We start from the raw sequence: 288,358 nt of genomic DNA, 5'->3' as shown, positions 1-288,358 counted from the left end.
TTCTGACCTGAGGGGCTCTAAATTTATAGCTGTCTTTCAAAATACTGGTTGTAGAGAAAAATATACAAATACACAGACTCCAGAGAGGAAACACCATTTACTCCCTTCCTCCAGTATCAGCTTCCTCACACCACCCTGCTACGATGATGGCTGCAAGCCAATTCCTGTGGCAAGACATTTAAAAACAACTCCGTGGCTCCGTATTGATTGGCAACACACAATTTGGCTCCGTAAAGTCTGCAGAATGAATCATGAGCTAATGCTGTTACCTACCTGACTTCAGTGTATCTTTGCTTACCACAGGAAAAACAACTCAATAACACGCAATTTACAATCCTGATTATAATGGGCCGGTGAGGTTCAGTTCTAGATGCACTGGCAAAACTCAGCCAACAGATTTGGTGGTCTTATTTGTTTATTTTATAAAGTTAGCTTTTAATGGCCCATTTGTGATTGAATCCAGAATTACATAGTCTATGGACTACTGACCTATGGTATACCAAGGAGCCCTGGATTTTGCCAAGAATTTCTGACTGTGTCTCTAAGACACCAGCGCGTCCAAATGTAATATACTAGCTCTTTTGTCAGTCTAGCTATTCTAGTTGCTTGTTTTTAAGTGAACCTGTCAATTTAACACAAACAGGGAGTGAACATAGATACAAGCTCCAAGTGTGGGGTGGGCCTTTTTATACAGGATCTCTAGCAAAAAAAAATTACTTGTTTCTGTTAACTTGTAAGATTTACATTAGAGAATAATATCCATCTCACTTACTTGGAAATTAAATTATTGAATTTGTTGGAATAAGTAGGCTTTTTAATGATTATTGTGGTATGGATCACGATGATTGAAAATATCAATTTATCAATCGTCATTTAACATTAGGCTTTTTCTACTATTTAAGCTTATTATTATGTTCATAGATTTCTGCTGAATTCACACTATGACTGACTTTGTTAGGAAGACGTTGGAGGGAAGATGTAACCTTTCTATTCTATTCGGGGAAGGGGGCTTTGTAAGAAATTAGACTCGTTTAAAGCCGTTTTGTTCCTTTATTTTGGTGATGTTTTCAGCCAAGTCAAAAGGCACAATGACTATTTCTGAATCAGTGGAAAGCAAATAATCTAATTTGTACCAGGATTTGGGAGCATTTATTACACCATAATAAAAAATGAAATAGAAGTAAGACATAAAACATAGGGACATTCAGAAAGCTACTTCTCCGGTCTCCAAGTGTTTCATTTCCCAGGCTCTGGTCTGCCTTTCTTCCTGTGACTCTTTCAATCACCTCCAGTTCCTTGGCTGTGTGCCATGTTCTCTTTCTTTCACACCAAAAGCATCTATATTTTAACACCAGCCTCTGGTACGACTTGCATTTTTCTGTCTTTTAAATATCTTTTTCATTAAAAAAAGAAAGAAAAAAGGTTCACTGATAAATAATTATCTTCTGCCTTTTTCTGTCTTTTTCCTTTCCTCCTCCACTCCCTGAAGAAAACAAGTTCCGATGCTTAAGATCAACATGCATTTTTAACCTAAATATGATTCTGAGTTTTCTACTCTGATTTGGAAGAATAACAGCAGATATTCGTGTCTCATTTGGGAACCAAGAAAGAAATCTTTTAATACCTCACCATAAAATATAATGCTTCCTGTCATTTAAAAAAAAAATCCAATTAATGAAATTCCCTTTTAGTCCTAAGAGTAGGCTGGGTGCGATGGCTCACGCCTGTAATCCCAGCACTTTGGGAGGCCAAGGTGGGCGGATCACCCGAGGTCAGGAGTTCAAGACCAGCCTGACCAACGTGATCTCTATTAAAAATAAGAAAATTAGGGCCGGGCGCCTGGCTCAAGCCTGTAATCCCAGCACTCTGGGAGGCCGAGGCGGGTGGATCACGAGGTCAAAAGATCGAGAACATCCTGATCAACATGGTGAAACCCCGTCTCTACTAAAAATACAAAAAATTAGCTGGGCATGGTGGCACGTGCCTGTAATCCCAGCTACTCAGGAGGCTGAGGTAGGAGAATTGCCTGAACCCAGGAGGGGGAGGTTGCGGTGAGCCGAGATCGCGCCATTGCACTCCAGCCTGGGTAACAAGAGCGAAACTCCGTCTCAAAAAAAAAAAAAAATAAGTAAATTAGTCAGGTGTGATGGTGCACGCCTGTAGTCCCAGCTACTTGGGAGGGTGAGGCATGAGAATTGCTTGAACCTGAGAGACAGAGGTTGCAGTGAGCTCAGATCATACCACCACTGCACTCCAGCCCAGGCAACAGAGTGAGACTCAGTACCCCTCCAAAAAAAAAAAAAAAAAAGAGTAGTACTGCACAGGTATTAAATTTTATCAAATGCTTTTTCTGTATCTATTGAAATGATTACATAACCATTTTCCCCTTTATTATGTTAATAAGGTGAATTACTTTAATTGATCTTTGAGTATAAATTCCTTTCTGTAATAAACATCTATAGTGATAAGCTCTTTTATTTCTGATATAAGTCATTTTTGCCTTTTAAAAAGTAGGTATTAATATGGGGCTATCCTTTTTATATGTCTTTTTAAAGAAATAACATTTGGATTTATTAATTTGTTCTTCAGTACATTTGCTTTCTTTCATTTATTTCCACTTTTACATTTATTTCCTGTTTTCTACTTTCTTTAATTTGCTATCACATTTCCAATTTCTTAAAATGGATTCTTAGATCAGTAAAAATCATTAATTAATTATTTAATCTTTCTACTTTTGTGATATATGCCTTCTGCTATGCATTTTCCTCTAAGCATGGCTTTAGCTACTTACCAAAGTTTTGAGTTTTGATATGCCATATTATGATTTTCATTGACAACATTAATTTTTTTTTTCTTGAGGCCGGGTTTCACTGTGTAGCCCAGGCTGGAGTGCAGTGGCACAGTCATGGCTCACTGCAGCCTTGATCTTCCAGGCGCAAGTCATTCTTCCGCTTCAGTCTTCTGAGTAGCTGGGACTACAGACATGCATCATCACACTTGGCTGATTTTTTTGATTTTTTTTGCTATATTGTGTAGGCTGATCTCAAACTGCTGATTGATCTCAAGGGACCCTCTGACCTCGGCCTCCCAAAGTGCTGCAATTATGGGCCTGAGCCACTGCACCTGCCAACATTGCCATTTCGATGATTTATTTACCTTATGGATTATTTAGAAATATATTGTCTAATTCTGGAATATTTAGGTATTTTCTAGTTATCTTTTGATTATTCATTTCTAGTTTGGCTCTGTATTGAAGGACATACATACTCCACCTACTTTTAACCTTTTGCAATTTGTTCAGCTTTTCTACTTGGTCCCTGTGGGAAGTTTGCTCTGCAACCATCTATCTGCTATTATAGAAGCAAATTATCACTGTGCTTTTATCTGCATTTTCTTGATTACTAGAGCAATTGTTCATCTTTGAGATATTTATCTTTTATTCAGAAATTTTTAATTTTGACAAAGTGTAATTTAATACTTTTTCTTTATAATTTGTGTCTTTTATTTCATGTTTCAAAATGCTATTTTATAACTTGACATCCTACAGAATTCTTAGGCATTTATTTTTAAAGCTTCTATGATAGTGAAAGAGCATACTACACCAAGGTACCAGGTTAACATATAAACCAAAAGTGGTCTAAGTCAACTGATGTATACTATTACCCTATCAATAAGCCATTTTTAAATTTTCTCACTTAATTTGTTCAAATTGACTGAGGACCTTCTAATAACAATAGCCACATTTAATTTAATTCTCACAATAATCCTGCGAGGTAGGCATTATTATCATCCTTGGTTTATAAATGAGGAAAGTGTCACGTAAAGGTAAGGAATCTGGTAAATAATAGAATCAGTATTAGAATTCAGGCAACCTTATTCCAAGATGTAAGTCTTGGTCACTGTGGGATGCTGAGGTCGTTAGCAGCACACGAATAACTGGTAATTTCTCCTTCCTTTGCTTTAGGGATTTCTCTTGGTTCTGCCTCTCTTCCTTTTCTGTCATCTGGTTTTCTTGTTTCCATTTCTTAGTTTTTGACTTAGACTCTGACTTTTTGCTTAGGTCTTCTGGATTGACAGTTCTATTTTAATGTGCTGCCTAGTTTGCTTTAGTACTTTTTATTGCTACATCCTAAATTTGGCTCCAATACATGGCTGTTCCTTGAGCTTTCACAACACATAAGGCTAGGGCTGAGTCTATTTCTTGCTTAACAAAGATTGCTAAATGAGAAATATAGTGCACTCTTCTTAGAGCTCGAATAAGAACTTTCAACACATCCAATGCCTTCTGTAAACATCACTTGTTCATTCATTTATAAATTCATTTAAACGTTCCCTTCCGTCCTTCCTTTCTTTCTTTCTTTCTTTCTTTCTTTCTTTCTTTCTTTCTTTCTTTCTTTCTTTCCTTCTTTTTCTTTCTCTTTCTCTTTCTTTTCCTTCTTTCTTTTTCTTTCTTTCTTTTTTTCTTTTTCTTTCCTTCTTTTTCTTTTTCTTTTTTCTTTCCTTCTTTTGCTTTTGTCTTTTTCTTCCCTCCCTCCCTCCTTCCTTCCTTCCTTCCTTCCTTCTTCCTTCCTTTTCCTTCTTCTCCCCTCCCTTCCCCTCCCCTCCCCACTTTTCCTTCCCTCCCCTCTCCTCTATTCCTCTTTCTTCCTTCCTTTTTCTATTTGTCAGGCATTTACCAATGTTGAACTGATGTGTTATAAGCATTGGATATATAGAGAGAAATAACGCATGTGTTTTGTCTTGTAGGCCTCATACTTCAACTAAGAAGACAAGGTTTTAAACATGCCATAATCAGTGTGCTAACATTATGGAAAGTCTTCTAGATTCCTTTATTTTTTAATTAATTAATTATTTTTTTTCCTTTAACCATGTGGTCTTTATTTTAGTGCCAGTGTTACAGATACAACACAAATGTTCCAGTTAGAAGGAATTCAAATGGAATGCCAAGGTCCAAGCCAGGCTCAGGAAATAAAAAGGGAGGTTTATAGAGTAATAGATAAGATGACTCCAATATGCTCCAAGATGAGGCTGATACTCCCTCTTCCTAAGGGCAAAGGTACTTTTGATACAGAGTCTGATCTTTAAAACTGGTGAACTCCTCTTTCCACCCATTACCGTATTTCAAACAGGCAAGTTATGGGCTTAGGAGCACTTTAAAATTTGTGGTGGGAATAGGGTCATGAATAACTATGAATATATCTTTTAGAAGGTGACCATTTTGCACTTTAAGGGGAATCAGTTTTGAAAATCATGGAGAATATTCATGACGACAGCTAAAGAATGGAGAGAAAGCAGAGCTGGAAGAGGCTTGGAAGTTTCTATTACAAACAGAGCCCTGTATCCTTCGTGCCAAATCTCAACAAAAGCTCTTTTTAACTCCATCTGCCCAGTGTTTACAAATAAACTCACAAGGTCTGACCAGCTTTTGATAACAAACATACATACATGTATTTGCACAGAAAAGGCTACCAAGAGCCTAATGCCTCTTTCAAACATTGGAGGAACCAGTAGAAAAAGGCAGGGCTCCCTAATGTCCATTGTTACATTTCCATTCCGAATGCCAGATGTGAAAAGCGCCTGAAGATGGTAACCCAGCTAGTGAGGAATAAACACTCCACCTTGCCCAGTCCACAGAGAAACAACAGTAGAAAGAAGGTCTAGATTCCTTAGGGATGTTGTCACTAAAGAGGTAACATGTGAGCTGGATCGTCGAGGATAAGATTTTCAGACAGCTAGGGATGAGGTGCTAGGAGCTAAGACTTAAATTAAAATGCAAGATCTCCATATATTCCTTTAAATAGAATAAAATTAGCTTGAGGAAATGTGCTTTGATGATCTTGGAAGAGGTGCTTATGGTCCCCAAGAGTACAAAAAACAGTAAGTTTATGGCATTAAAGTACTTCATCTGGGCCTCTCCTTTTGTGCTCTCTCCCTCATTTACTTCTTCATATTTCTCAAGGTGGTTTTGGTTACCACAAAGCTGGTGACAATTTATCAGTACCTCATATAGCAAGTACAAAATACAACAGAGGTCCATGGTCAAGTCTGAAACCCTAAGAAGCCACAACATCCCCTGCAAGATCTGAGAGCATTAAGGCCCAGGGCTCATTTTAATCTGCTGTCAGTGTAGAGTGACTCAGTGAGCCATTTGAAAGTCTTTCCCTTTCTTCACTTTATAGAGAGTTTTCTTGATCAGTTACCAAAGCATCATTCATAAAGGCAGTTATTTCAGAAAGTGCAATGACTTTAGCCAGGTTGAGAAAAACTCAATATATATGTCTTTTTTAATATGTACATTATTTCTATTGTGTCTCTCTTTCACAGAAAAATGACATCCAACAATCAATTAAGATTCCTAAAACATTTTTGTTACTTATACTTTGCCTGTCAAATATGGCCTAGCCACGACATTGAGAATTATTTTCCTTTGTTACAAAGTTAAAATAAATAATGATCTATGTCTTTCCTAAGTTAAAGAAGACTTTTATCCTTTTGTTATTGAGATAGATTGCCACTACCCAAATGGTCACATTTATGCATATTACTAGCCTCCAAATTCACGTGATTTCTAGTCCAATTTATTTCTTTTTGGGTGTCCAAGAATTCACAGCACTTTTTTTTTTAACTGTTATTTTAAGTTCAGGGGTCCATGTACAGATTACTTCATCACCCAAGTATTAAGCCTAGTGTCCATTAGTTATTTTTCATGATCCTCTCCCTCCTCCCATTCTCCATGCTCTAGTAGGCCCCAGTGTCTGTTGTTTCACTCTGTTCCATGTGTTCTCATCATTAGTTCCCACTTATAGGTGAGAACATGCAGTATTTGGTTTTCACTTCCTGCATTAGTTTGCTAAGGATAATGACCTTCAGCTCCATGCGTGTTCCTGCATAGGGCATATTTTGTTATTTTTTTATAGTTGCGTAGTATCACATGGTGTATATGTACCACATTTTCTCTATCAAGTCTGCCACTGATAGACATTTAGGTTCATTCCATGTCTTTGCTACTGTGAATAGTGCTGCAGTGAACATGCACATGCATGTGTCTTTATAATAGAATGATTTACATTTTTTTAAAGTTATACACCCAGGAATGGGATTGTTAGGGCAAATGGTAGTCTGTTTTTAGGATTTGAGAAATTGCCACACTGCTTTTCACAATGGTTGAACTAATTTACACTGCCACCAAAAATATATAAGCATTCCTTTTTCTCTTTGATTTTTTGACTTCAATAATAGTCATTCTGACTGGTGTGAGATGGTGTCTTACCATGGTTTTGAGTTGCATTTCTCCAATGACTGGTAATGTTTAGCTTTTTTTTTTTTTTTTTTGAGACAGAGTTTTACTCTTGTTACCCAGGCTGGAGTGCAATGGCGCGATCTCGGCTCACCGCAACCTCCGCCTCCTGGGTTCAGGCAATTCTCCTGCCTCAGCCTCCTGAGTAGCTGGGATTACAGGCACTCACCACCATGCCCAGCTAATTTTTTGTATTTTTAGTAGAGATGGGGTTTCACCATGTTGACCAGGATGGTCTCAATCTCTTGACCTCGTGATCCACCCGCCTTGGCCTCCCAAAGTGCTGGGATTACAGGCTTGAGCCACCGCGCCCAGCATGTTTAGCTTTTTTTCATATGCTTTTTGGCTGCATGTATGTCTTATTTTGAAAAGTGTCTGTTCATGTCCTTTGCCCAGTTTTTAATGGTGTTTGAATTTTTTTCTCATAAATTTGTTTAAGTTCCTTATAGATGCTGGATAATTAGACTTTTGTTGGTTGCATAGTTTGCAACGTTTTTCTCCCATTCTGTAGGTTATCTGTTTACTCTCTTAATAGTTTCTTTATGTATATATATTTTCTTTTGCTGTGCAGAAGCTCTTTAATTTAATTAGATCCCATTATTCGTTTTGCTTTTGTTGCAGTGCTTTTGCCATCTTTATCATGAAATCTTTGCCCATTCCTGCATCCAGATGGTATTGCCTAGTTTTCTCCCAGGCTTTTCATAGTTTACATTTTTTCCTTTAAGTCTTCAATCCATTCTGATTTGATTTTTTGCATATGGCGAAGGAAATGATCCAGTTTCAATCGTCTGCATATGGCTGTTCAGTTATCCCAACACCATTTATTGAATAAGGAGTACTTTCCTCTTTGCTTGTTTTTGTCAGCTTTGTTAAAGATCAAATTGTTGTAGGTGTATGGCCTTATTTCTGGGCTATCCGTTCTGTTCCATTGGTCTGTGTCTGTTTTGGTACCAGTGCCATGCTGTTTTGATTACTGTAGCCTTGTAGTACAGACTGAATTTGGATAGTGTTGATGATTCCAGGTTTGTTCTTTTGCTTAAGATTGCCTTGGCTGTTACATGCTCTTTTTTTTTCCATATTAATTTTAAAGTAGATTTTTCTAGTTCTTTGAAGAATGTCATTGGTAGTTTGCCAGAAGTAGTATTGAATCTATAAATTGTTTTGGGCAGTATGGCCGTTTTGACGACATTTCTTCTTCCTATTTATAAACGTGGGATGTTTTCCCATTTGTTTGTGCCGTCTCTGATTCATTTGAGCAGTATTTTGTAGTTTTCATTACAGAGATCTTTTACCTTCCTAGTTAACTGTATACCTAGGTATTTTATTTTGTTTGTGGAAGCTGTGAATGGGATTGCCTTCCTGATTTGTCCATCTGCCTGGCTATAGTTGATGTATAGGAATGGTATTAATTTTTGTACATTGATTTTGTATCCTGAGACTTCACTGAAGTTGCATATCAGCTGAAGGGGCTTTTTGGCTGAGACCATGGGGTTTTCTAGATACAGAATCATGTCATCTGCAAACAGAGATAGTTTGACTTCCTCTCTTCCTATTTGGATACTGCATATTTCATTTTCACATAGCTGTAAAGAAATACTGAGACTGGGTAATTTACGAAGAAAAGAAGTTTAATTGACTCACATTTCCACAGGCTGTACAAGAAGCATCATGGCTGGGAGTCTTCAGGAAACTCACAATCGTGGTGGAAGGTGAAGAGCAAGCAAGTACCTTCTTCACGTGGAGGCAGAAAAGAGAGAGCAGAGGGGGAAGTGCTACACACTTTCAATCAACCAGATTTCACGAGAACTCACTCGCTATCATGAGAAGAGCATGAGGGAAACTGACCTCATGATTCAATCACCTCTGACCAGGTCCCTGCTTCAACACGTAGGGATTACAATTTGATATGAGATTTGGGTGAAGACAGAGCCAAACCATATCAGGTGCCCTTTATTTCTTTCTCTTGACCATTGGCCAGAGCTTCCAGTATTATGTTGAATAGTAGTAGTGAGAGTCTCATGTCATCCTGGTCTGTGGTGGTGTTTGAGGGAAGTGCTTCCAGGTTTTTGCCCATTCAGTATGAAGTTAGCTGTGGTTTTGTCATGGATAGCTTGTATTATTTTGAGGTATGTTACTTCAAAACCTAATTTATTGAGAGGTTTTTTTTTTTTTTTTTTTTTTTTTTTAATATGAAGGGGGTGTTGAATTTTATCAAAAGCCTTTTGCAGCGAAAACCATGTGGTTATTGTCTTTAGTTCAAATAAAGCTTAATTGATCAGGCCGGGGGCAGTGGCTCATGCCTGTAATCCTAGCACTTTGGGAGGCCAAGGCGGGTGGATCACCTGAGGTCAGGAGTTCCAGACTAGCCTGGCCAACATAGCAGAACCCTGTCTTTACTAAAACAACTTATTTTTGGTGGGCATGGTGGCAAGCACTTATAATCCTTAGGAGATTATAATCCTTATAATTACTTAGGAGCCTGAGGCAGGAGAATCTCTTGAACCTGGGAGGCGCAGGTTGCAGTGAACCGAGATTGCAGCATTTCACTCCAGCCTAGGCAAAAGAGCAAAAGTCTGTCTCAAAAAAAAAAAAAAAAAAAAAAAAGAGAGAGAGACTTACTTGATCATGGTGGATAAGCTTTTTGATGAGATTCAAAGCAATTTTAAGCAAGTCTAAGTTATCTACATTCTATTTTTTCCTACATCTAATATTTTCTAAATGTATTGGCTCTTTATTCCAAAACACAAAACAAAATGATTATTTTATAAATTGATTACTCCACTTATGGATAATGACCTAGCAATCATATTCAAGTTCAGAGTCATATGTATTTTTAACAATGTTTAAAAAGAGGAAACATGTTCAATCTATAAAAGTTATTAAATTAGATATTAATAGTGTTGCTCATCTCCCACTAAATTTTGAAGCAAAAAAGCAGTTTAAGAATAGTTCTGGCCTGGATTACCAAATTAAACTTTAGTTACAAAAACAGCACTGTCCCAACTCCTCCAAAAGAGTAATTTTACCTAGAATAACATAGAAGTGCTGCAAATAATAAACTCAGGGAGGTAAAAAATAAAAACAAAAACACAATAACAAAACAGAGCTTACTTAGAATAAGTCCTCTACCAATTTAGAAATGTTCTCAATGCCTCCAATAGATAGTTGTGCAGGCCTCTGAATACACATTTTAGTATACAACAATCATTGAATATTATTGATTTATAAATTATATAAATTTTAAATGTAATCAAAATATAAAATTAAATAAAAAGTTAAAAAATTAAATAAAATATTTATAAAATTAAAGATTAAAGGATAAGGTAAATATTAAACAAATATTATTTATAATATATTTCATTTCGTTTATGAATGATTCAAAACATTTTAATTTCCCTGAAATATTTTTATGTGAAGTAAAATATCAAAATGCTTTTTATAAAGACACATACAAATATTTTCTAAGAATAATATTAAGAATGTTTCACTATTATCAAAAATTTATATAATAAAGTAATTCTGATATGTAGTTTTAATGACTGTCACAATAAAAAATATGAGCTATATTCATATATACATCCAAAAGAAGAAATATATTATTATCTGTGCTTATTAAATCACGATGCTACAGTTTATCTACCAACTATGCAAAAGTTTATGTTTAAATGTTTCCATTAAATGTTTCCATTAAATTCCTGGCATCCGTGATGTCCATCAGCTATTTTTACACAATAATTGTAAGATTTTACAGTTTTATCTTTAAAAAAATTAATTCACACCCTGCAGAAATTACATGTTAAACTTTAAGTTTAGAAACTAATACTTTAGGCCAGGCGCGGTGGCTCACGCCTGTAATCCCAGCACTTTGGGAGGCCGAGGTGGGTGGATCACAAGATCATGAGATCGAGACCATCCTGGTCAACATGGTGAAACCCCGTCTCTACTAAAAATACAAAAAATTAGCTGGGTATGGTGGTGGGTGCCTGTAATCTCAGCTACTCAGGAGGCTGAGGCAGGAGAATTGTCTGAACCCAGGAGGTGGAGGTTGTGGTGAGCCGAGACTGCGCCATTGCACTCCAGCCTGGGCTACAACAGCGAAACTCCGTCTCAAAATAATAATAATAATAATGATAATACTTTAAAGTTTTTGAAAGGTACCACATCCTTTGTGGCAAAACAAAGCTTAGAAATGAAAAATATTTTTATTCATCTGTTTTTATAGTGCAGAAAATGAATATATGCATTTCTCTCTTGAACCGTTGGGTTGTGAAACTGTCCCAGGTCCTTCCAAATAACTTTACTCCTGACAGAGACAGAGAACCAGGTTCGATTTCTCCATTAATTCATACTGAAGTACTTCTTTCTTATAAAAAAAATTACATGTTCTCATTTTTGCTTCCTTCACTTCACTGGGTTGCCATGAGTATTTCTGGTGGAAATGCATGCCCCACCTTGTAGACCATTGGTCTAGCCTCTATATTAGTGAGTCCTCTGGTTTGTGGATAGGATACTGATTAAATGGATTGTGCTTGGGTACACAATTGATAGCTTTGCTTGATAAACAAATTTCTTCTACTGAATCACTATCTTCCTGCCTTCAAATTCTACTGTTTGGTCTAAGTTTATTTTACTGGAAATGGTAAAAATCATACAGAGATTGAGTATTTCAGACCTAGAAGGGCCTTTAGAAGTCATATGGCTTGGTTTCCCACTCAATGTAGATATGGAGTTCCCAGATTTAGCAAATGAAGAACACAGGGCATACACTTCTTGAATTTCAAATAAACAACACATTTTAAAGTGTATGTATGTTTGAAATATTTGCAAACACTTGGCATTCTGTATCTTTATCCAGCAACTGTGTAGAGGTGTCCTCTCTGTCAGATTTCTAGCATGTGGGCAACTAGCCCCACCCTGCTCTGAGTAGAAAAGAATATATTTTGGTACAAAAGGGAGTAATTTAAAAATGGAGTATATGTGTATAAACACTGAAATTGGCTAAGGTGACATTTTTATTTTCATTTGCTCTTTGTTTGGGATATAAATTATCCAGTATCCAGCCATGATAGATCCTTAGAAGCTTTATGTAATGGGAACAAACATAACCCAAAAAGTGAATTTTAGATCTTTTTTTTCCTTCCTGAGTCTGGAGTGCAGTGGTGCAATCTTGGCTCACTGCAACCTCCACTGCCAGGTTCAAGCGATTCTCATGCCTCATCCACCTGAGTAGCTGGGACTACAGGTGCACATCACCACGCCCAGCTAATTTTTGAATTCTATATATTTAGTAGAGACTGGGTTTGCTATGTTGGCCAGGCTAGTCTCGAACTTCTGACCTCAAGTGATCCACCAGCCTTGGTCTCCCAAAGTGCTAGGATTACAGGTGTGAGCCACTGTGCCTGGTCTTGAATTTTAGATCTTGAAGATCCAGGTCTCATGCGTCATCAGTGAGAAAGATGTACTACAAAATGTTGAGTTGATTAAAGGCACAAAGTAATCGTGGCGGAACTGCACAGACAGCATATGTTTCTGGACTTCTGGTCAGAGGACGTCTTCTTCACTGACCATAGATTATTCTCCAAGATTCCTAGTAGGTTTGGCCTTCTAGGACGTCCACAGATCTTTAAAGAAACACCAGGCTTAGAACACAGCTTGCTGTTCGAAACTTTGGTTTTGCATTCATTTTCAAAGAAACTCCCAAAATGCACTTGTCAAATAATGCACAGAGAAAAGCTCACCTGCAAACTTCATTCTCAAGCAGTCACAGACAATGCATATTGCCATTCCGCTGTAATCTTAAATGTGAGTTAGGGTAAGGGAAAAAAAGAAAACCTCCTCTAAGCTGAAATCACCATTGAAATACAGCTGTTGTGTCTATGTAGCAGATTTGGAGACTACAAAAAAATGGGGCTGTGGGGGTAAATTCAGAAGTTTGGGCTCCAGTAAAAAAGTTTCTTATTATAGATATGCTAAATCTAGTGCATGTGAAAAAATATTCTTGAAAATCACCAGTCAAAAAACACATAAGACACATAACTAGAGGTTAAAGTTTGATCTGGAATTACAGTACCTGACCTACCCCTGAAAAGATGTCAAGCTGGGGATGGAGCAGGGTCAGATTTGGGATCACATGACTTGTGCGGTCACACAAAGTCCAGCACCTAGGAAGGCCCTGTGCTTGGTTTAATGCTTTACTTTCATTGTCCTGAAATTTTTAATAATTTTGAGCAACAGGGGGATCCTGCATATTCATTTAGCAGTGGGCTCTGGAAATTATGTAGCTGTTCCTGGAAGAAGATGATGACTTTGGCCAAGGCTGTGGTTTGTGACCAGAGAGCAGAGTTTTCCCATGTACTATATTATCTTCAATGACAGCTCTGTGTCCACAAGGTTTGCCATCGTTCATTCAGGCCTATCACATGTACACTGTCATTTGAGTCTTGCCCACGCTTTGGATTTTCATGATCATTTCCTTTTGTATCCCATTGGTTGTAAGATCTATGGTTTCTATCTCCTAGATGTATTTAAATTCTATTTCCTCTTCTATCTCTTCTGCTAATGGCTCCCTTCAATCATCTTCATTTCTTATTTGGTCAATTACACTAACTATGTTATTGAAATATCTGACTTAGTCTTACCCTCTCCAGTTCATTCTCTAAAACAGGGTCAAATTCTGCTTATTACCCCTGACAGCCTTTATAAATAAAGTTTTCCTAGAATACACTCACATCTCTTAATTCTAGGGCTGCTTTCCTGCTCTAGCGGCAGAGTTAACACAGACTGGTATGGCGTGCAAAAGCTAAAATACTTACTACTTGGTCATTTACAAAAAGTTTGCTAACCCTTACTTTATAGTTATGATAGAATCATCTTCTAACATGTACATTTAAATTTTTTTTAAACTTTCTGGCTTAATTCTTCTATTGTTTCAACATAACCTAAGCTGTTCAGCCTGGCATACTGATTTCTAAAGTAGCCTTCCACCCACTTTGGCCTCTATGCTAACATACTTCAGTATGAACCAATACCTGGACCATTGGTTCCCATAGGAGTGGAGAGGAGTAGGTGGGTGGGAGGAAGGTAGAGGAAAAGGTAAGTGTGAGGTTGGATGGGATTAACTTTAGAAGATTTTCCAAGTGTCCCCTATTCAGTGGCTGTCTTAGTCTTCTTGGGCCGCCATAACAAAATACCATACAATGGGTGGCCTAAACATCAGACACTTATTTCTCACAGTTCTAGAAGCTGGGAATTCCAAGATCAAAGTGCTGCCAGATTCAATGTCTGGTGAAGGGTCTCTTTCTGGCTGGCCACATTCTTGTTATATCCTCACGTGGCACAGTGAGAGAGCTCAAGTCTTCCCTTCTCCTATGAATCCCATCATGGGGACCCCACTCTCATGACCTCATGCAAACCAAAGGTCCTGACTACAAATGCCACTACATTGAGGGTTAGGGGTTCAGCATGTGAACTGTGGAGAGACACAAACATTCATTTCATTGCAATGGCCCTTTGTGGGACCCTATAAAAATGGAAAAATGGGGAGAAGGGCACATGTAGGTTGTGGTTTGAACAAAAGTAACTCATGATCTCTTTTTGCTTCTCCTAATGCCTCTTTCCATAAGAACCACTTATCTGGACATACTAACCCACTTTTGCTTCTCTCACCTCTGTGGTTTTGCACACGCTGCTCTACTCCCCGGAACACCCTCCCCCACCATATCTCTTAGGCTAATTCCTAATAACCTTTCAAGACCCTGTTTCCACCCTGTTGACTTGACCTCAGATCCTCAGACTGAGCTAGATATCTCTTCTCTGTGTTCCCTCAGAACCAATTTGTGCTAGTTTTTGTATTTAATAATGGCATTTTACTTGTGCCTCTCTTTCTCTTTGCTAGACATGTTTACATCATTAATTCTAGAAAAACAGTTAGCACACAGTAGACATTCAATAAATGCTTGTTGAATGGACTGATAGAAGTTTTTGTCTCTTGGCCAGTAAGTGGGAGTGCATATCTGTAAATGATATTCAAGATACTGACATGTTTTTGTTCAGTTGATAAAAATCAGTTGGGATTTTGATTTTATTATGAAAAGTTTTTCTTCAGCATCCAAAATTGAACTAATAAAGTTTCTCTTTAAAAATAAACTTTCTCATCAATTTTACAAAGATGAATATATATCCTCTAACCATCTTCCTTTTTGTGATTACTTCTTATTTAAACGTTCAAGTGATAGAAAAGCCTGAATCTACTCTCTAGAATTTGGAGGCGGCTTGTTGCTGTTATTGCTGCTGTTTTAATTTAAAACGAAATGTGCTGTTAGGGTAGCAGTCCCTAATGATTGCTGGTAGAGAACAAGACATTATTATGGCAAAATGCTGCACAGGCTGGGATGCCTGCTACAGATCATTAGTTACTTCTTTGCCTTCTAGAGCCTTATGGATTTAAAAAGACAAGGCCAGGAAAATATAGGAGGATTCCTTCAGGTGCTTGTTTGGAAAGCATGCCTTTTTCAAGATGATTAAAACTAATTTATATTCAGGCTATGTGTGTATTATTATCCAAACAGAAGAGGTCTTCACTGATAAAAATACTTTACCCCAAATGCAGTATAGTTCTACAAAAAATAACTAACATCCATTTCTTTTCTATGTGTCAGACGTTATCGTAAGCATATTCCGTGCATGCTCACACTAAAATTTTAATAGTGCTATATTACCGATGAGTAAAGGAGGCTTGGAGGGCTTATGCTGTCATTAGTAGGCAGTGAGGACAGAAATAAAACTCAGGTGTTCGGATTCCATAACCTTCATACTTAACTGCCCTATTCTAGTCCTTCTGAAACAAAGCACCCCTTTTTCCTTGATGTGCAGTCAAGTTCCCTGGAAAATATCACGTGGTTAAATAGCATGAAATTTTATTTCGAAAATAAAACTCTGCATAGGGTTTAGAGTGACCTATAAAATAGCAGAGGGGCAGTGGCTGCCTCTGTGGCAGAGGAGGCATACGAAGTCAGTCAAATGACTTTGTCAGCTTCATATGCTGGAAATTAAGAGCGACTGCAGGACAGCACAAGTTTGAACTCCTAAGTTATAGAGGATTGGCAGCTGGCTTTCAGTTTTCTCCATCATGTATTCTCACCTACTGATGGGAATAGCGTGTTTTGTCTTGGATTAAAACGAAAACAACTTTGCAAGCCTCGTTAAGCCACGGATAATATCATCTCTGGAAATGAAATACCACGCCGGTCATTCAGCCTGCAAGCAAATAAAGTACATTTATAAATATATTTAATTTTTACCATGTTAATCCTGGTTTGAGCTATATGATGAATGCTGAGGCTTAGTGAGGCCTCAGCCATTCAATCCAAGGCCATGTGACAGAATCGGAACTAGAACCAAGAGATATTCTCTTTGTACCAATGTACCTAACAGTCACGTTTCTTATTTCATGGTTGCACGTTTTGTTATTGATTCCTTCTAGCTCTTGGCATTAGACTAATTCTTTATTATAAATGAGATAAAATTTGAGTCAGTGATAATACGTTGTCGGGTACACGACGTTGCAATATTCTTTATATCTTTAAATTCTTCAACACATATACATATAGAACGTCACGTACATGGTGATAGCGGACTCTTGATAATTCAGTTGGTTTCTTCTGAAGTCACCAGTGCCAGTCTAGTGCTCTGCCTGATTCTGACTGTGGCTCGCTCTTTAGTGACGTTGCAGCCATCGGATGCCAGGGTCCTCAACTTTCTTCCTCTGGTCCTCACTGTTCCTTTTCTTGTTTCTGTTTTCAGTTCCAGCTTTTTAAAAACATTTTCTAGGACTTCCACCTGTGCCCTATTTCTAATCCTCTTTTATTTCTTTCAAAATTTGGATTTGAAAGAGTTTACTTTGTCTTTTTTTATTTTCTGTCACCTTATCTTCATTGAAAACGTGCTCAGGTACTGCCTGTTGGAAATAGCCTCTTAGCTATTTAAGAATAGCTCCTGCCTGGAGCTATTCTTCTTATTGCTCTTTTCCTACGCGTCTCTAAATTTCTTGAAAAGTGATGTGAATTAATTGCTACACTGTCTAACCGCTCATGCATAGCCCCGTATCATGTGCCTTGCTTCTCCATCTCGCTGATGAAATTACTGTTTCAGAGGACAACATAAACTCATTATTGCCAAATCCAATGGCATTTTCTTATGTTCCAGCTTCTTTTTCATGGCTGCAGCACTTGAGAATTGTTCTTTTCTTAAAAATATTTCCTCTTGGGCTGGGTGCGGTGGCTCATGCCTGTAATCCTGCACTTAGGGAGGCTAAGATGGGTGGATCACAAGGTCAGGATTTCGAGAACAGCCTGGCCATAAAAGAAAAAAAGCAAAGATTTCCCCTTTGTCCTCTGTGACCTCACCATTTTCTGGTTTCCTCCCACCTCAGTATCACTTCTCAGTTTTCTTATCTAGTTCCTCTTCCGTCTCATTCCTCTTAAGCTCAAACGTTCCCCCCTACGGTTCTGTGCTCATTTTTTTTCCGTCTGCCTTTCACCCTGTGTTTGAGTCATCCCATTCTCTTCTATAGCTTCAATTATCAGAGAAGTTGTTGACTTTCTGAGTCGTAGGCTTTAAGCAGCTGACCAAAGCAATGACACTCCTTCTTCAAATATTGACATAATAATATACCATTTTATAACATGTGCTTATAATAACATTTATTGAGCACTTACTATATGATCTATTAAATCCTCACAACAACTCCATGAAGTTGGGTAAGAAAATTTGCCAAAGAGCCACACTTTCCACCTTAATACAGCTGAGATTCAATCGCCAGCAGTTGACTCTAAATAACCTCTGGCACTCAAATTCTGCATATATTAGGAGAATTCCTCTGCACCTAAATCCCTCTGCAAGAACTCCTGAGCTGACACCACTAAGATGATAGCTCCAAAATCTTTCCATCTAGCTACAGCCTGAATTCCATATATCTCTCCTTTTAGAATCTATTTCGTTAAATCATACTGTCTGTTCTCTTTTTATCTAGCTTCATTCACTCAGCTTAATTATTTTGAGATTCATTCATGTCACTGTATGTAATAGCAGTTTGTTCTTATTCACTGCTGAGTAGTATTTCATTATATGGATATACTAAAATTTATTTATCCATTAACCTGTTGATGGACATGCTGAGTTGTTTCCATTCTAGGGTTATGCAAACAATGCTGCTACAGTTTTTTCCGTGTGTAAGTCTTTGGACATATTCTTTTATTTTCATTGGGCAAATAACAAGGAGCGGACTTGCTAGATATATAATAAATGTACCTTTACATTATTTAAATGATGGCAAACAGTTTTGGAAGGTGACTGCACCATTTTACATTTCCATACTCATTGTTTGAAAGTTCTAGTGCTCCACATCCTTGGCAACACTTGGTGTGGTCAGCATTTTTAATTCCAGCTGTTCTAACAGGAATGTACTGTATCTTGTGGTTTTAATTTTCATTTACCCAATGACTGATAAGGTTGAGCATCTGTTAATATGCTTCTTTGCCATCCACGTATAACCTTTTGTGATGTATCTCGTCAAATATTTTTTCCACTTTAACAACTGAATTTTTTCCTTACTCTTAAGTTTTGAGAGTTCTTTCTGTTATCTGAAGAACTTTCAAATAATACAAATAACTCAATATCTGTGACAAGTCCCTTATTACAGACATTATTTGCAAATATTTTCTCCCAGTCTGTGCCTTATCTTTTCATTTTTAACAGTAACTTTTAAAGGTCAGACATTTTAAATTGTATCAAATACAATTTATTAATTTTTAATTAATCTTTCAGTTTCATATCAATTACATCTTTGCTTAATGCAAAGTCACAAAGATTTTCTATGTGTTTTAGAAATGTTAGAGCTTTGGGTTTTGCAGTTATGTCTAGGATCTATTTTTAGTTAATTTTTGTATATGATGTGAGTTGTGAACCAAAGTTGATATTTTGCATGCTATTATCCAACTGTTCTAGCACCATTTGTCAAAAGACTGTCTTTTCTCCACTGAATTGCCTTTTCACTTTTGCCAAAAAATCAGTTGTCTCTCTCTTGTTAGGCCTGTTTCTGAACTCTATTTGGGTCCGTTGATCTATTTGTCTATCTTAATATCAATACTACATCATCGTTATTACTTTAACCTGAATAATTAGTCTTGAAGTCAGGTAGAGTTAATCCTCTTTGTATTTCTTTCATAAAATTGCTTTGGCTTGTCTAGATCCCTTGAATTTCCAGCAAATTTTAGAATCAGCTTGTCAGTATATAGATAAAACCTTGACAAAATTTTGACTGGGAATATATTGAATCTATATATTAATATGCAGAGTATCTGCATTAAAAAAACATTGAGCCTCCTCATCCCTGAACAGAAACAGTTCTGTATTTATTTAGGTTTTCATTAATCTTTCTTAGTAATATTTAATAGCTTTTAGTTTGCATGGTTCGTGCATTTTTGTTCAGACTCATCTGTAAGTAGTTGGTATTTTTTGACAGTATTTTTGTATTTTAAAAATTTCAGTTTGTAATGCTCATTGGGAACAGTTAGAAATACAATTAATTTATTATATTGATCTTTTATTCTGCAGCCTTGCTAAATGGCTTAGCTTTTTTTGTTAGCTTATTATCTATTAATGTTTTTACAGAGGTGATCACACTGCCGACAGATAAAGACAATTGTACTTTCCTCTTAATCAGGATGTGTTTTGTATAACTACTCTTGTCTTAGTAGCTAAAATACCTTGCGCAATGTTAAAAGGAAGAGATGAAAGTAGACATCATTATCTCATTCCCCATCTTAAGGGGAAAGTATTGTTTTCACTACTAAAAATAATATTAGCCATAGAATTTCCATAGATGATCTTTATTAGGATGGGAGTTCCCTTCTATTCCTAGTGTGCCAAAAGTTTTTATCAGTAATGAGCGTTGGATTTTGTCAGATGCTCTCCTCTGTGTCAACTGAGAAGATCATAATAGGTTTTCCTTTTTAGTTTTTTACTATGGTAAATTACACTGATTGATTTTTAAATGTTAAACACATCTTGCATTTCTGGAACTAAACTTGATTTTGATTAAATTTTCTTAATTTTATATAGTATTTTTGTATCTGTGTTCATGAGAGATATTGCTCTGTAATTTTCTTTTCTTTTTTTTAAATGTCTTTGTACAGATTTTGCATCTAATTCTAGTACAAAGTGAGGAATCATTTCTTCAATTATTTGGACCTGTTTGTTTATAATTGGTATGCATTACATTTTTCTATAAACACTTCATAGAATTTACCAGCAAAACCATGTGCATAATAAAATTTATTATATATATATTTTTTAGACAGAGTCTCGCTCTGTCACCCAGGCTGGAGTATAATGGCCCGACCTCTGCCTCCCAGGTTCAAGTGATTCTCCTGCCTCAGCCTCCCGAGTAGCTGGGACTACAGGCACATGCCACCATGCCCAGCTAATTTTTTGTATTTTTAGTAGTTCACCATATTAGCCAGGATGGTCTTCATCTCCTGACCTGGTCATCCACCCCCCTCCACCTTTTAAAATGCTGACATTACAGGCATGAGCCACCATGCCTGGCCCTTTTTTTTCTATTTTTAAAAATTATTTTTATAGACTTTATTTTTAGAGCAGTTTCAGATTCATAGCAAAATTGTATAGAAGGCATGGCTATTTCCCAGACCAATATATTTGTTACAATGATAAACCTACATTGACACATCATTATCACCCAGAACTCAGTTAATCTTTTTAAAATTGTTTTATTTATTCATATTTTATTTAATTTTTTATTTCAATATGTTTTTGGGGAACAGGTGGTGTTTGGGTACATGAATAAGTTCTTTAGTGATGATTTCTGGGACTTTGGTACACCTATCATCGGAGAAGACTACACTGTACCCAGTGTGTAGTCTTTTGTCGCTCGCCAACCTCTCCCTTTCCCCCAAGTCCCCAGAGTCCATTGTATCATTCTTATGCCTTCGTGTCCTTATAGCTTAGCTCCCACATATGAGTGAGAACATACGATGTTTGGTTTTCCATTCCTGAGTTACTTCACTTAGAATAATAGTTTCCAGTCAGGTGCAGTGGCTGTAATCCCAACACTTTGGGAGGCTGAAACAGGTGGATCACCTGAGGTCAGGATTTGAGACCAGCCTAGCCAACTTGGTGAAACACCTGTGTCTACTAAAAATACAAAAAATTGTTGTGGTGGTGGGCAGCTGTAATCCCACCTATCTGAGAATCTGAGACAGGATAATTACTTGAACTCAGGAGGCAAATGTTGCAGTGAGCCAAGATCGCACTGTTGCACTCCAGACTGGGTGACAGAGAGAGACTCTGTCTAAAATAAATAATAATAATAATAAAGTCTCCAATTCCATATAGGTTGCTGCAAATGCCATTATTTAGTTCCTTTTTATGGCTCAGTAATATTCCATGGTATATGTATGCCACATTTTCTTTATACACTCATTGATTGATGGGTATTTGGGCTGGTTCCATATTTTTGCAATTGCAAATTAGGCTGCTGTAAACGTGTGCAAGTATCTTTTTCACATAGTGACTTCTTTTCCTCTGGGCGGATACTCAATAATGATCTAGCAATTGGATTGCTAGATCAAATGGCAGATCTACTTTTAGTTCCTTAAGAAATCTCCAAATTGTTTTCCATAGTGGTTGTATGAGCTTACATTCCCACCAACAGTGTAGAAATATTCCCTTTAACCACCTCCCTGCCAGTATCTATTATTTTTTAATTATTTTGATTATGGCCATTCTTGTGAGAGTGTGATGCTATCACACTGTGGTTTTGATTTGCATTTCCTGACAGTAAGTGATGTTGAGCATTTTTCCATGTACTTATTGGCCATTTGTACCTCTTCTTTTGAGAATTGTCTGTTCGTGAACTTAGCTCACTTTTCGATGGTATTGTTTGTATTTTTCTTATTGATTTCTTTATGTTCTTTGTAGAGTCTGGATATTAGTCCTTTGTTGTATGTATAAATTGTGAAGATTTTCTTCCACTCTGTGGGTTGTCTGTTAACTTTGCTGTTTCTTTCGCTGTGATAATGCTTTTTAGTTTAATTAAGTCCCACCTATTTCTCTTTGCTCTTGTTGCATTTGCTTTTGGGTTCTTGGTCATGAAGTCTTTGCTGAAGCCAATGCTTAAAAGGACTTTTCCAAGGTTATCTTTGAGAATCTTTGTGGTTTCAGGTCTTAAATTTAAGTCTGATGCATCTTGAGTTGATTTTTATATAGAGTAAAAGATGAGGATCCAATTTTGTTCTACATGTGCCAATTACCCCAGCACCATTGTTTGCTAGGGTATCCTTTCCTCACTTTACTTTTTGTTTGCTTTGTTGACAATCAGTTGTCTGTAAGTATTTGGCTTTATTTCTGGGTTCTCCATTCTGTTCAATTAGTCTATGTGCCTATTTTTATACCAGTACCATGCTGTTTTGGTGACTATTGCCTAAAAGCATAGTTTGAAGTTGGGTAATATGATGCCTCCAGATTATTATTTTTTATTTATTTTTCTCAGTCTTGCTTTGGCTATGTGGTCTCTTTTTGGTTCCATATAAATTTTGGGATTGTTTTTTCTAGTTCTGTGAAGAATGATGGTAGTATTTTGATGGGAATTGTATTGGATCTGTAAATTGCTTTTGTCAATATGATCATTCTCACAATATTGATTCCATCCATCCATGAACATGACTTGTATTTCCATTTGTTTTCATCATCCATGATTTCTTTGAGCAGTGTTTTGTAGATTTCCTTGTAGAGGGCTTTCACCTCCTTGGTTAGGTTTATTCCTAAGTATTTTATTTTTTTTGCAGTGATTGTGAAAGCAGTTGAGTTTGATTTAATTCTCAGCTTGGTCACTGTTGTTACATAGCAGAGCTATTGATTTGTGTACACTAACTTTGTATTCTAAAACTTTGCTGAAATCACTTACCAGTTCTAGGAGCTTTTTTGGGTAAGTCTTTAGGGTTTTCCAGGTATATAATCATATCATCAGCAAACAGCAACAGTTTGACTGCCTCTTTATTGATTTGGGTGCCCTCCTTTTTTTTTTCTTATTTGCTCTGGCTAGGACCTCTAGTACTATGTTGAACAGAAGCTACAAAAGTGAGTATCCGTGCTGTTCCAGTTTTCAGGGGGAATGCTTTCAACTTTTCCCCATTCAGTATAATGTTGGCTGTGGGTTTGTTGTAGATAGGTTTTATTACCTTAAGATATGTCCCTTCTATGATGATTTTGCTGAGGGTTTTAATCATAAAGTTACTAGATTTTGTCAAATGCTTTTCCTTTATCTATTGAGATAATCAAGAGATTTTTGTTTTTATTTCTGTTTACATTTATTGACTTATGTATGTTAAACCCTCCCTGCATCCCTGGTATGAAACCCACTTGATCATGGTGGATTATCTTTTTGATATGCTGTTGGATTCAGTTCACTAGTATTTTGTCAAGGGTTTTTGCATTTATGTTCATTGGAGATATTGGTCTATAGTTTTTCTTTTTTGTTATGTCATTTCCTGATTTTGATATTAAGGTGATACTGGCTTCATAGAATGATTTATGGAGAATTCTCCTTTTCTCTGTCGTTGGAATGGTTTCCATAGGATTGGTACCAATTTTTCTTTGAATGTCTGATAGAATTCAACTGTGAATCTGTCTGGTTCTGGGTACTTTTTTTGGGCAATTTTTTAAACTACCATTTCAATCTTTCTGCTTGTTATTGGTCTGTTCAGAGATTCTATATCTTCCTGGTTTAATCTAAGATGGTTGTAAATTTCCAGAAATTTATCCATCTCCTCTAGGTTTTCTAGTATATGCAGTAACGGCATTCACAGTAGCCTTGAATGATCTTTTGTGTTTCTGTGTTATCAGTTGTAATCTCCTGTTACATTTCTAATAGAGCTTAATTGGATCTTCTCTCTTCTTTTCTTGGTTAATATAGCTAACAGTCTATCAATTCTATCTACCTTTTCAAAGAACCAGCTTTTTGTTTCATTTATCTGTAGTATTTTTTTGGTTTCAATTTCATTTAGCACTGCTCTGATCTTCGTGATTTTCTTTTATTCTGCTGGGCTTTGGTGTGCATTGTTCTTGTTTCTTCATTTCCATGAGGTGTCACCTTAGATTGTCTACTTGTGCTCTTTCAGACTTTTTGATGTAGGCATTTAATGCTATCAACCTTCCTCTTAGCTACGCTTTTGCTGTATCCCAAGGGTTTTGATATGTTGTGTCACTATTATCATTCAATTCAAAGAATTTTTTATTTCCTCCTTGATTTCGTTGTTGACCCAAAGGGCATTCAGGAGCAGGTTATTTAATTTTCATGTATTTGCATGGTTTTGAGGGTTCCTTTTAGAGTTGATTTCCAATTTTATTCCACTGTGGTCTGAGAGTTACTTGATATAATTTCAATTTTCTTAAATATACTGAGACTTGTTTTGTGACATGTCATATGGTCTAGCTTGGAGAATGTTCCATGGGCTGATGAACAGAATTATATTCTATAGTTGTTTGATAGAATGTTCTATAAATATCTGTTAAGTCCATTTGTTGTAGGATATAGTTTGTTTGTTTATTTGTTGACTTTCTGTCTTGATGACCTGTTTAGTGCTGTCAGTGGAGTATCAAAGACCCCCCATTATTATTGTGTTACCATCTATCTCATTTCTTAGGTCTAGTAATAATTGTTTTATAAATTTAGGAACTCCAGTGTTAGGTGTGATATTTTCCTTTTGGACTAGTCCTTTTATCATTATATAATGTCCATCTTTGTCTTTTTTAACTGCTGTTGCTTTAAAGTTTGTTTTGTCTGAATAGCTACTCCTGCTTGCTTTGGGTGTCCATTTGCATGAAATATTTTTTTCTACTCCTTTACTTTAAGTTCATATGAGTCCTTATGTGTTAGGGGAGTCTCCTGAAGACAGCAGAAACTCAATCAGTGGATTCTTAGCCATTCTACCATTATGTATCTTTTAAGTGGAGCATTTAGGCAATTTACATTTGATGTTAGTATTGCAATGTGAGGTACTATTATATACATTGTTTTCTGAATACCTTGAGGTTTTTTTCTGTATTATATTATTGTTATTTTGGTCCTGTGAGATTTATGCTTTCAGGAGGTTCTATTTTGGTGTATTTCAAGAATTTGTTTCAAGATTTAGAGCTCTTTTTGGCAGTTCTTGCAGTGCTGGCTCGGTAGTAGTGAATTATCTCAGCATTTGCTCATCTGGAAAATACTGTATCTTTCCTTCATTAATGAATCTTACTTTCAATGGATACAAAATTCCCGGCTCATCGTTGTTTTCCTTAAGGAGGCTAAAAATAGGTTCCCAATCTCTTCTAGCTTGTCGGGTTTCTGCTGATAAATCTGCTGTTAATCTGATAGGTTTTCCTTTATAAGTTACCTGATGCTTCTCCCTCACAGCTCTTAAGATTCTCTCTTTTGTCTTGACTTTAGATAACCTGATGACTATGTACCTAGATGATGACCTTCTTCCGATGAATTTCCCAAGTGTGCTTTGAGCTTCTTTTATTTGGATGAACAGATCTCTAGCAAGGCTGGGAAGTTTCCCTTGACTATTCCCTCACATATGTTTTCCACACTTGGCGAATTCTCTTCTTCCTTGGAAACACCAATTATTCTTAGGTTTCAATTTTTAACATAGTCCCAAACTTCTTGGAGTCTTTGTTCATTTTTTAAAAAATTCTTCTTTCTTTGTCTTTGATGGATTCAGGTTAATTGGAAAGCCTTGTCTTCAAACTCTGAAGTTCTTTCTCCTGCTTGTTTGATTCTCTTGCTGAGAATTTCCTGTGCACCTTGCATTTCTCTTTTTTTTTTTTTTTTTTTTTTTTTTTGAGATGGAGTTTCACTCTTGTTACCCAGGCTAGAGTGCAATGGCACGATCTAGGCTCACCGCAACCTCCACCTCCTGGGTTCAGGCAATTCTCCTGCCTCAGCCTCCCGAGTAGGTGGGATTACAGGCACGTGCCACCATGCCCAGCTAATTTTTTGTATTTTTAGTAGAGACGGGGTTTCACCATGTTGACCAGAATGGTCTTGATCTCTTGACCTCGTGATCCACCTGCCTCGGCCTCCCAAAGTGCTGGGATTACAGGTTTGAGCCACCGCGCCCGGCCTGCACCTTGCGTTTCTCTAAGCGTGTCCTTGATTTCCAGAAGTTGTGATTGTTTTTTAATTATGCTATATATTTCACTTAAGAATTTTCCTTTCATCTCCTATATCATGTTTTTAAATTCTTTAAGTTGGACTTCACCTTCCTCTGGTGCCTCCTTGATTAGCTTAATACTTAACTTTCTGAATTCTTTTTCTGGCAATTCAGAGATTTTTGTATGGGTTTGAAACCATTGCTGGTGAGCTGGTATGATCTTTTGGGGTGTTAAAAAAAACTTGTTTTGTCATATTTCCACAATTGTTTTTCTGGTTCCTTCTAATTTGGGTAGACTGTGGGAGTCTGCGATTCACGTGCTGCTGTTTACATTCTTTTGTCCCACAGGGCACTCCCTTGTTGTGGTGTTCTCCTGTTTCCCCTAGGAATGGGGCTTCCTGAGAGCCAAACTTTAGTGATTGTTTTTGCTCTTCTGGGTCTAGCCACCCAGCAGAGCAGCTTGGCTCTGGGCAGGTACTGGGGAATGTCTGCAAATAGTCTTGCGATGTGATCCGTCTCCAGATCTTAACAGCCTAGATACCGGCACCTGATCTGATAGAGGTAACAGGGAAGTGAAGTGGACTCTGTGAGGGTCTTTGGTTGTGTTTCTGTTTACTACATTGGTTTTGTGTTGGTTGGCCTCCAGCCAGGAGGTGGCACTTTCAAGAGTGTATCAGCTGGGGACCTGCAGGGAAGATGTAAAGTTGCTCTAGGTAATCCTGGTTAAGTATTCAGGTTTCTCAGGACATGGATAGAGCCCTAGAGTTCCCCAGAGATTATAACCTTTGTCTTTGGCTACCAGGGTGGGCAGAGAAAGACCAACGAGTGAGGGCAGGGATAGGTGTGTCTGAGCTCAGCTTCTCCTTGGGCAATGTTTGCTTTGGCTGCTGTTGGGGATGGAGATGTGGTTCCCAGTTCTTTTGTGTATATACCAGGAAGTGGAATTACTATCTTCGAATTTTTAGAGAACTACCATACTGTTTTCCACAGAGGCTATGCCATTTAACATTTCACATTCCAGTTGCTCCCTAATCTTGCCAACATTTATTGTCCGAGTTTTGTTGGTGCTGTTTTTAGAACTCACGGCTTGTTACATAGGTAAACTTGTTGTACAGATTATTTCATCATCCAGGTATGGAACCTAGTACCTATTATTTTTCCTGATATTCCTCCTTCCACCTTCCACTCTCCACTGATAGGCCCCAGTATGTGTTATACCCCTCTATGTGTCCATGTGTTTTCATCATTAGCTCCCATATATGAGCGAAAACTGCATTATTTGGTTTTCTGTTCCTATGTTAGTTTGCTAAGGATAATAACCTTCAGCTCCACCCATGTACCTGGAAGGAACATGCTCTCATTCTTTTTTATGGCTGCATAGTATTCCATTGTATATATATAGCACATTTTCCTTATCCGGTCTCTCATTAATGGGCATTTAGGTCAATTCTATGTCTTTGCTATTGTGAATAATGCTGCACTGAATATACACATGCATATGTCTTTGTAATATAATGACATAAATTCTTTTTGGTATATACTCAGTAATGGAATTGCTGGGTGGAATGGTATTTCTGTCCCCTGAACTTTAAATAGAAGTTAAAAAAAAAGATAATCTCTTGGAGTTCCATTTTGGTAAACAGAAGAGCTGTAAATAATATATCCTAAATATATCTTAGCTTATTTTTTTATCAAAAAAATTTCACCAAATTCAACTAATTCAAGTTTATTTAAAGAAAAACATATGTGTCTGTCTCATTTAATACATCTTACTATGATTTTCTACCATCTAAATACATTATGGTCATCCTAATGAACTTGAGGTGGTATCTCATTATAGTTTTGAATTGTATTTCCCTGAGGATTAGTGATCTTGAGTATCTTTTTATGTGTTTACCAGTCATTTGCATATATTCCTTGGAGAAACATCTATTCAAGTCCTCTGGCCATTTTTTAATTGGGTTGCTTGTGTTTTTCTTGTTGAGTTTAAGGCATTTTCTCTATATTCTGGATATTAATTTCTTATCAGATTTATATTTTGAGATATTTTCTTGCATTCTGTTATCTTTTACTCTGTTGGTAGTATTTTCGATGAACAAAATTTTTAAATTTTCATGAAGCACAATTAGTCATTTTTGCTTTTTTTTCCTGTCTTTTGGAGTCATACCAATAAACTATGGCCAGATCCAGTATCATGACATTTTTGCCCTATGTTTCCTTCTAAGAGTTTTATCATTTTAGATCTTACATTTGGTGATGGATCCATTTTGAATTAGTTCTTGTATATGGTGTTAGGTGAGAACTGAACTCTATTATTTTGCACATGGATTTCCAATATTCATAGTGTCATTTGTTTAAAAGACTCTAATTTCCTCATTGGATGGTCTTGACACCCTTGACCATACATGTACAATTTTATTTCTGGATTATTTATTCTATTTCATGGTTTTTATGTCTGTCACTATGCCAGTTCCATGTTTTGATTGCATAGATTTGTAGGAAGTTATGAAATATGTGTGAATCTCTCAGTTTTGTTCTTATTTTTCATGATTGTTTTGCCTATTCATCATACCTTGAAACTCCATATGAATTTTAAGATGGGTTTTTCTATTTCTGCAAAACATGTCATTGGGGTTTTAATAGGGGTTGCAGTGAATCTGTAGTAACTTCGAGTAGCATTGGCATCTTAACAAAATTGTTGTTCAAGCCATTAACATGGGATTTGCTCTTATTTATTTGTCTTTAATTTCTTTCTAAGATGTTTTGTAGTTTACATTATACAGGTCTTTCACTTTTATGTTTGCTTATTCCTAAATATTTTAGTTTTTCATGTTACTGTCAATAAAATTTTCTTAATGTTCTTTTCAGATTGTTCATTTTTAGTGTATAGAAATTCAACTGGGCCATGTGTGGCAGTTCAGACCTATGATCTCAGCAATTTGGGAGGCCGAGAAAGGAGGATCATTTGAGGTCAGGAGTTAGAGACAAGCCTGGTCAAAATAGCTAGACCTCTGTCTCTACAAAAAATTTAAAAAAAAAAAAAAAAATAGCTGGGCATGGTGGCAAACTCCTGTGGTCCTAGCTCAAAAGGCTGAGGCAAGAGGATCCCCAGAGCTTAGGAATTTAAGGCTGTAGTGAGCTGTGATCATGCCACTGCACTCTAGCCTGGGCTACAGAGCCAGACCTCATCTCTGAAGAAAAAGAAAAACCAACTGATTTTTATGTAATATCTTTGTATCTTGCTACTTTGCTGAGTTTATTAGCTGTAATAGATGATTTGTAAGTTTTAGTTTTTTTTCCTATAAAAAAATGTTATCTGGTTGCAGATGATGTACAATCAGATGATATGATCCTATTTTCAATTTCCTAAATTTGTTCCAATTTAGATGCCTTTTATTTATTTTTCTTTCCTGATTGCTGTGGCTGAGACTTCCAGTACTACATTAAATAGAAATGGCAAAAGTGGTCATCTTGCATTGTCTTAAAGAAAAGCTCTCAGTCTTTTATCATTGAGTAAAATGTTCATTGTGGGGTTTTTATATGTGGCTTTTATTATGTTGAGGTAGTTTTCTCTTACACCTTGTTTGCTTAGTGTTTTTCTGATGAAAAGGTGTTGAATTTTTCAAATGCTTTTCTGCCTCAATTGAGATGATTATATGGTTTGTTTCTTTTCATTCTGTAAATGTGGTATACTACATTGATTTTCATATGTTGAACTACCTTTGCATTCTGGAAATAAATCTTATTTACTCATGTTGTATACTTCATGTAATGTGCTGCTGAATTCGGTTTGGTTGTGTTTGTGGAGGATTTCTGCATCAATGTTCATACGGGTATTTGTCTATATTTTTTTATTATAGTATCAGAATAATGCTAGTCTTATCAAATGAGTTAGGTAGTGTTGTCTCCAATTTTTTAGAAAAGTTTGAGAAGAACTGTTATTAATTTTTCTTTAAGTGTTTGGTAGAATTCACCAGTGAAACCATCAGTTCTAGAGCTTTCCTTTGTTGAAAAATTTTTAAAATTTTAATTCTAGAGCTTTCCTTTGTTAAAAATTTTTTAACTGATTCATTCTTCTTAATAATTATATGTCTGTTCAGATTTTCTATTTATTTGTAGTTTAGTCTTTGTATGTTTTGTATTGCTACAAGTTTTTCCATTTCACCTATGTTATTTAATTTGTTATTGTACAATTTGTATTGTAATCTCTAAGAATCCTTCATTTCTCTATAATCAGTAGTAATGTTCACAATTTCATATTTTATTTTATTAATTTGTTTTTATTTTTTCATTATTAATTTCATATGTTTTATTCTTTATCTAAAGGGTTGTCAATTTTCTTAATATTTTCAAGAAATACATTTTGCTTTTATTGATTCTCCATTATTTTTCTATTCTATCTTTTGCTTATCTCTGCTCTAATCTTTATTAGTTCTTCTGCTAGTTTTGGGTTTCATTTGTTTTTCTTTTTCTAGTTTCTTAAGTAGTAAACTTTGATTGATAATTTGAGATCTTTCTTTCTTTTTTCTTTTCTTTTTTCTTATAAGACAGAGTTTTGCTCTTGTTACCCAGGCTGGAGTGCAATGGTACGATCTCAACTCACCACAACCTCCGCCTCCTGGGTTCAGGCAATTCTCCTGCCTCAGCCTCCTGAGTAGCTGGGATTACAGGCACGCACCACCATGTCCAGCTAATTTTTTGTATTTTTAGTAGAGGCAGGGTTTCACCATGTTGACCAGGATGGTCTCGATCTCTTGACCTCGTGATCCACCCGCCTCAGCCTCCTAAAGTGCTGGGATTACAGGCTTGAGCCACCACGCCTGGTGAGATCTTTCTTTCTTAAAATACATTTATAGCTGCTATTTTCTCCTGAGCACTTCTTTCACCATGTTCCATAAGTTTGGGTATGTTGTGTTTTCATTTTCACTTGTTTCTAAGTATTTTCTAATTTCCTTAATGATTTCTTCTTTTAATCCTTTTGTTAAAAAACATGTTTTTAATTTCCACAAATTTGTAAATTTTCTTATGTTTCTTCTGTTATTGATTCTAATTTCATCCATTCTTGACTGGTGAAGATATTGTACATCATCACTGAAAATTCACTGAGGCTCAATCTGTGACCTAAGAGATGATCTATTCTGGGAAATATCTCATGTGCACTGGAGAAGAATGTGTATTCCATTGCTGTTGGGTAGAGTGTTTTGTATATGCCTGTTAGATCTAGTTGGTTTATTGTGTTATTCAATTCCTCTGTTTCATTACTTATCTTCTATGTGGTTGTTATATCTATTATTTAGAGTGAAAATCAAAATCTCTAATAATTATTACAGAGTTATTTACTTCTACTTTCAACTGTGTTAATTTTTGCTTCATATATTTTGAAGGCCTGTTATTAGGTGTGTAAATGTTTATAATCATTATATCCTCATACTGTATGGAAGCTTTTATTAACATGTGAACTTTTTTGATTTATACTCTATTTTGTCTGATTTGATACAACCACCCCTCCTCTATCTTGGTTACTATTTGCATGAAATATCTTTTTTACCCTTTTACTTTTCACCATTTGTGTCTTTAAATCTAAAGTGAGTTTCTTTTAGATAGCATATAGTCACATCATGCTTTGTAATCCATTCTTCCAATCTCTGTCTTTTGACTGGAGAGATTAATACATTTACATTTAATGTAATTGCAGTCATACATATTAACAATGGGGATACATTCTGAGAAATGCATTATATGGCAATTTCATTGTTGTGTGTGAACATATTTGAGTGCTCATATGCAAATCTACATAATATAGCCTGGTATACACCTAATCTATATGGTATTGCCTGTTGCTCCTAGGCTCCAAACCTGTACAGCATGTTGTTGAACTCAATACTGTAGGCAATTGTAACACAATGGTAAGTATTTGTATATCTAAACATAAATAAACATAGAGAAGGTAATATGTTACATTATGATGGTATAATGGCTACATTGTCACTAGGTATTAGACATTTTTCGGCTTCATTTTAATCATATAAAACCACTGTCATATATGTGGTTCAACAATGATTGAAATGGAATTATGCATGACTGTACTAATAAAGAGGAACTTACTTTCTTCATATTGCTATTTGTTTTTTAGAAGCCCTAAGGTATTCTTATTTCCTAAATTATTTCATTGTTGTGTTTAGCTGATTTTTTTACAGTAAAATATTTAAATGTATTTATCTCTTCCTTTTGTTTATATTCATTAGCTATTTTCTTTGTGGTTACCATAAGTATTACATTTAACATCCGAAAGTCACAACTGTATTATTACATTTACTTTATATCTGCTTTACAACAGCTCTACTTTAACAGCTTCATCTCCGTGCTTTTTAGTTGTCGACATCAGAAAATTACATCTTCATGTATTATGTGTCCAGAAGTCTGAACGTTTTTAAACTTCTTAGTTTTTTGAGTTATGTGAAAACAAAAAGTGAAGTTGGAACCCAACGTTAGAATAATGTTAGCTCTTTGACTTACTAATTGTTTCATTAAAAAGTATTAGTCTTTTAAATCACATAGAAAACAAAAAGTGAAGTTACACACCATTGTTACAGTAATACCTGCTTTTACAATTGCTTTTATATTTACCTTTACTGAGATATTTATTTTTTCATATAGCTTTGAGCTACTGTTTGATATGTTTTCATTTCAACCTGTGGGGCCATTCTCAACTTTTGTATATCTGGAAAGGTCTAAATTTCTTTCTCATTTTTGAAGTAATGTTTTACCTAACATAGGATTCTTGGTAGTTTGTTTCTTTTAGCACTTTGAATATATTAGCTCACTGCCTTTTGACTTCCAATGTTTCTAATGAGAAATCTGCTGATACTTTGATTGAGGATCCCTTGTGAGTTTGTGCTGAGACACTTCTTTCTTTTCTTTTCTTTCTTTCTTTCTTTCTTTCTTTTTTTTTTTTTCCTTTGAGAAGGAGTCTCAACCTGTCACCCAGGCTGGAGTGCAGTGGCATGATCTTGGCTCACTGCAACCTCTGTCTCCCAGGTTCAAGTGATTCTCCCGCCTCAGCCTTCCAAGTAGCTGGGACTAGAGGCGCCTGCCACCATGCCTGGCTAATTTTTTTATTTTTAGTAGCGATGGGGTTTCACCATATTGGTCAGGCTGGTCTCAAACTCCTGACCTTGTGATCCGCCTGTCTCAGCCTCCCAAAATGCTAGGATTACAGGCATGAGCCACTGCACCCGGTCCACTACTTTCTTATTGCTGTTAGATCCTCTTTGTCTTTAGGGGGTTTGATTATATGTCTCAGAATGGGTCTCTTTGAGTTCATCCTACCTGGAGTTCATTGAGTTCCTTGGATAATGTTTACACTTATGTCTTTCCTCAAATTTAAGAAGTTTGGGGTTATTATTTCTTCAAATAAGCTTTCTGCCACTTTCTATCCATTCTCCCTGAAACTTCGGCAATGCATATGACAGTCTGCTTGATGGTGTTGCACAGGTCCCTCAGGCTTTGTTCACGTCTTTTCAAGATTTTTTTTTTCTCTCTTCCTCCCACTTGATAATTTCCAATTTTCTATCTTCATGTTTGTTGATTATTTCTTCTGCTGCCGAAATGTGCCTTTGAATCTTTCTAATGAACTTCTTATAATATTGTACTTTTCAGTTCCAGAATTGTTTTTTATTCCTATTTTTTTCAGTTTTCTATATCTTTGTTGATGAACTTCTTTTTATATTGTAATTTCAGTTCCAGAATTGTTTTTTATTTGTTTTTTATTTCTATTTTTTAGGTTTTCTATATCTTTATTGATATTTCTATTTCATTCACACAGTTTTGTGTTTTGTTTTTTTTTTTTTTACTTTCTCTGTCCTTTAGTTCTTTGAGCACCTTTAAGGTGGTTATTTTCAAGACTTTGTCTAGTAGATCAGCCATTAGGTTTTTTCAGGGGCACTTTTTGTTAGTTTATTTTTTCCTTTGAATGGGTCATACTTTCCTCTTTTACTGAAAACTTGACATTTAAATCTGTAGTAACTCTAGAAATCAGATTCTCTCCCTTCCTCCATGTTTGCCGATTTATTTATTTATTCATTCATTGTTCTATTGTTGTATGCTGTCTCTGTTTTGAGGATCAGATTTAGTTTAATCTTAAGATCTTCTTAGGTCTTCTCTGAGCTTTTTCTGTATATTCCCTGTGAATATACGGTGACCTTCTTATTTCCTCTGTATATGTGGTTGCTTTTGAACTCCATAGTTTTCAATAACTGGTTTCCAAAAGGAGAAAAAAGAACACTGAAGGGAGGAAAAAATGTGCCAGCCCTTTCAATCGTCTCTAAGTCACCCCAGTCAGAGTGGAAAGGGCTTGAAATAATAAGGGAGATGTGGCAATATGGTTGCTACCTTTTTGTCAGCACATTTATGTTTAGAGTAACAATCAGCAATCAGAGCACAGATCGCTCATATTTGGAGAGCAGCATCATTTTTGCCCACCCTCCCTCTCATAAGTTCTATGAAAGCTGCTCCAGGAATATATGCACAGTTCCTGGCCATGTGGCTAAAAGGCGAGGTGAGGCATGGGTAGCTCCTCCTATGCTAAGAGTTAAAAGTGACCAAAATTAATCACAATTTACTATCCTCTTCTCCCCCTAAAAGCTGCAATTCTTCAATAGATTCCAGAATTTAAAAATATTTACATAAGACAAATTTTGCCAGTGCAATTATTATCTTGGGGGTGATGGAAGGCTGATTTCTGATTATTTTTTCTCCCCCATCCTCCCAGAGTTCTTGCCTAAGAAGATTCTTAACTTCAAGTTTTGTTTATTTATTGATATAATGCTATTGTGTAAATCTATTTTGTTTTCTTGAGCATGCTTCATTGCCTGTGTCTTTCTAGAAATCTGTCCACTTTAAGTTTCACCTTTATTGGCTTAAAAGCTTTTTTATATTATTTTCTTAAATATCCTTTAAAGATTTATACATTCTTTAATGATGTCAATTCTTTTGTTTCTGTTTTAATGTTGTGCCGTCTCTTTCTCATTTTCATGATCAGACTGGACTCTAGAACTTCACTAATTTTATTGACTTTTTCAAGGAATTAACTCTTGATTTCATTAAACTTCTTTATTGTTTTTTCATGTTCTGGAGTAGTGATGTCTGTTCATATATTTACTAATTTATTCCTCCACCTATCTTGGGTTTAATTTTCTTGTCTCTTTCTAGTTTTAAGGGACAAAGTCATTGGTTTGAGATCTTTTAAAATTTTTGGATACAGATTTTTAGTGTTACAAGTACTCTCACATACTGCTTCAGTGGTATCCCTTAAATTTTGATATGCTGTGTTTTAATCTTCATTCAGATCTTTCATAAGTCTATCTTTTACTTCAAAATACTTTCTAATTTTCCTTCTGATTTATTTGGCTTATAAGTATTTATAAGTATTATTTAGTTTCTAAATAAATTAGGATTTTTCAAAGATATTTCTGTTATTTTTTTCAAGTTTAATTTTGTTATAGTCAGAAAACATGCTTTGTAAGAATTAACTTCTTTTAAATGTATTGAGACTTGTTTTATAGCTTGAATTATGATTTATCTTGCTAAGTGTCTTATATGTATTTTTAAAAATGTAATTTGTTGTTGATGGGTAAAGTGTGCTATCAGTGTCAACCAAGACAATTCAGTTGATGGTGTCATTCAAGTATCTACATACTTAATAATTTGTCTACTTCTATCAATCATTGACAGAAAGGAATTAAAATCTCTAACTAGAATTGTAGATTTCTCTTTTTTTCATTGCAATACTATCAGTTTTTGCTGTATGCATTTTGAAGCCCTGGAACGAGATCATTATATTCTCTTAAATGATGAACCACTTCAGCACTATGAAATTATCAGCTTTATCTTTGGTAATTTTGTTGTTCTAAAATCAATTGTTTCTATCGTAGCTTTCTTTCTACTGTAACATCATGGTGTATCCCTTTTCATTTTATTAGTTCTAAATGGTGTATATTTAAAGTTTATTGCTTATGAACAATATATAGTTGGGTCTTGTTTCTATATCCATTATGACAGTATCTGCCATTAGGTGGTATGTTTACACCATTTGCATTTAATGTGGCTTTTAATATTGATAGATTTAAATCTATCATTTTGCCATTTGTTTTCTATTTCTCCATTTTTTCTTTCACCTCTTTCCTTTTTTTGTCTGCCTTCTTTTTTTAGTGACTTTTTGTTTCCATTACATTTTCTTATTGGCTTATTAGCTATCATACTTTGTATTACTGATTGTTCAGAATTTAGAGTATACATTTTTAAGTTAGTCTATTTTCAAGTGACATTACTTTATGTGTAGTATAAGAGCCTTGCAACAGTACATTACCAAACTTTACAATTTATACTTTCTTTTACCCCTTCCTGCCACTTTTAATATTAATATCACGTTCTACTTTTACATGTGTTATAAATCCTATAATATGTAGTTATTTTTTTCCAAACAGTGCAGATCTGATGGTGATGAATTCATTCGGCTTTTGGGTTTCCAAATGTTTTTTTTTTTTTTTTTTTTTTTTTTTTTTTTTTTTTTTGAGACAGGGTCTTACTCTTTCGCCAGGCTGAAATACATTGGTGTGATTATGCTTCACTACAACCTTGCAATCTTGGGCTTAAACAATTCTACCGCCTCAGCCTCCTGAGTAGCTGAAACTATAGGTGTGCAGCCCCGTGCCTGCCTAATTTTTAAACTTTTAGTGGAAAGTAGGTTTTTCTATGTTGCCCAGGATGGTCTTGAACTCCTAGCTTCAAATGATCCTCCTGCCTTGTCCCCCACAGTGTTGGGTTTACAGGGCTGTACCACCATGTCTGGCAAACAAACAAACAAACAAAAACCTGCTTTGCCTTTATTTGTTTATTAATTTTTTTAAAGAGACATTGTTTTGATATTTTGCTTAAGTTGGCTTCAAATTTCTGGGCTGAAGTAATTATCTTGCCTCAATCCCCCAAGTACCTGGGACTACCAGCATGTGCCACTGTGCCCAGCATACCTTTACTCTTGTAAAACATTTTCAATGGATATAGAATTATAGAATCATGTTGTTGTTTTTTTTTTTTCTCAATACTTTAAAGACGCTGTTTTCTTACTTTCATAGTTTCTGGTGAGAAATCTGCTGTCATCCTTATCTTTGTTCTGCTTTATGTAAAAATTTTTTTCTTAAACTGTTTTTGATATTTTATTTTTAGCTTTGGTTTTGACCAATTTGTTTTTGATGTGCCTTGCTGTGGTTTTCTTCATTATTTTGTCCTTGGGTTTCATTGAACTTCTTGTATATGTGTGGTTTTATATAGTTTTCATGAAGTTTGAAAATTTTTCATTCATTACTTCTTCAAATGTATATTCTATCAACCCCTTTCTGGAAACTACAGTTAAATGCATATTAGGCTACTTAAAGTTGTTCTACAGTTTATTTACAACATTTTTGAAAATTATTTTGTGTTTTGGATAGTTTTAATTGTTATGTCTTCCAAATCACTAATGCCTAATAATCAGGTAATCTTATACAGTGTATTTTAAAAACCACATACATTGTACTTTTTATCTCTGAATATTTGATTTGGGTCTTTCTCATACTATTCCTATGTTGTTATTCCTATGGAAAGCAGTATTAATTTTTTTAATGCTCTTATTCTATCATCTGCTACATTTTTTCTCATTGTGAGTCATATTTTCCTGCTTCTTTGCATATCTGGTAAATTTTTACTTGATGCCAGAGAGTTTGAATTTGCACTGCTGTATACTGAATGTTTTTGGTATGCCTACAACGTCTTGAGCTTTTTTGTAGAATGCAGCTACTTAAAAACAATTTCATATTTTTGTGTCTTGCTTTTATGATTCATTATGTGGTATCAGAATAGTGTTTAGTCTAGGGCTAATTATTTTCCACTATTGAGGCAAGACTCTTCTGAGTACTCTGCTAATGCCCTGTGAATTAAAAGGCTGTGCATTCTGGCTGGGGAGAGCTCGGTGTTAACGTCAGGCACTGCTTTCTTTCCCTAATCCTTTTGAATGATTCTTCCCCTGGATTTGGGTGGTTTCCTTACATGCATTGATCAGTATTGTACTAAAAAGAGAACCATCTGCAGGTCTCTGGAGTTCTTTTTCTTTCTTTCTTTCTTCCTTTCCTTTCTTTTTTCTTTTTTCTTTTTTTTTTTGTGCATCTTTCCATTTTCGTATACTATGTCCTGAAAACTCTAGCTGTGTTGGTCTCTCTACGTTCTTGGTTTTATCCCCTTAACTCAGGGAGTTCTCTAGGCTGTATTTGCATTCTTCTTCCCTGTTCTGAGGCCTGGAGTATTTTTTAAAGTCAATAAGCTGGGGCAAATTAGAGATCACCTGGATTGACTCCAATCTTTCAGAAATTACTGTGTTTATTGTCTGATATCCAATATATCAAAGATGATGGTCTCCCTATTTTACCCATTTTTGATGACCATGAAGAAAAATTGAACAAGGTAGGAGATAAAGGAGAGTGTAGAATAGATTTGGATACAGTACTTGAGACCCTCTATGAATAATTAATTTAAAGATACACTGAAGGAATTGAGGGAGTGAGCCATCAGGCTATCTTGAGGCAGAACATTTGAGGCAGAAAGATAAGCATATTTAAGAAGAGCAACAGAGGCATGACTGACTTGCCAAGAAACACTGTGGGGGTCAATGTGGCTTGAGACAGTTCACGGGACCTAGAGGATGAAACTAGAGAGAGAACCAGGTGCTCAGATAATATGAACCTTTTAGGAAGAAAGGACTTTGGTTTTATTCTAAGTGTGATGAGAAACTATTGTAAGATTTTCAGCAACAGTGTATGTGCAAAAGAAAAATATTTAACATTTTAAAGGATAACATGTTGGATGCTGTGTAAAAAATTGATTGCAAGGGGTCAAGAGTAAATGTAGACTTGGACAAGGGTAGTAATAAATAATACAATTCTAGAATAACTTAAAGGAAGTTCTGATAAATTTGTTGGATTGGGTGGGTATGAGAGAAAAAGGGAATAAAAATGTATTTCCAAGTTTTTTGCCCAAATCATGTTCTTGTTTACCAACATGGACATCAATGGAAAGGAAAGTTTTATTGAGTAAAACTGAGTTATGTTAAGTTTGAGATGCAAATTGAAATGTCAGGTAGGCAGTTACTCAAGTCTGGAGACCAGGAAACAGATGATATATTTTAGAGTCTTCAGCATACACATGGTGTTGTATGGAGATCAGTAGGAAGAGTGAGGCTAAATAAGTCCACAGATTGGTTCTGGTGCATTCTAAACTTTAAAGGCTGGAGAATTGAGACTGCATCAACAAAGACAAAGGAATAGAGACCACTGATATGGAGAGAAAAAAATCAGGGAAATATGGCATCCTGGGAGCCAAGCACAGAAAATACTTCAAGAAATAGGAAGGGGTCAACTATATCTAATGTTACTGAGAGATTGAGTAACATACAAAGAAAAAGATTGACTTTGGATTTTCCAATGTGCAGATCTTCAGTGATTGTTTGTTTCTTATTATCCCACAAAGGCTCAGCTCTTGGAGGCATTTCACTTATTTAATTAAATTTATAAGATTAAGATTCATGATGTGCCTGTATCCACTACCCCTAAGGCTGAATGATACTTTTACTTTTCGTATTTGTCTGTGTTTAAATCCAGAGATACTTCCTGTTTTTCGGTTTTCTTTTTTCACTCACTAGATAGTTAAAGCTCATTATGGAGCCAGTGCATACCATCTTAGGAATGACAGGAGATGTTCCTTTAAGGTTTGCCCTCTTAGGTCTGCAGCTCTGTCTAGCAATGTGAAGGGTAACCTAGTGGTATATGGGCTTACCTTGTGTCCAGGAACAAATCACCTGCTCTTGATCATAACCTAAAGTAAGGAGCAGAAATATATTCAAAATTTATTTTTTGTTTACTTTCAAATGTTAGCACACTATATATGTACTCCAAAAGATACTGGGAATTCATAAAAACCTAAAGATATAGTTTGGTAAAGGCAATCTGCTTTTCACCCAGTTAAAGATACCTCACATCTTGCTAGTAAAAATAAGAACAAAACTTCAAACTAAAATAATTAACTAGAAAGCCCATTTTCCAGTTTGTGTTTTTCACGTTAGATTATTATTTATTTAAACACTAAAGAGAAATTCCAAAAGTAATGTCTGTGCGACCCGCAGAGACCCTTCCCGAAGCAAATGAGAGCGAGGAGTTGTTAAGCCGAGTCCAGGTTTATTGGGGTCTGCGGGCAACCCAGGCGGGAGGGGAGCTGAGCTGCACCCAGCAGCTTCCGGAGAGGGTTTTTATAGGGAGGGGGCCTGCTTAGGTTAGGTGTTGCGGAGTGATTGGTGGAAGGGAGAGCAGAGGAGGGTTTTCTGTGTGCCAGAAGGGGATTGGTCACCTCTTGGCGGGCTTAGGTTTGAATTTTATTGGCTGTCTTGTTTCTAGGCAGACTACTGCAACTGCCAAGGGGTGGGGGATGGGGGTTGGCTTTAGGTTTGGCGGGTTAAGGCTGAGCAGTGATTGGTTGCCCTGCGCTACCAGGCAGAATAGGGTCTGCAGGCGGACTCCAGGAAGTGAGGGACAAAATGGAGGACTGTGAGTTTTTCTACCAAACATTCCCGACTCCTTAAAAAGGAAAAAGGGCGACGAAGTCGTTCTGGCTACTTCCTGCTGGACTTGGGCGAAGAGGGGCCATCTTAAGGAGTCTGGGAGATTGGCAGAGGGGTGTAGGTGTAGTTTGGTGTTGGGTGGCTGGATACTGGCTGCAGCATCATTTGGTTGATGGTAACTCAGGTTAGTTCTTGAAACCGATGTTGGAGGAACTGGAAAAAACGGGGAGCAATGAATAAAACAAGACAGATAATTAGTAAGGGACCAAGTAGTGGGGATAGAAGGGTGTACATGGAAGACGACCACCATGCGGAGGCCTCTGTTGAAAACTTATAATTTTGGAGGCTGGTTTTGATTTTTTGGAGATTTTCAATTCACGTTTCTACCAGTCCAGAGTCGTTGACATAGTAGCAGCATTCCTCTTGTAGGAAGATGCAGGTTTCTTCATGCTCCGCCATAAGTAGATCCAGCACCCTCCGATTTTGTAGGGCTACCTGGGCGACCGAGGTGATCTGTCGTTGGAAAGATGTTAGAGACGCCACTGAGTCCTCGATGGCTGCCTGAAGTTGTGAGGAAAGGCGAGCCAGAGCTTGGTGAGAATGGAACAATGCCCCTCCTCCCAACCCAGCGGCCAGCGCGGAGCCTGTAAGGGACAGGCCCACAGCCACTGGGAGGAAGGCCGCCCTTCGGGTGCGATGAGACGGAGCCTGTGGGACCTGTAGTAGGAGGAACTCAGCCGGGGAGTAGACAGTGAGTCGAGGTACTAGGGTGACTGGAAGGCATAAGAGGGTTGGGGGCTGGCTAGAAGATAGGGTTTTGGTTAGGGTGCCATTACACCAGAAGAAGATGCCTCGTGGAGCGGTTAGGTCGGTCGAAACCTGTCTGGTGTAGTTACAATGGGAATAATTGTGGCCTAGGGAGTAGCAGGCCAGGAGCTGAGACTCAGGTAAGGCATAGAGTTGTACGTTAGGAATGGGAGTAAAGGGGTTAGATGATTCCGGAGCATTACGCAGAAAGGGAACCAGTACCGCATCGAGAGGAGTCTGCCCAAGAGTGGCACACAGAAGGCAGGAGGTTAAATTAGTAAGTCCGGACTGGTTAGCAAGTGCCAATCCCTCCCTGAGGAGGGCGATCCATGAAAAGGGGTGTTGCGGGGTTGGAGCTGAGTGTTTAGGATTTGCTCCTGGATTTGTATGGAGGAACGAATCGGTGAAGAGGTGAGGACGTAGGCGCGCCATATGTACAGGTGTGAGGATGGGTACGATTGTTTTGGGAAGTCATAAAGGGCTGCCTTTTGAGGACTGGTCCATCTTTGGTCCCAAGGGTCGGAGATGATTAGAGTGAATTGGTTTTTTCCCTCAGTGGTGGGAGTTTTGGATAAAAGTGAGTGATGGGTTTGACCACTTGGGCTTGGGTATGGCGTTGTTTTTCCAAGTTACAGGTTGACCAGACACAGCCCAGACAAGAGTACCAGGAAGAGGTTTGACAGGTTGAAGGCTATCTGTAATGGAAGCAGAGTACAGGGTGGGTGACTTTGGAATTATAAAACCTAGAAAAGTTGAGCTGTATGGGGCGTGAGCACCCCGCTGTGGGGCAGTCAGTGGTGGCTAGAAGAGGATTGTGAGAGTAAGGGGAGGAGTCACAGATATGATGTGTTTTGGTATAGTTTTCAGTAAGGAAGAATCTCCAGACATACTGAGAGGAGTTAAGTTTTGGTAAGCTTGAGAGATAGAGGGCCAGTAGGAGTACACTCCCAGCGGGGAGAGAGGGAGCCATCAGGGCACCTCTTTATTCGGGACAGGTGGACCCACGATGGGATTTGTGCGACCTTAATGGCTGAAGGGGTGGCGAGGATAACTGTGTAAGGACCCTCCCACCGAGGAACTAGGGGCTTTTGGGTAAGGGTTTTTATGAGGACTGAGTTACCGGGGGAGATACCCTTGGAACTGGTAGGAGGATTAGAGGGGTGGGGTAAGGAGGAGTTGGCGTGTTCCCTGAGGAGGTTTCTGAGGAGGGTGAAGTAGGGGAGATAGTTTTCTAGAGGGGTTGTGTTTGGAGGTGGAGGGGTGGACAGCAAAAAGGGGCGCCCGTAAAGGAGTTCGAACGGGCTGAGCTGTGATGAGCCCCGTGGACGTGCCCGCAACCTGGCAAGGGCTAGGGGAAGCAGGGTGATTCACGGCTGTTGGAGTTCTAAGGAGAGTATGGTGACCTGCTCCTTGATGAGCCCATTGGCTCGTTCCACCTTACCAGAAGACTGAGGATGGTAGGCAGCGTGGAGTTTCCACTGGATTCCTAGGGAGGTAGAGACCGCATTAGTGACTTTGGAGATAAAGGCAGGCCGTTGTCGGACTGGATGGTAGCCGGGAGCCCAAAACGAGGAATGATGTCCTGGATTAGATGGTGGGCCACTTGGTCAGCCGACTCAGAGGTGGTAGGGAAAGCCTCTATCCATCCTGAAAAGGTGTCAACCAGGGTTAACAAATACTTAAAGCGTTTGTGTTTAGGCATATGGGTGAAGTCTACTTGCCAGTCCTGACCCGGTAGGAACCTGCGAAGCTGGTGGAGTTGCTGAGAGCTTGAGTGAGCGCGACAAGCTCTGCCTGTTGGGAGGTGGTACCTAAAGGTAAGGGGTGAGTTTCAATGACTTCAGAGTGGGTGACGACGGCATACCCAGCTGCACGAGGTTTGGAGGGGCGCGAGAAAGAGCTGCCGTCTACGAAGAGGGTTACAGCTGCCTTGAGGGGGGTAGACTGTAGATCCAGTCGTGGGGACTGGGCCTCAGATAGAACCTCAGGGCAGCTATGCTCCAGCGGGGAAGTGGCGGGATTAGGAAGGAGGGTGGCCGGGTTTAGGGCAGGACAGTGGGAAAGAGTAATGTTGGGATTTTCTATAAAGAGTAGATGCATAAGCTGGATCTTAGAAGGTCCCAGGTGTGGCAAGGACTGATAGGAAAGGAGTTCCCGGAGCTTATGGGGGGAGAAGACCTGAAGTGGCTGCTGCAAAATTATCTTGAGGGCTTCTGGGGTGAGAATAGCGGCTGCCGCCAGTGCCCGGAGACAAGGTTGCCACCCTTTTTCGGTGGGTCCCAGCTGCTTAGAGAGATAGGCTAAGGGAAGAAGGGTGGGGCCAACGGGCTGCGCTAAGACTCCTAGGGCCACATGAGCCCTTTCATCAGTGTACAGGTGGAAGGGGAGGCTAGGGTTTGGTAAGGCCAGGCCTGTGGAGGCGCATAGAGTTTGGAGTAAGGAGTGAAAGGCTCGTGTGACCGCGCCTGGAGAGGACAACAGTCCCTCAGGAGTGTCTGCGGCGGCTTGGTATAATGGTTTTGCCAGGAGGGCAAAGTTTGGGACCCAGTGGCGGAAGAACCCAACCATTCCCAGGAAGGAGAGTATTTCTGCTGCCGTCTGGGGCGGTTGGAGGGACCTGAGGGCCTGCAAGCGGTCAGCTGTGATAGATTTTTTCCCAGGAGTTATTTGCAGGCCCAGGTAGGTTACAGAGGGGGTGGCTATTTGGGCCTTTTTGGGGGATACGCGGTACCCCCTTGTGCCCAGAAAGTTCAGTAAGAGGGTGGTGGCCCGAATACATTCAGGGTGGCTGGGGGAGCAGACTAGCAGGTCATCAACATATTGAAGGACAGCAGAAGGAGCGAGGTTGCAGTCAAGGAGGTCAGCGGCCAGAGCTTGCCCAAATAAGTGAGGGCTGTCCCTGAAGCCCTGGGGGAGGACCGTCCAAGTGAGTTGTTGAGAAAGGTCCGTGTGCGGGTCCTCCCAGGTGAAGGCGAAAATAAAGTACGAATCAGGGTGAAGGGGAATAGTGAAGAAGGCGTCCTTGAGATCCAGGACTGAAAAGAAAGCAGCGTTGGAGGGGATCTTTGAGAGCAGGGTGTAGGGGTTGGGGACAACTGGGTGTACGGGGATAACAGCATCATTGACCAGGCGGAGATCCTGGACCAGTCGATACTCTCCAGACGGTTTGCGAACAGGGAGGATGGGAGTATTACATGGGGAGTAAACAAAGTGGGACCGTACGAGCAAGTTAATGGAGGGGTTTGCCGTGGGACGTGAGGGGTGCCATCAATCCCCATAACAGAAACCTGGGAAGGACGAGTTTCGCCATGGTAAAAAGGGAGTGCAGAGAAGGTAGCCCCCGTATCGAGTAAGAAGGAAACACTTTTACCCGCTACCTGAAGCGACACCCTGGGCTCGGCAAGGGTAACCGGGGTTGAGGAGCCAGGGCCTCCCTAGTCGTCTAAGAGTCCCAGCAACTCGGGACCGAAACCTCCGGAAGAATCCGACTTCCGTGCACTCTGGTCAGAGGCCGGATCATCCAGGGTTGCCCTGCGCGATCCAATCCCTCTGCCAGGGGCGGCTGAGGTCTCGGACGCACTGGGGCAATCTGACTTCCAGTGTCCCGTGAGCTGACAAAGGGGGCAAGGCTTAGTGGGCGGACGGGGTTGTGGGCAGTTGGAGGCCCAGTGACCCTCATTTCCGCATTTGAAGCAGGCTCCCGGGGGGGGGCCGCTGACAGCCACCCGTTTTTCCACCTCCTGCCGGCCACAGAGCTGCTACCAAGGCTTGGGTTTGTAAAGCGACCTTCTGTTTCATTCGAGCTTGGCGAGCTGCCTCTGCCGCATTTTCCCGGGCTAGGCGGGCTGCCTCTGCTGCATCTTCCCGGGCGTTAAAAACTTTAAAGGCCATTTTTACCAGGTCCTGTATGGGGGTTTCCGGCCCATCCTCAACCTTTTTTAGTTTTTTTCGGATATCAGGGGCAGACTGTGAGATGAAATGAGAGGCGAGAACAGTTGCCCCGTTTTGGGACGCAGGGTCTAGCCGGGTGAAACGGACAAGGGCATCTTGCAAGCGGCTGAGAAAGAGAGCGGGATTTTCATCCGGCCTCTGAGTTATTTCTCTGAGTTTGTCATAGTTTACTACCTTATTGGAGACAGTATCCATGCCCCGTAGGAGATATTGGAGCATGCGATCGTGAGCTGGGATGTGGGATCCTGGCCCCTCCTGATAATTCCACTGGGGGTCTGTGCTAGGGAGAACTTCAGCTCCAACGGGGACCTGGTTGGGGTTTATAGCATGGTCCCTGTTAGCTGCATGCCTAGCTGCTGCTAGGATGCGCTCATGCTCCTTGGCAGAAAGAGTGGAGGTGCAAATGACATGGATATCATGCCAAGTGAGACTATAGGCCCGAGTAAGGTACTGAAACTCCTTAATATAGGTGGAAGGGTCGGCTGAGAAAGATCCAAGTCGGCGTTCAATTTGAGCCAGGTCTTGGAGAGAGAAAGGAACGTGAACTCTGACGAGTCCGTCCGTCTCGGCCACCTCGCGGAGCGGAGCCAAGACAGCTGGTGGGTGGGATCTAGTACGGGCCGCAACTGGAGGACTTAAAGGGGGGTGGTACCGCAACAGTTGGAAGGGAGGGGGACGACGAGGAAGGAGGAGGAGGAGGAGCTGTGGGAGTGGGGGCAGGGTCTGCAACCGGCGCAACAGTTGGAAGGGAGGAGGACGAGGAAGGAGGAGGAGGAGCTGTGGGAGTGGGGGTGGGGTCTGCAACTGGCGCAACAGTTGGAAGGGAGGAGAAGGACGAGGAGGCAGGAGGAGGAGCTGTGGGAGTGGGGGCGGGGTCTGCAACTGGCGGAGGAAGGGAGTTGGAGTGAGCAGGAGGGGGATGGGATAGGTGGTCAGGTAGCTCCTCCTGCTGTTCGTAAGGAGGGGGAGAGCTGACCTTGGGAGGGGGGGTAGGCCCTGCGGCAGGCGGAAGTGGAGGAGGGTTAAGGTTGGTGGGAGGAGACGATAGATGGTCAGACAATTCCTCCTGTGGTATGTAGGGAGGGGGAGAACTGGCCGAAGGCGGCAGGGTTTTGGGAGGGGGAGGGGTTTGAGCTAGGAGGACTTGGTGAGTGGAGCAGGAGGAGGAGAGGTCGGGGTGGGGACGCAAATCCCAAAAAGCCTGGACATACAGCACCTCGCGATCCTTGCCAGTACGGCGACAAAAATGGTCTAGGTCTTGTAGGATGTTAAAATCGAAAGTACCAGTCGGAGGCCAATGTGACCGGTTATTAAGCTGGTATTGGGGCCAGGCCACTTGGGACAGGAGGATTTGGGAGTAGCCCAGCTGAGAAAAGTTGAGGAGTAAGCACCTGAGAGGGGTGTTGTTAGGAATTTGAGACTCCGTGTTCCCCATGGCGCGTGTGGCGGGACCTTCCCTTTAGCGGAATTGGGCTAGAGTGGTGTGAGAAGAGGCGTCCCGTCTGCCTCACAGCCCCTCTAGAGGAATATAGGAAGAGTCAGAGAAGGCGTCCCCCCGTCTGACCGTTCCTATAGTGGAAGTGGAAGTGGGGGAAGGACCAGAGGAGGCGTCCCTCGTCTGATCACTTCCAAGGCTCCTGGAGCCTGGTTGGAGGATCTGACTCTCGGGCCGGCCGGCGCTTGGCGAGGGATCCGTGGAAGGGGAGACGCAAAAGGAAAAGAGGCCACCACACGCACCGTGGGGAAGATAGGCAAGTAAATGGACTTACCTTATCCGGAGTGTGGAGGCCAATTCAGAGGAAGGGGGGTCGCCAGAGGGAGGGGGCCGCTGGTGGACCAGCCGCCCACACCTCCCGGGTTTCGGCACCAAATGTGCGACCCGCAGAGACCCTTCCCGAAGCAAATGAGAGCGAGGAGTTGTTAAGCCGAGTCCAGGTTTATTGGGGTCTGCGGGCAACCCAGGCGGGAGGGGAGCTGAGCTGCACCCAGCAGCTTCCGGAGAGGGTTTTTATAGGGAGGGGGCCTGCTTAGGTTAGGTGTTGCGGAGTGATTGGTGGAAGGGAGAGCAGAGGAGGGTTTTCTGTGTGCCAGAAGGGGATTGGTCACCTCTTGGCGGGCTTAGGTTTGAATTTTATTGGCTGTCTTGTTTCTAGGCAGACTACTGCAACTGCCAAGGGGTGGGGGATGGGGGTTGGCTTTAGGTTTGGCGGGTTAAGGCTGAGCAGTGATTGGTTGCCCTGCGCTACCAGGCAGAATAGGGTCTGCAGGCGGACTCCAGGAAGTGAGGGACAAAATGGAGGACTGTGGGTTTTTCTACCAAACAATGTCTATTAAGAAGCAAACGAATTTAGCCAATACTTTATGTGCCTGATTCAACATGTTAGTTAAATTTTAATTTTACAAGTACAGTTGGCTCATTAAAGCCATTATGTTCTTTGTATCTGAGTTGACTGTACACTGCACAACACATTAATTATTTACTTAATTGGCCGGGCGCGGTGGCTCAAGCCTGTAATCCCAGCACTTTGGGAGGCCGAGGCGGGTGGATCACGAGGTCGAGAGATCGAGACCATCCTGGTCAACATGGTGAAACCCCGTCTCTACTAAAGGTGCAAAAAATTAGCTGGGCATGGTGGCGTGTGCCTGTAATCCCAGCTACTTAGGAGGCTGAGGCAGGAGAATTGCCTGAGCCCAGGAGGCGGAGGTTGCGGTGAGCCGAGATCGCGCCATTGCACTCCAGCCTGGGTAACAAGAGCGAAACTCCGTCTCAAAAAAAAAAAAAAAAAAAAATTATTTACTTAATCATCCAGATGTCATTTGGAGGGGTTTAAATAATCCACAGGTAATACAACTTCTAAGTGCAGCAATGTCTTTATGTTTCAGACTTGACAGTAAGTAGCCTTAGTGAAAAAGTACTGTGAGAGTTTTCAAGTGTTAGAACGTGGAAGTGGTGCTTGGTATGATAAATGTGCCACTCTGTCTTCAGTTCCGAGGGCTTTGCTGGTGAAGCTCTTCACAGCCAAGTTCAGCTCTCCCACAGACGTGCAAGGAGCCAGCTACCCACTTGATTGTCCTTCTTCCCAACCTTACAAGGGGAACATTCCAATAATTTGACTGAAAAGTGACAAAAGTAAGAAAATGGAAGAAAAATGTGTTACTTTTCAATCATTCAACTTCATATTTTTAAAGTCAGTAGTGTCCAGGCATAGTGGCTCATGCCTGTAATCCCAGCAGTTTGGGATGCTGAGGTGGACAGATCACTTAAGGTCAAAAGTTTGACACCACTCTGGCCAGCATGGTGGAAACTTCATCTCTACTAAAAAATACAAAAAGTAGCTGGGGGTGGCGATATGCACCTATCATCCCAGCTATTCAGAAAGCTGAGGCAGGTGAATCATTTGAACCCAAGAGGTGGATGTTGTAATGAGCCAAGATCACACCACTGCACTCCAGCTTGACTCTGTCTCAAAAGAAAAAGAAAGTCAGTAGGATTGAAGTAGGAAATGAGCCAGTGCTTTAAAGGATAGCTTCTCTCACACAGGAGTGAAGGAAATAAATTAAGAACCTCTGCCCTACTTTAACAGTCTGTTCTTAGCATTTTAAAAAATATTATTTTCTTTGTTGTTGTTGTTGACCTTAACAAATCATAAAATGAGACTAAAACATGGCCCCTTCTATTGGGCTTTCAAAAAACCCATGGTTTGTCATTGAACATTTTATGTTCAAGTAGAGAATCTACTGAACATCTCCAGGATGGCTAGTCCTGATCTAGATCCCCGAGTTCTTGAAATAGTGAAGAAGAGATCAGGCCTTGCTTTAATGAGGGTTTTTGTCAAGATAAGTAGGTTATGCAGTGGAAAACAATAATGAACATCTCAGAGACTTAACAGAACAAAAGTTAATTTCTTGCTTGTTCTACCTGTCCAGCTTGGTTTGGCAGGAGTCTTTCTTTTTCTCGCTGTCGTCACTCAGGATCAGCTATCCATCTGCCCCCAGGATCATGTGTCAAGGATTAGGTAGCTTGGTGAATCATACCCTTTTAACCCTGCCACCCAGAAGTCACACCTCACTTGCGCTCACATTTCATTGGGCCAAGCAAATGTGATGGTGGTACTATTCAGGCTTGAGTAGAGAACAACAAACCCACATTGTTAAGCCAGATGGTGGTGGGCAAAGTTCATGGTTGGGTTATCAGGCTGTGGTTAGAAACACAGCTGCTGATATCTGGGGCTATAACAAATGCAGGTCTAATGATCCAAGTCCAGGAACACAGATTAGGAGAGCACTCTAGGGCTGAGAGAACCCACGGTGAGACTAAGCTGTACTGTAACAGCACAGACTAGAGAGGAAAAGAGCAGAGCCTCCCTCCAGTATCTAGAATGTGCATTTAGCAGCTTTCTGTGCTCACTTCCTCTTTCCCCTGATACTTATTCAAAGGCTAATTACAAGGGATACAAAATGTCTAGTACTTTATAGCCTCCTAAGTTAAGATTTAACTCCTGACCTCAAAGAACTTAAAACTAAGTAGATTCTGAACGTATTTCAGGGTATTGTAACAATGGACATTTTATTTGATTGTATACTTTTTCTCTGCTATAAACTGTATTTGAAAACAGCTAACTAAGTAGCTGTTTACCCTCTGGCAGTAAAAATCTTATGGTTATTTTTCTAGAGGTAGAGTGATTAATATTTACTGAGCTCTTCCTCTCTGTTAGGAGTTTCATAGGCATTGAAATACAGTTGTGCCCCTTTATTCACAGAAGATACGTTCCAAGAACCCCAGTGGATACTGTAACCTTGACTAGTACCAAACCAATTACCATCTATTGGAATACATTTCTGTTCATGGTCTCCAACTAAACAGGGTCTTGCTTTGTCACCTTGGCTGGAATGCAGTGCTCTGATCATGGCTAACTGCAGCCTTAACCTCCCAGGCTCAAGCAATCCTCCTGCCTCAGCCTTCCAAGGAGCTGAACTACAGATGTGTACCACTATGTCCAGCTAAATTTTTTGTTTTTTTGTAAAGACAGGGTCTCACTTTGTTGCCCAAGCTGGTCTCAAACTGTTGGGTTCAAATGGTCTTCCCATTGAGGCCTCCCAAAGTGCTGAGATTACAGGTGTAAACTACAAAGCCCAGCTACTCACAATTTTAATGCCTTTTCCATTTTAACTAAACACTTATTACTTGCTGTGGCTGCAACTTCTGTAGTTTTAGATACCCAGCAAAACTAGCATAAATTTCCTTTTCTTTCTTCACAATTTCGCAAATAGAAGCAACTTCAGTTTAAAATGCTTTTTCTTTCCTTCTTAAGTCCAGAGCATTCACCCTTTCACTTAATGGAAGCACTTTACAGCTTCTCTTTGGCATTATCGAAAGTGCTGGCATCACTACTCCTATGCTTGGGGCTATTAACTAAAATATGGCTCACTTCAGTACAAGCACTGTGATACAGCAATGGTTGACCTGACAACTGAGAGCACTGCTAAGTGACTAATGGGCAGGAAACATAGGCAGCATGAAGCTACTGGACAAAGGGAGGATTCATGTCCCGGGCAGGATGGAGCAGGATGGCACAAGAAGTCATCACCAAACTCAGAACAGGTTAATTTAAAACTTATGAATTGTTTATTTCTGAAATTTCCCTTTTCTGATTTTCAGACCATGGTTGGCTGAAGGTAACTGAAGCTGTGAAAAACAGAACTATAGATAAGGGAAGACTATCATATTAGATTCTCACATCAAGCCTGTGAATTTGCAATGAGGAATTGATGCTTAGTGACTATTTACCAACTGCTGACCATATTCTAAGTTCTGAGCATATCATGTTTTACATGAGTTATCTCATTTAATTCCCACAACAACCTTACATAGCTAGATAATTGGTTACAGGTGAGAAAACAGAAGCACCAAAACGTTAGGTAACTTTACGAGAAGTCGCAAGGTTAAAATATACAGGATCAGACTTTTTGGATTAAGTTTGTTTGGTAATCGCTATTGCCAAACAAGCTGTCTTTTTTATTGAAAAAAAAAAATTCTAAGCTAAAAATAATTTTAAAAACCTGCTTATTCCCATTATATAGTATCAGTTAAGACTTCAGTTAAGTCAGATACCTATAACAACATCTATGACTTACTTTCCATTTATCTATTTTCCTCCTTAGATTGTCATTTGGATGTTCTACTCTTTATTAGCAAGAATTAATATATAACAGAAAATCATATCAACTGTAGTTTCAATCTGGAAATATTTGTATTAGTCAATTCTCACACAGCTATAAAATACTACCTGGGACTGGGTAATTTATAAAGAAAAGGAGCTTACACAGTTCTTCAAGCTTAACAAGAAGCATGTCTGGAAGGCCTCAGGAAACTTACACTTATAGTGGAAGGTAAAAGTGAAACAACTACCTTCTTCATATGGTGGCAGGAGAGAGACAATGTGAAGGGAGATGTGTCACACACTTTAAACCATCAGATCTCATGAGAACTCACTCACTATCAAGAGTATAGTATGAGGGAAATCTGCCCCCATGAGCCAATCCCCTCCTACCAGGTCCCTCCCCCAACATCGGGAATTACAGTTCAACATGAGATTTGGGGATGGGACAGAAAGCAAAAACACATCATTCCTCCCCTGGTCCCTTCCAAATATGATGTTCTTCTCACACTTCAAAACACAATCATGCCTTCTTAACAGTCCCTGAAAATCTAAACTAATTCCAGCATTAACTCAAGTCCAAGTTCAAAATGTGATATGAGACAAGGCAAGTCCTTTCTGCTTATGAGCCTACAAAATAAAAAAAAAAGTTAGTTACTTCCTAGATATAATCAAGGTAAAGGCATTGGGCAAATGCTCCCATTCCAAATGGGAGACATTGCCCAAAACAAAGGGGCTACAGGCCCTATGGAATTCTAAAACCCAGGAAGGCAGTCATTAGATCTTAAAGCTCTAAAATAATCTCCTTTGTCTCCATGTCACACATCCAGAGCATGCTGATGCAAGGGGTAGGCTCCCAAGATCTGGAGCGGCTCTGTTCCTGAGGATCTGAAGGGTAAGCCCCCAAGGCTGCTGTCATGGCCTGATGTTGAGTGTCTGTGGCTTTTTCAGACACATGCTGCAAGTTGTCAGTTGCTCTACCATTCTGGTGGCTGGAGAAATGTGGCCCTCTTCTCACAGCTCCACTAGGCAGTACCCCAATGGAGACCCTGGTGTGAGCTCCAACCCCACATTTCCTCTCATCACTGCCCTAGTAGAGGTCTCCAAGAAAGCTCCTTCACTGCAGCAGACTTCTGCCTGGACATCCAAGTGTTTCCATACATTCTCTGAAATTTAGGAGGAGTTTATCAAACCTCAGTTCTTTCCTTCTGTATACCTGAATGTCAAACACCACTTAGAAGCTGCCAAATCTTAGGGCTTTCATCCTCTGAAGTGATGGCAGAAGTTGTACCTTGGTTCCTTTTAGCCATGGCTGGAGGTAGAGTAGCTGGAATGCAGGGTACCATGTTCTGAGGCTACACAGAGCAGTTTGGGCCTGGGCTTGGGCCACAAAACCATTTTTTCCTTCTAGCCATAGGCCTGTAATGGGAGGGGCTACTGTGAAGGTCTCTGAAATGCCCTGATACATTTTTCCCATTGTCTTTGATATTAACATTTGAGTACTCTTTGTTTATGCAAATTCATGTAGCTGGTTTCCATCTCTCTCAAAATATGGGTTTTTCTTTTCTACCACATGATCAGGTGGCAAATTTTCTAAACTTTTATGCTCTGCTTCCCTTTTAAATATAAGATCAAAATTCAGATAATCTCTATGTTCATAAATATGAGCATACATTTCAGAAATAGCCAGGTCAAATCTGAATGCTCTGCTACTTGGAAATTTCTCCTGCCAGATATCCTAAATCATCCCTCTCAGGTACGAAGTTCCACAGATCCCTAGTGCAGGGGAAAAATGACACCAGTCTGTTTGCTTAAAAGATAGTAAGAGTGACTTTACTCCAGTTCCCAGTATGTTTCTCATCTCCATCTAAGACCACCTTAGCTTGGACTTCTTTTTTTTTTTTTTTTTTTTTTTTTTTTTCTGGTCCTGTGATTTCTGGCTGCTGGCTTTTAGCCTCTCTGAGTCTCTGTTCATTCATTGGTAAATAGATCACAGGGTTCTTGATAAGATTAAATGACATAATATATAAAATACTTCCTTGTACAAAGTAACTGTCCTGTAAATATTTTTGCTTTATACGGACTTCATTGTCCATACTACTATTGGCATTTTGGTCAAAACCATTCAATGAGTCTCTAGGAAGCTCTGAACTTTCCTAGATATTTCTATCTTCTTCTGATTCCTCAAAACTCTTCCAACTTCTGCCTCTTACCCAGTTCCAAAGTCAATTCCACATTTTCAGGAATCTTTATATCAATACCCCACTGTTCTGGTACCAGTTTTCTGTATTAGTCTCTTCTCATATTGCTATAAAGAATTACCTGAGAGTGGGTAACTTATGAAGAAAAGAGATTTCATTGAATCATAGTTCTTCAGGCTTAACAGGAAGCATGACTGAGTGACCTCAGGAAACTTACAATCATGGCAGAAAGTGAAGGAGAAGCAAACACTTTATTTACATGGTGGCAGGAGAAAGTGGGTAAAGATGGATGTGCCACACACTTTTAAACTATCAGATCTTGTGAGAACTCACTTGCTATCATGAGAACAACATGGGGTTAAATCCACCCCATGAGTCAATCATCTCCCATGAGGTTCCTCCCCCAACATTGGGAATTACAATTCTACATGAGATTTGGGTGGGGACAGAGCCAAACCACATCAATGTTTATTGCCTTCTTAATAAAATGTTTGGAGTAGAAGACTTCAGTTTTGATTTATCAGAATTCTGGGTTAATATTTAGTTATTTCTAGGACTTCTTAACATTGCCACCCAGAAATGACACATCTCTTGCATTCCTATTTTATTGGTCCAGGCAAATGTGATGACAAGACTATTCAGGCATGAGTAGAGACAACCAGATCATATTATTAAACCAAGTGGTGGTTCATGGCTCAAATGTCAGAGGGCGTGAGCAGAAAGTGAAGAGACATCTACGGTCGTGAAAGGGAAAGAATAGGGAGACTAGGGTAAGGGAGGGAGTGAGGAGGGAGAGAGACAAGAGATGGCATATCTGACTCTCCTCTTTTATCAGGGGAGAAACATCTTTCTAGAAATGCATGCAGCAGAAGCATGCTTTCACTTACTTCTTATTGGCAATAACAAGTCTGCTTGGCAGTCCTTAGCTATAAGGGAAGTTGAAAAAGGAAGTGTCTGACTTTTTCAAAATTTGTTAAGTGAAAGGAGAGAGGAATTAGGGAACCCCTATTATAATTCAGTCAACTATGACTGCCATATGCCTCCCACTCAATTGTAAATGATTCAAAAGTAGTTCAGTAAGTCAGCCCTGGAATTCACTGCATTACCCAGCTTCATTATCAAAACTATACTTTGATTCAAAAGTCATCCAGTTTATCAAGAAGTCCTTCCAGTTTTGATATTTTCTTTTTATTTCTGTATGAATTTGTCATGAAACTAACTTTTAATTTCCAAAAAAACAGGTTTCTGATTTTGAACATCTCCACTTTCAAATTTCACCCCCATCACCATCACCATCTTCAAAATCAAAGCCTCAAGCCTTATCAGTCTTACCTGAAAACTATATCTGGATCCTATTGATTTTTCTTCACCTCATTCTTCCCATTCTTTTTTCCAAGCATCAAACATCACAATTTTTTCATTTTGACCAATGCAATAGCACCCTAGCTGATGTATTCACTTCAGTTTTTAGATTTCTATGGTACATGCATCCTAGCATGCAAAAATTTTAGAGATCTTTTAAAAATGTAAGTCAAATTAATATTTTTTGAAAAATGGAAAAAAAAATAAGCAATGAAAACGCAAGTTGGACTTTGTAACTCCTTGTTTAATACCTTGATAATCTTCCCATTGTGCAACTTCTACACTACTTAAGGGACTGTAGCTGTTTTGCTAACATCATATATAGCAAATGGGAAAATAGGACAGTGCCTGTTATTTGTACGTATGTGTGTGTGTAAGTGTGTGTATGCATAGGTGAGCAGGTGCATGTATTACATAAAAGAGTAAATGGTAGAATTGTAATTATTATTATAGTTTCTGTAAAATTTACAGTAGGAACTCTTTAAACAAGTTCCTCACTTTTATCAAAGGCCCCTTTGATATGCAATTGGATAAGGTGATTATCTAGCCAAGGAGATGAAATAGTACTGAATAAATAAAGTCATGTAAGTACTGAGATAATGTATGTAAACATGTAAATATCTAACAGACTATTATCAGTTCTGTAATTTTACAGGATCCCCTACATTAAGCATCAAAATTTTGTCCAAAAATATTTGTTGGATACACCATTTCATCAGTTTGAAATGATACTTGAAGGCTATTCTTTTAACATTTGACTACATAATTTAATAAAATATCTAGTGAGGAAAAGCGAAACCTCTATATGAAATAAATATATCTGGTTTACTCTATAGTTAAACCTAAGTACTAAGATGTAACTATGATCTAAAAGTAATATAAAGTATTAATGAAATTTTTGTATTAGTTTTCATTTATTCTCACTAGATTATTAATGAGACTTTTAGTCAGAAGCAACTAATGGAATTTTTTTGTTGTTCCTGACCCTGGATGATGCTCTTTTTTTGACATTTTCTTTTTCATCTTTTGTGTCTTACTCTGATCTATAACCCATGCTAAGCCAAAATAATCCATGCGGATGGCAATTTACCTCGACATGGATGTACTAATTGGAGATAATCCCTTCTCCACACTTACTGCAAGGTCAGTGGTTTAAAGTACAATGTCTTAATTAACCTTGAACTCTACAGTTAGATTTCTGCTATTTCTATCCATGTTTGGCACCTCGTAGATTCAGGCAATAACATCGCTCCAGTTGCAGTTGCCAGTTACATAATGCCTGCAAGCAAGCTTGCCTTCCTTTTTCAATCACACAGCAGGAAATATTTTACAGAGATCAGCATGTATTTCTGATGCTACCTGGAGAATCTCTCCAAAATTACTGAGAAGCCCTTCATCATACTAGATGTATTCCACCTGTCACATGACAAAATTCATACTCCACACTCCATTCCTGCTTCTGGTAACAGTAACAATAAATAAAAACTACTTATTTGCTTTTTTTTCACTGAGCTCTCATTATGTAATTTTTATACACTATTGTGTAATAACAAAAGTCTCCTCTAAACTGCAAAGCTATTAAGTGTAAAATGTCACTGCATTTAAAGTGCCACTATTTCTTGTGCTCTTTTAATTTTCCATTTTTGTAATTATCCCACTTCTTACATACAACTTCCTTGCTCTTTACCAGAGTTTTTCTTGTGGAATATAGCAAATGGCCTTTATTTAAAGTTTATGTGTCAAGGATAATGTTTCTAAAGTATAATACATATGCCCTATTTTAATTCCTTACTTGAAATCAGTCAAAAACTACTCAGTTGTAATGATATTGATTCATTTTACAAAATTAAAATTAAAAATATTAATAACAAATATACCTCATGTACTAGTGATAAAACTACATTAATTAAATTAATTTTTAATGATTCTATTTGGTAAAATTTGTTACTTGCTGCTTTGATAATATCTTCTTAGTGAAGAATCTTAAGTCAATTGGTTTCCTATTATTCAATCACAAGTGCACGATTAACGACAGGTTCACTTTATCTCATGGCCCAGCTTTCTCCTAAGACTCTGCAATACGAAGCTTCTGGACCTGATCCGAGGAAATTGAGAAGTCCACATGAAACCCATATGTAACTGCCAGAGAAAACTGTCATATTTCTCTTGACTATAAGAATGGACACTTATTACTGAAACCCCTCACATGCAAAAAAAAGGAGAAAACCATGGCTTCCTAATACGTGGGTTTCTCTCCATTTCATATCTATCAAGATATTTGGCCAAATTTTTTGGAAAATTAAATTCTTAATGGTTTTCCTTTTTGGGGAAAAGTGGCCATCTGTAGCTATAAGTGTTTCTAGTAGTAAATGTGTAACAGTCCTGAAGTTCCAGCACGTAATCAAATGACAAATACTCTGTGCCACGTTAGATCGGTGGTTCTCAATCAGGGGCGATTTTACCCCCAAGGGACATCTGTCAATGTCTGGAGACAGTTTTGGTCGTCAGAACTGGGGGGAGGGGGAAGGGCTGCTACTGGCATCTAGTGGGTAAATGCCAGAGGTGTTGCTGAACATCCTGCAAAGCCCAGGACAGACCCCACAACAAAGAATTACCAAACACAAAAGTGTCAGTAATGAGAAAACTTAGGTTGTAGAAAGCCTGCCACTTGAAGTCATCAGAACGTGAAACTTCCATGAAAAAAAGTTCATTCTATAAGTGATTCTTTTCGTTGTCAGAGGTAGCTAAAATTTCCATTGTCAAAATTCAGATTAAAAGCTACTCTGAGTGATCAAGTCTGATAAATAGAAAATAATCTGGTGGAGGTGGCAGCGTAAGGGGTGATTTGTGGTGACTTTGGTAGTGCACAAACATAAAGCACCCCTATGAGCTGCCTTTTGAAGAGGGAAAAAGCTGTCTATCAAGCAGTGTATGTAGCTCATTAGTTACCTAACTGGACTCTCTGTTCTTTACAAGAGAAACTTCCTCTGGGGTTGGGAATGGGGGTGGGGGACCCTCAAGGGATGGGAGGAGGGGTGGGCAGTTTGCAAGTCTGAAAAATACAAATCTTTGAGGTGACTAAATTAAAAACATGCTATGAAGGTATAAACTCACTCCTGAATCTGTGGCCTCGGGTCAAAATCCCTGCAGGAGAGCTGTTTCCTCAATGCCTGTGCTTGTTAACATTTTCTGTAAGGAGCAGCCCAGAGCTAAGTCAGCTATGAGCAGGACTCTACGAGGCCACATCAAAAATGACAACAGGCAGGCCGGTGTGATGAGGCATCGGTGGGAGGTTCACCCTGGGTGACGATTCTGTCATGGCACACTCCGGGAAAATAGCAAGGACAAATGTAAATGTTCTGTTTCATTGAAAAAGTATACAAAGCCTATTCTTTTTCACTTGAAAAGCTACCAATTTCTGCATTTATGTGTGTCAGAGATGGAGATTTTGATGGACCACAGAGCAACCTAGTAACAATTCCTATGCATGTGATCTCCACACAGTCTGCATGGTACAATTTAGCATCACTCCGTCTCCTTCCCTCCTGGTAACACCACCTTTCTTCATTTCTCTTGTAACTGTTTCATCGCTATGGGAGAAGGAGAGAAAAAGTGCCATGATTACTCCATGTTAATTGAAAGTGATTTGAAACCAATGCTAGGTAAACGATATAGCTCATTTCCATTGAGTTTTCCTAACTTATTTTAAAAAATATACAGGGGTTTCAACTTGTGGCAATTTTATACCCCAGAGGACATTGGCAGTATCTGGACACTTGGTTGTTGAAACTGGGGAGGTGTTAATGACATCTAGTGAGTAGAGGTCGGGAGTGCTGCCGAGTATCTAATAATATCTAGAATTGTCTGACAAAAATGTCAGAAGCAGCAGGGACTAAGAAATCCTGGCATAATATAAAGTCAGGCATACCATATGTCATAATCAGTATTTATTATTTATTGAACCATTACTACGTCCAGTAAATGTTCTGTGTACTTAAGGAAACTCAATAATACTGAGAGTCAAAAGATTATGCCCCAAACCTTCTGGGCCTTTTGAAGATCATTATTTTGCAGATTTCGAATATGAAATTAGTTGAGAACAATTTCCAAGCTACTCATACTCGGACATAACCCTTCAAGAACACTTTGTCCAAAACAGAAAATTCGTTTAATTATAAGGTTATGAATAATACACAAAGCCCTAGAATATCAACCACAATATACAAAGTAATCACAGTAGATCATAAATGAATGATCTGTGTAAACCAGATTTGGCAGTTTTAATTACAATGTCAGCAGTTACATTTAAACCTCTTTATATCATCATCACTATGTTAAAAGACTCCAAGTCTCAAAGAAGCCTAGACTATTACAATTTCAGGATGCTTAATTCAAACCCTAGAAAATAAACACTACCTTAAAAAATAGAAGGGAATATTACATTAGTTTATTTTTACTATTTTCTATTTAATGATCTGCTTGCATTTTCATATTGAAAGATTAAGTATAGAAAAGCAAAAGGCTTGAGTTGAAAATTCTTTACCAAAATACGTATTCTAAATTATTTTGACTTGAGGTTCTTGCACTGTTTTCTTGAGCTAAATTGAGGGTCTTGATCCTATAAAACATAAAACTCAGCTATATGGCTGGATGCGTTATAAATTATGTAAGTGGCCTGTTGTTGCTACTGCTTAGGTGGCCAACACTGGGTACACGACACGGTGTTCAAAATATGTGCTTTATGTGATTCATCATGCTTTTGGCATTTTCTTGCCTTTGTGTATTTTATTTTCTTCTATACTTGGAATTGAAAAATAAATGGGGCAGGTTTTTTTTTTTTTTTTTTTTTTTTGCCAAATTTAGCAAGGTCCCAAATAACAGCTTGTGTTACACTATATAAATAAAGTCTTTGTGCCAATGGGAGATTTACTTGGCAACTTTCAGATTTCTACAGGTTAAAGCACATTACTTAGTAGGATATTTTGAAATCCTCAAATCTGTCACATTGACGCGTGTCATGTTGTGTAAAATACATGACAACACTTGTTTTGAAAACTGAAGAATTGTTTTTTAATATTGTTTTTACAAACAAACTTTGTTTTAAAGCCTTTTAAGATGCATTGTTTTATTCAGTAAATGAAGGAACAGCCAACGAGCTACGTAACTGACTGCCTCTACTTGTTATCGGTCAAAACTGTGATCATCTTCACACCAAGTTCTCTTATCTTCCATTAAGAGACATAGGCTACTCCAGTCAGATTAAATGACAAACAAAAATAATTAAAATTTTTTTTTTTTTAGATGCTACCCAGAAATGATAACCTAGAAATCTGATTCAGCTTCAAGATCTCATGATAATTAGCCAATAGCCATGTGCTTCTGGGGAAGCTCAGCAAGGGGCTTCAGTGGCGTCCTGTGTAAAATGAGAAGTCTGGATGAGTATGGTAACTCAATTCATCAAGCATATCCCTCAGAAAATTTTATGTTTTTAGGATAAGTATTTGGAATAGTGGTTTTACATGTGATGAAATTATTTCCATTCTTGCTGTCATTACGTATCAGAGTACATTGATCTCTAACAGATAATACTAAACCATTACATTCATTAGATAACTTTTTTAAAAACGCTGCTACTCTTTAAAATTTTAGGGCTTCTGTCATCATATACCTCAGAGATCAAGGAAATATTTTATATGCACCAAGTAAACATCATTTGGTGTTCATTTCTCAAAAGAAAAATTGCATTGATTTATTTATTCATAAAATGTAAGCAACTAATTCATTAGCCTATAGTATTTACATTTGAGCTGCTAAGATGATTTAATAACTAACTGTGAATAATGAGAGAATTTTTATCTTTTATGTTTTTGAACAAGAATCTGATGATTACTATTTTATTTTATTAATAATGAATTAGCAGGTACTACGAAACACAGCACTGCTTCTTGAGAATCACTATGTTACTGTGTCATAAAGACAGAACCAAAAATCCAATGTCCAAATGAAACAAACAAACAAAAGCCAAAACAAGCAAAACAAACAAACAAACAAACAAACAAACAAACAAATAAAACTGAGGAAACTACAGGAGTTTCCAGTCTGGTTGGAAAGGGCTTCTATTGCAGTAAATGCTGAAATGTGTTAAATCATTAAGATTCTTTTTGTTTATAGGAGAACATAACAAATAAAAATCTGTGTATAATGCATGATATTTTGGGTCCTTCTAGCCCATGGCCCCTGTACCTCTCCCCTATTACCTGTGTGCCCAAGAGGAATTGTCAGCTAACCTGGATTGACCTCACCTCTTACACGCATCACATCCAGACACTGCTCTTGCTCCAGAGGATTCGACTACCATTTTTGTCCACATGAAATTCCAAGTGGCAGACAATGGATAGGCCAAAGCACCTCATCAGCTGGAGTTGACCAAAGAATGAGGTAGAAGAAATCTCCATTCTTGCTACACTGTTCTTTCAGCGTCTATAGCACATTCATTTCGTGAAAGGCAAGGGAATGCTCAAAGGAAATTCGGATGAAGGAAAGGTAAAAGCTGAAGTTCTAGCCAACTTCGGCAACTCTATAGGCTTCATAGAGTAGATCTTTTAAAGGCTAGAACCTCCAGAAGGGGAGTGGAGTGGGGGACCATAGAAAGCCAGCCCAGGTCATCTGCCTCCAACGCACGTTTGAACCCTTTCAAGTCTATCTATCCCTCGCCAGTCACCCTCTTCCATCTTTTACTGAAAGTAAAACCCTCAGTAAAACTCTACACCTTCACAAAAGTTAGAGAGTTCATTCCCAGGATCCTTCAGGATTTCAGCAGGCTTGAGGATGTCCATTACATTCCCTTATGAATTGGAGATTTCCATACATTACAAAACATTTAAATTAACTTTCACTGACAGCTTTTTATGTATATCTGAACCCTCTTGGGGTTATACTTAATGACTGTTGTTATTGTTGTAATTCGGAATCTTTTAGAAACAAGGATGTTTGGACAAAAGATTATTTCCTTCTGCCACATGCCCTAACATATTTATAATAATAACATGAAGAAGTGACATATAAATAGTGATTTATGCATGTTTGCTGAAATATTTCAGTATGTGAGAGCAAAAGAATATTCATATTGTACTTTCATCATTTAAGGTCCTAAATTCTGAAAATTTGCCAATTTCAACAACAGTCTGTTTTCAAAAGATGGTACCTACTATTGTAAGGATTATGCTATTTCCTTTTTAGCTGGCACTATTTAATTGTGTGAAGTAAATTATGTGGAAGAAAAGCAGATGTACTGGTGAACTATTTTCTGACAGGTTTTTAAGTTAAATGTCAAGAATTTAGCTCATTTGAGTAACTAAAGTTTTCTATTACTTGGCAGGAATTTAAAAAATTCTAGGAATTGTAGTAGCTATTTTTGGAAAGTGTCTACTTTCTTATGAAAATCCCGTCTTTAGAACATGCATAAATTCGGTGATATTCTTCCACCCTTTCTTGCTCCCTTGCTATTTCTTTTTCTCTTTTCACAGCAGGAACCTAAAGCTTTTATGGTTTGGCTGGTCCTCTTCATTGAAAGGAATACAGACAGATCTGACTTTTGCAAATTTTATAAAAACAAGACCACCTAAATACCTTCTAGGACTTTGAAAGGGGCTCACATAAGCCAGAGATCTTGAAATACTTCAATGGCTTCCAGGTAACTTTACCTCTGTTCCATTTCTGAGCTCTTGAACAGTGGAATCCAATATCTGCCTTTATTTCTTCAATGTGAGGGCATGATCTTAGATGGGACCCTTATGTAGCTGCACAAAGTTACTGAGAGAGAAAGGAAGAAAAGGATTCTGATTCAGAGTGTCTAGATTGTAGGACTGACTTTTCTTCTCCCTGTCCTTCACCCGAACCATCTACCTCTGGCCAAGGGGTCTACTTAGTTTGCTGAGAATAGGCATAAAGGAGTCTGGCCAGGTGAGAAGTTACTCTATTTTGCAATGTGTTCTCGAGTCTCAGATGTTTCAGTTCTGGATTCTTGATATGTGTTGTGAAAATACAATTAAAACCAAATCATCTCCCAACTCAGAAATTCTCTCCACAAGGGCAGTAGAGCCAAGCATTAGACGATAAGCATTAAGCCAGACTGTGATACACCTCGCACGCAGTCTGCTAAGAGATCATCAAGGTGGAAAGGACTCTCACCCCCATATGCATAGCCAAGGAGATAAAAGCCATTGCACATACATTTTCAATAAAAACAATAGCTAGTCTTCAAGTAAGAAGACTTAACAGTCACACATAGTTTATCCTATGTTTACCATGGTAATTGAGGTCTACATTTGTGTTAGCTGATTGACTTTATCCAGAGGAGAAACAAACTTCTCCTATCTCTGTGACAAGCGGCAGTTTTACAACTTGGAGCAACATACCCGTGCAAGAAGTGAGAATCCTACCCTCCCACAGAAACTGGGAGATGGGGATGCTATGTGTACCTGTCAAAAGATGGCTCCCAGGTTCTTGAGAAGGACAGCCATGGGTCATAAAGCCGATAAAACGTTCATAGGCAGACATCTTCAAGAGAATGGAAGGTACCTACTAGTTTCCTATCTAGATATGATGTTTCTTTTAGGTTTTTTTACTGTGCAAATTTTTGAGGTGAACGCACTAAGAAAAAGAAGGGAAATCTTTTCCTACATTTTCAACAGGGAGAATTAAGGCCCTTAATTATAATTTATATTGTTGTGATAGTATCGTAGATGAAAGACCTAGGTCAACAAGATGATTTTATTATAATTGTTTCATTAATTATGAATTTTATTATAATTATCCTTGTGCAATGATTTATTCATCCTATTAAAGTTTGCTCCATCTAGATGTGATATTCCTTTTAGATTTTTTTTTTTTTTTTTTTAGATGTAGTCTTGCTCTGTCACCTGGGCTAGAGTGCAGTGGTGCAATCTCAGCTCGCTGCAACCTCCACCTCCTAGGTTCAGGTGATTCTCCTGCCTCAGCCTCCAGAGTAGCTGGGATTACAGGTGCTTGCCACCATGCCCAGCTAATTGTTTTTGTATTTTTAGTAGAGACGGGTTTTCACTGTGTTAGCCAGGATGGTCTCAATCTTTTGACCTCATGATTCTCCAGCCTTAGCCTCCCAAAGTGCTGAGATTACAGGCATCAGCCACGATGCCCAGCCTTTTTTAGATTTCTTTACACCAGCTTTCATTAATCTGTCCTTTTTTTTTTTTTTTTTCTATTCATGATCTTTCTTGATTGATTTTATCCTGTGCCCAAACCAAAATAGCACTGTGGATGTGAGAAGGAGGACTCAGTAAGCTGAGTGTCATTGCTTGGCTAGCAAAAGCCTTCGTGTGGTTCCTCCTACCCCTGCTATCACCTTTCCCAGCTGTCAAATGCTGTTGGAGATGTCTTGTCTCACAGATTTTCCTGCCTACTTCACAAAGACATAAAACCCATTTTATTTTAACTGGGATCACACTTTCAGTATGATGATGCTTACTTGGTTACTACATTTATTGTCTTTTCTTAAACTATGTTTTTTAATCTCTCTGCAACATTTAATATTATTCATCATCATTTCTTCTTTGAAACTCTGCTGTTATAGTGGAGAAAAACTTGGAAAATAATGAGTTCATGTTTCTTGTTATACAGATGATGAAACAGTGGCCTCTGATGATGAAAGGACTTGTCCAAGGCTACACAGTTAGGAAGTCTCTAGACATAACTCTCGTGGTCCTCCTGTTCTTTCTCTGTGTCCTCCAGAAGCTTCTCAGTACTTGACAAGAAGTAGGTATTAGTCAAGATTCATTTCTTTTACTTTTGCTTTCTTTTGTCTTTTTTTGAGGGGTGAGGAGGATATGGCCTACTTCCTGGCTTATATGGTCAACTTTATATGAGTAGGAAAGACCATGGACTTAGTTGTCAGACAGTTCTGGATTTGAATATTTAATCACTCACTTTGCATAACTTATAAACATGTCACACTGATTTTAGATAAGTTAATGGTCATTTATTTTATTTTTTTCAAGATGGAGTTTCGCTGTTTTTTGCCTAGGCTAGAGTGCAATGGTGTGATTTCGGCTCACTGCAACCTCTGTCTCCCAGGTTCAAGTGATTCCCCTGCCTCAGCCCCCTGAGTAGCTGGGATTACAGATGTGCACCACCACAACTGGCTAATTTTGTGTTTTCAGTAGAGATGGGGTTTCACCATGTCAGCCAGGCTGGTCTCGAACTCCTGACCTTAGGTGATCGGCCCACCTCAGCCTCCCTAAGTGCTGGGATTACAGGCATTAGCCACTGTGCCTACCCAGTTAAGGGTCATTTAAATGATCTGTTAGCCCAAATGGCTTCAGAGATGAAGGAGGTAATATAAATGACTTAAGCTGGTCTCATAAGATAATACCGAACATTAAAAATCAATGACCGAAGCTTCCAACTCAAGCAACTAAAAATAAAATAGCAAATCAAATCAAGGTAATGTACAAGAAAGAAAAGATATGACTAGGAATAAAAAAATAAATTAAATATAAATTAAATTTATGTGAGAAAATTAAGAAAATACAGAACACTGTTATTTGAACAGATTAATAAATCTCTAGGAAAACAAACAAAAATAAAGATGGAACATATAAAATGCCAGTACCATGAATTAAAAAGTGGTATTGTTACATATCTTGTAAACTTTGAAGAGTTAGTAAAATAATATTAAGAGTAGCTTTGTGTCAATAAGGTTGTTAATTTGTATTAAATTAATCACATTTTTGAAAACATGGCTTATCAAAACTACTTCAAGAAGACTTCGAAAGTTTAAAAGTTTTTTTACTTAGAAATTGATTTTTTTTAAATTAAAAATCGTTGCTCTTCTTTCTCCTCAAAAATCCTCCAGGCCCAAACGCTTTTTGTAATGTTGGGGCTTAGAACATCATACCCTCGAGTATCTCGCCTAGCCATGCTGACTGTCTTTGTGCTAAAGGAAACAAAAGCACCTCAGAAGTGAGGTCTCGCTGACCTTCCTCCACCCTTTTGCCTCCTGCCCCATTTTCTCCCCCAAAGCAAGTCATAAAACCTAGAAAGAACAGTCTGTGACCTACTTTTCCTGAAAGTAGGTCATAAGACCCTCCTGTGACAGGTGCCTTGCCCTGTGCCAAGAAAAAAGAAACGTTGCACAGATAGGCCAAGGAGACTGAACAAACAGGCCTTGTTCAGTTTATTCCCACTAGAGCAGACATTTTTTATCCAATCATATTTCTACAAAATTACCCACTTCTTTCATTAGATTTAGCATAGAAACAGATGGTCTTCCCTGGGTCTTTAGGTTTTCATTTCTGAAGAATCCCATATCACATAAAACCTTCATTGTATATAAATTCCACCTGCGAATCTTGAAATGGGCAAGGAAAACCTATGACTTTTTTTCCTCTACTGTAAGAAGTAACATTCGCTTGCATACACTTTTCTTGGGAACTCAAAAAAGGAAACACTTCCCTTTTATTTTAAGAGGCTAGCATAATCCTTTTTTTTTGGAGACAGAGTCTTTGTCACCCAGGCTGGAGTTCAGTGGTGCAATCTTGTCTCACTGCAACCTCTGCCCCTTGGATTCAAGAGATTCTCCTGCCTGAGCTTCCTGAATAGCTGCAATTACAAGGATGTGTCCCCAAGCCTGGTTAATTTTTGTATTTTTAGTAGAGGTGTGTTTTTACCATGTTGGCCAGGCTGGTTTCGAACTCCTGACCTCAGGTAATCCACCTGTCTTGGCCTCCCAAAGTGCCGAGATTACAGGTGTGAGCCACCATGCCAGGCCTAGCATAATTTGGTTATCAAAAATTTACTCTAGCATCGAAAGAAAAAGAAAACCACAAAAAATGCAAAAATGCTATGCAAAATATGAGCACATAATATAAAAAGAATGATAGACCTACCTAGTACCATATATTGTGACCAAGTAGACTTTAGTCCAAGAATGAAAGGGAGAATTTACTATTCAAAATAATCGATGCCATTTTATCCATAATTTAAATGAAGAGACAGAGAATGAGAGAAAGAAAGCCTATCATCTCCTCAGGTGCAGGAAAATATAAACACATTTATGATTCAAAAAAAGAAAAACACTTCAGAGAGTTGGGAAGAGAAAGGCAGTTTCTTAATCTGACAAAGAGCATCTGTAAAAACCTACAGAAGATCCTACAGTAAATGTGATATTGTTGAAAGCTTTTTGCCTGTGTTTGGGACTGAGAAGCTGTTGCTCAGTATCATCACTGCTTCCCAGCAGGGTACTGAAGACTCACCCTGGTACACTAAGGCAAGAAAAAGAAATAAAAGGCCTAAGGCTAAGAATGCAAGAAATATGGCCACGTAAATAGAAAATCCGAATTAATATGCAGGTTACTAATATTCGCTAGTGATTTTAGCAACATTGAATTACAATTGCTGGGCTTGTGACCATTATACAAAAACCAATTACATTTATTTTATTTTTTTGAGACAGAGTTTCACTCTTGTTTCCCAGACTGGAGTGCAATGCCTGATCTCAGCTCACTGCCACCTCCACCTCCTGGATTCAAGTAATTCTATTGCCTCAGCCTCCCAAGTAGCTGGGATTACAGGTGTGTGCCACCATGCCTGGCTAATTTTGTGTTTTCAGTAGAGACAGGGTTCCACCATGTTGGTCAGGTTGTTCTCAAACTCCTGAACTCAAGTGATCCACTCCCCTCAGCTTCCCAAATTGTTTGGATTACAGGCATGAGCCACCATGCCTGGCCTACATTTCTTTATATCAGGAACAAAAAATTGGAAATGAAAGTAAAAATACAATGCAGTTTATAATAGTATCAAAAAAAAATAAAATAAAATAAAAGAACTATTGGCTGGGTGTGGTGGCTCACACCTGTAATCCTAGCACTTTAGGAGGCCGAGGCGGGGGGATCACTTTAGGACAGGAGTTCAAGACCAGCCTGGCCACATGGCGAAAACCCATTTCTACTAAAAATGCAAAGATTAGGCCGATGTTGTGGTGGAGCAGGCCTGTGGTCTCAGCTACTATGGAGGCTGAGGTGGGAGACTCTCTTGAACTAGGCAGGCGGAGGTTTCAGTGAGCTGATATCATACCACTGCACTCCAGCCTGGGTGATAGAGTGAAACTCTGTCTCAAAAGAAACAAAAACAAAACAACAACATCAACTATTGAAGAATGCATCTAATAAAAATATGTCAGACATTTATAATTAAAGCAACAAAACTTGCCGGAGACAAATGAAAGAATATCTAAATAAATGAAAGTGTACATCAGTAATATAAATTATGTTTAAATTGGTGTATCCAATGCAATCTCAATAAACATCCCAGGAGACATTTTGAGAACATGCCCAAGCTGTTTCCAAAATTTATAAAGAAATGCAGAGGACCAAAATGAGCTGAGATGATGTTGAGGAACCATGCTGGAGGGCTTACCTTTTTAATATATCACTATATAAAAGAGGGAATGAGAGTAAAATCCTATGATAATCAGTAATTATGAGTATTAATAAAGGTAAAGTAATTTTGAGTATTGGTGTAAAAATAGATAAATTAAAGAGCTGAATAGAGGAGTCCAGAAACAAACTCAGACATAAATTGCTACACAATTTATGACAAAGATACCACACAGTTCACCAGAGGAAGGGTTGATTTTTTTTTTTTTTTTTTTTTAAGTAAATGGCATTGGGTCAGCTGGATAACCACGTGGAAACACATATCCTGAACCATACCCCCACATCACGGACAGATATCAATTCCAGATGGATTGCATATCTGAATATGAAAGGTCGAATAATAAATATTCAAAAAGGAATCATAGCAGAATATCTTCATAAACTTCAGCTGGCCAACAATTTTCTGTACAGGGCACAAAAATTACTATTCATAGAAGGAAGATTAAAAAGAGGCAAATTAGTTAACATTACTATTGAGAACTTTTGTTCATGGAAAACCATGTTAGAGGTGAAAAGTCAGGTCACATGTGGGAGAAAATAATTTGAAGTCTGACAAAGCTTTGTATTAAGAATATATAAAGAATTCCTACAAATCAGTTAGGAAAGGAAGGAAAACTCAAAAGAAAATGGACAAAAGACCTTGACAGGCACTTCACAAAATAGGATATCCAAATGGTCAATAGACTTGTGACAAATATTTAACTTCATTCGTAATCTGTGAAATACACGTTGAAACTATGATATGATACTATTATGCTGCATTGGAATAACAAACGATAAGGCAAGGTTGGCAGGGAGAAAGTGGAGGAGTTGGAATGACCATACGTCACTTGCGGAAGTGCAAACTGGTATAATCACTTTGGGAGTATTTTTGGCGTTATCTAAAGCTGAATGCATGCATACCATATGACTCAGCAAGTCTATTCCTAGGTTAATTCTTAAGATAAATGGTATGTACATTCACCAAAAGATACGCGTCAGCAGAATATTCACAGCAGCATTATCTGCAATAGGCTTAAATTAGAAAGAAGTCAGATTTATAGCAAAATCAAATGAATAAATAAAGTTGATATATGTTTATGAATAGAATCGATGTAACAACCAGAATTAACAAGCTTCAAATACGCCGTGCAACATAAACAAATCTCACAAACGAAATGATGTGGGACAGACGACACACACAAAAGAAGTGGTGTATCACTTATGTAAAGCTCAATAACAAGCAAAAACGGCTGTGCACGGTGGCTCACGTCTGTAATCCCAGCACTTTGGGAGGCCGAGGCAGGCGGATCACCTGAGGTCAGGAGTTCGAGACCAACTTGGACGACATGGTGAAATCCTGTCTCTACTGAAAATACAAAAAATTAGCTGGGTGTGGTGGCAGACACCTGCAATCCCAGCTACTAGGGAGACTGAGGCAGGCAGGAGAATTTCATGAACCCAGGGGTTGCAGTGAGCTGAGATTGTGCCACTTCACTCCAGCCTGGGTTAAAGAGTGATATTCCATTTAAACAAAACAAAACAAAACAAAACAAAAACAAGCAAAAATAACACATGGTGTAAGGAATCAGGATAGTGGTGATGTGGTGGTGGGAGTGACTTGGAAGGAGCACAGATGGGGCTTTGAAAATGTTAATAATGTTCCTTTTCCTGATTTGGGTGTTTCTTAATGTAAAAATTAACTTTGTTAACTTTATTAAAAAAAAATAATGTTTTTCCATTTAAAAAAATCATATTTTTTTTTTGCATTTTTTTTCTTATGTGTATTCCATATCAATACAATCTTTAACAAAAAAAACCTATTAGTGACTAGTTGGGTGCCTTGGTTAGAGGAACATACATTATTCAACTTTAGCATATTATTGTCATGCTAAGAACGTGGACTTTGGCAGTGTACAATATTCTAGTTTTTAATGAGAAGTTAAAAATATAAATTTTTATGTAAATTCTTCTTGTATTTAAATGCTACCAATTAATTCAAATCAAAAGAGCCACAGCGATAATGTGAGTCAAAAAGAAAAAAAAAAAAAACAACAACCATAAGTTTGCATTCATTGCTTTGAAATTCCTCTCTCTGCTTTATAATGGAGATAATCATACAATACTCACTACTGATTTTCACACTTAAATAATGTAGGTAGAAGTTTTATGAAAGCAGCAACCAATTAATGATGGCCATTAATATGGTATAATCATTCTTCTATTATTATTTGGAATCATGCTCTCTCCAAATTTATCTTAATTTTTCTTAATTTCCATGTACATTTCTACTGGATCATTATTATACCATCACTATAACAACGTTACATTGAACTAATGAAGGGTAGATGTTCAATGCAAATTTGTGGCTTAAATAAATGTGAATTCATTGATTAATAATATCCTATATTTTACACTTTAGAGTTTTGGTGTATTTGACATGTTATTCCAATAGCGTATACCATAACATTTTACTAGTGTTAAGATTCTGGAAATTGTGGAAACTATAGATGTTAACTATAAATGATTTAGATTGGCTGTAAGTGATTTGCAAACAGTTCGAGTTTAAAAAGTGTCTTATTAAAATATGTGTCAACTATGTTTCCTATTCCATTCTCAATGGATAAGAATAGGTTCACAGTATCCCTTCTGCCATTTGTGAATCCAGCCCTCCTCACATTTCTCTAAAGTAGTGTTGAGAATCACTTATGAGGTGGGAGGACAGAGTTTCATATAGGCTACCTCTGACTCATCCTCATGCCACAGCTCACCACCCTTTGTCTTTCTTTTTTACAGCTCTGATGACATCTCTCATTCCAAAACTTGCTGAAGCTGCCGATTCTACTCCCACTTGCCCCTGCTGCTGAAATCTGATATGCACAGCAAGGTGGTTGATGTGCACTGTCAAGGACATTAATGTCTACATTAAGGACCACGCACCGTTTGGCAGAATTATCTACACCATATCCTATCATTGTAGAAGATGCCAGCAGCGGAACTCTGACATCTTGTACCAAAACACTTCTAGATTTCAGTTGCATGTTTACTTGTAATCCTTTTACCAGTTACAGGAGCTAGATCTGAGATATTAATTAGAGAGGCAAAAAATAGTTGCAGAGAGAAGGAAAGATACAGGAGTCCCAGAAACAGAGAGGGATGGTAAATCTCATAAGCTGCTGGGAGGAGAAATGATTTCAAATGGAGATTGAAGTCATACTTTAATGTACTGATTTCAACCAGGTTGCCTATGTAACTGATGCAAATGACCACAAAGGAGGGATTCTTGAGTTTTTTCAGATACTGTTATAGAAAAGGACACCTCACAGTATCAGAGGAAGTTGATGGATTCACTGTGGCTGGTAAATAGCTCCAGAACCTGGCTGTGCTGATACTGTCCTTGTGCATTATATCCCTTCATTCAGGGGAAATGGAGCTTTACACTAAGACACTGTTTTCCAAATTTAAATATTAGCATATAAAAACCTTAGAGATTCTGAAGTTTAAATCATTTGCTTTGCCAATTACAAAACGGAGACTTGCTGACTTGCTTAGAAAGTCAAATAATTTGTAGAACACCGCTCAGCTAATTAATAGCAGAAATAAGACCATGTCCTAGATCTTTGATTTTTAGTTCTAACATTCACTATATTGCTGCTAGTGAATTTTTCTGATCCTTTCTTGAGAATATATTCTCTATAGTATGTCAAAAATTATAAACTTTAAAATAGCTGCTAGAAGAACATGTGGGGTTTGGTTTGGATATTTTTCACAGGACTATGTCCATTTACAGGGAGGCACTATATGTTTGTGTGAATAGTTCCTCTTCTACCTAAAAAATGCAGATGTATTTGCATCCTTTTAAATCTGTCACCACAAACAGTCAGGCAAAGGATCCCTGTCTTCCAACACAGTAAACATGGACCTGGTTCTTTTGCTCAAAAGAAACAAATGACAGACAGGCTTGAAGGAATTTTATTCATTGGGATCAGTAGAGATCACAAGGGTAGATGTAAACAATGAATTATCTCAATAGATGCACAGAAGGCCTCTGACATAATTCAACAGCACTTTATGCTAAAAACTCTCAATAAACTAGGTATCAATGGAACATAACTTAAAATAATGAAAGCTATTTAAGACAAGCCCACAGCCAATATCATACTGAATGGGCAAAAACTGGAAGCATTCCCTTTGAAATCTGGCACTAGACAAGGATGCCCTCTCTCACCACTCCTATTCAATATAAGTTCTAGCCAGAGCAATCAGGCAAGAAAAATAAATAAATGGTATTCAGTTAGGAAAGGAGGAAGTCAGATTGTTTCTATCTGCAGATGACATGATTGTACATTTAGAAGACCCCATCATCTCAGCCCAAAATCTCCTGAAACTGACAAGCAACTTCAGCAAAGTCTCAGGATACAAAATCAATGTGCAGAAATCACAAGCATTTCTATACACCAATAACAGACTTAAAGAGAGCCAAATCAAGAATGAACTGCCATTCACAATTGCTACTAAGAGAAGAAAATACCTAGGAATACAACTAGCAAAGGATGTAAAGGACCTCTTCAAGGAGAACTACAAACCACTGCTCAAGGAAATAAGAGAGGACACAAACAGATGGAAAAATATTCCATGCTCATGGTTAGGAAGAATCAATATCATGAAAATGGCCAAACAGCCCAAAGTAATTATAGATTCAATGCTATCCCCAGCAAGCTACCAATGACCTTCTTCACAGAACTGGAAAAAAACTACCTTAAACTTCTTATGGAACCAAAAGAGAGCCTGCATAGCCAAGACAATCCTAAGCAAAAAGAACAAAGCTAGAGGCATCACCTACCTGACTTCAAACTATACTACAAGGCTACAGTAATCAAAACAGCATGGTACTGGTACCAAAAGAGAGATATAGACCAATGGAACAGAACACAGCCCTCGGAGGCAATGTCACACATCTACAACCATCTGATCTTAGACAAACCTGACAAAAACAAGCAATGGAGAAGAATTCCCTGTTTAATAAATGGTGTTGGGAAAACTGGCTTGCAGTGTGCAGAAAGCAGAAACTGGACTCCTTTCTGACACCTTACACTAAAATTAACTTCAGATGGATTAAAGACTTAAACATAAGACCTAACACCATAAAAACCCTAGAAGAAAACCTAGGCAAAACCATTCAGGACATAGGTGTAGGCAAGGACTTCATGACTAAACACCAAAAACATTGGCAACCAAAGCCAAAATAGGCAAATGGATCTAATTCAACTCCAGAGCTTCTGTACAGCAAAAGAAACAATTATTAGTGTGAACCAGCAACCAACAGAATGGGAAAAAGTTTTGCAATCTACCCATCTGACAAAGGGCTAATATCTAGAATCTACAAATAACTAAAACAGATTTACAAGAAAATAACAAACCCATTCAAAAGTGGGTGAAGGACATGAACAGAATCTTTTCTAAAGAAGATATATATGAGGCCAACAAACATGAAAAAATGCTCATCATCACTGGTCATTAGAGAAATGCAAATCAAAACCACATTGAGATACCATCTCACACCAGTTAGAATGGTGATCATTAAAAAATCTGGAGACAACAGATGCTGGAGAGGATGTGGAGAAATAGGAACACTTTTACACTGTTGGTGGGAATGTAAATTAGTTCAACCATTGTGGAAGACAGTGTGGTGACTCCTCAAGGACCTAGAAATAGAAATTCCATTTGACCCAGCAATCCCATTACTGGGTATATATCCAAAGGATTATAAATCATTCTATTATAAGGACACATGCACATGTATGTTCATTGCGGCACTGTTTACAATAGCAAAGACCTGGAACCAACCGAAATGCCCATTGATGACAGACTAGACAAGGAAAATGTGGCACATATACACCATGGAATATTATGCAGCCATAAAAAAAAGGAGTTTGTGTCCTTTGTCGGGACATGGATAAATTTGGAAACCATCATTCTCGGCAAACTGTTACAAGAACAGAAAATCAAACACCAGGTGTTCTCACTCATAGGTAGGTGTTGAACATGAGAGCACTTGGACACAGGGAGGGGAGCACACACACTGGGGTCTGTTGAGGGGCGAATATAGGAAGGACAGCAGGGGATAGGAAGGTTGGGGAGGGATAACATGGGGAAAAATGCCAGATATAGGTGATCGGGGGATGGCGGCAGTAAACGGGGTTGCCATGTACCTATGCAACAATCCATGTTCTGCACATGCACCCCAGAACCTAAAGTGCAATCATATATATTTTTCAAAAAAATGAATTGAGTTTCTTTAGCACTCAATTCAGTTGACCAAGATGAAAATACATACTTTCCTTCATAATATAGTTAAGACGGCAAGGTCAGTTTTGTTATTGATATGGTCCCATTCTCCTTGTTTTTCTCTCTTAAATTATTTCTTTACCATTGTGAATATAACCAACCGCATGGTGTCATCACTCATATATCTCTAAGCATCGCGGATGTTTTCAACCCATTTCAGGTGTCCTCAGATTATTCATCTTTATTTAAATGAAGAATCGTCCAGAGTTAGGATGTAAATATTAGTTAAGGGCAGGATGTGTGTGTGCGGTGGAGGGAGGAGACCTCTCCTGCTTAGAAGGAACTGCTGGCCCTAATATGCATGTCACATACGTGTGAACCTTGGTCAGTTGTCATGCGAAAGGAATTACACTTCCGCCGCCCTCCCCTGCCACAACCACAGAGGACTCTGACCTAGGCTTTGAACACGGCCCACACAGCTGCGAGTTTGCGCTGAGTCTCATCCTGTGCTGTGGAACCCCCTCTGCTGCTTCCTGCCCCAGCAGACTCCCCTCCACCCAGATCCTGGAAAGGAGTCCCACAGGAGGGCAGGGACAGTAGAGCCCTGCGTGTCTATCCGACACATAGAAGTTCTGAAAGGCAGTTATAGATGCAAAGCTGAACCGGGTGCAGGTATTGTTAAAAAGGGAAGCGCTGACTTCCTGTGAGCACATGTTCCCGTCTCACTTTTGCTCTGCAGCAGAGTGGAGGCTGTTTGGTTCATCACAGAGGAAGTGAGCGCATCAGCACTCCTGAAGGTGAGGCTCGGAGGGGGCCTTGGAGCTGTGGGCCAGGAAGGCATCCCCCAGTAAGACGAAGCAAGGGCCATGTCAGTAAGACGAAGCAAGGGCCATGTTCTTCTTGCTAAGGTCAGCGTGCCTCTGGCTTTACAGTTTCCAAGTTATTGCCGCAGGCCATGGATCCGTGGCTCTCAAACGTTCGCTCGCAAGGTTCACAGCACACGCTTTGCGTTTGCACCACTCAGCTAGGAGGGGTGAAACCAGTGGAGCATTTTAGGCAGGGCTCATTTCCGCCCACATCAAAAGTAAGAGAGAAGTTTGTGGAGAGCTACATTTGAGCCCTCCATTAGCTGTTTTACATCTTACAGGCCAAGGTGACACTTCCTCCGCCATGTGCTGGTGAGATGCCACATGGATAACACGTCGCAGAGAATCTGCCCGAAAGCACTTAGGCTTTAAGTGTAGACACCCCCCAGGTCATCTCTACTCCACTCCACACCCCTCCTGGAATTTTGTCAGGAGACACGTTGCGAGTGCATGGACAAAATAAAGAAAAAAGAGAGAGGAGGGAGGAGGGGAGAGAGAGAGAAAGAGAGAGAGAGAGAGAGAGAGAGAGAGAGAGAGAGAATATATACCAATGAAAAGTTTGCTGAAAGAGTCATGACATGAAGATGAAAGAAGAAAACAAAATAGACTGTTACCAAGCTGTGCATTCTTTGTTGAGGGAGAATAGAGATGAGTCGGTAGCAGAGAAAACGAAAACGGAGGCATTTGTAAGATGCAAAACGGGAGAAATCGGACTTAAGTGAGAAGGGGAAATAATTACATTTATCCACACCTGCTGTGCCTCACCAGTGCGACCGCTCTAAATATTCGGGGATAATCTGAGAGTTTTTCACTCTTCCCCTCCTGCCGACAGTCCCAAACATATTGGTGAGGCATTTTTAATAGCGCTCACCTCTGGTTCTTCCTACGCCTCACGTCTTTTTCCTGGGTTCTCATGCTCATCACGGTGTCATGAACATTGTCCTCTCAGTCAAGCCCCTCCTGTGCTATTGACTGAATGATTATATTAAAAATAAATTTTCCCCTGTGCCTCTCCTGCTCACAATGCCTTGATGATCCTTGATTGCTCACATGCTGAAATCCAAACCTTTGAGTATCCCATTCAAGGCCTTTCTGTGCCTGAGAATAGCTTGTCTTCTGCATATTGTGGGTCTGCTAAATAAAGTACTTAACAGTTGTTCAAATGACATGGTTTTGTGGAAACCTTCCTACATTCCTACTTGATAACCCTCTACATGAAGTTAATTGTTGCCGTCCGTCCACCCAGCTCACAGGTGTCCCCATGCACCTTCTACTGCACACTCAGGCACAGTTGATCACTTCCTCCTTTAGGTCTCAGTGACATTACAATTTAATCACCTTGCATTTTAATTACTTGTTTATAAGTCTGTCTTCAGTATCTGGCAGTGAGCTTCTGTTTGTAGAAGATGGCCTTCATTCTTCATTATTTTTGTATTCTTGGGTCCTATGGCCAGAGCCTTGAAGCTGTTAGACATAATTCTAAAAATATTTGTTAAAGAGCAAGCAAATGAATATTCCAGTGGAAGAAACTATTTTCCCTTGTGGGGACTGGGCCCTTTCTGTTGCAATTGTCACAAAATTTGACTTAATCTAACTTAAGCAAAGATGTAATTTGTTGGCTAAGATAAAACGTTTAGAGATTAGAAATAACCAGATTGAGTATGCAAACACTATGTTCGCCTCTTAGTTCCCATCCCCGTGGTTGAATTCAAGCTGCTTTGGCTTTAGATATAGAATTTCTATGGTAGCCAGGGAAGGCCCAAACTTCAGCCTTTCCAATTTTCAGTTCATCAAACATGCACACACACACACACAACAACAACAACAACAACAACAATAACAACAAAACAGGAGTGAGAAGCTCTTTCTCCAAAATGCCACTTAAAATTTCCTGGACTACAGTGACTGTGATTGGGTTGTGTACCCATCATAGAACCACTTTTTCTGGTCAGGAGAATGCTCTATCCTGATGGGCTTACACCTGTGCTCCAGCTCTGTAAACAACTCTGGAATTACAGTGAATGACAGTGACAGAGGAGGATGTATTCAAAGGTTACCATAAGAAAGAGGAATTGCAGTTGAATGGCACAAATGAATAGGTCAGTTATAGAGCAGATGGCTCTGAGACATTGAGAGCTTCATCTCTTACCTAATTTCTAATGGTAAACTCAGAAAATTCATCTCCTCTTGATTTTATTGCAACTTACTCCTTTCAGTGTGATTTGTAGCAACATTTTGCTCATTTTGATAATGGCTTTATATCAATGACACCCAGAAAACCAATTAGTCAAAATTATTTATATGTATATTTATATTTATAAAGGGCATTTCTGAGAGGTAATACTAGTGATATAGTCACAGAGTTTGAAGCAAAACTAAATGTAGCTTTTCTTTTTTTTTTTTATTGCATTTTAGGTTTGGGGGTACATGTGAAGAACACGCAAGATTGTTGCATAGGTACACACATGGCAGTGTGATTTGCTGCCTTCCTCCCCTTCACCTATATCTGGCATTTCTTCCCATGCTATCTCTCCCCAACTCCCCACCCCTTTCACTGTCCCTCCCCTACTTCCCCTCAACAGAACTCAGTGTGTAGTGCTCCCCTCCCTGTGTCCATGTGTTCTCATTGTTCAACACCTGCCTACGAGTGAGAACATGTGGTGTTGAATGCAGTTTTTCATTGTTGTGGTTACTTCAAGAATTGTTCCAGTTATCTACTGCTGCTCAATAAACTACCCGCAAAATTAGGGCTTAAAATAGTTTATTATCATTATATCTCATGATTTTGGGGGCTCAGAATTTGGATAGTACCCAGTGCAGATGAATCATCTTGCTCTGATGTTTGGGGCCTCAGCTGAGATGAGAAAAAGGTCCATAGGCTGGAACGATTGATGGCTGGCTGAATATCTCTTTTTCTCTCTCGTTTTCTGCCAAACTCAGGCTGTAGCCTGTGGCTGTCCAGCCCACAAACAGAAAAGTTTTCAAATTTTTTAAATGTTTAAACAAATCTAAAGAAGAAGACTGCTTCTTCATGTGGTATGAAACATACGAAATTCAAATTTGTATCTATAAATGAGGATTTCTTGGAAGATAGCCACACATGTTTGTTTAATTACCCTATAATCTCTGCAACTGCAGGGTCGAAAAGTTGCCCCAGAAACCATCTATGTTGCAAAACCTTAAATATTTACCATTTTGCCCTTTAAAGAAAAATTTGCTGACCTCAACTTTACATGACTTCTTATGGTTGTCTTGAACCCCCTCACAGCATGGAAGCTAAAAGGTCATTGGAAGTCAACAGATCCAGATCGAGACTATCCTGGTCAGGTCAACATGGTGAAACCCCGTCTCTACTAAAAATACAAAAATTAGCTGGGCATGGTGGTGCATGCCTGTAATCCCAGCTACTCAGGAGGCTGAGGCAGGAGAATTGCTTGAACCCAGGAGGCGGAGGTTGCGGTGAGCTGAGATCGTGCCATTGCACTCCAGCCTGGGTAACAAGAGCGAAACTCCGTCTCAAAAAAAAAAAAAAAAAAACCCAGCACTTTGGGAGGCCGAGGCGGGTGGATCACGAGGTCGAGAGATCGAGACCATCCTGGTCAACATGGTGAAACCCCGTCTCTACTAAAGGTGCAAAAAATTAGCTGGGCATGGTGGTGTGTGCCTGTAATCCCAGCTACTTAGGAGGCTGAGGCAGGAGAATTGCCTGAGCCCAGGAGGCGGAGGTTGCGGTGAGCCGAGATCGTGCCATTGCACTCCAGCCTGGATAACAAGAGCAAAACTCCGTCTCAAAAAAAAAAAAAAAAAAAAAAAAAAAAAAAGGTCGTTGGATTTCTTAGATGAAGCTTCAAGGCTTTAAGAGTGAGCATACAAGAGACAGGACATAGAAGTTGCCATTTTTTTGTTTATAATTGAAACATAATAACTGTGCCTGTTTATAAGGTACAGTGTGATTATATAATGATGAAACCAAGGTAGTTAGCATGTCCACCACCTCAAATTTACATCCTTTCTTTATGGGAAGTTACCATTTTGTCAAGGCTCTTTCTACTGTTCAAGTTTTGTCAAAAAACGTGTGGCCATCTTTCATCTCACACATGTCACCCACAGCCTCAATTATAGAGGAAATTATGGAGGGCAGAGAGTTGTGTTGAATTGTTTTCCTCCGAGTCAGTGGACTTTTTAACAATTAGGGTTGAATTAATTATGAACATGATAAAATTTCTGTCTTTATTTCAAAGTTAGGGAAAAAAATGCTAGTTTCATTTAATTTGAACCTTTAGTTTGGAAATGAGAATCAAATGAGTAATGGATTTTAGAATCTTAATAGCCCTTAGTATCCTTCCTAGATGTGTTATACATCTAGATGTTTCCAAACTAGGATAAACTGATGGTTCATCTAGTGAAGAAAGCAGCAGTCCCTTTGATTTTCTAGTTCGTGTCAAATTAAATGAAATGGAATATTATTAGCTGGTAACCCCTCACGTGTTCAGGCTGGAGAATGAAGTCCCTGTGTGATTATTAGCCAGGGTGCTGACCATAAAGTGGAAGGTCAGTTTCTTCTGACCATTGTCCCAAACCACCATGTCTCTCTCAAAGGGAACAAAGGTCTCAAACACCTAACAGTCAGTTTGAGCCAACTGTTACATATAAAAGCAAAGCCCATTAATCCAAAGTGGGGGCCATCCATAGGCATAGTGGCAACTCCTTCCGGCAGGTGATTCTCAAGGACTTGTAACTGACGATAAAATTGATAATAAGGGGTTGGAAAAGATGGGCTTGTAGTTTTCTGAAACTCATGTTCAAAAATAGCTAAAAATTATAGATGGAAATATTTTGGAAATTCGACTAGGATATCATTTCAGTTAGCATTTTAATTTTTCCCTTTTATCTACTGTTAAAGTTCAAAAAGAAACGACATTCAATTTTTCTAGTTGAGGCGATGATTGATTGTCCAATCGTTAGGTGAGGAATCTAATGTGAGAGAGAATTTTTTAGGTAGGAAGAGGTAGAGGATTTTCCTTAAATAGGGAAGTAAAAAGAGTGGTTAAGTGGTCAGAGAAAAGTTAAGTGGAAAGACCAACAACAGAAATGAGGTTCCCTTGCTTCTTGCATCAATCTGGATCACAGCCCATGTTTCCCAAAGAGCTAAGATTTCCTGAGCTCCTTCTACATATAAAACACTGTGCTAGCAAGAACAGAAAACCAAACACCGCATGTTCTCACTCATAGGCGGGTGTTGAACAATAAGAACACGTGGACTCAGGGAGAGGAGCCCCACACACTGGGGGCCGTTGGGGGTGGGTAGGGGAGGGACAGTGGGGGGTAGGGAGGGATAACATGGGGAGAAATGCTGGATATAGTCAAAGGGTGAAGAGAGGCAGCAAACCACCTGGTTATTTATGCACCCGTGCAACAACTCTGCGTGACCTGCACATGTACCCCAGAACCTAAAGTAAAATAAAATTAAATAAAAAATGCACTGTGCTAGGTGCTTGATATGTCATTTAATTCACCTTCTGATTTTGTAAAATAATATCTGCTATCTTATATTTGAGGATATTATTCCAAGAAAAGGTAAATTATTTGTATAAGGGTCTCAAAGCTTAGTGCCAGGAGTTAAATTTTTACTGTTTCTCTATCTAACAAAATCATTCATGTTAGAGATCCCTCTTGCAAGAAAAAATAAATCCAGATCTTTTATTTATCTACTTACGCATTTATACCATTGCTCTCTTCTTTGCTAACAGATATTTATTGGACACCTTGATTAAAAAAAAAAAAAAGGCACCGTTCCTAGCCCAAGTGATTTGATGGACAAGACAGGAAAAGCCCGTGCTCTTATGGAGTTTACGGTCAAGTGGGAAGATTAAAAAAAAAAAAAAAAAGGTTAGTAAATAAATGGAAAGATAAAAATATCACAATTATTGAACAATGTTATGAAAGAAATGATGAAGGAGTTGAAATGAGGTAGAGAACAATTTGGGGATGCTCTTTAGAAAGGATGATCAAGGAAAGGGCTGCTGAGAAGGTGGGACTGAAGCAGTGATGTAAAACTGAGAAGGTTTCAGTGATGAGAAGTAGGGAAAGGCAACTATTCACGTAACAGCATGTGTAGTGGGATCAAGACAAATGTGGAAAAGTCACACAGGATCCGGTGTGAGAACCAGGTAAAGGCTAGAACTCACAGGAATTTCTGGGCTCTGGTAAGGAGTTTGAATTTTATTTAAATTGCAAATCAAACCTTTGAACAGCTTTTATGCAAGGAAATAGCATGGACTTATTTACATTTTAAGAAACTCTTTCTCTACCGTGTGGGAATGGCTTAGAGGAGAGCAAGAGTGGAAGCAGACAGACAGGTTACGAGGGGGCACCAGTCTCCAGAAGAGAAGTGGTCCTGTCTGGACCTGGTGGTATCAGACATGGGAAGGAGAAGATGAAATTGGCAAGCATTTTAGAGGACAGCATCGAGAGGACTTGCTTCTGGATTGGGCTTGGATGCTTGAGATGAGCATGGGGAATGAGGAAAAAGAAGGATCCGAGATGACATCAACGTGTCTGACTCGAGTAGTTGGGTCCTTATCAAGGTAGGGGAGTGAGCTGCGCCAGGAAAGCCGGTGTGGAAAGTGGGAAAACCAAGAGTTCAGGTTTAGATGTGGTTGTCCTTCCTTGAAACACCCAAGTACCTTGTCATTTTAGGTAACAGTAAATAGGGGCATATACGTGAATTTGGGCATAAAGAGTAGAAAATACGGATGGATATTTGAATCCCTGGAAATCTATGGTGTTTCAATTGGTGGGAATCAATAAAATCTTAATAGAAAATGTGGAGGAAGAAGATGGCCCCAAATGGTAATTTTTAGAAGTTAGATGGAAGAGATTAGATATAAACCCCTTAAAAATATTTGCTTTTCTATTGCAGGCACTGTTTATTCTTAGAGATAGGAAGTATGTTTGATTAAGAATATTATTTGATTCGGTGTCATTTCGATTGCCGTTTGAGTTACATAGAATTTGATCTATTTGTGTCTATTGTGTCTATTTGTAAGTGAAATGTCCTTAATGTAGAATATTTAGGGTTCATATTATTGAACTTGGGACTTGGGTTTATATTTCAGTTCTGTCTATTATAGTATAAATAAGCTACGGGAAGTTTCTTTATGAATTTGGACCTGTTCACTCATCTGCAAAAATGATGACGCTAGTAGTACCTGCATCATCCTGGTTCTGTGATTAAGAGAGAAAATTCACGTGAATGCTCAGCACAGTGCCTGAAATGCAGTGAGCACTAGACTACTGCTACCAGCAGTTTTTGAGAAAAATGTAAGTAATTAAAACAGAAACTCCTCTTCCGGTACTTTAAATGGTGAGTGAGTCCTACAGAATTGTGCAAGCACATGATAGTTCTCTATTTTCACTTCAGTTCACTTCTGTGATGTCTTTGTTACATTGTTTAGTTTACAGGATTTTTTGTAACATGAAGAATTACTACCTTACATATCAAATAACTCAACACTACAAGGTAATAGGGTATCGCCAATGCTGTATATCTATAAAACAAGTCACATCTTAGGAGTAATATTCCTTTGGCACCAACAAAACCCAGTGTTTGACATTCGTCTAAGAGAAAACCAAGGAAATATTAAAGATATTAAAGATCTAAGCATATCCCGAAGACTCAAACAGCTTTATATTTTAACAAAACTTTGAACACACATACACATGCACTCACACATACGTGTTTATTCATCCATCACATATGATACTATATTACAGGTAGTTGTGCTTTTGTCGTTTCCCTACCTGGACTGGAAAACATAGATAAAGTATTACTTATTTTTATTCCTTTTATTCCCAGTGCACTCTACAGATAGTAGAATGTTTCAGCACTTTTCTGTTTGTTATCAAGTTCTCTTGGACAACATTTTCTTATTCAAACTCAACTTATTTTTGGCAGAGATGCTACCTGTCCCCCAAAACTCAAATTTATGTTTTCCCTTCCACAGTTTAGAGTTGTGACTGGCCAATGAATGCCCAAATAGAGAATATATTTTCCCATCACTTCTGTCCCTTGGTATCTGGGTCTGGACAATGTGGGTAGTTATTGCCAGTGGAATGGGTGGCCAGTTGATGTGTCTGTCACATTCAGTTCTAGGCCTTTAAGAACTGTGCGTGTCTCATGCCACATTCCTTCTTCTTCTGCCACTAAACGCAGACAACAGAAAAGCCACAGGATTACAGAGGGTCAGAATGGAAAGAACTGTCAATTGATTGAATATATGGAGAAGATCAGCTGCCCACTTTGGAACACCACTTTGAACTGTTTTGTGAAGGAAGAAATAAGCTTCTGCTGTTTGAGTCATTACAAAATTGAGGATCTAATTCTTCCAGCAGATAGCATTCACCCTCATTAACAGTGCTTAGAGAAATAAGATCTTCCATTAAAATGTAACTATATCTTTGGGAGACAATTTTGGTTTTACATGCACATTTTGTTTCTTCCTGTATGCCGGGTAAAAAATGAATTTGTAAGTAGGAAGAATAAAGGTGCTCTACTGAACAAGTTAGCAGATAAGATTTTGTAAGCTCCATTCAGGTGTTCAGAAATTATCATACTCCTTTATTTTCTTCAACTCAAAGTAATTCTAACTCTCTTCCCAGGAAATCTATTCTCTATGTCAGAGTTGTGAAAAAGCCCTAAGAGTCTTAGGTAGCCCCAAAGCATCAGCAACTATGTTGTGGTTATTTATTCAACTCAACAACTTCTGCCCGTGGGCTAAAGTATTAGTCTTCATGGAATGTATGATTTTCTGAAGAGCAACAAAAATTAATCAAAAATTAATCAAATAATCCCCCAAATAATCTGACAAGTGTCATAAAGAAGATGGGAAAAAAAAAATACTGGGAGGCGCATAGTAGGGTGTTTGGTCTAATCAGAGAAGTACAAGAAAGACTTCTTGGGTTCATATCTGAAGGACTGGAAGAATATTGTTAGATGAATGATTATGGGTGGTGGGGCAGAGTCTTTAAGGTAAAGAGGACCCTAGACAGAAAATCTCTTACCTTCCTAAGACGGTGGTAAAAAGGAGGGTCTAAGCCAGCACCTGTGTGACTGGAATGAGGAGCCTGGGGAGATGGTGAAAGGGTCCTTTTAGGCATTTTTCTTTTAATCCTAAATTCAATGAAATGGGGATATGATACACACGATAGGATTCCATTCAGAAAAGACTTCTGTGGATGAAAGATGGAGACTGGATTGGCCAATGAGAAATAATATTAGAGTAAATACAGGCAAAACTGTTAAGAGGTTTCAGTTGTTTATTTGAGATGTTAGTAACTTGGGCTAAGATGATGATGGCGTAGACAGGAAAAAATTCATAAATTTAAGATATATTTAGGAAGTAACATGAAGAGGTATTAGTGATCAATTGGAGAAAATGTTTCAAAATGATCTAGAGTTGTGAAAAAAGTTGTAATTAAGCTGCAAGAACCTAGCTAACACAGCCTAACTGGCTGCTGCTTTTAAGAATAAAACGGGTAAGAAAACCCGCTTGTTATGTTACACTTTGTCAACCCACAGATAGACTGAAGATCATATCAAACTAAAACCAGCATAATCAGAACTTATATGCTAAAAACTTTAGACAAAGAGAATGAATCTTTTTAATGTGTTTTAGTCCTTGGCTAAAGCAGTGTATAATGACTTTGAGATGTCAAGAGTGTGTTGAGACTTGCAAAGTGCTAAGATTACAGGTGTGAGCCACCGCGCCCGGCGGGGTTCCTAGTACACTGACGTTCTCGGAACACATTATATCAAAATTGTACATTCTTACATGTGTTTGGTTCTTGTTTTATTTAGTTCAGTCTTTTTTTTTTTTTTCAGACAGAGTCTGCTTCTGTTTCCTAGGTTAGAGTGAAGTGACACGATCGATCTCGACTCACTGCAACCTGTGCTTCCTGGGTTCCAGCGATTCTCGTGCCTCAGCCTCCCCAGTAGTTGTGATTACAGGCATGCTTCACCACGGCTGGCTAATGTTTTGTAGTTTTAGTAGAGACAGGGTTTCGCCATGTTGCCCAGGCTGGTCTTGAACTCCTGAGCTCAGACAATCCACCCACCTCAGCCTCACAAACTGCTAGGATTACAGGTAGGAGCCACGACGGCCAGCCGGTTTTATTTACTTTAGATTAGTAGGGTTCAGTCCATAAGTAATCTGCCACTGTTTACTTTGTGACTCTGTTACAAACTTGGAACATCAGCACATCTATGTTCTTTGAATTTTGAGATTTGCTGTTAGCTTTTTAAAAGAAGCTTTTGTTTTTTTATTGGAATGAATTACAAGATGAATGCAGAAATTTTAATTTGAAAGTTTGCAACGTTTATAACACTGTCCACTGATAATTTATTGATGTTATGCTGCTGTTCCATAGGGTATTCAAACCACTGTATGATTCTGAGATGGACTTCTAGAATTTGTGTGTGTGTGAAAAAATAACACAGACCATAATATTTTTAAATAATCAGAGCTATCAAAGAAGAAACCACTACCAAATACTGCTTTACATCCAACGATGACAAAGAACATGTGAGTTGCATGACAAGTGTTGAAAAACTGCATGTGAAGGTACACAAATTCTGCAGGTGAGCAGACCACCAGCTGGGTAGACATAGCGTGAGAAAAGCATCATTGATGGCAGAGATACAGCAAAATGTGCATGACGTTTTGTTTTTATTTTCTGCTATGTTGAAAAGGCAATAATACTATCTTAGCATTGTCGTGAAAGCTCACTCAGTTAAGCAAGCATTTGATAAATGGTTTAAACACACTAGGTTATAATTAAGCATATATAATAGACCACGGATGGATTTATGACTTCTATTTTACACTGTTATATTTTTCAACATTATATATCCTCATAGGATTTGGAAGCTGTTTTAAACCCTCTGCTATACTTGCTCCACGCTGTATGTATGCAAATAGCAGGGCCCAGACAGGAAAGTCGTTGCCAAAAGCCAGTGCAGAAAGATGCAGAGTGAGAGGTTTCAGCAACCTGCAGCCATCAAAGGAATAAACAAATGTTACACATGGCTTGTAATATTTAATGTGGGGCCTGAAGTAAAACACACACATCTCAGCTTAGACCTCATGGAACAAGAAAAACATGAACTCCACAGAAGGCCACTCCAGGGTGGAATACACTCTTCATTTGTGGAAAATTACAAAACCTTCTCATTAAGATGGATTTGGAAACTGGTTTCAGAGTTCATTACCTATGCTTTATAGTTCTTTGTATTTATTACTGGTTTATTAAGCAGTCTGGATTCAATCAGTATAAATATTAAACATCGTATGTTATCTTGCCACTGGTCAGCTATGCTTGCTTCTGTATTTCATTGATTCTAAGATGCACATTTAAAAAACATTTTAGTATTGCTGAAGTTAGGATGCATCTTGAAATCAACAGTAGCTTTAAGTTAATAAAACTAAGAATACTGAATTTCCTCTTTCCACCTTTTAACAATACATATGATAGGTCTCACAATTTCCAAGTAACTTTTGAGTAAAAAACAAAAAACAAACAAACAAAAAAAATGAAGCTCATCTCAGGCCAGTTGAACACTTAAGTTTCGTATCTAGTTTAACTCTTTCACCTCCTCTTTATCTTTAGTACCCATCCGGACTTTGCCTGTGACATTTGCAGAAGGGAACACGTATTTCTTTTCTACTTATCTTTGTCTCTATTTGCATTTTACACAAAATGGCAGAATTTTGTGTTTAGAAAATACAAATGCCTAAATTTTCAAAACTCAAAAATGTTTCCTGCTCAGGTCCTAGGGGAACTCTTCTCCCTTCCTCTTCTTCTTCTGTTGGGGTTAGAAAGAGGAATAGGGGATGTATGATATGTCGATGTGTGTTTAATTATAACCAAATCTCTTTACTTTAAACCATTTATTGAATGTTTGTTTAATTAATATACTTAGTTTTCATGGAGCTAATAATACTTTTAAGTGTTCTTATGGCATCACTTAAAAGTATTATTTTCTCCATATTAGAGAGATGAGATCATTGCAAGAACTAGGATTTAACCAAGTTTCTTGGCCACTAGGAGAAATATTTTCTTAAAACATCATATTAAAGAATTAGAGTGTTGGCACTGATCATTGATACAGAGGTACATATGCATTGGGTGTAGCTAAGATAACCAGGAAAGTCAAAGTTCTAGTGCTCAAAGTGAGAAAAATTTTCAAAGCAGCACCCCCTCCTACCCTGGGCAATTTGTCATTGGTAAGATTGTCTTCATTTGTATTTGCACTTTACCCAAAGACAGCACCACATATTTCTTTCCTCAATGCCTAAATTTTCTTCCTCTCCCTCCCTCCTACCCTTCTTTCTTTCCTTTCTTTCTTCCTTCCCTCCTTCCTTCCTTCCTTCCTTCCCTCCCTCCTTCCTTCCTTCCTTCCTTCCTTCCTTCCTTCCTTCCTTCCCTCCTTCCTTCCTTCCTTCCTTTCTTCCTCCCTTCCTTCCTTCCTTCTTTGCTTCCTTCCTTCCTTCCCTCCCTCCTTCCTTCCTTCCTTCCTCCCTTCCTTCCTTCCTTCCTTCTTTCCTTCCTTCCTCCTTTGTATTTTTTCCAAGAGAGAGTCTAAATCTATTGCCCAGGCTGGAATGTAGTAGCACGGTCTTGGTTCACTGCAACCTCTGCCTTCCTGGGTCCAAGTAATTCTCATGCCTCAGCCTCCTGAGTAGTTGGGATTATGGGCACGCATCAGCACACCCAGCTAATTTTTGTGTTTTTAGTAGAGATGGAGTTTCACCATGTTGGCCAGGCTGGTCTCGAACTCCCAGCCTCAAGTGATCTGCCCACCTCGGCCTCCCAAAGTGCTGGAATTACAGGTATTAGCCCCTGCACCAAGCCCTCAATGCCTAAATTTTCAAAAGACAAAATGACAGAATACAAAAAATGTATTTCTAGATCAAGTCTTAAAAATGTAGATGTATTCTCTCCTTTGTGCCCCTATAATAGTTTATTCATTGATAAGGATGTGAATACAATTTTGTGATTGCTAGCATTAAGTAATTTGATAATTTATTTAACTGGTAAACATTTTTACTGTCATCATTCTTTGCCTGTTCAACAGCACAAGCTTCTCCACCATTCTGCCAATTCTTACTCTTGCCAATCCCCAATATGTTGACCACTCCACAGCTTCATGTACAAATCCTATCATTCATTCTTCCATTCATTCATTTAACGTATATCACATATGGCTACCATAATATTAAGTATTGCTTAGGCCTCATGATCTATTATCTGGAACAGTGGTCCTCAGTCTTTTTGGTATCAGGGATCGGTTTCTTGGAAGACAATTTTTTCTAGGACTGGGGTCAGGGGATAGTTTTCAGATGAAATTGCCCCACCTTAGATCATCAGGCATTAGTTAGATTCTCATAAGGAGAAGGCAACATAGTTCCCTCGCATGTGTGGTTCACACTCTTATGAGAATCTAATGCCACCGCTGATCTGACAGGAGGTGGAGCTCACGCAGTAATGCTTGCTGGGCCTGAAGCTCACCTCCAGCTGTGTGGCCTGGTTCCTGATAGGCCACAGATGGGTGCCAGTCCACAACCCAGGAGTTGGAGACCCCTGATCAATAGTACAGGCTTACATTCTTATGGGGGAGCTGGATATGAATATACAAACATATTCCAGAATTTGGAGAAAAGAAACAAGGTTCTGAGTTAGAAAGTAACTTAGAGAGGTGGTGTTTTTTTTTTTTTTGTTTTGTTTTGTTTTTTTTTTTTTTTTAAATGTGGGATGGTCAGGGAAACTTCACTGAGGAAGTGACACTTAGCCTGTTACCAGAAGGAAGTTATATACAGTGGTTGGTAGGGGTGAAACCAGAAGAGCATGTTGGGAAGAATGAAAAGCTAAAGCCCTGAAATAGGAAAACAACATGACATTTCTAGGAACAAAATCAGTGTGGCCAGAGCATAGTATGAACAAGGTGGAAGTGTATTAAATGGGTTGAGAAATAATACAGAGCTTGGATTTTATTAAAAATGTAAGTAAGAAAAGTACTGATAGATTTTAAGTAAGGACTTATCCCGACTTGATTTGTATAGACAGAAATTGATTTGATTTCTCTTTGGAGGAAATACTGAAAGAAGATAAGATGGAAGCTTTAGTTAACAGCCTGAGAAGTGATGATGGTTTGATTCTAAGTGGTACAGTTGGAAACAGAACCCAAGGTAGATGGTGGAAAGAGAATGAATGGGATTTGGTAACGAATTTAGTAGTTGTAACAGAAGAGGAGAAATAAAAAATGAAAATTAGGCTTCTGTTACTCTGTGTACACTGGTGCATTTCCAGATATAAATAAGATTGAGAATTGGGACAGGTTCAAAGAAAGGATGGATCAAGACTTCTATGTTGTGTTGAGTTGGCTAAGAGGCAATCTGGTGGACTAGTTATGATTGTGGTAGCAAAATGTGTATCTAGAGATCTCAAATATATACTAGATCTAACTAGAAATATAAATTTGTGAGTCCATCCCATGAAGGAGCTCACTCCAAAAGAGAGACGTGGGTATAGCATTGAGTTTGGCAGGGACCAGGCAAGGTGCCCCACACATCTGTAATCCCATCACTTTGGAAGGCTGAGGCAGGTGGATTGCTTGAGTCCAGGAGTTCGAGACCAGCTTAGGCAACATGGTAAAATCCCATATTTACAAAAAAATGAGGTGGGCATGGTGGTATGAACCTATAGTCCCAGCTACTCAGGAGGCTGAGGTGAGAGGATTGTTTGAGCACTGGAGGTAAAAGCTGCAGTGAGTCCTGATCCCACCACTGCACTCCAGCCTGGGTGACAGAGAGAGAGACACTGTTTTTTCTTAAAAGAAAAAAGTCAGACAGAGGAAGAGGACCCAATATGGCAACTGTTGAGGAAAAGCCAATAAGGGTTAAGGAAAGCTAAATTTGTAGGTAATGATGTTTTGGAAGTTGACAAAACGTAATAGCCAGAGAAGGAAAGATTAACTGTTCTTAATGCTACTAAGAAGTCACATAATATGAGCATAGAGAAACAAATGGTGGTATAAAAGCTGGCAACGTGGAGATGATTGGTAAGAAGATTCAAGAACAGGACTCCATGTGTGGGGTCCCCTTCCACGAACACCCCCTTCATGGAAGCCGTCTGTCTCACTCCTGGATTTCCCCTCTGGGGTCCCCCTTCCGCACTCTCTCGTGGAAGCCTGTCTTCCCCTCCCAAACTCGGTCTCTCTCTGTTCCCTTCCACTTAGTGTGGAAGTCTCTCTCCTCTCCTGGATTCCATCTTTCTGGATTCTCTCACTCAGGGTGAGAGTTAGCTGCTTCTTTCTCCTTCTCCTGTTTCTCTCTCTCTCTCTCTCTAAATAAACCACCTTCTACAGAAAATAATTAATTAATTAATTAATTAAAAAAAAAAGAAAATTCAAGAACAATGTTTATAATGCTTCATAACTGCCTCAGAGCTCTTAGGGTAAATTTATATCTCTCGGAATCTGCAAGGCCTGGCAGGGTTTGGCCAGCACCTCCCTCTGCAGCCTCTTCATTTTCTGGCCTCTGCTTCTTTTGGCTTCAGCCACACGTGTCTCTTTCTGTTCCTTGAACACATTCTCCTCCTTTAAATTTATTATTTATGCCTAGAATACTTTCCTTCTCCTCACACCCACTTAACTTCTATTATTTTCTTAATGTCTAGCTCCATTGATTTGTATTCCAGGCAAACTTCCCAATCTCCTGAATAGACCAAATATCCTATTACATGAGTGCGAAGTACTTCCTTTGTGCTAAAAGTGTCATAATGATTGGATAATTAATTATTGTGTCTTCCACTGAAGTGCAGATAGGAAAAGAGCATGTCTGTTTCTGCTCACCATTTCTTCTCCTGTCAGGTAAAATGGCTGCCTTACATTAGGAGCTTGCTTTATATCTGTTGAATGAATGAGTGAATGGATGAATGAGTGAATGAATGAATGAATGAGTACTGTCTGCCTCTGTAGTTAACTTGTCACCCGTTTCTGTCATATGTCACCTCAAAACTCTGCAAAATAACTTGATTGATTTAAGTAAAATCTTAAGTTTTTAAGCTTTTAAAAATCTATTTTAAGTTGATTAGCCAGGATCGTTTTGAAATTGTCTTCATTAAGGTTTGAGATGACTTTGGATACGTACTGTTTTCAGCTACTCAACAAGTGCCACTATGTTTACCATGTATGAAATCTGGTGTTACTTCCTGGCCATTTCCTAGACTCAGTTGTTCTTTGCAAAATACCCATTTATCAGCAGCCAGCCCACCCTCCCTCTGGGAATCAGTGAGAGTGGATCACATCAGCATGCCATAAATACTCCTTCTGTTTTCTTTGAGAGTTTTCTGCTGATGCAAGCAGAAGGCTTGGATGCTAGGCCTGTATGTGACAGGGCAGAAATTTCCCTAGATATTCTGTGGGAAGACCAGCTGCTACCCAGAGTCCTGCCTGGGTATCCGGCTTAGTGTAGTATACTATCAAGGGCAATTGGGCTCTGTCTCCTAACAAGCTACTAGGGCCTTGCTTCTTGCCTACCCGCCTGATGGCCTGGACCTCAGGGCTATCAAATCTCTGGTTTGCCATTGTCTCCATTCTGGGACATTGGAATTGTACATACATTTATCTGCTGATTTCTCTATATTTCAAGCTCAATGTCTTTTCACCTTTATAATATACAATGCAGATTTTGCTACTGAAAATTCTGATATTTCCTGTAGACACTAAACTCAATTTTAGCACATTAAATATGTTAAAACATTATATATATATATGTTGGAGTAACACATATGATGCACCTCATTTGTTGCTAATCTGTCTTGGATTCCTTGGGTAGAATCTGTCTTCTCACCTGTCTGAAATACAACTGAATCTCCGAACTTCTTACTATTTTTTCAAAGCTACAAAGCCCTTCTAAAATGCTTAAGACTGCTAAACTTACATTGTTATGGAGTAAATATTTTATATATTTTCTTCCTTTAAAAACATCATATACACTTTTCTCCTGGCCTCTAATTGTGCCCAATACTCTGCCATAACAGCAAGCTAATAGAACAAAAGTATTTGCTTAAAGATATTTAGAGCTAATCCCCAAAGAGTTTTCTGTTGCAGATGTATTTTAAGACATAGGCTGAGGAGCTGAGTATTCAAATCCATGAGCTCTGACACTGATGTTTTATTAGGCCTAGCTACATGAAAATTAGTGCTTACTTACATAGCTATCATATTTAAAAATACATCTCCAAAAAGGGAATATTACCTTCACCGAGTCAAAGGTCTGCCTTTTAGAATATTGCAAACGTACGTAGTGCAAGAAGATTGGAAAATGGTATGAGAAAAATGAAGGGCAGTAGTAAAGCGAGTAGGGAAAGTATGATGAAACCTGGAGACTTGGGTTCCATATTTAACTTGTCTACATCCTAGATGCAAGCTCTTAGACACATCAACTACCCTCTCTGAATATCACGGATAAAATGGGGAATAATAACATTATCTAGCTCAAGGGTATTGTCCAAATCATACAATGTATGTAAAGTGAGAGCATAGTTCCTGCACACAGTAAGCACTTCATAAGTTAAATATAATGATAATAATCATAGTAAAATGATATACACAACTACAATCTTATTGAAATGTTACTACCTAAAGTTTAAGCTGTGGGATTACTTTCATTTGCACCAATTGTGATAGAAATTTGTCTCTTTAAGTCCTAGCAGCCAATGTAAGAGTAAAACAATTAAGACTGTAAATATCAAAAAAGATTTACTTACTTAAATACAAGAACCCTATGATATTGCTTCTTAACTAGAATTTGCAGAGTTATGAAAGGGCTCTGTCTGTCTAAAAGCTCCCCAAGCATTATCTATAGTTCAAATAAATGAGTTGCACATGGGTGTACTTTTATTTTTGAAGGCATATAAATAATGCAATAATAACACCAATTCACTTAATTGTATTGTTGGATTTATATATTTTTTGCCAGTAAGCATTTTCCTAATAGATGGACTTAACCAAGAACATCACAATTGTGAAGAACATAGTGTATTAATTTGCTGTCTTCTTTATCAAAAAGGAGAAGGAAACAGGTTAACTTTTGTTAAAGACATCTCTTGTTTTTCACTGTCCTTTCCCTCATCAGTAACATCAAGAACATCCTAAGTCACAGAAGCATTAGGTTTTGAAAGCAGGGTTTGCTGTAATTACAGTAGAAATGACATTTTGATTCCACTCCTAGCTTCACAAGGATATCTGTGAAAGATTTGGGGCAAAACTGTTAAGCTGTCTGAAAGTGCTTTTGCATAAGAAACGGGTTTTACTGCTAAAACTGTCACATTGCTGAGTTTTCAATGCCCTAACTGTGAATGATACTGGGCTGCCAAAAATAACCAGATTGGTAGTTTTTTTATTCATTTGGCCATCTTAGTAAGTCAAATATTGGTATTTTCTACTAAGTCAGGTAACACCTTGCCAACACCCATTTTATTATACTCATGCTGAATCTGCTTCTCATCTCTTAAGAAAATTATTGATTATTTTGTGGGGATTTAATGTTTTTTTTTTTTTTTTTTTTTAGAAAAAATAATTGTAATGGATACTATTAAGGAGTATTATTTGGATACTTTAAAAACATCATCCTTAATGGGAAAATCTTCTAAAAGGCTTTCTAACTTCTTGTAATTACTTGAATTAAGGAAGTGCAATGCCATTCTACTGACTTAGAACAACTTTTTTGACTTCCTGCAAAGAGGACCCTTACAGTATTTTTGGAGAAGTTAGTAAAACCGAATCTGACATCATCACGTAGCAGTTCATGCAGTTAGCAAGTGGTTTGTTCTTAGGGTAACAGAGGAGGAAATTGTTCCTTGTCTGATAAGACAACAGTGGAGAGTACGCATTTATTTATTTACTTTTACATTTTTGATTCATTTTTCCATCGAAAAACTCCAGAGGTAACCATTATTTTGCCTTTCAGAAGGACGCATGCTGTTTCTTAGGGATACGGCTGACTTCCAGATATGACCATGTATTTGTGGCTTAAACTGTTGGCTTTTGGCTTTGCCTTTCTGGACACAGAAGTATTTGCGGCAGGTAAGTACAAGGATGTTATTTTTTTAAATTATTTTTTCTCTTTTGGAGGAATGTTTGAAATAGACATAAAAATAATTGAAATGTGTTGGTAACTGGAAGTGAGAAGTCTGCTGTAAACCGTCAAGACTGTTGTCTCAGAAAGACACAGCTTGCTGTGTGACAGAGAACATTGTTTCTGTTTAAAAAGATTCCAATGTTTGGGGACAAAAAATGCAACTTTAAAAGGAACACGTTGTCTATCTGTATCTTTATTTACAACTGTTCAAAGATTTTACAAAAGCAATGTTGTTACTTAACATTTTATAAATGTGTGTGACAAGAACACACATTTATAAAAGCCTGAGAATTTTTTAATGATAAAGCAAGCGTGTTTTTATTCTTTTAACAAAAATCGGTCTTTTAAAAAGTCATAAGATGGCTTTGGTTGTATGTAAGCCACTCTCTCTTTTCGGACCTGAATTTGCTTCCTCAAATTTTGAGTTTAATTGACATATTTTGTTGAATACTTGGGTATCTGATAGTTCAAAAATATATCGAGGTATTTAGTAAAATATTATCTTTCTGCATGTTTTTATCAAGGAATGTATTTTAAATCAAGTTTTTAGTTTCTTACTAATACATTTTTGCTTTAGAAATTCCTGTGGAGCCACCGCCCTTCCTGGGTGGTGGGTAAATATGACAGCCTTGATGAGACAGAAATATTTAAACTCTTAAGAGTCATGCAAATGCTGTATCCCATAGGAGAATGGGATACAGCAAATGCTGTATCCTATAGAAAAATGCAACTTCCAGTGCCCAATGAAGTTTGAAATCTTTGTACATTTATGATCTATTCAATGGATAGTTCCTGCGCGGTGTCAATTTGAATCATGGGTACATTTCAACAGATTACAGAATTTAAGTAATAATTAATATTTCTCTTTATGATGTAGTGTCCAAAAGGACATTGAAAATAAAATTTGTGTAGAAGTTCCCAAAGTATAAAAAGTATTTTAAAACATCTTGCTTATTAAACTTCACTTTTAAATCTTTTTCTGACTTTTATCATACTCCTTTCCGCTGAAAGTCAGGGAGTTACCTACATCCTGAGCACATTAAATTGTCAATTTATATATGGAGTAATCCAAGACAGTGGAAAGCAAAACAACATACGGTAATTTTGTTGTTGTTGTGGCTGTTTTGTTTTTTATTGCAAAGACAAATTTTAAAAAAATCTATGTAGGCATAGCATTTTGTCTTAGTACAGAAAATTCTTATCAAGTTACCCCCATTAAAGTTGTTATTATAATAAAAAGTAAATTATAAAGAATAATTTCAATAAGTGATATATGTATTTTATCACAAATCAGAACATATTTTCATTTAAAATTCCAGTTCAGGAAATGTTGAAAAGCATTTTTAAATGAGCATAAAGAAATACTAAAACATTTTAAATGAGCATAAAGAAATAGTGAAACATTTAAATGAGCATGAAGAAATACTGAAGCAGAGGAAAGTCCATAAAAATTCAACCCAATTTATTAAAGGTTTTTTTTTTTACCATAAGACACATCTTTGAATTTGTAATTGAAATAATAATATAATAATATAATGGAATCTAGAAACTTTTATATCAACTTTGCTGAATAATTTATACTATAACAAATAAATAGATATACGCAGATTTATTTTGAAAAATCAAGTTTATCTTCAGTTGCTCACATAAATATTGAGAGCAAATATTTTTCTAAAAGGCATTGGTAGAATCGCTGAGATATATGCTAATTTGTAGAAAAACATATACGGATATAATCATTTGTATCTGCAAATATTGTGTATAATCCTTTTAAGTTCCAAGAAACATTTTGTGATTTGATATATCATTTGGAAAGTTCTTAATGCTTTTAATTATATATATATTTTTCATTAGTAACAAATGAGTTGGATATTATATTTCATTTTAATGTGTTAAAATTAGTTTAATACCTACAGGAAATAATAAATTTTGGGGCAACAAAATGTGTATTGTATGCTCTAAAGGCATACAGAAATACAACCGAATGTAGAGAGCCATCAGTGGTAACTATACGCAATTCAAATATTTTATTTAAATTCTAAAATGCATGCTTGGACAAGGCCAAAGTTAAGCTTTGCCAGGGCAGCAAGCAGGCAGGCTTTAGTTTTACACAGGACTTCCTAATCTGCTTGCTATGTGCCTCTTTGCCATGGCAACGGGAAACCAAACTTTGTTCAAAATTTCTGAATAATTTTGGGGGACACTGGTGGTTTTGAGAATGCAGATAAGTGTGAGTGTTCTCTGGTGTTAATAAAGTTGTAATGCCAGGGAAATCTACCACATCACGGTATGGCAGTTAAAAGTACATGAGTTATGCTATGTGAGGTATGTGATGAGTTTTGTTATGATTCATAACGGTTAAGACTCATTTCCTGGGCATAATTCTTCATTTTTCCATCTACATTAAAAATATATGTCTCATGTTATAAACATGGATTGTGCCTTTTACATGACAGACATTCAATGAGAAGTAATTGAATTTGGTAAGCAATCCTATTAAGTTCTAAATATTTCATAATTTAGAGATTTGGGAATGTGAGTAGAATTACTTGTTGATTTGAAAAAAAAAATTTCCTACTAAAAACTTGCCTGTGACCCTTATAGCTAGAATTTGAAATACATTTTGTTATAGGAAAGACTAGGTGGGGTTAGGGCCTATATTATCTTTTTTTCTTTTGCTCTGCGTAACTAAGTATAGGGGCAGAGTAGTTAGCTTGAATTTAGTTCTTTCTTTGTTCTGAGCTATTTGATATCCTCTCACCAGTGGCTATTAACCAGCATATAGAAATATACATGTACATTATTCATGTACATGAACATATGTTTCTTTATATAGATACACACATATAAACTAATCATATATTTGTGGGTTATATATACTAGTCTATCTATCTACCTACCTACCTATCTACTAGTTCTCCATGTTTGTCTACTTGGCGTTCCAGGGACTTTAGACCTCGGCCTCTGTTGTTCTTTATTTGGGGGAGGGGCAGGGAAGGAGTTTGGCTCTGCAGCCAGGCTGGAGTGCAGTGATGCGATCTCAGCTCACTGCAACCTCCACCTCTTGGGTTCAAGCAATTCTCCTGCCTCAGCCTACCGAGTAGCTGGGACTACAGGCGCGCACCATCACACCCAGTTAATTTTTGTATTTTTAGTAGAGATGGGGTTTCACCATGTTGGCCAGGATGGTCTCGATCTCTTGACCTCATGATCTGCCCACCTTGGCCTCCCAAAGTGTTGGGATTGCAGGCTTGAGCCACCGCGCCCGGCCCCAGTGTTGTTCTTTTCTCTTCACGTGGTTACATACCTTTGCCTACTGTGTGTTGATCACTCTGATTCTCCATCTCCAGACTCATCCCTCATTAACATGGAACTTACTTCCTTTCCCAAACCAGACATTGACAGGCTCCCCAAGTCCTGAAATTTTGCCTTGTAATAATTTCTAATAACTTCTTGCTTTGACGCCTCCATTGCCATCATCTTAATTCATGGTTTTATTATTTTCTACCTGTAACATTGTAATAGTTTTTTAATCAGTCTGAAGTCTCATTCTTTTTTATATGTACTCTCTTGACACCTTAAAAAATAAAATAAAAGGTGAAGGGGTACTGATATGTTCTCATTGCCTTTGGTATACAGTCTAATCTTTTTGCCAGAGCAACTGGTTACACTAATGATCTGGGAGCTAGGCCTAGAGCTGGGAAGGGAGCATTTTTTCTCTTTCTTTCTTTTTCTTCTATTATTAATTAAAATAAAACAAACAGGAGGTAGTTTTAACACCCAGTTCCTCTATATTTCTCAAGGCATTTAAGGCTCTGGGCAAATCCTACCTCTTCTATGATCTTGGGTTTTGTCACTTTTGCCACAAACTATCTCCACTGAAATTGTACATTTTTTTAATCACCTTTTCTTGGCATTTTCCAAGTCATTTTAATTTGCTGTTGGTAGTGATGATGATTGGTGATGATGATGCTGGTGACATGCGAATCAGTGGTTTATTGATAGCGTAACCTTTGTGAAATCAGGTATAGGACACACAAAAGGCATAAACACACAGTTCCTGTACCTGCTTTTTCACCAGGCACTGAATTAATCATGGATTTTAAAAAATAAAACTGCAGATTATAGTGATAAAGGAGAGGAGAAATTTCAAAGAGGGAAATTAAAAACAGGGAAAATATGAGATTTAAAAAAAAATTAACCAGAGGCAAAGTGGGAGGATGAGGGTAGCAGGACTGCTTTGTCCAGATAAATAAACTGATTTGGGATCTAGATGGGACCTAGATTTATAGGCTTTGCCTTTTGTTTTGTTTTGCTTTTTTTCTCTGCTCCCTTCTTTACTCTCCTCATCTCACCTCTTGTCTGGAAAGATCCCCTTGACTTCCTAAAAGTTCATAGTTTGAGAATGTCCTTCCTCAATTTTCCTTGACCTTCTCTTTGGACATTCTAGGTAACGTAATTTGGAGGGTCAGTTTTATTCTTCAGATACACATACCATAGGCGGAAAAGTAAGGAATGCGGTGGGAAACGCAAATCTGGCAGAGTGATAACATGAACAGATTGGGTTGAGTCTTGGCAATTGCTGGTTTGAGCACGGATACTAGTGCTCAGGGATTGCTTGCAAGGACGCATGGAATATGGTGAACCCCAGGTGTTGCATTATGTGCACACCAAAAGTTTGTAGAGAGCTGGGAAGAATTTCTTTTCAGACAGTATGGTGATGAATGTCAATCTGAATAGGTGAGAAGCAGAGATTTGTGCTGAGATTGAGTCGTTCTCTTGGTAAATGCACAGTGTTCATAAAGACAAGGTTTCATCTTCAGACCATGTGTGTATATGTCAGCTTGGTGCAGAGCAAGACATTTTTCATCACCGCTGACCTTCAACTTTTTTCTAGACATCTTATAGGTTGATGTAGTTATTTACATGGGAAACAATCAGAATGGAAATTTAACATAACTTTAGTTTAAAATTAATTTCAGTCTAGTCTAAATATCTTTGTAAGTTACTAGACACCCAGCCCCATAGCAGTGGCCTATTACTGAGGGGTTAGTGCTATGACTTTTGCATACATGAAGATGGCACTCTTTAGGATATGACATACACAAGAAACAAAACATGGCAAGACTTTAGCAATGCGTATTTCTATATAATACCCAAATGTACAAGGATAAAAATTGTAGTAATCACTGGATTTCCTGTACATGGCTCTAACCAATACTTAAGATTAGAAAATACCTAATTATTGCCTACAATATTTAATCTCCATTTCTGTCTGTATATCAGTGTGCTACTTCAATATCAGTCTGTCAAAAGAGTCCAGGAATTACTATTATAAGCAGAGAATCACAACAGGAATTGTGTATTCAGGAATCACAACAAAAGTAAAAACAAATCAAGAAACAAAAGATTTCTTATTCTTTCATCCAGGACAACAATAAACACACATAAAGTCAATATTAGTGAAGTAAACAAGCCTCTTCTATATCAATTCATAGTGCTTTCAACTGATTCATTTCTTAAAAGACAATCAGCAAATTACTGATTTTTATTAGAGTCTTTATTAGAGACCCAAGCTTAAACAAACATATTCTATGGTACTTAACTCCATAGTATTTAAAGACTCAACATTTATTTCCTCTAAAAATGAGTCAAGTGTCTAAATGGAAAATGCCACCTACTGAAACTTCAATTTCTCCTATACAGGGCATTTATTTAAAAACTGTAATTACAATGCAATGATACTGAAGTATAAATGATCATCATTCATATATTTAAGAAAATGCTTTCATCAAATCTTGAGTAACTGCAAGAAACCCATCCACCCTCCAAAATAGGGATTTGCTAATGCTGGAGTGGAAGGCAAGGGCTGAGGGTAACTGAGGTAACACACTTGTATGTCTTAGTACATGGATAGCTGGTATAGTGAGCTTGACAGAAATCACTGATAGACAAGATGACATTCTCTGCATTTTAAATTAAAATAAAATTTGTCCTACATTCAAGAAAATAGTTTAGAGAAACTTATATAAATAACAATGATGCCAAAAGACAATGTCAAAATGACTACATTATGTCAATACAGTGTGGCCACTGTGTTTAAACACATTTACCTGATGAAAAATACAATAAGTTATTGATTAAAAGTATTAAGCATAATAGAAAATGAGGCATAAACCACTCCAAGCTGGGAAACATCATGGCATTTGTAGTGATAAATATTTTGAAAATCTAACTCTATGAATCACATGATTTTGAGGTAAATCAATTTTCATCCTTGATACCCAGTTTCTTCACCTATAAAGTGTTGTAAGCATTAAAAGTGATGGTATTTGTGAAAATGCTTTGAAACTATGAGAGACTCTGAGAAACTGCAAATGTTTTTATGTGAGTCCATGAAATCAGAGCACATGGCTCTTTAGTATTAAATGTGATTCCAATGTGATCTCTTCCTTTGAGACACTGTGAAGAAATAAACAGATAGCTTAAGGTTAGGAGGTAGAAGAATAAACCCTTATAGGCCTTTGAATTCTTTTAACTTTCCATTATTTATTTCACAGATTTTTAGGCCTCTCCAGAGTCTACAGTCTAAATAGCAAATCCATGGCTTTCTGCTTTGTCAGGGATTTCTTATTGTAAAAATGGCCTGAAGTCTTACCTGCCTTCAGTCTCTGCTGTGTCTGTGTCAATACCTACCATTACCAGGAAATCTCTGTAAAAGGCAGAGCTCACCTCTGTCCATCCCTCCTTTAATGGCATCTATGGGGTAGAAAATATACTGATCCCATGATCTGATATCAAGGATGTCTTGGCTCAACTTTTATGAAAATAAATATTTAATTAGAATATACCAACATTTATGAGTTTTCCTTGAAGATAAATTTTGGAGGAAAAAAACTCCGTTAGGCCAATTTAATTCCCTGAGTAATATATACATTCCTGAGTAATACATATATACATATATACATATATATACGTATATATATATACATATATATATATATACATATATATATATATATATATATACATATATATATATATATTCCCTAGTTAACTCCTTGCCAGTTTTTCCATTTTAATTACAGTTTTACTGAACTAATGTTTAGTGGCTTCATTTTCATTAAATTTTACAATGACTAATAGATTAATGAGTCCATTTTACCCACATCAAATTCTGCTGATTATAGCTTATGCTTCTGGGAATTTTTCTTTGTGATTATCATTTTTCTAAATGTAATTCTTCTTTTCAAACAATACAGATCTAAATTTTCCAAAACCATTTAAATTCTTCCTTTTAGCCAGAAGCATTTTCTGTGTTTAGTTTGGCTACTGCTAGTTTAGTTTATTTTTTTAATTGGTTTTGCGTTTCAATGCTACAAAAAATATAATTTATGTAATTTTTCATTTTTGTCAAACGTATATTAACCATTTTCAATTGTATGTTGTGTTGAAATTTCTATCAGTGACATTAATGTGGAGACTGACAACTATTTCAGCTAGATTCATTTTAAAATTTTAAGACACTTGATCATTATTCAGCTAGCCAATGGAAACTTTAGAAACACTTTTAAGACAGACAGTCCAGAATTATGATGTTTTAATTCTCATTCTTTTGTTTGGCATTCTTCTTATTAGCTTTCTCACCTAGTGCCAACTTCTTATTCATTACTGGAGCAAAAAGTAAATAGAAGAATCAATGTGATAAGTTTAAAATCTTCTCAGTGTAAAATGGTGTATGAGGAACGTGTCAAATCATCCTACTTTGGCCTTTGTGCATTTAGGAAAAATAAAAGCAATTAGCATTGCACACACAGATGTAACTGAATCTCTTCAGATTTATCCAGCTTTATCTGTAACCACTTTGTGACATATAACATATATCCTTTGTGTAACTTGCATTTTTCGAAAAATGTGACCTTGTTTTGTCTTCCAACTGTTGGCCGTGCTGTTTTTCTCTCTCTCCACATCTTTTTTCAATGGGTCAAATTATAAATTCTCTTCAGAATTTACTCCAAAGATCAATATTATGTTCCCTGGATAGCCCTACTCCCACCTGTATAACCCTTGCTCTTCGGCTCCTTTCACACCTGCACAAGTGTTCTACTGTTGTGATGATCCTTTGAATAACCCTCTTGGAGTTCTCTTTACTGGACTCTCTTGCAGCAATTGGTGAGGTCATGTAGGCTGTCACTGGGTCTCTGCCTATCTGCCAGTGCCTACAGGTCCACGGTAATTGTTTGCTGAGTAAATGGATGGTCTGTCAGCTTCACCCAACTCTGTATGTAGAAGACACTTAATGATTCTTAAAAACCGTTTTAATTCCTTTCTTTTATTGTTGTTTATGGGAGTTATTTATGGTAAAATTTTCTACATAATAGAAAATTTGGAAAATATCAAGAAATAGGAGGAAAAAGAAATTCTTTAGAGTTCTTGCTAACATTTTGTTTTTCTTCCTCTAAATTTCATATTCTATTTTTTCTAAGTAAACCATGGTTATTCTAGACAATTTGAAAAATACAGAAATAAATAAATAGACAAATAAGAATTTCAGATTTCCAGCTCTCAAGATGTGAAAGTTTCTATTTCATTTGACTAGGACAACTAGATGTATTCAGTTATTTATTAACTTATTAGTTCATTTGATAAACAACTATTCTGTGAGTATTTTCTATGTACTGTGGGCTGAGGATACCATATTCCATGAAACCTGTATTCTTTTAGTATCAGTGGCCTCTTGGAGATGGTCTTAAATCTTTCAAAATCTTCATCAGCACCCCAAAGTGTCCTCTTCAAAATCATAATATACCTTGCTACAGATTATTGCCATTACCAATGTTTTATAAATTATAAATTTAAAAAGCATTATTTTAAGATCTACATAAAATATATTAAGTAAAAATTATATTCTCACAAGACTACCTCCAGGTCCCTGTTAAAACCAGATATTCCCTGCAGACTTAGAAGTTATAGCAGTTCTGGTGCTATCACTGATAATTGTGTAGATTATTATGAGATATTCAATAAATAGAGTTGGTAGATGTTTAGAGGTACTAGACAATAGTCCTATTTTGTTCTGGTTTGTTTGTTTTGTGATTTATTCTGAAAACAAAATGTTTACAGAGAAAAGATAAAACATAGAGAAATACACAGCACACAAACCAACTCTTCGCTTTTTTTTTTTTTTTTTTTTTTTTTTTTTTTTTTTGGTAATCTTTCAGTAATTTTCCAAGATCACCAGCTAATAGCAAATGAGAGTTGTAGGGGTGGGGTGGGGTCTTAATCTGGGTCTATCTGATTCTAGGTCTATTCTTTTTCCAGTGAGTTAACTAATGTTCTTAGTGCTCAGTTTAATAACGAGGAATTTAAGACGTGACTGCATGATGATGGGCAAACGCAGCAGGACTGACAGGTAGCTAGTGGTTTCTCAGAGGTTGTTCATATAACATATGCATGTAAGTTCAATCACCTGATTTAGCTACTTACATGAACCATTGTGCACCTAGCTGCTTCTATATTTTTAGCAAGATCAAATTCACATGTGATTGTATGACTTTTATAAAAAGCAAAAATAAGTCTTTGATTAATTTGGCTTCACAATGAATGCTGATGCCACACAAATAATGCAAAAAGTGATGTTACAATCATCCTGAAAAGGAGGCTAACAAAGGGCAGGACTGAGTCTGTCTTGAGGTGAGTGATTCAATGGAAAGAATGGATTTTCCCCCACCCAACTCATTTTTGATATTACATAAAGTGAAAACCATTAAATAATTCACCTAAGTATCTAGATTTTTTTTTTTTTTTTTTTTTTTTTTTTTTTTTTTTTTTTTTGTTATTGAAGTGCAAGGGAAGTAACTTGACCTTTGTTAAACACTTTGATCATGGAAAACACATAAGGTTCTCATCTTATTCCAGGAAGTGTAGACACTAGATAATCTTTTCATAGTCATCCAAGAAGCATATTAAATGAACCAGGTAAACCCATCTTACACTTTTGTATTCCAGAGACAAGTTGGCTAAACTTTGGAGAGAGTGAAAAAACAAAAACAAAACAAAACAAAACAACAACAAAAAAAGTTTTGCTTGGTTAATATGATAAATGTGGACTTCCAATCAGATAATTTAGGCCAAATATTCTAGTTCGACTTCTTAGACTTATATTTCCATCAGATAGTCTGGTTTATAAAATGTTAACTTAGGCTTACTAAACACTATGCACTTCTACTTTTCAATGACCTGTTTTTACTTTCTGAATTTACTTATTGATGCTTTAAGTATGATAAAAATATGTAATGGCTAAGAAAACATAAATAAAGAATAAGACATCAGTTGTGAGTTTTGACTGAAAGGAGGTGGGGATATGAAGAACACAGATAAGTCAAAGAAAAAGGAAAAGGTCAGAGAGCTCATAAAAGTAACTTGAAGAAATGTTAGTGCAAATATTGGATTCAGACAATCTCTACTTTTACTTAAAGAAGTCAGTATTTGAAATCTTGCCTTAATTCCATTCTGAGACTTCCAATCATCAAAAGTCAGGGAAAATTAATTCCAAAGCCTCAGTTTTCTCATCTGGAGAATGGAAATAATAGCAAGAGATATTAAATGAGATGATCCCCTGCTAAGCTAAAAGCTGTTCAACTGTTCTAAGTGCTGGTATGGTGGTAAATAAAGCAGAAAGTTTATCTACTTTTATAAAACTTACTTCCCAGTAGTGAGAGATAACAAGAAAACAAACACGAATTGATATAACTTCAGTTATAGATAAATGCTGTGAATAAAATTAAGTAGCATCATATGGCAGAGACAGGCCAGAGCCAGACTCAGGGCTGAAGGCACCTTGACAGAGTGATCAAGGAAGACCTTTATGAAGAAGAGTCATTGAGCTAATTATTGGCTGTCAAAAATATGGGGATCCATGTGAGGGGGGCTGGCAGGAGAAAAGGTTCCATGGCAAAAAACAAACAAACAAACAAATTGTTGAGTTCAAGGCACAGAAAGGTCAGGCACCTGTAGTATGATGAGTAAGAACCGAGCAGATTGTGGTGAAGCTAGATAGCTAAGCAGAAGGCAGGTCCCATAGGGCCTCAATGGAAATGGAAAGAACTTGAGTTTTACCTGAAGTGTAATGGGAAGGAGCCATTTTAAATTCTTAATTACAGAATAACCTAATCTCCTTTCTGTGTTGAAGAGATCACTTTGACTGCCGTGAAGAGACTAGACTGGAAGTCAGGCAAAGCCTGGAACCAGTTATGAGGAGACTGAATGAGGATGGAGAAAGGGGATGGAGATTTGGACTGAGTCTTGGCAGCGCAGGAGGAAAGAAAGGAGAGTTTGACATGAAATTGAGAGACGTGGCTGCATTGAAAGTGCAAAGGCATTTTAGAGAATGACTGTTTTTTGTTTTGTTTTGTTTTGTTTTCTGAGAGCACTGGAATGGGAATGAGTCAAATTAGGGGGTCAGCAGTCCAGAGTTCTGTTTGGCCTGTTATTGATGTCTGATTTTCATTAAACAGTAGAGATATCAATAAATCCATTGGCGATAAGAGGCTGAGGCTCATTCAGTAGGTCTTAACTGGTGATATAAATATAGGAGTCATTGCATTCAGATGTCACTTAAAGCTAAAGGGCTGCATGTGACCGTGTAAATAACCATGTAAAGAAGAGCAGATGGCTGGTTTCTGAGCCCTGGGAAATGTCCTGTTTGGAAGGGACAGAAGAAGGAGCTAGAAAAAGATAGTGAGAAGAGGTAGCTAGTGAAAAAAGTAGAACTATACTTTGCTTTGAATGCTGAAAAAGGGATTGGCATATAGTGAGAATTCAGTAAATTCCACATAAAAATCTGAACTTATATCTCCTCTTGAAAGGTTGATAGTGAACATGCTATTGGCAAATATCTCTATTAGCTTTAATATTATTACACAAGTAATTATTAAGGAATTTACAATAATATTTGGAAGAATTAAATGTCTTTACCCAATGTATTTCTTGCTAGCTTAACTATTAGACAAAGAAAGAGGTACAAGTTAACATAATTTGTTTTAATAAAAACTGCAGAATATATTGAGAGACTAATGAATTAGACATTTAACTGAAAATTTCATGCAAAGGCAATACTCTATTGGATAATTTCATGACTTGTGTTTGGTTTGATGTGTATTTTAAAATACTGTTTAAGTCAATACTTGAATAGATTGGGATGGGGTGTGTGTGTGTGCGTGTGTGTGTGTGTGTGTGTGTGTGTGTGTGTGTGTACTGGTTACATAACTGGTTTAGTTTTAAATTGAACTTAAACCTTCCATTTCTTTGAGAAATTTAAAAAATAACTATCAATTTGGCAGATATTAGGTAGAATCTAATATCCATGAAAATTAAACCACATGTAAATAGAGATAAATCCTTTTGTGGGTGTATGTATATCTCTGTGTGTGTAATTTTGATTTCAGGCTTGGCAGGTTTCCTTAAAACATTTTTTTAGAGCTACTTAATTTTGTACTTACTGGTAGTTAGCTAATAAGAGGAAGTTAGCTAACGAAAAAATAGTGCTTACTCTGTACCAGGCACTTTATTATTATTATTATTATTATTATTATTATTATTATACTTTAAGTTCTGGGGTACATGTGCAGGAAGTGCAGATTTGTTACGTGGTTATACATGTGCCATGGTGGTTTGCTTCATGCATCAGCCCGACATCTACATGAGATACTCTTCCTCATAGTAACCCTTCTCAATTCTCCCCACCCCCTGCTACTCCTCCCCTAGCCCCCCAACCCCCAAGAAGCTCCTGGCATGTGATGTTTTCCTCCCTGTGTCCACGTGTTCTCATTGTTCAACTCTCACTTATGAGTGAGAACAAGCAGGTGTTTGGTTTTCTGTTCTTGTGTTAGTGTGCTGAGAGTGATCGTTTCTAGCTTCATCCATGTCCAGGCACTTCTGTTAATATTTTATCAATATTATCTCATTTAACAAGCATGTATCGTTATATAGTCTGGCTTATACTTGTCTTTAACATAAGCAAATTTGTTCATTTGTGTTTCCCGATATTTATCATAAAATTGACTAGTTGTCATATCCTAAAAGGGAATATTTAAATTTAATTTTCCTTGTTCTAATTTTAAATACAGTACTAAGTTTGAGAAGGAAGGTGTCTGGCAAGGGAAATAATGTTGAGTGCCTCTCATGTGCCTGGCACTCCATACTTCAATGCACACCATGCTATTCAGCCTTAAATTTGTTTCTACATTCTGTTCTAGTTCTACAGATTATTAAACAAATGTACAATCTTTGGTCACCAGTCTTATTAAGGAAAACAGAAATATGGTTAAAACAAAAGAATAAGTAATCTAAATATTATCTATCAATATTTGTTTTGTATTGTGATATTTTGCTTAAGTTGAAAAAATGGGCACCTGAGGTGTTTTGGCAGTTTGCTGTGATTTCAGTAGGGAGAATGTATTGAAAAAGCTCAGTATAGGAGAGAGCTCCGTAGCTTTCCCTTCCTGTGGCTGCTTAATTTTCACGTAGATATAAAGCTGCAATTTAAGTACATCTGCTTAATCCTAGTTTAAAAGGCTATGAGAGAATTAAAAGGGAAGGGAGGGAGAGGAGGGGAAGGGGGAATAGACTGAGAGAAATCTCACCCATTTAATACAAACAGTATATTAGTGTGTGAAAAACAGATAATCGTGCATGTAGGCACTATATTAAATATACATTTAATACAAACAGTATATTAGTGTGTGAAAAACATAATTGTGCATGTAGGCACTATATTAAATATACATTTAATACAAACAATATATTAGTGTGTGAAAAACAGATAATCATGCATGTAGGCACTATCTTTGTGAAATCAAAAAACATAATTTACTCCTAATGCTGAAAAATCTAGTGTGTAAGCAGCAGGGAGATATTAAAATAACTTTCTAATAAAAGGTAATAAAAGTCTAGCAAATCTAAGCAATCCTTTTTCAGATGTTAGTCCAAATTATTTAAACAATATTACCCTTTTTTTTTTCGTCCTTTGTTTCAAAGATTATGTGCAACTGAAAGAAATAGCATTCCATCTAGGTTAAAGAGTAATCAGCATCATTGAAATGCGAATAGCTGTGATTCCTCTTTGCTGAATGGCAACTTTAGAGCAGAGGGAACCCAGGAGTCCATCTAGAGGTTCAAGAAATAAGAGGTTCTCACCCAGAGGAAGATGAAAAATAATTTCAGGCTAAGCCATGAAGAAAATCACCAAAGCCTTTGAAATAAAAGATTTTCCCTTTTCTAAGAATAAAATACGGTGTTATGTCAAGGGCAGCTAGGTGGTGTGGATGAAAGAACTATTGGGAATGGCTATTGGGAGATCAAAGGCAAGTGGAACCTCAAAATTCTGGAAGTGGAACAAGTCAGATACAATATGAGAAGAACTTCAAAGACAGGAAAATAAGAATAATAAAAATACCTTTAGTTGTCAAATGTAAAATTTGTGCCAGTTTTGTCACATTCTATTTTTCAGAAACACTGTAACGCTAAAGGTATTTTCTATTAATATCAATTTATGCATAATCTTCCCATCTTAATTAGTGGATTTTCAAGAAAAAAACATGTTATGCTCAAAGCATCCAAAAGGACCTTTTTTGTTAGTCTTAACAGAATGCATTCTCTTAAATTAAATTTTAATTTAAATTTCTAAGTATAAGGTGGTTATAGAAATTGAATGTAAAATCACTTCATTAAGTATAATAAAATGAAATAATGTGAGGAATTGTTATATTATTAAAACATTTAGAAAACTATAAAGGAGTATATAAATTCTGTTACTGCTACTATGATTAGTGTTTCATTTGGTTTTTCACTTTAAGAATTGAAATAAAAGTTGAAGTCTTGATATTAAAATTAAGAAATGATTGACAAATTACTTTATAAATCGAAATGTTGAAATATAGAACGTTCAACCACTGTTAATGTAAATTCCTATTTTGTAATTAATTTATTCTATAAACCTCTGTATTTGCTAAAGAGCAACAGACCAGGGAAAAGAAAAGAAAATCAGTGCCACCTGTAAAGCCATGATTTCGTGGAATCTTTGTTCTGGTTTATGTCTTGTCAGTGTATGAAAGCAAATACTTTCAAAAGATCTATCTTTTTGCTAAAGAGTACCCTTTACATTTCAAAACATTTAAACATTTACATAAAGGTGTTTGTGAAAAAAGAAATTATGAGCCTTTTATTTTAATTCATCCATGATTCCATTCCACATGTAAAGTAGAAAATATTACTTTAAGACAAAGTAAAGCACTATTTATTTTAAAATCTATTTCGTTCATGAGTTTTATCAGAAGTAACACTTCTTAATATTATTCAGTGTCATAACTTGCCTTTTCTCTAGGCCTCCATTTTATGAACTGAACATCTGGATTTGATGGGCAAGAAAACATTTCCTTCCGCTGGCTTTTCTAATAACTCCCTCTTACAGATATGCATGCTTTATGTTTGTTAATAAAATTGACATAATTTTAATATCTGGTATTTTAACACACAGTGAATTATGGAATTTTCAGTGGCTTTATTTAATTAAATGCATTTTAAATTCCTTACAAAAACCGTGTTAGGAGCAACTCTAAAAAGTATTTGAGCCACAGATGTTTTCCTTTATCGTGTTAATGGATTTAAGGTCCATCAAAATGCTGTTAAAATGTCTAGAGGTTAACAATAATAATGGCACATGGGTCAGATTAAAATTCTTTTTGAATAAAATAAATAAACAAATGATAGCTTATGTTCCTCTGATTAAATAATTTAGCTAGTGGATTGAAACAGCAATGTGATAGTTAAGATTTCATTCTCTCACTTTATAATAAAACAACACTTAAAACTATGGATTACATAGTACACCAAATATTTACATACACAGATTACAAGTACTAGTTTTGTTTTTAGTGTAGGGAAGACATTTTCTCTTTTTATCTGTTGTCCTATTTTACAATTGAAGCAATTAATCTGCTAAACTCTTTAACCAATAAAATATAGTGTGTAACAAGCAAATTTGGCCTCTCCCTCCCTTTACATACAGTTCCACTGCTCCTTGCTCCATTTTAAGTCTGCTATCTTTCATAAGAGAATAATATGCTTTGTAATTTGAGAAAATCATGCAGAGGAGGGTTTCTCAAAATTCACCTTAATATGTAATAATATAAATATGTATAGCAATAGTATCTTGGAGAGTAAAATTTTAAAATATTTTGTAAAAAAGATGAGTATTAAAATGAAAAGTTTAAACATCAATTTTTTCTACGTTAAAATTACTAAGAATGAACTACAGAATCAGGAATACTTAGGGCAACTTTTATCTCAGGAAATATATCAATAGACTGAAAGTGTCAAATCAATTCAATTAAATCAGTAACAACACTTCCCTGTTTATGTGGCTGTTTTTTCTTCTATTTTTATAGTCTTAGATTGCATGGATGCAATAAAAATAATTTAATTTTTGTACAGGGTATAAAAGAACCAGAGAATGTGTCTTCCCATTAAATAATTAAAAATAAGAATATCTTTTATTTTTTGATGTTCTTTACTATTTACTGAGAGCCAAGTATTGAGTTGCTGTTTTTTTTTTTTTTTTAATTAGCTGACATGTTTCCTGCTTTTATTTGAGTTACAATTCCTGTAGAAAATGTTTACAAAAGTGAAAATATTTTTTAAAAAGTGAAAAGGAATTTGGAAATTTGGAGACTACTATAACATAAAGTAGCATTAGTTATACAACAATTAATTTAGAGAAGCAAAAGACCTTAGAAATAATTTATTTCAACCCATCTATTTACGAATGTGAAAATTGAAAGTCTTAGATATTTAGTGACTTGTCCTTTGCTATACCAACAATGAGAGACTTTGGTCTAGAATTCCTCCAGTATATTATGAGGTATTTGTCCTTTGATGTGATGCAATGGAATGATATTGGATTAGGCATTTTGGGACAAATTTTGAATCCTAACTCTATTACTAATTCCTTTTCACTGGAGTGAGATTCTGATATGTGGTATTCAATAAGTTATCTGATTTCTTTAAGCCTTGGTTTCTTTTCAGTGAGATTTAGAACTTAAACTAGTTTCTGAATCTTAGCCCTGTGGAAAATATGGCTGGAGAACTGAAATGTCCTGTGCGTAGTAGGACGTTTAGCAGCACTCCTGCCTCTGCACACTAGACACAGCAGCACATATTCCAACCCTACTCTGACAGTGACAACCAAAAATGTCTTCAGGCATTGCCAAATGTCAACTGAGGGCAAAATTGCCTACCTTTGCCACCTTAACTGAAAACTATGAACTTAGTTTGAAATAACTTCTTTATGGCTTCCAGCAGTAACAATGTGCTATTCTAGACCACTTGGTTAAACTACTGGATGCTTCACCAAAAAGCGCCCACTAAGCATTATTCACCCTGAAGTTTGTTGGGTATGCTATACAGTGACCAAAGGAGACATTATATAATTTTTAAAAACTTAAAAGATTCAAAGGTGACAATTTTATAGTAACAACGAAGTATTAATTATTAGAAAAGTTTAAGAAGGTTTAATAAAATGATATAAAAATATATTCACTATAAGTAGGATGTAATTTTTGTCCTGTAAGAGTTATCTATATATTTACAAATTGAACCTGCCAGAGGTTACAACAGTTTGGCCATTATTTCAAAGATTTATAGAGACGCATTTCCAATCATAGGTGTTCACTATACTATTCTAAGACATTTGCAATTGTGTAAGGCAGTCATTTCCAGTAAGAATGGCTAGAACAAACATTAAGGCTTTCATAGTGAGAAGGGTCACAGATACATTTTCATCCTTTGCATAAAGAAGAAATAGCCATCTATTAGCCTCAGTTTTTAACTTAAAAGGTATCGTTGCTTCCCTTTCTTTCTCTCCCTCACTCAATGTTTTTGCCCAGGGATCCAGTGGAAGACAAGGGCCTAATACAGGGATAGCGTACGGTGCATGAGCTGTGAAGGTGCAAATGGAAGCTTGCCTGGCAATCAATGCCAGACCAGACAGCTAGCCTGATGAATTCTGCTACACATCACGGGGCTCCTTTTTTTTTTTTTTTTTGTCATATATTACTGCAAGTTCCCTGAGGAAGTTTACTGATGTGTGGTTTTACGAGAAATGCACGTCATGGAGGTGGCATGGGGGAGCGGGCGAACAAGGAAAGTTTGGTTTCTATAAAATGGGAGTTGAGAGCTCAGGCAGGTTGGTTGTGTTCTGCCAGATGGAGATAAAACCGTGGCAGCCACATCCTGTGACTAGAAATTGTTTAAGTGGGCAGACCTGTTGGAGGACTGAAGAACTTAGCTAAGGAGATTACATTAGAGTAGGAAAAAATTCGTTGTGTTTAAAACAAAAGATCTACTTGTGTTACTAGAACATTCTAACTCCACCGTAGGATGGAATCAAGAGGGATTTTTAAAATATATATACATACTCTCTCTCTCTCTCTCTATATATATATATACATATATCTATATGTGTATATATATAGTATGTATATATTCCTATTGAGATTACATATTATGGTTTACTTTTTCTAGTAGAGCAACGTTTGTTCTGAAATCTAAAATACTCGCTTAGTAGAGCAGAAAAAATGAGCTGTGCATTTATGCTAATCCCAGTGTAGATAATTAATCTTTAAGAAAGTAGATTTTTCTGTTTACTAGTTGATTGAAGTGTTAATGGAGACAAGAACTTTTTCTGCTACTGAATATTATTGTCAGATGACTGGTGCTTTCCATTTTGTTTCTTTAAAGAAATCCAACTTTTGTAAGCCACATTATTTTCTGTTTCTATTGGATTCATACAATGAAGATTTTATTTCTCTCTAAGCTAAGCTAAAGGATGTCAAGAATAAACCATTTTCTCATTTTAAATAAAAATACATTCATTATATTTACTTATCTGAAATCTCAAACATATCTGAGTTAAGTATACTCAGTTTTGTGAGTAAAACATCAATTATTATTTAAAACAGAACAAAAAAACGATGTCTTCATTTTACCTCTCTCGCTGCTTCTGGGCTCTGACTGAGTCCGGAAGCAAAAGTTGCAAAACATCATGAGAAAACTTTTGCTCTTTTTTTTTTTTTTCTTTCAATCTCCTCCCAGATGGAAATACCAGAAATATGAAAGCCCGTTCTTGCTAAATAGTCATCTCAGGATTGTATTGCTACTGTAGGTCTTCAATGATGTTTTACAACTGGCCTCTTTCCATTCACAGTTGATGCTCATCTTTGAATGTCCCTGCTTTTCTCCTGAATAAACACAAACACATTTTTTTTTTTAAGGTTTCTTGCTGACATTGACTTCCATCACAGCCCCTGAAAAAAATCCATTGGTAGCATCTCTTCCATAGACAAAAATAGTATAATTATGATTCAATACTCAATGAATATGTGTTACATATGTGTTACTAAACTGTGCTCAAGCTCTGTGCAGTAGGACAGGTGTTTTACCTTTCCAGGGAAGAGGTGTGGAGTGCATATATATTTCAGCCATCCCACAAGCCCGCAGGGACACCCTTCGGGTCCGTCTCATTGGATTGCCCTTCCATATTTGCTTTTTAGTTTCTTTCTGCTTTAAGCCCCTTTCAGAGGGAGAGAGAGATGTTTTCCTTTGCCTTTGTATATGCAATGCCTAATATTACAGAGTAGCCTTTGAATACATATTTGTTGAATTAATAACACATATGAATGAATGAGGCTCTATAATTCTGTGAGATAATCTGGTATCATGGGAATATTTTAGCATGTTTTGTATAGATAGACTGATACTATGACTGGCAATCTGATAGTAAAATGCAAAATATTGAGCTTGAGTATTATTTTATTATGTTGCCTTCTTATATAAAGAGGGAATAAAATAAGGCAGTGTGGACTGTAATTGTGCTCATGAAAGAAACACAATGTAGAAATACTTTACTTCCTTGAGACAGAATGATATGGATAACCTAGAATGATTGCCATGACTTATTAATCTCTACTGTATAATAAAAATATTTCTTGTTGTGAGGTGGTAACTTCGGTGAAATCTTTTGCTTGCTCTTTTACAGACTTAAGTAACAAGTTTTCTGTGCTGGTTCTGTCCTTTCCTCTCCTCACCCCTAAAAAGTGGTTAGCATTTTGACATTTGTTACTCAGAATACTAAATGCAACACATATGTGGCAAGACTTGATGGAATTGCACTTCTATTCTTATTGTGTTCTTTTCTGAAAAATTATGACAATTCGTGACATCTTAGAAAGAGTAGCACAGTTTTCTGGTTGCTACTCATGATAATCAGAAAAGAAAAAAAACCCCAGCTATCTCTTCCTTTCAGAGTAAAATTCTTTAGAAGAAAGAGTATTTTCATCAAATCATTTGAGAATGTTAAGTTGAATAACATTACAGTACTATCCTACAAACATGTGGAGCAAGTGTCTGCATTTCTGTGGCATTCTGCCTTTGCAGTGCTAAGAATAATAATTTTCTTTCCAGAAAAGATTTTTCAAAATAGTATTTAAAAAAATATCTTTTTTTTTTTTTTTTTTTTTTTTTGAGACGGAGTTTCGCTCTTGTTACCCAGGCTGGAGTGCAATGGCACGATCTCGGCTCACCGCAACCTCTGCCTCCTGGGTTCAGGCAATTCTCCTGCCTCAGCCTCCTGAGTAGCTGGGATTACAGACATGCACCACCACGCCCAGCTAATTTTTTTGTATTTTTGGTAGAGACGGTTTTCACCATGTTGACCAGGATGGTCTCGATCTCTTGACCTCGTGATCCACCCGCCTCGGCCTCCCAAAGTGCTGGGATTATAGGCGTGAGCCACCGCGCCCGGCCCTAAAAAATATCTTAATGATGAATTTGAAGTTGAGACCCAACTTATTTCAAGTAAAATAAAAATTTCGGAAGATATGAGAGTATACTTTTTTAAGGTTAGAACTCAGAGGCCACATGACAATTAATGGGCTAGTGGAGACACCTGGTCCCTAAAAAGGAAGCATCAGCTTCTTCATGTTTTGATTTCTGCCTTGCTCTCTTGCCTGTCACCACTAGACACATACTATTTTATAGTAATTATTTGTAAATTTTATGGAAAAGGCAGCTGTGTTTTCTACAAATATTTCACAAATGTTAGTGTTGCTGTATGCCAGGGAACAGAAGACAAATTGGTAGAAAAGCCACATTTGGCGCCTCCCCAGGTGGGACTTCTTGTGTGGGGCCCATGCAGTGGAGGCCCTTCACCGCAGAGGGACAGGGGGGCCAGGGCTCATTCTGAGGACACAATAGTTCGGCCTGTCTGAGGAAATCGACAGTGTGTGTTTAACGACCAAACCAACATGGCTTTGAGGAATTCATTGTCCACATATATGGACATATATATGTCCGTATATATGATCATTTTTAAGATAGTGTCCTAGAGCTGAAATTTCTGTTTTAAAAAATGAAAACATTTTCAGTCTCTTCATAGATATTGACAAGTGGCTTTCAGAAAAATTGTTTCCTCTATTCCCTTCCTAACATTGTATGAATTTCCTTTCACATACTTTTGTCAGAGTTGAATTTTATCATTTTCAAATGTGTTACTTTTATTATAAAATCTGGCGTTTCTTAAGTTTACCATTTTGTGATTAATTTAATTTTTACTGTGTTGGGTTTTTTCATATGCTTATTATTTGCATTTCCTTTTGTGAATTATGTTCCTGTGGTTTGCACATTAATCTTTTGTTTGCAGCTGTGTTTAAATTTTGATATAACGTTACATGAAAGAGGATTATACATGTATAATTTACCTACATATATACACACACACGTGTGTGTGTGTGTGTGTGTGTGTGTGTGTGTGTGTGTGTGCGTGTGTGTATTCTGTGTTGAAATAAATCATAAGCCAGGACAATGGGTAGAGGTTATGATGTTGTCGTCTGTGACACAGTCTAGAGCAGAAACCATGTGTGCATCCATCAGCTTAGCTTTTTGAAAGAATCTTAACTATTAGTTTCTGGAATATTCAGAGGAGAACTGTAAGGCCAACATGGACTCCTGTTTCCATCCTCCCAAGAAGACAACCCTTTATGAAACCTAAGTAACCTTGACAGCAAGCCCTTGAGCCTTATCATCTTCATTAGAGAATCTACCCCCCAGCACAGAGATTCAAAATGCACTATATTCTTGCACTGGTGTTCTTCAACTTTTGCTTCATCCCAAAACTGCCACTTTTAACCACAAGCCTAGCTGCTAACTTTCACACCAGGCTTTTGAGAACAGTATTTTCAGTAAGCTCTCTTTTTCAATTCTTTTCATAATGGAGCTGAAGCAACTTTGAGTTGAAAGAACTTTAGAGGTGACTAGGGACAATGTATATATATCCCTCTTACCACACACACTCACTGAATATTTTCTAAAGACTATGTTAAAAAAAAAGAAAAGCCTAATTTAGTGCTGAACTTCTCAAATATTTTGAAATTTGTGACTTCAAAATCCTAACATTATTATTGAAACTGATGTTTCTCATGCTTTTCAGTCTCTGGACTACTTTCTAATCATTCCTAAACAGAAACTCTATCTTTAGCTCTAATTGTGAAATATAAAGAGCTTTTCTCTATGTGGGATACATATAATAATAAAATATATTAATATAAATAGCACATATTGTATGAAAAACAATGAGCTATTACAAAACAAAGATTTAATAGGAATAGTGGCACTTTTTGCCTTTTTTACAAATCTTTTAAATGTCTGAATAATAGCTGGATTCTCATATATGTTTTTATATTCTCTATCTGTTATAACATCATATACCATATGGTTTCTGGAAACATTAATTTTCTACTAATGAAAGAATGAGAGAGAAAAAGAAAAATAACTTCTTAGTACTATTAGGGAAATAATAATATTTATAATGCTTAGTCAGTACTTATTTTGACCTTGAAGAATCTTTAAAAGGTTCTTGGGGACTATCTTGAGTCTCCAGGAAATACTGAGAACCACTGATAAGCCAACAAGATAAAATTCTTACCCTTACAGCAGCATAGAACAGGACTATACCTTCCTGTAATAATATTTCAAGTATTTGAATGTATTTATCGTATTTTTATCTATACTATTTCTTCCTAGAATAAAATATCCTTCTTTAAGTTTTCCATATGTGGCATGTTATCTTGCTCCCCTCCCCACTTCTTACCTCCTGTTTAGCATCCTCTGAATACTCTTGAATTTCAATTTAATTAATAATGTGTGATATTCTGGACTGAACACAGCACTTCAGGGACCTGGTACCTTGAACCAACAAACACTTGTCTTCCAAAAGATTGTGATTAAGAAGCCTCCATGTCCAACTTGTCAGCCAATTTTTATGTTGTACAAACCAGCAATCTCAGAGTCAACCTAACCAGATTTAGGCAATGCACCTCCATGATGTATTGGCTATTTTATTAACGGTGATATCAATAAAAATAATCATTAAGATAACTGGATAATATTCAGAACTTCATATGTGCTAGATGCTATGTTTAATGCATACACTTATTTACTCATCCAATTCCTACAATGATTTCATGATGTATGTGTATTACTTATTCCTATTTTATAGATAAAGAATCTGAGGCATGGAAAATGTTGGCAATTTATTTGAGATTACCAAGCTAATAAGAGGCAGAGACAAGGTTTGATTCTGATCAACTTGATTCTAGGGTCATTTTGGCTAGGAATTTTCTGTGTTGAGAGTTTTGTGTGTGTGTGTGTGTGTGTGTGTGTGTGTGTGTGTGTGTGTGCATGCTTGTGTGTATATAAACATGAGAACATATTAATGTATGCATAAATGTCAATATATATTTTAAACTGAATGTCTTAATAGAGTGGCTTATATGATAGAAATAAGAGAAATCAAAGAGGATGGGAAGAGAGAAAAAAGGGAAACGTAATTAGGGATATTGAAAAAACTAAAATGTAGTTCTCTCCATATTGTGGATACTCCTGCCTTTTGTCCCGCTTTCCACACATTGACCAGTATTGCTTTCTCCTTTCCTAAAATACTTTTACAGATACTATAGATAGCCTTAGTTATTTGACAGTTATGTTTCTGGTTTTTTAACATGTCAGCTTCGATAACTGTCACACTTAAACGTTTTCATAGGAATCATGAAAACTATAGTTTTTCCTTGAATGTAAGGATCTCACATCACACTTTCATTCTGAACTCACCATTTCCTTTCTGCAGCTGATGTAATTGTGCCATGTGACCGTTGTACACATGTGGAAGGGAGGAGCTGAATTACACCTGACCCCTGGCCAGAGCAAGAACTACTGGCCAAAGGGGAGACGGAGCATCTGTGTTCTACTTCCAACGTCTCTGCACCTAGGAAGTGCAATAGACTTCTGATGAGTCTATGCTTACCCCATGATGAATAAAGACAATCTCCCAACACAATTGCACTGCAGGAAGGATTGAACTTATGACTACTTCTTCTGTGTAATTTTGAATTTCTTAGACCCGAACCCTGCTGAGTACATCTGCTTCCCTCTATTCCTTGCTGAATTTTATTCTTTTCAGGGCATTAATAGAGCCAAACCAAGCTGGTAGTGGTAACAGTTTGAATAATAACGGTCTTTAACTTTTATCTTTTTAAAAATAGAATTCTCAGGAGCACTTTTAGCTATAAGATTCCTTCATCCATTTAAATAAGCTTTCAACTTCATGAAAAGTGAAAAAGGGCACAGGTTGGCTTGTGGAAATGGAAGAAATCTTGAGCTTGAATACTTTGAAGTACTGGCAAGCTTCTGGAAGTAGCTGAAGGAGACTTCAGTTAGAAGCTTGGTCTAATGGCCAAAGTCCTGACCTGGAACATGGGAGACCTGCAGCCACCCTCTGAATCCACAGCTGACCTAGTGGCCTTGATATATAATATTGATTGCAAGGTAGTTTTGTGATGGTTAAGATTGCAGGTTTTAATAACTAGATTTGTTGAACTTAAATCTCAACCTTGGCACTTACTGAATTTCTCTGGGAAGAGTGATTAACCCTTTGTGCTTCAGCTGCTTCATCTTTAAATGAAGATAATTTGATTGCAGACCTCTCAGGTATTAAAGAATAAATAATTGGAAAATAAAAATTATTGAATATATGCTGGTAATTATTTTCATTGTTATGCTATTATTATTTTTATTATTTATGTATGACATCATGTCACCTACCTAAGTAACAACAGGGAATTGAGACAAAAGCAAAATATTTTTTCTCTATTATTAATCATAATAAATGCTTCCAACGTTTCCAAACTACAATGTTTTTTAAGCCTACACTCTGTGGGGGTGATGAAAATGAGAAATATTATTTAAGACAGTGTTTGCTATAATTTTGATATATCGATATAAGTTTATATGTTCTCAGAAAATTGGTCTTTGGATAACTGAGGTCAGTGTGAGCTTTTATTGTGTGTCCGGAAGACAATGTCTGTGGCTGACTGTGAGAAATGAGGAACAGACCATCTTCCCATGTTTCAGAGGGACCCGTATAAAAATGGGAAAATATTTGTTTTAAATAGCTTTGGGATGTGAATTTTGTCAAAATTCCGACGTGTTTTAGCAGCAAACAAAATTATTTAGGTAGCAGGAAGAGGTTTAAAGATGCTATGTGGGAGAAAACAGGTCTCTACCTGTCTTTGTGAGAGCACGTCTCAGAGGACATGCTGTGTTCCTGTCAGTTCATAACAATCTTATTGTGCCCTAGTGCAGACACTGCTTCCTACTTCCCTGTAGAAAACAGAACCGTTTTTAAAAATTGTTTTTCAACGAATACTTTTAATAGTCATGCTACTTGATGACAAAATCTGATACCGTGGCCTTTAGTACTACATAGTGAATGCTTTTTGAAAGTTGGGAAAACTCTGACCCAAACATACCAGGAACTGCTGTCGTCTTCATCTCGATGTCTACTTCCTCCTCAGACCTGTGTGTGGGAAGCTCTAGAATAGGTGGTTTGGGAAGAATACAAAATCTCCTCTCCGAGGCCCCTGATAACCCTGAGAGCTGCTAGATATGAAATCAAGGATTTATTCTCCCCCTGCCTTGGACCTCTCCCTTATGTCCTCATAGGCTCTAGCATTGGAAGGAATATTTTAAGAGCCCTTTCTTTTGACTTTGTGATACTCCGATATTAAAAATGACTTATGACAAGAAGAAGAAAAAATGCTATATTCTTTCCCTTAAGGCTAATGTTCTGAGGGACTATCATAAAAATCTAGGTCTCATGGCCGGGCGCCGTGGCTCACACCTGTAATCCCAGCACTTTGGGAGGCCGAGGCGGGCGGATCACGAGGTCAAGAGATCAAGACCATCCTGGTCAACATGGTGAAACCCCGTCTCTACTAAAAAATACAAAAAATTAGCTGGGCATGGTGGCGCGTGCCTGTAATCCCAGCTACTCAGGAGGCTGGGGCAGGAGAATTGCCTGAACCCAGGAGGCGGAGGTTGCGGTGAGCCGAGATCGTGCCATTGCACTCCAGCCTGGGTAACGAGCGAAACGCCGTCTCAAAAAAAAAAAAAAAAAGAAAAAAAGAAAAAGAAGAAGAAGAAAAAAAGAAATACTATTGGCACATTCAGGATGAAATGAGAATATGGGAAATTAGAACATGATTCTCTCCCCAGTCCTGGAAAGACAAACCAAGTGTATGTACTGTTTATATTATGTTATTAGGGTATCTTTACCTATAAATGGCAGGTCATTTTCATTCAATATGCTCAAATACTCATATTAAAAGTAGACACTTTGGGAGCCCAAGATGGGAGGATCCCTTGAACCTAAGAATTCAAGACCAGCCTGGGGAACATGGCGAAATCTCATCTCTACAAAAAATACAAAAATTAGCTGGTATGTGCCTATGGTCCCAGCTACTTGGGAGACTGAGGTGAAAAGACTGTTTGCGTTGAAGAAATGGAGGCTACAGTGAGCCATGATCACACCACTGCACTCCAGTTCTCTGGCCTGGGCAAAAGAGCCAGACCTGTTTCAAAAAAATTTTTAAAAAGATGTAGGGAGCATGTGGACATCTATTCATAGAGGGTTGAACAACAGAATTAGACAATCATGTGTATGTCTGAAATTTCCACACACGTAGGAAGGAGAAGGTAGGAACAATGAAAATATTCTTTTAGTGATCACAGTGGCTCCAAAACAGATGCTATGGTGTGTGTAATGCTCGTCTATCTTATAAAGAAAGGAAGGAAATAATAAAAGCATTTGCTAACCATGTCTAGATGCTATAGTAAACCTGAAGGTAAAGGGTCTGTTAGTCTGTTAACTGTCCTTAATATACGAGGTGATAAAATAGCAACCTTCAAATATGCAGAGGGCTATAACATAGATCATGATGAACAGATTTTTATTCTGGCTTAGAGAGGCTAGATCCAAAATTTAAAGGCATAACTTACTCTATAAGCAGAGCAATCTTACCGTAACACTGCTTTCAAGGTAGACTGTGAATATGTCCACCAAGAATATATATTTTTAAAAGTAGATTCATTTTCATTTGTCTTTTTAAGTTAAATATAATCGTGCTTGAATGAGGAGGAGTATAAGATACCTCAATAATGACCTTGTAGATCACCGAATCAGCCAGCTTTGTATTTAGCTATCAAACAAGATAAAATGTGATCACTAGTGGTTCAAATACATTGGAGTTCGACAACTAAAGATCTAAAGGAATAAAATCCATGACTAGTACAGAAACATCAGAATGCCATAAGCAAACGATGTTATTTTCCTGTTTCTTTTTTGTCACCCCATTTGATAGGCTTTGGTCCTCATTCCTGACATCTCCTATCTCATTTGGGATACGATGCATCCACACCTTCCATCCACAGTCTGGCAAAAACAAAGGGAAGGCAAAGTCGTAATATATTTTTCCTAGTGAGGTTATACTTCTTTATTCAGGGATGGAAACCTTCCCCAGAAGCTTTTGTTGACACTTATTGGCCAGAAATGTAACATATGACCACCCATTGCTGTCAGAGGTGGGGAGGAGTCCCTGAGAAAGAAATTATTCTTGTTTTCTAGCCTCTGTTATAGCATTTAACAAGGAAGAATGGGATTATGAATAGCTTTGGAAGGTTTATCATGTCTTCTTGTTGCCATAGCTGATAGTCATTTTATGCGATTGAATCTATATCAGGCCTTTTTATCTGACAAGTTTCCCAAAGTACAAAGATGAAAAAATTGTCAACTTGCCTCAGATGGGAATAAAGAATGTCAATTTGTCTGGCCAAGTGAGTTTGGAAAGCTAAGATTTAGCCTTGGGTGCATTATTGATGGACAATAAAGAAGTGGGTGGCATTCATCCATTCATTCATTCATTCTAGCTGTGCTATTGAATACTTGCTAACTGCAAAGCACAGAGCTGGATGCTAGGTAGAATACAGAAAAGAAAGTCACAGTCTCTCCCTTGAAAACATACTTATTTTATTCATAGGACAAGACATCTACACATATACAGACTGTCAATTTGTAACATGTCATAGAAATACAGAGGCAGATATCAATGAAAGTGGAATGTTTAGAGAAATTTCCATGCAGTTGATAGAATTTAAATCCTATAATTTCAATAGGTGGTATCTGTCTCTCAGGCATTCTGGGCAGCGCATAGCAAGAGAAAAGATGGTAATAAAGATAAAGACAGGAAAGAAGTAGGCAATTGGTCATATTTTTGTAAAGTAAGAGAGGAAATGTTAGAAAATTGCATGTGTTAGCTTGTATACATACCCTAGCTTACAATGTTAGCTTGTAGCTAACTGAATACAGATGTGAGAGTTAAAATAAAGTCTCCTAACAGTAGAATAATGATTATTAGAGTGGCAGGGATGATCCTACAGAAATAAATATTGGACAATGAGCAAAAATAGTGAAAGCTAGCCATATGGCTATCTGGGGGAGGAGCATTCCAGCTACTCAAATCCAAAGTGGTATGGTGAGATGTATTTTTTTAAAAAATTTTTATTTTAGAGACAGGGTCTCACTGTGTTGCCCAGGCTGGTTTCAAACTGCTGAACTCCTGTGATCCTCCTGCCTCAGCCTCCTGAATGTAGTCATGTGCCATCATGCCCAGCTAAGTTTTATAGAAACATAAGCACAGAGTAAGATGGTAGCAAAAAAATAACATCACCTAAATTAGGGTGTCAAAGGCAATATAGGAGTTAGGTAGACAAAGAAGAGAGCAAAGGGCATAACATAAAGAAACAAAGAATTAAAATGTCTGTGTTAGGAACATGTATGCAAACTGAGTGCTTTAATTTTGCCAAGCACCTTTCCTATCACTACAAGGAATTAACAGTATTAGATAGAGTAAGAGGGCCTGAGAACTTACAGAAACACCCTTGATACATGGAAAGTAAATATAAAATGGTGTGGATAATTCTAATTCCATAGTGCATAGAAAAGATACATGATCAAGCCTAAAGTGAGAATGAGTGATAAGGAATTAGGTAGGTTCTGTGTAAGGAAAGGTGATTTCAGATTCCCAAAAGGATATACGGCTGAATGTTTTAGCCTTTCAGAGTTGGGGAATCCATTTCTTTCCATGGAAGAATGAGTCTTCAGGTGAATAGAGATGTATTGAAGGGAAATTAAGAGAGCATAAGAAAACCCCACTTTACCCACTGTCTATCCGTGGAAGCTGCAACAAGACCACCTGAGAGCTATGGTACAATTAAGTTGAAGATATTTGCACAAATAAAGTATGTGTAATGTAACATACAGGCTCAAACATTTGAAATTGATGATATTGGTCATTGCTGACCAATAACATAAATGATTTTATGTGAATCAGTCTAATGGTAGTAGTTTCAAAGGAGGGACTTCTTTGCAAATAAGATGGTTGAAATAGAACCCAAAACTAGCACATTGGGCAAAAAATTACAAAGAAATATGGAAGTGGCTGCATAGTAACCACAAAAATGAACACATTTATTTTCAGATTTCAAACCATGATAGATTTGAGCGTGTGTTTGGAGATGACTAACACTTACTGCTGTTTACCCTGTCACCACGTTCCTGCGTTAGGCTCTTATCTCTGACTGGTCCTGCTCACAGCATTGTCTGGCAGCCTTTCCAGTGCCCGCAGGCACCCACCTGCACCCAGTGTCCTCCTTTGATGCTTTCTCGCCTCCTTTTGTGTACCGTGTGCTCCACCATGCTACCTCATCTGCCTCGGACTCACAAAACTACTTGCTCCTTTTGAAAAAAATGCATTATTAGATTTAAATATAGATTTTTAAAAGCATTTCCCTTCACTTTTTAAAGTTTTCACTTTATTTTTATACTACGTTTTAAGCTTCCCTAATATCCCACTGCTGAATCCCGTAGATATGGAATCCACAGCATGGTGACTCTCTGACTTGCCCATTCCTGCTAGAAGCAGAGCCACAATCTAATCCAGACCTCCCGTCAGCCACTCCCGGACCACTTCTCACCCCCAAGCAAATGAAGAATGTATTTTTTTGTGCAAAGAGATACAATAGGGAAATTCTTAAAAATCAAGTTTTACTTTAACTGAATAGCTTATTTGGTCCTGGGGCTATAAAGTCAACTGAATGATGGGGTCTTTTTTTTTTTTTTTCTTTTCCAAAATGCAGCATCTTCCTACTCACTTCGTTTATTACTCTCATCATTCTGAAAATCACATGAAAGGGAATGAATTTAAATCAGGTTTACTTTGGCATCACCCAAAGGACCTTAGTAAAGAAAACTAATACTAATTTTATTTTCTGTTGTGAATATCTTAATATAGAACTATAAGAATAATTACTATTTTTTGATGCCAAATGAAGCATGTAGGTGTTACTAGCTTCTTCTTTGAATTAACTTCTATACTTATCCCGGGAGTTTGTAGAGTGATATAGACATTTTGTGAAATAGGTGACAAGTGAAATGCACTCCTGGTGTAGCGCAACTAGGGCCTACTTTATGGACTTGAATATAAATGTTTCTGTTTCTTTATTTCCTCGGCATTTTTAAAGGAAGGCACTGGAAGCCAAAAATCTCCATGACAAAATATTTATAATTATTAATCACTGTTATATGATCTTATTAGATATGAAAACTGTATTCAACATCCCAAATATAAAGCCTGATTAGTTCTGAGTTTAAAGATTAGTGATAAAACAAGACACCATTGAAGAAATACATAGAAAAAGGAAAACAAAATAGCTTCGGACACATTAAGAACTTATGTAAAAATTTTTAAAATTCAATCATCTAATAGATTTAATATATAATATACCCCAGAAATATTTACATTATATTTTCAAAGTCTAGAGCTTTTCTTCCATAGACTCCAAAACTGTTTGTCTATATTATCATTAAAGCACAATTTTGAGAGAAGTTGTAATGGCAGTGCAATTAACAAAAAAAGTACCCACTTTTCTTTACAAGTCTTTATCTCATTCGTACTCTCTCCTGCTCTTTCCTGCTTCACAAACTTCCTAAAAGACGTTTTTTCTAGCCTCTCAGTCTACACTCTCACTTTTCACTTTCCCATTTATTGCTTTCTGGCTTGTTCTCACAGCACACCACCAAAACAACTTGCATGCATACACCAATATCACCTCCCTTACCCCGCCCCCATTTCCAATAAATTAAACCCAATGGACCAAGCTGGAGGATTTATTTTACTTCACCTTTTAGAGGCACTTGACATTACTGACAACATCTTTCTTTTCAAAACTTTGTCCTCCGCTAATTTTCATAAAACATGAAACTACCTTCTAGTTCTCTTATTTATTTCAGCCCTCTGGCTCCTCTTTCTCTATTCCTTTATTAGATGTTGCTGTTGGTATGTATTCCATTTTAGAACTTTGTCCCCTCTACTCTGATGCTATCATTTTAGGTGAGATCACCTACTCCCCATACTTAATTTATCTTTTATAAACCTGTGACTTCTTCATCTGTATCTCCAGCTCTGCTGTCTTCTTTGCATTAAAGACACATTTCTCCAACTATGTACTAGACACTTCCAACTAGTATCCCACTTGTATCTCCAATTCAACATTATTGGATTCAAAATCTTCCTTCATTTACTTGCCTTGCTTTCATATTCCTTGTATTGGTGAATTACATCAGTTTCCATACACTTGCCCGAGCCAATACAACCTGGGACATATTCTAAATTCCTCCTTTTCACGTAACTCAGCATTCAGTTACAAAGAACAGACTGGGAGGTCTGTATCCTTCAGCTCTTAAAATATTCACCTGTGCTTCCATTGCCACAGCTTTGATTTGGGCCGCTGGCATTTCTGCAGTAGTCTCCGAGATTGTTATTATCTATATCGCTGCATTTTTCTTGCCACTGAGAACGTCATTAAAAGTTATTCTGTATATATTTAATTATTTAGCTATTCATGCCTTTCCATATGACTTAAAATTCAACTGGGTCTTGCTGTTTTCCTGTAATTTAAAATTACATCCTGATTGGCCAAAGTGAAGCATTGAAGCTGCATTCCCTTTGATAGTGCTGCAATTAAGACCAATGAAACGTGAAGGGGTTTTAGGGAAGTTGAGGAAAGAGGAAACAAGATCCCTCTCCCATCTATGGTTCATATTTGATGAGAATACAGCACCTGATCCTTTTGAGACAAGTAAGGCAGTTGGGCCCATACCCTGTGGATATCAGAGGAACAATTTGGAAGGAATCTGGGTACCGATACTGTCATCAAATCATTTAACTAACTCTCTTTTGTAAGATAATAAATTCCTTAATGTTTACTCTGTTCAAGTTTCTCTTTTTCTGTTAGTTGCAGCTGAAGCCATGTTAACTGTTTTTTTTTTTTTCTCTTGTTTTGTTTTATTTTTTTCGAGATGGAGTGTTGCTCTGTCACCTAGGCTGGAGTGCAGTGGTGCCATCTGGGCTCACTGAAACCTCCACCTCCTGGGTTCAAGCGATTCTCCTGTCTCAGTCTCCCTAGTAGCTGGGATTACAGGCACACATCCCCATGCCTGGCTAACTTTTTTTGTATTTTTAGTAAAGATGGGGTTTCACCATGGAGGCCAGGCTAGTCTCGAACTCCTGATCTCAGGTGATCCACCCACCTTGGCCTCCCAAAGTGCTGGGATTACAAGCGTGAGCCATGGAACCCCGCCCCATTTTAACTGTATTCTAAAAGGATTTTACAGCCTTCTAATATACAGCCTCATGTCCCATCTTGCATTCCTAAACTCCACTCTGCATTCCACAAACGGGATTAATCACTTACTGAAAGTTCTATAATAATTCTTGTCACCTGAGGATAATGTTAAAACTTTTCAGTTTGTGAGAGAGGGCCTTCATTCACCACGTTTCTTTTACAGAACGATTTCTAGCACCCCTCTACCTCACCTCTTGCTTTTCAGCCAGGAAGAACAACTTTTACTTTCTCAAATGTACTGGTTTCTCAATGTTGGGCCACCTTGTTCTTTTTTTTTCTAAAAGACTCATCATCTTCCCTTCCGACTTAACTTACACACATCTTTCTTAACTTAGACATTAGTTATTTGGGGGGAGTCTTCCATTATTGCCCTAAGAATAGGGTAGGCCCTCTTCCTCCCTGTTTCCGTAGACAGTAGGAAACTGTAGCACTCAGCACATTGTCACGTGGCTATAGTATAATCATAATAATTAACTTTGAACAATATTGTGTGGATTCAAATTTTTCTCAGCTATTCACAAGCTGAATGATCTCAAACAAGTATTTATTGTGCCTTATTGTGCTTTGTCTCTAAAATCGAGATAATAATTACACATAGCTCATATGTTACAATGATTGAGGAAGCTAATGTATATGGTATACCTACATATATATAAGCTGTTATAATGCTTGATACCTAATAAGTGCTGTGCTCATGCCCAGTCAAATAATGGGAATTTGAACATATTTATTGAATAAATGAAAAGGAAAGGATCAAAAACATTGTTTTGGTTATTTTCATTACAGAGGCATAACCCCACCCTCAGTTTAGTATTCAGAAAAATGGAAGAGCCCATTTTAACTGCTACTTCAGTGATACTATGGAAAACAATCTTTTAGAAAAATAAAGAAGTTGTAATGAATGACTAAAGAATAATATACTCTCAGACTGAAACAATTTCCCAAGAAATGCAGTAGAATAAACCTTTTGGTTTCTGCCTTTTTTCTTAACTTTGCTTGTGTGTTTTATAAAGTCAACCCAAATTTAAGAAATTGAAATCATGAGGTGTGAATAATGTACTTCTCTCCCCAAACTGCTTTAATTTAATGAATTTTGCCATATGGATGAATTATATATGCATCTAGAGGCTAAAACCCATAAAAACAAGCTTCTTAATTTATTAGTAGGTTTTGTTGTTCATTTTGTATACCATAAAGCAGCAATCAAAGAGTTCTCCAAACAAATTATTTTATGTATTTTGACTAAATCCAGATTTATCTTCTTAAAATGAAGACCTTTGTTGTACTTGTGTTTGTTCTTCATATGTAGTAGAATGACACAGCCTCTTTGGCTTGGAGGTCATGTCTCTTTTTTAAGACACTTGGAGTGACCTCTCATGCTCATCACATCAGTTAGATAAGGAATGCTGTCCAGCCACAGAGTCATGAGATCATGTCCAATGAAGGCATTTAATGATAAATTCACAACTATGAATGAGAACTTTATAGAGCAGTTTCAAGTATTAAGTAGATAAGTAGGTAAGCTTTGTTATATTTTTCAACTGTGAAATTTTATCATTTCTTAAACAGGTCAGGAAGGATAACATTGCCTTTTTAGTGATGGTAGCCTTCAACATCTGCATTAGGACTGTATAGTAATAATATAACATTTATGTTATATAATAACATATAATTATAACATAATATCTAGGACCATGATTGCAGACATTTATGTGTTATGAAAGTGTCCTAATCACAAAAACGTTCAATTTAAAAATGAAAGGAAATGAATCTATGCTATGCTTTGCTTCATCTTTATCTGAGCTAGTTACAAACAAACCTTTAAAAAATAAGCTTTTAATTTGGAAATAATTTTAGATTTACAGAAAAGTTGCAAAGACAATAAGGAAAGTTCCCATTTACTCTTCACTCGGCTTCCTCAGATATTAACATTTGCCAAGGGTACGTTTGTTAAAACTAAGAAGTAACCACTGGTGCAATGCTATTAACTAAATTACAGCCTTTATTTAAATGTTGCCCATTTTTACAGCATCGTTCTTTTCCTGCTAGAGCATCCAATCTAAGATTTATTTATTTATTATGTGTCTTCGGTCCCCTAGGATTTGTGACAGTTTTCTGTCTTTTTTCTTTTGGAGACTGCTCATTGCCACTATTAGTTTCATGATCCTCTGAGATGTTATTGACAGCAAAATAGCATGCAAATTTATCCTAACTAAAAAGCTTATTTGATCCAAGAGCCTGATTTTAAGAATTTGAAAGAAAAAAATTACTATATTTTCTCAGTTCTAAACATTTTACTAAAATGGCAATTGCATTCTTTCAACATGGAATTAATGTTGATGAGAAGCAAACATCTAAATTTAAAAAAACATAGTTTTGTTGAAGGAGGTAATAGACAATAAAAGTGTATTTATTATTTAAAAAATCTCAAACTTTCTCAGTAATGGTACTTTATCTTTACTTCATTACTAATATTTAGCTTTTATTCTTTTTTAAAGCATGTGCCAATGATAGTATCTCATTAATAATAAGAACTCATCTAATTTTAGCTTGATCTTCCCCCGACTAGTTTTTATTGCATTAAATTATCATAAAGAGACAACATAATGCAAAAGGTAATAAATCTATAAGGTTTCCCTAAGATTTCCCATAAGACTGATCAACCCAAATGTGCTCTTTATTTTATGCCATGAAATGACATACTGTGTCAAGAACTGAATTTTGTCATACATGAGACATAAAACTATTTTTCTATCTCTATAAATTGGGCATGAACTAAAAAAGTATGCCCATAAACTGATCATTTGAAAACATACAGTTAATTTTCCCTGGAACAGTTTCTCATATAAAAGAAAGGCAACTGTCTTTTTCTTTAATGTCTAGCTTTATCAGGTCAGGAGCTATATTCTCGGAATGAATAAGGGAATTTCTGTTGTATCTACTAGTTTCATTTAAAGAGATAAGTAGGTAATATTGGAAGCATTTTTGTAGACCTGTGTCCATGACTGAAATATCATTCATTCCTACCTTAGACTGTACCTCAAGATTGAGGCTCTGAATGCTATCTGGAATTAAAATTGTTTACATTAAGGTTAAAAATCAATAAAAGAAATGTTTGAAATGAAAACCAGACCAGTAATAAGTAATTTTACTTAGATCCACTCTCCAAATGTTGCTAAATGCCTTGTAAATGTTGCTGTTGTTTTAATGATTCAATTAAGTCAAACCAGTTTTATTTAATTCATACATGGAGTGTTAATGTGCTATGTGAATGCCCAAGATAGAATTGGACACCACAAGGTCTTTAGGAGCCATACTTCTGAGTATTAAGAAGGTGGTAAGTTTAGCATAGATTCCAGATCAGCATTAGGTGTTCTTTTGACATCTGGGAATCAGGCAATCAACCGGAAAAGTAGTAAAGTGAGTATGAACTTGAAAGAGACCATGTCTTTTATCCAACTGTGAAAAACTTTCTTTGTACAATTATTATACTTAAGAAACAGATGGTAGATCTGTATCAGTGAGGGGTTTCAGAAGTACTTTTCTGGATGATTGCCAAGAACCTGGATTCCTGAGAATTGCATGGCACTGGACTAACACTGAGCAGTTTAGTGAAGTGAGGCCTGGCATTCAGAACCCGGGGGAGGTAGTCGTTCCTGGTGCCTTGCACAGAGATAGAGTCTCAGGTGATGGGTCATTGGAAAATCACTTCTTGAGAGTTGGTATCTTTATTTTGAGTTGGTATCTTTTTGAGAGTTGGTCACTCATAAGCCTTGCTTTTGATAACATTTCTTTAAATTCCTCCAATGAACAAGGGGAAGTGCAAAAAGAATACAATAAAATACAGCATTGAATGTAATAAGCATATTCACGTTCAGTGGCACACTAAATACTGAAATGGGGGAGCATAACTCAGATTCTTTTCTTCTTTGCTCAGCACAAGTTGCATAATCATAGAAGATTTATGTAGAAATCAGAAATCGAGATTAACAGGGTGGGCATATTAATCCCAGAACTTTGGGAGGCCAAGGTGGGTGGATCACCTGAGGTCAGGAGTTCAAGACCAGTCTGGCCAACATGAGGAAATCCTGTCTCTACTAAAAATACAAAAAATTAGCTGGGCATGGTAGCAGGTGCCTGTAATCCCAGCTACTCAGGAGCCTGAGGCAGGAGATTCACTTGAACTGGAAAGGCAGAAGTTTCAGTGAGCTGAGATCAGGCCATTGCACTCCAGCCTGGGCATGGGCAACAGGAGCAAAACTCCATTAAAAAAAAATAATAATAATTAATTAAAGGGGGGGGAGTAGGCATATTTAGACTCTTATCCTATTCACAATTAACAATAAAATAAGATTTGTATGCCAACTAAAAGAATGAATGACTCGGCCCTCATAACCTCTTAAATTAGTTTTATCTATCACTGGATTTCTGAATCTCTTTTGAAAATTACTGCCATTGATGGTCACTGAGTGAAAAAAGCAGAAGGATAGACTGGTGTTAACTGTAATGAAGATTTATCCAACATTACCTGTGGACCTGCTATCCATTTTACAAAGCTTCCTGCATGTATTACTTTAATCCTTGTTATCAACTCATGTATACACTAGTTTTTATGATTATGGCTCTAAAGACAAGGAGACTAAACCTCACAAATATCATTTAACCTGTACAAGACCTTAGTTGGCTGAGCTAGGATTCAAAACTAGGTCATTCAGAGTACAGTATACAGTTCAGCTCTTTTTTCCACATAGGGAATGGTATTTCCAGGTACAGTTTTGTATTTTGTTCTTTATTGCATGAACATACATGTAGACACATATGAAAATTCAAAAGCACATGAAAATGCCAAGAGGAAATGCAATACCATCTTATGAAATGAGAAATTACACATATCCTACAATGAGTTTCAAAATTATGTTGCTCAAAGTATTGTTACTGTGGGACCATAGGCACAAACTACTGAGAGTAAATCCAAAAATGTTTATTTTCCTTCTATAAACTACTGTGGAGCATACAAGGGATGCTGATTTCACCAGTGCCTTTAAGAAGAACAAATCAAATTAAAAAGTCAAAATGCCGGAAAGTGATAATCCAAAAGGTGATAACAATAATTACCACCATTTATAGAATTTTTTTGTTGTTGTTCATTCAAGGTTTCTATTTTTATTCAACTATAAGCAAACAGCAGAAGTAACCCAATATTCAGCAACTCCAGATCAGCTTTTCTTACCCCCATGAAGAACTATCAGTTTAACAGCTACAGATGTAAGGATTCGTAATAAGCTGTAAACTAGCCCTGCTGCCTGCCTAGATGGCCATACCTCCACCACAGCAAAGCCACTCTCCTGACTGGTTTTTTCAGGACCGCTCTTTAAAGGGACCAGAGCGAGATACTGACGTCTATTAAGGCATCTGAGATGCACTGTGTTGGGGTTTAGCCTCCATGCCAGCCTCTGGTGTCTAGGTGAGCAACAGTACCATAAAAACAGTTGCATACAATTCTGGTCTCACGATCACAAAGGCAGAGGGGCGACCAATCCTTTTCCTTTTGTTATCATTGTTATTGGTAACCTCCCTTAGAGGTTATTTGATGCTCTGCTCTATTACTGTAGAATGGGTCTTCCCCGCCCCCACGCCACCCATTTTTTTTTTTCTTTTTTAAATTCTGGATCCTATTTTCATATTAATTTGATGACCCCATCACAGTACCAAAATATCCCACAAAATGGAGTTTGAGTTTGGTCAAAGCATAACCCAGAGTGAGTGAGTGCCTAGAACTACAAAGGCCAGGCAGCAGGAAACGTTACCCTAAACCATCTGATCGCTCAGGTTTTGCCTGTGCACAGGGGAGAGGGAAGAGGAGAAATCTATTATACACTCAACACTGAACTGGAGAACGCGCTGAAGGCCTCTGGGCAGGTGAGGTCCCCAAGCTGCCCCCGACGCCCCAGACAGCTGCCCGTGCAGTTGGGCACACACGGTCGTCCCACTCGGCCTGGCAGCGCGTGCTGGCCACCGGGGCCCGAACTCGTACTTCTGATGAAAAGACGCCATTTTGAATTTGTCCCAGTGGCCTCCAGACCCGTCCTGGGGACGGCCTCTTCACACTTCAGCAGCTCGTCCTGCCTGTACATCAGCGGACAGCAGCGGAGGCCTGTGCCTGCGGGAGGCCCGGGCACAGGGAGTCGGAGAGGGCTGTGCGTTGCTGATGCCGCTGCCCTCCATGCTGACCACCGGGAAACGGCGCCCTTCCTGCCGGGAGCGCCCAGGTCCGTCGGGACCCAGTGTAGCGGTGCCTTGAATCGAGACCACCCCATGACACGCTGGCGGGTCTGTTCACCCAGGTGGGCGTCAGCATTTTGCCCAGCTCGCTCCTCTACCTCCTGCAGGCTAAGCGCCCGGGCCGCTCGCTGAGGTCCCGCGGGTGGCTGTGCAGCGCAGGGCAGGCGGCAGGGCGGCGGGGCCGGGCGCGGGCGCAGGGCAGGCGGGAGGGCGGCGGGGCCGGGCGCGGGCGCAGGGCAGGCGGGAGGGCGGCGGGGCCGGGCGCGGGCGCGGGCGCAGGGCAGGCGGGAGGGCGGCGGGGCCGGGCGCAGGGCAGGCGGGAGGGCGGCGGGGCCGGGCGCGGGCGCAGGGCAGGCGGGAGGGCGGCGGGGCCGGGCGCGGGCGCAGGGCAGGCGGGAGGGCGGCGGGGCCGGGCGCGGGCGCAGGCGGGAGGGCGGCGGGGCCGGGCGCGGGCGCAGGGCAGGCGGAAGGGCAGCGGGGCGGGCCAGGCGCGGGCGCAGGCGGGAGGGCGGCGGGGCCAGGCGCGGGCGCAGGGCAGGCGGGAGGGCGGAGGGGCCAGACGCAGGCACAGGGCAGGCGCAGGCGGAGGCAGGAGGGCGGAGGGGTCGGGCGCAGGCGCAGCAGCTCGGAGGCCTACGCCATCTGGCCAGTCGGGGAGGGGCGGGCTCATTTATAGAGTTTTAAAACTAGTGCTAAAGGCTTCACAAACTGTTTTGTTTAACAGACACAACGTTGGTAGGCCAAGGCGGGCAGATTATCTGAGGTCGGGAGTTCGATACCGGCACGGACAACATGATGAAACCCTGTCTTTACAAAAAATATGAAAATTAGCCGTGCTGATTTTACAGCTTGCACCTGTAGTCCCAGCTGCTCAGGAGGCTGAGGCAGGCGAGAGAATCGCTTGAACCCGGGAGGTTGCAGTGAGCTGAGGTCACGCCGCTGCACTCCAGCCTGGGCCACAGAGCAAAACTCCGTCTCAAAAAAGCCAGGACAGCCCAATAAGTATGTACAACAGGCTCCTTTTAACTGAAGAGGCGTGATGCAAAGTTATATAATGTTCAGAGAAATTGACGTAAAGTTAGTAGTAAAGAGTTTGGAATCGCCTGTTAAACTATTTTAACAGGAAAAGGACTCATCAGTACATTTTATAAGTAGATCAATGTGGCAGTATCTAGCATGCATGGGGAAGGGATGGAGGAAGTTGTCAGTTTAGAAACTGAGTATAAACGTTATTGAATATAGGACAGGATAAGTACCTGGACCAGGGTAAAGGCAACGAAAAAGAAAATAAAGCCACAGACCAAAGATATTAGGAATTCAAAGACTAGGTACCAAAATTCAGCAGAATGATGTGAAGTGGATGCTCTGAATCTTCTACTCCCAGCAGGCAGCATTATGGAATTAGGAGGAAATGCAGGAGCTTTGGATTCTGGTAGACCTGGGATTGAGCTTTTAGACTGTTACTCTGTTTGAAGCAATTTATTTAAACCATCTGTGTCTTCCTTTTGTCCTTTGTAAAACAAGAATAGTACTGCTTATCACATAGAGATATTGTGAGGATTACGTAAGATAATGTATCAAATAGTAGGTATTTGATAAATGTTCCTTGTTTACTAAAGATAGAGAAACCATATTCTGATGTATAAAGGCATGAAGAGCTGACCCAATATGAATTTTCCCAAAGAAGTTAAATGAAAAGGATCTCATGATCCTTTTCAGGATTTATTATTTATGAATGTTAATATATTATTTTAATATTTTCTATTTTATGAAATAATCATTTAGTCAAAACATAAGATAATTGGTAGGAATACAGAGCATGAAAAGTGGTTACCAACCAGGGCTATTGGGTATCAGGGAGTGTGACAAGACAGCGAAATGTTTCTACACATGTATGTTTCTTCAGGCATTATCTTTCATGAGACTATCAAGTGCGTATTTGGGAAGCCATTTGCTTACAAAGGGTGCAATGGGATGTTTCCTAGTGGTAGGGTCATATTTCATATGTGATGCTAATGCCTCTGAACAAATAGGAAATATCCTTGCCTGGATTATATTTTATTATTTCGTTATCTAGAGTTAAAAGGAATGTGAGTTCTATTTACAGATAGACACTTTGTCTTAGTTTTTTTTCTTTGTGCTCCATTTTTTCCAAGTTTCATGATGTCATGAATTAATGAAGTTTAATTGCTGGCCAAATGAACAGTGACTTTTTATGTTTTTAAGTCTAAGATTGGGTTTAACTTATTTTTGTCATTAAAATATCATTTGTGAGTGCTTTTCAAAATGAAGTGCTTCTGAAATAAAACACGTAATAAAACTAACCTTACTTTTGAAATACATTTTTATTGAAGCAAACACAAGTCAGTCAGAAATTCAGCATTTTGCCGCAGTTAAATGTATAGTCAGGCAGCTTCAACGTCAGCTAGAGAAGTTGTGGTTTTAACCCTGAGATAGGGCTGATTATGCTGGTGCTATGGCAACCTATTGCACCATTTGGTAGTGCCTGTGTGCTTAACCGCACGATCTGCACCTCTTCCTTTCCTATAAAGACTCAGAATTAAGAAAAACAGAAGTACACCGAAGAGAAGAAACCACAAGAGCAGTAAAGACACTGCTGCTAGCTTTTAGCTGTGCAAACTGCAGTCTTACGAGAACAACACATTGAAAACCTCTTCGATATGAAAGTGTACCTTTTCCCATTATGCCTAGGTTCCTTTAATGATTCTGAAAGTAAACCAAGTGTTTCTGTTCAGAGTTTTCATTAAAGGGAAATAAGAAATAAGCAGTGCATTGATCAGCCTTTGCTTTTCTTATCCTCAGCTTTAGGAGTAGGAAGCTTTTGTGCAGCCCCAGGGGACATTTGATTGTGAGATGGGAGACTCGTTTCTATTGGGTAGATTCCCTATAATCTAGCATTTATTTTCTGTTAATTTTTTACTATCTCGTAGTCAGTTCACAGACACAAAAAGTACAATTTCAATTTCCCTCCTGGCTCATTTAGAAAGGGTTGTGGTTGGTGCTGTAAACACGTTTGTACAGAACTAGATTAAATTCACAGACACTGTCCTAGACTGTTTGGTTTCTATGGGGAACTTCATTCACCTATCCTTTCTCTCCACTTCTTTTACAAGGTATAGGTTGATCAGCAGAAGCTTTTGTTTTGTTTTGTTTCAAAGCACAGACATAATAATAAGATAGCATTTTTTATCATGTTCTACTATTTTTCCTTCCTTAAAGATTTGGGTGACAAATACGGAAGGACAGACAAGTTCCTGCTAACGTTTTCATTACCCATTGGCCTGTTCACTTTTCCTCCCGTTTTTTTGAAACATAAAAATCTTCCCCTTTTGCAGTCATTGTTCAGCAATTTGTACTTTTTGACAATAAATTTTAATGTGTGCTACTCTGAATCCCATTTTGATGGTTATGCATAGTATTTTACTCATTTTTGAGTCCCTAAGAGCTCTTTAGCACAAATACTGGATTTAGCATTAAATATGTTTTCCTTGTAACACAGTGTAGTTGAACAGCATGGGGCGTTTTAGAGTCAGATAGGTCTGCATTTAAATCTAGACTCATTTTGCTGCAAGCTTTTTAGCCTTGCATACATGTATTTATGATTTTGAACCTTCATCTGTGAAAAGGAGAGAATACTATCTATCTTGTAGGATTTCTATAATGATTAGATAGAATAATATGTAACAGTATTTGGGACAATGCCATCCACATAGTAGCTGCTTATTAAATAGTAAAATACTCTTGATCGGACTAAATACACTAATAAAAGTTTTCACCACTTACGCAAACTTGTTTTGATGATTCTTTTTTCTTCAGGGATGATCATAACCTCTCTGAGAAGAAGCAAAGAGCTACAAAAACATATAGTTACTAAGGGATTAATATAATCAAATGGTTTTTGCTACCTTAAGTATATTGTATAAATCAGTTGCACCCTGGATTTAGATAATTGAAAACAGACATTTTCATAAGAAGCAAAAAGACAATTAATATGGGAATAAACTTATTTTGGAAAATGTTTAAAAAAGAGAATACGGGTAAGGAAGCATGTGTCTCAGTCATTCTTAACCCTTGTTTCCATCATAATCACCATTGGAGCTTTAAGAAAATACCAGTGCACAGATCACATTACCCCACAAATCTACTAAATGAGATTTTCAGAGTTGCAGTCCAAAAATATGCACCTTTAATCTAATGCCCAGCCAGGATTAATACAAACAAAGGATTGATATTTTATATTTTATCTTACTCAGGATAATAATACTGGTTACACACACACACAAATATACACAACGGATTACAAGCCAGAATTTCGTAAACTATGTTCTCAGAAGCACTGTAGTTACATGGTACTCATGTCCTATAGTATGTCCAGGGAAAAAAAATGGGTTTGTGGCAAGTATTTTTAGGAGATCCTGAGCTAAATGAAGTGACTTGAGTTTTAATATTTTAACACACTTTATAAATATCTCCAAATGGCATGTAGCATGAATTACTTCTGAAACAAATTTGACTATGAGACATTTAAAGGCACACAGTTCTAAATCGAAGACTTCAATTTGACCATACTCACACAGGAAATGATAATCGTTTTCCTCCTGACTTGTAGATAACTATTTTAAGACAGAAAAAAAGCAGTGTAACTAATTGTTCTTGGATGGTTATCTAGCAGCCTTCATTAATGTTTATCATTAATTGTTTAGTTAATCAACATGAAATATACAACATGATATTTTAAGCCAAATATATCTACAAATGCATTCCCAGTTTTAGAGGTGTAGAGGTATGCAAACTCATATATATTCACAAGCACACAATATTATTTTAAACATTGGACACCATAATTCCTTGGGATATAGCTAGATATGATTGCTATCTTTAAAGATTATACATTTTTTGATTTAATTCCTCTCATAGTCCAAAATATTTGCTTTCTTTATCCTCAATTCTGCTTTACATACTGATATTTTTTTATTATTTACATTATTATTTAATACGTGTGTGTATGATTTGAAAGTTTAAATAGGACTGTAAGGCATAGAATAAGTGAGAACAGCCTTTTGCTCCTCCCCATACCCTTCCCTTGATATTTTGTGATTTTTAAATGTTATCTTTTATTGTAGTGCTGTTTCTTTCTTTTTTAAAAAACAAAAAAGATTTTAGCCAGTATCTATTGACTTCTTCTCTTGGTCTTGAAATGTTGCTTTTTATAACCTCATTCTCTCTGTTCAGAAAGGCAGTGCTGTTTCATTTCTGAGAATGCTCATTGTAGTTGGTTATCCTTCCTTTTGCTCCTTGCATGGCCTTTTTCTCCCAAGTCCCTCCTTTGTTTATTTCAGCTCTATCTTCCTTTCTTATTAGAGGCATTGGTCTAGCGTTTCCTGGATGTCCATTTGTGTTTAATAAAAGGCCTCGATACAGGAATGTTGACATCTCTGGACATCAGTAGAGCTCATAAATTCAAGTGCCCTAACTAGATTTAATGAAATCAGAAAGGCACTGAACTGGCTGAGTCTTAATTTCATTAGGTCTTATCTTATCTATCGAATAAATTGCATGTCAATAATCACTAAAATCTTTTGCTTCTGTCTGAGTAGAAATCTTTGGAATTATTTTCTGGTGATAAGCAGAAAGTGCTTTACTCATGAGATTCCAAACATAATATTAATATACCCATATTTTAACATAAGGTCTACATGAAGAAGAAGAAAATTATTAAATAGGTAACTACTTCTAATCTAAAACTTTCCCCATGTGAGACTGTGAGCAATTTACTAAACTCTTTTTGGTCCCAGTTTCATTCCCTGTAAAATACGATAAATAATGGCTATCTCATTGGTTTGCTGGGATGTATATATATATATATATATATATATATATATATATATATATATATATTTTTTTTCCTTTAAACAAATACACACACATACACACACACACATGCACACACACATATATACATATGCCGAGAGAGAGAGAGAGAGAGAGAGAGAGAGAGAGAGAGAGAGAGAGAGGTGTATAGTGTCTGCTACATAGCATTTCAATAAACTGTTGCTATTATTATTAATAACAATATATATTTACTGATAAGCTAATGGAGGGTAGAAAAAACTGTTTCCTGTGGTTCTCTGAAATCATAATAACTGGTTTGTCACTGCCCAGAGTGCTTACTCCATAAATACTTCATAATTTAATATGATTTGTTACTGTGGACTGAATAGCAGATTTCCAGAATAAATAAAAGTATAATTATCTTATTTTTATTGTGTACTTTATTATGATCATGCATTGCTAAGAAAGGAAAGCCAATACATCTCTGTTTTAGCTGACCTTATTTTTTATCTTAATTTGCTTTTTCTGCTTTTGTACAGCCTTTGTGTTTATGGAGGTCAGGTATGCATTCTTAACCTTCAAAACATGCTATCATTCATTTTAGGGCGGTTGCTGAGAATAAGTATTTATTTCATCTACTCTATTTTACCTTTCTGCCCTTGTGCTTTTCCCAGATTTGCAGAAATAGACAGGTTTAAATTCTCTAGGAAGTAGCATCCCATTTTTTTTTTTGGAGTGGGGAGAGAACAGATGCTGTTTAAAGCCCAAGGATGCCTTTTGAAATGCCATTTTCAGTCAAATTGATTCCGAGTTTTTGCTGAAATCTCTGATCGGGGACTTAGGGGTGTGACTTCAAGGTAACTTTGATTTGTGATCATTTAAACATTTTGAGTTGTGAAAGAAACATATTGGGAAAGGTAAATTCGGTAACTGTACATGTGTTAGAATAACACAGCTTTGAAGATCAAGTGTTCTGTTATCTACATTTTCATCTGTTTAGTGTATCTAGTCAATTCCACTGGTGATTCACAACAGGATTATAATGGGAAAAAGAGCTCTTAGATAATTTACAGATTTTCAGTGCTATGGTGCCACCTACTGAAATATTACTAAATACTTATTTTACTAAATAATGAAAACACAAGACATTTAAGTTTTTAAAAATGTAGAAAATTTCATCCCTAGAAGATAAAAGTCAAAGTGTAGAATGTAGAAACTGTAATATGTAGAAATACTAGCTCTATTACTATGCTTTATTTTATATTTATTTGTTGTGTTCATAAAATTTGAGAGAAAGCTCAATGAAGTTCATACTTTGAGAAATAGTGATGTCTTCTCTTCATTGTCACACACATATATATGTGCCCTCTTAATTTCTATTGCTGTTTCACATATTTTTATTTACCATTTTCCATACCTTCCCAGTATTGTTAATAAAAAATGTTTACATATATTGTAGTGCCACTTATATTAAACAGTCTCCAAGAATTAAATAAATATTTATTGTACATTAGTTATTAAGTACTGTATGCAAAAATGTTGCTTTTCCCAGATCTATTTGACTCAGTTTACTCAGAATATATTGTTGCTTTTAAGTAATACAGAAACTAGGGTAGAGAACAAGGCTGTCCACATACATAAAACAACTTAGATAACGACATCAGTTCATTTGTTTTGCACTGGACAAGCAGATTAATATGTAACCATCTACTCCAGTATAAACGGATAGGTCATGAAATCGTTAAATATATTATACAACTAATCTTTGTTTGTTTCGTTTTTGAGACAGACTCTCACTCTGTCACCCAGGCTAGAGTGCAGTGGCACCATCACCTACACTACAGCCTCAGTCCGCACTGCTGGGTTTAGCCTCCCAAGTAGCTGGGACTACAGGTGTGCACCACCATTCCTGACTAATTTTTGTATTTTTAATAGAGACTAGGTTTTGCATATTGCCCAGGCTGGTCTTGAACTCCCAGGCTCAGCAATCTACCTGCCCTACCCTCCCAAAGTGCTGAAATTACAGGTGTGCACCACTGCGTATGGCCACAACCAATCTCATTAGGTCTTTTTGCCTATCAGTGAAGACTCAGAACAGTAGCCTCTATCTATGATTTTGGTAATGTTTAATATTGTTTGCATATGTGAAGTGCAACAGACAATTGAAGTCATTGCTTGTGTAATTTAGGAAGAATTACAATATAGGATAGAGACATTAATAAATTATTGCAGATATCTGATTGTATAGTTTTCTCTAAATAATTAAGTACTGGCTGGGCGCAAGGGCTTATGCCTGTAATCCCAGCACTTTGAGAGGCTGAGGTGGGAAGATCACAAGGTTACAAGTTCGAGACCAGCCTGGCCAATATGGTGAAACCCTATCTCTACTAAAAAAAAAAAAAAAAAAAAAAAAAAAAAAAAAAAAAAAAAATTAGCCGGGTGTGGTGGAGCATTCCTATAATCCCAGCTACTCAGGAGATTGAGGCAGGACAATCACTGAAAGTTGGGAGGCGAAGCTACAGTGAGTCAAGATCACACCACTGCACTCCAGCCTAAGCAACAGAGTGAGGCTCCGTCTTATAAATAAATAAATAAATAAAATAATCAAGTACCTTCACCTACCCTCTGCCTTATTTAATATATAAAGGCATTCTCCACAGAAGTATTTGTTAATGTGCTGCTTATATTGATGTAAAAATCATCACATGACTTTGAGGGGGTGGGGCATGTCTTTTAGATGTTATTACGTAGGTGTTCTAACTAAGCTATTTTATATAGGTCACCTTTAGTGTGTTCCTACTTTAAGACTGGTAAAATTTTTAACATTAAAAAATTGGAAAAAAAATAGGTTTATGTAATCTAGTGCACACGGCTTATTGAAATTGATGTGTTGCTTTAAGTGGCATCACTCCAGTGTCTACATTACTTCCTTAAGGGCATGGGCTTAAATTTTGCAGTGGTTTTTAATTTAAATTTTTATTGTAAATTGCTTCTATGTGTTTTATCCAGGGATGAAAACACTTTTATGTCATTTATCATGTTGACTAAAAGTGTTACCAAAACTGAAAATCTATTTATAGGAATTTTATGACCATGAGAAGAAGTCTTAGTCTTACCCTAAGACTAAACAGTGGTGCTGAAGTCTTGAAATTTTCTCTTAAAAAGATAAAATGGTGTTTTTGTGTGTGTGTGTGTGTGTGTGTGTGTGTGTGCCTGTGTGCATATTTGAAATAGTATATAAAAATAAAACATAGATTACAATGTTTTAGTGTAGGCTAAAAGTTACTCAGTGGAGGAATTTAGAGTCGTATCCAGTGTGAATGGCTGTACAAGCAAACACATATTCTTCTGAAGGGGTGTTTATGGGGAGTAAGCATGAACATAGAAGAAAGGAAAATGTTAGGTCTTTAGATGTGACGATGTTTTCAAAGGATATTAAATTTTGCTGAATTAAAGATGAAAATATTTGACAAAATTTTGAATGGAGAGATGATGAGATCAGAAAGAACACATATATGTATGCCCATTATTCTGTTCTCTAGCTCCAGAAACCTTTTAACATCTAAACAAAAAGTCTGTAAATTTTAATAATCGTGCTTGACATTAGCACAGTTTGGTTGACTTTCCTGTCAAAATAATATCTTGTAATAAATTAAATTGACACACCTCTGAATTTTCTCTAATATTTGTTTGTACCATAATAGAGCAATCACTCAGCAAAGTATGATTTAATCTGCCTATTTGTAGAGTCAAGGTTATTTTAGCATTTGTAACACTACTAGTAATACACTTGTAGTCAAAGATGCATTTTTACTTAGCTTACGCGTTTTTAATAAACACTTTCCCTAAAATAATTTTAATGCTTAAAATTTCACATGAAGAGGAAAGGCATGAGGACAAGCTGATGGGAGAAGAGGGATTCCTGAAGAGGCAGCACTGGCCTGTGAAGTCAGAGAGGTTCAGGTTCAAATCTGGCTCACATGTACTAGGCTGGCCTTGTGAACTTGGTCAAGACACTTGACATTTCTAAACTTTTTAGGTTATTGTGATGCTTAACACAGAAAATAGAGGCCAGGCGTGGTGGCTCACAACTGTAATCCCAGCACTTTGGGAGGCCTAGGCGGGCTGATCACGAGGTCAAGAGATCGAGACCGTCCTGACCAACATGGTGAAATCCCGTCTCTGCTAAAAATACAAAAAAATTAGCTGGACTTGGTGGTTCACACCTGTAATCCCAGCTACTTGGGAGGCTGAGGCAAGAGAATTGCTTGAACCCAGGAGGCAGAGATTGCAATGAGCTGAGATTGCGCCACTGCACTACACGAGGCACTATACTATCATTTCTGAATTCTTTATAAAAGTAAATCACTAGAAATAGTCTTCTTCATTTTGGTAATACACCTCTTGTCCATTGTTTCAGAAGTTAGATTAAAATACTATACATCATGTGTTTCTTTTTAAAAACTTACTGCTTTTGGACCGCATGAAATTTCATTAATCTCTCTGAGACGTGGAACACATATGTAGTCTGATGAATAGCGTACCGGTTGGAAACATTTCTAGTATATTTACTCAGGTATTCACAGTTCTTTTGTTAAAAAAGAAATAGCTTCACATAGTGTTCCAGCATTTCCTGCTCATTTCTTTACTAAACAGATAATGAATTATAACTTCCTTTTATGAAACTCTCTATATAGTTGGTGTTACACATTTTGGTGGCAAGAAGGTAGTAAATCAGAACAAGAGAATATAGTGGTCTGTAATTCAGTGGTGCAGGTAACATTAACAGTCCCCTTTTCTCTGTCATCCAGCTTACTTTCCGATTTCTCTTCCGTATTAACTGATCCAATGGCTTCCATCATCCTGAGGAAAACTTCAACCTCCTTATCACGGCCTAGAATGCTTGCTTCTTGGCCCTTGTCCTAAAGCTGTTATCATCAGATCTGTTTGATTTCTCCTTTGCACATACTCTTGCTTAAAAGCATCCAACAATGACTTATCAATCACTCCTCATGCACAAGACTCTTGGCTATGGCTGCTTCTCCTCTCCTTCTCTTCCTCATCTTATTATGTGATTCATGCAGATGTTGATGGGAGGAGTTTTGATGATTAGTCTTAAGATGAATCAGTCATTCATCCATGGCTGAAATGCCTTTGCAGGTGACTGGATATAAGTGTTTTACGGATTATGAGCTTTTCCAGAGCAAGGATCATCCTTTTTTATCATGTTGGAACCTAGTCTGTAACAGCATGCCAGCACAAAAGTATATGTTTCTTGAACCTAAGTGAACCAAATTAACTTGTTTCAAGTTCCAAGGAATTAGGTGCTTGTATGAGAAGGTGCATAGCAACATAATTTTAGATGTTTAAGAGCTCCTATGTTTTTCAGACAAAGAGGAGATATGTGTTGTACAAAATATGTTCACACACTCAAAAGCAATTTGAATATTTTAAATTTGGTGATATATTGTGTGCTTCACAAATAATGAAGGACACTTTTCCTTTCATTTCAAACATGACAGCTATTAGTTATTGCTATGCAAGTATTTTTTCGTATTACCTCGGTTGCAAATCAACACAATTCCAATACTTTAATTTAGAAGGAAACAAGAACAAATAAGAAGGGAGGGAACGCTATTAGCAGGAAAATAAACATAACAACAATTTACATGAAACAGATAGAAACTGAACAACAAAAGGGACAAAAATACAAACGATATAAATTAAAAACAATATTTAGGGTATGAATTATTAAGAGAAATAGAGAAATATGAGAAAATAAATGTTAGTAATTACATATCACCCATCAATGATATAAAAATATGTATAACAAAAATACATTTTACTTCAAAGAATAAGCCAGGGAATGTCATTGAAGAATACTGGGTAATGCTCCTTTGATGGCAACTCTGAAGGAAGAAAATGTTTTCACATCAGTGTTTGTGCTCAGAAAATAAAATATAGAGGCAGGAAGTCACCTTAAATACCAGCTAATTCATTCTTCCATTCGATCTCTGATTCCCTGTAACGACGTCAGTTTGCTGTCATTTGGAAAAGAACTCTACAATATTTTAAATCGTCATTTACTAAGATGAGGGATGAAAACGTTACACTTCACTGTAGACTGAATCCAGTTCCTATCATGCCAAGAAAGCTGCTCTTTTCAACGTTTCCACAAACCCAGATGATAAATCCAGTTGACCCATGTTAATCCCCCATGTTTATCCCCATATTATTTGATTCAATCATTTTTTTCTTGAAATATCCTCTACTTGGGTATTTTGAGTATTCTTGTTGGCTACAATTTTCCTCCTACTTAAGAAATTCGGTTACTTTTGCTGACTCTCTCCTTAATATTCACTGAACTTCAGGATTCTATCTTGGACACTTCTCTTTTATGTAGTTTGATGATCTCCCTCACCTGCATAGCTGCAAAATGTATCTATTTGGTGATCTATAGCCTCAGCCCAGATGTATATCATGAGCTACAAACCTCTATGTTCAAATACTATTAAACATTTTCACATGGAATCTCAAGCAAATTCCAATTCGCCTCTCCCAACTTACTATTGATTACTTCTTAAATTCAGCAAAACCACAACTCACTAGCATGTTAAAATATCAATCTAGATATTTTCCTTATTACTCTTTCTCCCTTATTCTCACTTGCAAGGATTTACAGAGTCTTGATGATTCTTAAGTGTTTCAAGGACCTTTTCCCCCAGTCTTTCTTTTGGGGCACAATTCTCCCCAAGTAAGACATCATCTCTGTCTCTTTTACTTTGCTTTTAGTCTCCTATTTTCCTCTCCCACCTTTGCTCTCTAATAATCCATTTTCTGTTTCCTAAAAGGTTGACTTAAAATTCAAATGCTTCTTCATTAGGCCTCCCTTTAACGACGTCCCTCTAATGCTGTCCAAATCCTGAAAGATAAATCCCAGCTTCTTATTCCTCAAGGACCAAGCTAACTATATGCAATCCTTTAGGTCATAGCTTGAACACATCTAACAATAAACCCTCTGTATCAACTCCTCTACCAGCCAACCACCAATCCTGGAAAATAAATAAGATAATACTGTTGTGTGTTTCTTTAGCACATTCTGTCTCACCTGTCATTACACTGTATCGATGGTTTTTGTTTATATCTCACACTAAATTTAGCTCATTGAGGGCAGAGATTTTTACATGTTGGTCATATTATATCCCCAGCATGTGGCATAATGTCTAGCACAAAATAGGTGCTTAATTAATCATCGTTATCTAAATAAATGAATGCATTTGGGGAAAAAAACTTTCGAAAGTTTCTCAGAATTCTTTTGCAGGCTTGAAATTAATCCCAATAGTGATCCCTTAGTCTGTTACATTTTTGATTTAGCCTGGGGATTCAAAAAATAAATAACATAATTTTGACATATTTAGGCTTTGTAAGCATGATATTAAGAGAGAGAATATAGTTTCATTAGGGTAAAATCTACTGAAAATAGCCACTTGGTGAATGTTCTATCACAGACTTGAAGTACATGTAAAAATCTAATATATGTTTACACGAATATGTATGAAATTCAAAATTTTCTAAGAGATTCTTGTTCTTCTTTTCAGGGGAAAACGAAACTTCTCCCACCATTGGTAAGAATTAATATTTGCATTCTTACTCACTTTAGTTTCTTGTTGCAAAGTTTATATATTTAACTTTGATACGATTTTCTATTATTATCACTGAAATCATTTTTTAAGGATAAATTTTATAATCATGAAGAGTTCTTGACATTCACTTGTTCTTAAACTTTCTGCTGTGTGTTATAAAGTTTAATAACTACCTGAACATGTCATTAAATTTGTATATATATTTTGTGTATAAATAGTAACTTTTCCTAAACTTACCAGTAAATCACACAACACGTTTCTATGCTCTTTTAATATTTTAGACTACAAATAAATGCATCCAATTTAGATCACAAAATTCTATAGTCTAATAGCAGGTTAAGAAATCGTCTATTTACATTATAGATATGTAGATAACAGATTTATATATGTCCATAACTTTTTAAGAGTATGTTGCTTTTTCCAATGGTATGCAAAACTTTTAAGACTATTAAGACATTTTAAAATAATAATTTCTAAATTCTACTGAACAATTCAATTAATAGTCCTAATGAATGTCTTAATCCTGAGATAAATTCAAAAAATGGAGATGCTACAAATTCATACATAGTATACAAAATAAGAGAGAAAATTAAATTGCAGATGATTAAAACTCATATCACCTAAATGTTGTTACTGAAAATGTATTATTTACTTCCTGTATAAACATATGCTTGACAGTATGTATTAAGAAGGTAAGTAAAACTAAGATAATTTTGATTTAATATTATAATGCACAATTCTAACTAAGGTGCATTCAACATATCTTGAAATAGGACTGTTAAAATAATTATTTTTGTCATTAAATAAAAATTGAGTCCAAATGAAGAAAACAAATAACTAATGAAATGTAATTTGAAATAACCATGAAATAACCATGAAAATAACCATGAAATAACCATGAAAATACTAATACAAACACTTCTGAATCTGTATAAGAAGTATATTTTCTTATTTTTTAAAAAAATTCTAATATAATTTTACAGTTTTTTTAGCATGGCAGAGATGTTTTATAAATAAATAAGTCATTCTTGTATAGTAGATTGTGATTGGTTTATGCCACCTACTCAATTGCAACTTAGCATCTCCAAGTTTTACAGAAGACTGATTCATCTCAACCACACCAACTGGTTATATTTGCAGGAAAGGGATGGGTATAAGGTAGAATGGGAAGTGATTGCTTAAAATGACAGATGACCCATCATCTTACTGAGGGAATTTCTGTTATTTCTGAATTGACTCTATTATGACAAGCCTCCAAGTGATGTAACCAGATAAGTTAAAACTGTTAACCAAAATGCAAAGGAAAATGGTCTCTCCCAAATATTGACCAGACCAGTGTAATCAATGGAAACCAGGAGAATTTGTAAAGCGGAGGTTCAAGAACAATGTAGAATTGACAATGGAGGCAGGTTTCTAATTTTAAATTCTTATTTGTGAATGGGAACGTGAACTGAACTTAAGATATGTGCAAAAATATGAAGGAGAGTAGTTCTCTGAAAACCCTTTCTTCCTACACCTGGGATTGAATTTGCTTGGCTAGGAGTAATCTTCAGAAATGCTACTCTTCAAAATAGCGCGGTACTGGGGATTAGTCTGGGTTCTCTCGCGGGCAGAACTATTAAATAGATGTGTATGTGAGGGGTGGTTTATTCAGGAGCGTTGACTCACAATCACAAGATAAGTTCCACAATAGTCCGTCTGCAAGCTGAGGAGCGAGGAAGCCAGCCCCAGTCCCCAAACCTCCAAAGGAGGGACGCTGACAGTATGGCCTTCAGTCGGTGGCCAAAGGCCCCTGAGCCCCTGGCAAACACTGGAGTAAGTGTCAGAGCCCAAAAGCTGCAGACCTTGGAGTGTGAGGTTCAAGGACATGACGCGGCAGCACGAGAGAAAGATGGAGACCGGAAGACTCAGCAGAGCCCGCCTCTCCCACCTGCTTGTGCCTGCTTTTCCTTTCTTTCTTTTCTTTCTTTTCTTTCTTTCTTTCTTTCTTTCTTTCTTTCTTTCTTTCTTTCTTTCTTTCTTTCTTTCTTTCTTTTTCTTTCTCTCTCTTTCTCTTTCTTTCTCTCTCTCTCTCTCTCTCTCTCTCTCTCTCTCTCTCTCTCTCTTTCTTTCTTTTTTTCTTTTTTTGAGACAGAGTTTCGCTCTTGTTACCCAGGCTGGAGTGCAATGGCGCGATCTCGGCTCACCGCAACCTCTGCCTCCTGGGTTCAGGCAATTCTCCTGCCTCAGCCTCCTGAGTAGCTGGGATTACAGGCATGTGACACCATGCCCAGCTAAGTTTTTTTTTTTTTAATTTTTAGTAGAGACGGGGTTTCACCATGTTGACCAGGATGGTCCCGATCTCTTGACCTCGTGATCCACCCGCCTCGGCCTCCCACAGTGCTGGGATTACAGTTGTGAGCCACCGCGCCCAGCTGTGCCTGCTTTTCCCAGCCCTGCTGGCCCTAATTGGATGACACTCACTCACACTGAGGTCGGCGACACTCTCACAGGCACACCCAGGAACAGCACTGTGCATTCTTCAATTCAATCAAGTAGACATTGAATTATTAACCACCACACACTATTACAAGGAGAAGGTGGCATGATTTTCTTTCTAGGCTCTTTGCAATTCACATCTGATAAAAGAGTGAGAGTGGATGATAAAGGGAACTTATTGCAACATTTCTCTCAAAGCAAAAGGGATCATTGGAAGGCCGCAGACACCAGAGCTGGTTTCACCTAAAAATAACAAATTAACAATTGCCATATTGTCAAGTCTATAATGATGACAGTGACTTAATGTGAATAGACGGAATTTTAAACTCTTTCCTTCCTTCTTCCCTCGCTCCCTTTCTTCTCCTTTCTTTCTACTCTCTTATCCCCAACCCCCCTTCTTTATTCTCTTTTCCTCCTTTCTTTTATCCCACCCTCCCTCTCTCCCTTTTTTATTTTTATTTTTTATTGTGACGGAGTCTTGCTTTGTTGCCCAGGCTGGAGTGCAGTGGCGTGATCTCAGCTCACTGCAACATCTGCCTCCTGATGTCAAGCGATCCTCCTGCCTCAGCCTCCTAAGTAGCTGGGATTGCAGGTGCACACCACCAAGCCCAGCTAATTTTTTGTATTTTTAGTAGAGAAAAAGTTTCACTGTTTTAGCCGGGAGGTCTTGATCTGCCGACCTCATGATCTGCCCACTTCGGCCTCCCAAAGTACTGGGATTACAGGCCTGAGCCGCCATGCCTGGTCCCCTTTCTTTTGTTCAACGCACAGCAGATGAAGAAATATAAAGTCAGACCTGATTTTTCACTGACAGCTAGCGGTAGTTACTATCCTAATGTACTTAGTTAGGTATGTTGGCATGTAATTATGGGTGAAAGTTTGATGGATTTATTTATGAGTTATTTGGTTATAAAAATTTAGAGATTGAAGTTTTTCACTGGAAAATAACACATATAGCAAGTCTATGATCATTTGCATTTCTTTAATCACGGAATAGTTCTGTAATATTTCATGTATATTGGCATTGCTGAAGTTCAATATAATTAAGATGACTTTTATCTGTATTTGGTAACAATTCAATTTAGCTTTGACACTGATGAATCAAGCTGAAGTTTTTAAAATCTTACTATTTTCTTCTCTGCTCAGTCGTATTGCAACTTTCGTTCTTAACTCTTTCCTGTCCTATCATTTCTACTCCTTTTCTAGTTTCTCTCATTCTCTCCCTCTTTCCATATTTGTGCCCTTGTCTTTTACCCAGTCTTGTTGAGCTGAATTAGTTGTTGTGTGATATAGCTTAGTTTTTGTTTAATTAAATATTTAAAAATATATATTTTTTGTTTTTCAAAAAGTAAATCTATGTTAAACAAAAATTTAAAAAAATACATCTTTATAATGCCAACATCCAGAGATCACATGAGTTTTTTTTTCCCAACAAATTTGATGTATTTTTCTATTCTTTTATTAAGAAAACCACTTCTTTTTCAGTAAAAGCACAAAAATTTTAAAGGACTTTAATCAGCAGTGCCAATTTGCCCTGCAGAATTTGTTTACCATTATACACGCAGATCAACTGCACATAAACTTATTTCACTACCATTTGTCACAGTGTTTCTTCTTTTTAAAATAAACTTGAACTGCGGAAATTATTTCAGTGTCTTAAATTGTCTCTTCGTTATCATGAAGTCAAAGGCATTTCTGTAGACTTTGGTTGTTTGTAAACGTAGTTATGAGTTTTGTTTTTCAGTCCTTTACACACATTTTTATTGCTTTGTTTGCATTTAATTTATTTTTAAACAACTCAATGAGTAAATAGAAGTTTTGTCTCTCGTTTTTTTCTCCTGAAACCCTAGCTCTCCCAAAAACCCTCTAACTTTACCTTCCTCTATCCTTTTATTTATCTATAAGTTTTTAAGTTTTTAAAATCATCTTTACCCATTATGCTTCACCCTTCTGAACGCAGTTGCTTTGGCTAGATGAGAAGCCAGCAATGGAATGGGAAGAGGGCAGAGAATAGCTGCTTCCGATTTCATTTCCCCATTTTTATCTTCAGCCAATGTTCTGTAGCCTGTTTTAGATCCGTGTCTATATAGCACATGCATTTCCGTATGTATCGGTCTTTGTATATATGCATGTATATATGTGTTTACATATTTACGAATACGTGTGTGTGTGTGTTTGTGTGTAGACACATATACATACATGCGATAATGGACTGGGACTGGGTAGTTCGTATACTCGGATAAGCATACATTGCAGGATATGATTCACATATTTATTTTGTTCTTCTTCCATTTTCCGTTAATATAACAGGACCGACAACAACAAAGAAGTCCAGTGTTCCACTTTCAGGTGACCCCTTACCTACTCACACCACTGCATTCTCACCCGCAAGCATCTCTGAAAGAGAAAACGGCTTCTTAGAGACCACGCCTTCTCTTAGTCCAGCCAGTACTTCAACCCAAGTATCCCCGGACTTTTTGGGTAATGCTAGTGCTTTTAAAATAACAGATTGGCACGCAAAAGTTGTTAACTTAAGTATTAGGGCAAATGTCATTTTAAAAAATTCTTAAATTATCAGTACAGCTTGTCTTTAAATTATGTGCACAGTTTCTAAGTAGGTGATTTTATTCAAGTACAGAAATTGCAGGAAATTAGGTATCTGTGAAATAGAGGTTGACTGAAGTAATTAATGCATGTTGTTAGGGAGAGGAGAGAGAAAAGGAGGGAAGCAAGATCTCCAAGGACAATCAGGAGGGGACATTTGCTCTAGTGTCCTCTGATCTGCTCACTCTCCATGATTCTCCCAGTTTCTGCTCACTTGAGTTCCTGCCGCCTGGACAGATCAGACTTTCCTAATTCAGAGATGACCAGTCCTGCTCTCCTTGGAAGGTGCCTTAAACAGAAATCTTCCTATTTCTTTATTTCATTCTAGATTCTCATTATCCAAAAATTGTCAAAGGTAGGCAATGTATTTTTTAAAATTCACTCCGAGAATTGACAACCCAATTTTGTTATTTGAGTTTCTTTTAAGAGCATTTGCATGATTGAAAACATTTAAAATTAAGGTTATGAGTTCTACTGATAAAATTAAAGACAATGTAGCCATGTTCCTAGCAAAAATCAGATTGATGTGAGAGACATTTTTGCTGAAGAGGAGCACTGATGCTCCTTAGAATGCTGATATATGTATATACTCATTTAATGTTTAGCATTAGATCTGCCAGTGTATTCAGTACACAAATTCAGTACCATCAGGAGAGTGTTCGTGCTTTTCTGAAACAATGTGTTAAGTTGCCATTTTTTAGGCTAACAGGTTTATAGACATACTCTGATAAAAGATAGTAAGCTATTTGAGCTGTTTAACAATCTTCCTTTGAAAAAAAAAAAAAAGTGTAACACCATCACAGAAATTTTGTTTAGGATACATCAAAGTATTTTGAGTATGATACTGATGAAGTTTATTGGATATAGGAAGCAGTTAAATAAATGGTCAGTGCCTTCTTACAGCAAGTACAGGACTTTTTTTTTTTTTTTTTTTTTTTTTTTTTTTTTTTTTTTTTTTTTTTCCTGCATGGAGTCTAGCTCTGTCACCAGGCTGGAGTGCAGTGATGCGATCTTGGCTCACTGCAATGTCCACCTCCTGGGTTCAAGTGATTCCTCTGCCTCGGCCTCCCAAGGAGCTGGGACTACAGGTGTGCAACACCATGCCTGGCTAATTCTTTGTATTTTAGTAGAGATGAGGTTTTGCCCTGTTGGCCAGGATGGTCTCGATCACCTGACCTTGTGATCCGCCCGCCTCAGCCTCCCAAAGTGCTGGGATTACAGGCGAGAGCCACCATGCCAGGATGGTGTATTTAATCTTCATTTGTTTCCTTGCCACCAGAGAAGAGTAGCGACCAGAACCTGTCTAAACAATGTAAGCATTTGAACTCATTGCCCCAAATTTTTACAAAAGGAATGAAAGGATAGAGGTGCTGATGCCTAGGTAGAAGATCTCATGCTATTTTATTATTATTATTTTATGGCCTGCGGAGTGTCATAAAGGTTTCCTTTTGAAGGTTCTGTATTTCTCTTTGCATATACATATAACGTGCAATATTCCCAACTTTTATTCCCACAGATTTAAAATCTAAAAGCATTCAAGCCATAGATCTATAGATAGAGCAAAGTATGAGAAAGGTTTAAAATGCAATAGATGGAAAATAAGAATGAGTAATTTAAACATATGGATTTGCTTCCACAAAATAATACTGATGGTGAAATTAGCTTGAAAAGTTTATGCTTTCAAATAAAACACACTTTCTTTTCTAGAAGAAATTCTATTCATCAGGTGATAATTCAATGATCTATTGGAATAAAGTCTAAATGAATCATTCAATTTATGGTTATGATTGATTTATATTGCATAATGCAACCAATGTTTTCATTGATATAATTGAGGGGAATCCTTTAATCTACATTTCTAACAATATTATATACACTCTTCAAAATTATTCATTTTCAAAAATGATTACAATGACCATCCATATGCCTATTAAATTATGTAATTTTACTTTGATAAAAATAGTTAATTTCAAAACATTCTCAATACAGATGGGTGTATGTGTATATACATTTGTATATACTGTTAATTGTGTATATATGTATATACTGTTAAGGATCTATAAAGTATATGTAAGCATTGTGTGTGTATATACTTTAATCATATATACATACATATACATATATACATAGAGGATTAAAGTATATAAGATGTATATTTTATATATACTTAAAAGACACGCAATGAACATACCATCCCTTTAAATTCTGTTTCTCAAAGGTAGCTTTTTAAGCATTCTTGGTTATCCTCCAGGCTATCAACATATGATTTTGTGAATATGTGAGAGTGAATGTGTGTGTGTGAGACTGTGTGTGTAAGCATGGGCATGTGAGATTGTTTCCAGATTTCCAAACACTAGAGATGATCAATCTTTAAAAACTCTGCCAGTATGCTAGCTAGAACTATTTCATGTTGATTTACATCTAAAAAATTGTTCATGCCACTGAACATTTTTTCATATACCTTTTGGCCCTTGTGTATATTAGGTAGACGTCTGTCACCTCTCTTTCCCATTCTTAAATTTCTTATTTTCTTTGTGATTTGTAAGAGATACTAGTATACTGGAAGGCTCCTTTCTTATTCTGCCTACAAAGAAACGCCCCATCTGTCAGTTTGTCGAGTTGATGGAGAGTTCAGAAAGCTCATGGCCACTCGGAAGTCAGTCAAGCCACCTGGAAGCAGGAATTCTCACGGGGGCGTGCAGCTCAGAAGGCCTCCGGTGCCTGTCCCCTTCCAGCCAGGCACTTAAATACTGGCAGGCAGATTTTAACAGATTAGGTCACTTCACGGCTCGGGGAACGATCGTCGCAGTTCGCTCCCCACAGCCTCGTGGTATTTCACCTGCTCACCTGCAGCGGGGAGGCCCGGTGTGACCCTCTGCCCTTCTCACCGCAGGTGCCCCGTCCGCGCAGCCGCCTCCGGTTCCCACGCACGCAGACTCGCCGGCGCCCTCTGCCGGAACTGACACGCAGACACGCCGCGGCCTCGCCGTCCGCGACACGCTCAGCCCCGCCCCGGGCAGCAGTGACAACCCAGGTTTGCGGGTCCTTTAGAGTTGTGCAGATAGGAAGAGTGCCTGGCAGCTACCTGTGTTTAAGAATGACGCGAGGAAACCTAACCGCTCATTCCACGTGCGGGCCTCGCTGGTTGATGAATTTGGAATTTCAGTCACTCTTAAGAATATGGAACCGCAGGACAGATATCCTTTTAATAGAGATGAAATAATAAGGAAAATTGTGAGACTACAGCAAAAATCTGCTCAGGATGAGAGATAGTCTTTTAAAATATATTTTAGGCAATTGTCATTCTACAGGGAAAGACTTTGTACCAACAAACAAAAAGGCAAAGGGTGATTCTTATTATCAATGAAGGGCAGTGAGAAATTGTAACCACAATGAAATTGTTATTTAAAGAATGAGAAAAAAAGAAATGAATGGTCTCATTTCCTATTCAAACATCAAGGATCTTTCAGGATGGCGTCTCTGTATTTATAACAACGCAAAATATCCCCTCTCTTTTCTTTCCAAAATTAGTGTACGGATCACTTCGTGGTGCCCCGTTATATGCAAGAAAAATAAATATGTCTTTTGTCAGATCATAAATCCACACAGTCGCATATATAATTTCAGCAACCTGAGCACTTGAAAGTTAAAGATATAAATGGTAGGCTTAGGTAGCTGTTAGAAACAAGGTCTGGCTTTAGGTAGGAAAGAAACACGTCAAATAGAATAATTATTATTTTGTAGTATTGAAACTGTACCCTTGGAATAAAAATCATTCCAGACAATCCACACTCTTTAAACACGTGAGAGAAGAGCCATCCTCACCTGCCTCATGACCTAGTCCGCTGCCATGGGAGCCACAGTAAAAACATTTAAAGCTGTTCGCAAATCCACAGATCCAGAAATTGTGGAGGGGCCACAATTTCTGTAACAAAACTGTAACAAAAGGGGACTGACCCCTGGGGGCTGCTTGTCACACAGACTAATCTGCTCTGTCCTGATCAATGAATTCTTCCACTCACAGTGGCTAATTCCACTCATTAAAAATCTATTGGGATTAAGCAACCTAATTAAAATCGTAAATACCACCCCTGAACCACCGCTGAGAGTACCTACCTATCAAGGGAAAAGGGAAAAGAACTTTTCAGATGAGGAGGAGGGAAGGTAGGGAGTTTGGGGAGGACGACAATGGAAGCCTCAAAAACAGCTTGGGAGCAGGGGCTGCTGGAGAGGGGAGACGTGAGCGAGCAAGTGAGAGGAGCACAGAAAGGAAGGTGGAAAAAGCCCGCAGACAAACCCAGCTCTCCTCAAAACTCTGCAGAGGACCAGTTCTGTGTCCGAACGAGCTTTTCAAAGCATGAATGAATGAACTTCCTGCACTCTTCCCTTTGTTCTGCTGAGCCCTCCTCTGGGGATCCAGAATGGAAAACCTTATGTTTACGTTGTTTATTCTATTCTATGGTTTAGTTAAATTCCACAGTTTAGTGGCTTTTGAAGACTGAGCTGAGAACCCAAGTTCAGTGATTTGGAAGATACGTTTTCAATTCTAATGGAATGTAGGTGTGAAATGATAGACGGCACTGCATTTGTAATTGGTAGACATCCGCATGCTCAAATCAAAGCCATGTTCAGCACGTGCATGCGCATATCCCTGCAGAAACACAGAGTCTGCCTGCAAACCTGAGACCAATCTCACGGCACTGAACCGGCGACCCCGGGGATCTTAACAGAAAATAACCCAACAGGCTCTTGAATAGAGGGTAGCTCATATTTCCTTTGCTTTTTCCATGGCAACTAGCATAGTGCTAGTCATCTAGTAGGCACCAAAAGGATACACATCGATTGCCTGTGTGTAATGCTGGGTGTGATGTTGGCCAAAGATGTAAAATACGTTAGGTATTACGAAGCCTGACAATGAAAAGTTCTGACCTAGTACAATGTGCAGTTTCTTTGGCTACAACACTAGATTCTATACCAGTTAGCACCTATGTGATTGGAAAATAAGAGACTGATGTCACTGTAAGGTGGAGTTTGTTAGATTTCAAGCCAATTTGATTTTTCCCGGCCAGGGGAGTCTGAATAGGGAAAGTAGAATTGTAACCTTCAGCTGGAAAGAAAAAAAAAGAAAGCCTTTGAACTCATGCTGTGGCACAGGCAGGTTCCTATTCAGCTCTGTTTTAAGAAAATTAAAACTGAGCCCCTGCGCCCAGGGATCCGTCCCCAGAGAGGTGCGTGCCTGCAAGGCTCTCAGCTTGTATCAAGTTGCTCTTCCTCCTGTGCCCACCTTTTGCGCTCAGGCTCTACCTACATCCACATGGTCTCAGCACCACCAAGACACCACCTGTCTCTACTGCTCTGATGCATTTTTTATATTGCCTAAGGCAGCCGTCAGCCCAGAGGCTTAGACTTTTTGGGCTGTCCAAACTGTATATATTTTTAAGTTGTGCTCTGATTAGGAAGCTGCATAGATTTCCAGTTGTCTGCCCCTAAACTCATCTTTCCCATAAGCCCTGGTGTTTTTGGTACGGTTCTGTAGAATGCATGTGTCGTGGCACAGCAGAAAGGATTGAAGGTTTGTGGCTCTGCCTTAGCTTCCGTAATCGTGTTTATGTGACCTTTCTGGCTGTTGCCCTTGCGTGACAGACACAAGTGACAGTGCTGATGGCCCTTCTGATTGCAGATGTTCCAGAAGAGAGGAGTACAACCAGTACCTTTGCTACAGACGCGGTTTTCCCGTTAGGAACCACCCCCACCCCTGCACGCATCAGCTCTGCTGCCTTACCTGCACGCACCACAAACACCACCATCACCGCGAACTCCCCAGGTCTGACGGTGCTCTAGGGGTCTTCAGTTACAGGAATGAAACGGAAACTCAGACTTTAATGCGGCTCTTTTATTTCATGCCAAATATTATTTGCAGGTTTCTCATTTTACAAATGTTCACATATCAACACCAAATTATGCAAAGGAAACTTGCCAGTGAGCTTTTTCTGGGCATATTTTATTTTATTTATAGTATTATGAAAGTCCATGGCAAAGAAGAATCAATAATAGGCTTTAATGTCGTCTAGGTCTGGGATCAAATCCAGTTTCTTCAACTTTCTAGCTGATTATAGGGTAAATTACTAACACTTTCTGTAGATCAGATTTGCTTTCTGTAAAAATGGACATAAGAATACTCATTTTGAAATATTAATATGACGACTGAATATGTAAAAAGTCTGATATGCAACAAATATTTAAAAAGAGTAATTGTGACCCTTATAAGAATCCAAATATGGAGAGCTGTGAACGAAAGGGAAATGAATTGTCTGAGGAAGATCACACATCAAGTAAGAATTATACCAGGGAATGAACAGTTTTCCCTCAATTTATACAATGTTTAGTTTAAATGCCTTGAAATAAATCTTGGATTCAATTTATTATTTTAAAAACAAGCAGAAGTCAAATCAAACACGGACTCCTAGAGCAAAGATTCCATTAGGAAATTATCTTTGGTAAAGAGTTTTTCTTTCACCTTTTAATATAGCAAACTCATTAACTTTTATTCTTCTGTTTATTTTCTTGCAAATTCCCATGGAACAGCCACTCCGAACCCTTCTGGAGCCACTGTCCTTTCAACCAAAACAGGTGACAACATTACACCCAGTCACGCAACCATACAGTCCCCACGTGCCTGGGCATGTGCTCTCACAAGGGCCTTCCACCCGCTCTACCCCAGGCTTCTTTCTTTAAGTTTCATTCAGTGTTTGAATCCTGAGGGTGATGGAACTGCAGGAAGACCCTTCTCTGCTTGGTAGTGCAACAGTTGATGAGATCAGGATATAATTGTTACTGTCATAATCCATCAAAAAACATGTGTGAGAAATAAGCACATCTACTAGAACTTTTTCTCAGAGGGGTTTGGGTATTGGTATGGCAGAGAACAAGTCCATCAAAAGGGCTGTCCATTGCAAGTGGTGAGCATCAGGAGGCTGATTGCAGAGTTCCAGTGAAGCAGTGAGAGGGCGTGGAGTTAAAGGAAAGAGGCATTGAGGGATGGGTACAGCAATGGTGGTGTCTGGGAGTCAGCAAGTGAGCTGATCAGAGCTTGCAAGCCCACCATTCTCCCCAAATTCTTCCAACACAAAATCAAAAAGGGCAGAGACATCCTAGCTTTCACAAAGCATGTGCTCTTTTAATTATTCACTTAAATGCATGTACGCACACAAGATACTACTCGATTTGTTGAGAGGGCCCGTTATTACCCTGGGTCTAGTAGATGTGCAAAGAGCTTATAAAAGTTAAACTAGAGAATGAAACAGTCCTTGCCTTTTCTCTGACTTTTTTTTTAAGTGAAAACTATAAATTTCATACTATGGGAGTTATAATTATACAAATTTATATTGAGATTAATCAAAGCAATAAAGAACTTCAGAATATTTTTGGCTGTGTAAGTCTTCAGCCATGTTGCCATACCACAATTAGATGTGTACCCAAAGATCTTAATACTAACTGTATTTATTGACTATCTTCATGCAAATGTTGATAGAACTAGCTCATTCATTTATAATGCTTTAAGTTTTGAAATTAAAACACTGTACTGGGCATATCTTTCCTATTCTGAGAAATCTGACTAGATAGACTTTATGAAGTGGGAGTGCTGTCCAAACATGTCATGGCATATATTCTAAAGCAAAATTTTAATAATTTGCATTCTTTTTCTTCTCCATTACAGCTCCTACTACAGTTAAGCCATCATGTGGTAAGTGTATCTACTTAGAATCGGCACACCTCACTTTGGAATAACACCTTAATTATTTCCTCCTTTATTCCCAGGACCTTTATTCCTCCTTTATCTTCAGGACCCGCTAGCAAGCTAAATTCACTGGCTTTAATTTCTCACCAGACTAGTCTCAAATCTTTTTTTTTTTTTTTTTTTTTTGAGACGGGGTTTCGCTCTTGTTACCCAGGCTGGAGTGCAATGGCGCGATCTCGGCTCACCGCAACCTCCGCCTCCCGGGTTCAGGCAATTCTCCTGCCTCAGCCTCCCAAGTAGCTGGGATTACAGGCACGCGCCGCCATACCCAGCTAATTTTTTGTATTTTTAGTAGAGACGGGTTTCACCATGTTGACCAGGATGGTTTCAATCTCTTGACCTCGTGATCCACCCGCCTCTGGCCTCCCAAAGTGCTGGGATTACAGGCGTGAGCCACCGCGCCCGGCCCTAGTCTCAAATCTTAAGAGCCAGTATCTCTCAGTAGCAAGATATTTTGATTTTATGTTCAGACCTAGATTTGAGTACCAGGATGAAAATTTACTAGCTACACATGGACGTAGAGATGCGAATGATGGACCCTGCGGAATAAAAAGCAGGGTTGGAGGTAGGAAGTCAAGGGTTGGAAAACTACGTGTATTGGTAACTGTGCCTACTTCCTTGATGTCGGATTCAATTTTACTCCAAACACCAGCATCACGCAATATACCTTTGTAACAAACCTGCACATATAACCCTGGAATCCAAAATAAAAGTTGAAAACTAAATTTTCCTGTTAGACGACTTTGGTAAAGCCGCTTAATTTCACTTTAGGTATTTGAAAAAAATGGACTGACAGCAAATTTGTCGGGGAGGGAGAGGGGGACAAGGATTCAGTGTGATGAAAATATAAAGTGTGGATAAGACCGTCAAAGCTTATCAAGAAAGAAAATCTCTCTCTCTCTCTGTCTGGCGTGCCAGAGGCTGATTCAGAGCAGATACCTGAAAACACTTTGTCTCCACTTTTTTTCTTTCTTCTCAGTTGAAGCAAAGTCCTTCTTCATGGTCACGGCTTATTCCTCCATTCATTTCTAAATCTCAGCACTGAAGTCTCTGCCTTCAGCAGCTCTCCATACATTTAGTGTAAGGAGTGGCCTTCATCTGTCAGTTTAATTAATGTAATCTTTTATAATCAGGTTTCCATCCACTTCTCCTGCATCGTTGCCTCCTTATGTTCTTCATTTAAGTAATATGGAACCACTTACAGTTTTCTTTTACTGTTTTCTTTTTCTTTTTAGATGGAGTGTCACTCTGTCACCCAGGCTGGAGTGCAGTGGCACAATCTCGACTCACTGCAACCTCCACCTCCCAGGTTCAAGTGATTCTCCTGTCTCAGCATCCCAAATAGCTGAGACTATTGGCACATGCTGCCTAGCCCAGTTAATTTTTGTATTTTTAGTAGCAATGGGGTTTCACCATGTTGCCCAGGCTGGTCTTGAACTCCTGACCTCATGTGACCTACCCGCCTCATTCTTCCAAAGTGCTACGATGACAGGCATCAGCCACTGCGCCCAGCCCACTTAGTTTTCTAAACTCAAACTGTTCCATCCTGCCTCTGTGCCACTGCTGGTCTTCCTCTACACTTGGAATTCTGCTCCACCCTCATCCCCCAATCCCCATGTCTACTGTTCTATTTCCTGCTCATATTTTATTTTTTATTTTTTATTTTTTTTGAGACGGAGTTTCGCTCTTGTTACCCAGGCTGGAGTGCAATGGCGCGATCTCGGCTCACCGCAACCTCCGCCTCCTGGGTTCAGGCAATTCTCCTGCCTCAGCCTCCTGAGTAGCTGGGATTATAGGCACGCGCCACCATGCCCAACTAATTTTTTGTATTTTTAGTAGAGACGGGGTTTCACCATGTTGACCAGGTTGGTCTCGATCTCTCGACCTTGTGATCCACCCACCTCAGCCTCCCAAAGTGCTGGGATTACAGGCTTGAGCCACCGCGCCCAGCCGGCTCGTATTTTAAAATACAAACTAAGTCACTTTCTCTGGAAATCCTGTCTTGTACCTCCAAGTGGAACAGATCCCTCTCTTTTTACTGCCACATTATTTCATTTGTAATTTTACTTTAAAGGTTTGTATGTCTCGGCAATTCATGCGTGTCTGCCTCCACACTGGATTATGTGTTTCTAAACACTGATTATCTCTAACTTGACTTTGTATTCCTAGCATTTGTGATCATGTCGTACTCATCATAAGGGCCTAATAATTTTTTTTTGAATAAAAATGAGTGAATAAATTTATATTTGTTGAAAAGATGTTTTTATCAGTAAGCAGAAATTGTTGACACTAAAGAAAGGTGCTTAGGAGGCATATTATCAATAATAATCTTACACAAGTTAAGGAATGAATGAGGGCTTGTGGTCTCTGAGTAATTAATCTTCCACATATTTGAAGAAACAGATATTTAATTACATTTTAGAAAACAAGAAAATTATAAAGCAAGAAGAAATTTCTCAGATGCATAATTTATTTGTACATCAAGTCAACGAGTAACTATTGAGTTCCCATTGGTGAAAAATATCACACATATACCTGGATTTATGGTGATAATAAACATAGACTGGACTTTGCTCTCATGGAATTTCCATGTCCAGCTAGGAAGACAGATCTTTATCTAACAATCATCCAAATACAAATTTTCAAGCTGTGGTCCTTGATAGGGCAGTAAAGCACAGACAATTATAAAAAAATGATATGGAGGCATCTGATGTGTTTCTTCTGTTTCAAGTTTTTGGGGATAGTTGGTTAGTTGATTTGTGATTTTTGGCATTTGCATTTAATGTAGTTTGGTTCATTCTGGAAAAATAAGATAACCCTCAATGTTCTATTTGCTTTTAGATAAAAAATATGCAGACATCACTGTGGATTACACATATGAAAGGAGCACAACATTATTTACAGCAAAGCTAAATTTTAATGAGGTTGTGAAATGTGCAAACTTTAATTGCACAAACAATACGTTGCATAACCTTACAGAATGTAAAATAAAGACTGTTACCGTATCTGATGATTCATGTACTGCTCCCGACAAAACTTTAGAATTAGATGTGCCACCAGGTAAATATCAATTTATTTCTTTTCATACATTTATTAAAATAATACCCTTTCGGGTGTGGTGTTCTCTAGTGGTCACAGGATCTGGTCTGGTGAGAGAAGAGGGCTGAGGAATAGGAAGTCCCTTGGACACAAATGGGTGAACTTTCTGCAGTCTTAACCGAGTAACAATGATAGAGTCCTATAAGCCTTCTGTTGCATCATGAATCACCACTTCTACTTCTTTGACATGTGCATGAAGCATAATTTATCCGGCTAAGTGATTGTTCATAATTTTCTTTATTCTCCTCTACTTAATTGAAGTCATTCGTTATATATGTTCATTTATTTATTCTTTTAAGTACAAATGTATCTGAAATACATTACAAAGAAACATAAAGGACTTGAAGTGTATGAGAAAAACCAAAATACATTCACAAAAAAGGAGGTTATGGTCATGTTAGGAGGATCAAGCTAGTTTTGTCAGCTAAGCTGCTGCTGGGAAAGAGGAGGGGGTGACAGGCATTTTTGTATCTGAAGGAGGAGGGAGTGACGGGCATTGATGTAATGTATCTGAAATACATTAGGGAGAAACACAAAGGATTTGATGTGTATGGAAATAACCAAAACACAGTCACAAAAAAAGAGGTTATGGTCATGTTAGGAAGACCAAGCTGGTTTTGTCAGCTAAGCTACTGCTGGGAAAGAGGATGTGGTGACAGGCATTGGGCAGACTCCAGGGCAGAATCTCTTAGCCAAATGCATTCTGGAAACGGGATTCCAGAGCTGTGTTATTAAAAAAATTCATATCAATTAATAATTCAAGTATTAATTAATTTATTAGCATTTAAATATGTTAACATCGAATGTGTTTTGAAAATAAAATCCATTAATTTTATTCATTTTTCATAAATATTACTAAGATAAATTACCAATTGCACAGAGAAAATGACAATACTTAAAAATGCATTACCCAAGAGGGAAACCCCCGATACTTTTTATAATAATCATTCAATTAAAAGTCAATAAAAGAGTAAACAGTAAATTGAAGACATAAACAAAAATACAAAATGGAGTGTTTTTTAAAATTTGCAAAAGCTACAATTTTATTAATATGTTGGCTAGCATTTCTTTTTTAAAAGTGGAATAACTTCTAAATGAAACACTACCAAAACATATGGTGCTACAAATAACAAAGTAAATAATTTAAAAAAAGCCAAATCCTGATAGTTGTTAGACTTTTTCCCATAGCAATCTCAATACTTACCAAATACTATGTCATTTGCATAATTTCGGTGGCTTTAACTGAGACTATGGCACACATTATGAAATACTAACCAAGTCTATTTCTGTATCTTCTTGACAGGGCTTGATAAGTTTCGGTTAGAGGATCATACACTGCCTGAAGAAGCAAATACTACTATTAAATTAAAATGGAAAACTGAAAACTTTGCTTGTGATATAAATAAAATTGCATACAGATTTCAATGTGGTAAGAATATAACATTGACCAGATAATTTTTTGTGTTATAATGTTGTTCTAGCTATTATTTAATCTCTACCTTTCTCTCTTTCTCTCTGTTTCTCTTGTCCTCCCTCTGTTTCTTTTTCTTTCTTTCTTTCTTTCTTCTTTTTCTTTCTTTCTTTTTCTTTCTCTCTCTCTTTCTTTCTTTCCTTCTTTCTCTCTTTCTTTCTTTCTCTCTCTCTTTCTTTCTTTCTTTCTTTCTTTCTGTCTGTCTGTCTTTTTCTTGGTCTGTGGTATATTTAGAGTCAAATAATTAAATAATCTATACCACACAAACTCACAAAACAAATAAATACAGATCATGAAGAATAAATATTGAAAAATTAAAAGTCAATTAATTTACCAGAACTTTCTTGGCAATTGTCATACACAAGCATTGCTGAAAGACCATGAGAAATGGGTTTTATAAGAAAATGATGATACTCAAACTCTGTTATGAAGAAAGAAAACAAATACAAGATTGTATGGTTCAAGAGTTTATTTTGTCTGTTCTCCGTCAACAAAATTCATATACAAGTTCAAGAATACTTAGATATCAAGAAAGCAGAAGAACAGCACATGTTTCGAGGGATAAGTTTGGGTCTGAATTGAGGTAACTAATAATTGAGATAGTATTTTTTAAAGTGTATTTGAATTTAATGAGAGGGACTCCGTCACCCTTTGACATAAAGGCATCTGCCAGGCCATAGCAGGCATGACCGATGTGCGCCTGTGTGCCTGTGCATGCACACACACCCACAGACACACACAGAGAGGATGGAGCGTTGTACTGGGTGTAATCATCATAGTATAGATGCACAGACATGAGGCAAGTGGATGCAGAAAGGAAGAGAAAACCTAAGACAGATCAATGATAACATAATGTTCTCTCTAGAGAATCTATTAGTCAAAGACTAGCTGAGGTGCAATCTTAGCTTTAAGTTATGCTTACTATATACAGATTGAACATCCCTAATCTGAAAATCCAGAATTGAAATGTTCCCAGAATCCAATACTTTTTGAGTGCCAACATGATGTGGCTGAAACAAGTGAAAAATTTTACAGCTGAACTAAAGTGACTGGTCATAGTCAAAATGCAGAAACACAACACATAGTCAGCATCCCTAGAGAAAAATAAATGACCCTAAGCTGTGTACATGAGGTGTATATGAAACATAAATGAATTTTGCATCTGAACTTGTGTTCTATCCCCAAGATATCTTACCATCTATATGCAAATATTCAAAATTCTGGAAAAAAAAAATCTAAATCTAAAGCACTGGTGTGCCAGGAATTTTGAGTTATGGATACTCAACCTGTATTTTCATAAAAGTTGAATGTAGCAAAATTATTTTTGGATCTTTGACTTCTATTATTTTGGCAATCTTCATAGATGTTTCAATCTGATAGACATTAAATAGAGAATTATAAATGTAAAATCAGAAAATAAATGTATGTGTGAAATATTGTATAGTATACTCATTTGAAATATTTCTTTATTTCAGGTAACATAACATCTGATAAGGAATACATTGTTTTAAAAGACCTTAAATCCAACCATAACTATACATGTGATTCAGAAATGTTCTACAATCACCGCAAGTATATTAACATGAGTAAAATTATTCAAACAGATTTTGGGAGTGAGTATGTTATTTACGGTTATATATAAAATTGCTTTCCTTTTCATGTTTATATAATTCTTTGAGAATCATAGAAAATGAGTTGTCTTTTCACTGGTTTTTTTTGATACTTTTTAAGCATTTGTTTTTTATTTCAATGAAGCTCCATTTCTATTTTTACTTCTTTTGTTTATGCTTTTGATGTCATATATAAAAGTCAATTGCCAAATCCAAGGTCATGCAGATTTATCCACATGTTTTATTCTAAAAATGTTATAGCATTAGCTCTTAAATTTAGCTCTGTTATCCCCATTGAGTTAATATTTGTATATGGTGTGAGGTTTGAATCTGATTTCATTTTGTTGCATATGGCCATCTATTCTAGAGCCATTTGCTGAAAACACTAATTATTCTCCTATTGAATAGTCTTGCCATTCTTGTCAAAAATTTGTCGATCATAATAATGGGTTTATTTCTGAACTTTTAGTTTTATTTTATTGATTTATATGTCCATGTTTATACTAGTACGACACTGCTGATTACTACGGCTTTGTAGTAAATTTTGAAATTGGAAACTTGAAGTTCCCCAAAATTGTTACTTTTCTTCAAGATTATTTAGAATATCTGAGGGAGCTTGAAATTCTGTATGAATTGGATCAACTCTTCGATTTTTATAAAGAAACCATCTGGGATTCTTACAGGGATTGCATTGAATCTGTAGATCAATTTAGGAAATATTGCCATCTTAACCATGTTAGTCTTCTAGCTTATGAACACAAGGTGTCTTTCCATTAATTTAGATCTTCGTCAGTTTATTTTCAAAATGTTTTGTTGTAGTTTTCAGTGCATTGATCTTATAATTCTTTTGTTAAATTTGTTTCTAGTTTAAGTTTCTTCCTGCTTACAATGCTGTGTTTACTTAATTACATTTTCAGAATTGTTACTAAAGTACAAAATACAATTTTTCTGTATTGATCTTGCAATCTGTCACATTACTGAACTTGTTTATTAATGATAATATTGAGATTCGATGCAACTTATTAATGTGATTCTAAATTTCATATAAGGATAGTTGAAGGCTAATGAGGCTGCCTGAATCCATGTCTCCCCATAATCCTCCAAAATAATACATAGCTACAAGAAAAGCAAATAAAACTATGTAAAAACTGTATCCTCAGCATAACTAGAAAAATTTAATATATTTTTGATAAATAACAAAGTTATTACATCCTTTATAAATCAATGTAACAAAATAGAAATCCCAAAAAACAATTTTATATTTGAAAAAAGCACAAAGTGTTTTCAGTGGGGGAAACACAGTCTTTCCAACAAATGATCCTGACATTTCTGTAGGAGAAAAATAAACATCAGCTCTCACTTCTCCACAAAAATTAACTCAAAATGGATTCCAGACCTAAACACTAAAGCTAAAAATAATTAAAATGTCTAATCAAACACATAGGAGAATATGTATGCCTTTAGCAAAGCCTTCTTCGGTCACAAAAGCAAGAATCATAAATTTTTTTTGGATGGATCAGACTTAATCTAAATTGAATATTCCTGCTCTTTGAATGAGGCCATTAAGGAAATAAAAAAGAACGACATAGTTTATAAAAAATAACAATTTTTTTCAACAAGAGAAGTTTTTCCAGAATATCCAGAGAGCTCTTTCAGCTGCAAAATGAGAAATAAAATAGCTCAGTTGAGAATGGACAAACAGTTTTAATATCTACTTCACAAAAAGGGATATACAATTGGTTGATAAGCACATTAAATGAGGCTCAATGTCATTAGTTATCTGAGAATGCAACAACACCGAGATGATAATACTGTACATCCACCATTAAAAGGCTAAACTTAAAAAGATGGATACTACTAACTATTGGTCAGGATGTGCAGTCATGACCCAGGAATTTCAATCCAGGTATTTACCAAAGAGGAAACCTAGCAAAGCAGATTCATTCAGAGTAGAAAAATGTGGAAATAGCCCAAACGTGTATTCACTGTTGAATCATAGATAAAATGTAGTATATCTTTAATGTAACTATGACACATGCAACTAAGTGAATGAATCTTCAGAACTTTACAAGAGTGCAATATGTTAGGGGTGAAAAAGAAATTACCGTTTAATTTTATTTACATACAAAGGGGAAAAAGAGAATTTTAATCTGTAGTAACAGAAAGTTGATAAGAAGATATGCGAGTATGGTCAAAGGAGCTGAGTTGACTGGGAAATACCACAGAAGGATGTTTTGGGATCACAGACATTTTCTTTATCTTGATTGTGGTATTGGTTATGTGGATGTATACATCCGTTAAAATTCATTAAACTATATCTCAAATGGGTACTTTTTAATGTAAATTATACTTCATATATTTTATTTAAACATTTATCAGCATTTCTCAGTTTCAAATAACTAGTTACTGAAGGCAATGACAAGGCCTACTCAATGACTGCTAAATTTATCAGTGCTATGAATGCCAGATTCTCCGCACAGTGAAACCTACAAATATGAAAGGAAGAGGGGTTCTCAGATATCTTCAAGTCAGTGGAATGTGTAGGTTTCACAATGCCAAACTGGTGTAACATTTACTTTGTTAAAGGAATTTATTCTAAAACAAATTAAATAAGCCCAAATGCCTTTCTTTAAATTTTATTTTTAATTCATCATTTGTCAAAATATGGTTATTAATAATGCATGCTTATAGTATGAAGAATGCTTTATCCATGTCCTATTTTTTATATTACATAATATTCTTATTATTTTAACAGTTCCAGAAGAGCCTCAGAATGTTAGATGTAGAGGTGAAGGCGCCCATAAAGGAGTAATTACTTGGAATCACCCTCACAGTTTATTTCACAGTTACACTCTATGTTTTCAAAACAAGCCAGGTAATTTGTATAGAATTTAATTTCATCAGGAAAGAGAAATCAAGAATTTGAAAGTACTAGAAATTTGATTGCAAATGTTATGTAAGTGATTTGAACCACTTTGAGCTCATCATTCAGGCTCCTAAACAAACAGACAAACGAGCAAACCCCTTATAAAATTTGCTTCAGTTAATAATACAGACAAAACGTTGGGTGAATAAAAATGAACATGGGTCCATGTAGCCACTGAGGCCAGTTTGGTGGAAACTTGGCAGCATAGTTCTAAGTTTAAAATTATATTTCCGAAGAAGTAATGCATTAAAAAAAAAAAGAAATATGCCGTGACTAGGTCACTCATGAAATGTTCAAATGAGATGCTATTTAAAAGAACAATATCTTCAGGACACTTTAAAGGATCTAAAATATTTGTAGAAAATAACGTCAGTGGAGTATCTCAGAGCAGCCTCAATGCCTGGGATAGCCCTTTCTCTATGCCTTTGTCCACAGATTAAAAGAGGAGTGAAGTGAACCTCTCATAGAATTCTGTCATTGTGTACTGTGAGAAGGAACCAGACGTAAATTTCAAAATTGGAAAAGTGAAAGACTATTTTTCTTCATTATGTTATTTTATAATTTAATGGCCTTTTCTGATAGTGTCTTTAGGTCTTAATAATCGAACTACTGAAGCAAAGTTAAATACGCATGTAGTTTTCAAATTAACGTAAGATTCAAATGCCATGGAAAAGAAGTATATATGATATATTTGAGGTTATGGTAAATTCAAAAGTTAAATCTATGAGGAAGGAAAAATGGAAACTTTAGGAAGATAAAACAGCAGAGGTACTCTCTGCCTCATTGGACCCTTCTACAAGCACCTTGCGGAGCTTCTATTAAGAACCCATTTTTTGTTTGCTTGTTTCCCTTCTCTGAATCTTCTATTCACTATCCCTTGCTACATTCTTCAGTGTCTATATTCTGTTTTGATGATGTTGTTGTTGTTTGAGATGGAGCGTCACTCTGTTGCCCAGGCTGGAGTGCAGTGGTGTGATCTCAGCTGGCTGCAACCTCCGCCTCTCAGGTTCAAGTGATTCTCCTGTCTCAGCCTGGGATTACAGGCGTGCACCACCATACCCAGATAATTTTTTGTTGTTGTTGTATTTTTAGTAGAGTCTGGGTTTCACCAGGTTGGTCAGACTTGTCTCGAACTTCTGACCTGGTGATCCACTCACCTTGGCCTCCCAAAGTGCTGAGATTACAGGTGTGAGCCACGGCGCCCCGCTGATGTCTATACTCTTTCTGCTAGAGAGTACTGTCAATGTCAGAGTACATGGTAGACATTTTATGCGTTTATTGATCTTTTGTATTTTACACAGTTATTTTTTTAAACCCTCTATTTGCAATACATTTGCATAATAGGGTAAGAAGGATGTAATGAGTTAGTAGCAGTCTGTTAGTTTTGCTTCATTTGTTTGCAACCAGCATGGCTCCTTCTTATTGGGCAACTAAATAGTGTTACCCAAATTTAATAGCTGTCCACATAGAACACTTACACGGGATTGGATGGCTGAGAAGAGGAGGCTGGATGATTCAGGCTGTGTGTTTTCTTTTCCCCAAAGCTGCAGGTTGGTGACTGAATGCAGCTTTGGATCATGCACTGACACTGCGTGACGGGCTGTTTCAGCTCCACTCCAAACATTATGCTCTGCTTTGCTTTTCTCATTCATCCCAAACATACACCTCTCATCCTCTCCCATGTTATCGAAGTCAAAGAGAGTTGTAGGATTATAATATTGTTAAGGCAATTTTTAAAAACTTTTCTCACCATTTAAAATAAAAAAACCTATTAAAAATCCACAGGAAGAAAGTCTACGAAACTTGCAGTTTGTATTACTTTTTAATCAGATATTACATTTCACTTCATTATTTCACAATTTAATTTATTCAGTGTTTCTGAAAAAGAGAGATTAAAAGAGGAGAAAAAATAGGATGGATGTTAATTTAGTTTTCTTCATTTAACAGGTATTTTTATGTTTTATTTAAAGATTTTATCAACTCTTAATAACTCTCAGTGGAGATGCACATACATCTCTTCATAGTTCATATGATGAAACTGAGCTCAACAGCAAATGTGGCAGATGCTCAAGGTCCATAGCTTGACCTGTATTCTTTCTGCTCCTGTTTTGTTTGTTTGCTTGTTTCCTCACATTTTTAGTATATTTTGAGGAACTGTAGTTTTATCTCAGTAACTTAATGATGAAAAGTGACAGTGAAGCTTCTTGGTAATTGGGGAAGAGACCTTTTGTGCTTTATTGGATTTAAAGAAGTATTTTTCAAAAGTTGTTGAAAGCAATAGGTACCTTTCAAGACCACCGTGATGTTGCCGGAAATTATTTTGTCTAATGCCTTTTTTTTTTCTTTTAGAGAAAAAGAGAGCAAATAGTTTAATTTCTCTGTGGCTCAGTTTTCTCATCTGTAAAATCAGATGATACTGAGTACCACCTAATAGTTATAGCGATGATTAAATTAATTAGTTTGTGTATACCACTTGAAACAGTGCTCGGCACATACAGTGAGTTACTATTTTTAAAAATAGTTATTGATATTATCATTATCATTGTAACTGCTAACCAGAAACATGTTGCCACTCTAATCATCCTCTTTCCTGACGTCAGTTGGCTACTCAAAAATAGTAGCAGCTGGTGATCCTTTTACTTAGCAAGTGCTAGGTCTTCTGCCTGAATGTGAAAACGCACTTAGACACTGTCCTACCTCTCATATGCCTTTCCAGCCAGAGTCTGTTGTCCTGATCATGTTTGTCCCTAAACTCAAAAACATTTCTTCTTTCGTTTGTAATGTATTCTGTTCTCCGTTACATGTGTTCAGTTCCACTTACCTTTCAATGAACAGCTCAGTTCCGCTTCCAGCATGAAACCCTCATTCTCACAGCTCCTGTTAATTACTGTAGTGTCCAAATTAGTATGCTAGAATCAACCTAGTGATTGATGAGCCAATGGATTCTGCATCTAACATTCAAAACAGTAGTTAATACCAATGTTCAAAGTTTGGAGGTTAAATAAAATATCAGACAAGGTTTGCTGAAAAAGAATCATTCTGAAACATTGCAACTCATATACTATCCCCTGGGTGCTGTGTTTTCTCAGAAAGAAAAGAGATCTTTTTCACAAATGAGTCTGGACTTATTAAATATTTTATGTACCAAATTAATGATATAAAACTATAACTTTTAAATATTCAGTTTTACTGATAATTGAATTTGTTCAATACACTTGCTGATCATTGTATGTACTTTGGGATATCAAGGGTGTACTTATCTTTCAATCACTCGGTAGTTTGGAGTCCGCTTGGAAAAATATGCTGTAAAGACCAAATTAGATATGTGGTAGTCCTGACTTTTAATGACTTACTAAATTTTTTAATGTTTTTCCTCTGAAGATAACTGCTTCAAAGTGGCTAAAAACCTCACCAAATATGATTTGCAAAAATTGGAACCTTATACAAAATATGAATTGTCATTATATGCCTACGTCATCGCAAAAGTGCAACGTAATGGAATTGCTGTACCATGTCATTTCATGACTAACAGTGCACGTGAGTTATATGTTTTAATGCTTCTTTCCATGAATGGTAAAAAGCAAAGTATGAACTTTTTGGCCTACAATATTTCTATCTTTAGTATAAGAAGCACATTTACCTGGCACATTTGTCAACATCGAGGGCTTATAAACATGTAAAATCGAAAAAATTTAAAAACTATTATCCTAGGTTCTCTCTGTTCTTCAGATACAGTCATTTTGTAAAATTTGAAGCAATTCAGCACCTAACCAACTTAGATTAAAACATACACTGTCTGCTGTTGTCTTTACCCTGTGGAAATATTAATTATAATCAGAAACCTACAATGTCTCATAAATCATTAGCCTACTAATCTCTGTTCACCTGATAAAACATTTTATAAAATATAATATTTTATTAGCAGTTTCTTCTCTTTGCTACCCTCAACTAGTTACTATTTTATTTTATGTCACATTAGCCATTGAAGATTTCCTTTCAATGGCATTTGGCTCTCGCCACCTGTATAATCGCTCCATAGTTTTCATGCCCAAAGCTAGATCTGCTTCTGGAGTACATGTTAACCTCCATTGAGGACAAAGAAGAAGAAACGCCCTGTGTAAGGCGGCATCTATACCTCCAGAACAAGCACTAGACTTGTGAAGAAATTTTGTGCTATTCAGGGCTGAATTTAAAACACTCTTAAGGTAATTTAGGTTTTGGTTTAAAAAGTTCAGGTCCTGGAGTTCTGTGCTTTTGTTGATTTCCTGAGTTTCTATGATATCACAGAAAATGAAGACAATTTGTGTCTGTTCCTGAAGAACCCATCTAGGTGATTACCAGGATAACATTAGTACTTCAGGAAAAGATACCCGGGATTGTAAAATTGGAGGTTTCCCAACTAACAACATTTTTCCTCCTCTCCCCTACCTTCCCCTCTTCTTCTACTCCCTTCACTTTTTCTCTGTTCTCTAATTCGATAAATGATCTGCCAAGGATTGCAGTAACTCTCATGGCTTCATGTACAACCTTCATGCTAATATTTAATGAATGAATAAGTGATATATTTTTAGGGTTTTTGCTGTGGCTTTTAAATTTATCTACTATCATAACTTCCTCATTCATAACCCCCAAGCTAACACTTAAATACTTTATACTGTATACAAGTATTATCAAGTAATTTACATGGGCATCTATTAAATGATGAATAACAAAATCTTTCTTCATTCTGATAGATCCAAGTGAGGTCCAGAACATGACTGTCTCCATAACATCAGATAATAGTATGCTTGTCAAGTGTAATGCTCCCAAGGATCTTAATGGCCCCACTGGACATTACCATTTGGAAGTCAAAGCTGAAGATGCTCTGGTTAGAAATGAGTCAAATCATATTTGCTTTTTCCAAGTAAAAGATCTTCAATATTCAACAAAATACACTTTTTCGGTAAGATTATGCTCTCTACATTACTATAGTGCCAACATACATTATAATGATTGATTTATAGTACTTAAATAACTTTTAGACCATTGCTCACATGAGATTGGGAAGCTCTGATGTCTAAAGGAATCTCACTTAAAAGGGTCAAAAAATTGACTCTAAAATTTTTATCCCTAGAACTAAAGTCAGTGGTTTAAAGCAAATGTTTCATTGGAATAGTTTAGAACTTCAATAGGAGTTAATTATAGCTAAAGTATTGCTTCTGTGTCAAGAAGCTCAACACTTTACATGCAACATATTATTACTTTACCAAATCTATCTTTACTTTGGCTTTTTATACTTAGTAATGTGGATTTTTTCAATTGAAAAATTTCACAGGTACCTTGAAGTTAGAAAATATTTGAAATAAATAGTAGAAAATACTAGCGAGCACACAGAATTTTAAATACTCATTATCTCCCTGTCTACTGGACATAGTTTGTACAAATGACTTCATAATATATAAATTTATATGCATTTAACACGTGTATTATCAACATTCTGAATACACAGTTTGGTAAAGTGTATTTTTAATATATCAGTATGTGATGCACACCTTCTATATTAAATATTTAACCACGATGTAGTTTTTAATGGTTGTATAATATTCTGTGTATGGCTTTATCACATTTTACTATGTTGGTCTCTTACATAAACAACATTCAGATAACACACTTATTGGTAAAGCAAAGTTTTTGAATATGTCTTTAATAATTAATGTTTTATAAATTCCTAAAAATGCATTTATTGGATCAAAAGGAATTTATAAGTATTTTGAGATTTTATTGGATATACAACTTCTTTTCTATAATTTTCACCAAATTATTCTTCTGTATCAGTGTATGAAGTGACTGCTTCTTAAGAGGCTCACCAACACTGAATATACCTTTCTCTTTCTTTATTTAGAGGTTGAAATATGGCATCGGTATCTTTATTTTAATGGAGTTTCTTTACTTGCGTTGAAGGCAATTATAGTTTTGTTGTCGTACTTTGTGTTATTCTTTATCTCTTTTGTCCAGTTTTCTCTGGGGAAATATCTTGAATATTAATGATATTAAACTCTTTGTCACATGTGTAATAAATGTTATCAGTTTATAATTTGCATTTTAATTTTCTTCACAGCACTTTAAGTCATATGTAATTCCCCTTTTTATTTTTAAGCAAATGTATCTGTCACTTTTATTCCTGCTAAATGGAAATTTACAGTTAACTTTTTAATATGATGTTGACAAACAGCTTCATATTCTTTTACTTATTTATTTATTTGTGAAATGGAGTCTAGTTCTGTCGCCCAGACTGGAGTGCAGTGGCATGATGATCTGGGGTCACTTCAACCTCCGCCTCCTGGGTTCAAGAGATTCTCCTGCCTCAGCCTCTTGAGTAGGTTGGATTACAGGCGCCTGCCACCACACCTGGCAAATTTTTGTGTTTTCAGTAGAGATGGGGTTTCGCCATGTTGGCCAGGCTGGGCTTTAACCCCTGACCCCAAGTAATCTGCCCACCTCCGCCTCCCAAAGTGGTGGGATGGCAGGCATGAGCCACCAAGCCCAGCCCATATTCTTTATCACTTAAAGAAGTGTTTTTATATTTATAAGCTTCTTTGGTTTTGGTTTCGAATGGAAATGTAGGTTGGATTTTATCAATTTTTTATGGCATTATGATAGATGGTGCCATAGTTGTGATGCCATGGTGTGATTTATTTATATAATGAATTATAGTGATAGGTTTTCTAATGGCAAAACCATTGTCACATTCTAAGGAAAAAACCCCTGCTCTGTCATTGCGTGGTATTCTCTCAGAGTACTGTTGAAATCAAAAGCCCATTATTTTATTGTCTTTATTAGTAGATATTCAAAAAGGAGCTCAGTAAGTGGATAGAGATGGTGTTGGCATAACATCATTCTCATTAAATTTGATATAAAGTTTATATGACCTGATAAAATACATTGCATATATGTTCCTGTTTTTCTATATCATATAACTTTTTTATTTTTGATTTTATTATATATTTTTTTGAGACAGAGTCTGGAAAAATAATAATAATGCAATCAAACTAAAATAGAATTTTATTATACCCAGGCTGGAGTGCAGTGGTGTGATCTCGGCTCACTGCAACCTCTACTTCCCAGGTTTAAGCAAGTCTACTGCCTCAGCCTCCCAAGTAGCTTGGATTACAGGCTGCACCTTGCCTGGCTATTTTTTGTACATTTAGTAGAGACAGGGGTTCCACCATATTGGTCATATCATCATGGAACTCCTGATCTCAAGTGATCCACTCACCTTAGCCTTCCAAAGTACTGGGATTACAGGCGTAAGCCACTGTGCCAGGCCTATATTATATAACTTTAAATAGCATAGGAGTGATCTGTTCCCGAAAAATTTGTTTTGATTGCTTTCATGCAGAGAAATTTTTAAAGACTCATTTATATATTTTCAATAGGATTAGTTTTTTCAGATATTTTACTCTTTTTGAGTGAGTGTGCCATATATATATTTTAAATGAACAGTCAATGTAAAAGAAATAATTTGTTGTTGTCATGTCATCACATATTGCATTTCCATTTCCCATGACTTCCCCAGTGCCCGTTAAGCTCCAGGTGCACTGGTTTCTCTGTAGTTTCTCCAATGCGCCTAGGTGTTACTCTGTTTAGCCACCTCGCTCCATGTCCTTCTTGCTTCCTAGAATATTCCTCTCCCACTCTTCAAATCTTGTAAATTACTCTGGAAAAATATAGGTGTACGTCATATTAAAATAGAAACAACTTTCAAATTAGAAGATAATTATTCAGTTTCTAATTCTCTTCCCCGACTCTTCCAATGACTGTCTTTTGTTTTCTTCATTATACTTGACATATCTTCTTTTTATGCTTATTTATGTCTACATTATCAGGCTTACACCTTCATGAGAGAGCTTTTTCACCATTGTGACCTCTGCTCAATAAATTAATGAAGTTGATTTATTATTATTATTATTACTTTTCTTTTTCATAGATTTATTTTGATGTTCTCTGGGTGGATTTCGGATTAAAAGTGTTTTCTTTCTTGTAATTTCTTTTCTTTTTTATAAACTAAAAGAAAAAAAGACTATGGATTATCTTTTGATGAAATTGTGACTGTATCCTATATTTATATTATTTATCACTAATTTCTGAACTTCTTCACATGAAATGTAATCAATGATTCTTAAAGTAAAACCTTTTTATTATTGATAATTTCTAATGAGTCTGTAGTTTTAATTTGGGAGAGGTTTTAATTTACTCGTTATTTAAGAGTTTTTCTACATTTCTGGTGCTTGAATTTCTTATTGCTACTAATTATTAGTTTATAAAAGTTAATAGGCTTTTACAATTTCTGCCTTTTGGGATTTATATAATAATTTTTACAGCTCAGTATATGATATTTATGAATATTCTGTGAATTTTAAGTAAATTATATGTTTTCCATAGGATAAAAGCTTAGGTATATATTTGTCAGATTTATTACATTTATTATTATTCTCTTTTGATGATATTATTCAGATCCATTTTACTTAAATTTTTTTTGGTCAAAGATTCTTACTGCTCTTTTGCTCTTTTCAGCCTATTAATAGGGAATTTTAACTTTTATTTATGAATATTTTGATATATTGATTTCATTTCTTAGCTAATTATAACTATCAATATTATTATTGCTAAGTGAGACAAGATGTCTTTATATCTTTTTGATTGTGTTTTCAAATATACTTGACAACATATTGACATAACTTTGAAGTTTAACTGAAACAAATCAGCATACTTTTAATGTAAATAAACAGCATCATATGAAAAATAATATATATGTTTACATTATGATATATAAATTGACATTAGAAAACTAAATTATTTTATTTTTGTTACTGAATTCAGGCCTATTATCACAATGGAGACTATCCTGGACACCCAGTTAGTAAATTTCAATCAACATCTTGTAAGTTATCACTGGGCTATTTATTATATATATTAAGATACATATTAATGCTTATAGAGATATATTATGTTATACTCATACATTTGATTGTTAAATGCTTAAATTATATCTTTTCAACAAATATAAGATTTTTAATTGTCAGTAAAACCATATATATAAGTAAATGTATTAAAATGCTATATCTTAAATTCAAGTTAAGAGAGTCAATTATTAAAAGACTGTTGAATTCATAAGAGGATTTACGTACCCAAACCATTAAATAATGATTATGTTTATGAAATATCTTCATCTTAGTAACTTTTTTTTTGTTTACTGTTTTAGATTATCTATTTATTTAGCAGAAGTGGGCCTTAGATACAAGTCTGTCTTTGATTTACCTAATGGAAGCTTAGTGCTCCCTAATAACAATATGGTTATTTAAGTGTTTATCATTGAGATTTAAAATATTTTTATCAAAGCAAAAGTATACACGAAAAAATAACTTACATTAAATTTCATTAAAATAATGAAAATAATCGCTTCATGTTACATTTCCCACCCATGATTCTGTTTGCCAGGCAACCACTTTTAACTAATTATACTTTGAGTTCTCCCTTAGTTTCTGTATATTGCTCTTTCTAAAGTTACTAATATTACCAATTGATCTGAGCCTATGAAGAAGAAGACCTAGTATGCTATTTTAGGTTTTCTCTACTGGTTAACTTTGCAAATAGAAATATTTTAACCTGTATGTACTTGGTTGTCAGCCATAGATTATTCCCAATGCCATCTTTGCCACCTCTAGGTCTTTCTGTCTTACACACATATGCATGTGCACAGCACTGATATGAATGCAAAGTCAAAAGGGAAAATTTAAAAACAGCGTATTTTCCAAACTACTTTATAAGCCCTCTGTAAAGTTTTGGTTCTTTCTGCTCAGATTTATGAAGTAAAAACTCCTTGGGTTAAATGTCAAAAAAAAAAAAAAATGCAGCAAGATAGCTTTGATTTTACTTTATTTCCATATTAACTTTTTCTTTTATAATATCTTCTTAATAAAAATGACTTCATTGAACCTTTCCTATTAAATTGTAAATAATTTATAGCAGTCATAGACTTAGCTGAACACCTCACACTCACATCTTAATAGGCCAGATCTGAAACTCTTTCACTGGGAAAGACTCAGAACAGAAAGCATGGCATGCTAGTCAGGGAGCCTGGCAGTGGGAATCCGTGCAGCAGTGCACACAGCAATCCAGTGACTTTTCTTACAGCGCTCTCAAAGACAACTGAGATAGGAGAGGTTGAGACCATATGTGTAGCTGTGGGAGCTGCATTCCAAACGGAATCAATATCTCTTAACTATTTCCATGGGCAGAGCTTCCAGACATGCCAACAGAGGTATGCTCAGTTAGGAGCAGACACTGCACTCAGGGGAGCTCGAAACTAGTATTTCCCATGAGGACAATAGAATTCATATACGGCACTCTCAGGCGTAGTTTAGCAATCAAAGGTCATTTTGCCATTAGCGATGTTGAGTGGTAGTGCAGCTACTATTCCACTTTTTTAGGTCCATGGAGCCAAAAAAATTAGCCCACATCCTTTTTCCACAAAGTGGGGAAACACCGTGTTCACTTTCTGTTCACAGTATCATTATCCTAAGAGATAATTACTTTTACAATGGTGATATCTATTCCAGGAAAGGACTTGGGTTGTGAATTGCTACAGTATAGCTGCTGGGGAGATGTTGTTGGGTTTCCCTGGCATAACATCCACCACCTCTATTTTGACATCATTGTCAATTGAATTCCTGGAGACCTCTTCTTCTTGCTCTGATCTGGACTCTCTCTCTCTCTCTCTCTCTCTCTCTCTCTCTCTCTCTCTTTAAGATGGGGTTTCACCATGTTGGTCAGGCTGGTCTCAAACTCTTGACCTCAGGTGATCTGCCTGCCTCGGCCTCCCAAAGTTCTGGGATTATAGGCCTGAGCCACCATGTCCAGTTGCTCTGAGCTGGACTCTCACATGCCATCTTAAAATAGACCCTCATCAATTTTCTGGTTTAGATTTGCTGTATCACAAGTAGTTTTTTTTTTTTCCCCCTCTTCTGATTTCACTGCTGTATTTTTCCCTAGTGTAAGAAAAAATATTCTAATCCTCTCATACATAAAAATATCTTTAATCTACTCTGGCACTTGTTCAGTATTTTGACTAGATATAAAATTCTATGTTAAAAATTTTATAATTTAAAAATTATTTCTGTGTTGTCCTCCTGCATCCAATTTTACGTTCTAATTCCATCCTCCATCTCTCTCTCTCTCTCTCTCTGTCTATTTTTTCTTTTTTCTTTTTTTTTTTTTTTTTTTTTGTTCCGGTCCCAAGTTTTCCTCCCCTGGAAATATTAGGTTTGTCTTTTTATTCTTGGAAAAAAAGAGTCTCCGGAATCACTTTTTTTTTTTTTTTTCTTTTTTTTAAGACAGAGTTTCACTCTTGTTGCCCAGACTGGAGTGCAATGGCTCAATCTTGGCTCACTGCAACCTTCACCGCGTGGGTTCAAGTGATTCTCCTTCCTGAGCCTCCCGAGCAGCTGTAATTACAGGCATGCATCATTATATCTGGCCAATATTTGTATTTTTAGTAGAGACAGGGTTTCAGTATTTTGGTCAGGCTAGTCTCGAACTCCTGACCTCAAGTGATCCGCTCACCTCAGCCTCCCAAAGTGCTGGGATTGCAGGTGTGAGCCACTGCTCCCAGCCCTGGGTCTTTTTCATTCATTTTTCTGGATACTATTGACCTCTGAAACCTGAATATTTATATATCTGAGAATTCTTTGCTCCATTTTCTTCCCATAGTCTTTTGTTGAGTCTATTAGTCATAGAACTCATGACTTGACCTATTATTTTGGCATTCCCTTTGGTGTTGATGGTTTCCTTAAGAGCTTGGTTCTTACTGGGAGTCTAGTCATAGTCACAGTGAGACAAACAGGAAAGGTTGATTAGATGTTCTGTGGTCCTTAGAAGATCTTGGTGCCTGAGGAGACTTCCTATGATATTATTGATTTCTTTTCTCTGCTATCATTCATTATCTACAAAAATTAGTTAGTTAATCTCCAGAAATTAATCTCCAGATTTACCCTACTCCTTGTGGTAGGGTAACGTGTGAGAGAGTGGTTCTTCTCGCAGTAGGACAGGGGGATAAGTGTCCAACATATTTCATATGTGGACAATCGCATTGTCCTCTTAATTTTAGTTCTGGGCTTCATCCCTTCCCTACTGAGCCTGACTTTAATTCTGAGTCTCTTACTGCTTTCATCTAATTTTCCTGTAGAAAATTAAATGTCTTCTCCTCCCTGCTAGTATTTTTTCAAGGAGATATTTGTGGTGGTGGTTGTTGTAAATAGACATTTGACTTCCGTTCTCTGACCCATGATTCACATTTACTGAATCTGTCACTTTCAAACTTGAGACTCAGGCATTCTGAGTGAGTGAAATCTGTCCTTTTGATTTAGGCTATGGCCTTCTCTCCTTTGTTTTCTAACTTCTACAGCTTGTTGAAATTGCTCTACCTCTTATTTCCCTTCTCTCATTTTCTCTGTAATTATAGATCTATGATATTTTTAGTTCTTTAATATTAGCAGAGTTCCTGGAAGGAGGGGGAAACATATGTATGCTTAGAATGCAAACTTTATCTGAAGACTTGGCTATTTTATTATTAAGAAGGTTATCAAGAGAAGTCTGATATTGCTTCCCATTTTTGTAGAACCTAATCTATTATTATGGATTGGAATGCTAATTTATAGTCATTTGATGTTTCTTGCAAAATCTTGCAAAATCACTTCAAGTATTCTAGAGATTAGGTGTTGCCTCTGATGAGGTTTTTATTCACACAATCTGGAAACAATCATGTTGATTGATATATGTATGCTATTAATCACTGGTATGGATTGACAATTTCAGTGAAAGGAATTTGAGATAGAGATGAGACAATGAACACTTTGGGAAATTGTAGGAGCCTATTGCAATAAGAACATTTTCCCCTAAAAATGTTCACTACAATCCAGCTATATATTCACATTAATCTATCCACCCATCTTTATATAGGCCGTTAGTATAAATATCCTTTAAAGGAGAGAAAATTATTTCTATTTTATATATGGGGAAACTCAAGTTTGGATTATTTAATCGATTTTCTCTATGAGTCAAAGAAATGACAGAGCCTGAATTCCGGCTCAGGTCTTACAGTCTCTATCTGAGACTTTCAATATCCCTATTTCTATGAGTTTCCAATTACAGAAATTTTGATCATGAGACGAATTGTTTCTGGCAGCTGTTTGCTTGATATGGTCATTTCCATCTTTCCAGTTTAGAAAAACTCTCATGCTCAAGACCTCCACTTAACATACAGAAAATATGTCCCCTCTACTTCCTTACCACCCTGCTTATTTCTTTTTAGAGTATACGAAAATATATATATATATATTTTTTTTTTCTTTTTCTTTTCCTTTTTTTTTTTTTTTTTTTTTTTTTTTGAGACAGAGTTTTGCCCTGCTACCCAGATTGGAGTGCAGTGGCACAATCTTGGCTCACTGCGACCTCCGCCTCCTGGGTTCAAGCAATTCTTGTGCCTCAGCCTCCAGAGTAGCTGGAATTACAGATGCATACCATGCCTGCCTAATTTTTTGTATGTTTAGTAGAGATGGGTTTTCACCATGTTGGCCAGGCTGGTCTTGAACTCCTGGCCTCAAGTGATCCATCTGCTGTGGCCTTCCAACGTGCTGGGATTACAGGGGTGACTCACCACACCTAGCTGTTCAGTTACCTTTCTAGTGTCTATTTCCCCCAAAGAGAATGCAAATTTCCTGAAAACTAATATTTTTTTTCTGCCTTATATTCTGTAACATTTCCAGGGACTTTCTTCCTTGTTATCTTCACAGCCTTTTTATCTTCTAACCTACTTGACGATTTACTTGTTCCTTCTTTTTATTATTAATTATCTATTTTTCTTCACTAGCGAATAAATTCCATGAGAACAGGACCCTTGTTTTTCTTTACTGAGATATCCTAAGTACCTAGAGCTGAGTTTCACAGATGACCAAAAACCAGGAACATTTTTTGTGAATAGTGAATAAATTAGTACTTACTACATCCCAGCCATCGTGCTACGTGTTCACTGTGAATCAATACCTTTAGCCACATTTTAGGATTTCGGGAAAGGAGGCACAAAGATAACAGGGAATCTGGCCAGGTTCCCAATTTAGAAGTGGTAGAGCTAGATTGGAAGCTAAATAGCCTGGCTCTGGAGCTGAGGTTCTTAAGTCGATGGATTATCTTGCTGCATTTTCACTACATAAGAAAAGGTGAACATATTGGAGATATTTCCAACACACCCTCTCTTCTCTGCCCTTTCTCTAGAAAAGGGCAGGATTTCACATTAAACTTAATGAATATTTAAGTCAGGTAAGTCTTATCCTAACTATAGAATGAAATCATTACTGTCTCTTGGTGAGTTGATTTTACACCTCAATGAACGGGTAGGAGGGCTTATCTTTGTAAAGTAGAAGTGTTCCTCATGCCGTTAGGAGGCTACCCACTTCTGCATATAAAGTTAAACTCTATGAGTCTGTCTCCAAAAATAATCCTAACTAGATTACCTCTTCAAGTCCTTCAAAATGAAGTGACTGAAAAAAAAATTAAATTTTAATGTGTCTTATGTAAGAACATGATTTAATCAAAAGAAAGAGGATTGTTCTTCTATTCTTACTCTCCTTAAATATAAATTTTTTTTTATTTGTTCTGAATAATATAGCCAAAAACACAGAATTAGAAATTTATTGTATTTGACCTTATTCTAAACATTTTATTTTTTAAACATCTGACTTTAAATTTAAAAATATTACAGTATAACTACTTTGGAGGTGATTATTCAAACAGTCTAGCAAGTTACTTGACAACGGTTCTCTGAATGTCTTATTTTTTATTTCTAGATAATTCTAAGGCACTGATAGCATTTCTGGCATTTCTGATTATTGTGACATCAATAGCCCTACTTGTTGTTCTCTATAAAATCTATGATCTGCATAAGAAAAGATCCTGGTAAGAGCTGATTATACATTTTTAAATGATAATAATAGTTGTGATGGTGCAAACACATATCCATATGGCAGTGATGGAGTCAGTTAGATGGAATACCTGAACTACAGAGAAGACAGCAGAAAGCCCACTTCATGATGGAACTTTTAATTAAAACCTTTTCGTATGGTTTTATTGGTTTGAATTAAATAATAGTATTATTTTATAAATATACTAATTATGGTGTGAGCTTATTTAATAATAACCGGTGAACGAATGTGTGGCTTTTTTACTACAAAGTGGGTCAGAGGGATGTAGGAGTGACACAAGCAAAAGGAGGGAGAGGTCTGGGGAAGCGGATGTGGTTTTTTGGCCAGAAACAACCACATCTTACGGAAAACAGAAGGTTTGAAATAAAATCATTTAGTTTCTGACGTGAGTTTAGCAACAACTCCTGGAAGGTTTTCGCCTCGCTCACCTTTTCCTTACACCCCTCCTGTCTCCTCTCTGCCTCTCCTCTCCCGCGTCCTTCTGTTCTCCCTCCTCCCCAGGCTCTTCCTGCTTTCTTTCCTTTCCTTCTCTCTTTTTCTGCCTTCCCCATTTCGTCTCCCTGACTTCCTTCCTTTCTTCCTTCAATATATTCCTTAAATTTTTGTTAAATAGCCACTGAATGCTGAGTTTCTCATGAATACAGAAACTTATGTTTCTTTTTCACAGCAATTTAGATGAACAACAGGAACTTGTTGAAAGGGGTAAGTATGCATATTTTTTACTGATGAGTATTCCTTCCCCTGCACTTGAATCTATTAATTTTATTTTTTATACTTATTTATTTATTTATTTATTTATTTTTAAGACAGAGTCTCATTCTGTCACCCAGGCTGGAGTGCAGTGGTGCAATCTCTGCTTACTGTACCCTCTGCCTCCTGGTTCAAGGGATTCTCTTGGACATCAGCCTCCCGAGTATCTGGGAGTACAGGCTGGCACCACCAGGCCTGGCTAATTTTTGTATTTTTAGTAGTGATGAGATTTCACCATAGTGTCCAGGCTGGTCTCAAACTCCTTGCCTCAAGTGATCCACCCACGTTGGCCTCCCAAAGTACTGGGATTAATAGGCATGAAACACAATGCCCAGCCCCATTCATTTTAAATAAGAATTGGGCATTTTTAATTTAACTTGGACTTCTGTTGATACAGTGATAAAACTTGAATTCCTTTACTCAGTCAGCACTTGTGAATTTCCTGGTGTACGCCAAGCATTGTGCCGGGTACTGAGAGTGCTACAGTGACAGGCACAGATTCTGCCCTTAAAGGGTTTAGAATCTGATAGAGGAAAACAGATCTATCAACAAGTATGACAGTAATTCACATGCCCTAGTAGTTGAATGTGTATGGTTCTATAGATATATAGACGACAGAAAACTGTGTGAGAGAGCAGAAATCTGCTCTGTTAAGTCTGTGAAGAACCAATGGACCAACAAATGAAGACATGATGGAAGGAAGAGTGGATAGAAGTTGCAGGAGATGGGGAGATGCGATGTCTCCCCAAGTCCCTGCCATGGCCGAATGGTGGCTGCTCCCTTTAAAGACACGTTTACGGACGGGACAAAGAACAGCAGTTTGACTTAGGAGAAGAAAACAAATACGTTTATCTTTTTTTTTTCAACATTTACATTATTTATTTAATTTTGTTTCTAAAATGTGATTTCTGATCCAATAAAAGGGGACAAAGTTACAAAAATTGAACCTTTGTTTACAGTAAGTTACTTGCTTTCTCATACTTAAGACAGGAAGAATTTCAGAACTCCTTTTTCTGTGTTAATCTGTATTGGAGTGTCCCTCTGGTAACAGCAGGTACCACGTCTCTATGCAGAAACTTTAGGACTGAATGGTTGGAGCTCCTTCATAGGCTTTATTTTTCATTGCAGAATGTAACACTATTTGACCTCGTATTACATATTTATTTATGTGGTCGTTGACTATCCTCCCTTAACTAGAATGTAAGCTTTGTGAAAGCAGGGAGGCTTTTTTTTTTTTTTTTTAACTTATTCACTGCTTTATGCCCCATACCAAAGTGAGTACTGGGATTTGGTAAATATTAGTGAATAAATAACTTACTGAAATAGGGACTCCTGAGGATCCTTTTTGATAAGCTAATGAAGGAATGAAGAACCAACAGTAATAAACACCTGAGCAGAAAAGGAAAAATCCATGTCAAGGAGTTAACGTGGACTTGCAAAGTGTCAATGAAATACTTTATCCCAAAATTAATACTGATTGCACCTTGGAATGCAGTAGGATTTACTCACTCAGACCTCATCAAACCCTGAATATGGCCCTCAGTTCAGAATGAATGAATACCAGGCATTCTCAACAACCCAAAGAAGCAATTGCCCGTAGCCAGTTTGGTAGCTGTGATTGGATAGAAAGTTTTCATGGGCAATAAGATAAATGGGTCACCCTCCTGGATAACTTCTTTCTTACTCTGATAAATGGGTGAGATTAATATGAATATTGAAAGAAATACCATCAGTAGTCCATGGAAGAGTAGGAGAAACATACTTTTTCATGTGTGGCAGCTTAAATTCTCTTACCTTTTTAAAGCTATTTTTTTCAAGTTCTATATGCAATTTTAGATTTTATGGGGAGTATATATTTTTAATCTTTTGTAAGTTATTTCACAAACATAGTATGTGATGTGCTTCATACCCTTGAAACATAGCAAATGAATACAACTTGTTTCACCATTTAGTGTAAACAGATGATCAAATTAAGCTGAGTCATGGGTACCAGGGTATTAATCATATTATCTTATTTCATCTGCATGTTTACAGTATTTCACAAGTTGAAAATGAAAAAATACAAAGAAAAATAATAATTGTATTAGAAATAAATAAGTATGGTAATTGCTATGAAATGCATATAATCAAACAAATGTGAATGCCCTTCTAATGGTGGTGTTTGGTCTGGGATCCTTTCTCTAAACATAGAAAATGGGGAAGAACAGTCTAGTTTGTAAGTGAGATTTCTGAGACGGAACATGTACAAGGAAGAAAGAAGCTGAAGGATCAAGTTACAGTGTATAAATTTAATGAAATGTGCATGCCCACTTGAAAGGCACGTCTAACTGGTACTGAATTTTTAATACGTTTACAGATGATGAAAAACAACTAATGAATGTAGAGCCAATTCACGCAGACATTTTGTTGGAAACTTATAAAAGAAAGATTGCTGATGAAGGAAGGCTTTTTCTGGCTGAATTTCAGGTGTGTGTTGCTTTTGTTACATGACGATAAATTTGACATCAAGACAATTCCACTTTAAATGTATTTATATCACCATTTGCCTTGATAATGTATCCTACCCGATATTGCAACATAAGCAAAGTAGATTTTATTAGCAGATATCTGTGAACCAGAAAAGAGACTCAAAGAGGTTGACAAGATTGTAGGGTGGAGCTAGTAAATATTTTAATGTAATGCTTTATTGTATTATGAAATTGTGTCACAAAATGTATTTGGCTGGTTCTGTAGTTGTACTCTAAATACTCATCCAAGTATCTGTTTTTAAATGAATTTTAAAGTGACACAACAATTAATCCTAAATTTGTCCCCACTCAAGAGATTTGTTCTGAAAGTAGTCCATCATTAATTTTTGAGAAAAAGGTATTTTTTTCATAATTCCTGATCTTAATTTCAATTACTCTAAGAAAATTTTTTCATCAGTATGAAGAAAATACTTGACAGGATATGCCATTTGCTCAAATGATCATTGGTAAAGGGAAAATTATTTTTCCTGAATCTGCTGTGATCCAAGAAATCATTGTTTCTTTCAGAGCATTCCACGGGTATTCAGCAAGTTTCCTATAAAGGAAGCTCGAAAGTCCTTTAACCAGAATAAAAACCGTTATGTTGACATTCTTCCTTGTGAGTATTTATTGAGTATTAAATTCCCGTATATTTAGGCTACTTGGTTATTCATGACTTCACTTATTTATTTTTGTTTTCTTTAAACAGATGATTATAACCGTGTTGAACTCTCTGAGATCAATGGAGACGCAGGATCAAACTACATAAATGCCAGCTATATTGATGTGAGTAAAAATGTATAACTTCCAAGTTACAGCCCCATCATTTTGTCATCAATAATTTGCATTTATATTTCATTCTGCTTCTTCTTTGTCTTGGCAAATTTTTAAAAATATTATTAAAAATATTTTGAATTAACCCCTGTCACTGACGTAAACTTAAAAATTACTAATATTTTCAGGAATAGTTATTTATTATATGACTGTTGGTATTAGGTGTAACAGAATTTTTCTCTAGAAACAAAATTATATTAAGAATTAATTTAACATACTCTGATGCCTACTATGTGCTAGCTACTAGACTAACTGATCTACATGCATGTGTTTCTCTCAAGAAGCCACATTTGCTTCAGCCACGTGCCATATAGGTGAGGACTGGAGGGTCAGTTTAGTTAATTACCTTGTCCTTGCTCACCCAATTGGTAAATATTTGAGTTGAAATTCAGCCAGAGCCTGACTGACTCCCAGTTGCTATGCTTTAATTCATAACACTGAATGTGCAGACATTCTTCATCAACACAGATCATCTGTCCACTGGATTTATGCAGAAATGTAAATGTCTGTACATGATTAATTTATTTAAAATATTTTAAAACTTAATTTATTATACAAATGTTAAATAATTAATGCATTACATAGGTTAAATAATTTTAAACAGTATAAAAATACATGCAGACTAAAAACAAATCTTTTTTCTCACCAACTCTGCCATTTTCCCAGTGTCCTCACCACCTACCAGAAGAAGTAACTGTATTTTCTATTCAAATACATATGGTAATTACAGTATCAAGTATACTTACATTTCTCCAATGGAACTTGGAGCTCCAAGAAAGCATATGTCTTCTGCTTTTAGATAGGTGATTGACATATTGAAGCTGTTTGATAAATACTTATTAAATAAATGAATGTATGCATAATACTGTGTCATGAGATAGAAGTTCAGGAAGTTACTTAATTTAATCTTGAATTCTTGTGAGCTGTGTTTCAAATTTAATCCAATGGCAAAGGTCATCCTTTCTGAAGCATTTCTTTCATTGCTGAGGCAACTTTAAGGAGTCTGAGATAATTCTGAAAGAAGCCAGTATAACATTTTATCTTCCTCTATACTCCTTTATCTTTGTAACAGGAGCAGAGAAAGAAACATTGTAGGTAATGAAATAAAAGTTATTATATTTCTTATCTGAAATGGCAAAGAAGTCTAGGGAATCAGCATATTCCAGCAGAACTGAAGAGGTGGAAATTTGGGTATAATCCAAGAATGATTTGTTGAAAGAAATTGAGTAAAATTTCCAAAGTAACTACATGGCTGGTGAGAAAGTTTAAATCGTGGTAGACGATCCTTTAAGAGTTGGCGGGATATAAAATATTGAAATGTCTAGATCACTCTTGTAAATTGCCACAGCATCCCAGATGAAGATGAAGCCTAGTGTTTAAAACTGTTTGAAGTATAGCAAAGGCACATGAAAGTCATGAATATTATTTGTCAAAGCTTACATGTTTAGCACAGTTAAATGCCTGACGACCATTAATAAGGTCCCTTTAACAATTTGAAGTTGCCCAGAGAAATTCACTATCACAAAATAATGGATCTAAAGCAATTCCTCTAACTCACAATTTTGCATGTTAATGAGTAATTTAATGTACAGCAAATGACATATCTTTGCATGTGTTTTCCACAGGGTTTCAAAGAACCCAGGAAATACATTGCTGCACAAGGTAATTTATTTGATAATCCAATATTCTTTTTGAAAAATTATTTTATAGCACTTTTAAGAAAATATTTCTATCAGCTTGTATTTGTTTACCTCCTAGGTCCCAGGGATGAAACTGTTGATGATTTCTGGAGGATGATTTGGGAACAGAAAGCCACAGTTATTGTCATGGTCACTCGATGTGAAGAAGGAAACAGGGTAAGAACCAGGAAGGTTCATAGTGTGGATCTTGAGGTTAGGAAAATAAAGTGTTGAATGGCATTTTGAAAAGGCACATACATCTGCCCGATGACTGATAGTTCTCTATTTTTATCAATGCTAACATTTAATTTAAATTTTTCATACATGTAGAAAACTAACTTTTTAATATGCAAATAAATGTCTATATGCATAGAATTTCAATACTTCTGATCACTTGCTAGTCTCTTGCTTGATTCCTGATTCTTTGTAGTACTGTTACACGTTCAGTACATTTCACTGTGTTAGGTTCACAAGAACTTAATACTCGAAACAAAACTGACCTTGAGCAGATAGGTGGTGAGTCATGTAATATGACTTTAGGAGAAGTAAAAGCCTTTCTGCCCCCCTACCTAAAATTAACCACAAGCAACCATATCTTTTTCGCTGACAAGTATGTCCTCTCTTAACATGCAGCTAAGCCCGGAAAGATCATCCTTCTGCTAAAAAGTATGAAGGAAATTCTTCAGGACATATTAGTGGGAAATAGAATATATCTCAAGCATTAGAAATTAAGATTTATACGTGCTTAAACTATACAAATGTTTTGAGAATTTCAAATGAGTATATGTTGGTTTTCAGTTTTTAAAGAATTTTTGATAAAAATGGACTTAAACATTGAAATACTTTTTTTTTTTTTTGTAAATGTAGAACAAGTGTGCAGAATACTGGCCGTCAGTAGAAGAGGGCACTCGGGCTTTTGGAGATGTTGTTGTGAAGATCAACCAGCACAAAAGATGTCCAGATTATATCATTCAGAAATTGAACATTGTAAATGTGAGTTTGCTTTTTTTACATAATTTTTATTTTGATACTATTTTGATAAAACTAAAATTAGGTAGTATTAAATGTGAGAAATTAAAATATATCAGGAGAAAGTTATTTTTTATAACATTTAGGATAGAAAGCTGTGGTTGGAACAATGACAAAAACCAGTAGGGTCTAATTTAAGTCACTGGTCAAGAAGTGTTTGTTCAAGTCAAATCAAAAGTATCTATTATACTGTGATCCTGGAAGTATTAAAAAAAAAAGAAAAGATCAATTAAATGTATCAAATACATATTAAATTTTAAAAGAATAAGCAAATTGTCCTTATTGGCAGTGGGTTCCTACTTTTATGAAAAAATATTTATATTATTTTCATAAGAGAAATGACAGAGAATACTGTAAGAAGTGTAAAGTTCTAACTATGCAGCAGAAAATAGAATGTTTATTTCAGAAAATAAAGAGATCAGTGTAGCCTTAGATAATAGTTAAAATGGAGGTCATCAAACATATTATATAATTCCATTTATATGAAAAATCCACAATAGGCAAGCCTATAAGACAGAAAGTAGATCAGTGGGTTGCCTGGAGCTCAGGAAGTCAAACAGAAATGGGTTGGCTGCTAATAAGCACAGGCTTTAATTTTGTGGTGATAAAAATGTTCTATAATTAGATGGTGGTGATGATTGTACCCTTTAGTGAATGCAATATAAATACCGAATTGTATATTTTAAGCTGGTGAACTTTATGGTGTGGGTAATGTATCTTTTATTTTCAACACATGAATTTTATTTTTAATTTTTTGGGGTACATGGTAGGTGTGTATATTTATGGGGTAAATGAGATATTTTGGTACAAGCATACAATGCATGACAATCACATCAGGGTAAATAGGGCATCTATCATCCCAAGCATTTATCCTTTACATGTGTTACAAACAATCTGATTATACTCTTTTAGTTACTTGGAAATGTATAATGAATTATCGTTGAATAGTCACCCTGTTGTGTGATCAGATACTAAATCTTATTCATTTTATCTAACTATATTTTTATACACATTAACCATCACCATTTCCACCTCTGCCATACCATTCCCATCCTTTGATAACCATCATTCTACTCTGTAACTCCAAGAGTTCAGTGATTTTAATTTTTTGCTACCACAAATAAGTAACAACATATGAAGTTTGCATTTCTGTGTCTGGCTTATTTCACTTACCATAATGTTCTCCAGGTCCTTCCATGTTGTTGCAGATGAATAGATCTTATCCCTTTTTATGGCTGAATAATACTTCATTGTATGTATGTATCATTTTCTGTATCCATTCATCTGTTGATTGAGGCTTTGGGTGTTTCCAAAACTTGACTACTGTGAATAGTGCTGCAATAAACATGGGAGTGCAGATGTCTCTCTTCAATCTACTTATTTCCCTTCTTTGCCGTATATAGCTAGCAGTGGGATTACTGGATCATATGGTAGTGCTATTTTTAGTTTTTCGAGAAACCTCCAAACTGTTCTACATAGTTGTTGTACTAATTTACTTTCTTGCCAACATTGAGGGTTTCTTTCCTTCACATCCATGTAAACATTCATTCTTGGCTGTCTTTTATATATAAGCCATTTTAATTGGAGCGACATGATATCTTAATGTAGTTTTGATTTCCATTTCTCTGATAAATAAATAATGTTGACCACTTTTTATATATCTGTTTAGCATTTATTTGTCTTCTTTTGATAAATGTCTATTCAGATCTTTTGCTTATTTAAAAATTAGATTATTAGATTTTTTGTTCTATTTTTTTTTAATGTATTCTGGTTACTAATCCCTTGTCAGGTTGATCTCTTGCAAATATTTTCTCTCATTCTGTGGGTTGTCTCTTCACTTTGTTTATTATTTGCTTTGCTGTACAGAAGCTTTTAACTTGATGTGATTCTACTTGTTCATTTTTGGTTTGGTTCCCTGTGCTTGTGGAGTCCTACTCGATAAATTTTTGCACAAACCAATGGCCTGGAGAGTTTCCCAAAATTTTCTTTTAGTATTTTCATAGATTAAGGTCTTAGATTTAAGTTTTTAATCCATTTCTATTTAATGTTTGTATACAGCAAGAGAAAGGGGTTTAGTTTCATTCTTCTCCATACAAATACCCAATTTTCATAGTACCATCTATTGTGGAGACTGTCCTTTCCCCAATGCATATTCTTGAGCCCTTTGTCAGAAATGAGTTCACTGTAGACTTACATAATTATTTATGTGTTCTGTATTGTGTTCCATTGCTTTATGTATGTTTTTATGTCAGTACCATGCTGTTCTGGTTATTATAGCTCTGAAAAATAATTTTAAGTCAAGTAATGTGATTCTTCCAGTTTTGTTCTTTTTGCTCAGGATGGCTTTGGCTATTCTTGGTGTTTTGCAGTTTTATATAAACATTAAGATTTTTTTTTCTATTTGTGAAGAACACTGTTGGTATTTTGATGGAGATTAAATTGAATTTGTAGATAGTTTTGAGCAGTATGAACATTTTAACAATACTGAGTCTTTCTATTCATGAACATGGAGTAGCTTTCCATTTTTTTACATTCTCTTCAATTTCTTGCATCAATTTTTTATAGTTTTCATTGTAGAGATTTTTCACTTCTTTGGTTAAGTTTATTCCTAAGTATTTATATTGCTTTTATTTATTGTAAATAAGATTACTTTCTTGATTTCTTTTTCAGATTGTTGAAATACTATTTGTTTAATGTTGATTTTGTATCTTATGACATTACTGAATTTGTTGATCAGTTATGAACTTTTTGGTGGAGTCGTTTTTTTTCCAAATATAAGATTATATAATCTGCAAAAAAGGATGATTGGGCTTCTTCCTTTCCAATTTGGATGCCCTGTGTTTCTTTCTATTGTCTGGTTGCTCTAGCTTAGACTTCCAGTACTATGTTGAATCACCGTGGTGAAAGTGGGCATTCTTGTCTTTATCTAGATCTTCAAGGAAAGGCTATCAGTTTCTTCCCATTTAGTAGAATGCTAGCCGTGAGTCTGTCATATATGACTTTTATTTTGTTGAGGTATGTTCCTTCCTTACCTTGTTTTTTAAGGGTTTTTATTAGGAAGAGATGTTGAATTTTATGAAATACTTTTTCAACATCAATTGTAATGATCATATATGTCTTTTGTGGTTCACTCTGTTGATATAATGTATCACAATGATCAACCTGTGTATGTCAAACCATCCTTGCATCCTTTGGATAAATGCCACTTGGTCAGGATGAATGATCTTTTTGATATGTTGTTAAATTCAGTTTGCTAGTATTTTGTTGAGGAGTTTTGCATCAGTACTCACCAGGGATGTTGACCAGGGATGTTTCTTTATTTGATGTGTCTTTGTCTGGTTCTGGTATCAGAGAATGGTATTCTGACTTCATAGAATGGTTTGGAAGAATTCCCTTCTCTTCCATTTTTTGGAACAGTTTGAGTAGAACTGGCTTTAGCTCTTCTTTAAATGTTTGATAAAATACAGTAATAAAGCCATTAGGCCATGGGCTTTTGTTTGCTGGGAAACTTTTCATTACAACGTCCATCTCATTACTTGTCTGTTAAGGTTTTGGGTACCAAAAATAATGCCTACAACAAGTTTTCAAGTCATGGACAGCAAAATAATATATGAATTGAAATAAGAAAATGACAAGAAGTGGAGGAATAAAGTTAAAATGTAGCATTTTTTGTTGCATTACACTTTGCCTGTCAGTTTGTTTACACAATCTCTGTTATCGTCATTGTAAAATAATGCATTATAAGATACTACTTGCAAATCACATGATAACCCCATATCAAAAAACATACCACAGATACATAAAAATAAAAAGTAAGAAATTAAAACAGATCACCCGAGAAAATCACCTTAACTTAAAGGTAAACAGGAAGAAAAGGAAGAAGGAAGATGAGACCACAAAACAACCAGAAAACAAATAACAAAATGACAGGAATAAGTCTTTATTTATCAATAGTAACATTGAATATCAGTGGCCTAAACTCTCTAAGCAAAAGACATAGAGTGGCTGAATAGATTAATAAAACAAGACCCAACATTCTGTTGTTTAGGAGAAACATTCTTCACTTGTAAAGACACAAATAGACTGAAAATGAGAGATGAAAAATTATAATCTATGTAAATGTAAACCTAAACAGAGCAGTACTAACTATACTTATATCACAAGATATATTTTAACACGAAAACCAATAAAAGAGGCACAGATGGTCTCTATGTAATGATAAAGGAGTCAATTCAGCAAGAGGATATAACAATTGGAAATATATATGCACCTAATATTTGAGCACCCAGATATATAAAGCAAATATTGTTAGAGCTAAAGAGAGAGATAGACTCAATACAATAATAGTTGGAGACTTCGACATCCTACTTTCAGCATTAGACAGATCATCCAGGAATAAAACTGACAAAGCAACATTGGTCTTAATTTGCCTCATAGACCAAATGGATCTAATAGACATTTATAGAACCCTTCAGCCAGTGTCTAAAGAATATACATTCTACTCCTCAGCCTATGGATCATTCTCAAGGATATACCATATGTTATGCTATAAAACAAATCTTAGAAAATTAAAAAAAAGTTATCAACTATTTTCTTTGACCACAGTATAACTAGAAATCAGTAACAAGAATAATTGTGGAAACTATATGAACTCATGGAGAGTAAGCAATATACTCCTCAATGGTTACTGATTCAATGAGGAAATTACTAGGGAAATTCTCAAAACAAATGAAAATGGAAACACAACAAACCAAATCCTGTGCGATACAGTGAAAGCAGTACTAAGAGAAAAGTTTGTAGCACTAAGCCCCTACATTAAAAAAGAGAAGTTTCAAATAAACAACGTAACGATACATCTCAAAGAACTAGAAAAGCAAAAGCAAACCAAACTGTAAATTAGTAGGAGAAAATAATAAATATCAAAGTAAAAATATGTGAAATTGAAGTAAAAAAATACAAAGCGTCAACAAAATAAAATGGTTTTTTTTTTTTTTTTTAAAGAAAAGATAAAATTGACAGGCTGGGTACAGTGGCTCATGCTTGTAATCTGAATCCTCTGGGAGGCTGAGGCAGGCAGATTACTTGAGGGCAGGAGTTCAAGACCAGCCTGGCCAATATGGTGAAACCCCATTTCTACTAAAAATGCAAAAAAAAAAAAAAAATAAATAGCCAGGCGTGGTGGCATATACCTGTCATCCCAGCTACTTGGGAAGCTGAGGCAGGAGAATGGCTTGAACCTGGGAAGCAGAGGTTGCAGTGCGCTGATATTGTGTCATTGCACTCTAGCCTGAGTATTGCAGTGCGACTCCATCTCACAAAAAGGAAGAAAAAAAAAAACAAGATGAAATTGACAAGCCTTTAGCCACACTAAGGAAAAAAACAATTGAAACCCCAGTAAATACCGTCGTAAATACCGTCAGAGATGAAAAAGGAGACATTGCCACTGTGATACTGCAGAAATTTAAAAGATTATCAGATGCTGCTATGAGCAGGTATATGCCAATAAATTGGAAAACTTAGAAGAAATAGATAAATTCCTAGATACATGCAACCTATCAAGATTATAAAATGTATCACGATTATAAAATGTATAAAATAAAATTTATTATAAAAAAGCTATTTAAAAAAATGCAAGTCTTTATATAAGGGGTTAAAATTTTCTCTGTATTTCATTTATTGTAGGACTTTTAGTAATCTAAATTGTATTTCTGTATGGTTGAGGTGTATTTCCTACAGGAGAAACAGACTTACTGTATATATCTCTGGAGGTCTTCTTAGGTTTTCATGGTATTACTCATTGTTATGTCTATAGAATTCTGTGAAACAGTCCTACCAGTGGTTCCTGGCGACTTGTTTGACTAGGCTGCAAAGGCACCTGATCCATAGATGTCAGGATATATTTCGACATTGATGCCTATTTGGCTGCATTGTGTAGTCTGGGTTTACTGGTGCTAATCAACTCAGTTTGCATGTTTTTTTCGTTATCTAAATGTAGATGGTTCTTTATACCTGGTCAGAGAATTATAACTTATGTATCTTACAGTGGTTACCGAGAAATTAGAACAAACGTGAGCTGTAATCTGGGGCTGACTTTCCTCAGTCCTCTCTCTACATTTTGAGTTGATGTTGCTACCATGGGAGGCCCTAAGGAATACAATGTTAATCAAATAATTAATCAGACTTTGCTTACATAAGAATTAGTCCTGTTTGCTGGCCTACCAAGCAGAAGTATTTTAAATAGCTATGAAAATGATCTTTATTTCATATCATTTTAAACACACATTCAAAAAGCTTCTACCTCCCCGCCTCCCTTTTATGGTGTATGTTTGTTTTTTGTTTTTGTTGTTTTTGTTTTTGTTTGTTTTTGGCTTGACAGCATGCCAAGTTTCTAGAAATTTTGGTTATACTTTCTTTACCTTACTTGACTTACTGTTAAGTTATTGCTTACTGGGTAGTACATGCAAGTCCTGTACAATATCTTAACTACTAGTTATTGATTAAAAAGGAAAATGCAATCATGGCAGAGACAATTTATAGGACACTTTAGGAAATCGTGAACTCTTTTGAGCAGTTTATGTTTGCACGAGGAGACTTTGTACTGGTATGCCCTTCCACTTATTTATGTTTCATAGTTTGCTTTAAAAATCATCTCAAGGAAAATATTATCTCTTGACTAGAAAAAGGAAAAAACAGCTGGAAGAGAGGTGACTCACATTCAGTTTACCAGCTGGCCAGACCACGGGGTGCCTGAGGATCCTCACCTGCTCCTCAAACTGAGAAGGAGAGTGAACGCCTTCAGCAATTTCTTCAGTGGCCCCATTGTGGTGCACTGCAGGTAGGGGAAAAACGAACGAACAAGCAAACAAACAAACAAAAATCTCCAAAAGAATCCACCTGCCTAGGACTGTTAGAGACGTCTCTCCCTTTGGCAATTACTATTTTGGGAAACAACCTATGTGTGAAACTTAGATTCTTATCTCTGCTTCACACCTGACAGCTTTTCCATTCGCTTCTCTGCCATGATCATGCCTTCACTTTTTTTTGCTTGGTTCTCCAGTGCTGGTGTTGGGCGCACAGGCACCTACATTGGAATTGATGCCATGCTAGAAGGCCTGGAAGCTGAGAGCAAAGTGGATGTTTACGGTTATGTCGTCAAGCTAAGGCGACAGAGATGCCTGATGGTTCAAGTTGAGGTATGTTCTAGCCTTTAGTGATTATTCTCACTTTTGGTTTTTGGACTTCAGTCTTTTCTGAGTGATAATAATGATCTTTTAAAAAATCCAGATTCTTCACAGCTTCAAACAGTAGATGATTTCTTGGAAACTAAAACATGTGATAATCACCAGAAATATTTAGAAGCATTTTTCATTAGTGGCTAAAAGTACTGTGGAAGAAAGATGACTGGTCCAGTGTGGTGGCTCATGCCTATAATCCCAGCACTTTGGGAGGCCAAGGCAGGCAGATCACCTGAGGTCAGGAGTGATAGACCAGCTTTGCCAACGTGGTGAAACCCTGTCTCTACTAAATATACGAATATTAGCCAGGCATGGTGGTGGGTGCCTGTAGTCCCAGCTACTTGGGAGGCTGAGACAGGAGAATCACTTGAATCCAGGAGGCAGAAGTTGCAGTGAGCTGAGATTGTGCCACTGCACTCCAGCCTGGGCAACAGAGTGAGACTCCATCTAAGGAAAAAACAAAACAAAACAAACAAACAAACAAAAACAAACAAAAAAAGAATGATGACCACAAAAATATATATGTTTTAAAATAAGGGGACGGGAGTGGTGGCTCATGCCTTTATTCGCAGCACTTTGGAAGGTGGAGACAGGTGGATCACCTGAGGTCAGGAGTTCAAGACTGGCCTGATCAACAGGGAGAAACTCTGTCTCTACTAAAAACAAAAAATTAGCTGGACACGATGGGGCATGCCTGTAATCTCAGCTACTTGGGAGGCTGAGACAGGAGAATTGTTGACCCCGGGAGGCAGAGGTTGAGGTAGGGCGAGATTGCACCATTGCACTCCAGCCTGGTCAACAAGGGTGAAACTCCATCTCAAAAACAAACAAACAAACAAACAAACACATAAATAAAACAATGAATTACCATGAACACATAGCAGATTGGCAAAAAAAAAAAAAAAAAGCCAAAAAGTAAAAAACTGAAAACAGATTTGGTGGCATCTCATAAAATTACTATATAGAGACAGAATAGTATAGTGGTCAATAGCCTGGGTTTAGAAACTACACATTAGGGTTTCAAATCCGGATTTTAATTATGAATACAAGGGTGAGTGGTGTTATTTATTAAGTATTTTTAGTCTGTCTGTGCCTCAGTTCAGCCATCTGTAAAACAGAGGCAATGGGACGGTATTACCTCACAGACTTCTAACCACAAAAGGAATACAAGTAAGGCAATGCTCTGCCTCTGGTGATAGGAGGTGATGGTTATGACTGAAAGTTCTGTATCTGACTCAGTAAAATCACATATATGCATATATCCAAGAGAGGCATACAGCTAGAAACACTTGCAAAAACGTGCATTGCATTTTGCATTGTCAAAATAGCACACGCACACAAAAGTGAAATATATATTAGTGGGAGAATGGAAACACCATAAATATGTATCAATAGGGGAACAGGAAACCAGAATGTGAACATGTGAACTCTGTACAATAAATGCTATGTCGTAGTGGAAAGCAATAATCTAGGTTTGTGTCCGTCTATTTTGAGAGATGCTCAGATGAAAACCATGAGTGAATAAAGTTGCCACATGAAACATTCAAGATACAATTTATGTGATTTTTTTAAACACAAAAATATATAATGCTCATGATTATAGATACATAGATATTAGAGTAGAAATCTAAAAACAAATCGTTAACCCGGTCCAAAGAAATTATTTACAGTGGAAAATACAGTGGAAAGATACAGCCAAACTCAAGAAACTAAAGATGGTGAATTAAGAGGATTATCAGAAGTATACCATCTCCTTGCAAATAGTGAATTCAAACAAAATAAACAGTTAAGAGTTGTTACATCTGGGTTTGGCATATTGGACTTAAAAAAAGTAATTTATTTTAACAGTTCTAGTAACTGTTTAAAAAGGTTTCCTATGAAATTGCAACTTGCTTTTTTTCCTTCTGAATATACTGTGAAATTTATTATAGTTTTACTTATCAGTCATTTGGCTTACTGACCCAATAATAATCACTAAAGGAAGTAACATACAATGTTCTTTAGTTTTTAGGAATAAAACTTGTGCAGTATAGGGTACATGGATAATCAATTTGCAAAGTAATTTTTCTGAAAAAAAATTCTGAAACAGATTTTGCTCATATTCCAGAAAATTTTGAGAGTGAACTTCCAGAATATTTAAATATTATGGATATCAATTTACTTTGCCATGAATTGTCCCAATATGAGAAAAATGGGAAATGTATATTTTATTTAAACATGACTTGTAGAACTCTAGATTATCAGTTAATTACCTGTATTTTTTCATAAAATGGTAGGCCCAGTACATCTTGATCCATCAGGCTTTGGTAGAATACAATCAGTTTGGAGAAACAGAAGTGAATTTGTCTGAATTACATCCCTATCTACATAATATGAAGAAAAGAGACCCACCCAGTGAGCCATCTCCACTAGAGGCTGAATTCCAGGTAATGAGTGACAACAATAACAATAAACTTTTATTGAGTGTCGTCTGCTTTCTAGGTACTTGCTATGCACTTGACATACTGCTGCCGTTTGGTCCTCACCATAACCAATGGAGCAAGAATGAGAAAACTAAGACACAGAGAGTTAAGAGAAATGCCTGAATCCACACAACTACTACATAGGAGATTTTTTTTTTTTAACCCAGAAATCTGATTCTACTGCTAAGCCTTTTAACCATTTCTCATTAAGCTGGTAAAAAATAAAGTGTCAAAAATAACAGTATATAGATAGCCACAACGCTGGTCTGCCAAAGGCAATGTAGCATATCACCTTTAAAAATCGTACCTGGTTTTGGTTTGTAAAGGAAATCATTAGAAGAGTTTATGACTGCTTAGGAAGTTGAATTGGCTGGAGCTGGTAGACAGACAGCAAAGGATAAGGGCACGTGTCCTAACCTATTTATTAGGCAATTATTCTGATGGCTAACCTAGCATGTAGTTCGCTGTAATTTCAGAGAGTTGGCCTGGTTGTCCTCAAATTGCTCAGTTGTCAAAAAAATGTTTTGTGTTCTTTTTGTTCCATCTATGATTTCCAGTTTACTGAGACTTTCTGTGATGGACCAAACTGGGAAATTCAGAGTTTCTAAAGACCAGGAGTGTGCTTTTAATCAGATGCAGACCCATTTAATGTTTAGGATCAAAGGGGTCAAGGTGGGGGTAGAGGCGGAACGTGCAACAATCCCCAAGTGACTCAATCCCCCAGAAGACCTGTACTTATAGTGGAAGAACTAGCAGGCACAGTGTAGTCTCAAAGAGAGTAGTGTTTTATTGTGGTTTTCTTGCTTTTCTAGCTGACAAATTAACCATATTCAATATACCTGCCCTACTAATCCACATATACACATGTGCTATTTGGAGACAGTTACACATTTAAGTTAAACATTCTTATAAATGTTTATTTACTGTAGGAAAGACCGACATTATTTTTTTCACTAAACCAATATGCTTGAGTTTCTGCTCTGTGCCAAGTACAGAATTATAGGCACAACAGTCAAAATGATGTGCAAGTGGACGTGGGAAGAAGGATGAGAGGATGTGATCCAGATCACACATGGAAGCAGTGAAATTTTTCCATTTAAGCAGACAGGAAGACAGAAGATGAGGGCAGAGATGGAAGTTGATTGGTAAATTTGGTGTTGGGAAATGAGGCAACTCCTGCCTGACAATCTTTCATTTAAAAAAAACAAAAACAAAAACAAAACAAACAAACAAACAAAAAAAACAAGGCTAGAAGGCTAGATCATCAATTTGGAGTTGAGAGATAGAGGAGTGAGTAGGGCAAAAGAGAGTTTAATGCTTGAGGAAGGGGAAAGGGCATGAGCTAGTTATCTCAAAGTAGAAAAGCAGAGGCAGTAAGATTGCCAGAAATTATTGTTTGATCACCTAAAATTTATGGTCATGAGTTTAAAGAGGAGTTAGTTGGTTGGATTGTTTTCTAGAGCATCATTGAGCTCTTTGGGGGTAGAAGCTATGTATGCAAATAGTTTAGTTAAACCTATCTAGATTTTGAAAAGTGACTGAAAGTAGTGATGAAAAGGTATTGAGGGTGTTTACAAATGAAAGATGACTGCGGTGGAAAATAAAAAGCAAATTGGAAAATAAAAAGAAAATTGGCCACATGAAAGAGGTGAGAGAAAGTAGAAAGGATAAGTTGGAGATTTTGTTAGAATTACAGATTGCTGGGTTGAACACACCAGAATAAATGACTAGGAATAATAGGGATAATTTCCAATAACAGATAGTTGAAGTTATGATTTTAGAGGTGATGCAATATTTGGGATGAAACCTACAAAGGGAGAATGATGGAAGTGTGTGACTGGGAAGTGGAGGAAAAGTCATGGCAGGTGAAGGAGCTAAGAAATGAGACTCAAGTGTTGGATAGATCATTCTTCTCAATGCGGAATTAACCAAAAATGATGGCAGACCTGGGAAAGAAGAGCACATACTTAGCCAAGTCTAAAACTAAATGTGATAGAGTGTTTTCAGGAATCAATACCCGACACTTCCAAGTGAAGGGCCCTGAATAGAAGGTAGTATAGTATGATGGCAGGAAAATCAAAGTGGTTGGTTTGTTTGAAAGAGAATGAGTAGAAATGGTTGGCAAGTAGAATCAGGGAGCAGGGAAAACACATATCTTTTCTTAAAGCTGTGAGGTAAATGGAGTGAGAGTGGGAAGGTCAACTTTTTCTTGAAAGGACTGCCGAGTTCTTTGTGGTGTCTGAAGCTGACATCCAGGTTTCAACTGGTGGGAAAAAAAAAGGTGAAGTGACCGTTGGGAGAAAATGATTAGGATAAATGGGAGTTCACAGATGACAGACAATGGGCATTGGAGGACAGGGAGTAAGGCATTGATTGGTAAGATGTAAGAGACTGGGTTGTATCTGACGATACAAATAATCATTCGGGGATAAAAATGTGGGGTATCTGGATGCACTGGGAAGCTTAGACTTGTAATGGCAAGTGAATCAGGCAGAGATTTAAGAGTGACAGATCCTTTTGTCTTAGATGAAGATGAGCCATTAATTCCACCTATACTCCTGAGTATTGCTACAGGGCAGAGGCTCCCTGGGTCACTAGACTCACAAGAGCACACAGTGTTGTGATGCTTTCCAAAACATCTGGTCTTTCATGCTGTCCGTGGTGTGGTTCAAGGGGTCTGAAATTCAATGGTGATTATTTTCTTTCATTCAGTTATGTAGCTATAAATGGAGTTTGAAACAGAGTGGCGTATTTAGATTGAATGAGGGTACCATATTGAAAAAATATGTATCTATATACACACACACACATATATACATGCACATGTGTGTATATAGAATCTTACTGAATCATACATGAGGAGCTTTTGCAATTTCAGTTATTTTTAACATTAAATATTATTATTAAATATTATTCATTTGACAAATATTTAAGGATTAGTGGGGAGAAAAGAATGTAGGAAGGGAGGTCTTCCAGAAGAAATTGACATTTAAACTGATACCTATAGGCTAAGAAAAATTATCACAGCAACCGAAAGGGGAAGGGGTAGTTTAAGCAAGCAAGCAAGCAAGCAAGCAAGCAAGCAAGAAAGAAAGAAAGAAAGAAAGAAAAAACAAACAAACAAACATGTATATCTGCCAAGAGTGAAAGAACAGCTTGGCCTTTCCAAGAGTTGAGGAAGCTTGTTTGACAGAAGTATGGAGGGACCTAGTTGAGGTAAGCCCGCAGATACAGGGGCATATCACTAAAGACTTTTTATACTATTTTGAGGAGGGTTGTTGTTTTCTTTTCTTTCTTTTTTTTTGAAACGGGGGTCTCACACTGTCTCCCAGGCTGTAGTGCAGTGGCACAATCCTGTCTCACTGCAATCTCTGCCTCCTGGGTTCAAACGATCCTCCTGCCTCAGCCTCCCAAGTAGCTGGGAGTACAGGCATGTTCTACTATGCCCAGATAATTTTAGTAGAGACAGGGTTGCACCACATTGGCCAGGATGGTCTTGATCTCCTGACCTCATGATCTGCCTGCCTTGGCCTCCCAAAGTGCTGGGATTACAGGCATGAGCCACTGCATTGTTTTCTTATAGTGATGGAATGCTGTTGATCTTCAGAAGAGTATTTTCTGTTTTGTGTTGTGTATTAGAAGGATTAGAGCAAGCGAGATTGAAGTCAAAGGGCCCATTTAAGAAATTGTTGACGTTTTACAAGTGAGAAATTAAATAGGAGGAAAGAAAACTAAAAGGGTTTGTAAGCCTCACCTGTATGATAGATCTTTTCTAACTGATTAGTAACTGGGTGACAGGAAAAGCAATCTGGAAGGTGTAAACAAATTAAGAATCAACTTTCAAAATATGTGCCAAGTCTCCTATGAATGTGACATCTGCAGAATTCATTTCTGATAACTTAACTTACCATTACTTTTGCAATATGGATCAACATCAGTCTAGCTTTCAACTTATATAAGAAGAAATGATATTATTTTTCTATCAAGCAGCTCTTAAGAAGGAGACATAATTTCTTACATACGTATATCACTTGATCACACTCACCCTGTCAAAAGAACTAAATGCTGCAATTACAAGAAAAAATCAGAGACAAACTGAAAAATTATAAGCTCTAAGGAGCATATACAAATTTCACAAAAATTAATAAAATGCTTTTCCTTAGGGAGCATCTTATGACACAATAATAAACTAAGCCAATATTGACATTATAAAGGATTTTTTATTCTTTTATTTTTTTCAGAGACTTCCTTCATATAGGAGCTGGAGGACACAGCACATTGGAAATCAGGAAGAAAATAAAAGTAAAAACAGGAATTCTAATGTTATTCCATGTATGTGGCTTATTTTATTTTTTGTGTCAGATAACATTAAGCTATTTTGGATTTGTTTAATGTGGGACACACACGTATGAATGATCTTGAAGCAAGTTTTCAACATTTGGTTGTGAATAGGGAAGAAGTTAATAGGTTTTGAAATATTAGTTATTGCAAGGACTTAACAATTCCATTTACAGTGGGCTTTGGAGAGTAGACTGTATTCAGTGTTTTCTTTTTACCAATTATTTAAAAAATGGGTTGTCATAAAAGTGATATATTTGAAGCTGAGAGAATAGCGACCAAAACCCTTTGATCAGTTCTCTTTCATGTTTAGTTTATTTCAGTTATTTACTCCAGGGTAATTGACAAATACTAAAAATTACGTCCATTTGTTCTCTTTATGTTTCCTTTTAATTCCTCGTACCTAGGTGGTTGAAAGTAGGGGGAAGTACTCTATAAACTGTACATCATCAAATTTAACAGATCAAAATCTGCACAGTTTTTAAGACTTGAATTCTACTATTTAAGCATATTAAAATGATCATATATGGTAATTTTATTCAGCTGCTTACACTAAAATTTGCATGGATAAAATATAACCCAAACTGATAAACTAGACGACTAAGTAAATCAGATCAGTGCATGGTTGACCTAGTTAATTTTCACAGAGGTCTTTATGAATGTAATTTAAAATACGGAATTGATAGTGATATAGTTAATCACATCATTTGACCAAATTACTATAAATTAAAAAAATTGAGGAGTAGTAAGAAATTATGGACCAAATACATTTTTGGACTAAATAATAATTAGCTAAGATATCTACATAAGATTGTTAATTTAATGTTAATGGAGTATAATTGAAAGAAAAAAATCTAAGCTATGTATTTTGTAAACATATCAAGCAGAATTATAATAGTCCATGGGAAATTAAAATATATGTATCAAAGATTAAATAATCATATGTAATGTTATGCTATTTGTGGTTTGACATGGAATTATATTTGGGTTTTTTTCCTAAAATCTTTTCTCTTAGACTTTTATTGTATAATCTGTTTATCAATGAGCACTAAGTTTTACATAGAATCTTATTCAATGTAGATCAATAAATTTCCATAATGCAATCTGTCTCTTTTGAAATACTTTTAAATGTCCACATGACAACGAAGAAGAAATCTGATTTTTTTAAAAGGAGGCTTACTACTGACATCTTATTTTATATAGATGACTTCAACAGAGTGCCACTTAAACATGAGCTGGAAATGAGTAAAGAGAGTGAGCATGATTCAGATGAATCCTCGGATGATGACAGTGACTCAGAGGAAGCAAGCAAATACATCAATGCATCTTTTGTAATGGTAGGTACTTAAACTGCCAGAATCCAAGACACAACCATTTAAAAAAACCGTCTATATTATTAGGGCCATTCATTAAGTGATTTTTATAAAACAGTGATGAGCTTAGTCATAACTACATACAGATTGACATGAGAGTTTCAATTTTAATGCAACATTTTAACTTACTGAAAGATTTCAAAATACTAAAACCTAATAATCTGATACAAAATAAGGCAATGTTATTGGTTATATTGTAAGACAAAGCCATGATCACATCAATTTTAAATATAGTAAAATTTGAGCAAATACAAGTATTAGAAAATATTTACACCTACTCAGATACCCAAATTGTAGACAAAGCCAAATTTGTATATTTGGATGGTTAGAAACTTTTCATTCAGATTAACTGAATTATTAGCTGAGTCTGTGTCACGTCTTTTTAAAAAATTAACTGAGAATTCAAACAATAAACTTTAGCCATTTATTAACTACTTACTGTTTATACACTAAATTGGATTTACTTATTTTCCAAAATTTCCTAAAGAACACATTCATGAAATATTAGTTTAATTAAGAGATATGATAAGATTATAAAGACACTAATTAGCATTAGTATAGATATGACAAAGGTAATTTGAAATGTTTAAGTCATTTCTTTTTACAATCACACTAACCTTTATAGAGAAACAAAAAGGCGTGACTGGGTGCGGTGGTTCACGTCTGTAATCCCAGCTCTGTGGGAGGTGAGGTGGGTGGATTATATGAGATTAGGAGTTCAAGACCAGTGGCCAACATGGCGAAACCCTGTCTCTACTAAAAATACAAAAATTTGCCAGGTATGGTGGTGCACACCTGTAACCCCAGCTACTCAGGAGGCTGAAGCAAGAGAGTTGCTCCAACCCAGGAGCTACAGGTTGCAGGGAGCCAAGATTGCGCTACTGCACTCCAGCCTGGGCAACGGAGTAAGACTCCATCTCCAAAAAAATAAAAAAAAGAAAAGAAAAAAAGTGTTTCTCTTTTGTGGAAAGGAAAATCTGTTTCACAAGATATGTTGTAATCTTGATTTCACATTATTAGCTAAGAATTGTTATTATCTGTATAATTATTTTACAGATAGCTATTACATTGTTTCTTAGACATAAGACTCTTACTATTTGTATGTAACAGCACTGATATCAAACTAAGTGACTACATTTCCAAATGGTTACTTTAAGAATCTACCGAGCTCTCTTCAGTAGTAACAAAGCCCCACCCTTTTTTGTTTAAAAAGAGTTATTGGAAACCTGAAGTGATGATTGCTGCTCAGGGACCCCTAAAGGAGACCATTGGTGACTTTTGGCAGATGATCTTCCAAAGAAAAGTCAAAGCTATAGTTATGCTGACAGAACTGAAACATGGAGACCAGGTTTGTACTTTTGAGGATTTGTTCTGAGTCTCTCTGCCATAAAACTTCATTCTCCAGTCTTGGATTGCTGGCTGGATCACCGTGCCCGCGTCCTTCTGATCCCTCCGTCACACAGGCCTGTCTGCTCAGTGTCACCCCGCTCCCTGGTGCTGGCCTCCACCGGCTGTGTCTGGATGCTGACAGTCTCTCCTGCAGGGGCCTCCAGCATGTCACTCACAGATTAGCCAGCGCCACGGCGCATAGCAGCCACGTTTTCACTCTGTTCTTCCCATTTTCTCAAGATGAAAAAGCAAGCTTTTTCTGTGATGTCTAACGCCCTCAGCGATCAACCCCTCGTGTGTCTTTCATCTTACTCTCATTTTTATGTTTTCCATCCTCTCCACTCCGGCCAGGCAGGTTTAGCGCCCACGTCTGAACACACAATGTTCATTGTTATCACTGAATCTAAACTTATTGATATTCCATGTGACTAAATGCGGGCTCTCTTCCAATTTTAACCCTATTCTTTTAATAAGACAATCCCGAAAAAATGCATCTATGTCCTCCCTTCTTTATTCACATAAAACTTATTGTCATAAAATTCTACAGTTGAAGGTGACTCCAAAATATAATTTGATTTTTTACTTAGTGCTTGTGATAGATATTTTATCTTAGTGTCTTCAGTTATGGTTAACTTTTCCCTTCTGGTAGGTCTCACTCAGCTTTAGCACCGACCACATAATCTGACATATGTTCAAGCTTATTCAATAAATAACCTCCTAAGTATGCAAAAAATTTATGATTTGTTACATCCCTCTCTCTCCTCCCAAACGTACCCTCACCTGGTCCCCTTCCCCTGTACATAGAAAGTTCCTTTTAATTTTTTTAAATTTAATTTTATTTTATTGCATTTTAGGTTTTGGGGTACATTTGAAGCACATGCAAGATTGTTGCATAGGTACACACATGGCAGTGTGATTTGCTGCCTTCCTCCACTTCACCTGTATCTGGCATTTCTCCCCATGCTATGTCTCCCCACCTCCCCACCCCCAGTCCCTGCCCTATTTCCCCCCCAAGGGACCCCAGTGTGTGATGCTCCCCTCCCTGTGTCCATGTGTTCTCATTGTTCAACACCCACCTATGAGTGAGAACATGTGGTGTTTGATTTTCTGCTCTTGTGTCAGTTTGCTGAGAATGATGGTTTCCAGGTTCCTCCATGTCCCTACAAAGGACACGAACTCATTGCTTTTGATGGCTGCGTAATGTTTTTTTAAAGGAATATACATCCAGATTTCTAGCATGGAATTCCCACAGTCTTTTACTTCATTCAAATTGTGGAAGCTGGAAAACAGGATAGGAGTGCAGGCAGAAATGCCTATCTTTGTCAGCAATTGTGGGGTTGTCATTGGTGGACAACAGTTTGTTGAGAGAAGAAATGCTTTTGTGATTCACCTACTCTTCAGTCTGACCCTTTGCTTAGATATGCAGACAAAATATATAATGCTGCTCATGGTGTTGGTCAACAAGATGACAGAGACAAAGCTCCGAAAGATGCAGCCTTCTTCCTCAAGAACCACTGAAGGGACAGTGGGACCTGAGTTACTGAAAGGGTCATAAATAGCATTGCCTCATGTCCACCATAAATACTGAAGAGGTGATGATAAGCATGTGGAAAGTGGAAGCAAATCCCAAAGACCTACACTAAGAAATATGGCTGTTCCGGGGCTGTGCCGGCCACCTCGATGGTGCTCAGCTTCCTTTTTCTTACATAAGGAAGTACCACATATTTATTAAATGAGTCTCCAACACTTAAACTCGATTCTGGATTTTTATAAGCAGGTTTCAATCTTCGAACACAAAAGTTTTCATTTAATAGAAAAGAAGCACAGACAGAGAAAGAGAGAGAAAGAAAGGGAGAAAGAGGGAGACTGATCCTTTGCGTACCTTAAATAGCAAACAGGAATTGTTGAATCATCTTCTTTTATCTAGGAACTCTGTGCTCAGTACTGGGGAGAAGGGAAGCAAACATATGGAGATATCGAAGTTGACCTGAAAGACACAAACAAATCTTCAACTTATACCCTTCGTGTCTTTGAACTGAGACATTCCAAGGTATGAAAACAATTTCAGGTGTATGTTTCTTTCATATAATGGATCCAGCAGCACAACGAATATAAATCACTCTATCCAAGCAAGGCCGTCCAATAAATAGTTTCAGAAGAACATTTTAAAACTATTTAAGTAAAAGTTAACTGTGAAGAAAATATTGGTATCAAATTATAAAATAGGCTGAATTTCACTACAGTTAATGCTCTCCTCAATTCTGATTTTAGAGGAAAGACCCTCGAACTGTGTACCAGTACCAATATACTAACTGGAGTGCAGAACAACTTCCGGCAGAACCCAAGGAATTAATCTCTGTGATTCAGGTCCTCAAACAAAAACTTCCTCAGAAGAATTCCTCTGAAGGGAACAAGTATCCCAAGAGTGCACCTCTCCTCATTCACTGCAGGTGGGTGGCATTTGGTAGAATGTACTCTAAAAATCATAACGCTTGACTCCTTGGTTCATATGTTCTCTTATCTATTTATCCTTATATATAAAACACATAGTCACAGTAAAAAATTTTTGTCTTGCTTATGTTTCCACAGCACAACTGTCATAAAATATAATAGAAAAATATAATAGAAGTGATTCTATTATGCAATATTTTCAAGTTGTGTTTTTAAATACTTGGTGTCATGTCATCTTTGATTCCTTCATACCTAACATTGAACTGAGAATGTCATTTGTGTGAATGAATTAACAAATGGAAGGGTGCGTGAACAGATAGGTAGATGGATATCACATTAGACATATACTCATATACATTGATCTACCGTATTGTCACAAGACATCTAATATGTTTAATGAACACAAAGGTCATTAAACGTAATTTAACTTGAATATTAACTGTAATCACAAAGCTTAGCAATTTTGATTTGAAACTCATGATTTAATTTTCTAAACTGAACCAAAGGGCAAGGATTGTGATAATATCAATAATACTACTAGATCTTATTAGTTCCTTCATCTGTGATAGATGCTTAAATATCCACCTTAAATAATCAGTATAATTGAAGGAAAGATTTATAATATAAAAGTTTACAAGAAAAAGAATATTGAAGTAAATGAGAAATGAAAACTAGTAAAGTAAAATAAGAAATGTTAATCTAGTGAAAAACTTTTAGAATTTTTGAAAAAGCCTAATTGTTATTATTGGAATTGCATGTACTAGAATCAAGCCTTTAGAAATATACAAATTTTCAGCATTTCCTTGAATTTTTGAAGGTGAAGTTTCTGTGAAAAGAAAGCTGAGGAAGGGAAGTTTACACTGTAAAACTATATATGTTTCCCACACACAAAACTATATATGTTTCATAGACTATGACTGAATACCCACTACATGACTACATGTTGTTGTTGTTGTTGTTGTTGTTGTTGTTGTTTTAAATTTATGATCAATAGCTGAAGTGCCCTGCTGATAACATATTGTTTAAGTTGACTCTTGATGATAATGCTTCATGCTTCCTATTGTTTGGTAAACTACTTGTTTGCCCTCTTTTTAATGAATAGTTCTACAAGGTATCATTTTCTACTGATGCAGAATGTTTCTAGAAACATTCGTAAAACATGGTAGAGAGGCGGAAGAGAGAAGCAGCAGCATGTGTTCTAGTAATTGACAAAATCTAAGCTCTTATATTTCCGGTTACATCAGCTTCAAGCTATACCTTTCTCTTCCCCAAATCTTGGTTTCCTTATCTTTCAAATCGGATTTTTCTGATATTGGTTTCAACAACTTCAGATGTAAATAAAAACGCACTAAAATCCATAAAATACTCAATAAAAGAAAATATATTTTTAAACCCTGAGACAAATATGCTTTCAGTTACAGGATTATCATACCCCTAAACGGAAAAAGTTTACCTAAAAATGCATTTAGCATAAATAATTTGGTTTGTGAAAGAGGTTGGAATAAAATAATTATGATAAGCATGAAGTAAAAAATATATTCTCTCTATTCCTATTTTTAATTCTAGTATCACCTTTTTTTTTTCGTAACAAGTAAGATTATTTTCTATCTTTTCTTTCTTTTATAGGGATGGATCTCAGCAAACGGGAATATTTTGTGCTTTGTTAAATCTCTTAGAAAGTGCGGAAACAGAAGAGGTAGTGGATGTATTTCAAGTGGTAAAAGCTCTACGCAAAGCTAGGCCAGGCATGATTTCCACATTCGTGAGTATCCTCCACCATTGCTTTTAACATGCCTTGGATTTTTTTTTTTTTCTTTTTGATGGTTTCCACTTTTTTCTCCTCTTCTTTCCTCTCTGTCCTTTTTCCCCTTTCCTTTTCTCTCATCTCCTCTATTTTCTTTTCCTATTTTTTTCTCTTTTCTACTTTTGCATCATAATTCATATTGAATTATGATGTCTAAATAAGAGCCTTAATTAAAGTTTACTAACACTTTGTTGTGACAGTTCATGAAGAGTCTTTCCTTAAATGCTCATGAATTTCTTAATTTTCTTTCCTTCAATCCTGTATCTACTTGTGCTGTGTAGCAAACCACTCCCAAATTTTGGGGTCTAAACAAATAACATTTATTATTATTCAGCAGTCTAATGGTCTGCTGGAATGTTCTGCTGATGCCCTCAGGCTTAGCCAATAGAGACCAGGCTGACTCACGTGTCTGCCTTCAGCTGACATGTGTCCTGTGGTTTGGCTGGTCTAGCATGGCCTACATTGCCAGTAGGCTGGCATGTGGCTGTCATTTAGCTATGGTGACAACAGTGAGCAGGCTGCATGTCCCTTCTCTTCCAGAAGACTAGCCCAGATTTATTCACATTAAGACAGCAAGTTCCACAAGGGAAAGAGACCACTTGAGGCCCAGGTTTGAAAGTGACGGATATCTTCTTCTGTATATTATTAGCTAAATACATCATAAAGCCAGTCCACGGATAGGGGAAAAAGACTTCACTCCTTGAGAGGGTCTGTAAATTCACATTGCAAAGAAATGTGGATACAGGAAGGAAAATGTGTTATATTCTTGTAACTGATCTATTGTGTATAGCCTGTATGTGGTAGTAACTGTAGATGGTCATCTGGGAATTAATCATTCTTCACAATGTAAACTTAATTACTCACTGAAATATAAGGCTTTTAATCACATATGATATTGTGATTTCCTATCTTGATTTTGAAAAATGTATCAAATGTTTCCTATATGTTCTTGCCATTAAGAGACTAATTGGTGAGTATGAGGGAAAGCTAGGTATTTACTAATCAATGTAGTAAGTAAAGTGATGAAGAAATGATAAGAAGAACATGAATGAGAGCATTTAATTCAATCTTTAGGAATCAAGCAGCACTTCTCTAAGCAGGTGATCCCTGCTCTGATTCTTAAATGATGTGTAGGCATGAGGCAGAAAAGGCTTTAGGACCATAAAGAAACTCAATTATTTAGATTTTTTTACTGTTTTTTTTTTTTTTTTTTTTTTTTTTTGAGACTGAGTTTCACTCTTGTTACCCAGGCTGGAGTGCAATGGCGTGATCTCGGCTCACCGCAACCTCCGCCTCCTGGGTTCAGGCGATTCTCCTGCCTCAGCCTCCTGAGTAGCTGGGATTACAGGCACAAGCCACCATGCCCAGCTAATATTTAGATTTTTTTAATGAGAACATATCAAAGTACTTTTCTGTCATCCAATACTTCCATAAATAAATGATTAGTCCTTGCTAATCTTTATCTGGCATAAAAAAATCACATCAACTTTCTTCATGTAATTTCTCACTTAATTCCTTTACCAGGAGCAATACCAATTCCTATATGACACCATTGCCAGCACCTACCCTGCCCAGAATGGACAAGTAAAGAAAAACAACCCTCAGGAAGATAAAATTGAATTTGATAATGAAGTGGACAAAGTAAAGCAGGATGCTAATTGTGTTAATCTGCTTGGTGCCCCAGAAAAGCTCCCTGAAGCAAATGAACAGGCTGCAGGTTCTGAACCCACGAGTGGCACTGAGGGGCCAGAACATTGTGTCAACGGTCCTGCAAATCCAGCTTTAAATCAAGGTTCCTAGAAAAAGACATAAATGGGGACACTCCAAACCTCGTGTTAGCTGTTATTTCTATTTTTCTAGAAGTAGGAAGGGAAAATAGGTATACAGAGGATTAATGAAATGCATTGATGCAATATTTGTGGAAGGATTCTATTTTACTACTGTGGAAAAATATTTAAGATAGTTTTTCCAGACCAGTTTGTACAGACACATGCTTATTTTAAAATTTTATCTCTTATTCAGTAAAAAACAACTTCTTTGTAGTCTTTACATGTGTATGTGTATGTGTGTGTTTGAGTGAGAGACAGAGAGAAAAAGAGAGAGATAGAGAATGCTTTCTCGTGAATCTAAAAGCTCTTGCTTTACCTTTTTGTTTTTATGAAGAAAAAATACATTTTATATTAGAAGTGTTAACTTAGCTTGAAGGATCTGTTTTTAAAATCATACTGTGTGCAGACTCAATAAAAACATGTTCATTTCTAAAATGACCTCAAGATGTCCTCCTTGTTCTACTTATATATATCTTACATACTTTACTATTTTACTTCTAGAAATAGTAAAAAAAAAAAAAAAAAAAAAAAAATGGTATGTGTGTGTATAGCTACTACGAAAGAGTTAATTAAATTAACATTTGGAAATCTTGTGTTCCATATATTAGCATTTAGTCCAATATCTTTTTAGGCTTATTTAATTAAAAAATTTCAAGTGAGCCTATCTTGCTGTCTTCATATGGGGTTTACAGTTTTGCAACATGGATTATTCCCTGTGCAATATTTAAAATTTATTGCTTGATACTTTTGACCACAAATTAAATTTTGTAAAATTGAACTTAAATAAATATCATTAAAATAAACAAATGTAATATGTACTAATATTCATTGTATAAAAATAGAAGCATACAATTATATTTGTTAAATATTTACATATGAAATTCAATATAGCTATTTTAATGGAATTTTACATTAATATGAAAAATATAATATTGCATATTCATAGTTCCCATGTTAAATCCCATTCATGATTTTCCTTAAAGCATTTACTTTGAATTTCTTCAACGCTTAGACTGCTTTTACTAGGACTGGATGTCAATAATCACAATAAAATTCAACCATGAGTTTTCTCTTGTTTATAATATATTGTGTTATAAGTTCATATATGAAATGTGTATACACCTATTGAAATATGTTTAATGCAGTTACTAACATTTGCAGGGCACTTTTTTAGGTTTCAATTATCCAATAGTCTAATAATTGTTTAAGATCTAGAAAAAATTAAAGAATAGTGGTAGTTTTCATGAAGTAATAAAAACAACTCATTTTTGTGAATTGTGTAACAGCTTATTACCATGGTCAAATACAACATTTAGTTTGGTTTGATTTTCTATATCTTTACACTTTTGTCTGATCTTATATGTGTTAACTATACAGCATCAATTGCTGTCCATTCAACTCACATTTATTTTGTGTCCCTACTTCTAATTATTTTATTGTTATAACATAAAATTAACAATTAACACTTATTATATAGTTTCTTGAACTTATTTAACAGGTGAAAAGACGTAAATTCCACAATTTTCTTATTTATGTTAAGGTTACTTACTACATCTTATTAATGAGAAAGGGGGATTAGAATCACCAACTGTAGGCACAAAAAATCAAGTTTGCTTTCAATTATCTCTTCAATCACTCTAAGTATTATGCCTTCATTTCTTATATTGATCAGTTACCATTTTCTAGATAATGCAGTTAAAATTTACAGTTCTCATGTTCACTATAACATTACGATATGTGTCTATTTTATCTGTGAATTGCTTCAAAATACAAATAGCAGAAACTCTAAATAATCTACAAACAAAGTTTTTCTTCAGAAGTTTCCATTGTAAGTAACGTCTTCCAAATGTGGTGGTTTTGTGTTTTAAATGTTTTTTCCACCTGACACTATCTTTTCAAAGATAATTGATACTTAGAAAAGAGAACAATAATAATTTCTATTAGTTTAAGAAAAAATCTTGAAGCATTTTTTTCTCTACATATGGGAATTTGTAGTAAAGAAAGAGATAAAATAGTGGTTCAGAAATCCAATTACTTTGTGAGAACATATATCAACCAGAAGGTGATACCCATTGCACTAGAAAGTGGAATTATATGATTTTTAATAGTATTTTATATTATTATCTATGATTTATATATAAAAATACAAAATAATAGAAAAAATAATATATAATACATAATAATAATTTTTATATTATTTTTATATTATTGTCTATGGTTTTTACCTTTAGAAATAATATGTGAGTTATAGGACCATGTCTATGGCTATGGGTTGCACTCATGGGGATCTGTTACAAGACATAAAAGATTTCTTTGCTAAAGTTTGGCACTACCATTGTTAATCCCAGGACCCAGTCAGAAGTATTAAGCAAAAAGTTTTGACTTACAAAAGCCTGGTCCATTGTAGGGATAATGTTTTGAATCCCATTACTTTTATTGGTCAAAAAGAAACTTGTAGATTTCTTTTAAAGTTGTTTGCTTTATTTCTGGTATTAGAATTAGATGAAAATAAACTTCGGGTCCCAACTTCTTAAACTTCAGGTCCCAAGCTATTAATTATGTACAGAATTAACAAATAAATATTTTCATTAAAGAGATATACATTTAAATATTTCCTTGCAATAGGAAAACGGTGTGAAGTGATTAGCTGGATGTCTGTTTTTGCAATGATAATTTTAAATGTGTTAAGCTACCACTCAGAATTCTTAGATTCATACAGAGAAATTTTCATATCTATTTTTGCTTTTTTCTTCTAAAACATTGAATATTGCTTATTTTTTACAACTAACTAGGACTGATCTTAATTTTAGATTTATACCAGATATTGGTTATAAGATGTTCTCAAAACACTATATTAGATCTAAATAAATGAATGATAATTACTCATAGCTAATCACAACATGTTTCTTGATATGAAGATCTTCAAATGTACCACTTCAAAGGAAATGAATATCTGTTAAAATGAGTAGAAAAGGCTGTGCTTTCATTCTCTTGCATAATTTTTACATCTGGAGTGATCTGAAGGTTCTTCAAAGACATTCAAAATTGGGCTTTTTATTTCCTGTTTTAAGTGAAAAGATTTATTCTGCTAAGGGTCCATTTGTATTCACTCTTTTGTAAACCTGTTTACATTTCTGTTTACATTTTATTTGCTCAAATCAAAAGTGATTGCTAAATTTTAATTACTATTTGTAGGACAATTAAGAGCTTTTTTTATTTTACAACAAATGAATTCCTGTCACTAAGATCCCCTAAAGACAAAATCTTCTTTACTCAAACTATTCACGATTTCTTTCTTCACAATGACATGGAATTTGATTGTCAGATAAAATACAAGGCATTGAGTTACATTTAAATTTTAAATGAAACAGAAATGATTTTTTAGTATGAGTATGTTCCATGCAGTATTTGGGCCATATTTGGACCAAAAATCGTTTCTTGTTTATTAGAAATTTAAATTTAACTTGGCTTTCCAGTTTTCTTTTCATCTTGCAACTTTAACATGGAAGGACCAACTCTAACTACTTAGAAGAATATTTGTAGGTCTCCTTGAAGAGAGATCCTTCACCTCCCTTGTTAGCTGTATCCTTATGTATTTTATTCTTTTTGTGGCAACTGTGAATGGGAGTTTGGATCTCAGCCTGGCTATTGTTGGTGTATAGAAATGTTAGTGATTTTCTCACGTTTACTTTGTATCCTGAGACTTTGCTGAAGTTATTCATCATCCTAAGAAGCTTTTGGGCGGAGACTATGGAATTTTCTAGATAGAGGATCATGACATCTGCGAACAGGAATAGTTTGACTTCCTCTCTTCCTATTTGGATGCCCTTTCTTTCTTTCCCTTGCCTGATTGCCCTGGCCAGAACATCTAATACTAGGTTGAATACGAGTGGTGAGAAAGGACATCCTTGTCTTGTGGTGGTTTTCAGTGGGAATGCTTCCAGCTTTTACTCATTTAGTAGGATGTAGGCTGTGGGTTTATCGTATGTGGCTCTTATTATTTTGAGGTATATGTCTTCAATACCTAGATATCAAGAGTTTTCAACAGGCATGGATGTTGAATTTTATCAAAAGCCTTTTCTGCAGCTATTGAGATAATCATGTGGTTTTGTCTTTAGTTCTGTTTCTGTGATGAATCACATTTATTGATTTGTTTGTTGAACCATCCTTGCATCCCAGGGATAAAGTCTACTGATCATGATGGATAAGCTTCTTGATGTGCTGCTGGATTTGGTTTGCTAGTATTTTGTAGAGGATTTTTGCGTCAATGTTCATCAAGGATATTGCCCTGAAGTTTTCTTTTTTTGTTGTATCTCTGTCAAGTTTTAGGATCAAGGTGATGCTGGCCTTATAGAATGAGTTAGGAAGGAGTTCCACATTTCAATCTTTTTTTTGGAATAACTTCAGTAGGAATGGTACCAGCTATTCTTTGTACATCAGTAGAATTCAACTGTGAATCCATCTGTTCCTTGGCTTTTTTGTTGTTGGTGGTGGTGGTAGGCTTTTATAACTGCCTCAATTTCAGAATTTATTATTGTTCTATTCAGCAATTTAGTGTCTTTCTGCTTCATTCTTGGGAGGGTGTGTGTGTCCAGGAATTTATTCATTTCTTCTAGATTTTTTAGTTTATCTGCATAGAGGCATTTATAATATTCTGTGATGATAATTTGTATTTCTGTGGGGTAAATGATAATATCCCCCTTATCATTTCTGATTGTATTTATTTAAATCTTCTCTCTTTTCTTCTCTATTAGCCTAGCTAATGGTCTATTTTATTAATATTTTTAAAAATTCAGCTCCCTTTCCAAGGCTGAGGAGGGTAGATCACGATGTCAGGATTTTGAGACCATCCAGGCCAATATGGTGAAACCCCATCTCTACTAAAACTACAAAAATTAGCTGGGTGTGGTGGTGTGTGCCTGTAGCCCCAGCTACTCAGGAAGCTGAGGCAGGAGAATCGGATGAATCCAGGAAGTGGAGGTAGCAGTGAGCCGAGATTCCACCACTGCACTCCAGCCTGGGTGACACAGACTCTGTCTCAAAAAAACAAAACAAAACAAAACAAAAAATTCAGTTTCTGAGGTAATTGATCTTTTGAATTTTTTTTCATGTGTCTCACTCTCCTTCTGTTCAGCTCTGATTTTGGTTATTTTTTGTCTTCTGCTAGCTTTGAGATTAGTTTACTCTTGTTTCTCTAGTTATTTTCGTACAAATCACTGCTCAAAGAAATCAGAGAGGACACACAAAAAAAAATGGAAAAATAGTCCACGTTCATGGATAGGAAGAAGCAATATTGTTAAAATGACCATACTGCCTCAAGAAATTTATACATTCAATGCTATGTCAATTAATCTACCGTCGATATTCTTCACATAACTAAAAACAAACAAAAAAAAATCTGTTCTAAAATTCATAGGGAACCAAAAAAGAACCTGAATAGCCAAGGCAATTCTAAGCAAAACGAACACAGTTGTAGGCATCATGCTATCCCACTTAAACTATACTACAGTGCTACAGTAACTAAAACAGCATGGTACAGGTACAAAAAAAGACATATAGACCAGTGGAACAGAATAGAGAACTCAGAAATAAGATTTCACAGCTACAACTGTCTGATATTCAATAAACCTGACAAAAATCAGAAATGAGGAAAAGATTCCCTTTTCAATAAATAGTGCTGGGATAATTGGCTAGTCATATGCAGCACATTAAAACTGGATACCTTCTTTATATCATATACAAAAATTGACTCAAAATGGATTAGACTTAAATGTAAAACCCAAAACTATAAAAACTCTGGAAAGCAACTTAGGAAATATCTACCATTCAGGACATAGGAACAGGCAAGGTTTTTTTTTTTTTTTTTTTTTTTTTTTGAGACAGAGTTTCACTCTTGTTACCCAGGCTGGAGTGCAATGGCGCGATCTCGGCTCACCGCAATCTCTGCCTCCTGGGTTCAGGCAATTCTCCTGCCTCAGCCTCCTGAGTAGCTGGGATTACAGGCATGCGCCACCATGCCCAGCTAATTTTTTTGTATTTTTAGTAGAGACAGGGTTTCACCATGTTGACCAAGATGGTCTCGATCTCTTGACCTCGTGATCCACCCACCGCAGCCTCCCAAAGTGCTGGGATTACAGGCTTGAGCCACCACACCTGGCGGAACAAGCAAAGATTTAATGATGAAGGTGCCAAAAGCAATTGCAACAAGAACACAAATTGATAAATGAAATCTGATTAAAGAGCTTCTGCGCAGCAAAAGAAACTATCAACAGAGTACACAGACAACCTACAGAATGGGAGAAAATGTTTGCAAACTATGCATCTGACAAAGGTCTAATATTCAGATTCTATAAGAAACTTAAAAAATTTTACAAGAAAAGAAAAACGATCCTCTTAAAAAGTGGGCAAAGAGCATGAACAGACATTTTCCAAAAGAAGGCATACATGTGGCAAACAATCATGACAAAAAGCTCAGCACCACTGATCATTAGAGAAATGCAAATCAAAACCACAAGGAGATACCATCTGATATCAATCAGAAAGGCTATGATTAAAAGGTCAAAAAGCAACATGCTGGCAAGGTTGTGATGAAAAAGAAAAACTTATACACTGTTGTGGGAATGTAAATTAGTTCAACTATTGTGGAAGACAGTGTGAAGATTCCTCAAAGGCCTGAAGACAGAATTACCATTTGACCCAGCAATCCCACTCGTGGGGATACAACCAAAGGAATATAAATTATTCCATCATAAAGATACATGCACACATGTAGCGTTATTCACAATATCAAAGACATGAAATCAACCTAAATGTCCATCAGTTACAGACCGGATAAAGAAAATATGGCACATATACACTATGGAATACTATGCAGCCATAAAAAGAATGACATCATATATTCTGCAGGGACATGGATGCAGCTGGAGGTCATTATCCTTAGCATACTAATGCAGGGACAGAACATCAAATATTATATGTTCTTGTTTATAAGTGGGAGGTAAATGATGAGAACACACGGACACATAGAGGGGACATCACACACTGGGGCCTATTGGAGGAAGTGTAGAAGGTGGAAGGACAAAGAGGATCAAGAAAAATAATTAATGGGTGTCAGGCTTAATGCCTGAGTGATGAAATAATCTGTGCAACAAACGCCCACGAAAAAAGTTTAACTATGTAACAAACCTGCACATATACCCCTGAACGTAAAATAAGTTAGTGTTTTTTTTTAAGAACATTTGAGGGATCAGCTTTGTAAGGTGATGAGATGAAAAGATGAAATGAAACTATTTACACTAGTGTGCAAATAAGAACTTAAAAAAATACTGACTCATTCAAGAATATGTATCTCATATCATTACTTATAAATAAAAATATTATTATAATTAGTATTTATTAAGGTGCAACACACACCAGCTATTTATCACTTGTTTTACACCTGCACTGGTTCCTTAAGACAAACCCTATGCCACATATATTCTTATTTTATATGGGCTAGAGGGTTGGAAAAGTTCAGTACCTGGTCTGTTACAGTAAGTGACAGAGCCAGGACTTGAACCAGCTCTTACAAACACTGCAGGCTGTGCTCATAATCCGCCTTGCAAATATCAACTTCATGTACTTTGAAAAATTGTTGGAGAAAAAAACCTGAAGTTGTTTTCTGTATTTTCTTTATTTCATGATTGTAACAAAAACAAAACCGCGTGTAATGTATGCTCTCAGCAACACTGCACAACATAGCGAGCTTAGCTGAACTCACAGCACTGAAGTTATTATATAAAAATAAACACACTTTTAAACACCCATGGGAAAGGATTGTTCTCATAATTTGTATAAGCAAAGATCACCTCATTGCTGAAGTGAGTGCCAGGAAATAAAGCACTACAATAAATCACAAATGTCATTGTTCCATTGTCCCACAATTTGGTAATCAGAACAAGTTCTTACTGTTTGGATCATATTTCTGCATGTTTGTCAGAAGACCCATCAATCAGTATTTAAAACAAGTTAACAGGGCACCATCAAATGCAAACCACATTTATGGAGAGAGTGACTCATTCACTCTGTCCGGGGTGGCACATGGCATCCAACAGAGCTCTCTTCTTCTGATCTAGTTGTCCCCAACTTAATATGCCAGGGAACTGGAAATGGACTTTCCATGTAAAATAATGCCTGTTTTTCCCTCTAGAAAAACACTGCTTTCTTGATGTGTATCCACCCTTTCAATACAGTAAAAGTGGAACCTCTGGTGCATTTTTATTTAGTTTTCCAGAAAAGGGAAGTTTATTGGATTCAGTAATATCTTTCATATATAGCAGAGAAATCACAGCCATAGAAGCTGTGTCCTGTCAAAAAATAAAAATATTTTCTTGAATTTTTATGGGTTGTGTAATCTTTAGATTTTTATGTACACTTTTAGAAGTGGGACGAGGATGTCGCCCCAGGGAAGGAAATAATCTGTCCATTATTAACACATGGCATGGAAGCTGGGAAGAAAACTTGGTTAACCTGCCCCCACTGGTTAACATGAGCTTAACGTAGGGGTCTCCTAGTGGTGTACTTTGGTCACTGCCTGCTAAGAATTTTCATTTGTAATCAGTAATTCTGATTTGTCTTTAATCCAGCTTAGTCCATCATGAATTACATTTCAGTGCTTTTGTTGTATGCTATAAGTTATAAGACAGGAGTGAAAGGGATTATTATAGTTTAAAACATGGTATGTAGCAAATGCCTTTATAAAAGAGCTTTCATTTATATTTATCTGTTTTCATTGCATTGACAACTTACCCTTAAGACAGGAATGGAAACCAAGAATATGCAAAACATCTAAAGCTAAAAGTTTGGATATTTTTGTCATAGTTACCAGAAATTTTTTTAAAAATAAACTTCCTCAAAGGCCATTTAGTATTTGCCTTGAGTTACTCTGAATTGACTAGGCAAATACATTTCCCATAATTTCTCTTATATTGTGGTGGCTCTTTGCAGACAATAGCAAAGAACTCTTAGATATTTAAGGTAACACTCTGTAGAAGGTTTCAGCACTGATTCTTTTGACATCGTGGTTTTTTTTTAAACGCATTTTTTACACTTGATCTTAGCCAAAAGAAAGGCTGAGAAGCGATAAAATGCATTTTTTAACCTTACACTTATTTTTTCTCACTTGGATGTAAACTGATTAGATTACCAACTCTTTAATAAACTCTTTAATAATAAAAACTCCCCAGATCTTTGTCCTAGATGCTGAATCTTGACTTTGATCCCATATAATCTTAGAGCCTCTGGTAATCCTAAAGGATAATTCTGCATCCATCTTGAAGGAACACAAGTGAAACATAAAGAATCACACTTTAACAAACAAGAAGCAATTGTTCAATAGCTAGAGAAGAGTAAATTGTAGGAGAAAATTCATATTAAGGTTATAAATGCCAGTACACTTCAATCTGGATTTTCCAGTGTGTGGGCAAGTATATAGGTTTCCCCTAAGACAGTTGAATGTTTCTCATCTGAGTTCACAGTCAGTTTCAGTTTTATAAAATGCATTCTTAAATGAACCAAGTTATTTTTATAAATAAAATATGCTTTGGCAGTTTTCTCTTTGTTTAAAGTAGTATTAAATCATGGAAGTCAAGTTTCTCTTTGATGGGAGTTAGTGGAAAATAAACTCTATTTGTTTTTTCAAGAGATAGCAAAATATTTGTGTCCAATTTAAATGCAGGAAGTTAAAAAAGTTCAAAACCAGTCAAATCAATGACAACGTTAGTCAAATTACTAAAGTCTTGTAAGTTTCTCTCTACAGATTTGTATAGTATGTATTAACTCAATGCGCTATAGTCGTTTAAATAGGGAACATCTGAATTTCAGAAATAAAGTCAATTCTATGTGTATATAACATTAAAGGAAGAGATTTATTTTATTTAGCATTGCAAGATGACATCCTTTGTCAGCTATTCATTATTCAATATAATTCTATAGAGATTTATGTATAAGACATCTATCCAGTAATAGTAGCTAAGACTTGTATTTTGTGATTTTATGTGGTAGCTGAAATTATTACAAGTGCAAGACATGTTATGATATTAATTTTTGCAAAAAAAGAGGAAGAATTGGACATTGGAATTTCTAACTACATTGAAAACTCTAGTATTTTTTATTCTGATTATTTTATTTTTTCCATGCCCTCACCTCAATTTCTCGTGCAACAGTATCATCAGCACCTTCTCCTACATTGGCCTATGAGCTTCATTGCTCTGTTGACAGCTAAGCTTGTATCAGTCCGATTTCTCTCCTCTTTGCCTCTGTTCCCACTCCAACTGCTGCTCTACTTGAAACTATTACTATTTTTAAAACAAAACTTACCTATTGACACTATGAGATATGAGTCATTCCGACGTCGATTCAGGATCACAGTGTAATGAATAGATCTTTTTCCTGTTTTCAATTGATCTCTTTCACTATCCCCCTTGGTGTTCTCCCAGATGTGACCATCTCCATAGCTACTACTTTCATCAAGGGCCATTGATTCTTTTACTTTAAAAAAATAGCAGACATTCCCCTGAATTTGTTCCTGTGCATTTACAAATATATTCTATCCTTATCATATTCCCTTTTCCTTTCCTACTCAGAAGAAGTTTCCCTACCTTTCATTGGGCCAAAGTCTTCATCTGTGGTCTTCATGCTTTTTAGAGTAAGTATTATTTTGTTAAACAATACATTTTTATAGTAAAAAAAAAGCAAATGATACATAAAATTACCAATAAAAATGTTACCAAACTATCCCAAATCCAACTGGAAACTGGGCAAAGGAGACTAGAGAGTTCACAGAACAAGAATCCCACAAGGCCCTGAACAAACGCTCATCTTCACTCAGATAAGATAAATGCTAATTAAAACCGCACTGAGATAACAATTTTCAATAGTAAATATACGAAAGCGTGTCCGTATCCTGTTGTCAGGGTTGTGGGGAAATAAGAACGTTCATGATTTACCAGCACAAAATAAACATCCTTACAAATGGCAATGCAGCAATAGCTATCAAATGTATAGATGCATTTCTACATTTACCTAGAAAGTCTACACCTGGGGAGTCGCCCTCGAGAAATATCGATTCAGTTACAAAATATCGCATGAACAGATTATTGATTTCATCTCCCTTTGAAATGCAAAATTATTGGAAACTGTTCAAGTGCCTGTCTATAGTCATCCAGTTAAATAAACTAAGGTAACTCTACTCGTTACCCACAGGGAATGGCAGGAGATGGCGACATGGGAAGGAGCTTGGACGTCTTAGCATACAGTTTTGAGTTTTAAACTGTGAGTCTATTCCCCATTTGAAAAATCGTTAAAGAAAATTGTCTAACACATCTTTGGATATAATCGTTACTGTATTTTGGTGAATATTATTCTAGTTATTTCTCTATACACATAGCAAAGGGAGAAAAGAGATGAAAAGGAGAAAGAAATAAATGAAGGAAAGGGAGGAAAGAACGGATGGAAGGAAGAAGGAGGAAGGCTAAATCAATGAGAATATTTATAGATTTAAAAAAATGTAGAAAAATTAATTCAATAAACATAATGAAGAAAAAAGAATTGTAGTAAGTTGGAAAAGAATTTTTAAGCTATAGCCAAATTTCCTTTTTTACAACATATATTTTATGACTTTATACTGAACCTAAGCCAAACAAAGATCATAAAAACTTCAAAACGGGTTGACTTCACTTACGATTTTTTGTCTTCCTGCTATTGAAGATAATAAATTATCATATTCAAACTTCCTCCAACATTCTTTGTCTACATCTCTTGATTTTTAAAAATTTATCCTGCTAAATCCACAATACGGATATATAATAATTATATATGTATATATAATATACATACATATCCATATATATAATACTAGCCCTGCAATAGACCTATATTGAAAAGTAGTCAGAATCTAGAGTCTTTGTAGGGTTTTTCCATTGGTAAAATCCTTATTTTCATTCATCTTTTTTTTTTTTTCCAGAGAGAGTCTTACTCTTTTGCCCAGGCTGTATGTAGTGCAATGGCGTGATTCTCGACTCATTGAAACCTCCGCCTCCCAGGTTCAAGCGATTCTCCTGCTTCAGCCTCCTGAGTAGCTGGGATTACGGGTGCGTGCCACCACACCTGGCTAAATTTTGCATTTTTAGTAGAGACAATATTTTACCTTTTGGTCAGGCTGTTCTCGAACTCCTGACCTTAAGTGCTCTTCCTGCCTTGGCCTCCCAAAGTGCTGGGATTACAGGCGGGAGCCTCATTCATCTTTAATTAGCTTAATTTCATTATAAAATGAAAGTGGGTCTTATCAAACTTCTTTATGCTGCTTTTTCCTTCTGATCTTGAATATTTAACAATATCTAGTGTTTTCATGATTGAAAGAAAGCATTGCAAAAGTTTAAAAAAATTAGGAGTCTTTTTTTTTTTTTATTTTTTATTGGTCTCAAAGAATTTCACAACCTTCATTTCACTGAATTCTGTCATTGATTGTGTTGTGGAATGTTGGAACCAAATCCAACTTTTTCTCTTATAGGTGTTAACTTGCGTTCTCTTCCTGAATGATTGCCTGATTCTTTCTTTCCATCTTGCTCTATCTTGGTGCTAACCTTGCTGTATGGAGTCTTCCTGAGACACAATGTGCATTTTTAATCTTTGTATTCAGATTTTAATTTTTTTCGTTAAATTTTAAATTTACTCTATCTTTGAATTTCTCTTATATGCATTTGACCTCCTTCAGGGGCAGTTGTTCAATCTTCCACATCTATTAGTTTCCTTCAGATTTTTAAAGGAATCTCTCTTTTGTTTCCGGCACTGACTGTTCCCTTGATAATTTGCTCCCTTCTGCCTGTCCCGTCAATTTCTTTCTGTGTCTCTTTTTCTCTTGCAGCCATTTCATTCTTCTTTGTGTATTTATGAGTGAAAGGGTCAAGATACAAAGGATGCAATGCCTTATTTTTGTATTGAACGACTCAGTTACCAAATTTTCTTTGCTAATTTAAAAAAATCTCATGGTGCTTTCTTTTTCTTCTCTGAGAATCTTTAAATTTTTCTACCTTCGATTGACGTTTTGTCTCTTAAATATAATTTTATTTCCACAAATTCTTGTTCATTTATTCTCAGGACGTTCACTTTTTAATCACCTTCTGTAGATGCTCTGTGATAGGAATAACTCTCTGAGCACATTCGTTACAATGTTTTCCTATTCCAGGTATGTTTCCTTTGCACAACTCCAAACTTTCTTGATGAGATAACCTGAGTTCTTTCCCACTTACTGTAAACATCTATGCCTTTAAGACACATTCCAAATATCACCAGATCTGTAAAGATCATCTCACTGCCTCACAGCCAGAGTTTATTAGTCTCTTGATCTTACTTTCATAGCACATTGATTATAATTCTACTGTAGTATATATCATATTCCACTGTAAACTTTTTGTAAGTATCTCCCTTAGGAAAGATCAGAAACGACACCTGTACCTATCTGCACATCTTTTTTGGAGCAACTTGCAGTAGTGGAAACATCTAAGTGTTCCCTAGTTATGCTTTAATTGCTATTATAAGAATAAATCCCCTTGGTTTTAGTCATGACAGAACGTTTAAATTGTTTAATTTCTGAGACTTTTCTAGAGAATAATTTCAGTTTCAATTAAGAAAACTGAAACAAAGTAGGGTGATATCCTACATACCCTCTGCCACTACCTATACATAGCCACCTCCACAACGTTTGAAATATAAATTATATCAATCTCCAGTAAAATATTTACTACAGATTGTTCTCAACTTGAGTATCATTTTTTCTCAACCACATCACTCACGCACCTGGTTTTATGTCTCAGAATGAACGTTGTGCAGCTCTCCCCAGCTTCCAGGGTGCTTAGCTGCTCGGGTTCTCCACTGGGACTAATCATTTTCAGCACTTCCACTGCATGCTGCACCCCCTGTGTCTTTATCTTGATTCACCTTAACAGAGTTCATCCCCCAGTGAGCGGCCACATTCCACTTGTCTTTCAAGCACCTGGCACATAATGTGTTTGGGGGACATTTACTAGAGGTGTTTTAAGGGGAAGGAAGCAAGTTTTGGGGGGCCTTTACAGTCTGCCCCAAATCCCATTTATAGAGCAGAGTTAAATTCTCATACAGCACTGTGGCCATGAGACTGGAACACGAAAGTCGGGTCTTAAGTAAGGGGAATTCAGAGAGGAACTTTACAAAGAGAAGGAATGGAGCCAAATATACTTAGCAAAGTTGTTCTGAGGTCTCTCTGTCTTGAAGATTTTTTTTTTTTTAACCCGGAGGGGAGCACCTGGCTTTAGGACCTCTTGCCTGGTTTCCTTACCTTAACTAAAAATAATTTCACACTCCACCTACCAAGTTTTAAGACAGGAAATGGGGATTTCTTTAAAGCAGCTCATAAAATATGATGCCTCAAAAGTCTCCATTGGAGTTTTTTTCCCAGTAGACATGTGCAAAAATAAATATGCCATTAACTTCCCTCTGGATGCACATTGAACAATTCCATGTCACCTAACCAAACACATAGTTCTGTCATAGGACAACATATAGTAAAAATAATACAATTTTTCATGAATTTTACAGGGAAGCAGTGAAGTGACTTTATTACTAAATGGGCATTTAAAACAATATTTCTTATTGTTTTAAAAAAATAAGTAAAAATAGTACAATGTTTCATGAATTTTACAGGGAAGCAGTGGAGTGACTTTACTACTAAATGGGCATTTAAAACAAGAAATTTATTCATGAGAATCTATATTTGTTATAAAGCTTTTGTAAATATGAAATAGCTCATGTTCATAGAAATAAGCTAAAAAATAAGTGAATTTTACTAAGGGAAAGTATAATTTCTCTGTGGTATTAAATAAGAGAAGCCCTTACTCTTTCCATTGTATAAAGCCCTTTAAAGTCAGGCTAACCCATTATAGAGAGTAAAATAGGTATTCCATCCAAGTTCAGTAAAAATAGTCATATTTGAAGCTGAAGTTCTTCATAATGACATAAATCTAAGTTAGAATAACTGGCTCCACGATTCACACTAAATCATTAATTTAGAAATAAGACTGATATTTAATCCTGTAAATTCATAACATCTTTAAAGAAAATGTAAAGATTCCCAAAGAGGTGGGTGGCAGTGAATTCATGATAAACGCACTGTGGAAACTCTGGTCTTTGTTTATATACTTGCTTGATACTGTTCTTCAAAGACCAGAAAGAAAATCTTGAAAGAATATTCAAACTTCTTAACAGTTCTGACCCCAATAATTTATCATCTAAAATGTCAGAAGAAGTAAGTCTCTGAATGCTCTCTGGAAAGTAAATCTTCTCTGAGTTGGCAGCATGATTTCAATCTCAGTCAAACTGGGTCTTCTAACTCTTGCTTTGTAAGTAGACAACTTAGAAAAAAAAGAAGCTCATAAGACATACAACATAAATGAATTATGCGGTATTTGTATGGTAGAAATAACAGGCAAGTAAATTAAACAATTATCTTATACTTTTTTATTGTTCTAAATGAAATTTTTATTAATTAGTAGAACAAAGTATCATAAGCATTCAGTTTTTAAATGTGGATTTCTAAGAGTCTCTCTACATAATCTACTTATTTTTAAATTCCAACTTTTCCTTTCCCTAAGACCAAATTATTAATGTTTTAAATAATTTTAAAAATTAATTTGATAAAATTTATTCTCTGAGAAAAGAAAATAAATTTGTGAAGACTGGATTTCCAGTCTTGGACACTTTTTCATCCAAAATACATATTTCCTTTCTAAATAAATGCTGAATTAAAAGGAAACTTTTACAAAACTGCTTTTCATCAATTTATTTTTATATTTCATTATTAGGTAACACAGAATAGTATATTTGGTGGGAACAATCTATTTTCTCTGGGATAACTTTGCTATACTTAAATATTTTTAAATAGATGTGTCTGAATGCCATCACCTTGTTGTAGAAAACAGAATGACCACCAGGTCGTGCTAAAACCTTAACAATGCTTTGATTCTGATTGGGGAGGGAGGTGGTTTCTGAATGCTGCAACTTACCTGTGTGTCAATAAACCATACAGTACAGTCATACCTGTTTTCATTACAGGTTTTCAGGTGCATGCTCATATTTTATATTACTGAGGTTGCCTACACTTACTTAAGAAAAGTAATTATAGAATAAATTGATTGTATTCTTTCTGCAGAAAATAATTTTTTTTTTTTAATGCTACGTTTCATACAACCGTCCCAAAGTGGCCCAACCTGGTATCTTTACTAACTCTTTATAGAAATCCACTCCTAGCTCACTGATGGCAGCAGACACTCCTGGGAAGTGAGTGCCTTTTTAGGGTCAGATATTCTACTTGTAGATTTCTTTCTGTACTTTTCAGCCATATTCCTTTCTTTAGCTCACACAACACTAGCTGGCAAAAATATATAGGTAAAGAGCATAGGTTGGGTTATATTTTTCTTTGATGCAAATCAGAACAACGTTATAAAGACTTTACGTATCTGACAAATATAAAAATACATTTCCTGAAGTCCGTTTACGTAATGTATGCTAGGCTATGTGGAAGACTCAATAAACAGTTTTCTCTGCCAAAATACTTAGCAGTATCCTAGCTAGATGATAAAGTCATGCAAATTTCGGTGCTCCAACATCCTCTTTGGATACATTTTGAAACAAAAGAATTCACTAAATAACAAAATATAATTGTAAATTAGACGCTTATTTAATGAAAATAATATAAGAAATATAGATTTCAGAAAACCGTGTATGCAAAACTCTGTGTTTATAATTTGAAAGTTAGAAACTGTTATGATAACTCACAGTAACAGGGTTTCCTTACTAGCAGTCATTCCTGCCTTCCTGTCTCGTTTTTGTACATTATTTTCCTTGGGCCCGAAGCTTATCTCTGCTGGACTGGTCATCTTCAGAGGTTTTGCCTCTCACAATACTGGCTTCAAGGTCTTCTCTAAATCACTCAAAAGCTGGAGTCTGCAAAACTCAAATATCTTCAGAGATTGGGAAAACAACACAATATTAATATTATAAAATGTTAAGTGGTGGCAGCTTCGACAACACAGAAAACATATACTTCACTGAAAAGCATTCAAATTCAATTCTTTTAAAAACAGGGTTTTGGCCTTACAAAACACACAGCAGCCTGAACATTGGCCATCTCAATTGTATTTTACCAGTCGTATTTGCACTGTGTAAAACTGTTGCTGTTGGTCTGCCGCGTTACTTTTCTCTATCTGCCTCTGCTTTCTTGCATTTGTATACTGTAAGTTCCATGACGGGAGGAGAATGAGCAGGAAGATCAGTAGGTGAAAGAGGAAGAGGAGGAGGAAAATGAAGAGGGGGAGAGAGGATCTCCCTTTTCACTCCAGGGAAATAATGATTCTTTTGCTAATTATATTTAGCACTTGAAACAACACCTTAATCTGTGCTGGGGTCAGTTTCTCTGTACAACAGTTTTCCAGGATTTCTGTTTGACTTTGACATTTGCTTGTATCCATTCGTCTCACTGTGTGGCTCCCTGCCTCCAGGAGTAATTACTTCAGGGGATCTCAAACTGTCTCTCAAGACAAAGCTTCCCAACCACATGAAGGAGTCCCTTGTACACTTTGACATTGATCCTCACATCCCTCACCTTGTTCTGAAGCCATAGGAACCTTGAGGTTACCTGAAGGAATAAAGAAGCCTCAGGCAGGAACTGCAACTTATCCTGCACACTCTTTACTCTAGTGAGTCTTTCTTTTTCTTTTTCTTTCTTTCTTTCTTTTTCTTCCTTCCCTCCCTCCTTCCCTCCCTCCTTCCTTCCTTCCTCCCTTCCTTCCTACCTTCCTTCCTTCTTTCCTTTCTTGTCTTCATTTCTTTCTCTTTCTTTCTCTTCCTTCTTTTCTTTCTTTCTTTCTTTCTTTCTTTTCTTTTCTTTCTTCTTTCCTTCTTTCCTTTCTTTCTTCTTTCTCTTTCTTTCTTTCTTTCTTTCTTTCTTTCTTTCTTTCTTTCCTTCTTTCTCTCTTTCTTTCTTTCCTTCTTTCTTTCTTTCTTTCTTCAGAGTCTCTCCTCTTGTCACCCAGGACAGAATGCAGTGGCATGGTCACTGCTTACTGCAACCTCAACCTCCAGGACTCAAGAGATCCTCCCACCGCAGCTTCCTGAATAGCTGGGACTACAGGCACATGCCACCACAGCTAGCTATTTTTTTTTTCTTTATTTTAAGTAGAGATGGGATCTCCCTATGTTGTCCAGTCTGGTCTTGAACTCTTGGGCTCAAGTGATCCTCCTGCCTCAGCCTCCCAAAGTGCTGAGTTTGCAGGTGTGAGCCATCATGCCTGGCTCCTGCACGTCTTCTAACTACTTTCATTTACTCTGAGCTCACAAGGTGAGCAAGTTTGGGAAGAACTACCTTACGAAAGAATGTGGCCCCTTAACCACATGATCATCAGTTATCACTCGGGTCAAGTGTTTGTGGTCTGCAAAGCATCTTCACAGGATCGATTCATCTGTCCTATGACCTGTATTGCCTTCAGACTCACTATCGCGTACCTGTGGCATCTCTGATGTATAGACCCCAAGAAGGCAGACTCTGTATTATAGAGCCCACAGCCCATCTGCTTTGTGTGCTAAGAAGGACTGTTTATACCACCGTCAAGCCAGGGTGAGGAAAAGGATTGTCACCAGGAGGAATGCGTCCCAGAGAGGCAGGCCATCTTTTCTTCTTTTCCTAGCTTTCTTACTTTCTTCACAGCATCATGGCAAAAGGCAAAATGTCTTTGATTTTTATATAAACAATTTTTCTCTTTTTCAAACTGCTGCTGTCCCAGGAGAGGGAAATTCTTTTTATTAATTATAAATACTGAAAATTTTCCTTCATGTACTATTTGTGACTGGCATTTTGAACCGACTGATTTCACAGCTTGGGGTTTGGACCTTTCTTGCTTTTGTGTGTGTAACGTTTCTGCCCATTAATTTAGGGTTTTCTTTGCTGTCCTGATGCTTTGCCTGTTCTTGCTCAGCCAATTCTCTACTGCTTCACTCTTGACTGCATGCATTAACATCTTAGAGTTTCAGTATTCAACTTCCTACGTCTTTTCTGCTTCATCCTGACTCTGACATTCAACTATTCCCTGGTCTTGTTGAATTGCCTCCTTTCCGCCTGTTCTGACCCTTCCTTACTAAATGATCTTGTACTGCCTTTTGGTTCCCCAGTCTTAACATCTGCCTTGAACTCTACTCCAGCTCCTCCAAGAATTATTCCTGGAGCATTTAAACGAGTATGGAGAGCTGCACTCTCACCCACGTGTTTTGTTTTGTTTTGTTTTGTTTTCCCAAGAAAATAAGTTTCACTCAAAGGTAAAGCATCAGATCTTGTTTTCTTCTGCTTTCTGCCCAATGCTCTCTCATTTCAAATGCTAGGAACCAGGGCGGGCCTGACTCCTGCTCACCGTCTCCTGTCTCACAGGGAGCTCTCAGGGCAGAAGAGCCTCTGCCTCTAGCATTTGCTGCTTTGTGAGAGTCATTTATATTAACGTGCCTTGCGATGAGAAGTCAGTCAGGTGTCATGAAATTCATTAAGTCATGTAGAATGTAAGGAGGTCTACCTTACTGGACTTACATTTTAGATAGAGACGTAACTCTTCAGTTTCCTTCAGAAAATATTGTATTGAAATAATAGACTTTTTAAAAAATGAAGGCAAACATTTTAAGTGTTTGATTATGGTTTCTAAGTTGTATTGATTTTTTTTTCCTGTTCAAATATTCTTTTCTATCCATGTTATTGCTGTATATAGCAACTGATTGTGAGAGGAATTGCTTGGCATTACCTCTCACCTTTGGTTAAAAATATAAAGAAATAGCTACTTCACTCTATACATAGATTTTTATTTTATCCTAAGGAGTACATTGACTATCTTTTTAGCGCCCCCCCACCCCCAAGAAAACCCATGAAGAGAATCAGAATGGAAAAAAAAAAAAAGAAGCCTATTATTTTTGTCTGCTTTTAGAGCTCAGATTAATTAGTTAGATGAAATCAAGTTCTATTATTAATCTAACAAACTAAATATACTGAGTACAGAGTAATTGCAGACATCTTTCCTCCACCAAGTTTATTTAAGGTTCTTTGGCAGGAACTGGTGCTGGAATAGGCAGCTTCTTGGATGCTTTCTGCTTGCAATTTGATACCTAATGGTTTTCCTCTTGGCTGAGAAACTTCACAAACAGAAATGAGCGATTGATCATGTGACTTGAGCACTCCAGGAGCTCGGGTCTGTGGAAACAAGGGGCGGGCAGCGGTCATGAGATGCAGACTGCTCGCGGCTCTCGTGTTCAAGATGCAGCAGGCGACAAATGCATCCTCAGAAGGATAAAACCACGTCCTTCGAGTTCAGGCGTGACCTCTGAGAGCTGGTTAAACCTTCTTCTCCATCCTGGGTGAGATGGCTGCTTCCACACTGCTGGACACCCTTTTGGCCAAGACGGAAAGCATCAAAACCACGTGACCTTAAAAGCCTGAACCTTGTTCTGCCGACACAGTCACACAATTCGGGGACATTTGCTTTCCTGTTCCTAGCTTCATGGTTTTCATCCCTAAAATTGGGATAATATTTAAGTTACCATTTATTCAAGGCAATGACCCAAGCAATGTGTTAAGAAGTTTGTATTTTCTCATTTAATCCTAAATGAAAAAAGCAATGCAACAGCAGAGTTTAATCATGTGAGTCTATGTTCCGACCTCTCTATGCCACACTTTTTTCTTCAGTAACCTGGAAATTATGACAGTTTTTACTTCCCAGCATTGCGAAGATTACTTGAGATAATAAGCAGAAGTATTTACAGGAGTGATTGATCCGTGATAAGAATTCAGTCGACGATGGCTGTGAGTAACAGTTCTCAAAAGGTAGCTGTTATTCCCACTCTAAGGATGTGGAAATTGGTACTAGTAACAGTTGCTAAGTAGCGGATCTGGGATTCAAGCATCGGTCTATTGGCTATTAAAACTTAGCTCAAACCACCGGGCTAATAAAAATTCCTGTTGCCCAAGCCCTGTCATTCCCTTGGCCTTTTTTCCCACCCAGCCTGCCTTAGCTGGGCCAGTTGGTCTCAGCGGAGCACACTGACACTAATTGCTACTCATCTAGTTCCCAGACAAACCCTGACTGGAGAGAGGAAGTTTCAAACCAGATCAGCGTCTCCATCCTTTGAGGCTGGATATTGAGTCACTCTTCCTGTTACTGTTAACTCAGGACAGACAGTTCCAGCGCTAACCACAGAGTCTTGTCCTGTTCAGTAAGGAATGCAGCACAGCCATCTCATGAAAAAGAGGAAGACCTTCCCATGCTGGCCGCTTCCTCTGAGTCCCGCCGCTCCTGCCGTAACCTCTGTATCTCTTCCCCTCTAGTCGTACACACTCTGCAGTTCTCAAAACCGGGCTCTGTTTGCCGTTAGTACTAACAACACTGTCGTCAACACTTTACATACATCCTTTCTAATATTTATATAAAAATAAATTCTAATATTTATTATTTCCCTTATGGTGACTATTAGTATCTCAAATTTAGATTGGAGAATTTAGAATGATTAAATAATGTTTACAAGGTCGCACAACCATTTATCTTTATAATAATAATAATCTGCATTGATTATTCATGAATGTATCAAAATCATGTGGAAAAAGGTTTCTCAAGTCCAGCATTATTCCAGCCAGTGGCAAGAGTGTGCCATTCCCATCAATTGACAGAACATTGAATTTCCGAACAATAACTCTGCCTACACCGCTTCACCTCTGCTCTCATCCCATTGGCCAGAATTTAGCTATGTAGCTACATCCACCTAGGTTGGGATATGTGGCCTTTATTTTGTGTCCATATAAAAAGCAGAGATTCTATGACTATAGACGAAGAAAATAGAAATTGGCAACAACTTAGCAACATCTGCCATGGCACTTCACAGTGTTTTGTCGTGAGTCCCAAGTGCACTGTGAATGTGACAGTGCTTTTGTGAGTTCAAAAGGACTGAACTAATACGAGTCGCAGACTTCTAAGGAAAGCCTTGCATCACAGATCTGGAGATAGTAGCACCTCATGACAATAATAGGTAGCAACAATCACATCAAGTTTCCGCAGGCACAGCAAGCTTCATTTCAGCTAGGAATTGCCACGGAGACCAGGGTTTATGCTGTTGAGGTTAAAGTGCAAAAGGATCACAGGAATTCTGGACTTGGAAGATTTTACCCTTAGCTGTGCCGCACGTCATTTGATTTTCATGTCTGTCATCTTTTCTAACAGGGATTCACACACACACACACACACACACACACACACACACACCCCTCATTTACTGTAGTTCTCACACGGCCATCTGAAAAGGACTCTACTGATTATGCACTTTATGTTCAAGGACTTTTGACTTGGGAATTGAGCTTGTCAGGTATTGTACTAGTCGGCTTGGACTAAGCCAAGTTTGGCATCCACTTTTCACTTTTCTTATCTGCTAAACTAATAAAAAGGATGAGATCATCACTCCCTCAAAGTAATAGTAGTCTGTAAATTTTGCTTTCCACGGCCACTACATAAAAATCAGGGCTAAACATTGGTGGGAGAAGAGCCACAGGCTCCCTTTGGTGGTGGTCTGAATAATCTCCTGTGGCTCACACAGCAGTCACCGGCTGGCTGGTACCTTGGTTCAGCTGAGGTCCAGGCATAACAGGCCCGCCCTGCTGCCTCAGACCGAGGTGTATTGAGGGGGAGACACATGTGGCTGTTTACACAGGGCCTGGAAGCTGGGGCCTGGCTCATGCTGAGCTCAGCTTCTCACTTCTCTGAGAACTGGAATTCCCCAAATTTTCCCCCAAATTAAAAGAACCAACAAAACTGTATTACGAAAACAAACAGAATTTGTTTTTCTTTTAACAAATAAAAACTAATTTATGCAAAAGCTTTGTTGCCTTGAGTCAAGCCAACCGCATGACCCACTGCCAGGGCTTTTCTGTATTAACTTCTCAAGTTTGTCAAGCTTGGTCCTTGCTGGAGAAAGTATAGGGTTTGCAAGCCACTAATTGCCCTAAAATGCTCCTCTATTTTATATAAACACACAGCATAGTATCAAAAATAGAGTTGCATTCATTAGCCTAAAAATCCAGCTTCCCATGTGAAATCTTTTTTTATGCCCCTCAAGATTTAGGTCTGCCTCTACAGTTAAAGAAAAACTTGTTTTTTAAACTTGTACTCTGTAATTTCACATAAAAAAGAAAAAAGATGGCTTTGATTTCTATTTTTGCCGATTAACGTATTTTATAACCGGTAAGGCAGAAAATGAAAGTTTTCCCTCAACTATTCAGTGCTAATACTATTAGGAAAGCAAATCTGAAATTAAGCAAAACCATAGCCATAACGACTGCAGCATAAGCATACAGGTATGTCTTGTTTGGTTGCACGTTGCTTCACCGTGCTTTGCAGATATTGATTTCTTTTAATAAATGGAAGATTTGGGTTTGTGGCGAGCCTGCTTTGAGCAAATATATTGGCGCCTGTTTCCTCGCTGTGTGTGTTCACTTCTAATCTCTGTGTCAGCATTTTTCAGCAATAAAGTATTTTTAATTAAGGTATGCACTTTTTTTTAGACATAATGCTATTGCGTGCTTAATAGACTACAGTTTAGTGTGAACATAACTTTTATGTGCACTGGGAAACCAAAAGAGTTGTGTGCAACTCACTTTATTGAGATGGACTGGACCCAAACCCGCAGTATCTCCGAGGTATGCCTGTAAAAAGAGCAGACATGTTTCTATGGATGCTGTCACAGATGGGTGATTACATCTTGATCACATTTTGCAAAGCTATTTGTTTGCAATCCTTTGTGATTGTCAGTCTTGAGTGTACTCGGCCTCCTCATCACTCTAAGCAGATGACTCCTCCTTCTGCTTCACTGGGAGGAAGAAGATTCAGTGTTTCCTTAGTAGGTCCTTTGCTAACTCAAAATCCCTCTATCCCAATTCCTTCAGGCCTTATTTTCCCTCAGAGGATTAGGCATGGCTTCTCCCTTCTTTTCTACATGAGACCCCTCCACGTGTGTTCTTGATTCCATAGACTTAAATTACTCCACAAGTTTACCCGCCTCTACTTCCTCAAACTGATTTCTTCTCTTTATCTTTCCGAACTACAAACAAGTTTCTCCCTATTCTAAAAACAAGGCTCTATTTTTCCATCTCCCACAGCTTCTTAGCCCACCAGAACTTCCTCCCGATCAGTTCCAAATTCTCAAACTCATAGTGTAAATCAGCTGTCTACATTTTTTTATTCCTTAGTTACTCTTCAAATCTTTGAAATCTCATCTCTAGCCCCATATCCTCTCCTGAAACTAGCCTTTACAAATTTAATAATAACTTCTGGATTACTAAATTTAGTAATTCATTTTAACATTCATGCTTCTTGCCTTCTGTACCATATGACACTATAGGCACAAATTTCCTCATCCCCACCCTCCACTATCCTGGGCCTACAGACACCAGCAGCCCACTGCCTTTTCTTCAATGCTGTGAACCGGCATTGAACACTCTAAGGGGTTTAGACCTAGAAGATGGACACTGATTTACCCAAGGACAAGCGGCCCTGCTGGCCTATTTCTAATTGTAGGCTTGTGACTCTGATTCTGACCCTTTTCAATAATGAGGTGAATATTTTCTTAGCTTCCACTATCCTACAGTATCCAAATTCTCATTTCTCCACTTCTACACATTCTCCTCCTCTGTCTGTATGGCATCAGCAGCTCCTCAGAGTGACCAAACTCACATTTCAATTCACCGCTAGATATTCTCATCTAGTCCTAATAAATGGAATTTACAACCTCCTAGTATTCCAGGATCAAGGTCTCAGCGTCTTTGATCTCATCCCCTCCCTCACTGCCCATGATCACCAGGGCTGGTGACGGTTTTTTTTTGCAAAGACTCCAGCAGCTGTCTATTATTTTGATTCCTGCTGCCAAGGCTCTAGTATACGCCCTTGCTACCTTCTGACAAAGCCACGTGAATACTCTTATAGTCTCCTGGACTTCAGTTGTTCTTGTCTTTGGTTGATCTAACACATTTAAATACTTTTCCTATAACATATCTTTTCATGGTTCTTCCATGACTCACGAGGAAAGGGCTCTAAGATCACTCTCTTTTTCTGACTTAGGATCCCCTACCATGTGCGGCCCATGGCTAGCTGAAATGCTCTGCTCACTGCATGCTATCACCTATATTTTTATCTTCCTAAAACTTACTTCAGTGTGTTTCCTCTACTTGGAAGGCCTTGGGACTGGAGGTGTGAACTCTAAAGTCTAGCTGTCATTTTGCATCCTAACTCAAATGCTATCTATTGCAAGAATCATTTCTGGATCACTTCTTCCTTTGGATTTATTCCTCTTGCATTAATTTCTCCCTTAATTTAAATCCCACTCATATTTTTGTCTCCTATACTTAGCTACGGTTTATTTTGAGAGTCAAACGATTATTAGTCATTTCAAGAATACATTAAGGGAATGGGAAGATCAGAATACAAAGGAAGAAAGGAAGAGAGGGAGAGAGAGAGAGAGAGAGAGAGAGAAAGAACTATAGGAAGAGAAATAGAAGGAAAAGGAGATGTAAGATAGGAGGAAATATGAGAAAAGAGGGAGATAAGGAGCAGAGAATAAATCAGGGAAGGTGGAGAGGAGGAGGATCACAAACATGGGTAAGACCAGAAAACTCAGGACAAAGAACTTCGGTCACAAGATATAAAAACATGTTTCAAAGCTACTCAATTTAATAGAGTGTGGCAGTAATCCAGGAACGGACTAATAAAACAGACTTGTAAATATGTAGGGAACATAATTTGCATAGACTTAGCAATGCAGATCAATGGGGAAAGCTACAGAGGCAATAGATTAGTCATATGGAAAGGAATTAAATTGTTTCCCTATTTCATATCATACACAAATGTTAGTTCCATAACATAAATTTAAATGCAAAAGGAAAATTATAAACGTTTAGATAAACAAATGAGAGAATAACTTTCTTGTTTTAGGATAGAGGACTTGGTAAACAAAATACAAATAGTACCATCCCTAAAGAAAAAAAAAATTATACAGTTCATTATCTTTTTTTTTTTTTTTTTTTTTTTTTTGAGATGGAGTTTTGCCCTTGTTACCCAGGCTGGAGTGCAATGGCGCGATCTTGGCTCACCGCAACCTCCGCCTCCTGGGTTCAGGCAATTCTCCTGCCTCAGTCTCCTGAGTAGCTAGGATGACAGGCACATGCCACCATGCCCAGCTAATTTTTTGTATTTTTAGTAGAGATGGGGTTTCACCATGTTGAACAGGATGGTCTCGATCTCTTGATTTTGTGATCCACCTGCCTCAGCCTCCCACAGTGCTGGGATTACAGGCTTGAGCCACCGCGCCCGGCCCTACAGTTCATTATCTTAAAAGAGCTTTTGTTCACTGAAAGATATGTTAAGAATGAAAAAAACAGGCCAGAAACTTGGAGTATATACTTGTAACACACATGACCAGTGCAGAATCAATATTCAAATATATACACATGCACACATAATTCTAAGTCCTGTGAAAAACTGAAAAAGAAAATAATAAAAGTTGAACAGGTTTTATACAGTAGTGCTTGGAAAAATAAATGTCTACTAAATTGCTTTGACCGAAACTATAATGCTTTATAATACACTGATTTTACATATATTTGAGAAACTCCTTCATAATTATAAAATGAATTAAAATGAATGAATGACAGCTATGAGTATGAAAGAAAAGAAAAAGAAGCTGTAGAAATGTGCTTAAAAATCCTTTCATTTTTATAAATGCCCAACACAGGTCAAAGTAAACAATATACAATTTACAAATCAAATATATGTGTGCATGCATGCATGTATACACATCAATATTCTAAAAATATAAACAAAAAGCTAATAATACAGCTTTCAGGACATGCTTACCTGTGGACAGGGAGAAGGACCATGCAGTCGATAAAATCACAGAGGAGCATCAAAGGTCAATTAATATTCTGTTTCTTTCAGAACACAGCTGGGTACTGGGTATTCATTCATTGAATTCTTTGAATTGTACCTATGAATTTTGTGGCCTCATTTGTTTATATCATATATTTAGTCTACATTTGTTTGTGGATAACTACATCTCTACAGCCATGTGACATTTAATGATGGGATGATATTCTGCGAAATGCATTGTTAGGCTATTTTGTCATTGTGAGAACATCATAGAGTGTACTTCCACAAACCTAGGTGGTAGAGGCCACAATACCCCTAACCTATATGGTACAGCCCTTTACTCTTAGGTCTCAAACCTGTACAGCATGTGACTGCACTGAATATTGTAGGCAATTGTAATGCAATAGGAAACATTTGTGTATCTAAATATATCTAAACATAAAAAGGTACAGTAAAAATACGGTATTATAATCTTATGGGATCAGCAATATGTATGTGGTCCACCATTGACTGAAATGTTGTTATACAGCGCATGACTGTAGATATAAGAGAAAATAGAAGAATTATTTTAAAGCAGTAACTAGAGTATTTAAACAGGCAATTTGGAGTTTTTAAAAAAGTATTAACATCACTGATTATGAGAGAGTGTATATCAAGTATATATAAAGACAGCTAGGGTGAGTTAAGACATTGGGAGAAGACCATCAGGAAAGAAAATGGGAAAGAACAGATTTCCCCAACAGCCTCACATCTCTCAAAGGATAAAACTACTGACTCCTTGCTTGGAGTGGTGATCCCGAGCCACGCTGACTCCCGTGGAAGAGGCCTGAGCGTAAGAAGCGAGTGAGGGAGCAGCACAAAGAGGGAAAGGATGGGAGAGAGGTTAGGAATTTCAGCACGTACAGAAAGCGCACGTCCAGAGGAGGGAGAAGAGTGCACGTGCACCGTCTACACAGCTAAGAGACAGACTGGACAATGTGAATTGATAAGCTATATGCAGCTGCTGATATTTAATAGCTGAAAACAGAACATTTAAATCAACGTTCACAAACATAGAACCTTTCATTAGAGAATATCCTACTGACAACAAAGAAAATTTCCTCATGTTCTAACTTTTCTCTTACAATATTCTTCCACAACGTGATGGTCCATTCAAAAATACTCAAAAAAGAAACAAAATACAATCTCTACAAAAATATTACCTCCCCAAACAGATAGGAATGGCAAACAAAACAAAACAAAACAAACAAACAAACAAAAAAACTGATTGTTGAACACAGGTATAAAATTATTATCACTAAGCAATAGATGGTGACACCATGAGCCAAGCCACTCTTCAGTAACTCAAATGGATTTATGAAAATGGCAATTTGAACTCTAGTTCAAGTAGAGCTATATATGTTCAAAGAAGAAAATAAAATTTAAAATATTGAACAGACAGATACCAGAAAGTAAATGAAAAAGAAAAATAAAGCCATCAAGGTGCAAAATGAAAGAGAAGTTGAAAATTTGATTAGGAATATGGAGAAAAATTATAGAAGAAAAAGAAGTCTTAAAAATCTATATTTTAAAATACTTTAAATAATGGGAAAAATGACATTTATAGAAAATGGACAATGGGATCCCATACGTGCAAGAGTGTGGTAAATAAAGAGGAAAATGGAGGCAATTGAATATTCAAGCATATTTTTGTGAAATAATGAAAGATAAATTTCTGGACTTCCAGAGTGTGCTGTGTATAGTAAATCGTTTGCGAAGATGGGCACCGACGGCTACTCGCTGGCACTCCCAATTTCATAAGTGGAGTGTACTTCCTGTTACTGAACTTGAAGTTCACCTTGGGACTGGCTTCTACTACTAAGATGTGTTAGGAGTGATGTTTGAACATCTGTGTCCAGGCCTGAGGAGCCCTAACAGTTTTTCCTTTAGTAACACCATCTCAACAAAGACTTCCTTTCCCGATCTCTCAGATTTTCCTAACACTCAGCATCTACATGAATTGCACATATTTCAAATTCAGTAATCATTACATTGCAGTAATATGCTGCCTACATCTTAAAAAGTCACTTTAAAATTTTTGTCAAATTAATATATGTATTGATTGACCAACGAAATAAATTTGTAGCAGTAGTAAGGATCATCACTGGAGAGAATAACCCCATTAAAGATAGACTACAAAGAAAAAAAGTAATAGCAATGAATAATTTGTATTTAGAGGACAAAACATAACCTGATAAGTAATTGGGACATGTACTTTGGAGGTCCCTTCTGCTACTATTAACTAGATTTTGGATAAGAATGCATATATTTAAAAATATTGCTGCACTCAGAAGGAAATAACAGAACAATTAAAAATGAACTAAACCTAAATAAGAACGGGAAAAAATAAAGAAACTTACCATTATTCTGGTTCCAATAACAATCCTCAATTCTAGCTCTAGATCAAAGAGTCCATGACAAGGTACTGCTGCCAAGTTGGAGACATAAACATGGGACTTCAAAATTAAGGCAAGGCTCTCAAACAGGGAACACAAAACACAAATTCGTACAGAAGAAAGGAAGAAATGGTATTGCTGCCCCTCAAGATTCTCACAGGTTGAATTTACTTAAATATGAGTTTTTATTTTTTAGAAAAATCACCAAATAGTCGTAATTTAACAACTTGCTGAAATGTATTTTATTCTCACCCTTTCAGCGTATGCATCTCAATTTTTCCTTCAGTCTTCAAATAATGAACTGATTTCCTCTAAGGAAAATAAATATTTTATACATATATATATATATATATAATCTATATTATAATGATATGTATAATATGAAAATTATAACATAATGACATTTATAATATACTAAATTATAATAATATGCATGATATAATATATATAATATAGTATATGTTAATATATAATATATAAAAAACCACCTTAAACTTCATATGGATTCAAAAGACAGGCTGCATAGCCAAGACAATCCTAAGCAAAGAGAAAAAAGCTGGAGGCATTAAGTATAATATGTTATATTATACTTAATGTAATATATTTAATATTTATCTTGAATATATAATATATAATGTTTATTACATATAGATCATATATAAACATACATTTATCTAGGTTATGTGTCTCTCTATACAAGGAATAATCAAGCCTAATGTGTATTTCTTGGTTCATATTATTACCTGCTCACTGGCTGTTTCCCAGCCTGGATCATCACACCCCTCATTTTGACATTACTAAGCCATTCATTCATTCATTCATTCATTCATTCATTCAATAGTTATTAGGTACCTATTATCCACCAGATCCAATGCGCCAAGCAGTGCATACAAAGATCAACTATATAAATAAGATCCATGTTGCACTAATCAGGATACATGCTAAGCTGCTGTTAACAAAGAAATCCCAAAGTATAATGAAGTAAATAAGAAAATGTGCATTTCTGTCCTGTATATCTGTGGACTGGTACGGCATTGTCCATACTTATACACCCAAGAAGTATGCTCCAATCTTTGCTATACTACAGCCAGCATAAAGGGAGAAGGAATGAGGGGACTTTACGGACAATCATAAACAAGGCAAAGACCTGAAAGGATAATACGTACACCTACTCCCATCTCTTTCATCAAAGTGTGGTCATGAGGCCACCCCAGCTGCAAGAGGCCACCTAGCTTCAAGAGAGCTGAAAAATGTGATCTTTCACTGGGTGGCTCTGTGCTCAGCTACAAGTCCATTAGATGGAAGTGGAGAAGGGTGAATATTGGGGGAGCAGCAGTGGTCTGCCACACCTATTTTCACCCCTCCTTTAACTCCCATGATAACTAAGAGATAAGTGATAGATAGTGAGCTCTGCCTTTGAAACAGACTTCAGGAGTCATGGATGTACCTGGAGGAAATTCATTTCAGCTGAGACTCCTAGGATGTTCAAGAGTTAGAGAAGAAGGTGCAGTGAAGGAGTGCTCCAGGTAGAAGGAAGAGTGTGCAAAGACTAGATGAGGGCAAGCGTAGTGATTCATAGAAAATTTCTCTGAGTTTCAAACAGGTCTCCAGTGCCTCATAAGCCTTAACACAGTACAGACACTCAAAAGATATGCAATGAATAAATAAGTGAATAATCCATTGCATTCAAATACCAGTTCTTTGCTAGTATTTTAACAGGTGATTTTTCTACTCTTGAAAAGCTTCTAGTGATAAAGTGCTAATAAAGATACTACGTATTTATTTTTTTCTGCCAGTCAATCATTCATGCATTTATTTATTCAGCCAGTCTGTCAATCATTCAATCAGCTAGCATTTATTAAGTATCTGCTATTGTAAATCTCTGAAAATAGAACCATGAACCAAAAAGAGCCCTCATTCAAACCACAGCCTATTAGTGAAAGGGAGAATAAAAATTAGTCAAATAATCACAAAGTATAAAATTGATACTGGAACAAAAAATGGCAAGTGATGTTATGAGAACCTTATTTGGGATTTGGTCAAGCCAAAAATGGCTTCCCTGAAGATCTCATTAAAAGGCACTCTGTAGGATATGGAGGAATTTGCTACTGAAAAAGGCAGGCAAACAATACCTGAGAAGAGTGTCAAGTGGAGTCTTGGTGTCATAAAAGAGACAAAGAGAAGACTAGTTTGGTTAGATTGGGGCTGGAGAAATACGCAGAAAGCAAATCAACTGCTGGTTTATAACCATTAATGGATTTGTTTGAATTTTGGATCTCACCAAATGTCCGTGTTTTCTTTTCCCACATATATGTAGATCTGGTCATGTGAGCAATTCTCACCAAAGGACAGGGAGCAGAGAACTTCTGGCTATGTTAGTCAGCAACAGTGTGCCTTCTCCACTTGCTTTCATCCTGACGCCTGGAAACAAAGCACTCTGACATCATAAGGGCATATGGCTCTCCAAGCCACTGCTCACAGGAACGCACTGATTTATGCTCCCACTCAGTCAGTTCTGTTCTCCTTGGCTTAGAAGATTCTTCTGTCCCTTGTCAACTCACTGTCCTCTTTTTTTTTTTTTTTTTTTTTTTTGAGACGGAGTTTCGCTCTTGTTACCCAGGCTGGAGTGCAATGGCGCGATCTCGGCTCACCGCAACCTCCGCCTCCTGGGTTCAGGCAATTCTCCTGCCTCAGCCTCCTGAGTAGCTGGGATTACAGGCACGCGCCACCATGCCCAGCTAATTTTTTGTATTTTTAGTTAAGACGGGGTTTCATCCTGTTGACCAGGATGGTCTCGATCTGTTGACCTCGTGATCCACCCGCCTCGGCCTCCCAAAGTGCTGGGATTACAGGCTTGAGCCACCGCGCCCGGCCTCACTGTCCTCTTGTATCCATCCATTTATCTCCCTTAGGGGAGCTTGCCCCATTAGTAATTTTATTGCTTTTTGGTATCATCGCCCTGGTCCTTGCTCCTGTCCTCTACCGAGGATATAAATGATGACAACGGCACATAGTATTATAGACATTCACATGAAAGTCCTCACAATAGAATATAATGGTGAGGTGAGGAGACATTCTTAACCCAGAACGCATGACTTAAATCCTACGTTTTGTAACTGGCCTTGCTTTGTCACAGTCAGCCAGTAACTTAACCTTTGTAGGTCTCAATATTCTCACTTGAAAAATATCGACAATAAAAATACTTAGTTGTATAGTTGAGGTGAAGTCCTTAGTATACAGTACTTGGCACATCATAAGTGCTCAATAAATTTTCTTAATAGCTATTAATATAATTTTCTTTATTAGACATTAGTTAAGAAATAATAATAATATAACCAAAACAAACCCAAAGCCTTCATAACTAAAGGTAGTTTTTCTTTTTCTTTGATGTACAAGACCTCAGCATTTTCTGGATAAGTATTAATCCAAGTGGAAATACCAGTTCCTTATTTGAAGATTTCTCATGGTTATTTGTAGGAAAATTGCCCATTTTGATGTTTTTGGCATTCATTTAAATTCAGATTATTTACTCTTTGTGTATAACCGAGTTACTTCCTTCCAGTACATCTTCTGAAGGCCGGCACTGGTGAATCACCGACACTGTGACAGCCTTTCTACTTGTGTGACTTTGCCTCTCTGCTTTGCATCTTCTGCTACCTCATGTCCCTTTGGCCTACAGTTTAATTGAAATTGACAGGCCGGGCGCCGTGGCTCACGCCTGTAATCCCAGCACTTTGGGAGGCCGAGGCGGGTGGATCACAAGGTCAAGAGATCGAGACCATCCTGGTCAACATGGTGAAACCCCGTCTCTACTAAAAATACAAACAATCAGCTGGGCTTAGTGGCGCGTGCCTGTAATCCCAGCTACTCAGGAGGCTGAGGCAGGAGAATTGCCTGAACCCAGGAGGCGGAGGTTGCGGTGAGCCGAGATCGCACCATTGCACTCCGGCCTGGGTAACAAGAGCGAAACTCCGTCTCAAAAAAAAAAAAAAAAAAAAAAAAAGAAAAGAAAAAGAAAAAGAAATTGACTTTGTCCTATCCTTACTTTTTTAGGAAGGACAGACGCCGCTTGAGTTTGAAAGATGGAGATGCGATGACAGTCAATTTGCAAAGCTAAGTAGCTACCTTTTCCACCGCTGCAGCTTACCATAGTTGTTTTGTGTTTGCAATTTGGCCTAAAGCTCAGTAGGAACACAGAAGGGAAAGTGATTTTTCTGAGATGGTCTGGGGGAAGGAGTAGGGCAAACTTCAGGAAAGGAAGTGACATTTAAATTATGATTAGAATTTTCTCAAGAAGAGAGGGAGGTCTATTTCAGACAAAAGGTCACCAGGATGCCCCTACCTCTCTCTGTGGCTCTGGCTTCCCTCTGGTTGCCAGGGTAATGTTTGGAAGGCAAACACCAGTCTGGCTCACACAATCTTAGGAAACTTGACTGACCTCAGGATAAAAACTAGCAACACGAAAGTAGGCAGTGTAATATCTCAAGCTCATCACAAAGGAAACCACTTTCACAAAAGTTTACAGGGGTTAAGGGCCCCTGCACATGGCAGCAGCTGTCAGGGTTCCCTCCCCATTCAGCAGCCCTCTGTGATAACCATAGCAACCCGCAGCCCACTGTCAGCAGTGTGACCTGTCTGAGCAAACCTCCAGCCGCCCACAGCTCCCTCTTCTGGGAGATTTCATCTAGTGCTGTCACGGGAATTAGTAAGAACAAAATAGAGATTATTTGGAGTCTGTTAGATACTATGAGGTCTCAGGCAGTTCTTATCTCCTTTAAATCTAATAACATATATCTGAATTATATAATATTATCATCCCATGTGTGAGAAAGGGCTTACAATGACGAATGGTCAAATCGCAATGGAATGATCTACTTTGGCCACTTACCTTACTAGGAAAAGCCATGAGGAAAACATTTGAAACCATTTTCTAAGTCTAGCCTGTGTGTCTTTCTGCTCCCTTGCTCAGTCGTTTTCAAATGTGCTCTGCAAAGCTTTCTGAGTTTCTCGAAGCCGGGGGTTGCCGGGGGTGGGTGATGAGGACAGGAGAATGCCAATGAGAAACTAGTGAGCCAGGAATTAGTGAACCAGTGAATAAGTCTGCAAAAACAGATGAAAATTAAAGGAGGAAAATGCTCTGTATACCACATAAAGGAATTATTTTAGGCTCCTTAACTTTCTGCTCACTACTAAGATGATTGTTTTCGAAAGGAAAAAGCATAATGCTGTCTGGAGCATTTTCAGCTATCAAATTAGATCAATACTGGAAATTTCAACTCCCTCCTATATGAATAAAGTTAATTTGATTTTATCTTGTGCCTTTGGATAAAAACCTTTTATAGCTAAATTCTTATTCACGTTTCAATTCATCTACCATCTCACCTAATAGGTATGTGACTTTTTAAAAAAGGAATGAGATAACATAGACAAACTGAGTACTTCATAGAAAAGTCAAAATATAAATAATACTACGAAAAAGGATATTTATGTAAATAATGTATCTATTCAAGAAAGCAGCATGCATTTATTTATTTTACAATAATCACTTTTTAGGATAAGGATAGAGTGCTTCCTTAGATCTCAGCAAACTTAATAAATCTTTAGCTATCCAAGCTGTCCTCCTAAGGAACACAAAATCAGTTCTGTTATTCTGAGTCTTACTGGCCTTACTTAGGTTTTCCTAATTTTCTACATTTGTGTCTGAAAGTGTTGTGAACTTATTTTTTTATGCTTATAAAATAAGTCTCATCAGCTGACTAGCATATCAACATGTCTTATTATGCCATGTATGCTGCTTTTTGGCCAAAGTCATGTTCAATAGAACAGCCTGTCTTCTTCCATGGTTTCAAAAAGCATTCCATGCACTTCTGTTTCTCAAATTGCTGTACTCAAAGAGTGGCCAAGACTAGCTGATTGCTTATTAAATCCCTTTCTCCTTCTTCTTGGGCTCACAGCTACGATATATTTTCTCACCTGTCTTGCAGCCAGATGTGGCCAAATGATTGAATCATCCCATTCAAACTGGCATGCCAGTATAGAAGTAGGAAGAGCCAATATGCTCCTGTTCTCACACAGTCACACAACACAACACTTCTGACGCTGGATGTGTGGGCTTCTCCTATTCATGAAGCAATTCTTCAGTAGACATCAGCTAAGCGTCCTATAATTTCATTCATTTCTGACACTATGGATCCAGGTGTTAGATCTCATAGGTTGAGGATTTGGTCCCATAAGACTGCCCCCCACTTCAGAGGCCAATCAAAAGTAGTAGATTGTCTCCTATACTTCTAACTAAGTGGCTATAAATCAGGGTTCCCTTGACCTTCCTTCTCCTGTTTGATTACTTTGATAGGATGGCTCACAGAACTCAGGGAGACACTTACGTTTACCCACTTAGTATCAAGGATATTACAAAGAATACAGATGAACAGCCAGATGCAAGAGATGCATCTGGAGGCAAGATATGGGAGAAGGGGAGCCAAGTGTCTATGGTCTTTCCAGACATGCCACCCTCTAGGAGCCTCCATATATTCAGCTATCCAGAAGTTATCCGCACCCTATTCTTTCGGGATTTTATGGAAGCTTCATTACATAGGCATAATTGATTACATTATTGGCCATAGAAAATCAGCTCAAGCATTGACCCCTCTTCCTTCCCTGGAGGTTGGGAGGTGGATCTAAATGTCCTAACCCTATAATCATGCCCAGGCTTTTCTGGTGTTCAACCCTCATCTTGAAGCTATCAAGGAGCCCCAGTCACCAGTCATCTTACTGGCTTAAAAAAAGATGCTCTTATCCCTTTGAGAATTTTAAGTGTTTTCAGAGCTGTGCACCAGGAAACACGCACCAAAATCAAATATCTATGTCACAGTATCATAGCAGGTAACGTCTTCCAGGCTTGCCACACATGGTCTTCATGTTCGTTTTCACCTGCAGCCTGAGGCTGATTAACTACCAATCAGAGAGATGGTGAATCGGTGAGGCTACCAGTCAGAGAAACTTTCTGAGACCTGTTGATCAAGAATAACTGTTGAGACTTCCACAAACCAAAACCAAATGCCTGCAGATATAGACCCTAAAATGCAGGAGTTTACTCTTAAAGCAGCATGTATTCCCTTAATCGAGAACCCATCCTAACTCCTGTCTTGTGATCCAGAATCACATTTCTTGATTTCTACCTGAATACCCTTGAATATACTTGATTCAAGTGCGACATATCCAAAACTGAAACTATTATCTTGATCTTCAAATATACTTTTTATTTTAGTCACTACCTACTCTATTTACCAAGCTAGGAATTTTGGTTCACCCTTTATATCAGTGCTTCTACAACGTCATCGGACATACAAATCATGGGGCAGATTTGTTCGAACACAGATTTTCACTTCCTCCCACTTTGCTCCTGACCCAGTGATTCTGATTCATGAAGTCTAGGGCAGCCCTGAGACTGTCAGGGGTGCTGATATTGCTGGCCCGTGGTTCACACTTTGGATATCCCTGCTGTATACACTCACCTTTAAACCATCTTACCTTCTAATTTGTTATTGAGTGCTAAGCAGTCCATCTTGATAAATCTGTCCTCTTTCTTTTTCTCATTTTCCAATTGACCTATTTTAGATTTCTATTATATGTCACATTAATCGTTGCATTTCCTTCACAAGAGGTCTGCCCCACTCAAACACATTCTTCAAAAGCTGTCAGAATGTCTTTGTAAACCTTCTAACCAACCACCCAACCAACGAGCTGACCACCTAATCAATTAACCAACCAACCAACAAATCAGCTGAAATATTGTTTATAAATATTTATAAGTGAGTGGTTTTCTCACTTCAAAAATATAATTTCATGATTTTCAAACTTGTTCCCTCTTCTATTTGTTTTTCCTTAAATAGCAAAACCCTTTATTAGCATCTTGTGGATAGTGATGCTCATATCTGGCTGAAATCTGTGTGGGGATCGTGATTCTGGAATTTATTCCTCTTCTCATCTCACCCACATTTTTGTCTCTGATGGATCCCCGTGTAAATCTTATTACTTCTCAGAGCAGAGTTTGAAAATAATGTATTCGGATGGATTCTATTTTTTTTTTTTAATCGCACATACAAAAGCATGGCAAGAAAAACTGTTCACAATCCACCTACGGTTTAGGGGCTGTTTCATCCCTTTTATCTTTCTGAAATGTGTGCTACACTACAGCGACACTTCTGGCTACGCTGCTACTGGTTTGTGCTTTCCTGTACTTAGGATGCCCTTCACACACCGCAGAGCCTAAAACAAAAATCCTGTCACAAGTAAAGCTTCTCAGATATTCATCCCAGTTTTTCTACCAATCTAAGCCAGAAGTAATTATTTTCTTGTCTCAATCTCCATTTGCATCCCGGTTGCAACTGTTCTGTGACTGAACTCTAGGAAAGCAAAGCCCATACCTTTGTATATGTTTATCTATCATCATTTTTGAATAGCATATTTGAATATGGGAGTATAGGCATATATATATCTTCAATAAGTGTTTGCTGTGCTCTAAAGCAGGATGTGATGGTTAAGAATCATGATTATGCTCATAAATCTTGTAGGATATAATTTAGAGTCATTATGAGAATTTCCTATTATAAAATTAACCACCATCCAAAATTTATGTATATAATTCATCTATGCTTTTTATTTATAATAAATAATAAATACAGGAAAGATAAATTGGTTGCTTTTGTCATTTAAGGAGAATTGTGACTGGAAATCTACATCTTCCAAAGGAATTCAATTGAAATTTATTTAGCCATCACACATGAAACATTATCACCACCACGATCTCAGTGAATATGACGCTAGAGAAAACGTTTCCATTCTACATGTTCCTAGGGTGCAACAAATACAGCTATTTCGTCAGAGTAAGTCACATGTAAATCTAATTCTCTTTTGATCTTATTGGACACCAGTGATTCCTCTGTGACCAGCTCTAGTAGTAAATGGTTGATAAATTTAAAAGTATCCTGTGCTGGAAGTAAACAATTTCTTTTTCTTTAGTTTGGAACAACATGTCCTACTTCAATGCAACAACTTTTAGCATGTTGCCGCATGAAAAGGTAAATGGCACAGACCTGACACGTTTACTCCAAGAAAGCATGCAGTTAATTCAAACCAGAAGTCGCCTCTTCCCTGACAGATGTCAGATTGCTACAATTCCTGATGTTCTCACTCCCACATGGATTGTTAATTTCCAATAGCATCGGTGGGAGTTACATGTACCTAGAAAGAAATCAGCCTTTAAAATTTGGAGGATCCATTCCGTTCAGCATTTATCTTGATTGAAATGTATGACGTTTTTGTGTTTTCCTGCCTTGCAATGACTGGTAGAGTTTTTTAAAAAGCATATTTCATGTGACATTAAATGTATCAGTTTGAATACATGTCACAACCTGCATTGTTTTATTTAGGCTTCCAAACATGTGGGACCATTTATGCTGTTCGGAGCACAGCACTTTACACATGAATAGTGTTTACAGTGCTTAGTAAAGTTTTGTCTCTTTAAATTTTGAATTGGTTTCCAGTACCAAGCTGATGCATTCTAAGCAATAACTTTCCATTCACTGATCCAGCGACATTCTTTCGCCCTTTTGAAAATCATGGCTGATTAAAAGTCTAATGCAACAGCTGCTAGTGATCATGTGATTGATGTTTTTAAAGGCAGATGTTGAGTATTAAAAGGAGAGCCCTTCAGATTTCTCTGTAGTCCATGAATATTTTTGAATGGCTGCTGCTTTACCTTCACCTAGTGTTTCCTTAGTTTTTCCCTTTCTTTCTTTTCTTTTCTTTTCTTTTCTTTTCTTTTTATTTTTTTTGAGACAGAGTTTCACTCTTGTTGCTCAGGCTGGAGTGCAATGGAGCGATCTCGGCTCACTGCAATCTTCGCCTCCTGGGTTCCGGCAATTCTCCTGCCTCAGCCTCCTGAGTAGCTGGGATTACAGGCACGCGCCACCACGCCCAGCTAATTTTTTGTGTTTTTAGTAGAGACGGGGTTTGACCACGTTGACCAGGATGGTCTCGATCTCTTGACCTCGTGATCCACCCGCCTCGGCCTCCCAAAGTGCTGGGATTACAGGCTTGAGCCACCGTGATCAGCCCAGTTTTCCCCCTTTCTTGCCTTATCCTTCTTTTTCTTTTTCTTGATGAGCACAATATAGTTTTAATAAAAACTGGTTAGTTTAGAAATATATATACAATGCCCAGTACAATTCATTCTCCAAGCAAGTGCTTTTTTTTTTAATTTCTAAAAAATCCATCTTTGATGGTGAAGAGTTTTGTTTATTCTTATTAAATAAATCATAAAAATATCTTCAGGTTCTGACAGAAGAACATGGATACAGTGGAATCAGTAGAGTCTGGGAATTTCCAGATGACCTAAATTGTCCAAGAACAGCATGTATGTTCATAAGAACTGTATTTCTAAACACTTTAGTTTTCATTGTTATAGTTTTTATTTTTAACATGTTCATTCACAAATTATCTCTCACGTTAGAAGAATTAAAAATATGTATACAAATACATTACTTTTAACTTTGCTGGAACATTTAAAAGCATTGTTCTTCAATGCCTTTCATGTATGCCTTCTTTGTTAACTCTGATCTAGTAGATTCTATCCTGAAGTTCTTCTGCCTGAAGTTATGACAACAGTACGATTTCTGTTATGATGCTGATGATATTTCAGGAGATAATTCATCTGTCAGTGTCTACCCAAAGAAAGAAATTGTCTTGTGAGAAAGAAAAACAATAGAATTTATAGAGAATTACAGCATTATAGAACTGCGAAGAGCTTTGGAAATCACTTCAGAAAGAGAGTATTTAAAACACTTGATATTAAATATAAAGACTTAGGAGTGAAAGGTGATTAATCAACATAACCCACAGGGCCCTCAAAGGATTCTAGCACAGCCAGCACATTAACCACTCTGGTTGGAACTTTTGAGATCATTCCAGTTTGGATAGGTCTATAGGATCCAGTACCTCCTCCAGGTTACCCAGCAATAATGGAAAACCCATTAGTTAAGCCCAAATGAAATCACCATGAAATCTATAAGCTATAAAGTCCAGTTTCATAATAAATACTATGCTTTTATATAGTGCCTTTCACCCCTGAATTATCTAGGGAAAGCTACAATATTATTCCCACTTTATATAGAGAGAGTGAAACAGTAATTTATCAAAGTGACTGAATAACTTTTCTGTGAATAAAAATATATTATTGGAAAGCAAGTTATTAATTTAGCTTGGCCCTTAAAAAATGATTTCTCAAAGGAAAAGCAAGAACGTACATATTCAGTTCAGGAAAGAAAATCATTACATGTTGTTCTTTCCTCATTAGCATTCACAAGTCATGAGTAATTTACATGGATTTCACATTTTTACTCGTTATTACTATTATCCTCAGCCTCAAAATCAGCATTCATTCAGTCTGTATGAATTTAGAACAGTTTTTAAAAAATTCCAAAACCTTTTTCCATGTATTGGTTTTGTTTTGACATGTACAATATTTTGTCTGGGATTAATAATTAACTGTTGTTCTGATGCTATAAGTAGCTGTAATCATTAATAATACCACTTTCACCAACAAATGCTGCTTCAGTAGGACACTGCACCAGGTACATTATCAAGGAATGTGCTCAGAATAGCATTCACCAGGGTCTAGAGTTTGCAATAACCTATTTTCAACCTGGTCAATGAATCTCCTTTATTTTTAGCTTTAGTTAATCTACATAAATTTCCTGGAAATTTCTAGTGAGATTCTGGTCCCCTAAAGCATGTTAGCTAGGAAAACAAATGCATAAGAATATGATTTATATTTTAAAATCATAATAAAAAAACCCCAAAACATTTGGTTTTCTTGAAATTTTAAGTGAGCTTGATTTAAATATAGTCCTAAGTTACAGCACCATGACCACACTAATATGCTATTGTATTAGTTCATTTTCATGCTGCTCTAAATAAATATCTGAGACTGGGCAATTTATAAGGGAAAGCAGTTTAATTCAGTCACAGTTCCACATGGCTGGGGAGGCCTCAGGAAACTTACAATCATGGCAGAAGGCATAGGGAAAGCAAGCATTTTCTCCACAAGGCAGCAGGAAAGAGAGTGAGCACAGGGGAAACAGCTACTTTCACACCTTCAGATCTTGTGAGAACTCCCTCTTTATCGTGAGAACAGCATGGGGGAAAACAGCCCCATGATTCAATCACCTATCACCAGGTCCCTTCCTTGACATATGAAGATAGCAATTTAAGATGAGATCTGGATGTGGATGCAGAGCCAAACCATATCCTATCATTCCATTTCAGTCAAATCTCATGTCCTTTTCACATTTCAAAACCAATCATGCCTTTCCACAGTCTCTCTAAGTCTTAACTCATTCTAGCTTGAACCCACAATTCCAAGTCTAAAGTCTCATCTGAGACAAGGCAAGACTCTTCCACCTATGTTCCAGTAAAATCAAAAGCAAATTAGTTACTTTCAAGGTACAGTGTGGGTACAGGTGTTGGGTAACTATTTTCATTCCCAATGGGAGAAATTGGCCAAATAAAGTCTGAAACCCAGCTGGGCCGTCTTTAAATCTTAAAGCTCTAAATCTCTTTGACTCTATGTCTCATATTCAGGTCACAGTGATGGAAATGGTGGTCTTCCACAGCCCTTGGCAGCTCTGCTCCTGTGTCTCTCCAGGATACAGCTCCTGTGGCTGCTTTCACAGGCTGGCATTGAGTGCCTGTGGCTTTTCCAGTCACACGGTGCAATCTGTTGGTGGATAAACCATTCCGGGTTCTGGAAGATGGTCTGCCTTCTTTCCTCTTCCATCCCACAGCTCCACTAGGCAGTGCCCCAATGGGAACTCTGTGGGTTATAACCCTACATTTCCCTTCCACACTGTCTTTGCAGAGGTTCTCCATGAGGGCTCTGCTCATGCAGCAGACTTCTGCTTGGACATCCAGGCATTTCCATACATCCTCTGAAATCCAGAAAGAGGTTCTCCAAATTCAGCTCTTGTCTTCTGAAGACCTGCAGGCCCAACACCATGTGGAAGCTGCCAAGGCTAGGGCTTGCACTCTCCGAAGCAGTGGCCTGGGCTGTAGCTTGGCCCCTTTTAGCCATGACTGGAGCTGGAGTGTCTGGGATGCAGGAAACCAAGTCCCAGGGTTGCACAGAGAAGCAGGGCTCAGGACTCAGCCCATTTTTTCCTCTTAGGCCTCTCAGCCTGTGATGGCAGGGGCTGTTGTGAAGATCTCTGACAAGCTCTGAATACATTTTACTCATTGTCTTAACTCCTTGTAACTTATGCAAATTTCTGCAGTCAACTTGAATTTTTCTGAGAAAATGGCTTTTTCTTCTTCTCTATCACATGGTCAGGCTGCAAATTTTCCAAACCTTTACACTCTGTTTCCCTTTTAAACAGACGTTCCAATTCCAATCCATCTCTTTGTGAATGCATATGACTGAATGTCTTCAGAAAAAGTCAAGTCACCTATTGAATGCTTTGCTGCTTAGAAATTTCTTCTGCCAAATACCCTGAATTACATCTTTCAAGTTCAAAGTTCCACAGATCTCTAGGGCCGGGGCAAAATGCCACTAGTCTGTCTGCAAGAGTGACATTTCCTACAGTTCTCAAGAACTTCCATATCTCTATCTGAAACCACTTAAGCTGAAATCTCATTATTTACATCACTATCAGCATTTTGGTCAAAACCATTCAACAAGTATCTAAGACATTCGAAAGTTTTCCATATCTTTCTGTCTTCTGAGCCCTCCAGACTCTTCCAACCTCTGCTTGTTACCTAGTTCCAAAGTTGATGCCACATTTTCAGGTTATCTTTATAGAAGTACCCCACTCTTGGTACCAATTCTCTGTATTAGTCTGTTTTGATAATACTATAAAGAAATATCTGAGACTGGGTAATTTATAAGGGAAAGAGGTTTAATTGCCTCACAGTTCCACTAGCTGGGGAGGCTTCAGGAAACTTACAATCATGGCAGAAGGCAAAGGGGAAGCAAGCATTATCTTCACAAGGCAACAGGAGAGAGAGACAGAGACAGAGAGAGAGAGACAGAGAGAGAATCAGAGCATAGGGGAAACTTCTACTTTTACACCATCAGATCTCATTAGAACTCCTTCACTATCACAAGAACAGCATGGGGGAAAACACCTCCATGATCCAGTCACCTCCCACCAGGTTCCTTCCTCAAAACAAATTGTAATTGGGGATTACAATTTGAGACACGATTTGGACATAGAGCTAAACCATATCAGCTATTTTATTGTTTCTGTTCAAAGACTCCTTGATTTCAGTCAATAAAGATTGCAAAATACCTAACCTACGTACCATATGTGATAACACTTCAATTACCAATAAAGAAATCTTAAAAATTTACTCCTACTACAAACAACTTTATTTACATGTTGCTGTTGTTTGAATGTTTGTCCTCTCCAAAACTCACCTGGAAATGTAGTTGCCATTGTTGAAGTATTAACAGTGGGGTTTTTAACAAGTGATTAGGCCACGGGGCTTCACCCTCATGGGCATGACTGATGCCATTACAAAAAGGTGGCCCTGTCTTGCCCTCTCTCTCGTCCTCTCTTTGCCCTTCCATAGTTCTGCTGTGTGAGCAAGAGTGTTCCCTCCCTCTGGAGGTTGCAGTGCTCAAGGCACCTTCTTGAAAGTAGAGACCAGGCCCTTTACAAGACACCAAATCTGCCTGTGCCTTGATCTTGAACTTCTCAGCTTCTAGAATTGTGTGAAATAAATTTCTGTTTTTGATAAATTACCCAGTTTCAGGTATCCTAACAGTATGATGCAGTCTAAGACACATGTTAATAGGTTTATCCCAATGCTTTTAAAAAATTGTGATGACTATTAGTACTAGTTTAATTCAGAGTTTCTCGATTTCTGCAATATTGACATTTTGAGCCAGATAATTCTTTGGCATAGATTTTCCTATTCTCACAAGACGTTTAGCAGCATCCCTGGTCTCTAGCCACTAGATGTCAGGTACAATCCCAAGCTGAGATAATCAGAAATGCCTCTAGGCATTACCAAATGTCTCCTGGTAGTAGAATCATCCCCTGGTTGAGAATCATTGGTCTAATATATAAATTTCTGGTTTTGGTGCTCAATGTTGTCATCATTCCTTAATGTATAGTACAAATATCATCATGGTGCTTCAGGCCCAATGGCTTCCAAGGGACACATGGATTTCCAAAGCGAAAGACGTGACTTTAATTTCAGTATTTATACCACTAATCCCAAAAGCAATTGTCTCTGAGTCTCTTCCTAGATAGATTGCTTTGAAATAGTCACTGATTGGTTTTGTATTAGTAGGCTTAAGCCTCAGAGTTTTTATTTTGCTGTTGTTACTTTTTTGTTTGAAGTTTAGGGCTAAATGTTAATACAATAGCTTCCAGAAGTCAGAATTTCTTGCTGTTTAGTATATGTATATATTAGAAACCTTATCATCTTTTAATCTCAGTATATAATACAAAATTATAAATATTTGATAAATTAAACCGTTATAATAAAGCAGACATACTCTAATTTCTTCTAATAACAGATATTAAAATTCATTTGATTTCTATGCAGTTTTAGTTTATTATTCTTTTATGGAAATATATCTTTTATGAAATCATATTTTATAGCATTATAAGGAGTCTCCTACTCCGATTCATACCATTGCAACTAAATTGAGAATTAATAAACGTTTCCAATTTTTTTTGTTTCATCCCACATTATGCCAAATACACCTGATATGTTTGCCAGAATGAAACTTGAACACAAAGAGCTTTTTGCCTTTTTGAAATTCAACAACAGATGCATGTAAGCCTCAAATAAGAAATAGATCTTTTGAACATTTAAATTCAAGCAGCTGCTTTGCTGGAAGACAGTGTATGCTGGGCAGAGCCTGCAAAGTCTGAATTTTATTACTTAATATAAAACAAATCTCAGTTTTTCCATCTGTTAAATGGTAAAAATATCTGTTTTGAAAATGTTTAGGGGGAGTAATGTGATCATTGTGATGCATGAACTATGCCTTAAATTCTTTCAAGAAAAGCTCTACTATTTGTGTTCTTTTTATGTTTGTACATATTGAAAGAATATATCAAATAACTCTATAAACTGTTGAACACATATGATAAATACCCTTTGATGACTAAAAGAGCTTGAATCCATTCAAAATATCAACACGTTTATGTTACTATAAAGTTGGTACAGCATTAAAACGTTGGTTTATATTTCTCATTTTATAATTTCAGAGTGAAAGGAAAAGGCTTTTTTTTTTTTTTTTTTCAATCTGAAACAATAATAGTAAAATCAGGCATGAGTTACAGAACTCACGAACAATGAACAATGCCCAAACTGCTCATGTGTGATTGTTGTTTGTTTCTCAATTGATCACAGCTACAGAGTTTTCCAGTGGCCATTGTAATGGCCATATTTATTCTAGCTTGGGAATGCTGGTTTCAGATTAACTATACTCAAATTTAAATACAGAGATGTGGTTCAGAAAAATCGTTTCGGGTCTTGGTGGGCAGATAGTGATTAAATGAATGAGAAAGAAGGCAAATACTAAGGAGATGTTTTATGTATGTTCAACAACACCAAGTGCCTACCAGGTACCCTAATGTATATAATGGGAGCTTAGTGAATACTTATTAAATTATTTACTGAATGAATAAAAAAATATGAATGGGTATGCAAAAAAAAAAAAAAAAACCAGAAAAAGAACTATAAAAATAAAAGTAAGTGATGGGCTATGTTAAGTTAGGACTCTAAACCTTGGTTTTGATCTTGGTTCTGGGATTCACCCCTTATGCCAGAGAGTGTTTTTTACTTTTAAGGTATATTTCTGAAGTTTCAACTGAATGCCCAATCTACTTAGCAAGGCTTCGTCCCTCTGGATGAGCCAGAAATACCTTTTCTAGCAGTGCACAGTATTGAGTATCTTCCCTCAGCAATCTGCCCCCAGGACCCACACTATGCTAAACCTGTGGAGGCCTGCCTTGTGTGTGTCAAATCATCTGTTGGCAGAGAACCTGAGAGGGAATCCCATGAACACTTCTGGGGCCTCCCATTCAGGGTAGTTTCCCCCTGACTGATATCTAGACCCAGAAATCTCAGCTGGCTCATCATCCCAGACTCCAATCTCTGTTTCTTTTACCACAATGGTCTGCTGTTCTCCATCTGGGGTCTCTGCCCCTGCACTGCAGTCTGGAAAGTTCCTTCAAGCAGAAACCTGGGTTGAATATAAGGTTCATTATATGTTTTTCTTTGTTTCATGGATCACAGCCTTGCCTTTCTGTTGTCCTTTTTTTTTAAGCATTGTCTTGCATATTTTATTAGATTTTAAGATAGCATTCTGTGGCACCATGGGCAAGTCCAACAAACGTTACTCTATTTTTGGAAGTGGAAGTTGAAACATACATGTTGTTGAATGTTATATGTAATATTGTGAATCACTACAAATCTCATTTACATAAAATCTCATTGAGAATTTATCTAAAAAAGGGATGTCCAATCTTTTGGCTTCCCGGGGCCACATTGGAAGAAGAATTATCTTGGGCCACACATAAAATACACTAACTCTAATGATAGCAGAAGAGCTAAAGAAAAAGAAAATGCAAACAAGTCTCATAATATTTTAACAAAGTTTATGAATTTGTGTTGAGCAACATTCAAAGCCTTCATCCACATTGATCTGAAGAATCTGTTCCCCTTTTTGACTAAAACCTTATTCTTATCACCTTAAAAATTACAGCGATTTTTTTTGTTGCTGCATCTTGGTAAATGGCTGAGTGCTGTTTGATGTGCATGTCTCTTCTCTGTTCCAGTTCATTCAAGTTGATCTTTTCTTGTTTATTTGAAATGGTAACTGAGTATGGCCTTTGAGCATAAAAATAGCAAGGACAAGGCATAAAAACAAATGCAAATTAAAGAAAATAAAGCTCTCATGATAGACTTGATTCTACAAAAACAGAACTGCATAAGCTGTACATAACAAATAGGAGAATATTCAGTTGAAGTAAAATAGTTCAAAGAGAAATCTGGTTTTCTCTTGAATCAACTTTCAGTCTGACATGTTTATAAGGCCTGCAAAAGGCAGCAGATAGTATTAGAATGGTAAATTAAATTAAAAGTTGTGTTCTAGTGCCAGTATTTTATATATTTGTTTCTTCAGTCACTCACTCACTCACTCACTCACTCACTCACTCACTCACTCATTCATTCACACATTCAGTTTAAAAATAAACTCACTTAGCATGGCAGGTATAGATTAAGTATAACTTTGGAACTTGCAAGTTTATTTCAGATTTTAGGAAAGGAGATCCCACATTACGGATGATAAAACTGAAATGACCTCCTGCGAAATCAAAATGGAGCTTTTTTGGTAGTGAATTGTTACTACCCAAAGATTAATATTTTTTAATAAAAAATAAAGCTAACAGAGTGCCTGTATCAGTGCATGTACCTTAGTCTGGGTCCCAGAATTGGAAATGGATTGGAGTCCGTTCATCCATACTTGCATTTTAAGGAATCTTGATGAATTTAAGGATTTACCCTAGGGTTGCAGAACACAAAGCTTACTGGCTCATGGTGTAATAAATACATTGCCCTGGACCCAATAATTCAATATAATTAGAAACATAAAATAATCAACTAAGGTAACCAGCCACAGAGAAAGACACTATACCACCTGTTTTCTGTTTACGTGACGAAACGTGGTAACAGAATCTGAAACCTTCTAAGGTGTCAAAGCCATGGATGGTCAGATTTTTAGTGGTCATCCAGTCCCGGTATCTCAGGTTCAGGAAAAATGCTTACATATCTCAAATTTTAACGAAATGCCACTTCTTTGCTAGATGGTCCCCACATCAGAAATCAATGTCCCCATTGACAATGAACTTATCATCACCTAAGAGTTAATTGCAGCTTGTGAAAATGTAGAAAAAAGAGTGGTTTAGATGAGCTACACATTTTAGGAGGCAAAACATAGAATTAGGGTTCAGAAATAGCTGAGTTTAAATTTTGCCTTCTCGTTTTTTCATCTGTCAGATGGGCTCAATGATGTATGCCTCTTAATACTTTCACATTATTTTTCAAAATATTAAAAATGAGAAAGTTGTATTACTTCCTCAAACATGAGATAAATACAATTGTCACCTTAAGTAAATAGTGAAGAAATGGAAGCTTAGAGAAGTTAAAAGAATTTGTCATTGTCCCATAGGTGGTGAGCAGTAAACCTGGTAGTCAAACCCAGGATCTCAGCCCTTACTCTTCATTACTGCTTAAAAGGTGCTTGCAGTGTTCACACAGGAAGTTCTCCAAGTGGATTACATCCTACTGTTATTTCTCCCTTGAAGGAATCGTGGCCTCTGTCCTACTAAGACACAGGACTGTTTTTAGCATTTTCTCTCTTATGCTAAGGTCCTCATTAACTAAATGTATGCCCCAAATTGCTGTAGAGCATATTAGTTAATTATCATACTCTGACAGCAAATGCCCAAGTTCAAGTCCATGATCTACCACTCACTGAGTGTGCCACCATTAGAACGTTATTTAGCCTCCCTTTCTCATGGCTTTAGATGGGGAATGATGATAGTATTCGATTTACAGGGTGGTTATATGAATTAAATCTGATAATTAAATACACTTATTAAATTTAATTATTAAATCATTAAATGTGATTGGAATATAGTAGGTTTTCTTTTTCTTCTTTTTTTTTGACAGAGTCTCACTCTTTCACCCAGGCAGGAGTGCTGTGGTGCAATCTTGGCTCACTGTACCATCCACCGCCTGGGTTCAAGCTGATTCTCCTGCCTCAGCTTCCCGAGCAGCTGGGCTTACAGGCTCGTGCCACCACAGCCTGCTGATATTTGTATTTTTAGTAGAGACAGGGTTTCACCATGTTGACCAGGCAGACTCAAACTCTTGACCTCAGGTGATTCACCAACCTTGGTCTCCCAAAGTCCTGGGATTACAGGCATGAGCCACCAAGCCTGACCCAGAGTAGATATTTTATAAATACTAGTCATTCTTATTCTTATTTTTCACTAAGCACAAAACAGGGAAGACTTTTGTGATGTATTGCCCAAATGGCAAAACAGAAAGAAGATCTGTTGACCTGGTTTTCTTCTTTATAATGAATGTGTCTTTATGGCGCTCTGCCTACCTGCAACATTATATAACCGTGATATCAATTTGCTTAGTACCAAGAAGGTACAAGCCTCTAAAGATGTAGTTCACAGAAAGGTACATTTTTGTTCACAAATGTCTCTGGAATAAAGCTCCTTTGATTGATATGTGCTATTTCTTGACTTCTTAGACTTAAATTAGCAGATCTAAGAAACTTCCAGCTAAAACTATGGTTAATATGTAAGAATCTCCAATATACACTCACTCTCTTGGGTGATCTGACAGATTCATGGCTCTCTGGGCTAATCATTTTCCTTGGAAAGTGCTTTTTTTTTTTTTTTTTTTTTTTTTACTGTTACTTGAGACCTCAACAATGTCATTCTATAAATGATTACTTGACTACTGTAGTAATTTCAGCACATAGTAATTCATTAGCCACATTCATTTTTAATATACTATATTTATATTTTCACGTTCATCTAGAAAGACTCCCAATTTCTGAATACAGTCTGGAACACATGTCTCTAATAACAGCTCTTGCTTTGCCAATTTTTAAAAATATAAAGATACAAGGGTTGTGGAGTAGGTTAGATATTCTAAGATTAAACTGATGAGATCAGGCAAGCCTGACTGCTTTGTTTTCTAGAAGTCACACAGACTGCAAATTTACAGGCTATAAGTAGTTCAGTGAGACAGTTAGGCACCACTGTGGAGACAAATGCTTATTAAGTTCATGGATTAATGCAGAAATAGTGTGTGGAACACTGCTTCGGTGGCTGAGGCTTTACACAGCACAATCTGGACATTGCAGTTGTAGTGTTGTGACAAGCGGTTGGCTGACACAAATGAAGTCAGTTCTAGGGTTTTTATTCAGTTAATAAAAACTCTACAAATTAATTTTGGTTTTGTTTGCTTGTTGGTGGTTTGCTGTATATACGTTTTTTAAAAATGATCTTGTTTTATCAGTTCTTTCAGCGTTTAAGATCTGGATACATTTTTTAAAAATTAAGCAGGATTCTAACAGTATTATGGCTAATGTTACTTTTTCCCCTAATTCTTAGATCGCTGACATAAAACAACTTTCTTTTGTGCATTTAAGTTAACCTCAATAAAAAGAGACACACAAGAAGTTATTTTTTCCAGCAAAACCTTTTCTTCTTGTCTCCTTTCTTCCTGACTTCCTTTCACTTGATAGTTTTTCTGCCAATTTTTAAATTTTGATCTTGACTTTTAATCTCTATTCCCATGTCTTTCCACATGTAAATTTTAAAGGAAAATAGATACAAACCCTTATGTTAGTCTAATTTTGTCAGATGTTTGCTTACTGATGCCCCTGATACAGAGATAAAGCACATTTGGAGGGAAGAGAAATGGACCTGATAACTAAAGGGAGTTGATTCTCCATGTTACTCTCATATGAGAGACTTGTGTAATGGGCTGAATGACTCCAAAGGTCATAGGTGAAAGCACTGACCCTCAGGACTTCACATGTGACTGTGTATGGAGAAAGGGGGCATTTTAAGAGATGATTAGATTTTAAAAGAGATCCTTGTCCTGGACCTTAACTGATATAATCGGTGTCTTTATAAGAAGCAGAGAGTAAAACACACACATTCAGAGGGAAGACCATGTGGATTCAGAGGGAGAAGATGGCTATCCACAGCGGAGGAGAGAGGCTTCCTGAAGAAACCAATTCTGCCAACACCTGGAGCTTAGAGTTTAGCCTTCAGAATCATGAGAAGATAAATTTGTGTCATCCAAGCTCTGCAATCTGTGGCACTTTGCTATGGTAGCCCTACCAAACTAATAGAACTGGTTTAATATATGGTCACCATTTCTTCATGAGACTCAGGGGTACAAGTGTAAAATGGCATGATTCTGTTTTTCATTGAGTCAGCAGTTACCAAGAAACATCTCACCACACTGACCAAGACAGGAAGCTGAGATCCCCACCTTCACGGAGCTTAATGAAATGTTATAGGCAAAACTGTTTTGTAAGTAAAATTGTTAAAGGCATTTTTTTTGTATTATTGCAACTATTTTTATTTTCAAAGCTGGAATTGGAAAGGGCTGCATGAATAAGAAAGTTGAATTAGAAAAGTAAAGATAGTCACATGTATTCATCTCCACAGTAATGGTTAACATTTATTGAGTGCTTACAATGTGCCAGGCGCTGTTTTTTTTTGTTGTTGTTGTTATTGTTGTTCTTTGGGTTTTGTTTGTTTGTTTGTTTGTTTTGAGATGGAGTCTTGCTCTGTCGCCAGGCTGGCAGTGGTGCGATCCCGGCTCACTACAACCTCTACCTACCTCCTGGGTTCAAGCAATTATTCTGCCTCAGCCTCCTGAGTAGCTGGGATTACAGGCATGTACCACCATGCCGAGCTAATTTTTGTGATTTTAGTGCAGATGGTGTTTCGCCATATTGACCAGGATAGTTTCAATCTCTTGACCTCATGATCTGCATGCCTCAGCCTCCCAAAGTGCTGGGATTACAGGCTTGAGCCAAAGCAGTTGGACACTCTTTTAAGTGTTTTATTAGCAACAGTTTATTTTATTTTCATAACAATATGGATGCATTCTCTTATTTGCTCATTTTACAGGATAATAAAACTGGAACCCAGGGAAACCAAGTGACTGCTTTAAGATCACACAGCTAAAATTAACAGCTAGTTAGAAATCAATATGCAGCAGTTGAAAACAAAAACACAACATAGTAAGGCCAGAAAGTAATAAGGAATTGTGAGAAAGAACATTGGGAATATTTGACTGGAGGAAGTGTTTGAATCTTTCACGGAGCCAGTCTGTGACGTGGGCCTTGTGGACAGCATACTCCAAATACTGAAAATGCCAAATGAAAACTATATGAATAAAAGTGAAAAAGGTGAGACACATTTTGTCTGCTGATAATTTTAACTATATCTACATAAAATGCTGAGACGTGAAGCACCGAAGGAAAGACAGCAATATTCTCATCAATGGAAGATACAGCACAATGGTACCTGCCCGAAGAAAACCTTGTTATTGCTTTTATTTGTTTGTTTGTATTTTAAGGTGGGCTTTCGCTGTTGTTGCCCAGGCTGGAGTGCAATGGCATGATCTCTGCTCACTGCAACCTCCGCCTCCCCGGTTCCAGCGATTCTCCTGCCCCAGCCTCCCAAGTAGCTGGGATTACAGGCATGCGCTAACATGCCTGGCTAATTTTGTATTTTTTAGTAAAGACGGGGTTTCTCCATATTGGTCAGGCTGGTCTCATACTCCCGACCTCAGGTGATCTGACCACCTCAGCCTCCTGAAGTGGAGGGACTACAGGCGTGAGCCACCTCGCCTGGCTGGTCTTTTTAAATATCATGTGGCAGAGAGGAAGGAGCAAAACCATCTAAGGGTGGTTTCCAATTCTACCTTGTCTAGAGAACTGCTTTATGGAAATGGTTATTTTCTGGTCATTAAAAATCATTAATTGGCAAATTAAAGAATATTTTATTTTAACACAGATTTAGTAGATTTATACTTCATATCTGTAAGTAAAATGATATTAAGGACTTCTACTAAGAATGGCTTTTAGAGTGCAACTGTGTGTTTCCTGCTTGAAAAAAAAATGCCACCACCACCAACATTGAAAGTTATTGGTTGATTTTTAACATGTAACAAAGCTGCCAGTCCATTTTCCTTTAGGCAAATTTTTCTCCCTCATTAAACCAAAAAACTTGTTTATATCTTTAGAAAGCTATCAAACTGTCCTAAATTATTTTAATTGTTTAAGTAATTATAGGTGATATTAATATTCCAGACACTCATATCTTGCAAAATTAAAACAATGATATGAAAAATGAGTTACACATTTTTCCATCGGCAAAAATGATACCTTCCTACCATGAAGATTTATTATTGCTCTGTAGGAAGCCAAACTCACCCACGTTTAATAGAAAAAAATACAGTGGTTTATACAACTTTGAAAAGATGTGAAAGCCTGAGTTTTAAAAATCATACATATTTTTGAACAGAAATAATCCAACTAAGTGAAACACATAAGAGCACAATGAGAATGGTGCCATTGCATGTTGGGAGGAGATCAGGAACAGACTTGGGAGGTATTGTGGAAAAGTTGGGGACAATCCAGTAAGTAGGATATGGTTGTGCCACTGCATTGGCTGGTGTACATCCAGAGTTCGTAAGGCAGCTGTGTTAGAAAGACGATAAGGATTACTGTTGGGCCTCCATGCCCACAGGTTCTGTGTTCATGGACTCAACCATGGATCAAAAACATTCAAAAACAAAAGCAATAAAAGATAGCAATTCAACAGAAAAAGACCAGCCTGGACAATATGGCCAAACCACGTCTCTACGAAAATAAGCCAGGAATGGTGATGTGTGCCTGTAGTCCCAGCTACTTGGGAGGCTGAGATAAGAGGACTGCTTGGTCCTGGAAGGTTGAGGCTGCAGTGAACTATAATTATGCTACTGCACTCCAGGCCTGGGTGACAGAGCGAGATCTGCCCCCCAAAAAGAGAAAAAAGCAATACAATATAACACCTATTACATAGCATTGAAATTGTATTAGACAGTATAAGCAATCCAGAGATGATTTCAAATATATGAAAGGCTGTACATAGGTTGTATGCAAATGCTACATCATTTAGTATCAGACACTCATGCATCTGTGAAGTTTTGTATCTGAGCGGGGTCCTGGGACAAATTCTTCATGGATCATCAATAATGATGGTTCCGTAGACTACAATTTGACTTTGTTTAGCACATCTATGGTTAGAGGCTCTTACCTCCCCTGATGGGGCCACTACATTTCGTTCAGTTTTCATGAAAATGCTACTGTACTCAACTGCATTATTGATCCTAATTGTTTGTTGCTGTGATTGTAAGAAGGTTGTGTTTCCTGCTTCCCCTGATTTTAGGCTTGTCTGTGTGACTTGCTTCAGCTGATAAAATGGGAATCGGAGTGAAAAGGGCCACTTCTCAGCAAGAGCTTAAGAGCACTCGTGATTTTATTTTAGCCTTTGATTCAAGAATGGCATATCCCTGGTGGAGGCTGCTCTGCAAGCCTGGGCCCAGAAATGACTAAATATGAAGCAGAGTGAAGACCAAACCATGCTGGATATGATATGAAAATTAAAAATGAATTATTCTTTCATGATGCTGATTACTGATCATTTGTTACTGCAGCACAATCTAGATTAAGCTGATTGATCAACCTAAATGAAGTTTCTTATTTGGCCCAGATACAGTTCAAGTACTAAAATGAGTCACATCATCTAAAGCCTGGCATTTCCTCCATTGTTCTCCTTGTCCCTTCTCACTTTTCCTCCCAATTTCTTTCCACCAGTAGCTCTGGAGTGATAACCATTGTGTTAGTATGTTTATAGTCTTTGAGTGTATGTAACAGAGTGAGGTCTTCATACAACCAATGAAAGTCATAACAATCATGATGACAGATCATCCAGCCCATGCTTTAATTGCACACAGGCTGGAAACGGAAACCTGAAGACACGTCTTGGCTTGTGAGGGTGCATGTGGCCAGTGAGTGACAAGGTGAACTATAATAGAAAGCTATTATCAAGGTTCCTGGCTCAGAGCAATTTCCATTAGAGACTTCAGTCTCTTCAAGGAATTTCAGGATGGTACAATGAGCTCTGACACAATATTTTTGTCTTTAAAGCATTTGGAAAATGACTCATAGATATATAACAGACACAGCAGGAAAACAGACATGAAGCATTTAGGGAATGAAATTATAACTTCTTAGTCTGTTTCCAAGAACTGAGAGGAGGCACAGGAAAGAGAGGAAAGCAAGCTTTCTTGGCTATCCACCCTCGATGGGTTAAGCCGTAGAGTCTCATCAAAACAAACTTTGTGGATCCCATGAGCGTATGAATCCCCCGAATCTAAGTTATTTCTCTACCACAAAAGGTAAGGCAGCACAAACACTCAAGAAAGGCCCATCTGCTGGCTTCACTTCACTTGGGAAAAGTCAGCTGCTTCTTCTGATTGTTAAAATACATGGGTTGGCACCCTTCTGTTTTTTCTTCCCAACCTTCTCCATTCCCTCATTCCTCATAAAATGACATGGAGCGGCCTTTAAATTTTGTGCTTTATTCCAGAGATTCAAAACATGAAAATCACCGTGACAGGTTTATGAAAGGAGTGACTTCCAAGCTATGTCAGTAAAGGGCATTGCCCTGGCTCATCCCTGGTCCTGTGGCCTTGCCTTTCAAGGTCCCATTGGAGGTAAAAATAGAAATTAATGTCTTTTGCAGAAGCTGCTCTGTCATCAACCTTCTGATTCTCTTCAAGGACCCTGGCTCATGCTGCCTCCTTCTTCAGTCTATGACTTGTGAGGATGTGTGCTCAAATTTTACAAGCAACAGACTGACTTTTATTGCCCAAATGAAGAATCCATTTTATTGAAGTTCAGAATAAGATGAAGTCAGGCAGGCAAAAATATTTCTAACTTAGCAAGAGCTTACACTCAATAGACTTTAATATTTAGGAATGTTATGAAGTGTTTACTTTCCCTTCATAAAGTGTTATTCCAGGCATGCTATTTCACACACCCCAAACTGTTAATAACCCCACATGCCTGCAATGATACACCTTTCTCATTATGGCATTCTGGAATATCCACCGTATGGCTTGTCTCATTTCCACATACCCCTACCTTCCTAGGCTACAACCAACACATCATTCTCCACGGCTCCTTCTGCCGCAACCTTGAGATTCACAGTTTCCATCTTTCAAGGAGTTAACAAATGAATTTATTTTTCTTTATACTCTCTGGCATGACACACTTACATCACTTCAATTTGTCCACTAGCTTTGGGAAATAATCTTCTAACCATACCAAACTTGCCCCCATCCAATATATATCCAATTCATAGATACATCTTTTGAAAACGTAACTCCCTTTATTCCAGCCTTCTGGATGAACCGTCACTCTTCCACTAGACATTAGGGTAGAGTCCTATAAGCAGTCTCGAAGACTGACTTCACGTGTCTCCCTCCAAATGCACAACTCCATTTTCTTTCTTTCTTCTAACTTCCAGTCATAGAGAGTCTCTCTCCAATCTTCAAATAAGCTCTGTTTTCTCCCACCCCAGGGCTTCCATATATTATTTCCTTTGGCTACAATGTTCTTTCCATCAACCTTCCCTTATTTGTTCTTCAAGTCTCAATTTCCTCTAGATTCCTCTGGCCAAATGCTACTCCCAATAGAAATGTGCACTTTTCATAGCACTTACTACATATATATGTATTTGTTGAATAGTGTGGAAAGGGAGATACCTATCTTCTTCATGGATGTCTCTTCTGCAGCTAACAGAATGCCTAGAATACAATACCTGCTTAAAGATATATTTGGTGTCTGACTATTCTCTAAAGTTGTCATGCTCCTCTTCAGATTTTATTATAATTACACCAGTTTGGGAAACCTTTGGGAAAAGATGATTTAGCAAGAATGTCAGGGAGAATCAGGAAATTTGTAGAGATAAGGATGTGGAAGAAGAGCATAACAATGTCTAATGAAAGATGTACTTGCAATAAGTAACCATTCAAGAAAGAGGAGAAAATGCAAAAAGGGACGTTGGCCAAAAAAAGTGGAGGTGAGAGACAGTATCTAAAGAACAATAAAAAAAAATCCCTTTAGCAGAGAGAGAAATGATTTTACTGGCTCTTGCTTTCTCTGGGAAATCTGAGCAATACCCAGAAATCAGCCTACAAAAAAACTCAATGTTCCAGGCCACTAAATAGAGGTTCCAGGGGTTTATGTCTCTGTTATTTCCCCACATCCCAGACAGGAAAAAACACGGTCAGAGAAGCACAGGCTGCTCTACAGTTCATCAGGCATAAAATGCCTGACAGCTCTCTCGAGATCACCGTATCAACAAGTGAAGCAACCTAGCTTGTCAGATATTATCATTCCTAGCTTGGTCAGCACTGTGCGTTTCTGGCCCTGCATTGTTATACGAGGTGCTGCATAGCTAGACCAGATGATTTAAGTTCCCACCGTGTTTTACCAAGATCACTATTTTTAACTTTGTGATCTCATGCGTTTCCATAGAGGTTAATCCTATATACCACATTGAAAGACAGAAAATCCCATTATCTAAAATCTGCACACAGAAAATATTTAATAACTGCCAAAATTTATCTTATGCTATAGAATATGACTCTGTGTGTGAAGAGAAAGCAGACATAAACGGGAATGAATGTTTACTGGGCATATAAAATGTAGCAGGCGCTGTGCTAAACATATTCATATTTACAGCGAAAGCACTGAACACCTCTTATGTCCCAATCCAATGATATATATTTGTCTAGATTTTGCTTCTACTTTTAACAATGAACAACTCAACCCTGGATATCTAAAACGATCTTGGAAAACAAGAGCAAAGTTGGAGCAGTCATTCTTCTCCATTTTAAAACGTACTATAAAGCAACAGTAATTAAGGCAGTATTGAACTGGCATAAAATTAGACAAGTAGATCATGGTAATTATAAAGCAATTATAAGGTTTTTAATGTAGACAACAGTGTCCCATTTTGGAAAAAAAATGCCATAAATTTAAGGGGTTCTTGATGGGAGGGATGATAAAGTCACATTGCAAAGGCCCTGAAGAGGGCATAGAGTGAAGACTTGGGGGCATTTCTTGATCATCAATATACAATTAGTCTACCTTCTGGCACAACTAGTCATATCACGTCCACTTGCAAAATCTTCTTACCCCCTCCCAAGATCACCAAAGTTTTATCCAATTGCATCATGAAGCTTGAAATTGCTGCATAAAGCTTGAAATTTTGCATCAGGTCCTGATACGTTCCTCTTGATGCAAAGATTTAAGGACCAAAAAGACAAGTTATGTGTTCCACATCCTCCTAGCATACAAGGATAGAAAAGAAGCATGGTAACTGTCACAAATATTCTCATTTGGAAAAGAATGAATAAAACACCAGTCACTGACCCACAGCATTCTGAGATTCTACTGAGCAAATATTGCTAAATTTCCTACTCTGGGAGTGGGAAATATTTCTTGATTAAGTGCTGTTTTTTGTTTTATAATCTGGGGGTTCTCAAGTTAATTGTTCTCTATGGATTTTGATTTTACCTGTGTTTGCTTTCTTGGCTTTGCCAGTTGAGACTGCAGTTAACCCCTTAACAACATGAGTCTGAACTTCCTGGGTCCATTTATAAGTGGATTTTTTCCAATAACGATATTAGAAAAATGTTTGTGATAATTTGAAAAAACTCAGATGAACCATATAGCCTGGAAATATTTAAAAATAAGAAAAACATGGGTATGTCACGAATGCATAAATATATGTTGACACTTATCTATTTCATAATTTACTTACCATAAAATATGCACAAATCAATTACAAAAAGTTAAAATTATTGACACAAACAAGCAATGGTACATGGTACCATTTGCAATGGGCAGAAATGTAAAGATGTAGCATTAAATCACAACAGCATAAAATTAACTGTAGTGCATACCGTATGAGTATAATAACTTTTTAGCCACTTCTAGTTGCTGTTATGGTGAACTCCTGTGTTGTATCCACTTAAAGCATCTTGTGGCACTAATCATCTCCATAGGGGCAGTTGTCTCTCTAATAAACTGTGTATGGCAGTAAAAAGTGATCCTGCAGTTCTCACGTATTTTTCATCCTCTTAGCACAATACCGTAAGCCCTGATGAACACCTTGAGAGCCATACAAAGTGCCACTAGTGATGCTGCAAGTTTTCCGAAGAACCAGAGAAAAGTCATGATATTACAAAAAAAAAAAAGCTGAACTGCTCAATGTAAACTGTGGCTGTGGTTGCCTGTCATCTCACTCAATATCTTGGGTATTGAATCCAGGGTAAGGGCTACTGCAAAAAAAATAAATAAATAAAAGGAAATTTGTAAAGCCCTCACTGCAGCTATACCAGCAGGCATGAAAATCTTGTACTTTTTTCAAAATACGCTTTTATCTTGTAGTGAAAATGCAGCTTTTATATGGGTGCAAGATTGTATAAGAAAGGCCATCCCTATAAGAATCTAATGTGATTTGAGAAAAAAGCCGTCATATGGCAACTTAAAGCAGAAGTAAGAGGAAGGATCGAAAGCTGGATAATTTAATTACAGCAAAAGATAGTTTGATTATTTTAGAAAGAAGGCTGGCTTTAAAAATATCAAGATAACAGGAGAAGCGGCTTCTGCTGACCAGGAGGCAGCCGCCCAGTTCCCAAGTGCCATTGAGAAAATCACCGAGGGGAAAGGATATCTGCCTAAGCTGACTTTTACTCTAGACAACAGTGCCCCATTTTTGAAAAACAAAAATGCCCCAAAGACCATTTATTAGTAAGGAAGAGAAGCAAGCACCAAGGCTTAAGATAGGAAAGATAGGCTTAGTCAAGATTTTTGTGCAAATGCAGAAGAGTTTACGGTTAGGACCACCATTATCTATAAAGCTGCTAACCCCCAAACCTTGAAGGAAAAAGATAAATACCAGCCTCCAGTCTTTTGGTTGCACAACAAAGAGGTCTGGATAAGAAGGGTTTTTTCTGGATTTGTTCTATTTATGTTTGTCCCTGAAGTCAGAATGGAGCTTGCCGGTAAGAGACTGCCTTTTAAAGTTCTTTTGGTATTGAACAAATGTCCCTGGCCATCCAGAACTCCATGAATTCTATGCCGACGGTGTTGAAGTAGTGGACTTGCTCTTTAACTCAATGTCTCTAATTCAGCCTCTGGACCAGAGCATATAAGGAGCTTTATGGCTCGCTAGACATAGCACTCTATGAAAAAGATTGTCAATTCTGTGGAAAAGGACCCCAGTAGAGACAACATCATGAAAGTCTGGAAGGATTACACTATTTTTTTTTTTTTATTGCATTTTAGGTTTTGGGGTACATGTGATGAACATGCAAGATTGTTGCATAGGTACACACATGGCAGTGTGCTTTGCTGCCTTCCGTCCCCTCACCTGTATCTGTCATTTCTCCCCATGCTATCTCTTCCCACCTCCCCACCCCCCGCCCCTCCCCCATTTCCCCCCAACAGACCCCAGTGTGTAGTGCTCCCCTCCCCGTGTCCATGTGTTCTCATTGTTCAACACCCGCCTATGAGCGAGAATATACGGTGTTTGATTTTCTGCTCTTGTGTCAGTTTGCTGAGAATGATGGTTTCCAGGTTCATCCATGTCCCTATAAAGGACGTGAACTCATCGTTTTTGATGGCTGCATAATATTCCATGGTGTATATGTACCACATTTTAAATACGCCATGTTGTTATAGCAAAAGCCACGAAAGCCACCAACCCCAAAACAATAAATTCCTGCTGGAGAAAACAGTCCAGATGTTGTGTATAACTTTGCGAGATTTATAACATATCCAATTAAGAAAATCATGAAAGAGATTTCGTATATGGAAAAAAAAAAAAAAAAAAGGCATGAGATGAAGGCTTTCAAGATCTGGGTCTTGGAGAAATTCAAGAAGCAATAGACACCACAACAGAGGAATTAACATAAGATGGCTTGATGGAATTGAATGCTTCCCAACCAGTGCCAGATGGTGAGGAAAATGGCATAGAAGAAGCGGTGGCAGAAAACAAATGGGCATTGGACAATTAGATGAAAGAAAGTTTTAGTTATTCAAGACTGCTTTTGACTTATTTTATGACAAGCAGCCTTCTCTTATAGTGGCACTGATACTAAGGCAAATGGTGGAAGAAGAGTTATTACTACATAGAAATATTTTTAAAGAAAAGGAAAAAGACAGAAATTACAATGTATTTCCATAAAGTTACAATGAATGTGCCTTCTTCCCCTATCTCTTTTTCTACCTCCTTCTCGTCTTCCACCTCTGTCACCCGGGACAGCAAAAACACCCCTTTCTCCTCCTCCTCAGCCTACTCAGCATGAAGACAATGAGGATGAAGACTTTTATGATGATCCACTTTCACTTAATAAATAGTAAATATAGTTTCTATTTCTTATGTTTTTTTAACACTCTTTTTCTAGCTTACTGTATTGTAAGAATAGAATATACATATATATATCTCATACAGAAACATGTTAATCAACTGTTTTGATACTGATAATGCTTCTGGACAAGAGCAGGCTATTAGTAATTAGGTTTGTGGAGAGTGAAAAGATATACACAGATTTTTGACCTCGCAGATAACCAGCATATCTAACCTCCACATTGTTCAAGCCAACTTTATTTCCATTCCCCGCTCCTTGGCCACTCTAAAGACAACCTAGATAATAGGGCTATTGAGAAGCTTTCTTAGTTTTTTCTTGGCCAAAACATGTTGAAAGCCCACAAGCCTTTTTGATTTTCAAATAGCTTAATTTTTAATATGGCAGCATTTCTTCCTATATAACTTCCTTAAAAACTTTTTAGGTTTTCTATAAATCTGACTTCATTCAACTGTAATGATAAAAGCAGTAATTATAAACTATGATTATTTTAGTAATAAGCTTCTCTATCCAGACTTAATTCCAACTACTTAGCAAGCCCATGTGCATTTCTCTGATATGTGTTGAGCTTTTGTTCATGTGTGTTGGCTGTGTGCATGTCTTCTTTTCAGAAGGGACTTTTCAGAAGTTCATATCCTTTGTCCACTATTTGATGTTGTCTTTTTCTTGTAAATATGTTTGAGTTCCCTGCAAATTCTGAATATTAGACCTTTGTCAGATGGGTAGATTGCAAAAATGTTCTCCCATTCTGTAGGTTTCCTGTTCACTCAGATGATAGTGTCTTGTCGTTCAGAACAGCTGACACTTTCAATAGTCTACCTGAAGTTCTTCCTCACCAGTTTCAAAAGTGAGCACAGATTTATTTGCTGTTGTATAGCTTGTGTCCATTTTACCAGATTTATCATAATTTTCTCACCATTTTTGTTTAGGCTTTGCTAACAATTTGCTTGATATTTTGTCACCTTCTTTCTGCCACCTAGTTCCAAAGCCAACATCGTATATTTTAGGTGTTATAGTGTCACTTCTCCTAGGTACTAATTTCTGCATAAATTCTTTATTGCTACAATGACTATCCCAAACTTCCTAAAGAGCAAGCATTTATTTAGTTTGGAATTCTGCTGCTGTAGGCTGGGCTTGTCTGATAACTTATCCATGTGTCTATGGTCAGCAGGCAGACCAACTACACGCTGTTGTCCAGGACAGACTCATTCATATTTAGGATTTTGGCTATTTTTAGCTGGGTTGATGAGGGAAGCAGGGCTATACTTCTGTCATTTGCAGTGAATTATTCTTCACTTTAAAAGTATATACTAACATTGTCTTAAGATTTATACTAATGATCAGTTTATTTTCTTTTTAGATAAAGATAATTGTTTCTTTGCAGAAAAATTAATAACTATTCTATTGATCAATAGAATTTCAATGCCCAACACACATAAAGAGATTTTCCAAACCAAATTATTGGTAGATTGCTCATCTGTATTTAAAGGAGACTATCCAAATATTAATAACAAACTCTAAAGCATGCCTTGTTTGTATTCCTAACACTGAGATGCCTATGGAGTATCGGAGTATCGTGTCCTCCATGTCCTCCTCGATGCCATGCAAGCAGAGAAGCAGAGAAATGTCTCAAATGACGACACTGCAGGCACCCCTGGGCTACCAGCCCTCCCGAGGCTGAGCTAAGGGGAATGGAGGATTTGCACCCAGGACTCTGTTGTTTTGTATGTTTTCTCGTTTTGCCTCACAATGACACTTGAAGGGGATATTATTATTCCTGTTTTACAAATGTGAAAAACTGAGATGTACAAATCCCAAATAATCTGGCCAAAAATGTTGAGGTGGTAAAAGGCATGGCCACTGCTCAAAGTTAGATGTGTTAGATTTTTAAAATCCATTTTTGATCTGTTATCCTAGGAGACCATTGTCTAGTGAGAGGGAGAAACATATGATAACAAAGAGTTATCATACAGACTGTACAGTAATGACAGCTATAGTAGTTTCAAAGTTACATCTCTGATTTCAGTGAAGTAGGTAACCTCAACTTGCCATCATTCTTTCCTTCCAAAATTCTTTCTGGGCTTTCCTACCTTGATAAACTCAGAAGACTGACTAGACTCCAGTAGATATCTATCTATCTATCTATCTATCTATCTATCTATCTATCTAACTATCTAACTATCTATCTATCTACCTATCTATCTATCTATCTATCTGTCTATCTATGTCCTATCTTTCTTTCAACTCTCTCTGTCATCTATGCATCTGCCTATCAGTTATGTGTTTATCTATCTTCATCCTCATCATCCTCATCATCATCATCATCATCATCATCATCCTCTTTATCATATATTGGCTTAACTCAATGCCTAATCAAGTTGTTTATTTTCATTAAAATCACATGGGAGGCTCTTATATACTGAATTCAAGTACACCTCTGCTCTTTTCAGATCTGAGTTTCCTTTGAGTGAAGGGTTGAATTAAGCCTAAAGTTGCTGCTTGAGCAAATGTGTTGATCTTAAAAGTCTAATAGAATTATAAAAGTAAGGCAACAAACTAAATAATGTTCCTGGAAAATATGAAATTAATAAGGACGACAGAGATGGTCCCCACATATTTTCAATTTCAGTGTCCTGTCTTAATACTTTTACATCAATATCATGGTATGATAATATTGAAATCATCACAGTATGTCTTAATTCATTTTATTATAGCTCTGTCATTATGCCTATGCAAAATTGATATAATGTCAATTTCTTTCAATGAATAAAATATCTGCAAATATTCACTTTATTAATGGTTTATAGAAATTTGTAGAAAAATATATGGCTATATATTTTCAAATATAATAAACACTGTTTTCATTGGTACCTCATGTCAAACCAACTCAGGTCTAACAAATAGCTGGTCTACATTTCTATTGAGAGTGAAAAGACAAGTTGATGAGTTATACAAAAAAAGACATGGTTAGAATATTCAGATAATGTGTTGCATTTGATATGTAATTTGCAAAATGCAGTTTTAAGAGTCACATAGATTGTTACGAATATATTTATTCATATAGGTGAGTTCTAAGAAGAAACTTCAACACATGCTCCCTCTGCACCTAAGCATATTGGGAAATCAGCAAAAGGCTGAAAATAAGGGCTTGGGCTACAAAGGCAAGAACAAATATGTGAGTAAATATTTTGAAACACTTTCTTCACAAAGAATTAATATAAGGAATGTTTTAGCATCTCATGCTCTTGTGAATTGCTTCAACAAAAGAAAACCTGTCAAAGATTCAAACTCTTTTACATGGTAAAAATAAATGACTTCCCATCGTTCTGTATCTGGAGGTATGAGAAATAACAAGTCTTCCTGGGAGTTGCTCGTTGTAGCTGTTGTTGACTAATCAGTGCTTAAAAGCTTGTCAAAATGATACTTTATGTATTTAGATTAGTGTTAAAAAGCAGAGAATTAACCTCCTATGCGGATCAAGAAGTTAAAAGTCTAAGATAAATAGAAAATCAAATATTTCCCTGCCCCAATTGCATCAATTCTAGTCACAAATAGACTGTTTTCCTTGGACAGTAGTAAAGTATAAATTGTGTACTTCTAAGACTGATTCGATCAAATGAAATCTCCAGTTTGTTGAAAATTCTCACTGTGTGTCTTCTTTTGCAGCGATGGGGGAGCGAGGACCTCTCTAAGGCACTCGGACAGCAGTTATTGTTCTGATCCTGTCAGGTCTATTCAGTGGCTACATATGCAAAGTAGAACCGGAAGCAGGTTTTCCTCTGGTACCCAGCCATCACCTTAGCTATGCCTCCACTCCATCCTAGTGCTCCTATGCAGGTGGTCACATCAAATATCATTCCTGTTCTGTATTAGACTCTTTGGATCTGAACTGCTGTCATTGCTTTTCAGTCTTGCTCCATTTCTCGTGACTGCTATTTAAAAAATTTTCCCAAATGTGGATACAATTAAGCCTTTCTCAGTGGTTCTTCATTTTTCAGACTCCTCAGAACAGCAGATAAATTCTTTGAGTATATGAGTATCCTTCTGTCACCTAATCTGACCTCACACACACTTGTACCTCCTCACATATATCTTTGTTTTATCCAAGTCAACTTGACATTCTTCTAACCTTTATGCTTTCACATTTATTGTTTCCATTGAAGAGAATGCAGTCTTTTCCATGATTTTTCTACTGAACCCAAACTTCAAGAATCAAATCAGATAGCAATCCTATATTCGTTTCCGATTGTTGCTGAAACAAATTTCCCTAAATTAGTAGCACAACACAATAGAAATAAATTATTTTACATTTCTGGAGGTCAGAAGTTGAAAATAGCTCTTCCCAGGCTAACATCAAGGTGTTGCAAGGGCTGCCTTCCTCCAAGAGACTCCCTGGCAGAATCCATTTCCCATGGGCCACATTGTCTGGCGGAATGGAGAAATTCCTTCCTCCATCTTCAAAGCCAGCAGTGCGGCACCTTCAAAGCTCTCTCTGTGACTCTGACCTCCTCATTCCACTTTTAAGGACCATTGGGATTATACTGGTTGCACCTAAATTATCCAGAGTAAACTTCCCACTTCAAGGCCCTTCATTACATCTGCAAAGTCCCTTTTGCTATGTAGAGCAAGATAGTCACAGGTTTGTAGAATGAGAATATGAATATTTTGGGAGACAGCATTATTCTGCCTACCATAAACCCCTGAAGGAAGTTTTTTTTTTTTTTTTTTGACTTCTCCTCATACTGTTTACTTCACTTCACTTCCTTGAATTAGAAAGTTAATGTATTGCACTGGAAAGAGGGACAGAATAAAACTGACTGGTAATTCCTTTTAGGATGACGATTGATAATGACTTGAAGCGTTTTCCATCTCAGAGTACTTCCATTTTCATTCTTTATCGTCAAATACTCCTCTAGTTTTATCATATGACGCAACTACAACAGTATTTCACATATGTTGTATATATAAAGTAGGTCATTTGTAAGATCCATGTTAAGGGAAATGATGACAGAGGATCCGATCTGTGGTCAATAATCTGTTATCAATGGTTTGTTACTTGATCGTGATAAAGTTGAGCAATATTTTAAAAAGTTTGGGGGTAGAAGCTATTTGTTGCTAAGCCAACATTTCAATGGAGACCAGAAAATATCCAGGGCTGCCAGTCATAAAATTGAGGAACCTTTTGGAGTTGCCTCATATCCTAGGGAAATGGGATATCCTCTTTTTCAGAGAATGGGTTCTGGAGCAGCACACTGAACAAGAGTTCAACTGAGAAACAGCAGGCCAGGGCCTCCCAGAAAAGTCTTCCCTGCTCACAGCCCCATCACCTTTTGCTCTTAACGAAACTGGGTGTGAATCCAGGTTCCAGGGCTGAGTTTATTAAACATACTGTTTTTATGTCAATTTGATCTAATACAAAAAGGTCTTTGGCGCCTTTTCCCAACTTTATCCTATTTCAATCAACAAAACAAGTATTAACTGTCATAGTTTAAACTGAATAGTTATTAAAGGGCTATGTTTTTAAGGAGTAGAAGACACATGATTTTTAAAGTGTGTGTGTTTTTTTTTTTTAAACGGGAAACCAAGTTTATGAATGTTGCCCACAGATCACAGGACGGAGCCTGGCAGGGAGATAGGCTTAGAACTCCTGCTAAGGCCTGTGTGGTTAAGCTTCCATGCCTCAGTTCACTCTGGCTGCTGCTATGAAATACAGCCCAGCCACAGGGCTAAAGGGAAGTCTCAACTTCCTTGAAAAACACAGACTTTACCATCACCTGTGTGTGTATGGTGCTCAGCTAGCGGCTATTCATGTCTGTGGACCATCGACCTTTTACAGACTCCGTAAATCATGGCAGACCTTTAGCTCTATTCCATTTATTTCAAATGAAAGTTTACTGGCTTGTAATAGGAATTGAGCTGATATAAAACACACACACACACAAAAAATTAGGATTTGTGAAATTATTTTAATTTTCAGGTCTACAGTGAGATTGTTTTCAGTGTAATGAAATTTAGAACAAGTGAAATTGACATATATTGCTTATATAATATAAATATAAATATATATATATTTAATTTCTTTATTTTTATCAATGAAGTCTTTTTTTCCATCACTTCACAAAGGGCTTGTTTCATGTCATGTCTTTGTAAAGATGGTGATCTGTGTAGGCAGATTGCCTCACTAAGTCACTGCTTGAGCTGCTATGTGGTCACTTTCTTCTGTGGATATTATTTCACTTAATAATTGGGTATGGTCTTATATAACAGAAATCTCACATGATAATGGCTTTAATAAAATTGGAATTCATTCATTCTGTCATTTAGTCACTGAGTTATCCATTCACTCTGTTAATACAAAATCAAGGTAGTCAATTCAAGGCTGGTGTAGTAGCTCAAAGGTATCCTGATTGCACGTTTCCCTCATTCCCGTTGTACCTGCAGCCATCAGGTTGGCATTTCAAATAGATAGAAAGAGAAGCAAAGTATACAGTCAGTTCTCTTTTACAATGTTTCTTGGTAAGCCCCACCCAGATTCTTCTGCTTACATCTATTGATATGATTACAATGACATTCCTTAGCTTCAGTGGAAGTAGGAGCAGTTGTAGGTTTCGTAGGGTTTTTTTGGTTGTGTTTGGTTGTGTTGGTTTATGTCTTTTAAAGCTGCACAAATTGATTAACCCACAACATCTAGGCTCTACAGGAGAATGTAGCAATCTGTTAAATGAGCTATCTGTCAAAGATGTTATATTCTAAAGTCTTTTAATTTTTATTTTGAGATGGAATCATAAGGCAGAGATAAAATATGCATGTTAAGATAACTCCAGAATGCCATTACTTGTGAAAATTTATTATAGAATACCTTGACAGGCCTAGTTTCTCTCCTTAGTAAGAGCAAATACTTTGAATCATGATTTTGAAGAGAAAAAACTTATCTTTAGTTCATAAATGGAGTTCTCACTTCTGCAATGGATTCTGTGTTTGCTTGAGAAGCTTCTAAAAGCCTTTAATATTAAAGTCAAAAATCTGGTAGTTTTGAGGTGGTTCAGTCTTTCTCGTGTTACCTTTTCTTATCATCAGGGAAAATGTTTCCTTGGGATAGTCTAAGAGAAGGCACTCCAAATTTACACATGTGTTTGTTTGCTGAAACTCCACTTTCAATTTCACTTTCTAATTTTGTAAATAAAAGTGTCAATACTTAACCTTTCAACGTGATAGTGTTGTTGTAAATATAAAGCAGAAAAAACTTAGAATTTTAAAAGTACGATGTAAATCATAAGAAATTATTCACTTCTCAGGCTGGTTTATAAAATACTTCTTAGAGATAGAAAGACTATCACATAATAACTTCTCCCAAAATATTTTATCATGAGAAACCAAAAGTAATGGTATAATTCTACCCTCTAGGTAATGTAAATTTGAGGAGAAAAGTACTGTATGGCATAGACCAGTTATACCTCAGTTCCAATCAGATGTCTTGAAATATAATAGCCAGTGAAAAAGTTTTATCATCTAATTTACCTCCTCAAAGTTTTAAAGGAATGATAATTGCAATGGTTCTCAGTGAATATCCAGTTCATCCTCACAGTAATTCATAAGTGCTGCTATCTCCATACTGCATAAGAAGAAACTGAGGCTCAAAAATGTTAAGCAACTTATACAAAGTCACAAAGCTAAAAAGTTTTAAAGATGATCTCCTAAGCTTTTGACTGTACAACCTGAGCCATTTATCCACAGAATCTCTATAGTCTTCTTTCATATGCCTGGAAAATAAACTTCAATGTTAATCATTGATTGAGAAAGCATTTTAAACATATTTTGTGTTTCTTTAAAGTTTTAAGACTCTGTACTCACAATGCTATGTTTGTTCAAATCTCTGGTCTATTTACCTGGCTAGGGGTCTGGCATAATTCAGTTCCAAAGGTGTTTTGGCTATCATAATCTTTACACATCTGAGACCACAAGGAACTGTTAAAATAATATATGTGATAGCTAGAAGGCTTTGAGAGTTGGGGAAACAATTTATACAATTCTGTTCTGTTCTCAAAATCCCAAGTTAGAATTCATATCATTACCAAATGCCTGACCTTATCAGGTCCCTCATGATTTCTGGGTCTTGGCTTCCTTGTCTGTATAATAGAGATAATGGTTTACAGCTCATGTTGTTGTTTGGGATTAAATAAAAGAAAACGCATATCAGAGTTCTTGGCATATGGAAAGTACTTAAGGAGTGTTGATTGAATTTTATCAAACCCCTCTGTGACAATTGGATAATTCTCACAAGAATGTTTGTCAAATTGACTGACTTACGATTTTTTTCTTTTTAGCCAAGGAAGCAAAAACACAACAGCAAAACCACTAATTTGCAATAGAAAGTCACCTGTACAATGAAATTCTACTTTCAAAATAAATCTCAACATAGTTAATACAACTCAGACAGAATACATCTCCAAAACATGGGATACAGAGCAATTTAATCAAATTCACTTCGGACATACATTGTACATGACTTTTTATGATTTGATTCTGAAAGGAATTGCCAATCTGAGAAAGAATCACAAATGGTCATTCTCAACATTTATCACATTTGACACATAGAAAAGCTATTTTAAATGCTCTAGGACATACTTGTATGATCAACTGTAGGCACCATCTTGGTGGCTTAAGTCGAGAGGAGAAAGGGTTTGCAGAATTCTCAAAATGCAATAAGCAATTTACACTAAGTTATAAGTATCTTGATTTTTCTCTGAAAAGAGATTTGTCAGGAGACTTGAAGGAGTGCAAATATTGGACTTTCAAACATCAACAGACACACACACACACACACATGCATACATGCATGTATGCATACACATGATTATGCACCTCCTAACTCAAATGATAGCTCTACAATCAAAAAGTAACTTTATGTGCATATATCGGATGTTGGACTGCCCAGTATTCTCTCTTACTACTCATCCAAATATAATTTTTATAATACAAAATGAGTTTTCCTAGTATACCGGAAGGAGCTTAGTGGACAGACTGGGAGTCTGAGCAATACTTAAGATAGGCAAAACTTATCAAGACCTTTTTTATCTCACCTTCTCCTTCTTACCACAGCACCTGTCTTTATGGATATAAAAGTTCTGGAGTCAGATGAATCTAGAAAATTACTTAACCTTTTGAGTCTTTAGTTATCTAGAAAATGACTAGTAACATTTACCTCTGAAGGTTGTTGGACTGATCTTACAGAATATGTCTCACAATATGGGCATTCAAAAATAGTATATATTATCATTCATGCTGTCACTTGGCTTTCCTGGACTTATAGCTTGGACCTATTTGCATAATGCTGAATTTTGTTGAAAGACATATACACACCCATGACATATACATAACACACATACAAATGCTAGGCAATGAGCTTTGTTAGATGTCCATGAATCAATGTAAGAGTATGAATAAATAATGGTTTCTACCATAAATTAATTTACAATTAGTAAAGAATGCAGCAGCTAAACAAATTAATTGAGGTAATTACAAGTAGCTTCATGAACAGGCTCATGCAACATCTACATGGTCAATCATAGGCCCTGTACCAAGGCATATGGTTAGAAAAGGCACTTTGAGAGGCCAAGGTGGACAGATCACAAGATCAGGAGATCGAGACCATGCTGGCCAACGTGGTGAAACCCCGTCTCTACTAAACTATATGATTCCAGCTACTCAGGAGGCTGAGGCAGGAGAAAAGCTTGAAACAGGGAGTTGGAGGTTGCAGTGAGCTGAGATTGTGCCATTGTGCTGCAGCCTGGCAACAGAGTAACAGAGTGAGACTCCTAGAAAGGAAGAAGGAAAGAAGAAAGAAAGAAAGAAAGAAAGAAAGAAAGAAAGAAAGAAAGAAAGAAAGAAAGAAAGAAAGAGAAAGAAAGAGAAAGAAAGAGAAAGAAAGAAAGAAAGGAAGAAATAAAGAAAGAAAGAGAAAGAGATAGAAGAAAGAGAAAAAAGAAAGAAAGAGAAAGAGAAAGAAAAGAAAGAAAGGACAGAGGGAGGGAAGGAAGGAAGGAAGGAAGAAAGGAAGGAAGGAAGGAAGGAATGGAAAGGAAAGAAGGAAAAAAGAAAAGGAAAGGAAGGAAGGAAAAGAAACAGATGTGGGATGTCAGAATCAATCAACAAATGTCAAGGGAAGAGCCAAGAAGAAGGAGGAGTAGGGATAACCCTGAGGTTTCTATCCTAAGTGACTGAGAAGGCAGACGGTTCTAAATACTCAGGTGTGGTGGGGGAGTAAATGATTTTACCTTCAGTTAAGTTGAATTTAAGTCATCTAGGACCATAAAGAAATGCCAGTGAGGCAACTTCAAATTTCAGTATTGCTTCAAATTATTTCTTTCATCTAGTTTTAAAAATATACAACCACTTTAAATCTCATCACTCTAAATGTGATAGCTGGAATGATGGTGACAGGCAAAGCACAGCATGTCACCTTTTCGAAATAGTGTTTGTATTTTAGCTGGAGACTTACTGACATAATGTAATCCTGAAGGTACTTCATTGTCAAAACATAAACACACACACAAATACAGTGAAGTAGGCAAAATCGATAATATAGAAAATGTACATGTTCCATTAGGAAAGATACTTTGCAATAAGGTGGGACTTTGGCTCCTCTTCCAATTATAACACTGAGTTAGCTGCCTCCTCCGCATAAGAGGTTCTGAGTTATTATGCTCTTCAGTGTTGCCCAGTGTAAATGTACCTTCTTTGTTGGATAGTTAATGCCGTATTAGGAACTATTTAGATTAAACATTAGCTAGATGTTTCCAAGCCGTGTTATGTCAAGCCCTTGACACCATAATGTAGAGAAAAGTTGCTGCCTCAAGAAATGTGTCACGAGCTGTCTTCTCAGCAGGGTCTGCACATATCAAAGACATGAAAAAACGATCAGTCACCCTTTTATAAATCACAGCCTACTGGTTCCCTGGAAGTGCCATCAATTCAAATTGGCTTTTGTGAGATTTTGGAAGCCCAGAGAGACCAACTAGAGTAGAAGGGAGCAGGTAAATCAGGGCATGTATAGCTAAGCCCTAGTAAGTTGGTAAATTGAGATGGGACAATAGCAGTATTAGTCTACATGATAGCTCGGGCATATCTAAAATAAACTGTGGGAGAAAGATTAATCAGTATTTCTTAGACACTAAGTCCTAGCTTCAGACTAACCTCAAATATACTTTTAAATCTACACATAACCAAATAACACATCACCTAGAACCATCTCTATGCTACCAAGGTCACACGAATCTCATAACAGCATACAATTTTCATCATGTATTAAAGGTTTCAATTGCTATTGGCTGGTAGTGGTTTGCTAAACCCCATTTTAATAACAATACTTTTTTTTTTTTTTTTTTTTTTTTTTTTTTTTGAGCGGAGTTTCACTCTTTTTTCCCAGGCTGGAGTTTGATGGCACAATATCGGCTCACCTCAACCTCCGCCTCCCAGGTTCTAGTGATTCTCCTGCCTCAGTCTCCTGAGTAGCTGGGATTACAGGCATGCGCCACCACACCTAGCTATTTTTGTATTTTTAGTAAAGATGGGGTTTCTCTATGTTGGTCAGGCTGGTCTCGAACTCCTGACCTCAGATGATCCACCCACCTCAGCCTCCCCAAATGCCGGGATTATAGGAATGAGCCACCACACCTGGCTTAATAAAAATTCTGAATTCTTGTTTGAGATCAACAAAAAACA

The 288,358-nt window shown here is 37.1% G+C and overlaps 1 protein-coding gene and 1 long non-coding RNA gene across 9 annotated transcripts; both read left to right on the top strand.

Moving 5' to 3' along the window:
- Positions 1 to 83,183: 83,183 nt before the first annotated feature.
- Positions 83,184 to 87,247, top strand: LOC141581192 (uncharacterized). Its single transcript, XR_012513721.1, has 3 exons — positions 83,184 to 83,556; positions 86,117 to 86,378; positions 86,662 to 87,247. It is a non-coding gene; the product is annotated as an uncharacterized LOC141581192 (long non-coding RNA).
- Positions 87,248 to 94,917: 7,670 nt separating this feature from the next.
- Positions 94,918 to 216,422, top strand: PTPRC (protein tyrosine phosphatase receptor type C). 8 transcript variants are annotated; one of them, XM_074385073.1, is made up of 33 exons: positions 94,918 to 95,179; positions 95,268 to 95,380; positions 148,355 to 148,381; positions 153,188 to 153,358; positions 156,375 to 156,515; positions 159,162 to 159,305; positions 160,052 to 160,111; positions 161,199 to 161,225; positions 164,121 to 164,339; positions 165,682 to 165,807; positions 167,325 to 167,462; positions 170,215 to 170,334; positions 173,767 to 173,922; positions 175,119 to 175,327; positions 179,245 to 179,305; positions 185,265 to 185,373; positions 186,067 to 186,101; positions 188,506 to 188,615; positions 189,185 to 189,275; positions 189,366 to 189,442; positions 191,116 to 191,152; positions 191,249 to 191,346; positions 192,037 to 192,162; positions 198,876 to 199,033; positions 199,256 to 199,391; positions 201,710 to 201,859; positions 206,137 to 206,227; positions 207,437 to 207,570; positions 208,820 to 208,954; positions 210,923 to 211,045; positions 211,267 to 211,445; positions 213,073 to 213,208; positions 214,775 to 216,422. In XM_074385073.1, the coding sequence occupies exons 2-33, from the start codon at positions 95,308 to 95,310 to the stop codon at positions 215,048 to 215,050; spliced, it is 3,873 nt and encodes a 1,290-aa protein (XP_074241174.1). In that variant the 5' UTR covers positions 94,918 to 95,179; positions 95,268 to 95,307; the 3' UTR covers positions 215,051 to 216,422. The 8 variants fall into 8 exon arrangements, with proteins under 8 accessions (XP_074241174.1, XP_074241175.1, XP_010347139.3 ...); XM_074385074.1 differs by having other exon boundaries at positions 94,919 to 95,179; positions 95,265 to 95,380; positions 160,067 to 160,111; XM_010348837.3 differs by having other exon boundaries at positions 94,919 to 95,179; positions 95,265 to 95,380.
- Positions 216,423 to 288,358: the final 71,936 nt, after the last annotated feature.

The sequence above is a fragment of the Saimiri boliviensis genome, chromosome 14, assembly GCF_048565385.1.
Source record: "Saimiri boliviensis isolate mSaiBol1 chromosome 14, mSaiBol1.pri, whole genome shotgun sequence".
Lineage (NCBI taxonomy): Eukaryota > Metazoa > Chordata > Mammalia > Primates > Cebidae > Saimiri > Saimiri boliviensis.
The sequence above is the reverse complement of the archived record's forward strand: the minus strand, read 5'-3'. Positions and strand labels throughout refer to the sequence as shown.

What these genes read in the sequence shown, in the direction of transcription:
- PTPRC (XM_074385073.1), top strand. Translation starts at nt 95,308, where the DNA reads ATGACCATGTATTTGTGGCTTAAACTGTTGGCTTTTGGCTTTGCCTTT. An exon ending in TGCATACAGATTTCAATGTG is followed by an intron (nt 165,808 to 167,324) that starts GTAAGAATATAA and finishes TCTTTATTTCAG; the next exon opens with GTAACATAACATCTGATAAG. An exon ending in AACTGAAACATGGAGACCAG is followed by an intron (nt 208,955 to 210,922) that starts GTTTGTACTTTT and finishes TCTTTTATCTAG; the next exon opens with GAACTCTGTGCTCAGTACTG.